Here is a 226,366-nt window from a genome sequence, read left to right on the forward strand (position 1 = left end):
TAAGCAACCACGCATGTTGGCAGGATGATTACCCGAGTGTTGCAAAGACGAAGCGGCATCAAGCTGGTTAAAAGCCTCGTGATCAGCCGAGTCACGTACTCCCTTCCCTAATAGAACAGCACCAATAGTGAAAGGAAACAATTAAGTCAACGCTTTATTAAGAAAAGTATACAAGAGAGCTCTTCATCTCCCAACCAACATATTGACGGAGAAGCTGCTAGCCCTCGGACTCATAATTCCTTCGAGGAACTCAAAAAAGCGGAACTGGAACGCAAAAAGCGAGACTCCAGCAGACCACCACCGGCCGATCGCTCCTCGAAGGACTGTGGTATCGCGAAGTTGATTAGCTAGAACACAGAACAGCGAGCATACTCGAGCATTTCCGCAGCACCTTTAAGGTGAGCTCGCTGCCCAAAAAGCATGGATACAAACCTACACGCGGCCAAACGAGAAGCCCAAGCAAAATATGTAGAAAAATACTTAGCAACACTAACACGATGTACACAGACGCTGTGCTTTATCCATACAAAACAACATGGACAGATAAATGCAAAGCTGTAGCAATAGTCGTAGGCTCGGACCTCAAGGAAATCGCTAGCGCGTCGGCACGGGACTGCACGGTAACCGAAGGAGAAGAAATGGCTGTTGCTCTAGCGGCCGAGGAGGGCTATCGGGCAAATAAACCCTTGACAATTCTCACAGATTCGAAAGAGGCATGCCTAACTTAACCAATGACAGAATAGGCCACAAAGCGCTCCAAATTCTTTTTCGAGCCGGCCTACCTAGAGAACCAATTACACATACCATTTTCTGGATAAAAGGACACACTGATATTGAGGGTAACCAAACGGCCGACGAAGTAGCTCGCGAGCACACGAACCAAGCGCTTCCCAACGCTGACCCGGATATCTTCCTGAGAGTAATCCCGACGTATTCCGATGTCCTAAATTATTATAAAGAGACGAGAATAAAATACCCTCCTCCCCACAATGTCCTAAATAAACAGGAAGCAGTTGACTGGCGGAAACTGCAAACTGGAACCTTCCCTAATTTACACATCTTAAGTATATGTTCTCGAACCAATAAAGGGACGTTTGTTCATGGTGCGGTGCTCACTTGGGAATGCGATAGAAACAAAGCTTTCCACAAACTAGAAAATCCGAGTGCGGAACAGTGGGAGAGTATGCTCTCCAGCGCAGCCCAATCCTCCAAACAGGACTAGTCATCCATGCCCAGGGAGCCGCGAAACTCAGTGGTGCCCTGGAATAAGGGTGCCAACCCTTTGAGGCGGAACCACGCCATCGACGATAAGATGATGGAGGAACTCTGTCGGCAATACCTCTAAAGTAGAGCAATAAAGTTTCTCCTATCCAATCCTAACCTACTGGCAAGAAACACTTCTGCAAACCTTTGGCAATTATTTCAGGTATCTCGGTAACCTCCTGCAGAGTCGAAACATGTGAGCGCATACTTCTGAATCAGGTGCCTTTTTTCGCGATCATAAAACCGGAAACGAACGTGTCGGTTATTTAATGTTGATATCAAATTAAAATTCTCAAACTTACAATTGTCATCGGTGCTTTAGATTTTAGCTGCAATAAACTTATAATCATGCCAATTATCTAGGCTCCCATTCTGCAGGAGCTTGTTCCATACAGCCTTCTGAGTTTGTAATCGCCTGAAGAGAATGCATCCCACCATCTGGTAGCCGTATTCCGTTTCGATGTACGCAACGGAAATTCTGTTTTCTTGTTCTTCAATAGTGTTAACTACTGACGCAAGACTGGAACGCAAAGTTTGACTGAAACCAGTTATATTTAACATATGCCCACATAATTGAGAAATCGGCGGCGTTAAATGGCAATAACAGCGTTCCGCTCACCAATAGACGAAAGCACTACATCGTCGTCTTAATAAACATCCATTTTTTTTCGCCATGCATCCGGAACACGTCGCTGTTTCATTGCGTTTTTAAGATACTTCTAGCGGCCACGAACTTTCAGAGAGCTCTGCCACTCAGGTCTCCTGTCGCCGATTTCAGCGATCATTGTCCCAATCTCGCATTGAAACCCTAGCCTAAACCGCAAGAGAAATGAAATGCAACAGACCACCGCGCATATTTCGCGTCTCGTTTGGTTTCTTCTTTTAGAGATTTCAGGGGTCGTTCCACGATCATCCACTATATTACTGTTAGGCAGGCTAGCATATTATACTGGACCTTATTATTCTATTTTCAAAACTTAGGTGCCCCAGACGCGCTCGTTATTTCGAAATAAGGGGCTGAATTTAGCACCGCGAAGATACTCCTACCGAGAGCGATAGCCATATTGGAATGTGTAATGACGTCACTGAGCCACACCGGCCACCGGAATTGTCTGCTGCAGCGCCGGCGGCGATAAACGGCCGATACACTGTACTGTGTTCGCGCTTGTTAACATGACTCCCAACAAGTGTACTCAGCTTGTTATTGAAAACAGAACACAGACTGTTGCGAAGCGCGATTTGTTCTTGCACAGGCATCTATCTGCCTTTCCGCGCGACCGCCGCCGTCGTCCGATGTCAACACTGCCCGCACCGCCGTAAACACCGCTGTGCTGGCTGTGCCTCCCGCTCAAGCCGTCTGTCAACAATACGGCTGGTCCGTTGCGCCAGTGTCAGAAAAGGATGCTAAAATTGGTTTTCTCGCAATAATAATCAGCGATCGAGAAGGGAATTTAAAAAATTAATGCTTCTCGTGAAATGCCGACACATACGGTGGGAGTTGCTCACAGCCGGTGCGGTGGCCGTGTTCTTGTACCTCAGCTCCGCTGCGAAGGCATCGCCAAAAATACTAATTTCCTTTAGTAAGAAACAGTGGGGTTGAGAGTAAAAATGAGTCATGTTGAAATATGACCAAAAATAATAAAAGCGGATGATTTGAACCACATCAGCTCACTTATCAGGTGTACAAGTGCCTTATTGGAAGTCTTGTTGAGAATAAAATATATAGCGAAACGATTCTTCGAGAGCAAAAGTAAATGCCATAACAAACGCAGCACAATAAAAATGCAACTTCACACTCCATGCAACCGCGAAATACGATCCCGGTAAAATGAAAAATGCTCCCATTGTGATTAAAAACGCAAATCTTGAAGCCGCGAAAGTCACAGGTTCATTATAGCGGCATATAGTTTGCGCAGTTTGGAATAAACTATTATGCAACTAAGCCGGCCGACGCCCTTCGAGGTCGAGAGAGCGAGCGCTGAGGCATGCCGCTCTGACTGGCCGCGGAGAACAAAAGTGTAAACAGAACTGCTGAGGGGGACGCTCATAGGACGCTCCCGAACAGCAGGACGGGAGGCTTCAGGTGAACGAGCGCGAAGTGTAAGAGGTGAGAGAGAGGAGGAGGGAGCCGAGGGTGCGAGGATTAAGGTATGCCAACATGGACCTTGCGGCAGAAACCGAGAGATTGCAAACTTTGCGAAGTATTAAACTGTGGAACTAAAATCGTTTCATGAACCTCCTGCGCGTAAAACATGCAAGGAAAACGTATCACACACATTAGGTCTGTAAAGAAAGTTGAGACTGATGTTCTTGCACGAAATCAGCCTAACTCGCCGCGACATCTAACCACCTGTGCGATGTCATTTTGGCAGCCAGGTGAAAACAAGCGCGTTTCCACTTTTTCATTTCAGCACATTCCGGAGCGTATGGCACAAAAAGGCACAGAATGCAGCAATCCGTTAGGACACTGTTCCCACAAAGCGCAATGTGCGTAAGAATATGCTTACCTTTACAGGCGATCGCGTCAGCCGTGCAGTACGCTGTCCGCCTTCGTATCACCGGCACCGAACTAACCAGTGCAATTTCAGCGCGAGTACGATGTAGTAGGCGCATATACCTCTTAATCACGCAGAAAAAAAGATCGTCCATGCCTTCTTCTTTTGAACATCTCCAACATGACCCGGTGCAGCAGTCCTTCCACCTTAGCAAAGCACAAAGAAACACTGACACTTGCCGACACGATAAATGCCCGTGTGCGTTAAACACCACATCAAGAAGGCACTTCACAAGCGTACTCACTTCTGTAACAAATATGCACGCGAAACGCAACATATTTCCCGACGGTAAACAATCGAAGAAGCACATTCATCATTCGCCGAAACGTGGTCGAAACAGACCCCACCATGCTAACGGCCATATTGTGAAATTTGAAAAGTAAGAGCGTGGGTGGCTACTGGCGGCCTCCTGGCGGTGAAATTTTGTTTCAGTTTCAGTTTCAATTTTATAAAACACTTGTGTGCAGTTTTAATTTTAGCGTTATTTGTGGTGCTTTATTAAGGTGTTGGGTTATATCAGCAGCGCCACTTGTGTATGAAAGGCTACGAAGTTACGCAGCACCACCCCCAGCATGTTAACTGATATCTGTTATGTTCGGGGCGTCGGAGCCCCATGAGCGAGGAACCTCTCGATTCGGTTGTTGGGTAGAGACTACTTTATTTTGCTTTGGGAGAGAGGGAAGAGAAGGAAAGAGAGAAGCGCGAGCGCCTGTAAAGAAGGCATTGCTTCTCGTGCCCTGGTCGCGCACATGGTCCCAGGACGGTCCAGTTCCGAGGCAACGCACGGCTCGGGTTACGTCCGCGCGTCGTCGTCGGCGCAGGCAGGGGTACCCCCGCTGGTCTCTTCGAAGCGGCCTGCTCGCAGGTGCAAGGAGCCATTGTAAATGGAGCGGCCGTGCGGCCGTTTGCTTGGAGGCGGTGTGGCAGTGCGTCGGTTCGCGTACACAACAATATCCTTTCCCGTAACACCCTAAAACATATTGTCCAACTATAGCACCCCTTCGCTAAGCAAAAAGTGATTTGCAATGGCACAAACACCCAAGACTCAGGGTGTACGCGTGTTTTGAATGAAACAAATGTCCAAAAAGTTGGTTTTGTTTTTACAGTGTATGCTAAACAGAAGTGAAAACATAGTAAAGAATATACATTCGTTTAGGGATGTATACTTTCTTTCATTTGAGAAAGTCGGTGTATTTCCACATTAGCTCCTATACAAAAATACTGTTGTGTTTCCCAAGCACAAAAATTCTTACGTAATCTCAAATAAAACTTTGTTGCGGATCTCATGTTAAAACACATAAAAGTTGTTTCTTAGGCAACATCTCACATATGCTAAACACAAATGAAAACATAGGGCTCTGAAAGTATGCAGTTAACAAGGAAAGAATATGTATTCACTTAGAGATGTATACTTTTCCTCATTTGCGAAAGTCAGTGTATTTCCACATCAGCTCCTACACAAAAATACTGTTGCGTTTTCCAAGCACAAAACTTCTTGTGTGATTTCAAAGGAAAGTCTGTTGCGGATCTGATGTTAAAACACATCTAATCTTGAGTCTCCTTTGAGCGGTTGATGACTCATAAAAAACACATTACGTGCGTAACAGAAATTCAATGTCTATTTTTGGAAGGGAAGCAATCGCACCGAATGACATTTGTTCAGGCTAATGCAATTTTTTCGACGCGCTACTACACGACCAAAGCTAATGCCATTTCCAATTTATGGTAAGTGTGATTGATATGCATATATTGGAGTGCCTTCAATATGTAGCGAAGATGACGCGCTGTAAACGAAAGCAGCTTTTAAATTGACAATCATGCCTTGCATACCTGACCAACCTCTTGATTAGGACTATCAATTACGAAGTGAGCGGCTGTGTCGGCGGCGTTTGGTTACGAAAGGGTACGGAAGGTACGCACGTCTGCGCTCGACTGCGAAACGCGTACGAGTTTCAACAACGTACACTTTCCTTACTAACGCAAGTGTCGAGACCCGTTGACTCCCGTACGTTTTCGCCAGATCGTTCGCTCGGCGTATTAGGCCCGTCGAGAAATGCTCGAGTTTAGCCTCATCAAGAAAGCACACGCAAATTCGTAACGCTTGCCACATCGGATGCCGCGAGCTTATCGCAACAACACTGCCCGCGAAGGCGGCCGACGACGGCGCTCTGGCCGTGTGCTAGGCCCTAGTCGTCACTAGGCCTATACGCCTAAATGATTTCGAATAAAAGCCGCAGCTGGAAGTTAGCTGGAAATAGTAAATTTTCTATTCACAAAACTGCCTTACTATCAGTTCAATTGTCTCACAAACTGTCTTAAAGTAAACGGAAGGTGTAATATCAGCAACGCTAGCAGCGGAGCTAAAGAACGAAATCGGATAAGCTGCGTGACACCGGTGGCAGCTGCTAAAAGCAGAAATTTGCTTGTATCGCCATTATCACTTCTTCTGAAATCTGGTTACATAACAGCGATCCTCAGTAAAGATAATTTTTTTAGATTCCTTCCTCAAATTAAGCGCGTAATATTAAAGATGAACAGAGCATGCTTTTTTGAAGGTGATAAGAAATCCGTCATGTCGGTGACTCGGCGTCGACGGACCGCGGCAGCAGGAGCGGCCTGTTCCGCACTGAGTGCGGTGGCTATGGGTTGGCTGGTAGCATTGGGTGCCAGCTGTTTTTTTTTTTTTGCGTTGCTATTTGGCGTTTTTCACATAGATGACTAGCTGCAAAATTATAGGAGCATGGTAACATTTATTGCAGGTGGCACTTTTGTCGTTCATTTTGGGTGAATCTTCTCACCGAGTCCCTGGTATCGACATAACACATTTCCTCGTTGATTGCATTTGGATGAGTACCTCCAACTCATTCGATGCCTATTTTTTTTTTCATCGATTGTCGCTATATTTTCTCGTGTAGAAGGAAACAAATATCATTTGGAACGAATGTCATTCGATGGAAATGGCATTAAATTTGCCGTGTGGCAGGGCTGAGTAATAACTATGCTTTCAGTGTTTTCTGCTTGTCATAGCACCTTCCGTTAACATTGCTTGTTTAAACTTGGTCGCCTCCGCTAGCCAAGAAGATGCAAAACGTATTAGATTTGTGAAAAGCTTAGCCAGGCGTTCTTTAGCGTGTATCGAGATCGCCCACACACGGTTGCATTTTGCGTTCCGCCTACACCTAATTAAATGCGGGTGGCACGGTCGACCTCGGTTCGGATAACTCGTTCCTCCTCAGTAGCCTGAGCCACTGCGGTGGTTTATTGAGCAGATATTTGCCAGTATGTGTTTTGAAACTTGCCATGTAATTACTTCGAAGACCAGAGCCAGTGTTCCTGTTGGCTGGCAAGATTACGAAAACCTAATATGTCACTGCACTTGCTATTCAGAGCTCATTATAAAGCGCCCTGTAATTCTGCAGTTGGGTGCAAGGGTGATACAAATGAAATGAAGATGATACTATAATAATGAAATAGGACATATAGGACATCTAATATGCTCTTGGCTAACCTGTGATGCAGCTTTTCAGATATTGCCTCTGCTCATATTTCACTCCCCTAATAAATTATCTACCTGTTCTGCTTTTTCGACGATGGAATACGTGAAATACATGATGTACAGGCAGTGGTAAAGCGCAAGCATGAAAAATTTCAACTATTGCTACAGGAGCCGAATATGTGCTGTTTTTCGGATGCTCAGAATGCCGGTTTGCAGGCTCGCTGGTTTTTACTGTGGTCGCACCGGTACGAAACCGCTCGCAGTTTCGACGACGCTGCCTAGTTTACTGTAGCAATATATTGCATGTAAACGAAGCAAGCATGTAGCATTAAGCAAAGAAAGAACATTGGCTCATAGGGCAAGGATTGAACGAATTAGCGTGGCGTTGTAATGAAAGCGGGACACTCAAAATGAGCTCCACTTCATACGACCCCTTGTTGACGCTCGTCTGCAGGAGACACTTGATGCATATGGAGGCGATGTAGTTCCAGACGGCCTTGATATCAAACACATGTCCATTAATATAAAGTGCGATCCCCTCGCGCGCACTGTCACCGCGGAAGTGCCCGCGAGACGCGCACAAACGGCAGATCGCACGCGCGCACCATGACCACGCTTGCCGCATGAGGCCCGCCTCGGGTTCAGACGGTCGCCGCTACGCTGCTTTCAGGGGCGCCCCTATAGGCGCTGCGCATGGTCAATTCAGTAGCTAGCTCAGGTACGTTATTCTAGTTACCTTAGTGTTTGTACCGATGTCATTTAGTTCTCAAAATTTTACATATTGTAAAGGACGTCCATTCGAGAATGCACGACCATCCGAGCTGACAAGCAAAATTAACAAGAACTGCTGAGACTAGTGCCATTATTTCGTTCCTGAAATTCTGGTCTCTGATGTGAGATTCGGGTAAACAAACAATCTCATGAGGGCAACAGAGCGCTTTCTAAACTGTCGATAGCGCTGGCGGAATCCGTTGGCACGCTTGGCTGAAACACTAATCTCTCGGTTTGCTATTAAAGCCACCAAACTACATGATGTTATAGTCTATCAAGATGCAGTGGGCATTGCCTCATTTCTGGAAGAACCGCGAAGACAAAGTGACTAGGCAAGCTCGAATGAACTCTACATCTTCTTTTCATACCTTCCCCATATATATGTGAATTCCACAGGTTTTCACTCCTCTCAAGTCCGTCTGTAATGGGTATGAGCAAAATAGCATGGCTTGAGCCAAAGCGCTAAATTTGAAACATACTTCATCAATGTACTGGAACTGTTTAAAACGGAAGTTAGGAAACACCCATGATCCCCTATAATATATTCTGGAACTGGACATTGCGTGACTTTTAAGTTACAGGAGTATTCGAGAAGCATAGGAAAATCACCGTTTTCATGGCCGGGAAAGCCGCCTAGACTCCAATTCATCCGTACGCTCATTTATCCGTCTAATGTCCCCTAACAAGCACCGGTGCTGCGCCTCATGTCAGCGACGCACTAAAGGAAACCACCGGCGAGCGACATGTTCTAACATGAGGCGAGCTCTCAGAAATCGTGTGGCCAGTTCCCTGGCTGAGAAATCCTCTCGCACCGCAGCAGATTTGAGGCGGATGACCAAAGCGATCGCTGAGCAAAGCTCTCCGAATTCCTGGAAGTTGTGCCCTCGGATTGGACAGTTCAAATGGCAAAGTTTTCCGGGCTACATAGGCACGAGAGCTGGAGCTTAGAGAGTGAGACCTCCACAAGTGTCCGTCGTATTTTGTGCAGCTCGCCAGAAGCGGTCGCGATGGAGCCCGGGCGGCCGCCGATGTGCGAGAAGAGTCACGTATGGCTAGTAGCTTTCGACTCCAGTACCAGTTTTGTTCTATGAATTGTCTCGTATATACTCTGTAAATATGCCCTTTTTTCATCTCACCGATGCTGACTCGGAATCTCGCTAACGCCGAGGAAGCTTGCGGCTTTCCATCTTTAAACAGTTGACGAGCGTTGCGCGATACGTTCCATAGCCCAACGGCGTACTACAATTATTTGCAGATTACAGCAAAACTACAAACCTCTCAGGGAATGACAGCCACGATTCGTAAAAAATATCGGGGGCTGAACGCATGAAAAGGGCAGTTAGTAGCCAGAAGAGAGATGCCTTCTTTATTGGAAACATACACCTGAAGGTTCCATCTTGACGCTTACTAAAGAGCAAACGCCTAGTGAAATTACATTCACACAGAAGCAACCTAAAAGTTTGGCTATATAAGGAAATAGTTGAGGTTTAATTATCCTTTACCCAAGTTTCACAGCATTAGCTATCGGCCGCAGCCACAGTCGCTGGTGCCGCCGCTTCGAGCTTGGCTCGCTTCAGCGCTTCGTAAACTTTTCTGAAACAGCTTAGTCTTGCTGCTGTTCGATGGCCTCGGCAGACTGTCCGGCCCAGCTGCGATCTCTGTCTTTCGCGATTTCACCTATTTGTGCGACATATTTTCTAAGGTTATATGATGCAGCGGCGGAAATAGCCCGTCATGCAGACTACGATGTTCAATGCACAGCGCGAGCTTACAGTGGGAACTTAATGAAAAAGACGATGTTTATTGCACACGGCGAGTGGCGTAATTCCGATCTCTGAACTGCAGGGACCAATTAACAACTTCTTCTTTCTCCTCCCTTGTCGTCTGGCAGTTAGTTAAGCGGGGATTTCTGTTCAAAACGTTTTCTGAACGCTACTTAAAAGGTAACACACATCAGTGAAAAGTGTTTAGTGATTTCGGTGCAGCTGATTACATCGTGTCATCGTTGCCGCAACATAACATGTGATGTGGCCTTCTGGTTAGTTCACTATTTTGTTTTACGACTGTTTAAATTGAAAGGCATTCCGTAACGAAACCTAAAAGAAAATACAATTTTTGATTGTTATGAAATGCAACAATAAAGTAAAAAATGGTAAAGAAGATTCGAATCAATACCATCGGCTTTAAAAAATGGGGCGCTAATTCATCCTGCCACAGAAGCGACAGAAAGACGTTTCTTTAATTGCAGACTCATTCGTGTTCATAAAGTCCCTGCGTTTTCCCGCTACGTGATGCTGCCGGGAGGTGGCCTGATCGGCTGCGGCGATAGCATAGAGCTCTCAGCAGTGCCGCCTGCTCACCAGGGTGCGGGAGACAGCCCAGGTCAACGGTATCCTGGAGTGAGGAAACCCCCCAAGCTATTCCGCTAAACAATTAAAGTTTGCTCTGTCTCTCTCTCTCTCTCATGTCTGGGCACAAAGAGATGACAATTGGTTGCTGCACAGCGCGAGATGAAACCTGCGGCGTACTAGTACATGGGGCCATCAGTGGAGCGCATAGCGACTAGGTCCAGGAATAACGCGAAACTCGCAAATAAACGTAGTAGATGTTCGGCCATTAACCTACGTTTATTTTTAGTTACGTGTAATTTTTCTTTCTGTTTCCAGCTAAACTTTGAAGTTCAAACTTTATGCAAAGACGAGCGAAATTGACGTTTAACGGAACTAATGTTAGCACACTCCGAACTTTTGAAACAAATTACCGGGCCTTAATTTGGCAATGTATTACCAATGTGTTTGTAACCATTTTGTACAGATGAAAACAAACGACAGCGACATGAAATTCATAATACTGAACAAGTGGCAGCTAAACACAAAAATAAACAATGGGGATATTTTTCCTCATGTAGTGCTGTACAACGGTCAGTTCTAGTCCCCATTCTTTTCAACATCAGCCTGTTACATTTGCTTGGGCGACATCGGTGAACAGAGCGCACTCATTTCCCTGAACGACATTACACTATGGTTCCTTCACCCTTCTCTTCTACCCTAAGCCACCAATTTCTGAGTCGCACTAGCAGTTACAGAGAAATCGGGGTCTTTGCTGGACCGATGCTGTTGTCTCAAAAAGAGGCTGATCTTACCATCTAGTGAATGCGGGTGAGCGCCATGAATTTAAAACCGCAGCTATAATTATTTTTTGTATGTGGACAGAACCTGCGTCGGCATGTAATTCCAGGATCTCGCGATTAATCTATAGGATGCCGGTTTCGCCGCTCCCTCAATTCGCAGAGCTCGCTGGAAGTTGTGAAAATTTTTGCAACTCCGCCAGCCGTTTTCAAAAAGCCGCGTGAAGCCTTGAATACCCACCGTGCCTCACTCACTGCTAAAGCGAAGATTGATCTACTAAACCAAGTTCCACCCATAGCACATGCCGAGTAGGGCTGCTTAGAATCTATCAAGAGAGCAAAAATCTAGGTTATTGCGAGTATATCACGAATTATCCATATTCACTCTATGCAGGCTGAGGCTTTATTAAATACGCTGGGCAACCTGGTTCCTCAAAATCGCACAGCTCGACGTTGGAAATCATAACATGGCTGAAGAAGCACCTCTTGCAATGTACGTGAAAAACACTTCAATGATAGGTCTCATTTCCTGCATCCCTCAAACCTCTTGGCGCTAGTTATGGAAATCGGCAACTGAGGCGCACACCTGCAACACCCATTGGACACCTTAACAAAATCAGCCTGACCGAACAGACATAAGCGTCTAGCAACGGGGGGAACCGTGCTTGGGGGACGGAGAACCTCAAAACCACCTTCACGAAAGGAACCTGTCTCAGACGCCGGAAACTAGGCAAATGGCTCGAGATGGTGGATGACCTTGAGGCCGAGGGCCGCACATTTCACATTCGGCTAAGAGCGAGTGCTCGCCCACTACGGAGGCCTGTAGAGGAGCTCTACTCAAATTGTCGTTCAAAATCCTACGGTGCTCCCATTCTCCACCTAATTCCCATAACCCTATCCTCATTCTTACTTCCCCTTCCCCATCTTCTCTCCCTTGCGCTGCTTCCCAGGACAGAAACGTGGGGTCTTTCAGGGCCCACTTCCTCGGCTCTGGGTCGCTGAGCAGCATTCCCCAATTTATTGAATAACTTCTAAACAAAACCCATTAGGCAAAAGACCTGTTCATTTATTTTAAGCATTGGCTTATCTTCATCTGCTCGCTATCACATGCAGTGCGGGATGAGTCTGACAATGGACTATAACATACTAAATGTCACTAAAGACAGAGCGAGGCACCTGCGATGGCGGTTCTTCGACGGCGGCGGGGCCCTTCGGAAGGACACCGATTCGACATCCTCAAGGGAGCCGTACTGCCAGAGGGACAGGCGCCGGTCGCGCAGCTTGCGGTCGCTGAAGGCTGTGGGCACCCACTGGAGGCTGCGCTTTAAGGACAAGCGGACGGTGAAGATGGAGTTACCGCGGCGTCGCCTCCTGGGGCCACGGAAAAGCGCGACCATCCGCCGTAGGCCACTGACTGCGCCGACGAGGTGGTAGACGTTGAGGCCGGGCTCCGTCAGGGGCGACCCCTGAGCCAGGCTTCCGAAGCGGCCGTGTCCAGGTTCTCGTAGGTGATCTCGGAGAAGAGCTGCTGCTTGGGCATCGGCTCCGGCGTATCGCGGGCCTCCAAGCCATGGCTGCTGGACGCCGGCTCTGTTTCTCTGCGGTGGCCCCGGCGCTCACCGTATTTAAATCAGGATGAGGACTTTGGGAGCCGCTGCTAGGAGCGACCATGCCGGGTTCGTGTCAGCTTCTTCTGCCTTGTGCCGAGACGGCCAGCGTGACAGACTTCTCAAGCCGAACAGCACGGTCCATGCGTACGTACAGTGCACGCGCCGTTCAACTTTTTATTCTTTCGCCTGCTGGGAACGACGATCTTAGCGTTTCCGCTTTACAAGCCTGATGTGACGGCAGATGGCTCACTATTCGCGACTCAGAAATGTGTATATGCTGGCGGTAGTGCGTGTTGCCATTCCCTGAAAACTGTAGCAACGGAAATGCCGGATGGCGTCCCTAAAAAATAAAACGCAACAAAAAGGAAGTCAATAAAGCTATATGTTTTTTGAGTACACATTGAAATGCATAAACTAAAATGCATACGCAATAAAATAGTTGGCTGGATTAAACTTGCTTGCAATAGTCCTCTGATTATGCCAGTTGCGTCCGTCGCGCCATCTTTAGTGCGTTGAATCAAAACGAATAAGAGTGCGTTAATAGGACCCACTGGCCGTCGCTTCTCTGGCGCAATGAATTGAACCAACGTACCTTATTGTAAGACGAGTTCAATTCCTGCAGGCACAAATTTTTTTTTATTCACAACATTTCAATAAATTACACTTCTATTTCCTAAGGTATGTTTCCTTTTAGGTTGCATATTGCCATGATTTTTGTTCTTAACAGTAGGAGAACCAGCCGCGAACGCATCCAGGATGTGACGGTATGACAACGGTTACACTATATAATTACCTTCACTGTAATCAATTCCAGTCTTCAGTGAGTGTATGCTACCCTTAGGTTGCGTTCAGAGACAGCTGCCAGCAGCAATCGCTTTTATTATGCTTTGAAATTTTAACTTATTTGGAAATAAAATTTTAAGAATTGTAACTTATTCAACGTAGCAAAGATGGCGCGACGGATGCCAGTGATGTATTACGCTCCTTACAGTAAATAATTTTAACCCACAAAACATTTTTATTAATATTGCATTGCAGTTTCCGTACTGCGCTTCATTCTCCAAAAAAAAAAAACACGTTATGATGTGTTTTATTTTTCAGTAAAGCACACGCTACGTCCGTTGCTGCTGGTTTGCGGAAAGGCAATACGCGGCGGTAGTGCAAGCTAGGATCATGTGATCGCGGCTATCAATTGGCCGAACTTGTGACAGGAATAGCGTGCTTGTAAACATGCTCTGTTGCCTGGGAGACGACATAGGTGTAGCTGCGGGCCATTAGGGACGAAGTATGCCTCCTCTGTCCGCTCCACTTGCCCTGTAACAGCTAAATTGATATTGCCCCAGATTAATCAGGCGCCAAGCGCAGTCAGCGGCGTATTCCGAATTCCGAAGTTTTGGAACAGGATATTCGGGACATACTTGAGAAATTCTTCCTAACAGTCAGTGTGTATGGATGGTAGGAAGGCGCAAGCCACTCAAATCTCAGTGGATGGAGAAACTAACATCCTAACACACCTCGCCGAATTGAAATTGCCCCGTTCTTGTAGGAGATCAGACGTTTCGCTGAAAAAGGGAACCTTCAGCGCGCCACTCGAGCACTTCTGCCAACGCATAGTACTGACGTCTCCGCCTTTCCCTCGATCTATGGTGGCCTTATGCGCTGGGATGCGGTGATGTTTCGATGGATGCGTCTTCGTGTTGCCCTACGCATGCGCTCCTCTGGTTGTGGCCAGCACAGCGTCTTGCGCCATTCGACAAGTACTGTCCCTTCCGTTCCACTCCTGTAGGAGGGGCCAGACATTGCACATTACTCTGAACGTTCTTTTCTTAACATGCACTCCGGCAGCAACACCCCCAACAATGAGGGCATCGTAAGGTCGACCGTCGAATGTGGACGACCCTTGACTCATGAGGTCCCCATGACGGGACCTTGCTATGTTTCTTTCGGAAATATGGCATGTACGTTAATTTCTAAACACTATTTATTGATGCAAGGCAATACATCGCAACAATTGAAAAACAAGTTAAAATGTTGCTGCACTTGTGTAGTGGAGAGCTAAGCAGGTTTGTATGCGAAACCACACGATCGAAAGCCAGACTCGGTGCTGTTGCCGCCGCATTTACTTTTCTTAATTCATTAATATACATAAGCAATTTTTATAGGAACGGCTCCCCTCGACGCCCCCAGAGCAGCCGGTGGACAATCCCCCCCCCCCCCCCCACACACACTTTTGACTCCGGGTAAGGTAAGCGCGATAAAAGCGGCACGCATGCTCAGTGATGGCTGTCATGTTCCTTTGTACATTTTCTTTTGGCAAAGTCAACTTTTCTTGATAGTTGAGGTACGCACGCACATATATGGTCTCGTTTCGTTCTTATTCTTGCTCAAAGCGTTTCTTACAACACAGTACGAATATATGATAGCAGTAAAACATATTACAGGTCCTGCCCGATTTCATCAGCGTCTCAGCAAACTGCCTGATGCCTTTTCCTGTCTCTCTCTGCCTCTGCCTGATGTTCTTCATCTTGATGAAAGATGCGTGACACAGAACTCTGCCTGATGCTTTTCAGCATGCGCTTTCGCGCAACCATGTCCCGAGTTCATGTGTGTCATGATTGCCTGTCATTTTGCGTCATTTTGTCGGCAGATATGCGTTTATGTACTTACTCTTGCGTTTCTGTCTGCTGCTTTCAGGGTAGCAATATGCATCCTTATGGCGAGGTCCTGATTTACAGTATGCAGTGTAGTTTTCGTCTATGGTTCCTATTTATGTTTTACCGTTTATTCCAATTATAATCAAACATTCCTATTATGATTCCTCACATGAGCATAGTTTTTTTTTTATTTTGCGCATTACGGTCAGTGATGTACATGTAACCTGCATAACTGCTAGATAGGACCTCATTACCAGTGATTTCCTCCAAAATGTGAAAAGGAATAGCAGAAGATGGTTCCACGTTCTCAGTCCTTTTATGTCGATGTCAATAAAGAAATCTGCTTCTGTGCATTTATTATTATAAATTACCATCACAATCAAAGAGCTACACTCAGCTATCCTTCCTGTATGTGGCGTTAAGAAGCTCAAGATTAATGCTAACCCTTATTGCGTCCTGTAGTCTCCAGTTTCGAATCTGCACAAGTCAGTCCCACCCGTGGTCTCGCACCTCAACGTAGAATGTGTCGTAAAACTCTTTATACTTCATTCTGGATGCAATTAGAGGCAGCAGGTACATACACATTATCATGAAGATCATCGGAATAGTATTGCTCTCAAAAATATTATCTTATTCGCAAATTAGGTATACCTGGGACACCCAAAAACTCTTCTTCCTTAAAAAGCAATCTTTGCATAAGTAGTTGTCAGGCAGCGTCGTAAATACCCCGGTAAAATAAATGGTGTTGTTTAATTCTAAGCTCCTCTTCTAGAGCAGAAAATTAGATTATTATTGAGCCGAAAAAAAACGCAGTTCGTCCACTTACCATTTCCGTATTGTCGTTTGCCATATTTGCAGTTTAACGTCTAAAAGCGACTAAGCCTATGAGAAATGCCGTAGTAGAGGGCTGCGAAATTTCGAACAATTGCAGTTCTTTAACGTGCACTGACATCGCACAGCGCACAGAGGCCTTGTTTTTCGCCTTCATCAAAAAGAGCCTGCCGCAGCCGGGATTAGGTGGGGCTTCCTTGAGCGCAGTAGTATTTCTTTTTTAACCAATATATCCGCGTTCCCAGTTTGCATTGCTGGAGAATGTTTTTTACTGTGGCTTCGAGGGATCCAACTGCGTGTGAGCTGTGCATCAAAAAAACATGTCCGGCACGTTTTACTCATTGTAAATATGAAGAACAAAAAAAAAATGGCGATTGGAGAGCTAGATACACACAAGAACGGCAAATACTGTGACTTCGCCAGTTTTGTCGGCTACACTCTGTACTTTTTTAATATTGTGTTTCGTCCTCCGGTACGGCTGTTCCAGTATCATGGATTCTATCCTTCTGGTACCATTCATTTACCTTCGAATAGTGTAGTTTTTAAGGGAGATATTGAGATGAAGGGCAAACGGGAGAAATTTCAATACTGCTTTGGCGTACTTTCTCGCCTCCAATATTAGTGAGGGAGGCATTAAGGATGAATTTTTGTGTGAAGTGTCAACTATTAAATCTTTGCACTGTAGCTCACTCTTGAATCAACCTAATATGAGAGCTTTTCTCGAGGTCTAAACTACCTCGTAAGGTATTAGCAGGAAACTGGAGCGCATAGCGCCGTCTAAACAATGCTTGGGCCCAAAACTTATATCCCATCCATTTTATTAAAAAAGATGTTGGCATAAGCGCACAGCGAGATATAATCCGAAAGAAAATTCGTCTGAAGAACACCGAACGTGGGGCAACTTTTTCTTGACACACCGAGAAGCATGATACGTTTTTTTTTCTTTTCTTTTTTCTTTTTTTTTTAGTGTGGCTACAATCTGCTAGAAAGCACATTTAAGCGGTTTTTCACACACCAGCTTTCATACCAGGGAAAGACTTTTCGTGGTGCCGTATATTTTGGGATACACCGAAAAGCATAAAAGTGAACTGTGCCCTCGGGAATGCACCATAAAAGCGTACTTTTATCAAATACCCTTTTAGTGGCCCGCCATCACCGTAATCTGCCGTAATCCATTGCTTACACTCTCATACCGGAAAACTCTCGTCAAATCCGGTTTCGACAGATCAAGCCTTCTCTAAAATTTTTGTCTGCTGCTCATTGAGATTGAGAGGCGAGCAAATTTTTATTATCAGGCGGCCCTTTGTCGAGGAGCATATCGCCATAATTGTTGAATCCGGCGCAAGCTACAGCTCCATCTATCTGGCCTCCTCCCCCCCCGCCCCTCCATACTGTGATGAATAAGTAAACTGACGTATCCCAATGTCTCTTGTTGAGAAACAAATGATGTGGCTGAGATTTTAACCACAGGATGTGCAGTCATAGCTGTTCAATCTCTTTCTTTATCGGTACTCGGGGACGAACCGGCGCCATTCACTAATGAATAATGCCGACGGTCAGCCGCTTTGGTCGCTTCAGTCACTGTCCGCTGCAGGCCACCCTATGAGATGGGAGGTTCGATCGAATTGCATAGCTATCTTCCTTCTTCAGCAGTAAAGGAATGTCACCGCAACAGTGCGCAGCGGAGGCGCCTTCCAGGCATAGGCTTATCGTATAGCGTTTGAAATTTCAATGTGCTCAAAAGAATAATACGTACTCATGATGCCGTGCTGTCTCAGCACTAAGACTGGCACCGTGGCTCATGGTACCATATGCGGTTTCTCAATGAACCAAGAATTATGCTGCTCGACCGGAATCAGGCTGGATTCAGATAACAATGAATACAATGCGGTCTGTGAGCACAGATCTATTCCAAAAGCAATATCGCAATTCAAGGTAATAGTACAAGCAACTGTCAGTGAGTTCTCGAGAACGAAAAAAACATATTGGGTGTCAGTGGGAACCGCCTTTAAGGATACGAGTGAAAAGCGTTAATAGGTCTTCCCTTCCTGATCTTCGTGTGCGTACAAGCACTTTGCTGCCTATTTGATTACTAATCCTATAATTTTATATCACGAATTGTGCAGGTTGGTTTTACAACACGCCTAACAATGCTTATGGCAAAGCTCGAGGAATGTACAAAAGATTAAGTAAAATTACCTAATCGAGTTTACATTTATTATTTTTAGTGATAATATTTGCACATGGCATTTGTAGAAGACGACGGATGCCAGAAGCGTTGGTCTCGGGGTGGCAATTATGCAGTGGCTTGACAGAGTAGAACGAGTTATCGTTACGTGGGCCGAACACTGGTACAATAGGAGGTGAGCTATTAAACGACGGAGAAGGGAATGTCTTTCGGCAATCTGGGCAATCAGCAAGTTTCGACCATATCTGTAAGGGTGACCCTTCTGTATTGTCAGCGACTGTCATTCGTTGTGCTAGCGCGCAAGCCTTAAAGTCCCGTCTGGACGGTTGGGTCAATGGAGGTCCAGTCATCAAGAGTATGACATCTCTAATGTTTACAAATCTTGACATAAAAAGCAAGAGGCGGACTGCTTGCCATGGCCCCCTTTGACTCTGCTGCACTGGAAATCGCCGACGACGATTTCACCTTTATTGGGGTCATTACCTAATCCCCTATGGCTGACCTTCAACGGAAGGATCCGGAGCATGGCATCGCCCATAGAGTATCTTGAGGGCCCTAGTGGTAGGGTGCCGCTTGTTTTTCGTTGTGGCTTGAAGTCATACGCTTTACGAAGTGACATTCTCTACAAGCACAACTTTGAAAGATCAAGAGACATTCCTACGCGTAGTACGTACAAACCTACGGCCTTTCATTTTAAACGCTTGTCACACGACGAACCGTCGGCCGGCCACTTGGGAGTTAGCCGTGACAAGTACTATTGGCCGCAATTATTACCCTCAGTACGAACTTACGTAAAAGCCTGTAGTGACTTTCAACACCGGAAGCCTCCAACCGTGAAAACCAATCTATCGCTCCCCGTAAAGCAGCTTTCCAACAAGAGGGGATGGATCTTCTTGGTCCTTTCCCGAAGTCATATAATGGAAGACGTTGAATTGCAGCGACGGACTACTTGTCCCGGAACGCTGAGATCGCGTAGCTCGCAAATGAAAAATGCCACCAAACTAGCCGGGTTTTTAGTCCACAACATTATGTTTTGTCACGGCGCTCCGGCATTACTATTACCGACCGTGAGGCAGTTTTTACAGACCTCTTGGGTGAGGCTGTGCTGAATCTTACACACAATAGCCGTAGACGGGCCACGGCGTACCACCCGCAGACTAATGGCCTGATTTAACGGTTTTAAAACATCTCTGGCTGACTTGCTGTACATGCATGTGGATGAAGAGCATAAGACCTTAGGTCACATTCTTCCATACGCCACGTTCGGATACAATACTGCACTTCAAGAGAAGACATAAAACGTTGACGCCACAAAAGAATGACAGTGCAGATCTGTTCCATTTATAATGTGTGGCAAAGAAGGCTGCATTGCTGGCTTGCGGAAGCAAGGCGTAGTGAAATGTTTACCATATAAAAGAAAAACAAACGCACTTAACTGTGGTGATAGGGCGTCTATTTGAACGCGTCCGGTCGCTAACGGGACAAAAGTGAGCCAAATATGCAACAGACTTCAAAATGTGCTGGCCATCTGGGGCGGACAGGCACTGAAGCTATTAGAGTAGAAGCGGCTTAAAAGTAGTGCCACTCCCGCGGACTCTATACTCTATCCTGGCAGCGGTGAGAAGCAAATTGTGAGAAACAAATCATGTGGAAATTCCGGAAAAGGCAGAGAGTCACTGACTGCTCTCTAACGTCGCAGGGAATTTATAGCAAACTCGCAAAAATGTAAATAGACGAAAAAGGGGAGTGTAGTCTAGGAAGTGATCATAAGTGTATAGCTCTACAGATGGGGCCCTTGATGAAAAGAAAAATGAAACACAGACAAGAAGTAAACGCCAAATAAACGACGATCAAATACCACAGATATTAGAAGACACAGAGGATGCAGTAGAGAAGAGCCCCACGGAAGACTAGGATTGTGAACAGGTAAAACTACTTATTAGTAGAAAAATTAAGGAGGTTAAAATAGCAAACCTCTGGAGTTTTGAGAGGAAGCCACGGAGATGGGGTAACAAGGAAAATGGGGAAACCACTGAACAACGACGGGCAGCTTCAAGGGAATACCAAGAGGTAAAGAAATCAGAGGTATCTCAGAAGAAAATAAACCAGAAATGGGACTCTTATCGACAAAAGAAACTTGATGAACAGGCCCTCGTTCAAAGTAAAATAAAGCAGTTCACCGATCGCTGGATGGCTGAAATACACTATGCCACTAGAGGCAGACCAAGAAAAATCTGGAACTATATAAGCTGGCTAGGTAAAAAATCAAAGAAAGCAGGACTGGATTCCAGAGAGAGAGGGAGATTGTTTAAAGGGAGACAACGCTATGAATTACACTACATCAGTTACAGATCTGTCATTTAAGAGGGACGATAGGGTAATCTCCGAAAATCAGGAAGAAACACAAGATAGCCGAATACGAAGCAGATTAGAACGAAACAATATACAGTGGAAAAAGCAGAAAAAAATATTCCTAAAAGCACATCTACATGAATAGAAGAAATTCCGATTAAGCCAATTAATGAACTTGGTCCAAAAAGTAAAGAAAAGTTGTTAAATTCTTTGAAAACAGTCATAATGAATAAGCACATTCCGCACAGCTAGCGGCAGAGTAAACTGAGTTTGATTTATAAAGAGAAAACAGGCTGATTACGATAACCTCTGTTATATGTAGTTGGCATGCAGGCGGTGAAATTAAAGATGCAATCATGGGTAGAAAGTAAGAAGATACTCGCAGAAGTTCAGAACGGCTTTAGAAATGATAAGCTCTTAGATGATAGCCTGTTCATACCAACCCCATGCATCAAATATCTAGAGTCCAAAATAGACCTTTGTATTTGGCCTTCCGTATATAAACGGGGCGTACGACTACGTAAACCGAGAACGCCTGTAGAACATAGTAAAAGAAGAAAGTATTAGTGATGAGATAACAAATTTCCTACAGTAAATATACAGGGATAACAAAGTAGAAATTACATGGGAAGAGATAAGAAGTACGGAAGCTGTCAAGGTATGCAAAAGATTATGACAAGGGTGTCCTCTGTCAGCGCTGCTGTTCATGCGTTATATTAAAACAATGGAACGGAGGATACAAGACAGTACCTGAGGATTTAGCCTGTCATATAGATTAACCAAAGTTTTTGAAGCTAGATCAGGGTGCCTCCGAACACCGTAGCTACCAAAATAAATTTAATCATGAAGATGACACATGGGCCGAAACCATGCGGCAAATTCACAGAAACAATTGACCACCTCATGCTCGATTGTGATGGTATCCATACGTCAGTCGATGCAGGCGCAGTCACTCCTCCTGAGGCACTGGGGTTTAGAGACACTAGTGACAGAGTGAATAAACCTTCCGTGGAAGCTAGCAAAAACGATTAGAAGATTGGTGACTTAAAAACAGAAAAGTAACATAATGTTAGTAATGTAGAAAGAAAAATGCAATATATAGCATCATGGTACAGTTATCTGATCTAAAACAATAATTAGGATATAGGGAAAAAAAGGAGCAAGATAGCAACTAATATCCCCCTGTTACAAAGGGGACGCTCCTCCATCCATCCATCCATCCATCCATCCATCCATCCATCCATCCATCCGTCCGTCCGTCCGTCCGTCCGTCCGTCCGTCCGTCCGTCCGTCCGTCCGTCCGTCCGTCCGTCCGTCCGTCCGTCCATCCATCCATCCATCCATCCATCCATCCATCCATCCATCCATCCATCCATCCATCCATCCATCCATCCATCCATCCATCCATCCATCCATCCATCCATCCATCCATCCATCCATCCATCCATCCATCCATCCATCCCACGGCGAAAGCCTTCTGAGGCTCATGGAACGAAATTTCATGTGATGTGCGAGAGTTGCGCGAGATATCTGTGTGCGAGGTCTGTCAAATTCCGCCAGATCAGTTCCTGTATAGCGTTCCTACCATCTCCAATGCCACACTCGAACGCGCGCCAAGAAAAGTGTGGCGACAGGAGCGATGGTATAGTGGCCAAAGTCGCAGTGGCCGGTGAAAGGGAGACAGATACTGCGCCATTACTTGCATGGAAACAATTTAAAATTACATGTAGCACAGCAACGATCGCCGACAGGAGGAAACCGATGCGACGCAAATGATGAGAGGAAGATTAGGCTTTTGCCATTCTCCTCTTAAGAGACATTTAGGGACGCTAAATTTTTTTCTTTTTCTTGTGCGTGGTTAGCGCTCCGTTTACTTTTGTGGTTTTGTCTGATGATCAGTTCTAAGTGCTAGCAAGTTCGATTATGAGCAATGTTATCGAGCCTCTGCTCGCGTGTCCTGAATTTCCTTTCGCATTTCAGAGGAAGAAGTTACGGTGCCTGTTACGGCTCGTAACTGTCTCAGTAGAATTATGTGACTATGCAGAAACGAATTACACTTACTTTTCACAACAGACCAAAATGGGCATGGCTCGAGATATCCCAACACTCTGCAGTGCACTGCGAAGGAAATCGCTGCGAAAGTAAATTTTCTTACTTCGAAAAGCCAGTGGTGAATGAAATACATACTCATTTTTTTGAAATTTAACTACTGCACACTTACGTTCCTGTGCGAATTGTGTTCGCTCTTAAACATAACGGTCGAAGAGAAAGAAGCGTACAGTTAGTTGGCTTACATGTGTTCTCGAAGGTTGAGAGGTAAGCATGTCCCAGGCAAATCCAGAGCATGCTCAAGAAACGAACGCCGTGTATAAATTGGTAGCAGGCAGTTTCCGAGTTCTTATCTTTGTTGGTAGTGAAAAGTAGTCCGGTGTTTGCCATGGCTGAGAATGTCACGATGCATTGGCAGAAAACGGCTAGAAGAAGATAAAAGAAGCGAAGGAAAAATACAATGCACTCTTCAGGCGTAAGCACCATACGGTGCAAAACTCAATGGCGAATGTACTTATGGCTGTTACCTTTAAAAGGACAATACAGCGCATAAAATAAGCAAGTTCTGAAAAATGCATATGCCTTGTTGAAATGTTTGCCATGCACCTACAAATGTATGACAGCGATTTACATCTACCCGAAAAGCCGGAAAAGATTAGTTTGATTTATGGGGTTTTACGTCCCAAAGCGACTCAGGCTTTGACAGACGCCGTAGTGGAGGACTCCGGAAATTTCAACCAACCGGGTTCTTCTAACATGCACTGACATCGCATAGCATACGGGCGCCTGGCTTTACGCCTCCATCGAAAAACGACCGCGGAGGCCGGTATTCGATCCCTCAGGCTTGGGAAAAGTAATCGAGCGCCGTATCCACTTTGCCACCCAGGCGGGTTTAAAGCCAGAAAAGACTTCATTCTTGAAGCACCAGGTATATATATATATATATATATATATATATATATATATATATATATATATATATATATATATATATATTATATATATATATATATAAGCACTGTGAGTGAACTTCATCTTCATATGAAAGTAATCATGATCGGTCATCGTGTCGCGGGACGAAGACAAACTGGTGATGACCTGTGGCTAGAGGGTAGCTGCTGCGTCGGCCTATTGTAAATAGAAAGGTGAATTTGCTGGTGCGTCCTTCTGCCTCACAATATATATATATAATATATATATATATATATATATATATATATATATATATATATATATATATATATATATATATATATATATATATATATATATGTGAAGGAAAGAAGCCAACAGTGGGCGAGGCCAAGCAAAGCAGTGGGGATTGTCCTTTGTCTTTCGTTTTTAATTTTTACTTCGATAATCACATAAATTAATAATACAATCTGTTTAGTGGAAAGATGATTAAACACAAAGTAGAAGAAAAATAACGTGCCGGTGGGAACCGAACCCACGACCTCCGAATATCGCGTCCGGTGCTCTTCCAAACTGAGCTGGTGAACACTCTCAAGGTTCGTATGCAGACAACATTAATACCCAAGACAGTAGCAGGAGGGACAGCCGCCGATGTAGCTCCCTTGGAAGAGCACCGAAGAGCACCGGACGCGATATTTGAAGGTCGTGGGTTCGGAATGTAAGTGAGAAATGTAAAATTGGTTTGAAATAGAAGGGGCACTCTCATGGGGAAACTTTTTACTAAATAACAGTTGATCTACTTTACCCAGATACTCCTCGGTATGTTTGATTTGGTTTGTGAGGTTTAACGCCTATGACAGACGCCGTAGTGGAAGGGTCCGGAAACTTTGACAACATGGGATTCCTTAACGTGCACTGATATCGCACTGCACACGGCCGCCTTGCTTTTCGCCTCCATTGAAAAGCGGCCATCGTGGCCGGGATCCTCGGTATGCCTTTTCGTGGCTATATACGCCGAATAGATCCGTTAACATAGCTTTCGATTTCTTGCTAGAAAGTGGTTCTAGCTGTTGGAAATCACTGGAACTTCGGTGTCATTTGTAATGCTAATTTTTTTCCGCACGTGAAACTTGTTCTCTCTATTTTCCAATCCGAAAAGTCAACTTGGGTAAATAGTGTCTATCCTGCTAGCTCTATTTTCTCTTTGTGCCCGTCTCTTATCGGCAGTGTCAGATGGCAGCGTTGATATTCACTGCTTTATCATGGGAACAACGAGCCGCACAGCGTTCGAGCAAACGGGAGCGGCCATCAGAGTGAAATAAACGTTTGCCCCCCCCCCCCCCCCCACGTACTCATTCATTTATACCAATGATCCAGATAGCTCAGCAACTAGTGTAAGTAATTCATCACAATGCGACTAAGGCATAAAATGCACTATACGAATGAATAGCGTTTCAATAAAAGAATCCGGTGTATTAAAAACCATCTCCGATATCACAAAAATAATTTAAAATAGAGAAAGTCTGACAGTTTTTCCCTTGAAACATACCTACGCTTTGTCTAAAATAAAATGTACTGCTATTTCTTCAAATTACGCATTCAATATTTATCGAAATATTCCGCCTATTCTTTTAGTGCAATGTAGTAAGCCGCTTTAAATGTTCACTAACAAGGAGTGCGTGCCCCTTCTGTGTACTGAATGTTGTCCGCAGAACGTTTATCTCACCTGTTTTGCGAATCTTGCACCATATTCTAGTCAACACCTCTAATCTAGTTGCGGTGCTAATTACAGCCACCAGGTGCACGTTAAGGAACCCCAGGGGAGCGAAAATTGCGGTGTCCTCCACTACGGCGTCTTTCATAGCCTGAGTCGCTTTGCGACGTAAACCCACACAAACCAAACTAGGCCCACCACGAATGCTCTGGAAGAAAGGGCAAATTGTCAAATGTCTGTCATGTAGAGCTGAAACGTTTTGCCGTAGTGGATAGCGATAAAAATCAAAAGCATGTATCTCCAGTCGAAGTAATTTCTTCTCAAGAAACACAGGACAAGCCCTTCTCTGACGCAGATTTTTTATAATGCGATGGGAGAATTCAATATCACCCGTCCTAACTTGAACGCATGTGCTTTCATAACTCGTCCCATATCGACTGGAATAATCGGTCATTCCCACAGCTACAGTAAATTACCGTAACCAGTTTCAGGATCTCCTAAGACGAGAATTGATCCGACATTGCTTCGTCACATTGTTTCGTTGAGGTGCATTGTTCTTTTTGTACAAACAGTTGCCTGATTTCTCTAGCACCTTTTTATTATGTATATTATTAACACTAATATTGTGTAATTTGAATAGTGTTATGTAGGTACGTATCACGCATTTGTGATTGCCTTTGGCTGTTCGGCTTCTGTTTTTGTATCATGTGCTGGGGCTCCCTCCTATCTAATACCCTCCAGTGATTATGGGGCAGTATTGAATAAACGAAATCAAAATAAATTATTTGTATGTGACTCATAATTGAATATACATGAGCCGGCTCGTGATAATTTATTTATTAGAATGCCATTGAATTCATGAGCGGCAGTCTCTTGGTAGGGCACTGAAGCTGTATAACGTCCTCCAGGACAAGATCAAATTGATGTAGGGTGTTATCGCTCATAGTTAGCAAGTTGTATTGTACTAGCTCCAGGTTGTATTCTAATGAGATCATACAAAAGGTGCGTGGACGTTATCTTCGATTCAGCTAACCGGTTACACCTCCCTCCTTGTTCAGTGACAAAAAAGAGCCTACAATTAAAAACAAAAAAAAAAGAGATGCAACCCAAAAATCATTTCCGAGGCGAATAGTTTTAGGCCCGAATATACTTTGCGAAGAATGCTTGTCCGTAATTTATTATATATACAGAATCCATGCCAGGTTGTATTGTGATGTGCAGGTTGTTTCTAAGTACTATAGAACGCAGGCACCTGTACATTTAAATTTTTTATATATTTTTAACCTTTGCATACACAGAACAAATAGACAGATATGTCATTCTGTCATCTTTTCTGATCTTCAACAAAAAATAAATTATTTACAAATGAAAAACAATGCTCCTATCTTCCGCAATTTTACGTTATTTGATTGTGAAATATATCACTATATGTAATAATAGCAAGGAAATGATACTACGAAATGCTCAAAAAAGCAGAGAACTCGCAAAAATGTGGATGACTTTTTTTTCTGTCCAGGTTTATTCAGATGTAGACAGTGGACGTTTTACTTTTGCTGAATTCCATTAAAAAATACATGCATGATAGCTTGGTTTCGTCAGTGCAGGCGGGTTATACAGCAATGCGTGCACTATGTTCGTTGTGGAATTTAATAATATATCAGATCAATGGAATTTTATAAATATGAAACTAACACATTTTAATATTAAGGCGCATCAGTATATAGAGGCATTGAATGTCATCAACATCAAAGGCGAGACCTATTCTGAGTTTTCTTATTTAGCGCTGTGGACCAAACAGCAACGCGGGAGGCTTTTCGAACCGAACAGCCCGTGCCGTTCGTGCGCATCGAGCACGCGCCGTTCATGTTTATTTTCTTCTTTCGCCGGCCTGAAATGCCAATCTTAGCGCCTACGCTTTACAGCGTTGCTATGCGCTACAGAGCCCCGCCCAGAAGGAACGGCGAAATATACGGCCGACGGGACAGGGATGAGGGTGTCTCGGCGCCAGGCAGGGCGGCAGATAGGCTAACAACATCCAGTCGGAGGTACTGGGGAGGTTTCTTCATAGGGAGGTTTCTTCCTGTTTAGGCGATCTATGGAGATGATCTCTTCTCGACAATCCTGTAGGATAGTTGCCGACATTGTCGACTTGTTGAGGACGCGGTACGGTCTCACCTACCGGTTCAGCGTACGCTGGACGAACATCGAACTCGTGCCAGCAGTACTCGAACTGGTCGCACGTCATCCCGGCTATGTGCGGTTCAGCCTTGCGTGCAGACAGCCGCAGGCAGACGACGAGCATGACAAGGCCGATGCCAGCTATCAGAAAGGACGGGGGAGGGGGGGGGGGGGAGGGCAAATTCGATCTGGCGACCTGCTTGTGGTCCCCCCCTGAACGTTGAGGGGACCAAGGTGGTTTAGGCTGCCTGGCTTTGCTCTATTAGTGACAGCGAGCGGTTGGTATAGGTTTACCCCGGGCCCATACTGAGGGGTTGCAAATTCCCGGGGAGGCCTCAGCCTACTGACTTGGCATTGCGGCGGTAGGTGCAGAGTGCGTCTGGGCAGGACGTGGGTAATCCGGAAAATTTAGTCTTGTATTCAAGTCGGTTCAGAGGCCACAGGAACGCCGTGCTCGCTGCCAAGGGAACGGCGGCGTAGCTGCGCAGTAGGGTTTAAAACGGAGTTAGCTAATCTCGGATGCTGAACAAAAACCAGCATATGTGGCGGTAGGTAGGCCAAGGGAAAATCCTGCCAGCTACCTAGGGAACGTTTGCGTAGCTGTGGCGTACAGTTAGGAAACGCAGCTAGCTGACTCTAGTATGTTGGATTGAAAATTCCCCTCGTGCAGAGAGGCAGTACCCAGCCGCAAGCGCGTTGGTTTCCGTTGCCGAAGAGAACGGTGCCTCGACAGAAGCCAGGCGGCTGGGGCGAACCAAGCTTGGGTTCTGGGGAACTCGCCTTTGACTTGAAAGAGGGAAAAGATGGTAGAGAATAGCTAAACTTGGTAAAACTGAAACTTTGGAAAAGACTGATGGAGGAATAGCGTGGAAGCACCGACGTCGAAATCGGTTAGTAGCCCGGCGAACAATTCGCCAAGTGGTAACACGGGAAGCATTCCTTTGTGAGATGCAAGGCCCTACAAGCTTATGGCGGAGATAAGCGTGTAGCAACGGGTGCGACTTCAGGACTGCTCATCATGACTGATATACCAACCAACATGAAATGTCGGGCGAAACCCGGGTGAGAGTATCCATCAGTGTGGGGCAGAATAAAGACTGGCCACTTGCCTAATAGCGTGGAGTAGGGATGAACACGATGACGAAATCCAACTCTATAGTACCTAAGTAGAGTCGGGGTGGGGGGAACTGGACTTGAGGGACGGGGAACCTCAAAAGCAGCTTCGTTAAAGGAACCCGTCTCAGACGCCGGAAATCCGGCAAACGCCTTGTGGTGGTGGAATGATCTTGAGGCTGAGGGCCGCACATTCCAATCAAAGTGAGTGCTCGCCCTCTACGGAGAGCCTGTAAATGAGCTCGACTCAAATTGTCAATCAAAATCCTACGCTGCCCAAATTCCGCACCTGATCCCCATAGCCCTATCCTCATTCCTACTTCCCCTTCCCCATCTCTCATCGCTTCCGCTACTTCCCAGGAAGAAGCGTGGGGTCTCTCTGGGGCCACTTCCTCGGCTGTGGGTCGCTGAGTAGCAGTCCCCCATTCATTGAATGACATCTAAACAAAAACAATAATGCAAAAGACCTGTTCATTTATTTCACCCATTGGCTTATATTTTTCTACTCACTATACACATGTAGTGTGGAAGGAGTCTGACTATGGACTCCAACATGCTAAAAGTCAGGAAGGACAGGGCGAGACACAGGAGCTCGCTGTTCTTCGACGGCTGCGGGGCCCTTCGGAAGGATGCCAATTCGGCGCTCTCAAGGGAGCCGTAATGCCGGAGGGACAGGCGCCGCTCGCTTAGCTTGTGGTCGATGGAGACCATGGGCACCCACTGGAGGCTGCGCTTGAAGCACAGGCGGCCGGGGAAGATGTAATTACCGGCGTCACCTCCGTGGGCCACCGAAAAGCGCGACCATCCGCCGTAAGCTGCCGACTGCGCCGACGAGGCGGCAGACGTGGAGGCTGGGCTCTATCGGTGGCGACCACTGAGCGAGGCTTCCGGAGCGGCCGTGTCCAGGTTGTCGTAGGTGATCTCGGAGAAGAGCTGCTGCTTGGGAATCGGCTCCGGAGTATCGCGCACCGCCAAGCCATGGCTACTGGACATCGGCCCTGTTCCTTCGAGGTGGCCCCGTCGCTGACCACATTTAAATCTGAATCAGGAAATCGAGAGCAGCTGCTGGGAGCGACCATGCAGTGTTCGTGCCAGCTTCTTCTGCCTCGCGCCGAGATGGCCAGCGTGACAGGCTTCTCGAGCCGAGCAGAACGTTGTTGTTGTTCTCCTCTAATCTGATGGCACATGCCCACACAGGGCGATCGGTCAAGAATTGGGGTGCAGAGATATTAGATTTTGAGATGTATAACTGCATCGTAAAAAAATAAATAGAAATAATTTCTAGAGAATAGAGAAGGAAATGTAAATATGAAAAACCAAAATAACATGGGGTAAATACTGACGCACGCAGTAAGAGAATACTATGATTTGTATGTACAGAATAAAAATTCAGAGCATATTAGCATGGCACACGTTTTGTTTCTATTTAGAAGTTTTGAATAGCATAAAAGAGACCTGTGGCTGTACCCAAGCATGGTGGCACCGAACGATAATAAAATCTGGCTGCTCAAATTAAGACCCAGCTGTTGTAACGGCTTCTCCAAATAGCGTTTTCACACCATGGTAAAACGGCGGCACAATAGCAAGAAATGATCCATTGCTCCCGGTTCCCCGCAGAATGCGTATACAGGAAAAAGCGCCAAACCAGACCTGTGCATAGAGAAATTTAGGGGCGGAATACGACAGCGTAGCCTGGTTAGCGAGACCTCAGGCTGCCTTGACTGACATGATTTCCTATTCCAGGAATATCTGAGATGCAGGTAGTCATCCGATGATAAAACAGATCCAGACTGCGTACTTAATAAGGAACGCCTATGAAATCATGCTGCTGTTTTGTACGCTGTTGCCGGGAGGATGGGCAACTCAGGGCCATTCAGAGATTATTTAGCTAGTCTATCATCAACCTCATTGGCTGTCAGGTTACTGTGATTCTGGTACCCACACCATATGTATGAGGCTAAAATGTGAGGGGAGCAATGAAAGAAAGGTGGTTAATATTGGCGAATCTATATTCGAAGAAAACGACAAGCAGAAAGAATAAGAGTCTGTAATTACAGCCACTGTTGAGTATGGTGGGTCTAGTTAGCGCAGAGCAGGCACCACCGCCGGCAACGCCGCCTGGAAAATTGGGGTAAAATCCGGAAGACGGACTTAAAAATTCCAGTCTAAAAGCGTACAGTATATTCCAGCGCCGGCCTTTTCATGAAATTGAGAAGCATCAGTTGCTATCATTATGCTAACGGGAAGACTTTGTAAATGATATTCTAATAATCCATTTAAAATTTGAGGTGATAAGGGTTTCGCATTATTTGGGAAAATGTCATCATAGACAATTTGAACCGGAGATGCACTTATGTTTGTTGGTAGGATGTTAGAAAGAACTACGTGCAGAGGTTGTAACAGATTTTGCACTAGTATTACTTGCGGGGTAGGAAACCGAGGCCATCTGACTCCAAAAAAGGAGTCTGGCTCTCACAAAAAATTGCTAGGGAGCGATGGAATTGTGATTCATATAGTTTTAGATACGTCTGGGGAGTCAAGAATTGTAATCTAGCTAACAACGGTGGTATTCTGGCTTCAAGGTATAACACATTGTTAGCCACAAATTTGGGGAGCCGAAGGCATAATCTAAGCGCTTCCCGCTCTAAAAGAACAAGCGAACGAATTTTGTAAGCAGGAGAACGAGAAAAAAACACAGATCCAAATTCTATAATTGGTCCGACATACATAACATAAATGATTAAAAGAGCGTCTCGCCGCATCCCAGAACTTGGATTGCTTAACCTGCGCAGCATACCCACAGCACGAGCCCCTTTCGCTGCAACATGTTCAATGTGATCCCTCCATGCCATATGGTCATCGTAAATTACCCCTAGATACTTCAAAGACTTAACTTGTGGAATGATTTCCTGCCTTAATTTTAGAGAAAGATTTACCGGATCCTGAATTTGGAAAATAAGGAAAGCGCACGTTTTTACGTTTATGTAAATCTTAAGTCACATAAGCAATTCTGAAGAGAGCTTAGGTACGATTGCAGGCGCCTATTGAGGGCTCGAATGTCAGGTGCAGCCGTAAATAATGCGATGTCATCCGCATAGGATACGTGTGAACGTCTTGGAGAGTGGGAATAGAACTCATTAAAATGTTAAAAAGCACGGGCGAGAGAACTGCCCCTTGAGAAATACCTCTGGTTTGTTGATATCTGCCAGAATGCACACTATTCAATAAACAGTAAAATTGTCTGTTTGGTAGGAATGTAGATATCCACTCATATAAATATTGTGGGAGACGTAGAGTTTCTAATCTGTGCACGAAATTCGGGGCTCTATACACTATCATAAGCCTTCTCTATATTGAGAGCCACCAATGTAGCATGCATGTTTTTGCGCCGTGCAAGAAGAATTCGACTCTGAAGGTCGATATGCGTCTTCCATATTGCACATTTTGCGCGAAATCCGATTTGACAGGGACTAAGAATATGTTTTTGTTCCACAAACTCGGTAACCCATTGGAGTACGACGCTTTCAATTATTTTACCAAGTTTGATGTTAATGATATTGGTCTGATATTGTCCAAATTATAGCCACCTCATTATGTTTCAGTAAAGGAATCACTTTGGCTAGTGTCCAGTCACCAGGTGTCCAAGAATGAATAACTGAGTAATTTACCAACTGTAACAAGAAATTTGGAGACACCTCAAAGAGGATCTTTAACATTTTTGACGTTACTCCATTAGTGCCAGGCGCAGCAGCTGGCAATGTCATTACATTCCAAGAAAGCTGAGAAAATGTAATTTTAGGGACATCCTTACCGTAACTACTGGGCGTACAAACATAGGGGATTTGGGAAGTGCTGACAAAAAACGCTTTTCTAAACTTTTAGCAATGTTTTCTACTGTTTTGAGAGTTTCTTTAGGAGTCGAAACACATGAAGGTAAATTTTCGGAGACAGGAATCTTTTTCCGTGGTTTTAAAAACCTGAAACGTGCACGTCGGTTATTATATTGTGAAAGGTAATTGAAATACTCAGTATCATAATTGTCTTTCGCTAGTGCGACTGTGCGTTTAAATGTAGCTGCAAAAAATTTATAATTATGCCAAGTTTGGGGGCACTGGTTGTGAAGGAGCCTCTTAATTCCATGCAGCTTTTCTTCTTTTATAATCACGCGAACAATCTGCATTGCACCATCTTGTTGAGGTATTGCCTTTTGATGCACGCACTAAGAATTCACACTTCTTACGACAGGATCCAATAGCCTGGCATAATGTTGGCGATTTTAACTCTTTCGTAGCCTCAACCACTGACTCAAGAGCCGAAATCAAAAATGAGAGAAACTGGTTATAATCAACGTATGATCTCAACTGAGATGTCGGCGGAGTTAAGCGACAGTTAACATCAAAAACAATAGGTATGTGGTCGTTAGAGGTGCCACCATGAACTGTCGATCAATTGAGTATATATATATATATATATATATATATATATATATATATATATATAGAAACACTAGTGCTGGAAAAAGTTAAATCTATCACAGATTGACTGCGAGCACGTACAAAAGTAGTTAAGCCAGGACTCATGCAATTAAGGTTATTATTTGAAAGCCAATCCCACAGACGCTGCCATCTTGTAACCCCCCGCAACATGGTGCAATTAAAATCTCCAGCCAAAATAACCGAATTTTGACAATTAACTAGTAAGTGGTCTAGATCTGGTGCCCCGAACACCATGAGGGAAATAAACATTCGCTAATGTAAACGGACTGAGCCCTTGAATTCCAAAATCTAAAGCCAATAATTCAGAATCTAAAGTAGAATATAGAAAAGAAACCTTAGCCCTATGAAAAAATTTTGAAGAAACTAGAAGTAGTAACCCACCACCTCTTGACTGCCGATCTTGTCGGTATGATCAATAATTTTGTAAATGAAAATGTTTTTCGGTTGTAAGCCAAGTTTCTTGCAAAACAATTACGACTGCATTCTGTTTTAAAGAAAGATAAAGTAAATCTGTTGTAGATGAAACAAGAGATCTAAAGTTCCACTGAAGAACTTTTAACGCTCCTATGGTTATGTAATACGTGCAGCAGCAACTGCCTGCCCCAAAATGATTTCCTTTGGTTTAGAGACTAGCTGTTCCTTTTTTATTTTGCCTCTGGACGAGGTGATGACGGGTTTGACATCGGGGATCCACTGCGTTTTAGGATTCACGTATCTGTCTCCCCCATATCTGCATCATGAGCCTGGTCTGACTTGTCGGAATTTTGCATAGGTGATGCGGAGATTCATTTTGCGAGCAAGACATTGTAGCTAAGGAGTGCAGCGCTGATAATGAATGTGCAGGTGCCGTAGGAGAAACCGTAGTAGTTTGCACAGCCTGAGAAATAAGAGCTAATAGAACGTTGGATATGCACTCTGTGACTGTTGTCACAATCCTATCCACCATTTTGGCCATGGTTGCTTCCACAGACCTTATTATGGCTTTAGACGTCGAGGAATCTAATATTGCTCCAGAACGGTCTGACACACCTGCAAACACATGAGCTCTCTTTAATTTCTTGACTTGCCTCATGCCTCACGCAACGTTTTCGGTCAATAATTTCCAAAATTTACATGTCATGCGCTCTAGAAGGACACTTCAAAGAATTTCCTGAGTGAAGTCCACCGCAAAGACAACATTTGACATTTTGATCAGAGCATAAATGTCATTTATGGGCATCGCCGCATTTGAACCATCGCGAAGTGGATTTGAAACCGCCAGCAGTATGGCCATAACGCCAGCAGTTGTTGCACTGCAGAGGCTTTGATGGCAGATCTTCTCGCCTATTAAAGGCCACGCTTTATTCTCTGATAGACAGACTGCACCTGCAAAGGTAGCAATTACCGATTCTGTCGGCACACGATCATTCTTGATCTCCCGGCTACAGCGATAGACCGCAAAAACGCCTGCCGCGGAGAGAGGTTAAAGGTTTCTTCTTGACTTAATAAGGAATCAACACCTCTGACTAGACCTTTTGTGCAGGTCAGGTGCGAAGGGATAAAACTGCTGGCCTGAGGAGATGTGAAAATAGAGTAGTTTAGAATGTCCTTTATACATGACAGGTCTGCTGAAAGGCAAAGAATCCTGCGCGACCAAACTGACATACCTCGGCTATTCCTTCGTAGAAGGAAGTGGTTTCCTGAAGGGCAGCTTCTTTCGTCGGCTAGGAACGCCGATCTTAGCGCCTCCGCTTTACAACGTCGATGTGCGCCACAAGCCTGATGTTGTGGTAGTCAGCTCACCATCCGCGATTCAGAAAGTGTCTACGCTGGCGGTAGTGCAAGCGAGGATCGCGTGACCGCAGCTGTCGCTTGGACGAAACTATTGACAGAAATAACATTCTCGTAAGCTTTCTCTGCTGCCTGGCCGACGACAGAGGAGAAGCTGCTGGCCATTAGGGACAAAATATGTCTCCTCTGTCCGCTCCACTTGCTTTGTAACAGCTACATTGATATTGTCTCAGATTCCTCGGGCGCCAAGCGCAGTCAGCGGCGTATTCCGAATTCCAAAGTTTTAGCACATGATATTCGGGTCCTACCGAGAAATCCTTCCTAATAGTCATTGTGTACTGCACGCGTACGAATGCGGAAGCCACTCAAGCCTCCGTGGATGGAACATCTAACAACCTAACACATCTTCGCCAAATTAAAATTGCCCCGTCCTCGCTGTAGATCAGACTTCTCGCAGAAAAAGGAAACCTTCAGCGCGCCCCTCGAGCACTTCTCCCAATGCATGTACTGACCTCTCTCTCTCTCGCTCTCTGGAGGCCATATGGACTAGGATGAGGTATTGTTTCGACGGATGGGCCTTTGTGTTGCCGTACACATACGGTCTCCTAGTTGTGGAGAGCACAGTCTTGCAACATTTGATGAGTACTGTCCCTTCATTTCCGCTCATGTCGCCGCGAGCCCGAACATTGTACATTATTTTGGACGTGCCTTTCTTTACAATCGCTACGGTAGGAACACCTCCAACAATGCGGGCATCCAAGATCAACGGCCAAATGTGGACGAACCTTGACACATAAGGTCCTTATAGACCGGTCCTTGCTATGTTTCTTCGGAAGTTTGGCCTGGACGTTTATTTGTAAAATCAATTTATTGATGCAAGGCATTACATCACAACAAGAGAAAAACAAATTAAAATGTGGCAACACGGCTGCTGCGTTAACACAGTGCTCTTGTGCAGTGGAGAGCTCAGTGGATCTGTTTGCTCCAAACCCAGACTCGGTGCTGTTGCCGCCGCATTTGTTTTCCTTAATTCATTCAAGGACATATGCAATTTATTTCGCAAGGCTGGCCTCGTCTCCCCCAGAGCGTCCGGTGATGACCCCCCCCCCCCCCCCCCACAAACAAACTTTGGACTCCGGGCGGATATACGGTAAGCGCATCAAAAGCTGCACGCATGCTCAGTCATGGCTTTCATGTTACATTGCATATTTCCACGTAGTGGTGACAAGGCCGTAGACACCAAAAGAAGACACAGGATTGATGGTACTGAAATTAACTCTTATTGGGCTAACTTGCGCCCTCAAAAGAACTAAGCAACTCGGCGGCGGCGATAGCAATAAACGTGCTCGTCGATCGTCGAACAAAGAATGCCCGTCACACTCGTCAACGCTCAATTTAAACACTGCTCAGAACAATCTAGATAACGTCGCAAACTGCTACTAGCACTACCTGAAACATTGTAGAAACATACGCAAGTGATCGGAACCTTCGAGACAGATCTCGGGGCATCGCTCGCGACAAAAAAAATAATAACGTGTCGTATGGCGACAACGAGCATGAACAAACACGGGATGCAGAATTGATACGCGTGCCAGAATCACAATGATAAGGACGCATGCCGGCGGCTGTTAAAAAACAACAAATACAGTTTTGAAGCTTTCGCTTCACCTTTCATTGATAGCTGAGTTACGCACGCGCATCTATTGTCTAGTTTCGTTCTTGTTATCAATAAAAACGTTTATGCAATACAGTACTATTATATAACAACTGCAATGAAACACATTACAGCTCCTGACCGATTTCATCAGCTGCTGAGCACTTTGCCTGATGTTTTTTCCTATCTGTCTCTCTCTCTCTCTTAAGCTTGATGCTTGATGCAGTACTCCGCCTGATTCATTTTAGCATGCGCTTTCGCTCAATGTCGCTTTCGCTCAATGTCAATGTGTGTCATGGTTGCCTGAAAAGCAACTTCTGGCTTTTGCGTCATTTTGCCTGCAGTTATGCGCGTATGCCCTTACTTATTCTTACGTTTCTATGTCTGCTGATTTCAGGGTAGCAATATGCGTCCTTATGGGGAGGTCCTGATTTGATACGCAGTATGTTTTTCGTCTATGATTTTTATTTATTCATCATCATCATCAGCCTAACTATACCAACTGCAGGGCAAAGGCCTATCCTATATTTCTCCAAATAACCCGGTTCTGTGCTAGCTGCATCCACTTGGTCCCTGTGAAATTCTTAACCTCATCCGCCCACCTAACATTCTGCCTTCCCCTTCTACGCTTTCCTTCCCTTCTATTTATTATTTACAGTTTTTTTTCAATTTTCATCAAACCTTACTATTAAGATTGGTCACAAAAACATATTATTTTATTTTGCGCATTATGCCCGTGTTGTACAAGTAACCTGTATTAATGCTATTTAGGCCCTCATTACCAATGATTTCCTCCTAAATGTGAAAAGGATAAGCCGGTAATCGTTTCACGTTCTCTGTCCTTTTATGTCGATGTCAATAAAGAAATCTGCTTGTGCACACTTATTATTATAGATTGCCGTCACAATCAAAGAGTTAACTCAGCTATACTTCCCGGAGTGGAGTTAAGAAGCTCGAGATTAATACCAACCCTAAGTGCATCCGGTAGTCTTCAGTTACGAATCCTCAGAACCAAGTCAAACCTCTGATCTCGTACCTCGGGGTAGAATGTGTCGTAAATCTCTTTAGAGCTCAGTCCCGATGCAATTAGAGGCAGCAGGTACATACACATGATCATAAAGAACATCGGAATGGTAGTCCTGCAAAAAAGTACGATGTTGATCGAGATTAAGTATGCTTGGGAAACCCAAAATCTTTTCTTCCCTATCAAGCGCCCTTTACATAAGCAGTTGTCAGGCAGCGCCGTCAAGCCGCTGTAAAATAGAGGCTATAGTTTCACTTTTCATCATCATCATCAGCCTGATTATACCCACTGCAGGGCGAAGGCCTCTCCCATATTTCTCCACTTAACCCGGTTCTGTGCTAGCTGCATCCACTTGACCCCTGCGAACTTCTTAATCTCATCCGCCCACCTAACTTTCTGCCGCCCCCTGCTACGCTTTCCTTACCTTGGAATCCAGTTTGTTACCCTCAGCGACCATCGGTTAACCTCTCTTCGCACTACATGTCCTGCCCATGTCCATTTCTTCTTAATTTCCATCAGAATGTCGGTAACTTGAGTTATTTCTCTGACCCACTCTGCATGCTTCCTTTCTCTTAATGTTACCCCTACCATTTTTCGTTCCATAGCCCTCTGGGTTGTCCTCATCTTAGGTTGAACTCTCTTGGTTAGACTCCACGTTTCAGCCCCATAGGTGAGTATAGGCAAGATGCAACTGTTGTATACTTTCTTCTTGAGCGATACCGGTAAGCTGCTGGTCATTATCTGCGAGTGCTTGCCAAATGCGCTCCATCCCAATCTTATTCTTCTTGTTATTTCCTTTTCATGGTCCGGATCTGCTGTTACTACCTGTCCTAAGTAGACATATTCGCCTACTACTTTAAGTATTTCGCTAGCTAATGTAAACTGCTGTTCCTTCCCTAGGCTGTTGAACCTTACCTTAGTCTTCTGCATATTGATTTTCAAGCCTACCTTTCTACTTTTTCTGTCTAGGTCATCAATCATTATTTGCAGTTCATCCCCCGAGTTGCTTAGCAAGGCAATGTCATCAGCAAAGCGCAGATTACTGAGGTATTCTCCATTTACCATTATTCCTAACTGCTCCCATTCCAAGTCTCTGAATACTTCCTTTACACAAGCTGTGAATAGTACTCGGGAGATTGTGTCTCCTTGCCTAACACCTTTCTTTATGGGAATTTTGTTACTTTCTTTATGCAGAACTATGGTTGCTGTGCATCCACTATATATATCTTCCAGCACTTTCCCGTACGGCTCGTCTACCCCCTGATTTCGCAATGCCTGCATCACCGCCGAGGTTTCAACTGAGTCAAATGTTTTTTCGTAATCAATGAATGCTATGTATAAGGGCTGGTTATATTCCGAGCATTTTTCTATCACCTGATTGATGGTATGGATATGATCGAAGTAGAGTACCGTTTCCGAAACCCTGCTTGATCCTTCGCTTGATTGCAGTCTAAGGTTGTCCTGATTCTATTAGCAATTACCTTAGTAAATACCTTATACGTAACAGACAGTAAGCTGATTGGTCTGAAATTCGTAAGGTCCTTAGAGTCCCCTTTCTTGTGAATGAGGATAATGTTTGTATTCTTCCGTGGTTCCGATACCGTCGATGACACCAGGCACTGCGTATACAGGGTGGCCAGTTTTTCTAGCACGATATCCCCCCCGTCCTTCAGCAAATGTGTAGCTCTCTGATCCTCTCCAGCTGATTTCCACCTTTTCATAGTTTCTAGTGCTTTCTTGACCGCATCCTTCGTCACTGGTGGAACGTCTGACTATTTTTCCCTACCGCCAATCTCATTACGATCCTGACTACTTTGGCTACTGTAGAGATCTCTATAGAACTCCTCGGCTACTTTGACTGTCTTGTCCATATTAGTGATGACGTTGCCCGCCTTGTCCCTTATCGCATACATCTGGTTTTTGCCTATGCCCAATTTCTTCTTTACCGCTTTAAGGCTTCCCCCATTCTTTACAGCATACTCAATTTTCTCCATGTTATACTTCCTTTTATCGGCCACTTTGTGCTTATTCATTAGCTTTGATATCTCGGCCAATTCGATCTAGTCTGTTGGATTGGAAGCTTTCATACTCTGGCGTTTCTTAATCAAATCTTTCGTCTCCTTATACAGCGCACCGGTATCCTCTCTAACTATCCTACCGCCTACTTCTACCGCACACTCAGTAATGATATCTTTGAAATTATTGTTCCTTGCCTCTAGGGTAATGTCGCCATACTCAGTTAGAGCTGAATACCTATTCTGTAGCGAGATCCTGAACTCGTCTGCCCTCCCCCTCACCCCTAATTTGTTGATGGGTTTCTTTCTTACTAATCTGTTGCGTTCCTTCTTCAGATTTAGGCTAATTCGGGACCTCACCATACTGTGGTCACTGCATCGCACTTTCCCGATTACCTCTACATCCTGCACAATGGCGGGGGTTGAACACATTATGAAGTCGATTTCATTTTTAGTCTCTCCGTTAGGACTTTTCCATGTCAATTTCCGGTTCTTCCGTTTGCTGAAGAAGGTATTCATGATTCGTAAGTTTTTGCGCTTTTGCAAACTCAATTAGTAACTCCCCCTTGTTATTCCTAGAACCAATGCCATATTCACCTACTGCCTTGTCTCCTGCCTGTTGTTTCCCTACCTTGGCATTGAAGTCGCCCATTAGTATGGTATACTGCGTCGTTACTTTTCGCAGTGCCGATTCTGCATCTTCATAGAAGCTTTCAACTGCCTGGTCATCATAACTACATGTAGGTGCATAGGCCTGCACAACCTTCAGTTTATACCGCTTATTAAGCCTAATTACGATGCCTGCAACCCTCTCATTAATACTATAGAATTCATCTATGTTACCCGCTATATAATTATTGACAAGGAAACCTACTCCTAGTTGTCGCCTCTCTGGTAAACCTCGATAACACAGTACATGCCCATTCTTCAGTACAGTATATGCCTCATTCGGCCTCCTAACCTCACTAAGCCCTATGACATCCCATTTCATGTCCTCTAGTTCCTTTAACAGCACTGCTAAACTAGCTTCACTAGCTAGGGTCCTAGCATTAAGCGTTGCCAGGGTCAGTTTCCAATGGCGGCCTGTCCAGCGGAGCCAGGCTTGCTTAGCACCCCCTGCTGCGTCACAGGTCTGACCGCCGCCGTGTTCAGTTGTTCCGCAGCCGCTGGTGGTTGAGGGCCGGGATTTTATGTAGCTTATCATAGTTTCACTTTTAGCACCTCTTCAAGAGCAGAAAATTGGATTATTATTGAACAGCTTTGTCTGCTGCGCTTGTACTTTTTTTAATATTGTGTTGCGTCCACCGGTGTGACGGTTACCTAGCCTTCTGATACCATTCATTCACATTCGAATAGTGCAGTTTTCAGGGGAAATATTCAGATGAAGGGCAAACGTTATAAACTTCGATACTGCTTGGACGTCCTTTCTTTCTTCCTTTACTCGTGAGGGAGGGAATGAAGAAGAATTTTAGTGCGAAGTGTCGACTATTCAATCTTTGCACTGTTGTGCACTCTTGAATCACCATAAAATGAGTGCTTCTCTCGGGGCGTAAACTACCTCGTAAGGTATTAGCAGGAAACTGCAACATATTGCGCCGATTAGACAGTGCTTGGGCCGAAATCTGTATCCCATTCATTGTACGACGGAATAAGTAAAATTACCTAATCGAGTCTACATTTATTATTTTAAGGGATAATATTGCCATTTGCCGTTTATAAAAAAACAACAGATGGCAGACACGTTAGCCGGGGGTGGCAATTACGAAAGAAAGGACCCGAAGCTGGCATTTCTCATCGAGTATCTTGAAGGCCGCAGTGGTAGGTTACCGCATTTTGTCACTGCGGCTTGCAGTCACACGCTTTACGAAGTGGCATTCTCTACAAGCACAGCTTTAAAAGATCAAAGAAGAGATTCCTACTCGTAGTTCCTACGCACCTACGGCCTGACATCTTGAGTACTTGTCACACGACGGACCGTCGGCCGGCTACTTGAGAGTCAGCTGTAAGCTTGCAGGAATTCGGAAAAAGTACTGTTGGCCGCAATTATTACCCTCATTACGAACGCACGTAAAAACCTGTCGTGAGTTTCAACACCGGAAGTCTCCATCCACCGCTCCCCTAAAACCCCATTCGAACAAGTGGGGATTGATCTTGGTCCTTTCCTAAGCTCATATAAAGGAAGCAGTTGAATTGTCGCGACGGACTAGTTGACTCGGAACGCTGAGCCCGTGTGGCTCGCAAATGGAAAATGGCACCCAGTTAGCAGAGCTCTTGGTCCACAACATCATGTTGGGTCATGGCGGTCTGGCATAACTTTTCCGGACCGTGAGGCAGCTCTTGGGCCCTCCTGACTGAGGCAGTGCTGAACCTTACACACACTAGCCATAGATGGGCCACGGAGTACCACCTGCACTCTAATAGCCTGGTGGAACGGCTAAAGAGAACTCTGGCTGACATGATATCCATGTATGTGAATGCAGATCATAAGACCTGGGATCAAATTCTTCCATACACCATGTTCGCATACAATACTGCACTTCAAGAGAGGACATAAAATGTAGACGCCGCAACAGAATGACACTGCACATCTGCCCCATTTATCTTGTGCGGCAAAGAAGGCTGCGTTGCTGGTTTCCAGGACAAAGCGAAAAGAAATGGTAACCATATAAAATAAAAAAAGCTCTAAACTGTGGTGATAGGGCGTGTATTTGAGCGCGTCCGGTCGCTAACGGGATGCAAGTGAGCCAAAGAGGAAACAGAAGTTCAAAAGTTCCTGGTCATCTGGGGCGGAAATGCGCTACAGCTATTCGGGGAAAAACGGCTTAACGGTAGCACCCCTGCCGCCGACTCTATACTTTATAATGGCAGCGGTTCGCTGAGCATTGCGCCATTCATGTTGGATAGAACGGGCGCGGCTGTCCGTTCATTAGCGCCATATTGACGACAGCCCAGTGCAAGGCTAGTGCACGACGCCTTATGTCGTGCAAAAGCGCTTAGCGACAGATCAGGAAGGAAGATTTCTTTGATAACTCAAGAGGCAGTGGCCTACTTTTTGAAGCTAGATCAGGGTGCCTTAGAACAAGCAGATAAAAAAGAAATTTAACAATAAAGATGACGCATGTGCTCTATGTGGTAACTCCAGTGAAACAATTGACCATATTACTCGAATTTAATGGTATCTATCCGGAAGTCGATACAGGCGCAGTCACTCTTCCTGAAGCTCTGGGGTTTAGAGATACCAGTGGCCGGGTGAATAAACCGGTGGTGGAAACAAGCAAAAAACTACTGGAAGATCGGTGGCTTAAACGGCAGAAGAGTGACGTAATGTTAGTAATGTAGAAACAAACATTCTATAAATAGAATGATGGTATTGTTAACCAATCTAAAACAATAATTAAGTATAAGGAGAAAAATGAGCATGATAGTTACTGCAACCATGTTTCAAAAAGGACGTCCCTATATTCCATTCATCCATCCATCCATCCATCCATCGATTACATGCTTACGGGCACCTGTTAGGCGGCGCTGACCCGCAGTTTTAAGGCGGTGTTTGTAAATAGAGAAACAAAATGTCAGGAACCAATGACGTGGGAATTTGTTAACAGGCAGACGACCATTTACTACTGTCTAGTTTCTCGGGGATTTTATAGCAAGCTAGCAAAAATGGAAATATACGAAGAAGGGGAGTGCAGACTGGGAAGTTATTATAAATGTATTATTCTGCAGACGGGGCCATTGGTGAAAAGAGAAATGGAAGTTAGACAAAAAGTAAAAGCAAAATAAACGATGGCCAAATACATCAGATACCAGCAGACATAGAGGAAGCAATGGAGAAAAGAGCCATGAACCACTTGGATTATGAGCAGGCAGAACTACTCATAACGAGAAAAATTAGGGAGATTAAAATAGCAAACCGCTGAAATGGAAAGAGAAAGCCACGGAGCTGGTGCAATAATGAAATCAGGGAAGCCAATGAACAATGACGGGCAGCTTCAAGGGAAAACCGAGAGGCAAGGAAAGCACAGGTATCTCAGGAAGAAATAGACCGAAAATAGGAATCGTATCGACAAAGGAAACGATGTACAGGCCCTTGTCCAAAGTGAAAAAAAAGCAATCCACTGATCGCTGTATGGTTGAAATACACGATGCCACTAGAAGTGGACCAAGAACATTCTGGAACCATATAAGCTGCTTAGGTAAAAAGAATCAAAGAAAGCAGGACCGGATTTACGTTATCGAGAGAACTTGTTTAAAAGGAGACAATGCTGTGAATTACACTACATAAGTTACAGCCAAGTCATTTAAGGGCGCCGATAGGGTAATCTCCTAAAATCAGGAAGCAACACAAGATAGCCGAATACAAAGCAGCTCAGAACTTACCAATCTAAACTGGAAAAAGGCAGAAAACTTATTCCTAAAACCACATCTACATAAATAGATAAATCTCCGATCAAGCTGATTAATGAACTTGGTCCCAGAAGTAAGAAGACTTTGTAAAATTTTTGGAAACAGTCATAACGAATAAGCAAATTCCGTAAGCTGGCGGCAGGGTAAACTGAGTTTGATTAATAAAGTGAAAGGAGAAAGGGTGCACATAAAATCCTACAGGCCGATTGCCATAACATATGTTATATACAGAAGCATGCAGGCGGGGAAATTAAAGGGTCAAGCATAAGTAGAAAGAAAGAAGATACTCGGAAAACTTCAGAACGGTTTTAGAAAAGGTAGGCGCTTAGATAATAGCCTGTTCGTGCTTGCCCAATGCATCGAAATATCTAGAGTAGAAAATAGACCTTTGAATTTTACCTTCCTGGACATAAACGGGGCATACGACAATGTAAACAGGGAGCTCCTGTGGAACATAACAAAAGAAGAAGGTATTAGTCATGAAATAAGATCTCCTACAGAAAATATGCCGGGATAACAAAGTAGAAACTACATGGGAAGGGACAAGATGTACGGAAGCTGTCGAGGTACGCAATGGACTATGACAAGGTTCTCCTCTATCAGCACTGCTGTACATGCTTTATGTTGTCATTCACGTCCCGTGGTGGTCCTGTATTGGAGGAAGATGAGGTGTTGCAGGAGAAGCTGAAGAGGAAGAGGAAGCTGGTTGGGTTCGCTCTGGGTGCAGTAACGACCTGCGCATCTAACACCTGCCGCGTAAATAAACCACGTAACAACTGTGGTGGAGGTGCTGGTAATCGATCACCACGGAACCTATCCTACCCCGTAGAAGGCGAAGAATAGCTGGGCTACCCCCTCTACTGACTGAGATGGCGCAAGCAGATGTTCCGATGCATTAAATACCAAAAGCTCAACCGATCTCCACACAGCCCTATCGGGAACCCCGGCACTTCTATGGCAGGCCTGGGGAAGATGTGGATGACTGACTCACCCACTACAATCGGGTGAGCAAATATAACCGCTGGGATGCGAAGACCAAGTTGGCGAATGTAGTATTCGTTCTTGAAGAATCCCTTATCACCTGGGATTGCTTCATGCAAGAAATGACAGTGGGATTTGGCAATGTCGATGCTCGAAAAAAGAGCGCCGAACAGACTCTGGCTCAGCTAGCGCAGGTACCGGGCGGGACCTGCACAACTTACATAGACGAAGTCCTCAAGCTGTGCAGAATAGTTGATGCTAGCATGACTGAGGAAGACAAAGTTGGCCACCTCTTTGAAGAAATAGCGGTATACATATACAGTTTTCTCATCCGCAAGGATGATTTGAATACCACCGCTGATGTTACCCGGCACTGCCGCACGTTTGAAGGTTTGAAGCGATGCCGTATCATCCCGAAGTTTGGTCGACTGACGAATGTCACAACTGTCGCCAGTGTGTATATTCCTGAAGCGACGAGCATGGCAGATACAATTCGACAGATTGTACACGAAGAGCTTCGGAGGCACCACGATATTGGGGGTCATTGCAGACCCATCTGCAGTGAAATCTCTTCGGCAGACGATCGTCCACCTTCTGCCTGTTAGGCTCCCTCTGATACATCTCTTTGGGACATCCGATGTTCTGCTGCTCATGGCCCGAACATCCAAACTGCCACCATGAACGCCTACAACAGCCAGCACTCTCGTCCTCCTCGTCGACATCCAGACCATCAAGCGTTCGACCCAAGCCACGATGAGCCTTACTCATCGGGTGAATGCGAGCCGCCGGTGTGCTATACCTGTGGAAGGATGGGCCACATTCCGCGTTTTTGCCGCAATCGCCGTCCATACCAGCAGCATCGCCGATAATGGGTGAACTCCCGTACAAGGTTTCCCACTGACCATGCTGATCCATATAGAACATCTGGCCGTAATGAGTACACAGCAACACGTAGCCGACAAGAGCACAGAACGGCGCTGAAACGAATTGAATCACCGGCCTCTGACCGCAGCCTGACATGACCATCTTGGCGCTTACGACGCTCTCCTTCTCCCCGACAATGGTCGCCACCTCCGGGAAACTAGTCAGTGCGATAGATGGAGGTGAGGTCGCAAATCATTGTAGCTTACCTATGCCTCTACCCGTTTCAATGTTAAAGAAGAGAATTGAAGTTTTTGTGGACGTTGTACGTGCTATGGCGTTGGTGGACACGGGGGCAACCATTTCTATTATAAGCCTCGCGTTTAAAAACTGCCTTGGTCGTAAAGTTATGTTTGGTTGGGATAGAGCGACAACACTGTGTGGTGTTGGTGGCGAACCGCTTAACCCACTTGGAGTCTGTTCCGTTTACCTCGTAATCGCCGGCCGCACATTCCGAACCGAATTTGCAGTACTTCGTCGATCAACGCATAACGTCGTTCTTGGTCTCGACTTTCTGGAACAATGTGGGGCCACTCTTGACTTTCGTAATGGGGACATTTCTGTGAATACTCGTTTTGAATGGGCTTTGTGTGACAATTCACCGACAAATCCTAGCACACTTTTGGTTTCGGACGACATAGTTATTCCTGCAATATCAGCACAGTTTATACAAGTTGCTTGTTCAAGCTGTACCAGCGATGCCTTTGATGCTGTAGTTGAACCACTCACTCTCAACTGCGCGAAGAAAAATGTCCTTATTCCCCGTTGCATCATTTAGGTCAGGGATTACCATACTTCTTTATGGACGACTAACTGTTCCAATGAACCTGTTGTATTACCACGTGTCCTAAAGCTCGCCAATTTTGACGAAGAGGCTGTTGAATCAGTAGCAGTGCTCAGCACAGACAATCCCCAGCCTACCGCATGCACAGAAGTAAATAAGAAAACATTTCTTGCCATGATTAGCAAATCGTTGCCTACAAGTGACCGTTACAGTTTAGTGGAAGTTCTACCGAAACATGCAGCAGCTTTCGATTTCTGTTAAGACTCGCCACTCGATTTCCCGTACTCATCACATAATCAATACTGGGACTGCTCATCCAATCCGCCAGAAGCCTTATCGTGTATCCCCATCAGAGCGTCAGACGATCGAAGAACAAGTTCGTGATATGCTGCATAAGGGCATCATTCAAGAATCGTCTAGTCCGTGGGCTGCCCCTATTAGTCAAAAAGAAAGATGGCACATGGCGATTTTTTGTCGATTATCGAAGGCTAAATGCTGCTACTAAGAAGGACGTGTATCCTCTGCCACGTATTGATAACGCCATTGATTGTTTGCATTCTGCCTCCTATTTTTCCTCGGTTGATCTGCGATCAGGCTAATGGCAGATTCCCATGCACCCTGAAGACAAAGAAAAGACGGCATTCATTACCCCAGACGGACTATATGAATTTAATGTGATGCCGTTTGGATTATGCAACGCTCCAGCCACCTTCGAAAGATTCATGGATACAGTTTTGCGCGGACTGAAGCGGAACATTTGTATGTGCTATTTTGGACAAGATAGTAATGTTCGGAACTACCTTTCGTGAACACAACAGTCGGTTAGAGGTTGTCTTGAAGTGTATTAAGAAAGCTGGTCTGGCACTCAATTCCAAGAAATGTCGTTTTAGAGAACGCCACAGAGTAGTACTTGGACATCTCGTACACAAGGATGCGGTCATGCCTGATCCGAAAAAAATAGAAGCTGTCACTTGTTTAGAATCACCGAAATCGGTAAAACAATTCAGGAGTTTTTGGGGGCTATGATCCTACTTCCGGCGTTTTGTTCCGAAGTTTGCTGATCTAGCACATCCGCTTACTTGTCTTTAGCAAAACGATGTGCCTTTCAAGTGGACTACTGATTGTGATTATGCCTTTCGTCAGTTAAAATTTATTTTGATATCAGGACCTGTACTACACCACTTCTGCCCATCAGCTCAAACAGAACTTCACACTGACGCCAGCGCAGTCGGAGTTGGTGCAGTCCTCATACAGCGCTACAATGGCAATGAACATGTCGTTGCATATTCAAGCCGTTCTTTAAGTAAGGCGGAGCTCAATTACACTGTAACTGAACAGGAATGCTTAGCTGTTGTTTTCGGTGTGCAACGGTATCGGTCATATCTTTATGGATGTGCACTTAAAATTGTTACGGACCATCATTCCTTATGTTGGCTTGAAAAATCCGTCACCCCTGTGGACGCCTTGCGTGGTAGGCTTTGTGCCTCCAAGAATTCAATTTTGCTGTGTATTTTAAGAGTGGTCGTAAGCACGATGATGCTGACTGCCTGTCATGGTTGCCTCTTGAAAGTACTGATTGCGAGAGTGAGATTCGGATGAATATATGGCTGCTAACTTTCCAAGCTTCCTCGATGTTGGTGAATTCAAGATTGCACAGCGGAATGACAGTGAGTTGGCGCCGCTTTTTGATGCGGCAAGTTCCCCGAAACCTGCGACCTCATTCGGCATTCGTGATGTTCTACTAAAGAGGAAGAACTACTCGTCAATAAGTGCGCGGCTTCTTCTGGTAGTTCCTACAAGTCTTAGGTGTCAGGTTCTTCGGGTAATGCACGATGATGTTACAGCTGGACACTTGGATTTCGCGAGGACATTGCACAGGACTCAGGAACGTTTTTATTGGCCGAAGATGCGTCAAACTACGCAACGTTATGTGGCCAGCTGCCTCCAGTGCCAGCGTTTCAATCATCCAACCTGCTCACCGCCGGGTCATCTTCAGCCTATAACGCCACAACGAACAGGCGGGAATTGACCTCCTAGGACCGTTTCCCCGTTCCTCTAACGGAAACCGCTGGGTCATAGTGTGCGTAGACTACCTAATGCGGTACTGTGAAACTGCTGCTATACCGTCAGCCACTGTTTCTGAAGTCTCGGCCTTCCTCCTAGGGTCCATCATTCTTCGGCATGGGCCTCCTTGTGTGCTAATAAGTGACCGGGGCCGACAATTTACGGCAGAAGTTGTAGAACTTCTTCGTCTCTGCTCATGCCATTTTCGCCATTCAACTCCTTACCACCTACGAACAAATGGCCTTACCGAACGCACCAATCGTACGCTTAGCAATATGCTCGCAATGTATGTCGACTCCCGCCACAAAACCTGGGATGAAGTCCTTCCGTTTATAACATACCCATTTAACACTGCTAAGCACGAAATGACAGGCTACATTCCTTTTTTTTCTTCTTTACACTCGACTTCCAGATCCCAGCTGAAACTTTATTAGCGCATACTCTCTCTTTGGCTGAAGAAGCTCGTCGACTCGCTAGACTTCACACTTTAGCCTTCCAAGAACGCTACAAGCAACGCTACGACAAGTGTCACCAAGATGTTAATTATGCCCCTGGTGACTTGGTGTGGCTTTGGACGCCGTTGCGTAAGCGCGGCCTGTCCCAGAAACTGTTGCACCAGTATACTGGTCCATTCGTCGGGCTGGAACGCATCAGTGCAGTCAACTTTGTAGTCTCTCGCCAGACCACCCATGGTCGCCGTTCTTGAAAGACTCAAATAGTTCACGTAGCCCGCATGTAGCACTGCTATCAGCGTGACGAACCTTTAGTCGCCCGGCGGGCTTCGTCTGCGAAGGGGGCAGTGTCACGCACGTCCCGCGGTGGTCCTGTATTTGAGAAAGATGAGGGGTTGTAGGAGAAGCTGAAGAGGAAGAGAAAGCTGGTTGGGTTCGCTCTTGGTGTGGTAGCGACCTGCCCATCTAACACCCGCCGTGTAAATAAACCACGTAACATAATAATGGAACGGAATATACAAGACAGTAAACTAGGTTTTAACCTGTAATATACAGTAGGCGAAAGGTGCTGGAGCAGTGCCTCCCCAGTTAAATGTATGCAGACAATATTGTGCTGCTAGCAGATAGCAAAGAAGACTTTCAAACTCTAGTTAAGTATTGCGGAGACAAAGGGGACACTCTAGGCTTCCGTTTTAGTTCAGTTAAGTCGGGTCTGATTCTGAATGGCTGAACAGATCAGTGCCTTAAAATGAAAGGCTATGAAATACATAGAGCGGAAAAATATAAATCTCTCTGGGTATGGGTAAACGAAGAATTGGCATACATTCAAAAGCATGAGCAATCACTTGGGGCAAAGGGGCGAAGATATGCCGGGATAATGAAGCATAGTGCATTGTTGGGGTACAACAGGTATCAGGTATTGAGAGCTATTTGTAAAGGAATTATGGTGACCAGGCTTACTTTCGAAAATGCGGTTTTGTGCCTACAAGCAGAAATACAGTAGACATTAGAAATAAATCATAGAGCCGTCGGACAATTAGCACTGGGTGCCCATGGCAAAACCACAAATTGAGGCAGTACAGCGAGATATGGGCTGGGCATTTTTAGAAGTACGGTAGGCTCAGAGTAAAGCACTATATTAGGAACGCCTGATGAAATTGGACAGTAAACGGTGGGCAGCTACAGTTTTTAAATACCTATACCTAAAAAGCATTCACTCACAATGGAACAAACGAACTAGGAAACTAACCAGCAAGTATGACGGTCACAAAGAAAATTAAATAAATAGCGTTAAGCAGCAGGTGAAAACACAGAAGGTAAAAATTAGATAAATTTTATAGAAACGAAACGGAGTGTGGAACTATACCAAAAGTAGAAAAGGGAGATAAGGAAGGACGCTTTCTTTGATAACTCAAGAGGCAGGGCCCTATTTTTTGAAGCTAGATCAGGGTGCCTTAGAACACACAGCTACCAAAAGAAATTTAACCATGAAGATGACTCATGTGCAGTATCTGGAAAATCCACACAAACAATTACCCGTCTTATGCTCGAATGCAATGGTATCTATCCGGAAGTCGATGCAGGTGCAGTCACTCTTCCTGAGGCCCTGGGGTCTAGAAATACCAGTGGCCGCCTGAATGCACGGCAGTAGAAGCTAGTAAAAAAAACTATAGCAAGCCTTAAAAGCAGAAAAGTAACATATTGTTAGTGATATAGATATACAACTTGAATAAATAGCATGAGGGTATAGTTAACTGACCTAAAACAATAATTAAGATACAGGGATACACCTTGTTTCAATGGGGACACTCCTGTATTCCATCCATCCATCCATCCGTCCATCCATCCATCCATCCATCCATCTATCCATCCATCCATCCATCCATTCATCCATCCATCCATCCATCCATTCATCCATGCGTCTATTCGTGCATACATCCACCTATCCATCCATCCGTCCATCCATTCATTCATCCACACCCACCCATTCACACATCCACCCATCCGTCATCCGTCCATCCGTCCGTCCGTCCGTCCGTCCGTCCGTCCATCCATCCATCCATCCATCCATCCATCCATCCATCCATCCATCCATCCATCCATCCATCCATCCATCCATCCATCCATCCATCCATCCATCCATCCATCCATCCATCCATCATTCATTCATTCATTCATTTTGCACGGATGAAAGCTAACGACAGCGACATCAAATTCATAGTACTGAACGAGTGGCAGCTATCAAAAAGGTAAACAATGGGGATATTTTTCCCCACGTCGTGCTGTACAAAGCTCCGTTTTAGCCCCCATTCTTTTCAACATCATCCTGCTACCCTTGCTTGGGCGATATCGGTGACCGGAGCGCACTCATCTCCCCGGACGACATTACACTATGTTCCGTTCACCCGTCTCTGCTCCCTTAAGACACCAATTTGTAGCTCGCGCTGGCAAGTACAGAGCAACCGAGGTCTTTGCCGGACCGATGCTGCCGCCGCAAAAAGCAGGTTATCTTACCACCTAGTGACTGCGCGCGAGCGCTATGAATTTAGGACCGCAGCTATAAATATTTTTGCATGTGAACAGAACCCGCGTCACCAGGTAATTCCAGGACCTCGAGATAAATCTATAGGATGTCGGTTTCGGCCCTCCCTCGATTCGCAGAGCCCACTGGAAGTTGCGAAAACATTTGCGCCTATGCAGTGCTCTTCAAAAAGCTACGTGATGCCATTGATACCCACTGTGCTTCACTCTCTGCTAAAGCGAAGTTTGATCTACTTAACCAAATTCCACCCCATGGTACATGCTGAGTGGGGCTGCTTAGAATCTATCAAGAGAGAAGAAATGTAGGTTATTGCAAGTATATCACAAATTAACCATATGCACTTTATGCAGGCTGTAGCTTAATCAAATAGGCTGGGCAAACTGGTTCTTCAAAATCACAGAACTCGACGTTGGAAATCATAACATGGCTGAAGGAGCACCTCTTGCAATGTACGTGAAAAAAACTTGAGTGACAAGTCTCAATTGCTGCGTCCATCAAACCTCCTGGCGCTATCAGCAAGTTACGGAAATCGGCCACTGAGGCGTACACCTGACAACCCATTGTACACCTTACTTAGCAAAACGAGCCTTTGGAGAATTTACGGTGTCGCAGTGGAGAGCCAGAACAAAACGTTAACATGGCAGGCTTACTTAACCGAACAGTCAAGCAACTGGTGCGGCTTCAAGACTGCTCACATTGACTGATATACCATGCAACATGCAAAGTCGGGCGAAAACCGGGAAGAGAATCTATCAGTGTTCGCCAGATTAAAGCCTGGCCACTTGCCTAGTACCTTGGCATAGGGATGAACGCAATGGCGAAATCCATCTCTATAGTGTCTCAAGAAGAGTCGGGGTGGGGGAACCGGGTTTGGGGGATGGGGAACCTGAAAAGCAGTTTCATGAAAGGAACCAGTCTCAGACGCCGGAAACCCGGCAAACGACTTGACATGGTGAAATGACCTTGAGGAAGAGGGCCGCACATTCGGATAAGAGTGAGTGCCGCCCTCTGCGGAGGCCTGTCGAGGAGCTGTACTCAAATTATCATTCAAAATTCTACGCTGCCCACATTCTCCACCTAATTCCCATAACCCAAACCTCATTCCTACTTCCCCTTCCCCATCTCCTCTCCCTTGAGCTACTTCCCAGGTCAGAAACGTGGGGTCTCTCAGGGCCCACTTCTTCGGCTGTGGGTCCTGAGGAGCCTTCCCCCGTTTATTGAATAACTTCTAAACGAAAACCATTGTGCACAAGACCTGTTCATTTATTTCGAGCATTGGCTTATCTTCCTCTACTCGCTATCACTTGTGGTGTGGGATGAGTTTGACAATGGACTACAATATACTAAATGTCAGGAAGGACAGGGCGAGGCACCTGCGTTGGCGGTTCTTCGACGGCGGCGGGGCCCATCGGAAGGACACCGATTGGACACCCTCAAGGGAGCCGTACTGCCAGAGGGACAGGCGCCGTTCGCGCAGCTTGCGGTCGCTGAAGGCCGTGGGTACCCACTGGAGGCTGCGCTTTAACGACAGGCGGAAGATGAAGATGGAGTTACCGGACACTGATCGTACGGCGGCGTCGCCTCCGGGGGCCACGGAAATGCGCGACCATCCACTATAGGCCGCCGACAGCGTCGACGAGGGGGTAGACGTGGAGGCCGGGCTCTGTCGGGGGCGACCCCTGAGCGAGCCTTGCGAAGCGGCTGTGTCCAGGTTCTCGTAGGTGATCTCGGAGAAGAGCTGCTGCTTGGGCATCGGCTCCGGCGTATCGCGGGCCTCCAAGCCATGGCTACTACTGGACGTCGGCTCTGTTTCGTGGCGGTGACTCCGGCGCTAACCGTGTTAAATCAGGATTAAGACTTCGGGAACAGCGGCTAGAAGCGTCCAAGCAAGGTTGGTATCAGCTTATTCTGCCTTGTGCCGAGACGGCCAGCGTGACAGGCTTCTCGAGCCGAACAGCACGTTCCATGCGTGCGTATCGAGCACGCGCCGTTCAACTTTATTTTCTTCTGTCGCCGGCTGGCAACGACGATCTTAGCGCCTCCGCTTTACAACGTCGCTGTGCGCTACAAGCCTGATGTGGTGGCAGATGGCTCACCATCCGCGATTCAGAAATGTGTCTATGCTGGCGGTAGTGCAAGCGAGGATCACGGGATCGCGGCTATCGCTTGGCCGAACTATTGACAGAAATAACGTGCTTGTAAGCTTGCTCCGCTGCCTGGCTGACAACAGAGGAGGAGCTGCTGGCATTTAGCGACGAAGAATGCCTCCTCTGTCCGCTCCACTTGCCCTGTAACAGCTAAATTGATATTGTCACAGACTACTCAGGCGGCAAGAGCAGTCAACGGCGTATTCCAAATTCCGAAGATTTGGCACAGGATATTCAGGACCTACTTGATTAATTCTTCTTAACAGTCAGTGTGTACTGGATGCGTAGGAATGCGCAAGCCACTGAATTCTCCGTGGATGGAGCAACTAACCTACTAACACCTCCTCGTCAAATAGAAACGACCCCCTCCTCGCTGGAGATCAGACGTTTCGCAGAAAAAGGGAACCTTCAGTGCGGCGTTATGCGCTGGGATGAGGTGATGTTTCGATGGATGCGTCTTCGTGTTGCCCTACACACGCGGCCCTCTGCTTGTGGCCAGCACACCGTCTTACGCCATTCGACAAGTACTGTCCCTTCCGTTCCGCTCCTGTCGGAGGGGCCAGACATTGCACATTATTCTGAATGTGCTCTTCTTTACTCGCGCTCCGGCAGGAACACCCCCAACAATGCGAGCATTGTAGGGTCGACCGTCGAATGCGGACGACCCTTGACTCAAGAGGTCCCTATGACCGGCCCTTGCTAAGTTTCTTTCGGAAATTTGGCCTGTACGTTTATTTCTAAAAACAATTTATTGATGCAAGGCAATACATCGCAACAATTGAAAAACAAGTTAAAATGTAGCTGCAAGGCTGCGGCGTTAGCACAGCGCACGTGTGCAGTGGAGAGCTAAGTGGATTTGTTTGCGAAACCACACAATCGAAACCCAGACTGCCGCCGCATTTATTTTTTAATGGATTTAAATACATACGCAATTTATATAGGAACGGCTCCCCTCGACGCCCCCAGAGCAACCGGTGGAAAATCCCCCCCACACACTTTGGACTCCGGCCTGATGTAAGGTAAGCGCGTTAAAAGGGGCACGCATGCTCAGTTATGGCTGTCATGTTCCTTTGTATATTTTCCTTTGGCAAATTCAACTTTTCTTGATAGTTGGGGCGCGCACGCACATCTATGGTCTCGTTTCGTCCTTATTCTTGCTCAAAGCATTTATACAACACAGTACTAATATATGACAGCAGTGAAACATTTTACAGGTCCTGTTCGATTTCATCAGCCTCTCTGCAAACTGCCTTGTGCCTTTTCCTCTCTCTCTCTCTATCTCTCTGGCTCTGCCTGATGCTCTTCATATTGATGATCGATGCTTGGATATAGTACAGTCTGCCTGATGCTTTTGAGCATGCGCTTTCGCGCAATCATGTCGCCAGTTCATGTGTGTCATGGTTGCCTCAAAACCAACGTCTCGGTTTTGTGTCATTTTGTGTGCTATTATGCGCATATGTCCTTACATACTCTTACGTTTCTGTCTGCTAATTTCAGGGTAGCAACATGCGTCCTTATGGGGAGGCCCTGATTTACAGAATGCAGTATAGTTTTTGCCTATGGTTCCTGTTTATATTTTACTGTTTACTTCAATTTTGATCAAACCTTACTGATATGATTGCTCACATGAGCATAGTTTTTTTTATTTTGAGCATTATGTCGGTGATGTGCATGTAACCTGCATAACTGCTAGATAGGCCCTCATTACCAGTGATTTCCTCTTAAATGTGAAAAGGAGTAGCAGGTGATGGTTCCACGTTCTCTGTCCTTTCATGTTAATCATTACAGAAATCTGCTTGCGTACACTTATTATTATAGATTACCATCACAATCAAAGAGCCACACTCAGCCACAGATTTATGCTAACCCTTAGTGCGTCCTACAGTCTCCAGTTTCAAATCTGCGCAACCTAGTCCCACCAGTGCTACCGGACCGTGGCGTAGAATGTGTCGTAAAACACTTTATAGTTCGGTCCGGATGCAATTAGAGGCAGCAGGTACATACACATGATCATGAAGAACATCGGAATTGTATTGCTGCCAAAAAAAGTATGATGTTATTCGCAAATTAGGTATGCCTGGAACACCCAAAATCTCTTCTTCCTTAACAAGCGCCCTTTGCATAAGCAGTTGTCAGGCAGCGCCGTAAATCACCGGTAAAATAAATGGTGCTGTTTAACTTTTAGCGCCTCTTCAAGAGCAGAAAATTAGATTATTATCGAACCGAAAAAAAAAGGAGTTCGTCCGCTTACTATTTCCTTTTTGTGGTTTGCCGTTTTTGCGGTTTAACGTCCTAAAGCGACTCAGGCTATTGGAAATGCCGTAGTAGAGAGCACAGCACACAAAGGCCTTGTTTTTCGCCTTCATCGAAAAGAGCCTGCCGCAGCCGGGATTCGATACCGCTTCCTTGGGCGCAGTAGTATTTCTTTTTTAACCAATGTATTCTTGCTCCCAGTTTGCCTTGCTGGAGAAATTTTTTTTTCTGTCGCTTCGTGGAATTCCTCTGCGTGAGTGCTGTGCATCAAGAAAACATGTCCGGCAAGTATTGCTCATTGTAATTATGAAGAACAAAAAAATGGCGATTGGAGAGCAAGATACACATAAGAACGGAGAATATTGTGCCGTCGCCAGTTTTGTCGACTACACGCTGTACTTTTTTTTAATATTGTGTTGCGTCCACTGGTGCGGCAGTTCCAGTACCATGGATTCTATCCTTCTGGTACCATTCATTTACCTTCGAATAGTGTAGTTTTTTAGGGGAGATATTAAGATGAAGGGCAAACGGGAGAAATTTCAATGCTGCTTTGGCGTCCATTCTTGCCTACATTATTAGTGAGAGAGGCATTTAGGATAAATTTTAGTGTGAAGTGTCAACTATTTATTCTTTGCACTGTCGCTCACTCTTGAGTCGTCCTAATATGAGAGCTTTTCTCGAGGCCTAAACTACCTCGTAAGGTATTAGCAGGAAACTGGAGCGCATAGCGCCGTATAAACAATGCTTGGGCCCAAAATTTATATCCCATCCATTTTATTAAAAAAGATGTTGGCATAAGCGCACAGCGAGATATCATCCGAAAGAAAATCCGTCTGAAGAACACCGAACGTGGGACAATTTTTTCTTGACGCACAGAAAAGCATGATACTTTTTTTTTTTTTGGTGTGGCTAAAATCTGCTAGAAAGCACAAATAACCAGTTTTTCACCAATTCACCAACCAGCTTACATACCAGGGAAAGACTTTTCATGGTACTGTATATTTTGTGATTCACTGAAAAGCACAAAAAGGTAAACTGTGCCCTCGGGAATGCACCATAAAAGCGTACTTTTATCAAATGCCCTTTTAGTGGCCCGCCATCACCGTAATCTGCCTTACTGAAAGTCCATTGCTTACACTCTCATGCCGGAAAACTGTCGTCAAATCCGGTTTCGACAGATCAAGCCTTCTCTAAAATTTTTGTCTGCTGCTCATTGACATTGAGAGGCGAACAATTTTTATTATCATGCGGCCCTTTGTCGAGGGCCATTTCGCCATAATTGCTAAATCCGGAGCAAGCTGCAGCTCCACCTATCTGGCGTCATACTGCGGGGAGTAAGTGAACTGATGTATTCCAATGTTTCTTACTGAGTAGCAAATGATGTGGCTGAGATTTTAACCTCAGGATGTGCAGTCATATCTGTATAATCTATCTCTTTATCGGTAATCGGCGACGAACCGGCGCCATTCACCAATGAATAAAGCCGACGGTCAGCCGCTTTGGTCGCTTCGGTCACTGTCCGCTGCAGGCCACCCTATGAGATGGGAGGTTCGATGGAATTGCATAGCTATCTTCCTTCTTCAGCAGCAAAGGAATGTCACCACAACAGTGCGCAGCGAAGGCGCCTTCCAGGCATAGGCTTATCGTATAGCGTTTGAAATTTCCATTTGCTCAAAAGATTAATACGTACTCATGATGCCGCGCTGTCGCAGCACTAAGACTGGCACCGTGGCTCATGGTACCATATGCGGTTTCTCAAGGAATCGAGAATTATGCTGCTCGACAGGAATCATGCTGGATTTAGGTAACAATGAATACATTGGGGTCTGCGAGCACAGATCAATTCCAAAAGCAATATCGCAATGCAAGGTAATAATACAGCAACTGTCAGTGAGTTCTCACGAGAACGAAAAAACATTTTGGGGGGCAGTGGGAACCACCTTTAAGGATACGAGTGAAAAGCGTTAATAGGTAACATCTCTGTTTTCCCATCCTCACCTTCGTATGCGTACAAGCACTTTGCTGCCTTTTTGACTGTTAATCCTATAATTTTATAGCAAGAATTGTGCAGGTCGGTTTTACAAGACGCCTAACAATACTTATGGTAGAGCGCGAGGAATGTACGGCAGATTAAGTAAAATTACCTAATCGAGTTTACATTTATTATTTTAGTGATAATCGTGGCACATGGCATTTTAGAAGCCGACTAATGCCAAAAACGTTGCCCTTGGGGTGACAATTATCCAGTGACAAGACAGAGTAGAACGACTCATCGCTTACGTGGGCCGAACACTGGTACAATAGGAGGTGAGCTATTGAACGGCGGAGAAGGGAATGTCTTGCGGCAATCTGGGCCATCAGCAAGTTTCGGCCATATCTGTAAGGGTGACCCTTCTGTATTGTCAGCGACTGTCATTCATTGTGCGAGCGCGCAAGCCTTAAAGTCCCGTCTGGACGGATGGCTCAGTGGAGGTCCAGTCTTCAAGAGTATCTTGAAGAGTATCTTGAAGGACCCGGAGCTGGCATCGCCCATCGAGTATCTTGAAGGCCCTAGTGGTAGGGTACCGCATGCGGTTCGCTGTGGCTTGCAGCCATACACTTTACGAAGTGGCATTTTCTACAAGCACAACTTTGACAGATCAAGAGACATTCCTACGCGTAGTACGCACGCACTTGCGGCCTGACATTTTAAACGCTTGTCACACGACGAACCGTCGGCCGGCCACTTGGGAGTTAGCCGTACGCTTGCAAGTATTCAGGACAAGTACCGTGGGCCGTCTTTACTTTTCGCATTGCCTTTTCCACATCTTCGTAGAAGCTTTCAACTGCCTGGTCATCATAACTAAATGTAGGTGCAGAGGCCTGTACAAACTTTAGTTTATACCGCTTATTAAGCCTAATTACGATGCCTGCCGCCCTCTCATTAATACTATAGCATTCATCTATATTACCCGCTATATACTTATTGACAAGGAAACCTACTCCTAGTTTTCGCATCTCCGGTAAACCTCGACAACACAGTACATGCCCATCCATCAGTACAGTATATGCCTTCTTCCGCATTCTAACCTCATTAAGCCCTATGACATCCCATTTCATATGCTCTAGTTCCTCTAACAGCAGTGCTAAACTAGCTTCACTAGCTAGGGTTCTAGCGTTAAATGTTGCCAGGGTCAGTTTCTAATGGCGGCCTGTCCAGCGGAGCCAGGAATTCGTAGCACCCCCTGCTTCGTCACAGGTCTGACCGCCGCCGTGGTCAGTTGTTCCGCAGCAGCTGGTGACTGGGAGCCGGGGTTTTATGGGAATAATCATGAGAGGTTGCGGGCCAATTACTGCACCAGAGTGGCCAACTCCTGTTCTGATGAGGGAGTGCTTTGCCGGAGGTGTTCACCGGCATCGGGTAGCACCCCAAACCTGTTTATACAGTTCCATCGACACGCGGAATTTTGTTTTTCAATGCCAAGGTAGGGGAAGAGCAGACTGTATCTGACTATAGCGAAAAACCCCACGCAAGACTGGGATTGTGAACAGGTAGAACTACTCATAAGGATAAAACGTAAGGAGGTTAAAATAGCAAACCCCTGGAGTTTTAAGAGGAAGCCACGGAACTGGGGAAACAAAGAAATTAGGGACGCCATTGAACAACGACGGGCAGCTTCAAGGAACACCGAGAGGTAAAGAAATCAGAGGTATCTCAAGAGAAAATAAAACAAAAATGGGACTGTTATCAGCAAAAGAAACTTGGTGAACAGGCCCTCGTTCAAAGTAAAATAGAGCGGATCATCGATCGCTGCATGGCTGAAATACATCATGCCACTAGAGGCAGACCAAGAAAAATCTGGAACCATATAAGCTGGCTAGGTAAAAAACAATCAAAGAAAGCAGAACTGGATTCAAGATAGCGAAGGGAATTGGTTAAAGGGTGACAAGGCTATGAATTACACTACATCAGTTACAGCCCTGTCATTTAAGAGCGACGATACGGTAATCGTCAAAAATCAGGCAGGAAAACAAGGTAGCTGAATACAAAGCAGCTTACGAGGAAACAATCTAAAATGGAAAAAGCACAAAAACATATTCCTAAAAGCACATCTACATGAATGGAAGAAATGCAGATCAAGCTGATTAATGAACTTGGTCCCAGAAGTAAGAAAACGTTAAAATCTTTGGAAACAGTCATGATGAACAAGCAAACTCTGCACAGCTGGCGGCAGAGTAAACTGAATTTGATTTATAAAGAAAAAACAGGCTGATTACGTTAACATCTGTTATATATAGTTGGCATGCAGGCGCTGAAATTAAAGATGCAAGCATGGGTGGAAAGTAAGAAGATACTCGGAGAACTTCAGAACGGCTCTAGAAATGGTAGGTGCTTAGATGATAGCCTGTTCATGCCTATAATTTGCATCGAGCTATATATTGTGCAAAAAAGACCTTTGTATTTGGCCTTCCGTATATAAACGGGGCATGCGACTACGTAAACAAAGAACTCCTGTAGAACATATTAAAAGAAGGTATTAGTGGTGAGATAATGAATTTCCTACAGGAAATATACAGGGATAACAAAGTAGAAATTACATGGGAAGAGATAAGAAGTGCGGAAGCTGTCAAGGTATGCAAAGGAATACGACAAGGTTGTCCTGTATCAGCGCTGCTGTTCATGCTTTATATGACAATAATGGAATTGTGGATACAAGGCAGTACCCGAGGATTTAACCTGTCATATAGATTAACCTAGGTTTCTGAAGCTAGACCAGGGTGCCTCCGAACACGCGGCTACCAAATAAATTTATCCATGAAGATGACACATGTGTCGACACATGCGGCAAATCCACAGAAGCAGTTGACCACCTTATGCTCGATTGTGATGGTATCCATCCGTTAGTCGACGCAGGCGCAGTCACCCTTCCTGAGGCACTGGGGTTTAGAACCATTAGTCGCTGAGTGAATGAACCTCCCGTGGAAGCTAGCAAAAACGATTAGACGATTATTGGCGGCTTAAAAGCAGAAAAGTAACATAATGTTAGTAATGCAGAAATGAAAATGCAATAGATAGCATGATGGTACAGATAACGGATCTAAAACAATAATTAGGATATAGTGAAAGAAATCAGTAAGATAGCAACTACTATCACCCTGTTTCATTTCAAAGGGGACGCTCCTACATCCATTCATCCATCCATCCATCCACCCATCCATCCGATTCCATCCATCCATCCATCCATCCATCCATCCATCCATCCATCCATCCATCCATCCATCCATCCATCCATCCATCCATCCATCCATCCATCCATCCATCCATCCATCCATCCATCCATCCATCCATCCATCCATCCCAGAATGGATGGACGCGGAAACACACAATCTCCTTGTGGAATTCTTGCCAGTTTGCGAACTGCGGCTTGAAATCCCTGGACCCTGACCTGAAGCTTCGCCTTCCACCTGGCCTAACCCGACGCGAAGATACTCTGCTGTGCCACCTGTGGGTTGGTGTAGCATTCACAAACTCGTATTCTTTTATGATAGGGATGGCAAACAGCCCTCCATGTACAAACTGTGGATGCAACGAGTCTATAGGCCACATTCTTTGTGAGTGCCCGATTTACAGTGAGGAAAGGAAGTGTACGCTGGAGCATCCAGATGGACGTCCATTGAGTGAAACTAAGATTTTAGGTCCCTGGCAACGGCAATCGTCTGCGGTGAAGGCCTCCCAGGCACTGCTCCGCTTTATGAGAACCACAGGCCTAATCGAATGGCTATGAGTTTGCTATGACATGACTGTGACGTGATGTGATGCGGCGTGTCTGTTACGTGACTGTACTACCTTCAACTAGTCCTCTCTCACAACTTTTATATTCACTCATCAACTTCCCCCAGTGCAGGGTAGCAAACCGGTTGCTTTTACTGGTTAACCTCCCTGCCTTTCCTCCTCATCTTCCTCCTCCTCTTAAGAGATAATTAAGGGACGCTCAATTTTTTTTTGTGCGTGGCTAGCGCTCTGTTTACTTTTGTCGTTTTGTCTGATGATGAGTTATAAGTGCTCGCAAGCTTCGATTGTAGCAATGTTATCGAGCCTCTGCTCGCGTGTCCTGAATTTCACTTGGCACATCAGAGGAAGAAGTTACGGTGCCAGTTACAGCTCCTAACTCTTTCAGTAGAATGATGAGACGATGCAGAAACGAATCATACTTGCTTGTCACAACAAACCGAAAAGGGCATGATTCGAGATATCCCAGCACTCAGCAGCGCACTGCGAAGGAAATCGCTGGCAAAATAAATTTCCTAACTTCGAAAGGCCAGTGGTGAATGAAGTGTATATTCATTTTTCAGAAAATTAACTTCTGCACACTTACCTTCCTGTGCGAATTGTGTTCGCTCATAAACTTCTTAAACTTGTAGAATTCGAGCAAGAGGACTGCTTTACTCTAATTACCAACGTTTTTGCAAATAAAATCAAAGAAAGTGTTGTGCACACACAGAAAAATTTCATTCACTCGCTTACTTTCTATGTTATAAATTTTATCATAAGGCTGGGCTAAAGGTGAGAAATGTAAAACTGCTTTGAAATAAAAGGGGCACTCTAATGCGGAAACTCGTTAGTAAATAACAGCTGGTGTACTTTACCGAGATACTCCTCGGCATGTCTGATTTGGTTTGTGGGGTTTAACGCCAATGAGAGACGCCGTAGTGAAAGGGTCCGGAAACTTCGACCACCTGGGATTTCTTAAAGGGGCCCACAAACACCTCCCGAGCACTCCTCACAAACTATCTCAGTCGCTAGATTATGCTGCGATACACATTTGAACGCAATAATACACGTCTACGCGCAGTGCAAGTCCCACAATCCCATTCGAAAGTTGGCGCGTTCTTTCCTTCGACTTTTGCCAGTCCTCCTTCTCCTCTGTGCAACGCTGCTACGTGCATGCGTTTTCGAATGACTATTGGTCTGCTTCTTTGCGACGTCACACAGCCATTAAACTATCGCTTATGCCAGAAAAATTGAAATACGCTTAACTTTTAATTATCAGGAAATAAAATTAGGGTGTTCTGTAGACAGAAACATTTTTTCAAAGCTTTTTTTCCTGCACTTCCGGTCTCGCGCGCGCACGCGCGCATCTTTGCCCTTCGCGCAGGCACCACGGCAATCGCGGCGCGGTCGCAAGCGGCGGTCTCGTTTCAGTTCCTTGCAGTGTACTTGCGGGGCACTTTCCGCCTGTGAATGTTCTCGTTTCTTGTGTCGCCCATGCGAAATGAACTTCGAAGTCGGCTTACAGGTTTGCAGCATTAAGTCGGTGCTTTAAATGTCGGGCCCCAATCCACTGCGCCTTACGTAGTGCAGCAAAATTTCGGAGGCAACCGCTGCTCCGTTCCTGTGTCGACCAAACCAAAATACGCGCCTCGGATCAAGTCAAGGCGACAACATACGCTGGTAAGTAATGTGTTTACTAGCTTGAACATAGCGCACAGACAAGCGACGGTTTCACAGGTGCAATGAGTTAGTCATTGTTGTGATGCATCATTACTGTGGCGGCTATTAAAATCCTACCGTTTTAACCGTTGACTTGATTGCGTGAAACTACTCACGGAGGTTGCATTTTGTCTCGTAGTAGGTTATAAACTTTTGCCTTATAGTAAATTGCCTAAGACAACTGCGCCTACCTGGCTCGGCCGTGCGCGAACTCGCGGAATCGTGCGCCGGCGTTGGCGGCTTTCGGCCCCGATCCCGGTAGACTGCGGGTTTGCATTGTACGCAGCAGCAACGAATTAAGCACCCTTACCTAACTTCCTACGAGCAAATAAAGTTTACCGTAATATCAAAGCTCCGTGCGCAGTTTCACCACAAACGACTGAGCGGTAGAGCCGGAGAGGTACAAGCCGCCGCGGTAAACATGTAGTATTAGGATACGCATGCTGTATCTGGCCCTTGCAAGGTTTCAATATGACGTGCAGTGATGAGGACGCACCGAAGAAACAAAGAAAACCACTTTATTTCGAGATTATTCCTAGAGAATTGCTCTCCTCGGCGAAAAACTGTGCTTTCTTAGTTTTATAACTGACCACCTTGTTGTTTCTGATGCTTGAGCCGGTGTACATTCGAATGTATGTGACACTTTAATATTTTTTTTTGTCACCATGTCTTTCTTTTATGTTCTGCGCGTTAAAGATACTCAAAGTGTGTACAAGAGTCAGTGGCAAGTGAATGTAAATACATGTACATTTCTCACACTTTGTTTTCGACACAGCACCTGTCCATATTGCACATTTCTTTTACTTGCTGATGTTTTCTTTTTTCGCTAGCAGATGACTGTAAAAATATGGCTGTCTGTCGTCCATGTCAAACAGGGGTAAAAACCTCGTCAAGCTACTGTATTAGTAGCCTTTTGTTCCTACCTTAGCATTTGTTTTTCTGTCGACAGGAGGAAAAAAATCTGAATGAAGTTGATTGAGTCGCTCAGCAGTTTAAATTGCCGCTAAGAACACTATTATTTCGTGCACATAATAATAATCAGCATAATTACACTGTTGTCTTGTAAACTGTGTAGCTTAACGGATGGGGAACAGCAAGCCCATGAAAAGAGAGATGTTACATGGTCACTTGTGAAGCCGGCTCACTTGAAATTTCCATTTACTTCTAGTTTGGCCTCAAGAAGCTGAAAAACTCTGACTGGCATAATTATTCGCAATCTAGCCTTACACACCTTGAACCCACAGTTGCTCTGCCTTTTTTACTTTTGTTTCAAGCGGCAGCTTTGATATAATACTTGAAAGGCCTGCGAGCAGTCGCACACCATGTGTAGTTGCCGCGATAAGCAAACAGCAACATGTTTTGTGTGCAATTTTGCTTAGCCGCAGCCACAAGGAAAACTCAGAGATATGGGTACAAGATTGCACTCACTCAGACAACAAAAGTCATATGAAACTGCGCTCCAGCTATTGTCAGCCGCAGCAAACATATTGAAACAATTTTCTTGTCTCCAGTGGCCAATGCTTTGCGGCGCTGATGCCAGTCCCAAAAGAACTGTGAGTTGAGCTAGTTGGTGCATCATTTTTTAAAAATACACAGCGCAACAAACATAGGACAAGCGAGTAGACGGGAACAGCGCTATCAACTGCATGATTTATTGAAAGAACACGAATATATACAAAAATGCTCTGACAACCAAGTGTGCATGTTCGCAAATAAAACTTGAAATGCTGTTTTATCTGCGAACATGCGCACTTGGTTGTCAGAGCATTTTTGTATATATTAGTGTTTTTTCAATAAATCATGCATTTGATAGTCAGCGCTGTTCCCGTCTACTCGCTTGTCCTATGTTTGTTGCGCTGTGTATTTAAAAAAAAAATGATGCTAGTCTGTTTAGCATTTAGGTTAAGCACACTGACAGTTGTACTGTGTAATTGACTAGTCATTGTGAAGGGCAAATCTGTGTCTGTGAGCAGCAATCAGTTCTTCTTTTGACGGTCTTTCATAGGCATCTGTCATAAAGTGAAGCTCTGAAGCTGTGCTTGCAGCTGTCTCTCTGTGCGAAGAGCCCTCAGACCGTTTCTCCACATCTTGGAGGAGCTTGTGGACGTACGCTGCATGAAATAGTCATCGAGATTACAACAGTGCACTTAGTTTTTCGTGTAATATTATAAGTAGAACAAACTTTGAACTTACAAAATGTAGGCTGCGTTTTCACTGGAGCGACACTGAAATGTCCTTTCCTTGCTTTTGCCATCCTTACTTTCCAGCGGTCATCTCCTTTTTTTGTCTGTGCCTGGAGCCTTGAGGAATTTTTATTAAAGTGAATTACAGCCAGATGTGACCTATAAAGAAGGTAAATATGAATTAATTTTTCATACTTTGGAAAAAAATGTGTTTCTTGTTGCCTACCAGCAAAATTATACAGAAGAGGCTACCATAAGGAACCATTATGCATTATATTCACAACACTGCAGCAGAAATTGCTTCTGATTTAGCTACTATGTTCAGCGCCTTTAGAAATAAGAATGTGATGCAATGATCTCCAAGCAGCAAAATGAATGTATGACATGGGCTATACAACATCATATCGTGAATCACATGTGTTCTCCCTGCTGTTGTATTCTAGCGATCATCATTAGTTCAAGTGGTCAAGTGAACCTTGAGCATTCTTGCAGCTTCAATACAGTAGCCTCGGGACATTCGAGATTGTTCTAGAGGGGTCGGAAACTTGCGCTGATAACTTCCAGTTCTTTAAAAACTGCCTTTGTCTTGGGACTGCACTAAGATGAGGCGCACAAAAGAGAGACGAGGTGTTTTTTCAGCCTGCGCTTCATGCTTGTCCTCAACTTCGTTCTTTATGTCATCCCATCTGCCTATTCTAACATAAGAGCAGTGACTTCCAATGAGGACCCTTAGATGGCCTGTGCAGTCTGCAGCTTCCTGTCTCACTTTTTCTATGGAAGGGGATTATAGAATGGCTAGTGCTACCATGCTAGCAAATATGTTTTTACGATATTATATGAAGCATTCTTAGAATGTCAGAAGTGTGCACCGCAGTCTCCTCAAAATGTATGAAAACTACCTTTGACATGGCAGCAGTCTTGAGATTCGAAGAGAAAGACACAAGATAGGTTCAGCTAATTTTACAGCAGAGTATTTAATGTCAGGATGGAAGGATCGTCGAAAATTTCTCATTGGGTGCATACTTTGAGCAGGAGTTGGGATTCACTTGACATAGTGGGTGCCCTTTTTTGGCAGATGTCAGAATTGACACCTGTGAGTCGTAATTGTAAGGTCTCATATTACCTGGCCTGATAACATGACAGCTCCAGATCAAGCACTGTACTAAGGGGAGTGCTGGTCGTAGTGGCTATTGTAGCATTAACTAAACGCGATCTGCTTAGTTGGGCTACTTAGCAAGTTGAAGAATCGAAAGGAGGAAAAGGATATGGTGCGAATGAAGCACAGGCTTTCATAGATGAACTTCTGATTATTTTTTTTTACTGAGTTCTATTTCCTCTGGCCTCTGTTCCTTTTACAATGACAATATTATGAACATACATTAAAAGCTTCATGCAAGGATTGGTTGTTTGCATATGCAATGCAGAAAAGTTGGAATGCGTACTGGCACTCGAGTAAAAAATAATGTCGTATCCTTCTCTTTCATTCATTTACCTTGCTTGCATCCCATCATCCGAGTATGCAATTGATTTGGGAGCAAATCTGATGACCAAATTATGAAATGATTCAAGGGAGGATGTTTGGGCTTTAGGGGAGAGTTGTCGAATGTCCTTCATGAACAGGGAGTTCATGAGAATGCGGTTTAGCTTCCTGAAAGCACATGAATCTGTAAAAAATGTACATATATACATATATATATATATATATATATATATATATATATATATATATATATATATATATATATATATATATATATATATATATATATATATATATATATATATATATATATATATATACCCCGCCGGGGTGGCGCAGTAGTTATGGCGCTCGACTACTGTTCCCAAGGACGCGGGATCGAATCCCGGCCTCGGCGGCAGCTTTTCGATCGAGGCGAAAAGCAAGGCCCCCGTGTGCTGTGCGTTGTCAGTGCACGTTAAAGAACCCCAGGTGGTCGAAATTTCCGGAGTCCTCCACTACGGCGTCTCTCATAGCCTGAGTTGCTTTGGGACGTTAAACCCCACAAACCAAACCAAACCATATATATATATATATATATATATATATATATATATATATATATATAGCATTTAAAGGAGCGAACAGTCTGCGAGTGCAAGGCAAACATTTTTTTTTATGTTTATACTGTTGACATTTACAGGAATTCCTCTTATGATGATTATTGGAATAAAGAGCATTGAATGCAAAGCGGAAGGAAAAACAACGCGCCGATGGTATATATATATATTTGACTGATGAGTTGGTAGTGTTGGTGTGTATTCTAGTCAATCATAGATGCTGAACCTGCTTACAGCTGCTGCATTGCAGTTGAAAACAGTTTTAGCAACATATTCGTTAAAAGACACCTGGTCTTGTACTGCTATTTTACTGTGACAAGAAATCTAAGAGGTGTTGTTGACCAAACAATTGTCAGTATAAGAAAGTATAGAACATCCCATTGTTTTTGTGTTTCTTACTGGCGTTATAACCAAGCTGCCTCAGTATTAAATTAATCTCGCAGTCTCAGCACTCACATTTACGTTATATTGTTTCTTCACTTCATTATGGGTTTCTTTCTTCGCTATGTCTTGCTGTAATGTGCGGATGTGTAAAAAGTTTTTTCCGTGAAGTTCTATTTGCATTACCTATCTCTTAAATTTATCATTGGTTGACAAATGCCACAAGTGTGAGCCGTGCACCTTCCAAACAACATCAAAGTGAAAAACTTTACAAAAAAAAAACCTATACAAAACAGATTACCTCTGCTCATCCATTGCCTGTTTGCAAGGAGCTAATGCAGGCATTTGCTGTATGGTCTATCATGGCCATCACGCTTATCGCATATGTGGTTCAACAAACTGCACTACATGCTGATGATCAGGTCATCATTACCCTTACATAGACTTGTGATTACATTACATTACATTACATTACATTACATAGACTTGTGATTGTCTGGATCCATGGTTCTATTGCTTCACAGCCCTTTGACCTGCTCACAGCTTTTAACTTAGTAAATGCAGTATAGAATAATGTTATTACCATGTATTCGCCCTAATTATTAAAGCAAGCAACTGCATGCATCTTTATCAATGCGTCAAGCATCAAAGTAGTGCTGTATGGGCAATTTGCTGCTCTTGCAATATGTCCAGATAGCTGGGCGGCAGTTTGTAGATAGATGAAATTAAAACCTCATTACATAATAATATATGTCAGCAAATGTACCTCTTCCCCAATGGTTTGCAACGATGAAACATTTTGCAATTCAATTGTTTGTATTATATAATGATTAATTTGATTCTTTTTATATATAGACATGCAAGCAGCACTTGCCAAGTGCACTCTTGGTGAGGCTGAAATAAATTTCTCCTAATAATATGCAGAAATTGGCGCCTTTTGTTAAAGACTGCACTGAGACTCGTTAGTTGAGGCCAGGCCCCATTCTGGCACTATTGGGCACTACAGCTGACTTCACACAGTTAATAGGAATTGCAGCTTGCCAATTTTCGTATCGTAGCATTGCCTTACCTCTCCTATTCTTACCTGTTCCCATTGTAGAATATGGTCAGTCTGAATGATAACAACGTTTTACGTGCAGTACTTGGCGCTGTAGCCCGGGGAGTCGCAACGCCCATCTCCTGCGAGGTCCACTTCCATTCCATCCAGCTGGCTGATGATCTGTACCCGCTGTTCCTGGAAAATCTGGGACAAAATAAATGTGCATTTGTGAGCAACTGGTAACATTGTGCCGAACTGTGTCACTCGATCGTTGCACTACTGCATGCACGCGCTGTTTTTTCTTTTTTTATTACGCAAGCTTGCCATAAGGCATATTATAAGAACCCGTGCAAATTATTTTTCCTTAGGAACCGGAGAAGGCTCCTGCTCTTATTGCTGTCGGTGAACCATTTGGAGAAGTCCTCTTCCCTTGTTGCGGTTTATCTCTCCCCCCCCCCCCCGCCTTTTCCGCAGGAAAAATCTAGTTGTGTACAACTCCTGTCTATGCTCCTGTCAAAACCAACTCTTACACTTCCGATCGGCAGCTGATCGCTTAGGGATAAAGAGGCACAACTTTGAGCGACTAAGCCAGTTCACGCGAGTGATAACGTTTATTTTGCGATCCCCCCCCCCCTCCCCCCTTTTTGCTGAAGGGTAAAGCCTCTTGGCACTTTTTTTTTCTGTTTCCATCTCTTCATTCCTGACAGTGTCCCTCCTTTCTTCTCTTTCTTCTTATCAACGCCCATCTCGGTTTCACGTGTTTCTTTCCTGGTTGCCTCGGTTGGTGAACTTGGACGCGGCTCCATTCGCGCGAAATTTCAGAGTGCGCTCTGTACAAACACCACATGGCGTAAAAAAAAAAAACGAAAAAAAAAGAATGCTACAGGGCGGGAGTCATGCTGCGATAATAATCGGGCACCGAACAGAGTTTGTTCACTTCCTGTCGGCGCGCGCGTTCTCCGTTGCAGTCAGCTGACGCCGAACCGCGGCTGACAAACTACACCACAGCGCACAACTACGCAGTCCCCTTCTCCTCATCGCCTTCCTTTTTTTTTTTCTTTACAATCGATCGTTATCTTTCACGAAGGGGCATCGTATAGTCAAACGCAAGAGGAGCCTAAACACGAAGGTTTCAAGGTTCGGGCGGTTCGGGCAAGGTGCACGAGAGTTTCCCTCCGCAACGCCCGGAAGACCGCTCTCTGCGATCTCGATTCTGAATTTCTAGTCTTTCGCTAACATCTCATGCCCTTGCTGCGGTACGGATATTATGGACCCCGAGCTCGAAAAGCGACTTCGGCGAATGAGTACCGAGTAGGGACTCGACCCCCATAAGTACACGCCGTTGAAGAATCCGCTGCTGAACCCCGACGATGATAGTATACGGCTTATATGGGTGCATTGGTGCGTGGGGTCGACTAGCGTAACATTAAAAAATAAAGTTACTGGTTTATTTTGAGCAGTGTAGTTCACAGTGATCATGACAAATCTTGCTATATGCATGCCACAACGTCGAGCAAGATCGCCTGAGTTAAAAAAAAAAAATTCACACTACTGTGATAACGCGTCTAAAGCTAATATCGCTAATATCACAATCTTTTCATTTTACACTTACCGGCAGGGTTGGAAGAAACAGCGTTGGTACCGCTCCTTCACGCAGACTCAGTCTTGTTGGGATCCCCCAATCGCGAACCACATATCCTGGTAAAGCAAACGTAGATAAACGCTTTGTTCACCGATGCTGGCTATCCGATGAGCTGTAGCCACTGTTTCCGGAGGTTGGCGTTTTGAAGCACTTGATGCAGAATTTTTTTCCTCCCGTCACTAGCAATACCTTCGCAGCCAGGGACTGCACACCTCCCGCTCATGTCCCGTCAACAACAATTCAGCGCTTCGATAACTGCCTTCGCGAATTCAAAAGAGCGACCAGTCTAGCCCAAAACTGTCCTGCACCCGTCGCGCACACGACGTAATACAAAATCAAAGGTGAGGTCAACGCCAGGGATGTATAGCGTGGCAACAAAACTTGCGAGTTCGTGCCGAAGGGCGATGACAATGAAGCAGACGACAAGAGGCCCCCGGCGGCGCATCGGCAAGCAAGCGCGACAAAACGGAAGTTGCGGCGTGCGGCGCTAAGCAAAAAAAGTAAAAGCGCAGATGCGTCAGTTGTGACGTGTCAGTGGGCGAGGCCTTGGAGGAGGGCCAGCCTTTGCGCGCGCTAAAAAGTTGAAAAGAGGAGGAAGCCGCGAAGGCGCAGATATTCAAAATTTGATTGCAAATAACTCTGCTTCCAAATGCCGCACTTAAAAAATTTTTGCGGGAAGGTTATCTTACATCGACATTCTTTCACATACTAGGCATAGGGAAACTGTATTGCTATGGCTGTTTTGGGCCCCTTTAACGTGCACTGATATCGCACTGCACACGGCCGCCTTGCTTTTCGCCTCCATTGAAAAGCGGCCATCGCGGCCGGGATCCTCGGTATGCCTTTTCGTGGCTATATATGCCGACTAGGTCGATAGCATAGCTTTCAATTTATTGCTAGAAATTGGTTCTAGCCTTTGGAAATCACTACAACTTCGGTGTCATTTGTAATGCTAAATTTTCCCCGCAAGTGAAACTTGTTCTCTTTATTGGCCAATCCGGAAAGTCAACTTGGGTAAATAGTGTCCATCCTGCTCGTTCTACTTTGCTTTTGTGCGCGTCTCTTATCGACAGTGTCCGATGGCAGCGTTGATATTCACTGCTTTATCGCGGGAACTACGAGCCGCACAGTGTGCGAGCAAACGGTAGCGGCCATGAGAGTGGAATAAAAGTTTAACACTTCCCCCCCCCCCCCCCCCTGCGTAGTCATTCATTTTTAACAATGATCCAGATAGCTCAGCAACTAGCGTAAGTAATTCATCACAATGCGACTAAGGAATAAAATGCACTGTACGATTTAATAGCGTTTCAATAAAAGAATCCGGTGTATTAAAAACCCTCTCCGATCGCTTTCAAATGGAGAAATTCTAACAGTTTTTTCGTTGAAACATACGCTTTTTCTAAATTAAATGACCTGCTATTTCTTCAAATTAAGCATTCAATATTTATCGAAATATTCCGTCTATTCTTTTAGTGCAATTTAGTAAGCCGCTTTAAATGTTCACTAACAAGGAGTGCGCCCCCTTCTGTGTAATGAATGTTGTCCGCAGAACGTTTATCTCCACTGTTTTGCGATTCTTGCACCATATTCTAGTCAACACCTCAACTGTAGTTGCGGTGCTAATTACCAGGTGCATGTTAAAGAACCCCAGGTGGTCGAAATTTCCGGAGTCCTCCACTACGGCGTCTCTTATAGCCTGAGTCGCTTTGGGACGTAAATCCACACAAACCAAACCAGGACCACCAAAAATACCCTGAAAAAAAGAGAAAATACTCAAATGTCTGTCATGTAGCGCTTACAAGTTTTGCCGTAGTGGATAGCGATAAAAATCAAAAGCATCTATCTGCAGTCGATGTAATTTCTTCTCAAGAAACACCGGACAAACCCTTCGCTGACGCAGATTTTGTATAATGTGGTGGAATAATCCAATATCCGCCGTCCAAACTTGAACGCATGTCCTGCCACGCTTGTTTTGCAAAATCATTCATACCTCGTCGCATATCGACTGGAATAATCTGTCATTCCCGTAGCTACAGAAAATACCGTAACAAGTTTCAGGACCCACTAAGACAAATATCGTTCGTGAATTGATCCGACATTGCTTCGTCCAATTGTTCTGTTGAAGTGCATTGTTTTTTTTGTACAAACAGTTGCTTGATTTTTCTAATGCACCTTTTTATTATGTATATTATTAACACTACTATTGTGGGATTTTAATAGTGTTGTGTAGGTATGTATCGAGCATTTGAGCTTGCCTTTGGCTGTTGTTCGGCTTCCGTTTTTGTATCATGTGCTGAGGCTCCCTTCTATGTAATACCCTCCACTGATTATGGGGCAGTATTGAATAAATGAAATAAAAATAAATGATGTATGTGTGACTCACAATTGAAGAATATACACGAGGCGGCTCGCGATCATTTGAAAACGTGGCCTAGAGAAAGGATGATTAAGCAAAAAACAGCGCAACGATGGAGAGTAGAGAGTAGAAAGAAGTGCGCTATTTGTTGCTTATTATTTACCAACTCGCTTAACTCGCCGTTTTACTGAAGAAAAGATGACGTTTCTTCCAATAAAGTTAATCAAATGTTTGGCCACCGAGCTCATAGTGCAAATGAATTATGCGGTAAACACAACTGTGAACGCTGTAATAGTATTTCGGATTAAGTAACCAAATATGCTCAATCGCAAATGGTAGCGTTAAAGCCTAGATATATGAGGTTTATAAAACCTCCTGCGCGCAATACTTCGAGCACATCTCGATCATAGGTTTTATCGCATTCAGTTCGGCATTGACTTTAATCTGTGCCGAACGTTAAAGAAACGTTGACGGCGAAAAGTTCTTGGAAGAAAAAACCTCCTCTACTTGGGAAAGGTAAGTTTTAAGGAAAGCAATAGCTTTTTCAGTAGTTTATTTTTTATCTGAAGCGCAGTGTATAGGACGAAGGCGAGCAATAAAATTATTTGATGATTGAAGATGTACAGTAGGTTTACAGAATGTACACATTTATTTATTAGAATGCCTTCGAATTCAGAAGCAGCAATCTGTTGGTAGGGCATTGAAGCTGTATAACTTTCTCCAGGACGAGATGAAATCAATGTAGGGTGTTACGCTCATAGTTAGCAAGGTGTATTGTACCAGATAGTCAAAGTAGCCTAGGAGTTCTATACAGATCTCTACAGTAGCCAAAGTAGTCAGGACCGCAATGAGATTGGCGGCAGGGAAAAACAGTCAGACGTTCCACTAGTGACGAAGGACGAGGTCAAGAAAGCATTAGAAACTATAAAAACGGGGAAAGCAGCTGGAGAGGATCAGATAACTATAGATTTGCTGAAGGACGGGGGGGGGGGGGGGGGGGGATATCGTGTTAGAAAAATTGGCCACCCTGTATACGCAGTGCCTGGTGTCATCGACGGTACCGGAACCATGGAAGAACGCAAACATTATTCTCATTCATAAGAAAGGGGACGCTAAGGACCTTAAAAATTACAGTCCAATCAGCTTACTGTCTATTACGTATAAGGTATTTACTAAGGTAATCACTAATAGAATCAGGACAACCTTAGAATGCAATCAAGCAAAGGACCAAGCAGGTTTTCGGAAACGGTACTCTACTATCGATCATATCCATACCATCAATTAGGTGATAGAAAAATGCTCGGAATATAACCAGCCTCTATACATAGCATTCATTGATTATGAAAAAGCATTTGACTCAGTTGAAACCTCGGCGGTGATGCAGGTATTGCGAAATCAGGGCGTAGACGAGCCGTACGTGAAAGTGCTGGAAGATATATATAGTGGCTGCACAGCAACCATAGTTCTCCATAAAGAAAGTAACAAAATTCCCATAAAGAAAGGTGTTAGGCAAGGAGACACAATCTCCCCAGTACTATTCACAGCTTGCTTAGAGGAAGTATTCAGAGACTTGGAATGGGAGTAGTTAGGGATATGGGTAGTTGGAGAATACCTCAGAAATTTGCGATTTGCTGATGACATTGCCTTGCTAAGCAACTCGGGGGAGGAACTGCAAATAATGATTGATGACCTAGACAGGAAAAGTAGAAAAGTAGGCTTGAAAATCATTATGCAGAAGACTAAGGTAATGTTCAACAGCCTCGGGAAGGAACAGCAGTTTACATTAGGTAGCGAAATACTGGAAATAGTAGGCGAATATGTCAACTTAGGACGGGTAGTATCCGCAGATTCGGACCATGAAAAGAAAATAACAAGGAGAATAAGATTGGGATGGAGCGCATTTGGCAAGCACTCGCTGATTATGACTAGCACCTTACACCTTACCGGTATCGCTCAAGAGGAGAGTATACAACAGTTGCATCTTACCTGTACTCACCTATGGGGCTGAAACGTGGAGGCTAACCAGGAGAGTTCTACTTAAGTTGAGGCCAACCCAGAGGGCTATGGAACGAAAAATGGTAGGGGTAACATTAAGAGATAGGAAGCCTGCAGAGTGGGTCAGAGAAATAACTCAAGTTACCGACATCTAGTGGAAATTAAGAAGAAGAAATGGGCATGGGCAGGACATGTAGTGCGAAGAGAGGATAACCGATGGTCACTTAGGGTAACAAACTGGATCCCAAGAGAAAGAAAGAGTAGCAGGGGGCGGCAGAAAGTTAGGTGGGCGGATGAGGTTAAGAAGCTCGCAGGGGTCAAGTGGATGCAGCTAGCTAGAAATATGGGAGAGGCCTTCGCCCTGTAGTGGGTACAGTCAGGCTGATGATGATAATGATGATGATGATGATGATGATGATGATGATGATTGTACTAGCTCCAGGTTGTATTCTAATGAGATCATACAAAAGGTGCGTGGACGTTATCTTCGATTCAGCTAATCGGTTACACCTTACTCCTTGTTCAGTGACAAAAGAAGAGCCTAGAATGAGCAAAAAAAAAATATATATGCAAGCCAAAAATCTTTTCCGAGGCGAATATTTTAAGGCCCAAATATACTTTACGAACACTGCTTGTCCGTTATTTAATATATATACCGAATCCGGCCATGCCAGATTATTTTGATGTGCAGGTTGTTTCTAAGTGCTATAGAAAACAGGCACTTGCTCCTCTTCATTTTATGAATATATTTTTCACCTTTGCAGGCACGGAACAAATAGACAGATATGTCATTCTGTCATCTTTTCTGATCTTCAACAAAAAATAAATTATTTACAAATGAAAAACAATGCTCCTATCTTCCGCAATTTTACGTTATTTCATTGTGAAATATATTACTATATGTAATAATAGCAAGGAAATGATACTACGAAATATTCAAAAAAGTAGAGAACTCGCAAAAATGTGGATGACTTTTTTTTTCTGTCCAGGTTTATTCAGATGTTGACAGTGGACGTTTTACTTTTGCTGAATTCCATTAAAAAATACATGCATGATAGCTTGGTTTCGTCTGTGCAGGCGGGTTATACAGCAATGCGTGCACTATGTTCGTTGTGGAATTTAATAATATATCAGATCAATGGAACTTTATAAATATGAAACTAACACATTTTAATATTAAGGCGCATCAGTATATAGAGGCATTGAATGTCATCAACATCAAAGGCGAGACCTATTCTGAGTTTTCTTATTTATTGGTGTAGAACGTCCGAGATGTGCATTCCAAAGCTAGTTCAGCCCACAATCAGGCAACGTACTTTTCAATAATGGCGTTGGTTGAATTTTTCATCCTTCCAATTCTGAGTCCCTTTTGGTCGAATGTCATCACTGTCCCCAGCCTGACAATACGCGCTTCAGGGAAAAAGGCCTCACCAATATATCTCCAGTAAACTCGGTCCTGTGTCAGCTGCCTTCGTTAGACCCTCGCGATCAACCTAACCTCATCCGCCCACCTCTCTTTCTGCCACCCGCTGCTAGGCTGGGCTTCCTTTGGAATCTAATTACTTACCATCAGCTACCATCCGTTACCTTTCCTTCAGAATACATTGCCCGCCCACCCCTATTTATTTATCGCGATTCTGACTAGAATGTCACAACATTCGTGTGTTTGCTGCGCTATTTTGACCGCTTTCGATTTTCTAACTTTTTCACTGAAGATTTTCCGTGCCACAACTTTCACCGATTTCCTCAATTTAAGCGGGAACTAGACTCCAATTTTTTTTATAGCGAGAATTGAACAAAAATCCAGACGCAGGTATGTCCGGCTCCAGACACACAAAAAAAAAAAATAGGCAAATGTTTCACCAATTTCAAATGTTTCAGGTTACTTATGCACCTGAGCATAAGTAACCAAAGTGAAAGCTTGAAAGTTAAGCCTGGCCAAGCTTTTCTTGACTTGATTGTTGCTTGATGGTAATGACTGAGATATAACAAAACTTTACTAGGCCTAATGTTAAAGCTTTCACTTCGCACAACTTCGTCTCTGCGCGGCAGCCTCTCGGCGAGCTATCTCCACTGGATGATCGGATTCGGCCTGTAGTCTTCGCAACCTCTGAGACGCAGATATTTCACGCTGCTTCTCGCCTTGATTATCCATGACGACTGCTCCAGTTAAATTATCTCGCCTTCATTACCCATGACAACTGCTCCAGGTAAATTGTCGAGAGCTATTGCGAGCAGCTGGCGCCAGCTAAGAGAGAGCGGAAGCTATCTAGACGGTTCAAGCACCATGGGTTCAGCGCAGCTACGATTGAGTGTCGACGTCATGGTCATCACGTGACTAGGCAAAGCCAAGTGCGTGGTTACCACGGTTACGGCGCGGCGGCTGAGTGACGTCATAGCAGCAACGTGGTTTCTCTTTTGTTCAAGGACCAACACGCGCCCACGGGTAACACGGCGAACAAGTTACGGAGGGGTGTAGTAAAATCTTTCACTTTTAAAACAAGAGGGATTCGTCGCTGCTGTGTAAGGCAGAAGGCTGGCGTCATTGTTGTTTTATTGATTTCTTTCATGCTGTAAATATTATGCACACAGGTTTTCGATCACTGCAGTAAACTGCCGCTGTTGCTATGTTTATTAGTAAAATTGAAAATTAGTCTGGACGAAAGAGAAGGCGCAGTATGTCTCACATTTCTGGGTGGTCACATGGACCATGCCATAAAGGAAAAGAGGGAGGGTGAATTGGAAGAAGAAAGGAAGATCTGCCGTAGTCGAGGGTTCTATTCCATTACTACTTAACGTGTTTGTGATAGTACCCTGCAAAGCAATCAAATACTCTAATTCTACAATAAACTGGCCTTTAAACGGTAATATACTTGCGCACAGTATGACGTAATAAATAATTGGTTACTATACAAGAAATAATTTTTGCTGTAGAGCATATGCAGTGCCCAAAGCAGGGTTCCTTGCTGAAGGTAAAGCTTGAACTGCCACTCCCCTTACGCGCAGCAACGCCCCTACTTCACTATCGTAGTCCTGTTCGCGCACTCTATGGAAAACAAGAAAAATAGGAAAACTCTCCGCGGAACTCGCAGCTGCGGGACGCGGACAACGACGCGCTCTCAGGCTAACTGTTGTTTCAGAAGCGGAGTGATAGAAAAACAAAACGGCGAAGTAGCCGCACGGGTATCGTTAGTGTCAGCTTGTAGGGCCCCCGTACCCCAACTTAGTGTTTAAAACTACGCGCGCTCTTTTCCATTAGCATTGGTCGTTGCGTGATCAGAATGATTGCGCATCAGCGAGCGGTCAATTGCGAGGCCATGCTTTTTTATTATACAGTAATGTTTCTGTGTGCCGCGTTGAAGCCCCACCTTCGTTTGGTTTTAATATTCGCATTGCGCTGTGGCTAGGCGTGACGGCACACTTTGCTGCACAGTGGCGTTCATTCTCGTGTCTTTGCAAAGTCATTTTTGTTCTTCCGAAAAAAAAAAGAAACGGTGTTTTTAGACAAACAGAATTTTCGCTCCTCGTGTAAGATAATCGCCCGCTAACTCGCTTTCTACAGCGCGCAGACTTCAATCTCATCATTGCAATCTATCCATGCAGTCTCCGATGCATCGGAAGCGCTAGCAGACAATCCTATCCCACCGAACGAGCTGCAGCTATATCGGGAATATGCCGCCTCGGACGCGATATGCAATCCTGGCAGCGCGCCGTCGTCTTGGTATTTCGACGGCTTGCTCCTTGAGCGCTTTCTTCCTTCAAACACTCTTGATCCGACTACCTCTAAAGACCAGCGCCGACCACGAGATCGAATGATACTATCGCAAAATTGGATCAGATGCGTATAACGCAGCAGATACGACGGCGAACATCTATAAAAAATAAACAAATTTTTCTAGAGCACTGCAGAAGCTGCACTGGAGAAATGCGTAAGCCTGAGAGTTGCGGCAGCACATGGTATATCGCGCGCTTCTTGAAGACATTTCACACTGTGGGAATTATGATAGCAGCTGCGTTCTTGGCGTTGTATAGCGAGCTGTGAATGGTCTTGTATTTTTTCAAGCGAAAGCCTTTCTAGACTTGTGGTGAAAATCTCGCGTCGGCAAGGTTTGTCCGCGAGATGTATCAGCGAGATTCCCCGAGTGACATATACTTCACCTTTCCTTTCCTTTAAACTAATAATCGAACGCCGGTGATTTTAATGCGTTCAAAGGAACGCTGGTTGTGTTCGACAAGGGACCCCCGCATGTACCGTGTGCAGTAGCAACGACCAGGACTTTGCGTTTCTCCAGTGCAGATTCTGCAGTCCTCACGTAACTTTTTTATTTTTTCATTGGGTTAAACAAACGACACTTAACACACTTTCTGATATTTTTCACTAGTTAATTTGTTTTATTCATATCGAAACACGTCCAGTTCCGGTTTTATGACATTTACACTGACGTCACACAATGACATCGCATCTCGAAGTCGACATAGTTACGGCACTATTTCGACGTAATGATGGGTAACGTGACCGGAAGTGAGGTATCAATTGATCAGTGTTGACGTCGCTATTACTCTCTTTGGCTATATCGACGTCCAATCAACTTCATTGATTCTAGATAATTAACTAATGACTCAACATGCACCAAATTGCTTCCTTGCTGATATCTCCTTACCATCTATCGACTACAACCATTCGCTTTTAACCATCTCTCCTCATTTTGACGCAATCCTGCCTCAAATTTCTGGTGACAAACTTCTCAAGCATAGCCACATACACATTAAAAATGCCGAGTCAATCACGGTGGCCAACAGGAAGGCCTGGACAGCGGATTGCCTCATGATTGCGCCAATCAGCGTCCTGGAAGACGCTTTCAGAAAACCGCTCAAGGCGGTCATTGTGCTTGAGGGCTGCCATTTCGAAATGCTGCATAATATCTAAAAAGAAGCTTAAAATCTAGCTCGAAAGGACTGCTATGAGCCGGCTGCTTCACCCAGAGCACGCATGGGAAGTTCGAGCAAATTTCATCACTCTGTGCCTATTCGTAGCTCACATGGTGTTTTAAAAGTCGATTCTATTGTATTTCTCACGGAACCCAACTTTAATATTTCGAAGGCTGGTGCTCGGAGGTGTACATATTCCGAAAATCTGTTTTCCTTAAAATTTTTTTTTTTAATTTCTGACCGTATAAATTCCACGCTACTCTTTAAGAACATCCCTTTTTGTTACCCTCTACTTTTATACACCATATAGAGAGGGCAGGTAAGGTACCGCTGTTATATGCTTCCCTGAGTCGAAGGAGTTCCTTCGACTCAGGGTGAGAGCTGCGTCGCAATCCTGGAAGAAATAGGATCGAAAATAGGTTGTCCAGTTTCTAGCACTGACTTAGAAGTTGCTCACCGCGTTCCTGCGAAAAGTGACACCAACATCATAGCACGCTTTTTTTCCCGTACCAAGAAGGCAGAGTTTGTTGCAAACGCAAGGAAAGCACGCATCAGCATGAGTTCGATTGGATTTAGGGTCTCTGTTAACGACGACAAGCCAATCTACGTGAACGATCATCTTACCCCAGAGAACAAACGTTTGCTTGGCAGAGCACTAACCCTGAAAAAAGAAAAAAACTGGGAGTTTGTGTGGGTGGATAACGGCCGTATCAAAGCAAGGAAGACCAAGGATAGTGATGTCTACCGTATCGCTGGGGCTGATGATCTGTCTGTTTTCACGTAAACCGTGTGGTGAACCGTGCACCACACATCGATAATCATCATGCTCAACTCAATAGATCACCTTAAAAGCCTTCTCATTAATTCAACTCATACCCATAAGTCTATTGTCCACTTCAATTCTCGCAGTTTACCAAGGCACTACGATGACTTAGTTAACTTTTTAACGCTCGCTGATCACTCCTTTTCACTCATTTGTCTTTCTGAGACATGGCTGTCACCTGACGATGATAGGCTATTTGCTTTACCCGGCTATCAAAATGAATACTGTCATAGGTCAACTGACCGGCACGGCGGATCTGCAATCTTTATCTCTAACGCTATATCTTACAAACGCCGTCACGACATCATGTTTAATACAGAAAAGTGCGAATCAGTCTGGCTAGAATTTGAAAAATCCATTTTTGCTTCAAACAAAAACACTATCATTGGTAGTATCTATCGCTCACCTTCTGCATCTTACGAGCATTTTTGTCGTGAACTAGACGTCATCCTTCAAAATTTGAATTGTGAAGACATGAACATTGTCATCTTAGGTGACATTAATGTCGATATAACTGACATTTCTGATAGCTCTTGTTCATTATACACAAACTGCTTGCTCGGCCACGGATTGGAGTCATTATTAGAGTCACCTACGCGCATCACACATCAAGGCTCAAGCACACTCATTGATCATGTATTATCAAATGTTATTACGCCTCAGATCGCAGGAGTTATCAACTTTGATATCACGGACCATTACCCTGTCTTTCTGTTAATCGAATGCCCTAATAAGGCGACCCCCAGAATACGCCACAAGCAATCTTTCAATAGAGGCCGGTTTGTTGAGATAGTATCTGAGACTAACTGGGATAGCATACTACATGAAACATGCGCCAATAACGCTTTCAGTACATTTTCCGTGAAGCTCAAAGGAATCATTAGCTCATGCACATCACTAAGCCCCATTACTCATTGGTATTCAGTTCCGTGGAACCCATGGATCACTAACAGCCTTCTAAACTGTATAAAGAAAAAAAAATAACCTCCTCAAAAAGGTTAGGACACAGCCATTTAACCTCCACCTAAAACAGAGCTTTCAAAAATACTCGGATATATTCTCCGCAGCACTTAAACGCTGTAAACAAGAATACTATCAAAATGAGATACTTAGAAAGGGAAATGACACTCGTAAGAATTGGGCAACAATTAAACAATTCTTAAACCTAGCTGAAAATAAAATAAGCATAACAAAAGTTTCTGATGGCGAGAGTACTTTAACTAATCAATCCGACATTGTCAATGCATTTAATTCCTTCTTCTCGCGCTGCGGTTCCTTGCCTCCAAGCAGATTCTGTAGCCCTAGTCGATGCCCTCATTCTTTCTACTTACGTCCTACATCACCAGATGAAGTCTTTCAGATAATTTCTAGCTTAAAAAATACTGCTCCTGGAATCGATGGAATTCCGCCTTTCAAAATAAAGCTGATTGGTCTTGAGCTGTCAAATGTTCTTAGTCACATAATAAATCTAGTATTTAGGACTGGTGTTTTTGCCGCTGAACTTAAAAAGGGTAAAGTGATACCAATCTTCAAAAAAGGCAACAAAGAATGCCTAACTAATTACCGTCCAATTACTATATTACCTTTCTTTAGTAAAGTAATAGAAAAGGTAATCGTCAATCGCATAATGAATTACCTTCTTAAGTTCAAACTGTTAGCAGATGAGCAATTTGGATTCCGCCCTAATTACTCCACAGAGCTAGCTTTAATCGAATTCACAGAAAATATTAAACAATATATAGATAATGGCTTTTTTGCCGGTGCTGTTTTCTTAGATTTCACTAAAGCTTTTGACACAATTAACCATACAATACTGTACACTAAATTAGAATCCCTTGGCATCTGAGGGCCTGCTTTAGCCCTTTTACGTAGTTATCTTACTCACCGTACACAAGTTGTCCAGTTACAAGACACGCTCTCTGACCCTCTAACTATAAATTTAGGAGTGCCACAAGGTTCCATTTTAGGTCCTCTTCTTTTCCTCATTTACGTAAATGACTTGCCTTTGTTCCTAACTAATACTAAGTGTATACTTTATGCGGATGATACAACGATATTCACTCAGGATAGTAATCTCACACGCCTCATAAACAAATTAAACACAGACTTACAGAATATTGTTTTATGGTGCCAAAATAACATGCTACAACTTAATCCTACAAAAACCACCTTCATGATATTCCGTACTCATCAAAAGCAAACTATCACGAACCCACACATTTGTCTGGGACATCATATGATTTTTACCTCTGAATCCGTTACATTTCTCGGCATCACGCTCGACCGTCACCTAAAGTTTAATTTACACACCAAATCTGTCAGTAAAAAAATTTCATTTGGAATAAGGGTGTTAATAAAAACTAGGCATTTTTTTCAACGCCATGTTCCCTTATCCCTATATTATGCCTTCATTAACAGTCATCTTAATTATTGCATATCATCATGGGGTAATACCTACTCATGCCATTTATTATGTATTTCTCATCTTCAAAACCAAGCGATTCCAATTATATCATTCAGCCCATACACTGCCTCTGCTTCACGCCTTTACTCTGACCTAAACATTCTTCCCTTGAATTGCCTCCTTAATTTTAGGTTAGGTCTTTTAATTTACCGCGCTCGCAATGATAACTGTCAACTTCTCTGTTTCTCTGAATCTTTCCTCGCTAATAATAATAACACTCGATTCTCTAACAAAATAATATGCTACTACCAAAAGTAAATACAAATTACGGAAAACAAACTACTTTTTTCTCCGCCATAAAAACTTGGAATTCATTACCGCTAGCAGTTAAATCAGCCCGTTCGCAACCCGCTTTCTACACTCTACTAAAAAAACATCTCTTATCAAACAATTCAGCCTCATACCTTACCTAAGGTTACCTTAATCGCATTTTCTGTTCCCCACTCCGACAGCAAACGGTCAAAGTGTTTGTCATTGTGGACATTCTTATCTGCCTCTGCTTCCGCTCTTGTTATCTTTCATCCATTCATTGCCCATTCCATGTCTGATATTTTTGTGTTTTGATAATGTTCTTGCGCTTTGCCTGATGTATGCCTTTGATTGCTTTTTTTTCTTTTTCTTTTTTCATGTTTGAAAACTTACGCCCGCTTACTATTGTGTAACTTATTCATTGCCGATATTTTAATAGGTTTCAATGTGATAATATCTTTTTCTAGATCCTCTGCCACACTTGTGTATTTATACTCATGTATTCCTGATGGGAGGTCCCCCAGAGTCTTACTTCGGGACCTCCTACTGTACAAACTTTTTATGCACTTATAATTGACTTGTATTTCGTTTTAATAAACCTTCAAACCTTCAAACCTCTTGAAAGTTGATTAGATTCACGACTGAGAGTACTAGCCCAATGACCTCCATCCCAATCTAATGATTTTATAGCAGCTTTTTTTTATTTCATTGTCCGCATACTTGTTCACTGCCTGTTTTAATTACAGAATATGCCATTTCCACCATCTCGCTACCGACACTTTAATTTGCGGTTTCCGGTGCTGTTGATCAATGACTCAGTCTTGCACATTTTATCTTTGAGGTCTGCCCCCCCAGCATAGGCTGCATAGCCAGAAAAAGTTTACAGGGAGTATAGATTGAATTATACGTCGTAATTGCAAGTGTAGGGGTTCAGCGATAAATGAGGCAGATACTGCGGCTCCCATTTCCCCAAGAGCCAGATCAAATGAAGACCTTTACCATTTTGCAGAACTCTGTGAGAGCCTCTCAATTATAAAAATTCGTGGAGGGAAATAAGGCGGTTCCACAAAACGCAGTCTGGCTTCCGACAGCCTCTCCTCGCACTACCACGCCGTTGAACGTTGAGGCATACGAAATCTCAATTAGTGCAATATTCTACTTATTTCACTTCAAATGGAGCATATGTGAAATAAAAAAGCACTGTGTAGTGTGGTTTTCGATAGTAAAAAAGCTCACCCGGAACAAATTCCTACAAGTTTACTGGCTACGTCTTCAAACGGCAGCGAAGACAATATTTCTTAGTCTCCATTCGGAGAAAAACGTAAGAGCTTCGCGCTTCTCGCTACTTTCTTAATATTTACGGCGTTTCTTTATGGTGGTGCTATAGAATACCAATAGCCACCGTATGTTCCGCAGTCAAGTACCATCAGGGCGTTTCGAGCGTTGCTTTCAGAGTTGTATGCGAAAGCTGCATAATTCATTTACACATCACAAGTGCTATATGCTCCTTTTTTGGTTGCTTTAGTTGGTTTGGCGGGTTTAATGTCCCGAAAAAACTTCGACGATGACAGACTTCCAAGTGGAGGGCTTAGGAAATTTCGACCACCTGGGTTCTTTAACCTGCTCTGACATCGCACAGCTGACGGGGGCCTTGCTTTTTGCCTCCATTGGAAAGCGACCGCCGCGGCCGGGATTCGATCTAACATCCTTGGGCACAGAAGTTGAGCGCCCTTACCACAACAGCACCGCGGTGGGGACTTGTGTTTCCAGCAGTGACATTTTTTAAGCGCTCGCAACCTAGCTGACCACATGTTTGACGTGTGGCATTGGAGCGTTTACGAACACTTAGTGCACATTGTGTTTACATAGACGAAGCGCGAGCCGTTAAACGTTGCTAGTGTGTCCATGTTACTGGTTCTAGAGGCTGCACCGCTGCCTTTTCAGTTTTCAAGTACGGAATATCATTTTTCGTGTGCATTTTTAGAATGCGCTTGATGCAACTCTCTTATTTGTGCACCCAATGCTGTTTCTAGCAGTCATAAAGTTGGAGTATTGGTGCACATGTTACAGCTTTGCGATGGTTTGGTGCTAACGTGGAACACCTCCCGACTATGGCTTTTACTTCAGGTCACTTTATTTTACCTTCGCATTTGTTTGTAAATGGCAAGCATTTGGCTGGAAAGATTTTGACAGTTCTGATATTGCACTCACCTTCACTCATTTCTTATCTCAAAACTGTTACAGCTTGCATGTTGGCGCTCGTTTGCTTTCTTACAAATATTAAATAAGAAACCTGAGTTGGCAGCCACTGTCATGTCATGCGGCCTCGTGACATCACACGACCTGTCAATCAGTCAACATCCGGCCATGTATCCTGCAAATGCCAGCTGCCTGAACCATGCCCGTGATTTTTTGTTCACAACGCTTGCGATGCCAAGGCCGGCAACACGGGATCTAACGCAGAATATAAGCTTTAACGTTATTACTTCAAAGGCTACTTCAGGGTAATGAAGAGTGTTTCTTTTTTTATAAATCCTTTATTTCTGCATTTATTGAGTCACTCGTTGCGTCACTTTCGGCTTGAGTGTACGTGCCTCTGTATGCTGCTACATTAGCTTGGACTTTAACTTCGCTGAGACACTCTATCATCCGGATGCGCTGGCCAGCCATGGCTCAGGTGTGGTTCAGGGTCTATTCAGCGCCCATTAGGACAAAATGCGTGCGTTGGAAAATATTGAGTGCATAGTTTTACTCTTTTGTGATCGACACGCATAGCGTGGCAACGCACATAAGCATCGCGTTGCCCTCCGTCGCCAAGATTTGTTGAAAGGCCTTGAATAAAATTCGAGGTTCAGAGTACGTTACGGGAAAAAATCCTTCTTCTGCATTCATACAACTCAAAATCTGCTTTTTTTATTTCCATTTAATATAAGGTGCAACGGGGATAAGCAAGGGTTAAGAGCACTGCATAAGGGGGTTTAAAATTTCGGTTCTGCACATTAGTATCATACTTTTTCCAACGGTATGGGCAGCAGGATGTAATTGTACCAATCTGTAGAGCCACCTGGGCCATGAAGACACCTTGCTAGCTATCCGCAAACCAGAGAAGTTGCGTGGCGCATATGTTGGAAGTTGTAGCCACTGTAAGGCCAACGCGAGGAAATAAAATATATTCTCTACGAATAATGAATATTGAAGTTAGGACAGTTTGTTATGAAAAACGGCAATGCGCGTCCATCAAATGCTCAGAACTGAGTATGCATTGAAACTTAACTATTTTCCTCGAAATATTACTTGTTTATAGTGTTGCGAATATTAGGGACGTATTCACTTAAGGGCATTCAGTCGTGTTATAAGAACTTGTAATTGTACACAAGACAACAAAGAATTAAAGAAATTTATACTGCTAACATAATCAGTTTGACTATGCTTGCTCTCTAGGAAGTTAGTATATTTCTGTCGTCTCGTGTTTTCGCGCTGTTTTCATCTGCATTATGAACGAATTAGCCAAATAATCCACTCTTTTGTAATTTCAGTTGCATATTTTGAGCCTCTTGCCTCAGTTTTATTGACAATGCAGAAAGCCATGGGTTGACACTTGGTCAGTGTGAAATTAGACTTTGAGCTACTGTGATAACGGCATGATTTTTTTTTTTTGGGGGGGGGGGGGAATATCTACTTCAATCTTTACAGTTGAGTCAAAAGGTTTGTGAGGCAACTAGTGCGGCTTTAAATACCGAAAAATTTAGGGGTTGTTTGTTGGGCTAATGGCGTGCGAGGCCAAGTCATTTTCGCGTAGTTAGCTGACACTATGGAGACCTTCAGTATCCCTGTGCCTCTGCACAAACTTCAAAACAGTGGAAAGTTTTGGGATTTACAAGCTTTGCAAAGAGTATTCGCAGCCTTCTTGTGGCGCTCTCAATGACAGCTTATATGCCGTGACAACTAATTTGTACCGCTGGGTGGAGTTCATGCATTACGCTGTCTCGTGCTTTTCTTATCAAATCGGCAAATAACTGTATTCATCAAGGGCTGAAGTGCGCACTTTATTTATCTATTAGCATCAGCTAGACTGGCATGGGTGGAGGGAGGGAAAATTTCTCAATGGAGTCCTGAAGGAAAAGTTGGATGCCTTAATTTTTTTTTACTCCGTCTTTTTCTCTAAATATAATGCATAAACTCTTCAGAAAGCCGGATATAAAGCTGGGAAAGTTGGTTAGGATCCATAATACAACGGCGCAAAAAACCAGGACACAACAAAGAAGAGACAACACGAGCGCTGACTTTAACTAAAATTTATACACACTAGCGTACATTTATACTCCTCCTGCTAAATCAAAGATAAAACGACCTAACTTATCAACACAGATTACTGTTTACGTTTGCGCAAAAGCACCCTCCAAAAACCTCGATTTACGCCTGTCAAGTGATAACGATGATTGACTGACGCATGAAGAACCAGTATTAGCAATATGGTAAGCTAACGAAGGGTCCCACGTCTGATTTTTTTAGAGACAATGAATAGGAATATTTTATTCCGTGCCACTGCTCAGCGAAACGTTGCGTTTCATACGGCGAATGTTTATGCAGCGTCCCATTGACCCGAATAGTAGCCACCACAGGGAAGCGGTATTCTATAGAACGGCTTTTGCATTATCTACCATCCTACTACTTTGCCTTGGAAAACAGGTGTTGTGCACTCTCCTTGTTTCATCAGGCTGCCGCCTATGCCGCACTACCGGAGTGGTGCTATTCAGTTTTCGCCATCAAGAAAAAAACAACTTCAATGTTGTACTGATTGCCCACTGTTCGCATTCAGTGCGACAAGGCATACACATATGGAATAACGACGACATTTTTACAATTTTGTGAGTCAAGTTCCATACGCACGTACTTCTTTTCACACTTCATTTTAGAAATCATTATTGCTCACAACCTTGTGATCACCAGGCTGAAACAGCCTGCGCCCCGTAACCTAGTAAGGCGATCACCCACACTTTCTGGAACCTACGCAGACAGGAACTATGTCATCTTTATCATCATCAGCCTGATTATACCCACTGCAGGGCGAAGGCCTCTCCCATATTTCTCCACTTAACCCGGTTCTGTGCTAGCTGCATCCACTTGACCCCTGCGAACTTCTTAATCTCATCCGCCCACCTAACTTTCTGCCCCCCCTGCTACGCTTTCCTTCTCTAGGAATCCAGTTTGTTACCCTCAGCGACCATCGGTTATCCTCTCTTCGCCCTACATGTCCTGCCCATGTCCATTTCTTCTTCTTAATTTCCGCTAGAATGTCGGTAACTTGAGTTATTTCTCTGACCCACTCTGCACGCTTTCTATCTCTTAATGTTACCCCTACCATTTTTCGTTCCATAGCCCTCTGGGTTGTCCTCAACATAAGTAGAACTCTCTTGGTTAGCCTCCACGTTTCAGCCCCATATGTGAGTACAGGTAAGATGCAACTGTTATATACTTTCCTCTTTAGCGATACCGGTAAGCTCCTAGTCATTATCTGTGAGGGCTTGCCAAATGCGCTCCATCCCAATCTTAATCTTCTTGTTATTTCCTTTTCATGGTCCGGATCTGCGGTTACTACCTGTCCTAAGTTGACATATTCGCCTACTACTTTCAATACTTCGCTACCTAATGTAAACTGATGTTCCTTCCCGAGGCTGTTGAACATTACCTTAGTCTTCTGCATATTGATTTTCAAGCCTACCTTTCTACTTTACCTGTCTAGGTCATCAATCATTATTTGCAGTTCATCCCCCGAGTTTCTTAGCAAGGCAATGTCATCAGCAAATCGCAGATTACTGAGGTATTCTCCATCTACCCTTATCCCTAACTGCTCCCATTCCAAGTCTCTGAATACTTCCTCTAAACAAGCTGTGAATAGTACTGGGGAGATTGTGTCTCCTTGCCTAACACCTTTCTTTATGGGAATTTTGTTACTTTCTTTATGCAGAACTATGATTGCTGTGCAACCACTATGTATATCTTCCAGCACTTTCACGTACGGCTCGTCTACGCCCTGATTTCGCAATGCCTGCATCACCGCCGAGGTTTCAACGGAGTCAAATGCTTTTTCGTAATCAATGAATGCTATGTATAAGGGCTGGTTATATTCCGAGCATTTTTTTATCACCTGATTGATGGTATGGATATGATCGATTGTAGAGTACCGTTTCCGAAACCCTGCTTGATCCTTTGCTTGATTGCAGTCTAAGGTTGTCCTGATTCTATTAGCGATTACCTTAGTAAATACCTTCTATGTAACAGACAGTAAGCTGAGTGGTCTGTAATTTTTAAGGTCCTCAGAGTCCCCTTTCTTGTGAATGAGGATAATGTTTACATTCTTCCGTGGTTCCGGTACCGTCGATGAAACCAGGCACTGCGTATACAGGGTGGCCAGTTTTTCTAGCACGATATCCCCCCCGTCCTTCAGCAAATCTATAGTTATCTGATCCTCTCCAGCTGATTTCCCCCTTTTCATAGTTTCTAGTGCTTTCTTGACCTCGTCCTTCGTCACTGGTGGAACGTCTGACTGTTTTTCCCTACCGCCAATCTCATTACGGTCCTGACTATTTAGGCTACTGTAGAGATCTGTATAGAACTCCTCGGCTACTTTGACTATCTTTTCCGTATTAGTGATGACGTTGCCCGCCTTATCCCTTATCGCATACATCTGGTTTTTGCCTATGCCTAATTTCTTCTTTACCGCTTTAAGGCTTCCCCCGTTCTTTACAGCATGCTCAATTTTCTCCATGTTATACTTCCTTATATCGGCCACCTTGCGCTTATTGATTAGCTTTGATATCTCGGCCAATTCGATCTGGTCTGTTGGATTGGAAGCTTTCATACTCTGGCGTTTCTTAATCAAATCTTTCGTCTCCTTAGACAGCTTACCGGTATCCTCTCTACTATCCTACTGCCTACTTCTCAGTAACGATATCTCTGAAATTATTGTTCCTTGCCTCTAGGGTAATGTCGCCATCCTCAGTTAGAGCTGTATACCTATTCTGTAGCGAGATCCTGAACTCGTCTGCCCTCCCCCTCACCGCTAATTCGTTGATGGGTTTCTTTCTTACTAATCTGTTGCGTTCCTTCTTCAGATTTAGGCTAATTCGGGACCTCACCATTCTGTGGTCACTGCATCGCACTTTCCCGATTACCTCTACATCTTGAATAATGGCGGGGGTTAAACACATTATGAAGTCGATTTCGTTTTTAGTCTCCCCGTTAGGACTTTTCCATGTCCATTTTCAGTTCTTCCGTTTGCTGAAGAAGGTATTCATGATTCTTAAGAAGAACTATGTAAAGCTTTTCAAATACACGACAAGGCAATGCCATCCTTAAACAACTTTAATAGCCGGACATTTTGTTTCAGTGTTCAAAGTTCAAAGTTTATTCAGGAGTAAATACAAATATTTTGATTGTACAGTAGGTTACAGAAATAGGTCTCAAAATTTGACACTGTACTGGGACCTCTATGTACAAACGATATGAAGCAGCATTGCGTTAATTAAAACTGTTTAGCAAAATTAAAAAAAAAATACAGCCTTATTAAGAGCAGGTAACAAATACACTAAAATACGAGGTTTCGGTAAGGGAGCAAACCATATAGATATATGGTGCATCAAAATGGAATCAACAATGAACTATGAATGAGCGGAACTCACGTTTGAATGAAGATACGCATGACACTACTTTCATTATATGAGGTAAAGGATTTCATAGGTTTGTTAAAGAAAACCAGACAGTCTGAATTCCATACTTGTGGCTAAGCAAAGGCTTGACCAACCACGGGGAATATTTCCAACACACGTGACGACGCTGGAGAGATAATTCCAAATGCAGTGTCTAGAGAGCAGATGAGACACGTTGTTACTGAGACATTGTTCCCTGCACTCTTTTATCTAAACCCTTAACATGTGTTCTTGTTTCAAAACTTTTTTTAAATGTGCATTCCACGTGCCGCGAGAACACTTTCTTCTCAACTGCAGGCATCGATGCTGCCTGTTAAGCTGCAACTTCTCACTAAGCTTTGTAATGGTTTAGAGGGCAAGGGACGGTGCTCTTCCTCCGTTTATTCGGGATGCACATCGCCCACGACGCTCGCAAGTATCCCCTAGGTTAAAAATCTGCAGAACCATATATAGGTTATACATGTAGTAGAAATAGAAATTAAGGGTTGTGCGAAGAATCGCGGTCCACGGTAATGCATGGAGAACTGCAGGCTTGCCTCAGCCATCCGGCTGGGTCCTCAATTAAGCCAGCCGGAATCACTACAACATCGCTCCATAGCGCAGGTGATTCATCATTACATACTTGCAGTCATGTTCAATCCTGGGCCTTTTCTTGCAGCAGCTCTTTCCAATTCCTTTAGCCGGTCATTGACCATAGTTGACACCTCGCCTAATGTGAGAAGTAGTGAAAACCCGCTTGCCATCTGCAAGCTCAAATGACAGAATGTACAGGAACCTTTAATGAAGAATTTTGTACGAAAGGATTCGGAAAAAGCCAATTAATAAAGAAGTTAGGCCTCCTAATATGGCCTTATTTTTGATAAGTCGCAGATTTTCATTAGCAAAAACAAACACTATATATCCACAAACACCGCCTCCTAAGATAAAAGCCACTTCATAAAAATTTGTTTTCCTTTAGCTAACTTCTGAAGTCTAGAGGATTGAAAAATTATGAATATGCCTATTTGTTGAAAAAGAGTGTCTCCAGTTCCAGAAAGGGCTTAGTTTTGTCCACCTGAAGCTACAATGCTTTAATCCTGTTTTGTGAGGCGCTTCAGTGAAATTATAGGAAAAGCCACTCATTCGACGAAGAGAAACTTCAGACATACAGTTTTTAGGAGCGATGCCATGATGGACAGTAATATAAGTGCGCGACAAAGACGAGACAAAGAGGAGAAGTGGACAACGATGGAGCCTTTGTTGTCCACTTCTCCTCTTTGTCTCGTCTTTGTCGCGCACTTAAATTACTGTCCATCAAGGTTCACCAACTCGCCCAGTCAGCCGTTCTTCTAGAGCGATGCCAGCCGGAAATATTCTTATAACGCAGCTAAAGTCGAGACATCCAAGGCTACAAAAAAAAAACACAATTTAGAAAATTAGGTACACTTGCACAGAGTACCTAGAAATGAATTATGAAGGCTTGACTTCGATTGAATCCTCTCGACCTTCCTCAAAGGCCAACTGTCGGCGTTACCGATGGTAACGCCATTGCGCTTACTATTCGGACTCGCCGTACCGGCGACAATGAAACGAAGCCCGATAGGTGAGGTGAGGTTGGGGACTGCTCCGTGAGAGCTGTGGAAAAGGAGAAAACGTCTGTGGGAAAGTTAAGCACCACCTTGAAGTATACTGCGGGAAAGTGCTGACGGGTTCCGTCTGTGAGTACTTTTGCAATCTTTGCTCGCGTGCATGCACTTTTGCTTCTCGCTGGCTCAGTCCCTATAACCTCTTAGTTTTGCCGTAAGTCGTGGTATCGGAGCAGCGTCTCTTGCATTTCGCCCTAGAGTTCTCGAAGGCTCGACTCCTTTGTCACTCTCCCATCTCAAATGACAAGCCTGATTTGACAGCGCCTCCCATGTCACGGGGTCTCGTGACATCTCATGACATGTCGACCTAATCAGTACCTTGCCATGTTTCATGACATTACACCGGGCCAGAGCCATGCCCGCGATTTATTTCTCCCAACGCGGACAACACAGGATTTTCTGCACAATGGAAGCTTTAATGTTATCGCGTCAAAAACTTATTCTGTATATTGAATCACGTCTCCCTTTTATAACGTCTTTATTTTCGCATGTGATGGGCCAAAGTTAACGTCAGGTTTTTCTTCAGGTTTGGTTGACAGGTGTCGCTCAAGACAACTGCACTTGGAAGCTATGGTCGATGAGTTGTAACCTCCCGTGAGAAGATGCTGGCCAGGCTTGCCTGAGGTATGGTATAAGGTCTTGTCGGCATCCATTAGAGCAAAATGCGTATCGTGGAAGCTGTAGAGTGCAAAGTTTCGTTTTGTGATGGACACGCGCAGCCTGATAACATAATTATGTGGTTGGTCTTTTGCCCTCAATAATGTGGATGTGCTGAATAGCCTTGATCAAAGTGCCGGTTCAGGGTCCCTGATCCTCCGCTTTTCCTCATATATTAGGAGAAGAAATGCGTTCTATTTACACGTGAATCTCGGAGTTATTTTATTTTTATTTACCTTTCATACCAGCTGCTACGGAGAGATATGAGCAGTTTGCCCCTCTCGCCCTTTACAATACTGATGCTGTACTTTATTATCGTGTTCTGCTTAACGATATGGGCAGTAAGATGTACCTGTCTGTAGTGCTAATCGTCTGTAGCTCCACCTCAGGTATTGTGACATCCACCTTGCTAGCGCTCCAGAAACGTTATAGGTTGGGCTACGGCATCATTCAAGCAGTGGACACTATTACGCCAAGATGTAAGGAAGTAAAACGTTTAATTTGTAGGCCTAACGGACATTCAAGTGAAGATGGCTGGCTTGACATAAATGACAATGCGCGTCAAATAAAAACTCAGAACGCAGTGCACGCTGAAGCTTAAATGTTTCCCTCAGGATTCAGCTATATCTGCCCATTTCCCTTTATACAAGTTGGGCTTAAGACAAGGGGAGAATGCACGCACCAGCTCAGAAGGAGAACACGATAGGAATAATAATGCATCCGCTAGCGTCAAAAGCGCCACTTCCTGTTGTCCTAGCTCACGCTAAAGTTAGCGCCTTTTTCGAGTGGAAGACAATCTTTCTTGAGGCAGTCTTTGGTCGTATCGCCTTGTATGGTTCTTGCGTGCCAGTCGTCACTAGTTTTCGCGCCGGTGTTATACTGCTCTCCATTCTCTGTAGACCTATCCTCAGGCACTCGCCTCCGGGCCAACCACAGCAATGCCAACTTGTCCAATCTGCCCACCGGGGCTTCACAGGAGATGAACATGAAGTAGCTGAGGATGTAGCTCCAGATGAATACGGCGAAGGACTCGGACACCTGGACAGAACGGAATAATTTATAACAGGAGAAATTATCCTCACGCCTGCAAAGTTGAGGTGAATTGCTACACGGCTAAAAATTTTACCCTATCTTTAGAATTGACACTTCTGAAAACCAAGAGCTATCTGACTGCAAAGGGGCACGAAAATTTTAAAATCTCAGAGTGCCTATACTTCTTTGGGATCCAGGTAGATCGAGAGGAAGAAGATGGCTTACGCGGTATAAAAGAGCACTGAACAAGAGTAGAGGGAAGGGAAGCCTCAGTTCGAAGGTCTAGTCAATGTTTTGACAAGTGGATTTGTCTTCGTCTGGACAAAGCGATCATCATTGGCAGGGGCTTAAATACGCTTTTGCTTCTGAAGAAGAAAAAGTGGGGAGGAGAAGAATGGGTGAGAAGAAAGTAGGTGAAAGAGCGTGGAGGGTGAGGATGGGTGAGAAGAATGTAGGTCAAGGAGTTAAAAAACTATAAACAAAAGTTACTTAAGTATGCATTTCTCAGCTTGGAACCAGTAATCCTGTTGCCTAATAGAGAAATAAAAGTCACTTTACCAGGAAAAACGACAATGCGGAGTGCATCATCAGTACCACCTAAAGCAGGTTGGGTGCAGATACCACTTTGTTAAAAAGGGGACCGGCATCCCAAAGGGTCCTGATCCTGATAGGGAATATATCTACAGTGGAACAATTCTTAGGCAAAGGGAGGGGGGGGGGGAGGACAAATAAACAGAATAATGACCGCACAGTGCACCACACCTGGCAAGCAAAAAAAGAATATGGAAAGGAGAGGCCCAACTCAAGTAGGAAGTGACAACAAGGAAAGGTGCTTAGAGAAACATATGCAGCTAAACACTATTGCGAAGGGGGATAGAGTGTTCATGTGCTGTGAATAAACTGTACAATTAACACCTCATGGGATTTTTTCCCGAATATGTATGGTGCAGGGAGAATATATTTAAGGGATTCTAACCTTCCTTTAAAAAGATTTATTGCTGCTGGTTCCGATGTTTTAAATTTATGGATTAGATATTTCTCTCTATATTTTTTGTCCCTTGCAGATTTAAAGCCTGACTGGAGAACATATAATATAATTTCTTCGAACTTATGGTGTTTCTGATTGAAATGCTGGGAAACAGCTTTCGGGAGGTTTTTCCTTGGGTCAGCCCGATGTCCATTAAGCCGTATGTTCATTGGTTGCCCTGTCTCTCTGACGTGCTGCTTATGACAGAAGGAGCATTCTAGAAGGTAGACAACTTTTGACGATGTGCAATTAAAATCTGTTTTTATGTGAAAAGTGAAATCGATTGCATTGATTTTAACCGTGGTCTCTTTTTGCATATGATTGCACGTCTTACATATGGGTTGAGAGCAAGAATGTGGTTGTGTTGGATGCTTGTTGTCGAGTTTAGAATGTACTCGAATATCTCTGAGGTTTGCGTTACGTTTGTATGTCACCTTTCGTGCCTCCGGTAATAGTTTCTTCAGGCGTTCATTACACATTAGCATGAAGCAGGATGTTTGTGTTTAGAAGAGCATTGGAATATTTAGTTACAAAATAAGGCTGGCGTTCAGTGGTGGCCTTTGGGCGTTTTGTGAGCACATCGTGGCGGTTTAAGTGCTTGTTCTTTCGAGGGTCATATTAAGGAAGTTACCGGAATAGTTCCTCTGGATTAGAGCGGCTTTCAATGAATATATTTCGTTTAGGCAGTCATTACAACTACATATTCTCCTAAGCCGTGTCGACGGTCCTAAAAATATTCCTTGCTTATAATGTCAATAAATACTGGCCCATATCGCTAGCAAGTGTCAGAATCAAATTACTAGAACGCATCATTGCTGCCTGCGTTACCTGTCGATTGGAAAGAAACAACTTTGTTTCCACGTGCCCACGGTTTCATATAGTGCTGCCCTGTAACACAGTACAGAATTTGCTAATGACCCATTTAAAAAAAAGAAAGAAAATTACCTGTCTTAGTGCATATTCAGACTTCTGTCCAACGTGTGATCGCGTCGTCCACTTCGCCTTGCAGTTAAATTATAATCGCTTAGTTTGACTCCTAAACAGTCTCTTGGATCCGAATCTTGTCACATTGTGAAAATGTTGTTTCAGAATATTATTACATTAATCATTTCGTCTCCGCAGCGGCAGGGACTTACGTGATTTACGTTTGCTTCCAAGCTGACAGAGCCGGATTTTCAACTAGAGAGCAGAAAATGAATTCGAGCAAATTAAGATTTTGTGCGTCTTAGGCGAAGCTTCACCCTACAATATAGAATAGTTCCTTCTGAAGGTAGGGAAGGGTGAAAGGCACATTTTTCTAACGCTCTAAACAGGTCCAAAATTCTTGGACACTTTTAAATTGTGAGGAAATTATGGGACAGTGAACAACACTTTTATCCACATATTCATAGGAATTTTCTAAGCTGAAGGTTCATATGCAAATTTAGCATTTAAGGTTTGACTTGTGCACGCAGACAACTGTAAAAACTTTCAAATCTAAACGTTTGAAAATATTTTTAGGTGACGGTATAACAATGTGAAATACGTATCATGCGGACATTAAAATATATATTCTCTGTTTCAGTGTCGCAGAAAGTTTTTCTTATGAATTTTTTCCTTTGGTGACAATAACTTATTCAGACTTTTCATAGAAAACTGATCAGGTGGATTTTCAAAAATTTGTGAGGGGACTGTGCGATGCATTGAGATACAACTATGTAGGATGCTCGTATGAAAGCGTTGATGTAAAGGGTCTAGGCTTCTGGCGCGTACCAAAACTTTCCTGCGGATGTTTGTCCTGCCCTCACAATAAATACGTTGAGCTGCCTAAAAAGAGTGGGCCGCGTTACTGAAAACTAATAGCGAAGAAAGGAATTCTGTCGTGCGATTACCTGAGGTTATGTTGATTGTTATTGCGTGAATGTGTGAAAAAGTACGTTCTGAAATGTTTCAGGAAATGCTCGAAAATTGTAGGTGAGATAACGAGAGGGTGTCTCCTAAAGACGTTGTCGATTATTAGTGGGGCAGCTTAATATCCGCCTTTAATGGAATGACGCGATAGCGTAGCTACCAGCCCACATATAAAGCCTCGCTTTAACCAAGCCGTATGAAAGTGCCTTGGTTGCCTATAGGGGTAATGTGAATCCAATGGTCCTGAAAAGACAATTCCGTTCTCACCCTCCAATGAGAAAGGACAGGTAAGAAATGCAGCTCCTTCCAAACTTAACACCAGGCAAGCCTACACGCCCAATCACTGCGCGTTCATGCCAGCTGCCAGCTATAACCATTCAGCACCATTACAGGGATTTGTCGCTAAAATACAGACGCCGACGCCAACGCCCACGCCGGATTTTCTGATGAACAAGGCCTTTAACCCTTTCGCGGTAAAACTGGTCAGTTTTCAAAAATTAACGGTAACTACTGCAGCAGCCACCAATTTTTCCAACTACACTTTTCTTGTGAGCGCTATATTGAATGGAATACAAGAACTGGTTGCATACGCAAACATACTAATACCATGACCGGAGAGTCACAACTTTATATAAATATGGTAGGACATAAAAGGTTATAAAAAGAGAGTAATTTCAAACTTTTTTCACAACTAAGTAATTTGCTATGATTAATGCAGAGGAGTGGATAGGTGTAGATCAAGGAATCCAGATGGCTCATCTAGATGGCCGAAAATACTTAGTCAGCAAAAATGAATCATTTGTTTTGCATTCGAATTTGACTTGCAAGATATGATTAACATAGTACCATTTTTATGGTGTGGATACAATGCACCAGCTGTATCTTCACAGCCTTCATATATGCGGTTGTTACCAAGCGACTAACTACCTTGATAGACGTACTAGTGGTGCCTCTATGCTCATTAAGGCGTCGGAAGGTGCGGAAGTATTAAGCTCAAAGCAGCCACAGTGTTGTTTCTCCGTGGGGGGGATTAGTGTAGCAACTTCTCCTAAGGAGAAGAAAAAAATGAGTGAAAATTTTTTTCGCTTCGAGTAGGGTGATATCCGCCAGACGTCCCCTTAAAGTTCTTTTTGAGCTGCAGTTTCTGGCTATCTAAAAGAAGTCTTTGGGATTGATTTACGTGTTCTTCCATATCGTTGAGAGATGCCAATAATTATTTGCTCACATTTTCTTAGCCACCTACAAGGTACGCCCTCCTTCCAGACCCACGGTAAGCACATATTTATCATTTCTATTATTGACTGTTTTCCGAAATTGTTTGCTTTCCTTGAAAAGAAACCTATTCTACTCAGTTGCTTCAAACAACTGTGTTTAGGAGGCTTTCTGCATGGACATCGAGACCGCTAGCGAGGTTGTGGAATTTCATAGACTGCTGCGACAGAAGGATATATGCGGATATATAGGATATATTTAATGCGTCAGAAGGATATATGTAACTATAGTTATCCAGCCGAACGGTAGTTGATAATCATGTGGTTTTGAGAGCAGCACATTAGAGAAAGTTAACAGCATCACACTTTGTACTCATAGTCCGTCAAAGAATAAATAGTGACGTATTTCCTCTGTCTCAGACTGGCACCAATGGCGATATATCGCACAAAATAGCGGCGACAGACAGAAGAACTCACCAGCGTGTAGTGAGAAAAGAAGATACGTTCTCTCACAAGACGCCTTGTCAGGTGGTAGAAGGGAAAGTGGATGAGATACACCCCGAAGGAAAGTCGAGCCAGTGGGACGAACGCCCTCCACGAAAGGAATTGGTTCAGAACTCCTGCAACAAATTAAAAAAAAAATGAGTATTGAACACACGCCATGGCAAAAAAACACAGAAAATTCTTTTTTGCCATGACCCTCGGAAACCCACTACGCAGCCACACGCTTGCCCTTGCTCTGTAACGCTGTATGACACAATCTGACCCCAGCAGGGCTCCTGCCGGAATCGCCGCGTCTCGATTCCGCCTCGCTTATCTGCCCTCTCTTCCGCGCCAATCACATGCCGCCCCCGTGTTTGACATCTTTCTCGTGTACATTTCTCTGCAGCGAAATGCTCCTAAGAGGAAACACGTGCCTGAGCAACTACACGTGTCATCAAACGCTAGTAGAAAAGGACAAAGGTCAATACGTCCATCTCCCTTATACAAGACACGGCTAACACTTGCGCGTGAAAAAGAATGAAAAAAGAAGCATTCATAAGCAATTGGTGCTCGTGATAGACTGCATTCTGGTATCCTACCAGTCGCGGACATTTTCCTCGAGGGGTGACTGAGGAGCTGGGTGGGGTTGGGGCTCGCCCAGCCCCCCAATGTTGGCAACTTTAGCTGGCCCTGTTGTGGACGCTTACAACTGAATTACCTGGGTCATAAGCCTCTACGCAAGCATGTTAAGGGCGCCTGGAGTAAAGGCCTTGCTCATGGTCTTCTGTAGTCTGGCGTGTTCGTGAGGTTGATGCGCCCGTGAGTGGGATTCAGGCGCGGGAACTTTGGTCTCACGCTGGTCGCAGCATAGTGCGTTTGCTTCTTTTTGTCCCGTCTGCTAAATTTTTTCAACTGAATTACCTGATTATTACGCTGCTGCGTAAGCATGTTAAGAGCGCCTGGAGTAAATAGCTGGCTCACGGTCTTCAATGTAATGGCGTGTGCGTGACGCTGAGATGTCCGGGAGTGGGATTAAGGCGCGAGAACTTTGGACTCGCGGAAGTCACAGCAGAATGCGTTTGCCTCTTTTCTTCCCCTCTGCAAAATGCTTTCAACTGAATTACTTAAGTAATAAGCCTCTGCATGGTAAGGGAGCCTGTTAAGCATGTTAAGGGAGCCTGGAGTAAATGCTTGGCTAACGGTCTTCTGTATAATGGCGTGCGCGTGAGATTGAGGTGTCCGGGAGTGGGATTCAGGCGAGAGAACTTTGGACTCGCGTAGGTTGCAGCAGAGTGCGTTTGCCTCTTTTGTCCCTTCTAGTACAGGCTGAAAAAATCCATGAGCCGCAGGTCGTCGAGACTCCTTTTAGTAAAATGAGTTAAACCCTTGGAAGGGGTAAGTTATCTTCCCAGCCAGCAACCGAGACACAGGATGTCTTTATACCTACGTGACACAAGGTGGCTGTATCGCAGAAAAACCGCGTGCAGGGCCATGTGTGGCTGTCGCCCGAATAGCGCTGGCCGTAACAGTTACTTGGCTATCTGAGGCCAAACAACCTGGATCACGGTTATCCGGCCCGGCCATGCAGCGCCCAGAGTAGTAGCGCTGATGCCTGCGCCTCCGAGACGTATGTACGTGCCACTCCGAGCGCTCCACGGATGTTCCACTATATTTCCGACGTCCCAAATAAATATTGTGACGGCGTTGCTATGCATTTCTATTTTGGGAAAAGTACCGTATGCTTTCATTTATATTGTACCTCGCAGTTGCTTCATATTTAAACGAAACATGCAGCAGGAGTGCGAAGATGACACAAATTGTTCTCATCGCCGGTGGGTTTGAAGATGACAGGCGCTATGCCTACGATATTACGGTATTCTGCGATAAGCGAACTCAGGAGCGAGATAATTTGAGCTTTGATCCAAGTACTTGATAGTGCCTGGTACAGCTTCCACGCCAGCTCTGGGCAGATACGTGACACGATATTTGCAATGCTCGTAAAAGATCGGCCTTTATTATAGCAAAAGCATTCAAGAGGCCGTCAAATAAAATTGGATCTTGTGTCGGGTAGTTGCCATAGCAACAATTTAGCTATGCTTGCCTTAAGTCTTACTTAGTGCTGAGTGTTGACAAATCCCTGTCCATCTATAGTTACTACATTTGACCATAACCTTTCAGTTTTGCTACCTCATGGTTGATCCTAAAGATTTGATGTTACGCTGTAACCATGGTAAGAATAATGTCGTCAGCGTTGAGGTAAGTCTCCGTTGCGGATCACCACGACGAGGGATACACTAAAGGAGCGAGAAGAGAGGCTGAACAGCCAACCATGATGCGACAAAGTAAAGGCTTCGGCTGAAACACTTGAACATCGAGAATACTTGTTGCGAGGCAAAGACGTGTGCCTGCTGAGAACTCCGAACAACGTGAGGTGTCACTTGCGGCTCAGAGTTGCGACATCGAGCTGCTAAGAAGAAACACTTGGCCGAGATGGCGGCCCGCAAGTCGACGATGGTGCGGGGCGCGCTCGAGAGTAACGTTGCTGACGCAGCAATATAGTGAGACGAGACATAGAGTTAGCTCAGAGAGTGACAGTATAGTCACCTCTGCTGCGGTGTACATTGAGTTACAGATTTCGAACCATGTATTCGGACACGTTTGTAGTATGTGCGGCAGGCTGTGGCTTCAGCGGCTCTTGGGATAATAAGGCCCGAAATGTGACTGGCGTTTATCAGTGCCCCTTCAAAGGGAAAACCAATAAAGACTTTAAAGGCCCTCTAAACAAAGCAAAACAATGGCCTCCAGTGCTTTTGCAAGTATACATACTGTTAAATGCGTTAAACCCTGGCTTTATTTAATTATTTATTTTTTATTTTTTTACTCATTGTATCCACAGGTCCTGAAGGGCATTAGTGAGGGCCGTATAAGGAAGGAAATTTAAGCTATGCACAGAAATTTAACAACAACACTGATGGCACAACATACATATGTTTGAAGCAAATACAGGTAAAAAACACAAAGTTGTCCAAAATGAAATTAAATATTTTTGGACACAAAATATAGACACATATAACAGTCAGCAAAAATCATATGGCACAATACAAAAAAATGATAATCACCTACAAATTAATCATATAATGTTAACGCGAAACACCATTTAAAACAGTGCTATGGAGGCAAATGCATACAGGTGCTTTAGAAAATCCTAGGGCTGAAAAAAGTATATTGTGGATTCAAAGAGGCTCATCCCAAGCCTGATTACTCAAGGTAATGCAGACGAATTAAATTACTGAGGGTTGCCATTCATGAGGTTGGAGCAGAGATGATTATGAAAGCGTTATGAACAGCGAAGGGTGATTCCTGAGGCAGAAATGAAACGGGAGTGTAGACATATTTATGAAATAAACAAAGGCGAAACAGGACACCTAACTTCCAGTCGATGCAGATCACTTTAGTATGTGGAATGCAAGACCCAGGCGAGGGGTCTATAAGTGTTAGAATTGTACCGGACATCTCTATTTGCATTGAATTTAAACGTTTATATGAGGCTGTTTGAAGGCTTAGGCTATCTGGATGAGCCGTGTTCCAAATGCGGACTAACAAGCTTTAGGTACGCTTGTCAGTGCAATTGGGTGCCCTTGTTTTTTACGAATTTCGTCATATAAACCAGATGTCCACAATTCTTTGCTACAGAATGCTGGAATGTGAACATGTATGAAGTTTTATTAATTGCATTTCGGGATAATTGTACCACGCGGATTCAGATAGGAATGGTGTTACATTTACAGTATTTGAAGTTTTATTTGTTATACTTCTGCTAAATATGATAGATATACAGTTGGCCGTGTTCAGGCATTGAACCTTTTTTACTGCTATCAACCATAGTTGATAGCAGTAAAAAAAGATCATTTCGAAAGGGGAGGTCGTCATTCTCAGAAGTCTTCTTACACCAAACAACAGTCATCTACGATAAGACGTAAATGGGATGAAATGTCACTAAAGGTCATTTGCGCGTATTAAAAAGAATGGGACGCTTTCCTGTAGTATGCTTGAGGTTCAGTATCGTAAAAGTAAGGAAGGGCCCTTGATGGCATCAATTGGTTTACGGAACGAGATTTTGTAAAGATTCATTGCCAATTACAGAGGGTGACATATCACCCATTTACAAAAAAATCTAAACATGTAAATATGTGCTCATTGGGGGTCGGTTTTGAAGCAAAGCAGACATCACGTGTATGATAGAGTTAAAGACTAGATGATTAGTTAGTAGAATAAAATAATAAACTGTTTATGCATCAATTTCAGACTGGAAAAAAAATTGTCATTGAAGACCATTAATATCAAAAATGACCACGTATTTCAATTTTCCGGCAGTGCTACCAGAATAATTGAAACTTTAAAATAGACGCTTGAAAGCCTCTTTAATTGGCTGTCCAGCGTTGCTGTTTAGAAAATGGCACCCATTGCTTCCAGGCTTTAGCTTAATAATTGTATTGTAGATTAGGTGAACATTATAAAAAGAGACCTCTGACTTGGCGACTCGGAGCCGAGGCTGGTATGGACCTTAACTCTACAGGGATCTAGTTCGGCTGTGAAAGACTTCAAGGTCTGCATGGAAGAAAGACATCATATTGATGGGCCTGTATATTTTGCACTGACAAGAGATCGTTTAAATGTTGCCACACTGAACAATGAAAACACTTTAAGCCATCATATTGACAAATAGACGATTAAATCAAGGTTTGCTGATGAATGAAAAAAAAACATCAACGCGTACATGAAGGACACGTTTAAAATATGTTAAGCTGTATAATAGAAAAAAAACTAATTGAGCTGTCGTACTGAGGGCTCAGCACTTTTCTGATTTGAAAATCTTTACATTAGAGTGATCAAGCACGCCGCAATTACAAAATGAAGGCTGGCTCAACACTGATGGCTGACTTGTGTTTCAGATAAAAATATAAGCATTAAATAAATCAAACATCACCAAATAGAATTGATGACTGTCCTCCATATTGACGGGTAATGCTTGGAAATTTAGCTGTAAGATATTTTCCTTAATTTGAACCTTTTGCTGCAATGGACCTTATACAATCCTCCCTGCAGATTGAAACCAGAGAGGGTTTCTCCATTACCTCCTCTACCGGTGACGCAGGTGAAGGTGAACCACACGAGGAACACGGTCCAGAGTATGCGGTCGATGAAGGCGAAGAACATCCGTTTCGCCGCGGGGGCAGTCTCGTCACTGCGGTAGTACTCGAGCTTCACGAATATGCAGTACAGGCCGCAGAGCAGGGCGACGCCCCACAACAAAGCCTGAAAAATCTGCACAGAAGACATAGAACGAGATCAGAAACGAGCAGAGATATTGATGTCTGTACGAATAGCATTCTGGTTTGAGAATACTTTGTGCATTCTTGTATTCTTAATCAAGCAGCGTTCCAAATATTCGACTTCAGGAGCTTTCGTGTCCTGAAAAATTGGTACACTCCGGGAGCCTTTGACGACAAAACGGGGATTGGAGTAATGAGGCTTGAGTACATGTACTGTGTGTTGAAGGCACATTAAATTGAAATGCAGTACGACGCGGTGTCTGTGTTTATAAGTGGAGTCCATAAGCCTGCTAATATTCATTACTGGAGTGCTAAAGTTAGGCTTTTTCCCCTAAAATATTTCAGGAATGTTACAGGCCTATTATGCGCGTCGCACAAGAGGCTAGCAATACAACTGTGCGCTATGTTAAATATTAGTGAATAAAAGATGCGCAATAAGGACTAAGAAAAAATCTAATAAATGTTCTCAAATGAGAGGCTAGGTGATGTGACGCTTTATTTTCACATGATATAATTTTTTTCATTTTTAATTCTAATGTCAGTTGATCTTATCAATCGTCAAATGATAGAAGACTTGCATGAAAGTGGTAAATATTTGCCGCGCTTCTTTTGATATATAGACCGAAAACCACGCTCCGAACAATTCACATCACTTCCGTTCTCGTGCAGAAATCGCTCTGCCTATAAGGTTTTTGCCTCCAAGTTAAAAGAATGCAGTAGAACACCAAAACTGCGCGACACGACGTACGTTATTTTGTGTCTTTTACAAAACTTCACTTCGCTCTACGTAAAGATTCGTAATCTCGGATTGCCTGTGAAGTATTTGTAGAGCGCTGGCTGCCAGCATAACGTTCAGTATCTTAGCACAAAGCAGTTGCACAATATCGTTCGGGGGTTCGGTAATGAAAACGAAGCGGTAATGAAAACGAGTAGCCTGCTAAAAAAAAAATGATTTAATTGCCTAAAAAATTGCAAGCCCTTGGAATAGGGACAGTATGATGCAACTGTTCTTAGTAAGAAAAGACTGACTAATCCATGCTTTATTGACGTTTAGTGAGAACCTTAGTGTACATTTTTGCAGCAAGGTTCACAGCTCCAGCAAACATTATCGTCAGTAAATTAAAACCTAATTCAATATAATATATTTGCCTTCAAATACCCGATCAGAGTTTAATATTAAAAGACTGGGCTAATTCAGAGGACAAAATAAAGTATCAAACCATTTCATACAGAAGAGTCTCCCTTCGTCAGTGTGAATTTTTAAAACCGCAAAATTACTCTTTATCGTCGACTACCTCAGCCTTCTAGCCAGCTCAACAACTGATCGAAGCTGACAGGGACTTTGGTGTGGGAGGAGTAGGGAATTAGTAGAGTTGGTACGGATGCATGTTGTTGCGCCGCCATCAGGGCGAAGACGGAAACGTAGAGCACTAGTTCTGGCTTCCTTCGTCTCCGTCGTCGTACTTGTGGTGCTGCAACAGCATGGGTTCGTGTTTATAGTCCCAGCATATGCTGGAATTCCGATGGGAAGAAGGTGGAGAGATTCCCTTCTGAACTGTGGTACTAAGTTAGGCATAAGCTCTGGCTCCATCTTAGGCGAGACACCTCACCACTATCATAGAATAAAGCTAGATTATAGACTCAGGAGAGCCGCAATGGACAAATGTGGGCAAAGAATACGCTTGAATTATACGCCTGAAGCTGGCGCCAGAATAGTAAGCGCAGCACGTAAAGACCACAACTGCTGCGTAGTTGTCAGCAGTAAAGCGGCACAGTAGATAGAGAGGTGTTTGTGGCAGTGTTGCGCACAACTCTGTAGCGTCGCACCGCCTGACTAAAAAAGAGAAGACGGCGAATTCTGCGAGACGTTTCTCTCTCTTGGCGCGTGTACAAACGTTATGGTGATCAGTGACAGTGAGTAAAAAATACGTATGACCAGTCTACGGTGCCTATAACGCATTGGAGTGTTTTCACCAGATGTGATTCTAACTACACACAGTTTTTCGCTTGCAGTTTTGCCATGAACAAAACTGCAATACGGCGAAAGATGAAGTGAATCTCCTCTGGTAGCCTGCCACATCGCGGCGTGCCTGTACAGCTGACCAGTGGCATGCATTGCGCCAAACACTGGTATAGTCTTCATCCGCTATTGCCTAGTTACACTGAAAGCAGCCGGCTTTGCGTCACCAGATTATCTCGTAACTGAATCCGCACGTTGGACGTGCGCACGGTATGGTGTGTTTGAGGGTGGAGTCGAGGGTTTGGAAGGTACAGCGCTGAGTTTTACTTTAAATTATAACGCGAACGTGTTTCCAAGTGCTATTGATTTGAAGTGTTCGTTTTGTGAACAAGGCTAACGTGGACCGAAATAAAGACCGAAAAAATGCAGGGCTTGAATCGGGGAGTAAGTGTACAGAGCATCAGTAACAGTGAAAAGCCTATAGACAGGCAGTGAGGGATACAGAGTGCACTGAAGATTGCGCCTTATAGTCTGTTCTGAGAAGATTGCAAATATTCAGCAAATTTTGCCAGGAAAGGGGATCACCAAACGCATTCCTTCTTTTTAATTTTTAATGTTTGAGCTTTCAGGGCACCGTAGTTTAATCTAAGGGTAAAGAACTGACGCTCGTTGCGAACGACATGAATCGTTAGTTGCTGCCTTATTTAATTACTTCTATAATAATCAAAGTCAAAGAAAGGTGATAGCAGTGTGTTGTTCGTGTGTTAGTATTCGCACAGGCCACATAATTGTTTAGCAGCGCACCCGAGCCCACAGAATCCAGAAAACCATATCAGCATAATAAACATTCGCCAAAACTGAAATCACATAAATCAACGTTCTCCTTATGTCTGTGTGTGCTTCTTCTGTTTTGTTGTCGTTTTGCTGCCTTCTTCGAAGATGTTAGACCAAATTGCACGACGTTCTACTCTATAAAAAAGACGTTTCCTCGAGGCCTGTTGTGAGTTAATTTTCTTCTGTAGCGGATATCCAGTGGTGTTTTCATTGCCTATGCCTCCCTTCGAAGTTGCTTCTGTAGTCGTGTAGTGTTTCGCTGTGTGGATTTGAGCACGAATTTGAATTCACTGCTTGCGCCGACAATCTTCACTTCACGTTTGTATTTATGATGTCGATTTGAGAAATACTGAGAAATAGAAATAATTTTTGCAGTCGTATTTCAATAGCAAGTTATCTGGCGTGTGATTTGAAGGTACAGTGCCTCTGATTGCGGTCTTAAAGTTCTGGCCCCGTTAGCAAGGCTACCGTTTTACCGGTGTGAAATATGCGCCGCAGTCTATGCTGGTGAGAACGAAATATTTTTATCGGGTCCCAGACGTAGAACGTTGCGCCCTCACCTGGCTTGCTTTCCCTAGTAATGTATGTTATATTTTGCTAGAGAGAGGAAGTGGTTTTAACCGGCCCGGTATTATGCGGTATAACACTCATATCGTTGTGATCCTTCCTATGTAAGTTTTAAACAGGTACTCGGACAGATGTGGAGCCAATACCGGACAAGACATTTTCGGTACGCAGGTCGAACAGGCAGGACCATATCCGGTATCAGTCTCAGTCCGGTCGGATCGTTCTAGTATAGCGCGATGTGTTTCAGTTATACTCGAGGATATATCTTTCCTCGCTAACGAAATGCTGCGTTCTTCTTGCACTTTCACACTCAAGCCTCCTCTTTTGTCGCAGATATGAAGACACACCGCAATATCGGACGAGCTGCAGCGACTGTTGCCCGCGGAGATGAGATGCGATACACGTATGTAAGTACTTGCTAACGTGCGTGCACTTCGATAGCTCCATATCTTTTCAGATAGCTTTTCCGAAACAAAGCGCACCCCACATATACAGCAGAGCTGTGACATGCATTGTGTATGTTTTCATGCTTAAACATACACTGGCGCGCTGGCTGGCATGCTCTGGCATGGTCATTTTGCTTGAGCTTCAAAGTGAATTAGTAAGCAAATATATATTGTCCGTTGCATTGAGAAGCGGATATGCATTGTCCGGTATTAGTTCCATAAGATACGAGTTCGTCCGGCATGAGTTAAACAGGATATGGTCTGTCCGGTATAAGAGCTCGATGCTGACCCGTCTGCATGTTTTGAGATTCATACCGAACCGCCATGTCCGATTTGAGATCCATACCGGAAATGGCAGGATATGGCTTGTCCGATATAAGCTCCATACCAGATAGGTCTGTATAGTCTGAGCTTTATACTGGTCCGGTAAAAACCTCTTTAATCTTCACCATGGACAGGTCACAGGGATATGAAATTTACAGTACATAAATAAGGACCATTAAAAGCCTTGCTTACCCGATAAAGAATTTTTCAATAGGGAACAAGATAATAAATGATATCAGTAAAATGATATGCCTCTAATTCTATGAATAAATTCTCGAGATACGTGTGGCATAACGTGAAAACGGCAGCCATATTTAAGTACTCGTGATAACTGGTGCTACACCGCCTAGACAGAACAAAAGATTACTCATATGCGTCCTTATTCGCCTGTTTCCCGATTGACTAGTTTTTATTGCAGCGTCCGCCCGAGGTATTGTGACATCCACCTTGCTAGCGCTCCAGAAACGTTATAGGTTGCGCCACGGCATCATTCAAGCAGTGGACACTATTACGCCAAGATGTAAGGAAGTAAAACGTTTAATTTGTAGGCCTAACGGACATTCAAGTGAAGATGGCTGGCTTGACATAAATGACAATGCGCTTCAAATAAAAACTCAGAACGCAGTGCGCGCTGAAGCTTAAACGTTTCCCTTAGGATTCCGCCATATCTGCCCATTTCCCTTTTTACAAGTTGGGCTTAAGTCAAGGGGAGAATGCACGCACCAGCTCAGAAGGAGAACACGATAGGAATAATAATACATCCGCTAGCATCAAAGGCGCCACTTCCTGTGTCATAGCTCTCGCTAAAGTTAGCGCCTTTTTCGAGTGGAAGACAATCTTTCTTGAGGCAGTCTTTGGTCGTCTCGCCTTGTATGGTGCTTGCGTGCCAGTCGTCACGGGATTTCATTCCGCCCGAGAAGCTCTGATCCAAAACACTTCTCAAAAGCAGAAAGGAATAAACTCCAGCCACTGAGTAATAAAGCTGTGCAGTAGTGCTATGAGCATATGAGCGAGTCTTTCGCTGTATCGCGGCTTCGAAATTTAGAGATTGACAATTATATGGACTATGGGTTGGCTCAAGATGCACTGAGCTTATATCTATTGCCGCACAGATTAAGCTCAAACTGAGGTTATTACGCCACCCCACGGCCTTCGCCCAATAAACTACTGCAAACCCAGAAGCAAAGATGGATTACTTGCCTTTGAAATCCCTGCTTTTCGGTATTTCTGAACCAGGAGAAAAGTAATGCAGCCAAAGAAGAAGCAGACGCCATGGTAGTAGGGGCGGAAGTAGTAGTCCATCAGACTCTCAGCCGCCACTCTGCCCAAGAATGACCAGTGAAAAGGAAATGACGCTTAACGACGCTAAATTTGAGTCCAAGTTTGAGGCTACATAAGGGTCTCGGCAAAACCTCTTGTCAAACAATCTATCTCATATGCGCTTTTAATATGCCAAAGCCTGTATGTTTTACAGAAAGAAGCAGGGTTGCAGAAATTTGTTGGAGGCATATATATCTATCTCTGTTAAGTGCTGTATAGTAGAAATCCTTTCCAGCGACTTCTTTTATTAATTCGCTCCTTTATTTCTCTTTTTTTGCTGCCCTTTCTCTCTTTTCTCCTTATACTTCATTTTTTTTTTATTTTTTTACTGCTTCTACTTTTCGTTACTTATTTTCTTCTTTGACTATTTTCAAATGTTTTAACACAATTAAGGGTCCTCAAAATAACGTTTTGCAGTGTTTTTTGCTCAATTTTGACGTATTTTTCACACTTATAACGTCTGTGGTTGTTTTGAAGCCTGCACACTCTGCCGACGACCTTGGCTATATTTTATGCCGAATAGCGTTTTCAGGCTGCAGTTAGTTATCTAATTACTCCACATGAAATAAATTCTGCACACAAACACTTTTTTCACCCTCTACATGATACTGTGAATCTTTTGTTCATATAATCAATTAATTTCTCGATAATGACGCTGGAACATACTGCGCGGGTTCACAAATGCTGTTCGCACTCATGAACATGAAATGCTTTCCCCTTAAAAAACATATCTGGCTGAATTTAGTGGGGAAACGAAAAAGTATATTGCTCTTTCGCATAGCTGTAGCCCTAATGTATATTGCAAGAGACGTAAGGATTAGGTTAAGGTAAATCACCACATTGGAGAAGAAAAAATGTATAATTTTTGTCGAAAATTCACTGGTTTTGTTTGATTCATCAAGCTTATGTAAATGAAACTTCTGCATCAAAAATTAATGCAAATATAAAGAAACGTTATTTCAAGTTTTTTTGCAATATATGGGTATTGCATCAAGTTCTAACTCGGAAATTTGAGGTGGGTTTTAAAAGCAACATTTATGATAATGCCCTTTAGGTTAGAGGTGTGGCAGTTAGTGTGTTTGATTGCGCAGATCTTGATATTTCAAATGACTTGGCAGTTGCATGCCGAGGTCAATAATCTGCGCAATTAACCAGAGTAACCGACATAACTCAAGCTAAAAGGTATTATCGTAAAATACGTAATAAACATTACAAATGGCAGAACGGTTTTCATAAAATTCGTTATAACAGATAACTTTAGCGTTTTTGTTTTTTGGCATTCTGCTTGATTGCTCAGATTAAGGTATAAAGAAAGTGCATACAAAGTTGTATGCCAAAATATACATCAAAAATGAAGTTATCAGTGCTCGCATATTTTGAAAAAAGAATGTTTAAAGGAATGAAACAAATGTCGAGGTAGCAACAAAACGCGCAATATACGTCAAAGGTATCTGGCTCATGAATCTGGCCCTCCTTAACGGCAGCACAATGTCTTTGTTTGCTAGCTAAAGCAGGTTTTCTTTTTTTTTTTTACCTCTTTCACGTTCTCAGCCGACTGGCGGGGCAAATTCCACTAGTCAAAAAATAAGGCCGCGCCGCCGTCCTTTTTTGAAGATTGGAAATTATATTCATAATCGCAGGAAAAAAAAAACGAACGTCATACATAAAGCAGACACCACAGCGAATTCGTTTCCCGAGAATTTTATATAAGTTCTTTTGCTGTTTGCTATATGGCCCAGTATATTCGAGGCAGTATAATGCTGAACAGGCCAAAGATGAAAAGAAAAAATAAAGGAGAGAATCTAAATAATTATGATTCTGTCACCTTGGAGGAATGAATGTTAAAATGGTACATCACTGCCATACTCGTTTTGGAGCACTCTCTTGAGCAGGAGTCCAAGTGCTCCATGCCACGTGCCCCGTGGCTCAATGCCTGGTGTCTTGCTTGCCTCAAAACTTACGCTGACTTCGTCATTTGCTCGGAAAATAGTCATCTTTTCAGGATTACCACAACATTCTGCTAAAAAGCGTAGTTCATAGTCTGTGAGCTCGAAAGGAGTGAAAAACTAGCAGAAACAACTCGCAAATCGAATGAGGTCAGTGTAAACAGCAGAAAGCCGGATCGCTCTGCAGCCCTCTGGTTATGTTGTTGAACTAAATAAAACTATTAGGTTCCAAAAAGTGCTCCTGAAACATTTCAGACCGTACATGAACAAATAAATATATAGAAATAGACATGCGAAGCAAGTTTTGCAGTGAAAGCGGACATACAGTGGTCAGAAAGGTTTAGTTTTGGTTTCGGATTCGTACCGATGAGGTTAGAAAAATACCATATTTTTTAACAATTTCATAAAATCATAATTTTTTCCCCGACCATTCTTTTAATAAGCTAGAAAATGAAAATCGTAAAAATAAATTGTAATTGTTTCACAAAAATGAATATTTAGGGTGATGACATACCTTAAAATTTCTTCGTGCACTAGAACCGCATATGAAACTGATTTGTTTTAAATTAAGCAATTCTAGGACGTTTGTCGAGAACCTCGCAAGAGGTCCTTGAAAAGCTCTGTCATCATACTCATGAACTATGGCGTCTAACATGTACTTCTCTCAAAGTGATGTGTAAATAAATAATGCTTAATCGAAAAAGCAGATGGTTGTAAGGATGAAAACAAACGTTTCTGAGATCACGAGGCAGATACGGTCGCCTTACCGAAACGACGGCCGCACCATGACAACAAACGGCGGCAAGTCGGTGCCGTACAAATGCCAAGAAGAGATACCGCAGCAAACAAGTGACAGCGTCACAAAGACAGCAGTGACGAGCCATTTCTTCCTGAAAGTAGACAAAAATACCGCAGTGAAATGGATGTCGCCCTAAAGTAGAGTAAGCGCACTTACGTTTTCAATACCTGGATCACGATGACGGCCACCACGAACAGCTGGTAGTCAGCAGAAAGGTACCACAAGTGCCCCATAGTCCCCTGTCGAAAAAAAAAATTAAATTTACACTTGTTGGGGAGATATGCTTTGCCGGTCTTAGTCCATAGAAGTCATTACCGTGCAGAGGCCATGAGGGTCGTTTCTCCTCAACAAAAGTGTCTCTTTTTAATTTTTCTGATCAACAAATTCTGGCTCCGGGCTGCTTTCAGCCCCTCTTTTCGTTTTGTGTACGTGCGGAGGAAAAAAAAAGTAATACATGACAAAGAATGAACTTTTCCGTCAAATTTTATTAGATTCATAACCTAAATGCTAACGAGTAAAGATAAGTAACTAGGCAAGGAAAAAAATATCACTGATCAAGGGTGGAGGAGGGAACGACTTAGTTCGCAGGTCGAGACAACGTTTCGGCATGTGGACGTGTCTTCGTCTCGGCAGAGCGAACATGAATATAAAGCAAGTAAAACTCATTTCGAGGCACTTATATCCAGCCCGTGGCTAATAATTTTATTTTCTTTAATTAATGGATGTATTAAAATTAAATGCCGCTATGAGACCCAGCCAGACTTTGTGTGTATAGTTCCTCCAGATGCGCTGCTCGGAGAGAGGAAGAGACAGACGGGAGACGTCAGAGGAGACCTTGAAGGAAAATAAGAAAATATGGCCGTAACGGCGCCTATGGAGATAGCGTTTCAATCCCTCTGTTTTGCGAACCGATTTATTGTTGTGTCCTCATACCCACAGTTTGGGAGCGCAGCTAAGAATTGGAGTGGCGAGGGACTTTTTGATTTGTGTATTCACGGGCCAAAAATAAAATGATTGCTCGCAAACAGATAAGCAAACCAAAGGATGAATCAGAAAAATAGAAAAGAGAAAAAATAAGGCTCGCAGGTGATGAACACAACACTATTTGTAGCCAAGTGATCTGAAAAAGAGTATTAGCAATGCAGACATTTATATAGAGTAAGAAATATTGAATTGGAGTAAAACATACCTGTGGCTCTACAAAAGTATGGCGGCGCCAAACTACCATAAGGTCGGGCTGCTAAAACTTAGGCCAAACTTTTGCAATGGCTTCTCGAAAACCCATGTTCTCACCATAGTAAATAGCGATAAAATAGCAAGAATTGTTATTTTGACCCGCAGTATGACAACGGAAGAAAGCGCCAAACCAGGTCTCTGCTATAGAAATTTAGGGGTGGGATACAGCAGTTCAGCCTCGTTAGGGAGACCTCAAGCTAGGGTGATTGACTTGACTTTCTGCTCCACGAATGCCTGAGATGCGGGTAGTTATCAGATTTTAAACAGATCCAGCTACGTGCTTATTAAGGTAGAGCTACGAAAACTCTCTTCTGTGATGTACAGTGTAGATGGAGGGTAAGTAACACGTGGCCATTGAGAGACGCCTTTGTCAGGCTATCACCAACTCCATACACTGTAACACCGCCATCACCTTGGTACCGATATCATATGAACAAGGCGCAAATATGGAAGCAGCAATGTTAGGAAACTGTTTATAGTGTTTATCGATAGTCGAAGCAAGGGGCGAGCACAAAGACAACAAAGACAATAGTCTGATATGAAAGCCACTGCAGAGTAAGATGCGTCTAGTTTGCGTGGAGCATTCACCACCAGCAGACACTCCGTTGGGAAAATTGCGTTGATATCTGAAAGCCGCACAGAATAGTGCAATCTAGAAGCGGCGAACGTATCCCGAAGCCTGGATGTTTCTTATGTGGTGAGCCGTAAGTTGTTATCGTTATGTCGGTAAAACGCTTTGATAGGTACCTTCTAATTATTCATTTAAAATGCGCGGAGGTCAATGTTTAGCATTATTAGAAAAAATGTGAACATGCACAGAGAATTTTAGTGGAAAACCCACTTTTTATGTCTGCAATGCACGAAGCACAAGAAACACGTACATTAAGATTACAAGCACATTTTGCCCCTGTATTAACTGTGGGGTGTGAAGCCTAGGACAGTGGACTTCAAGAACACAGATCGGTTGGCAAAAAAACCTCACGGACTGGTGGAAACGTGACTAGTACATCATTAGGCTTTTACACTTAGAAATTAAAACCTCTACCGCAAAGATGGAATCCCGGCTTCAAGGGGAAGCACTTTGTTAGCCTCAAATAAGAGAAGCCCGAAGCACAACCTAAGCGCCTGCCGTTCTGATAACTGAGCGGGCGAATTTATTTAGCAAGTGAACCAAAAAACAGCAATTGGTCGGACAAGCCTAAGATAAATGATTAAAACTGCACTTCTCCGCATTCAGCAGCGGGAATTAATTAACCTGTGCAACATGCCCACGGCACGACTCCTTTCACAACAGTGTTGTGAGGCGAGACCCCCTTGTAACGTTACCTTCGTAAATCATCATCATCATCATCATTATCAGCCTGACTATGCCCACTGCAAAGCGAAGGCCTATCCCATATTTCATCAATTAACCCGGTTTTGTGCTACCTACATCCACTTGACTCCTGCGAACTTCTTAACCTCATCCGCCCACGTATATTTCTGCCGCCCCCTACTACGCCTTCCTTCCCTTGGAATCCAGTTTGTTACCATAAGCGAACATCGGTTATCTTCTCTTCGCACTACATGTCCTGCCCATGCCCATTTCTTCTTCTTGATTTCCACTAGAATGTCAGTAACTTGAGTTATTTCTCGCACCCACTCTGCACGCTTCCTATCTTTAATTGTCACTCCTACCGTTTTTCGTTCCATAGCCCTATGCATTGTCCTCAACTTAAGTAGAACCCCATTGGTTTGCCTCCACGTTTCAGCCCCATAGGTAAGTACAGGTACGATGCTACTGTTATATGCATTCCTGTTGAGCGATACAGGTAAGCTGCTAGTCATAATCTGCGAGTGCTAGCCAAATGCGCTCCAAGCCATTCTTATTCTCCTTGTTATTTCCTTGTTATATTTGCCTACTACTTCCAGTTTTTCGCTATCTAGCGTAGACCGCTGTTCCTTACCTATGCTGTTGTACATTACCTTAGTCTTCTGAATATTGATTTTCAAGCCTGCCTTTCTACTTTTCCTGTCTAGGTCACCAAAAATTCTTTGCAGTTCATCTCCTGAGTTACTTAGCAAGGCAATGCCATCAGCAAATCGCAGATTACTGAGGTATTCTCCATCTATCCTTATCTGTAACTGCTCCCATTCCAAGTCTCTGAATACTTCCTCTAAGCAAGCTGGGAATAGTACTGGAGAGATCGTGTCTCCTTGCCTAACACCTTTCTTTCTGGGAGTTTTGTTACTTTCTTTATGCAGAACTATGATTGCTGTGCAACCACTATATATATCTTTGAGCACTTTCACGTACAACTCGTCTACCCCCTGATTTTGCAATGCCTGCATCACCGCCGAGGTTTCTTCTGAGTCAGTTGCTTTTTCGTAATCAATGAATGCTATGTATACGGGCTGGTTATTTTCCGAGTATTTTTCTATGGCCTGGTTGAAGGTATGGATATGATCAATAGCAGAGTACCGTTTCCGAAAACCTGCTTGATCCTTTGCTTGATATCAGTCTAAAGTTGTCCTAATTCTATTAGCGATTACCTTAAATACCTTATACGTAAAAGACAGTAAGCTGATTTGTCTTTAATTTTTAATGTCCTTAGAGTCCCCTTTCTAATGAATGAGAATAATGTTTGCATTCTTCTATTGTTCCCGAACCATCGATGACACTAGGCACTGCGTATACAGGGTGGTCCAGTTTTTCTAGCACGATATCCCCCCCAGTCCTTCAACAAATCTGTAGTTATCTGATCCTCTCCAGCTGATTTCCCCCTTTTCATAGCTTCTAATGCTTTCTTTCTTGACCTCGTCCTTCATCACTGGTGGAACATCTGACTGTTTCTCGGTACCACCAATTTCATTATGGTCCTGACTACTTCGCTACTGTAGATATCAGTATAGAACTTCTCGGCTACTTTGACTATCTTGTCCATATTCGTGATGACGTTGCCCGCCTTGTCCCTTAGCGCATACATCTGTTTTTTGCCTACGCCCAATTTCTTCTCGGCTTTTAGACTTCTCCCGTTTTTTACAGCACGCTCAATTTTCTACATGTTATACTTCTTTATATCGGCCACTTTGCGCTTATTGATAATCTTTGATATGTGTTCCAATTCTGTCTGGTCTCTTTGATTGGAAGCTTTCATACCCTGGCGTTTCTTAATCAAATCTTTCGTCTCCTTAGACAGCTTACCAGTATCCTCTCTAACTATCCTACCGTCTAATTCTACAACGCACTCAGTAGTGATATATTTGTAAATATTGTTTCTTGCTTCTAGGATAATATCGCTATCCTCGGTTAGAGTTGAATATCCATTCAGTCGCGAGATCCTGAACCTTTCTGCCCTCTTTCTCACCGCTACTTCGTTGATGGACTGCTTTCTTAGTAATCTGTTGCGTTCTTTCTTCAGATTTAAACTCATTTGGGACCTCACCATCCTATGGTCACTGCATCGCAATTTTCCGATTACTTCTACATCTTGCATAATGGCGGGGGTTGAGCCCAGTATGAAGGCAATTTTATTTTTAGTCTCCCCGTTAGGACTTTTTGATGTCCATTTCCGGTTCTTCTGTTTGCTGAAGAAGGTATTTATGATTTTCTAGTAACTTCCCCCTGCTATTCATAGAACCAATTTCATAGTCACCTACGCCTGGTCTCCTGCCTGCTTTTTCCCTACCTTGGTATTGAAGTCGCCCATTAAAACAGTATACTGCGTCTTTACTTTTCGCATTGCCGATTCTACATCTTCGTAAAATCTTTTAACTGCCTGATTATCATATCTACATGGGGGTGCATAGGACTTTACAACCTTCAGTTTATTCATCTATATTCATCTATACGCTACGCCCCCTTCGTAAATGACAAGGTCCAATAATAAGAACCATTTTTCAGTGGAGTGTTATTGACAGGATTACGAGATCTCTTGTTTGTAGAGAAGGACATCACACGAGTGTACGTTTTAATTTCAGTCGCAAGCCACATAACTGAGTTTCAAGGGATATGAGCTATACGATTGCAGGCGGATATAAAGGGATTGGATGCCAGGTGCAGCCATAAAAAACAAGATGTCATTCTTATAGAGTTACGCGTGCGATCGTAGTGTTGGCTGGGAATTGACGTTAGTAGAATATTTAAGAGTATGGGTTAGAGCGGACCTTTGAGGGATACTTTTGGCTTCTTAATATCGCCCAAAGGGGAAGCAATTTAATGTACAAAAACTCTATCAACTTTGGAGGAATGCAGCCACCCCCGAAATCAAATAATGTGGAGGATGCAGAATTTGCAATCTTTCCAAGAAGACGTGATCTACAGTGCCATAAAGTTTGGCTATATCTAATGTCACCAAAGCATGCATACATTTTTTGTCACTGCGCAAGGAGCATTTGACTTTCAAGGTCAGCATGCGCATTTTATGTGTGGAATATTCTTAACGGCAACCGATTTAGCAGGGCCGAAGGATATTTTTGCGCTCCTCTAATGCGAAGCACATAAGAGTTGCAAACATTAAATCAATTTGACCATGTTTTATATTATTGACTAGGTCTAGTATTGTCTAGATTGAGCAGCCATCATTGCGTTTAGCTAAAGGGTTCCATATGGCTATTTTCCAGTGAGGAGGCATCCATGCATGCAGGATGGAATAATTCATCAGTTGTAGTAAATCAGTATGAGACTCTTATAAGAGAATATTTATCATTTCTATGTTACTTTAAAAGGTAAGCTGGCAACCTCCTCTCTATAACTTATATCTCTGAAAGGATAACTTAGATATCCTACTTAACTGTATCTATTTACGCTGTAAACATGAAGCACAAAAAAATTACAAGCAAGAAACAGTTCTCCAATTCTTTTGCAGTTATTTCAGGTATATCTATTTCTTGCGGAGTCAGAACACGTGAGGGCCTATTTCTGAACTAGATGTCTTTTTCCGCGATCATAAAAACTGGAAAAGTGCGCGTCGGTTATTTAATGTTGGTAGCAAATTGAAATCCTCAAACTTACAATTGTATCTGGTAGTTTAGATTTTAGCTGCATTAAACTTATAACCATGCCAATTATTTAGGCTCCTATTGTGCAGCAGCTTGTTCCATACAGCCTTCTGCCCTTGTAATCGCCTGAACAGTATGCATCCGACCATCTGGTAGCCGTATTCCGTTTTGATGTACGCAACGTAAATTCTGATTTCTTGTTCTTCAGTAGTGTTAACAACTGACGCAAGAGTAGAACGCAAAGTTTGACTGAAATGGCTTATCTTTAACATACGCCCATAGAATTGAGAAATCGGCGGCTTAAACGGCAATTAACACCGCTCTGCTCGCCAATACACGAAAGCCCTACGTCGTAGTCTTCATAAACGTTCATTTTTTCGTCATGGATCTGGAACACATCGCTGTCTCATTGCGTTTTTAACATGTTTCCAGCGGTAACGAGCATTCAGAGAGCTCTATTACTGAGGTCTCCTGTCGCCGATTTCACCTATCGTTGCCCAAATCTCGCCTTGAAACCGCAACCTAAACCGCAAGAGAAATGAAATGCAATGGGCCACGCACATATTTGGCGTCTCGTTTGGTTTCTTCTTTTAGAGATTAAAGGGGTCGTACCAAGGTCATCCAATATATTGCAGTTTGGTTGTCACGAGATAATACTGGACCTTATTATTCTATTTTCAAAATTTGAGTGCCCTAAACTCAAATGTATTTCGAAATAAGAGGCTGAATTTAACACCGCGAAGGCGTTCCTACCGACAGCGATCGCCAAATTGAATTGTTTAATGACGTCACTGAGCGACACCGGCCACCCGAATTGCCTCCTGCTGCACAAGCGGCGATAAACTGCCGATACACTGTACTGTGTTCCCGCTTGCTAACATGACTCCAAATAAATGCACTCAGCATGCTATTGAAAACACAACGCAGACTGTTGTGAAGCGCGATTTGTTTTTCCCAGGCCGCCGCCTTTTGGCGCACTGTCCCCACCACCGTAAACACCGCCGCGCCGACCGTGCCTTCCGCGCAAGCTATCTGTGTCAGCAATACTGCTGATCCCTTAACGCCAGAGTCCGAAAAGGATTCTAAAAATTGTTTTTTTTTCTCGCAATAATAGTAAGCCATCTAGTAAGCCATCGAAATGAAAATTTCAAAAAAGAACGCTTCTTGTGAATTGCCGACACATACGTTGGGAGTTGCTCACAGTCGGTGCGGTGGCTGTGTTCTTGTACCCTAGCTCAGCTGCTAACGTCGTCGAAAATACCCATTTCCTTTAGTAAGAAAGAGTGGGCTTAAGAGTAAAGACGTGTCATGATCGAGTGATCTATTTACTAAAACGCCTCGCTGATATATTACAAAGTGCCGTCCGTAGTCGATGCGACAATTTTAGGTCAATTTTAGCCAGAGCGCCGTCGTCCTTCGCGCTCGCGGGCACCGTTGTTGCAAGCTTGCGGCATCCGGTGCTGCAAGCCTCGTGAGTTTATTGTGATGAGGCCAAGGCCAGACTTGGGTCTGACAATGAGAAGCGTAAACGATGCTGCTAAGACGGGATGGCCGGGGTATTGGGAGCCTCGATGTAGTGCGCGCGCACTATACACTGCGGTTGCCCTGTCGGGCGGCATCCGAAGATTGGTACAAAAGTGCCGTCGGACAGCACTATATACATTGCGCATTTTAGGTTGTGTTTTTGAGGCGCATTTCAGTAAAAATTGTGTACGTCATTTAAGCGGGTCAGCTCGTGGGTCTTTCGTACACAGGCGCCGAGGTGCAACTGAATCACGCCAACAGATGCCGCTATTCCCTAGGTTAAAAGCTCTAACAGAGATCGACTAAAAGCTCAGTTTGCGGAATTTTCGGTAAACGGCATAACTGTTGTTTGGCCGACATTACCGCGGTTTCGCCTAACCGTGGTTGACGCTACTAGAGCATAGAACACCGTCACCGGCTGGCTGCACCGGTTGCCAGATCAGCAAGCTGTTCACGAAGAAACAAAAATGCAAGTTTTAAAAGTGTCTGCAGCTCCCTTGCGGCTGAAACTTGGAGGTTTAGTTTATTGGCACATCAGGAATAAGATGCAATAAAAAGTTTATATTCCACAATTGGTGTACTTACCGCATTTAAAATTCCAGAGCGAGTCACGCTGTGTGGGGGAGGAGGGGGGGGGGAGGTGCGTCGCGTATGGGCGGCGTGTTTTCCCCTGCGTTGAAAAGCGGTCGCCATGACCGGCATTTTATCCCTCATCCGTGCCCCCCTGCGTAGAGCAGTTGAGCTCTCTTCCACTTCGCATTTGGCCGACTTAGCTCAGTTCAGTTCAGTTCGGTTGTTCAGTCGTGTCGGACGCTTCGTGACCCTATGGACCATATCACGCCACGCTTCCCGGTCTCTATCTTCCTAACATCACATAACTTCATCTGCAGCGCCTCGAGGATGCCATCAAACCATCGCGTTCGCTGCCTAACCCTTCTCCGGTGACCCTCAACCTTTCCCAACATCAAATCTTTCTCCAACGACTCTTCTCTTCTCATCAGATGACCAAAGTAGCTGAGATTTACCTTTAGAATTTGACCCTCCAATAAGCAGTCAGGGTTTATGGTCGACAATATCGACTGATTTGATCGTCTGGCAGTCCAAGGAACTCTCAAGAGTCTTCGCCAGTACCACAATTCAAACGCGTAAATTCTTCGGCGGTCAGCCTTTTTCACAGTCCAACAATCGCATCCATACATCACAACTGGAAAGACCATAGCACGAGTTATACGGATCTTGGTTGGCAGACCAATCTCTCTGCTCTTTACTAGGCGGTCAAGGCTAACCACTGCTCTCTTTCCCAGAAGCAGGCGTCTCCTAATTTCATGGCTGCAGTCTCCTTCCGAGGTAATCTTGGAGCCCAAGAACAGAAAATCTGTCACAGCTTCCACTTCTTGTCCCTTGATGCTCCAGGACTTGATAGGGCAAGACGCCATGATCTTTGTCTTTTTAAGGTTCAGTTTAAGCCCAAACTTTTCACTTTCTTCTTGTACGCGTATCACAAGTCCCTTGAGTTCCACTTCACTTTCTACCATTAAATTGGTATCCGCATATCTAAGGTTGTTGATACGTTTTCCAGCAATCTTCACTCCAGCTGAGGACTCGTCCAGACCGGCCTTCCTCACGAAGCACTCAGCATATAGGTAAAATAAGCAGGGTGACAGTATGCAGCCTTGTTTCACTCCTTTCTCAATCGGAAACCAATCAGTAAGACCACGCCCAGTTCTGTCTGTGGCCTCTTGCCCTTCATACAGGTTTCTGAGGAGACAGATGAGGTGAATTGGAGATCCCATCTCTTGGAGAGCTTGCCACAATATGTTGTGATCTATGCAGTCAAACGCTTTTGCATAATCAATAAACAGAAGTATATGGGTTTCTGAAACTCTCTTGCTTTTTCTATGATCCAGCGAAGGTTGGCAATCTGGTCTCCAGTTCCTCTGCCCTTGCGAAACCCAGCTTGCACGTCCGCAAGCTCCCGATCCACATACTGCTGCAGCCTACCTTGGAGATTTTCAACATCACCTTTCTAGCATGCGAAATAAGTGCTATCGTGCGGTAGTTGAAAGAATCTTTGGCAATGCCTTTCTTTGGAATGGGGATGTAAACTGGCCTCCTCCAATCATGTGGCCACTGCAGGGTTCTCTAAATTTGCTGACATCTTGTATACAGAACCGTAACAGCGTCGTCATGGTTGAGATTTTGAAGCAACTCAGCTGGAATGCCATCAATTCCGCTAGCTTTGTTCTTAGCAAGGCTGGATAAGGCCCATTCAACTTCACTCTTCAGGTTGCTCGGCTCGAGATTAGTAATCACAATTATCTTATGTTGGGTTTGCACATCCGGGTCCTTCTTGTACAGTTCTTCTGTGTATTCCTGCCACCTCTTCTTTATCTCTGAGGCTTCAGTGAGGTCCCTGCCTCGTTTGTCCTTTATCACGCCCAGCTTTGCTCAGAAGCTTCCTTTGATATTTTTGACTGTCTTATACAGAGCTCTTGTGTTCCTCAATTGGCTGTTGTCCTCATCTCCTTGGAACTGTATGTTCAGGAAGGCATTCTTATCTTTTCTTGCTATTTTCTGAAAATCCGCATTGAGAACCTTGTATCTTTCTCCTTCCCCCTTAACGTTTGCCATCCTTCTTTCCTCAGCTATTTGCAAAACCTCTTTAGATAACCAGTTTGCTTTCTTGCATTTCTTTTGCTTTGGAACTACCTTAGTAGCAACTTGTATTGTATCACGAACGTCAGTTCACATCTCTTCAGGCTCTCTTTCTTCTAGATCTAATTCTTGAAATCGATTTCTCACTTCCACAGCATATTCTGATGAAATTTGATCCAGATCATACCTGAAAGGCCTTCTAGTGTTCTGCGTTTTCCTCAATCGAAGCTTAAATTTGGCAACAAGAAGCTGGTGATCGGTGCCACAATCGGCCCCAGGCCTTGTTTTTAATGCTTGTATTACGCTTCTCCATCTCTGCCGGCAAAGAATATAATCAATCTGATTCCTGTACAGACCGTCCGGTGAAGTCCATGTGTACAGGCGCCCCTTGTGCTGTTGAAAATGAGTATTCGCTTAGGTCAGGTTGTTTTATTGACAAAACTCTACTAGCCTCTGCCCAGCTTCATTTGGCTCACCAATACCGAACTTGCCTGTTATTCCGAATATTTCTTCACTCCCCACCTTAGTATTCCACTCTCCTATGGGAAAAACGACGTCTGATGATGGGGTGTGGTCTAAAAGGCATTGTAGGTCCGCATAAAATCTCTCAACGTCAGCTTCTTCAGCAGTAGTAGTCGGTGCATAGACTTGGATAACTGTTATGTTGAAAGGGTGACCTTGGATCCGAAGTGAAATCATTCGGTCGTTTTTGGGGTTGTACCCTAGCACTGCTTTGCCCATTCTTCTGTTTACTATGAGAGCGACCCCATTCCTTCCCCTGGATTCGTGCCCACAATAAAAGACATAATGATCGCCGGAAAGAAATTCTCCCATTGCGGTCCACTTGAGCTCGCTGATACCTAAGATATCAATGTTCAATCTGTCCATTTCTCGCTTGACGACATCCAGTTTACCTTGCGTCATAGATATTACATTCCATGTTACTATGTGATATATCTCCTTGCAATATCTAAATCGCTTAGCTTAGCTAAGCGACTTACCTAAATCAGCTGCAATTTTTACAACCAACTGTATTTTACAACTTTAAAACAATAAAAATGCGCTTGCAATGCTAGCCTACTCATAGTTCAGAGGTTACTTTCTGTTTAATTTCATGTTTTTATCGCAAACGAGACGAGAGGAAGCATTAATCAGGACAGCTGTCCATAGTAGTGCATTTCTGTTGTCATCTGCGCTTGCAAGGACATTAGGAGTTTAGTGGGCTCTAGTGTAACTGACGGGGCACGGCAGCTTTCAGGCGAGCTGTTCCGAGCAACTGAATTCTCTGCCCATATTCCGCCCTATGTCCAATCATGAAAGAAATCCACTGTTGTCAAACCGGCCTCAGCAGTAAAGACTCCAAGTCCATGAACTGTTTCTAGGCTACTGGCATCTTCTACATTAAGCCTTTTCGAATGCGTCTCATTTTATGCATCTCTGTTGTATGGGATTGGACGTCCCTTGGTGCGTTTAGAGTATGAGAAACACCATTATGGAGGACTCCGGAAATTTCAATTCAACCACGCGTGTTCTGTAACTTGCAAGGACATATCAGATCATAGGTGAGGCCTCCGGGATTTGATTCTTCGTCTTTGGGTAGAACAGCCGAGAGCTCTGACCACTCAACGATCACGGCAGGACACTCATGCCTGTGCTATCCCGTAGCTAGCTCAGGTACGTTATTCTAGTTACATTAGTGTATGTACTGATATCTTTAGTTTTCAGAACTGAACATATTTTAAAACTCAATGTACGAACATTCGAGAATGGACGACCTTTCGAGCTGACACGAAAAATTATCAAGAACTGCTGAGACTAGGGCCATTGTTTTGTTCCTGAAATTCTAGTCTTTGATGTGAGATCCGGGTAAACAGGTAACCTCATGAGGGAAACAGTGCGCTTTCTAACCTCTTGATAGCACTAGCGCAGTTCATTGCTACTCTTGGCCGAAACACTAATCTAATCTCTCGGTTTGCTAAAGCCACCAAGAAACATGATGTTATAATCTATCAAGATGCAGTGGGCATTGCCTTATTTCTCGAAGCACCGCAAAGACAAAGTGGCTAGACAAGCTCAAATGAACTCTACAGCTTCTTGTCATACCTTCTCCATATGTGAATTGCACAGGCTTTCACTCCTTTGAAGTCCGTCTCTAATGGTATGAGCAAAATGGCATGGTTTGAGCCAAAGTGCAAAATTTGATACATACTTTCACAATTTACTGCTAGTGTTTAAAATAGCACTGCATCTTAAACGGAAGTTAGGAAACACCCATGATCCCCTAGAATATATTCTGGAACTGGACATTGCGTGACTGGTAAGTTACAGGAGTATTCGAGAGGCATAGGAAAATCACCGTTTTCATGGCCGGGAAAGCCGCCAATACTCCAATTCAGCCTGACGCCTATTTATCCGTCTAATGTCCCCTAACAAGCACCGGTGCTGCGCCTCATGTCAGCGACGCACTAAAAGGAACCACCGGCGAGCGACTTGTTCTAACACGAGGCGAGCACTCAGACATTGTGTCGACTGTTCCCTGGCTGAGGAATACTCTCGTACCGCTGCAGACTTGAAGCGGCTGACCAGAGCGATCGCGGAATGAAGCTCTCAAGATGCCTGCAAGGGCAGCCTTCAAATTGGGCAGTTCAAATGGAAATGGTTGTCCGGGCTAGAATAAGCATGAGCGCTGGAGCTTAGCGATTGAGACCTCCACACGCGTCCCACGAGTTTTGTGCAGCTCACGAGGAGCGGACGCGATAGAGCGCCGGCGACCGCCGATGTGCGAGAAGAGTCACGTATGGCTAGTAGCTTTCGGCCCCCGTACCAGTTTTGTTCTATGAAATGTCTTGTATAAAATCTACACATATGGCCTTTGTTCATCTCACCGACGCTGACTCAACGCCGAGGAGGCTGGTGCCTTTCCATCTCTAAACGGGTGACGACCGTTGTGCGACAAGTTCCATGGAACAACGGCGCACCAGATTCGTTTGCAGATTACCGCAAAACTATGAACCTGCCAAGGAAAGGCAGTCACAATCCGTAAAAAAATATCGGGTGCTGAACGCTGAAAAGGGCAGTTGGTAGCCAGATGAGAAAGGCCTTCTTTATCGGAAACATACCTGAATTTTCTATCTGGACGCCTCCTATAGAGCTAACGCCTAGTGAAAAACATTCACATAGAAAAAACTTAACGGTTTGCCAATAGAAGGAAATAGTAGAGGTTCAACTATCCTTGACCCAAGTTTCACGAGAATTATTCATCGGTAGCATCCGCAGTCGCTGGTTCCGCTTCGATCTTGGCTGGCCTCAGCGCTTGGTAAACGTTTCAGTAACAGGCTAGTCTTAATTCTTCTATTCGATGGTCTCGGCAGATTGTCCGGCCCGACTGCGGTCTCTCTCTTTGACGATTTGGCCTATTTGTATGACGTACTTACCTAGGGTATATGAAAGAGCGGCGTAAATAACACCATGTGAAGACGACGATGTTCAATGCACAGCGCGAGCTTGCAGTTGGAACGTGATGAAGAGACGATGTTTTGATGCACACAGCGAGAGGCGCAATTCCGATCTCTCAACGGTGAGGTCCAACAACTTCTTTCTCCTCCCTAGTCGTGTGAAAGTTAGTTAAATGTTGTTTTCGGCTGAAAATATTTTTTGAACGCTACTTAAAAGGTAACACACATCCATGGAAAGTGTTAAGTAATTTCGGTGCAGCTGATTACATTGTTGCAATGTTGCCGCACCATAACATATTATGTGTTCTCCTGGCTATTCATTTTGATTTACCGGCTGCTTAATTTGAAAAGCATTTCATAACGCAACCTAAAATTGAACAAATCCCCAGGGAATGCGGTTTATTTTACTGCTATGAAATGCCGATAATAAAGTAACAAATGGCGAAGAAGATTCGAACCAATGTCTACGGTGTTCAAAAATGCAGCGCTGATCCATCGCGCCACAGAAGTGAAAGAAAGAGGGTTGTTTAATGGGAGCCACTTATTCGCGTTCATAAAGGCTCTGTTTTTTCCCGCTACGTGATACTGCCGGTAGGACCCTACCATTGATAAAAAGGAATCACGCATGTCAGAATGTGTTACACTTTTACACGTGGCCTAATCGGCTGTGGCGATAGCAATGTGCTATCGTGTCTGGGCGCGAAGATAGAGATGACGATGGTTGCTGCATAGCGTGAGATGAAACGTGCGGCGCACGAGTACATGGCGCCATCAGTGGAGCGCATAGGGCTAGGTCCAGGATTAACGCGAAACTCGCAGATGAACGCAGCAGATGTCCGCCAATTTAGCTGAGTTTAAAAATGAGAAATGTGTGCGTTGACACGTCATGTTTTATTTTTCTCTCTGTTTCCAGCTAAACATTGTAAGTTCAAACTTCAGGAAAAGACGGGCGAAATTGCTGTTTGAGGGAACTAATGTTAGCACACTCTAAATTTTTGAAACAACTTTGCCTGCCTCAATTTGCTTATGTATTACCAGTGTGTTTGTACCCATTTTGCACGGAAGAATGCTAGTGACAACATGAAATTTATTGGGCTGAAAGAGTGGCAGCTAAACACGAGATAAACAATAAGGGGGGTTTTTGCCCCGTCGTGCTGTACAACGGTAAGTTCTAGCCCCCATTCTTTTCAACATCAGCCTGCTACCCTTGCTTGGGCGAAATGGGTGAACGGAGCGCAAGCATTTGCCCAGAAAATATTACAGTATGGTCTGCTCCCCCTTCTCTGCTATCTTAAGCCACCGATTTGTAGCTCGCGCTGGCCATTAGAATGCAATCGTGGTCATTTGTTGGACCGATGCTGTCGTCTCAAAAAGCGGCATATCTTACCATGTAGTGAATGAGCCTGAGCGCTATGGATTTATCACCACAGCTATCATCATTTTTGTAAGTGAACAGAACCCGTGTCACCAGGTAATTTCAGCACCTCGCAATTAATCTATAGGATGCCGGATCCACCACGGCCTAGAATCGCAGAGCCGATTGTAAAGTGTCAAACATTTTGCATCTCATCCAGCGGATTTCAAAAAGCCACCTGATGCCATGGACACCCCCTTGTCTTTCACTCCCTTCTAAAGCAATGATTGATCTACTAAACTAATTTCCGCACAGGGCACGTGCCGAGTGGGGCGGCTTGTAATATATCAAGAGAGCAGTATTGCAGGATATTACGAGTATATCACGAATTATCCAAATTCACTCTATGCAGGCTGAGGCTTAAATAAATACTCTGGTCAACCTGGTTCCTCAAAATCGCAAAGCTCGACGCATGAAAATCCTAACATGACTGAAGGAGCACCTCTTGCAAGGTACGTGAAAAACCCTTAAATGACAGGTCTCAGTTCCTGCGTGCCTCAACCCTCGTGGCGATATCAGCAAGTTACGGAAATCGGCTACTGTGGCGCACACCTGCAACACCCATTGGACACCTACCTTAAAACAATGAGCCCCTGGGGAATTTACGGTATCGCAACGGAGTACCGGAACAAAACGACAACGTGGGAGGCTTTTCGAACCGAACAGCCCGTTCCGTGCGTGCGCACCGAGAACGCGTCGTTCATGCTTATTTTCTTCTTTCGCCGGCCTGAAACGCCAATCTTAGCGCCTCCGATTTACAGCGTCGCTATTCGCTACAGAACCCCCGCACAGAAGGAACGGCGAAATATACGCGCCGACGGGGCAGGGATGAGGGTGCCTCGGCGGCAGGCAGGTCGTCCAATAGGCTAGCAACGTCTAAACGGAGGTCCTGGGGAGGTGTCTTCATGTATTCCGGTTTAGGCGATCTATGGAGATGATCTCTTCTCGACCATTTAGTAGGATAGTTGCCGACATTATCGACTTGTTGAGCACGCGGTACGGGATCGGCTTCCGGTTCCGCGTACGCTGGACGAACATCGAACCAGTGCCAGCAGTACTAGAACTGGTCTCCACGTCATCCCGGCTATGTGCGGTCTGGATGCAGCGGGTCAGCCTTGCGTGCAGACAGTCGCAGGCAGACGACGAGCATGACAAGGCCGATGCCAGCTGTCTGTCAGGAAGGGGGGGGGGGGTAAGTTTGATCTGGCGACCTGCCTGTGTTCCCCCCTGCACGTCGAGTGCATCAAGGTGGTTTTCGCTGCCTGGCTTTGCTCTATGACTGACAGCGAGCGGTTAGTATGGGTTTACCCGGGGCCCACACTCAGCGGTTGCAAATCCCCGAGGAGGCCTCAGCGTACTGCCTTGGAATTGCGGCGGCAGGTGCAGAGTGGGTCTGGGCAGGACGCGTGTAATCCGGAAAATTTAGTCCTGTATTGAAGTCGGTTCGCAGGCCACGGGAACAGGCCTGCGCGCTGCCAAAGGAAGGGCGGCGTAGCTGCGGAGCACGGTTAGGAAACGCAGTTAGCTAATCTCGGATGCTGAACAAAAACCAACATACGTGGCGGTAGGTAGGCCAAGGGAACATCCTGCCCGCTACGCAGGGAACGTTTGCGTAGCTATGGCGTACGGTTAGGAAACGCAGCTAGCTGACTGTATTTTGGATTGAAAATTCCCTTCGTGCCTAGAGACATTACCCAGCCGCAAGCGCGTTGGTTTTCGTTGCCGAAGAGAATGATGCATCGACAGAAGCCTGGCGGCTGGGGCTAACGAAGCTTGGGTGCTGCGGAACTCGCCTTTGGCTTGAAAGAGAGAAAAAATATGGTAGAGAATAGCTAAAATTAGTAAACGTGCAACTTGGAAAACGACTGGTAGAGGAATAGCGTGGCAGCAACGACCTCGGAATTGGTTAGTAGCCCGGCGAACCATTCGCCAAGTGGTAACAAGGGAAGCATCCTTTTGTGAAATGCAAGGCCCTATAGCACTATGGCGGAGATAAGCGTGTAGCAACGGGTGCGACTTCAAGACTGCTCATCATTACTGATATACCTTCCAACATGAAATGTCGAGCGAAAACCGGGGGAGAGTATCCCTCAGTGTGCACCGTATTAAAGGCTGGCCACTTGCCTAGTAGCTTAAGTAGGGATGAACGCGATGACGAAACTCTACTCTAGAGTACCTAAGTAGAGTCGGGGGAGGGGGGGGAACCGGACTTGGGGGACGGGGAACCTCAAAAACAGCTTCGTGAAAGGAACCTGTCTCAGACACCGTTAATCCGGCAAACACCTTGTGGTGGTGGAGTGATCTTGAGACCAAAAGCCGCACATTCCACTAAGAGCGAGTACTCGCCCTCTATGGAGAGCCAGTAAAGAAGCTCGACTCAAATTGTCAATCAAAATCCTACGCTGCCCACATTCCGCACCTGATCCCCATAACCCTATCCTCATTCCTACTTCCCTTTCCCCATCTCCCATCCCTTCCGCTGCTTGCCAGGGAGAAACGTGGAGACTCCCTGAGGCCACATCCTCGGCTGTGGGTCGCTGAGTAGCAGTCCCCCATTTATTGAATAACGTCCAAACAAAAACAATTGTGCAAAAGACCTGTTTGTTTATTTCGAGCATTGGTTTATCTTCCTCTACTCGCTATCACATGTGGTGCGGGAGGAGTCTGACAATGGAATACAACATACTAAATGTCAGGAAGGACAGGGAGGGGCACCTGCGCTGGCGGTTCATCGACGGCTGCGGGGCCCTTCGGAAGGACACCGATTTGGCGCACTCAAGGGAGCCGTACTGCCAGAGGGACAGGCGCCGCTCACTCAGCTTGTGGTCGATGGAGACAATGGGCACCCACTGGAGGCTGCGCTTGAAGGACAGGCGGTCAGTGAAGATGTAATTACCAGCGTCGCCTCCGTGGGCCACCAAAAAGCGCGACCATCCGCCGTAGGCTGCCGACTGCGCCGAGGAGGTGGTAGACGTGGAGGCCGGGCTCTGTCGGTGGCGACCACTGAGTGAGGCTTCCGAAGCGGCCATGTCCAGGTTCCCGTAGGTGATCTCGGAGAAGAGCTGCTGCTTGGGAATCGCCGCCGGCGTATCGCGCACCTCCAAGCCAAGGCTGCTGAACATCGGTCCTGTTTCTTTGCGGTGGTCCCGTCGCTGACCATACTTAAATTGGGATCATGAAATCGAGAGCAGCGGCTTGGAGCGGCCATGCAGTGTTCGTGCCAGCTTCTTCTGCCTCGCGCCGAGATGGCCACCGTGACAGGCTTCTCGAGCCGAGCAGAACGTGCCATGTCTAGGTACCGAGCACTTTTCTTCTTTCGCCGGCTGGGAACGCCGATCTTAGCGGCTCCGCTTTACAACGTCGATGTGCGCCGCAAGCCTGACGTTGTGGTAGTTAGATCACTATCCGCGATTAAAAAATGTGTCTGCTGGCGGTAGTGCAAGAGACGATCGCGTGACCGCGACTGTCGCTTGGACGGAACTATTGACAGAAATAACGTTCTCGTAAGCTTTCGCTGCTGCCTGACCGACGACAGAGGAGGAAATACTGCCCATTAGGGACGAAGTATGTCTCCTGTGTCCGCTCCATTTGCCCTGTACGAGCTACATTCATATTGTCACAGATTCCTCAGGCGCCAGGCGCAGTCAGCGTCGTGTTCCGAATTCCGAAGCTTTAGCACATGATATTCGGGTCCTACGGAGAAATCTTTCCTAATAGTCGGTGTGTACTGGATGCGTACAAATGCGGAAGCCACTCAAGCTTCCGTGAAAGGAGCAACTAACAACCTAATACCTCCTCGTCAAATTGAAATTGCCCCGTCTTTGCTATAGATCAGACTTCTCCCAGAAAAAGGAAACCTTCAGCGCCCCACTCGAGCACTTTTCCCAACGCATGCAGTGATCTCTCTCTCTCTCTTTCGCTCTCTGGAGGCCATATGGACTGGGATGAGGTATTGTTTCGACGGTTGCGCCTTCGTGTTGCCGTACAAATGCGGTCCTCTGGTTGTGGAGAGCACAGTCTCGCGCCATTTGATGAATACTGTCCCTTCATTTCCGCTCACGTCGGCGCGAGCCCGAACATTGCACATTACTCTGGACGTGCTTTTCTTTACAATCGCTACGGCAGGAACACCTCCAACAATGCGGGCATCCAAGGTCAACGGCCAAATGTGGACGACCCTTGACACACGAGGTTCTTATGACCAGTCCTTGCTTTGTTTCTTCGGAAATTTGGCCTGGACGTTTATTTCTAAAATCAATTTATTGATGCAAGGCACTACATCACAAGAGAAAAACAAATTAAAATGTGGCAGCACGGTTGCGGCGTTAACACAGTGCTCTTGGGCAGTGTAGAGCTCGGTGGATCTGTCTGCTCCACCGCGTGATCGAAACCCAGACTCGGTGCTGTTGCCGCCGCATTTATTTTCCCTAATTCATTCAAGGACATATGCAATTCATTTCGCAAGGCTGCCCTCGTCTCCCCCAGAGCGGCCGTTGGTGACAACCCCCCCCCCCACACACACACAAACTTTGGACTCCGGGCGGATATAAGGTAAGCGCATTAAAAGCTGCGCGCATGCTCAGTGATGGCTTTCATGTTGGTTTACATATTGCCGCATAGTGCTGACAAGGCCGTAGACACCAAAAGAAGACGCAGGCTTGATGCCACGTAGTGGTGACAAGGTCGTAGACACCACAAGAACATACAGACTTGATGGTACTGAAATTAACTCTTTATTGGGCCGACTTGCGTCCGCAAAAGAACTACGCTACTCGGCGGCGGCGATAGCAACAAACGCGCTCGTCGATCGTCGAACAAAGGATGCCCGTCACACTCGTCAATACTACATTTAAACGCTGTTTAGAACAATCTAGATAAATTCGCGAACTGCTACTAACTCTACCTGGAACGTTGTAGAAATATATGCAAGTGATCCGAATCTTCGAGACAGATCTTGGAGAATCGCTCGCGATAAAAAAATGATAATGCGTCGTATGACGACAACGAGCATGAACAAACACGGGATGCAGAATTGATACGCATGCCAGGATCACAGTGATAAAGCCGCATGCCGACGGCTGTTAAAAAACAACAAATACAGTTTTGAAGGTTTCGCGGCATTACTCCCCCCTTAAAAAACATCGCCTCGATGTTCGAAAATAAACAAAGCAACTTAAGAAAGACATTACAAAGTTTAAAACCCACGGATTCTTTAACACGCGTAATAAGGGTTCCGACGAACATGTACGATTTCTGGGCCTGCGCGTCGCCGTTCTGATGGGGTGGTACACGTCGTCTCTGGCTCCCTGCCGTACAAGCTTGAAAAGGGTCGCTCTGGTCGTCTCCAGGACTACCGTGTTAAGGCTCAACCCCATGAGTCCTCGAAGCGCGCGTCCTGCGCGCTTGGCTGCGCGCGCGCCGGCCTGAGGAAGTCTGCGCATGCGCGACTCGCCGCCCACAGCCGAGCTCGTTCACAACGCTCGGATCCGACAGTGCCAGATATTTGGCGCGCGCGCTGCTCGCGGCAGCGCGCCTCCGAATTCCGGCGTGCAAGCATTGACCAATCAGCGGGCACTCTGCGTCTGTTTCTTCCGGGGCGGATCTGGCGGGCCTTCCAAGCATGTTTTGAGCAAAATGGCGGATCTCCACCTCAGTGGAAGCACGTCGTTCTGCATTGGCAGCCAAATAAATGAAGTCAACAACGAGCTGCTCATCGCCGCCATTGAACGATGGCAGCTGCTATGGCTTGCGAGCCACGCGCTTCATTAGAAAGAGCTGATGACGGCAGCTTTAGGGATAGCAGTGACCGCGGAACTTGTGCCGGGGTTCACGCGCGAAGGTGAGATGCTGAACCTGTTCGTTCGTTATTCCTGGCGTGTATATTCGTTGTTCATGTCATATATATCAAACATTTCATGTGTATGTTCTTGAGTTTTCATCACAGAGGCTCTAAAAACGCTCCAGAAGCGGTTGAAAAGCCTCCGTGACAAGTGCCGCCGATTATGCAGGGCGTGACAGGGCGCATACCGCACCATGCGCTTGGAGTTGTGAACCGCCTTTTTTTTACGCGCCGGGGCGCGGTGCTCACCGCGCAGGCGCGCACAACGCCCGGCGCGTAGGACGCAGAGGTGTCTATGGAGTCGGGCCTTTATACGCGAAGACCACGTATAGCAAAGTGTCAGGTCTCGTGCTCGGCGTCGACATACACGGCGATCACGTCCGCGATAGTTTTGTTCAGGCGCTCCGTAAGGCCATTGGTCTGAGGATGGTATGCAGTTGTTCGTCGATGGATTGTATGACTGTATTCCAGGATGGCGTGCGTCAACTTTGCCGTAAACGCCGTTCACCTGTCCGTGATGACAACTTCTGGGGCGCCGTGTTGCAAGAAAACTTGTTCGACAAAATTTTAGCAACTTCTGCTGCGGTAACATTGGGCAGTGCTTTTGCTTCGGGGTAACAGGTAAGGTAGTCAGTGGTCATGATGATCCACCTGTTACCCATAGACGAAGCTGAAAAGGGGCCGAGGAGATACATCCGGATTTTTGAAAGGGCAGGTCAGGGGGCGGAATTGAGTTTAGTAGTCCTGCTGGTCTGATCGGTGGCGTCTTGCATCGTTGGCACTCACGACATGTATTCACGTAGTGGGCAACTTCGGCAGGCAGTCGCAGTCAGTAGTACTTCTCCTGGATTTCCCGCCGGGTGATTTTAGGCACAAGAAGAAGCTGCGCGGTTCTGTTGGGTGCAAAAGTCCTCTTAACGAGGAGGTTATAGCGTAACGCGAATGATGATAAAGGTCGCCTGAACACATCAGGAGGGGAAACGGTCTTTTCTTCTAAGTAATCGGCCAGCGCTTTCAGCTCAGGGTCTGATCGCTGTTGTTCTGCGAAACTGCTGGCGCTTACCGGGGCCAAAAAGGCGTCTTCGTCGTCTTCTTTCGCCGGCGTATAAACGGGGGCTCGTGACAAGCAGCCTGCATCGCAGTGCTTGCGGCCTGACTTGTAGACGACAGTGATCTCGAATTCTTGAAGACGTAGGCTCCATCTCGCAAGGCGACCGGAGGGGTCCTTCACATTTTTCAGCCATCAGAGCGCGTGGTGATCGCTTACCACCTTGAATGTTCGGCCGTATATTAACGGGCGGAACATTGAAGTGGCCCAGATGATGGCAAGGCACTCCTTCTCGGTGCTCGAGTAATTCGCTTCGGCTTTCAAGAGTGACCTGCTAGCGTAGGTGATTACTTTCTCCTGTCCGGCATTCTTCTGAATAAGAAGGGCGCCTAGGCCCAGACTGCTCGCGCCGGTATGTATCTCAGCCTCGGCGTTCTCATTAAGGTGGCCTAGCACAGGAGGAGACTGTAGGCGGCGCTTAAGTTGCTCGAAGGCTTCCTCTTGCGGTGCTTCCTATTGAAATGGCACGTCTCCCTTTGTAAGCTGGGTCAAAGGCTCGGCGAGGCGCGAAAAGATCTTGACGAATCGTCGGTAGTATGCGCACAGACAGAGGAATCGCCGCACAGCTTTCTTGTCCCCTGGCTGTGGAAATTGCGATCGCCGCTGTTTTCTGTGGATCGGGGCGAACTCCTTCCCTGTTGACAATATGACCAAGAAACAACATCTCGTTGCAGGCGAAGTGACATTTCTCTGCTTTCAATGTTAAAGCTCAGGAAATGACTGCGTCAAGCACTGTTCGAAGCCTTCTCAGGTGGTCTTCAAAGTTTGACGTGAACAGAACGCAGTCGTCCAAGTATACCAAAGAAATGTGCCACTTTAAATTCGAAGGGACCGTCCGGTGTTATGAACGCCGTCTTCTAGCGGTCTCTTTCGTCAACGTCAAGTTGCCAGTACCCGCTATTCAAGTTCATCGACGAGAAGTAATTAATGCTACAAAGCCGGTGCAGAGTGTCGTCGATGCGGGGAAGCGGGAAGACATCCTTTTTAGCTATGCCATTGAAGCGGTGGTAATCAACGCAAAAGGTAAGAGTGCTGTCTTTCTTCTTCCCCAAAACGACTGGTGCTACCCAGGGGCTGTTGTATGGCTGAAGCACATCATTACACAGCATTTCCTCAACTTGATCGCATACGTCTTGGCGTTCTCGAGGCGATACAAGGTAGGGGATTTGACGTAGCGGTCGAGTGTTTTCGTCCGTGATGATGCTATGCTTTGCCAACGGAGTTTGCCGCACCTTCGAGGCTGGAGAAAAGCACTCGCTGTAGTTTTCAAGAAGAGTGCGAATCCGGTCTTGTCTATCTCGGGGGAACGCTGGGTTAATGTAAAAATTGAACTGCTTGACTCGGTTGGGTGCATCGTCTTCAAGTTGGGTGGGGAGGGCGACGACTTCTCGGGTGTCCGCTAGCTCGTCAAGGAAAGCAATCGTCATGCCCTTGTTCAGGTGCCGCTTTTCGTCGGTGAAGTTCGTGATGAGCACATCAGCTTGTCCATGAAGAAAACGGACGATGCCTCTTGCGGTGCCAAGTCCTCTTTCCAGTAACAACTTAGTGTTTCCTTCGACAACCTTTTCCCTGATATCGACCTCTGTTTCAACCACTGGGACGATGACCCTCTATCGGGGTGGTACGGTCAATTTTCCGTCGAGGACGTTGAGAGCGACGTGATGCGTCGAAGTGCTCGTAGCAGGTATGGCTTTGTCGGTCGAGAGCTTGATGAGATTGGATCCGAGGTCGATGATCGCTCGATGTTCGTTCAGAAAATCCATGCCCAAAATCCCATCGCGGGAACAGTGCTGTAGGACGACGAAGCTGCTATAGTAGGTACGTCCATGTACTGTAACCCTTGCGGTCCATCGCCCCGACGGCGTAATAAAGTTACCACCAGCGTTTCAGATTAGCGGGCCGTCCCAAGTGGTCGTCAGTTTCTTGAGCTTGGCGGCGAAAGCTCCACTGATGACAGAGTAGTCGGCGCCGGTGTCCACTAGGACGGTAACCGTGCGTCCGTCGACAGCAACCTCAAGGTCGTTTGTTCGCGTCCTAGTATTGCACGTTGGCTTCGGTATTCGATCTCTGCTTCGTCTTGTGCTGAGGTCGCGGCCGGGGCATACCGTCGTAACGTCGCTGGCCGGCGATGTCAACTTGAAGTCTGGTGTTGACCTCGTCGACGTTGTTGTCTTGTGGATCGGCGATTTAATGGCTGCGTCGTCGTCACTCATCGTCGGTGATGGAGGACCTTCTTGTTTTTGCTGTAAAGCAACCTCACTTCCAAAGGTTGCTCTGTTTAGTTTTCCCTGCGCGGGCTTGGGGACCTAACACGCACATTCTCATCGTAATTACGGCTTGGCGACGCAAAGCGGGTCCTGTACGGCGATCGAGACCTGAACCGACGGCTTGGTGGCGCAATCTCACCGCTACGCAGATATTTTTCGATTTCTTGCGGTCGTTCACCTGGGCGTGGTCGTGGAGCGCCGGCTGCAAATCCGCGGAGACCGTTTCGTCGGTATGGGCAGTGGCGCAGAATGTGGCTGGCCTCACCGCAGTGGAAGCATAATGGCCGGTTGTTCGCTGTCCTCCAGGCGTCGCACATCCTGGGGCTTCGGGGTCGTTGGTAGGCTTGGCGGGCGGGGACTAATGGGTGGCTTTGATGAACAGGACGGTAGCGGCGAGGGCTTGCAAAATCATCACGTCGGGGCGCAGGGCGACGTAAGGCAGAAGCGTAGTTCATCGCTATTGCCTTTCGTGCTGGAACTGTCGCAGCCATTTCTTTAGGGAACGCACAGCGCTTGCTGAACTTTTTAACAGCCGCATGCCAGCGGCTGTTAAAAAACGACAAATACAGTTTTGAAGGTTTTGCGGCAATATTTCCCTTTGTCAAATTCAACTTTTATTGATAGTTTAGTTACGCACGCACGTCTATTGTTTTGTTTCGTTCTGCTTCTCGTTCAAAGCATTTATACAACACAGTACTATTATATAACAGCTGCAATGAAACACATTACAGCTTCTGATCGATTTCATCAGCGGCTGAGTACTATATTTGATGCCTTTTCCTCTCATTCTCCCTCTCTCTGCCTGATGTTCTTCATCTTGATGCGTGATGCAGTACTCTGCCTGGTGCGTTTCAGCATGCGCTTTCGCGCAATCATGTTGCCTATTCATGTGTGTCATGGTTGACTGAAAACAAACTTCTGGACTTTGCGTCATTTCGTCTTCAATTATGCGCTTATGTCCTTACTTACTCTTACGTTTCTATGTCTGCTGATTTCAGGGTAGCTATATGCGTCCTTATGGGGAGGTCCTGATTTACAGTATGCAGTTTATTTTACGTCTATATTTTCTATTTATTATTTACATTTTTTTAAATTTTGATCAAGCCTTACTATTATGATTGCTCACAAAAGCATGTTATTTTTATTTTGCGCATTATGTCCGTGATGCACATGTAACCTGTATTACTGCTATTTAGGCCCTCATTACCAATGGTTTCCTCCTAAATGTGAAAAGGATTACCCGGTAATTGTTTATCGTTCTCTGTCCTTTTATGTCCATGTCAATAAAGAAATCTGCTTGTGTACACTTATTTTTATAGATTGCCGTCACAATCGAAGTGTTACACTCAGCTATACTTCCTGGAGTGGTGTTAAGAAGCTCAAGATTAATACCAACCCTTAGTGCGTCCTGTAGTCTCCAGTTGCGAGTCTGCAGAACCAAGTCCCACCAGTGGTCTCGTACCTCGGCGTAGAATGTGTCGTAAAACTCTTTAGAGTTCGGTCCGGATGCAATTAGAGGCAGCAGGTACATACACATGATCATGAAGAACATCGGAATGGTAGTCCTGCAAAAAAGTATGATGGTGATCGAGAATTAGTATACTTGGGACACTTAAAATCTCGTCTTCCCTATCAAGCGACCTTTACGTAAGCAGGTGTCAGGCAGCGCCGTCAAGGCACGGTAAAATAGATGATATTGCTTCACGTTTAGCCCCTGTTCAAGATCAGAAAATTGGATTATTATTGAACCGCAAAAACAAAGTTCGGCCGCATACTATTTCTTTTCTGTGGTTTGTCATTTGTGCGGTGTAACGTCCCAAAGCGACTCAGGCTATGAGAAATGCCGTAGTAGAGAGCTTCGGACACTTCGACCACCTGGAGTTCCTTAATGTGCTTTGAAAACGCACAGAACACTGAGGCCTTGCTTTTCGCCTTCATCGAAAAGAGCCAGCCGCAGCCGGGATTGGATACCACTTCCTTCGGCGCAGTAGTATTTCTTTTTTAACCATTGTGTCCCCGCTCTCAGTTTGCATTGCTGGCGAAATTACGTTTTGCTGTCACTTCAATGCATTCCAAGGCATGTGTGCTGTGCACGAAGAAAACATGTCCGGAAAGTTTTACTCATTGTAATCATGGAGGACAAAATAATGCCAATGGTAGAGCAAGATGCACATAAGAACGGACAATACCGCGTCTTCGCCAGTTTTGTCTGGTACGCTCTGTACTTTGTTCTAATATTGTGTTGCGTCCAGCGGTGTGACGGTTCCAGTACCACGGATTCTAGCCCTCTGATACCATTTCACATTCGAATAGTGTAGTTTTTAGGCGAAATATTCAGATGAAGGGCGAACGTGAGAAACTTCAATACCGCTTGACGTCCTTCTTTCCTCTTTTATTCGTGAGGGAGGAAGTTAGGAAGAATTTTAGTGTGAAGTGTCAACAATGCAATCTTTGCACTGTCTTTCACTCTTGAATCACCCTAAAATGATCGCTTCTCTCGGGGCGTAAACTAACTCGTAAGGTATTAGCAGGAAACTGGAACGTATAGCGCCTATTATACTATGCTTGGGCCAAAATCTGTATCCCATTCATTTTGTTAAATAAGAAGCTGGCATAAGCGTACAGCGAGAATGAATCCGAAAGAAAATCCATCTGAAGAATACCGAACGTGGGACAATTTTTCCTGTACACTGGGGAAGCATGATACCAGATTTTTTTTTTTTTTTTTTTTTTTTTTTTTTTAGTGTGATGAAAATCTGCTAGAAAGCACATTTCACCGGTTTTTCATACACCAACTCACATACCAGGAAAGACGTTTCGTGGTACTGTATGTTTCGTGATACATTGAAAAGCAAAAAAAAAGGGAACTCTGCCGGCGGGAATGCACCATAAAGGCGTACTTTTACAACTGCCCTTTTAGTGGCCTGCCATCACCGTCATCTGCCATGCTGAAAATTCACTGCTTACACTCTCATGTCAGCAAAGTTTTGTTTCAATGCCAACATGGTCAAATCCGATTTCGGCAAAGCAAGCCTTCTCTCTAGAATTCGTGTCTGCTGCTCAATGACAGTGAGAGGCGAACAAATGTTTATTCTCTGCTTTTGAGTGATGCGGCGCTTTGTCGATGGGCATTTCGCAATAATTGCTGAATCCGGCGCTCGCTACAGCTCCACCTATCTGGCGTCTTACTGCGATGAGTAAGCGAACAGACGTGTCGAAATGCATCTTTCTGAGAAGCAAATGATGTGGCAGACATTTTAACCAAAGTCATATACTATCCAATCTCTCTCGTTATCGGTACTTGGCGCAAAACCGGAGGGAGTCATTCAGTAATAAATAAAGCCGACGGTCCTCCGCTTTGGTCGCTTCGGTCACTGCCCGCTGCAGGCCACCATAAGATGTGGGAGGTTCGTTCGAATTGCACAGTTACCTCCCCTGTACAGCAGCGAAGGCCTGTCACCGCTACAGTGCGCAGCGAAGGCGCCTTACAGGCATAAGCTTATTTTATAACGTTTTAACAGTCGATTTGATTAAAAGAATAATGCGTACTTATGATGCGCGCTGTCTCAGCGCTCCGACTGGCACTGTGGCTAATGGTACCGTATGTGACTTCGCGATGAACAAAGATTTATGCTGCTCGACCGGAATCATGCTGGATTCCGGTAACAATGAATAGAAAGGGGTCTGCGAGCACAGGACTATTCCAAAGGCGATATCACATTTCAAACTAATATTACAAGCAATGCTCAGTGAGCTCTCACGAGAACAAAATGACATTTGGGGGGGGGGGGGGGGGGGCAGTAGGCACCGCCTTTAAGGATACGAGTGAAATGCGTTAATAGATAACATCTCTTTATTACCATCCTGATATTCGTATGCGTACAAGCACTTTGCTGCTGATTTGACTGTTAATCCTGTATTTTTATATCAAGAATTGTACAGCTAAGTTTGACAACACGCCTAATAATGCAAATGGTTGTGCTGGAGGATTGTACGACGGATTAAGTGAAATTACCCAATCGAGTCTACATTTATTATTTTAAGAGATAATATCGCCATTTGTCATGTAAGAAAAAAACAGATGGCAGAAAGGTTGGCGTGGGGGTGGCAATTATCCAGTGGTAAGACGGAGTAGAACGAGCTATTGCTTAAGTAAGCCAAACACTATCATGATCGGAGGTGAACTATTGAACGACGGAGAAGGGAGTGTCTTGCGGCAATCTGGGTCATCAGCAAGTTTCGGCCATATCTGTATGGCCGACCCTTTTGTATTGTCAGCGACCATCATTTGTTTTGCGAGCTGGCAAGCCTTAAAAACCCATGTGGATGGTTGGCTCGATGGAGCTTCAGTCTTCAAGAGTATGACGTCCCTGTTGTTTACAAATCGGGACATAAACAGCAAGAAGCGGACTGCTTGTCACACGCCCTCGTAGACTCTGCTGCACTGGATCGCCGACGACGATTTACCCTTTTATCGAGGTCATTACCCAATCCCCTATGGCTGACCTTAAACTAAAGGACCCGAAGCTGGCGTCGCTCATCGATTATCTTGAAGGCTGCAGTGGTAGGTTACCGCATGGTTTTCGTTCCGGCTTGCAGTCACACGCTTTACGAAGTGGCATTCTCTAGAAGCACAACTTTAAAAGATCAAAAGAGGCATTCCTACTCGTAGTACCTACGCACCTACGGCCTGACATCTTGAGTGCCTGTTACACGACGGACCGTCGGCCGGCCACTTGGGAGTTAGCTGTACGCTTGCAGGGATTCGGGAACAGTACTATTGGCCGCAATTATTACCCTCAGTACGAATTTACGTAAATTCATGTCGTGAGTTTCAACACAGGAAGTCTCCAACCACGAAAACAACCGGATTTCTTCAATCCACCGCTCCCCCTTAAACCCCTTTCGAACAAGTGGGGATTGATCATCTTGGTCCTTTCCCGAATTCATATAATGGAAGACGTTGAATTGTCGCGATGGACTACTTGACCCGGGATGCTGAGCCCGTGTAGTTCGCAAATGAAAAATGCCACCCAAGTAGCGGAGTTCTTGGTTCACAACATCATGCTGTGTCATGGCGGTCCGGAATAACTATTACTGACCGTGAGGCAGCTTTTACGGCCCTCCTGACTGAGGCTGTGCTGAATCTTACACACACTAGCCATAGATGGGCCACGGAGTACCACCTGCAGACTAATAGCCTGGTGGAACGGCTAAAGAGAACTCTGGCTGACATGATGTCCATGTATGTGAATGCAGATCATAAGACTTGGGATTAAATTCTTCCATACACCACGTTCGCATACAATACTGCACTTCAAGAGAGGACACAAAATGTAGACGCCGCAACAGAATGACACTGCAAATCTGCTCCATTTATCTTGTGCGGTAAAGAAGGCTGCGTTGCTGGCTTCCAGAGACAAAGCGAAAAGAACTGGTAACCATATTAAAATAAAAAAAGCTCTAAACTGCGGTGAGCGGGCATGTATTTGTGCGCGTCCGGTCGCTAACGGGATGCAAGTGAGCCAAATAGGAAACAGAAGTTCAAAATGTGCTGGTCATTTGGGGCGGAAACGTGCTACAGCTATTCGAGGCAAAACGGCTTAACGGTAGCACCCCTGCCGCCGACTCTATACGTTATAATGGCAGCGGTTTGCTGCGCATTGCGAAATTCATGTTGAATAGAACGGGCGCTCTCCGTTCATTAACGCCATATTGACAACAGCTTAGTGCAAGGCTAGTTGAACAATGTCACGCCGCCTGATGGCGTGCACAAGCGCTTAGCGACAAATCAGGAAGGAAGCTTCCTTGATAACTCAAAAGGCAGTGCCCTAATTTTTGAAACTAGATCAGGGTGCCTTTAAACACGCAGCTACCAAAAGAAATTTAACCATGAAGGTGACTCATGTCCAGTATCTGGCAAATCCACAGAAACAGTTAACCATCTTATGTTCGAATGTGATGGTATCTATCCGGAAGTCGATGCAGGTGCAGTCACTCTTCCTAAGGCCCTGGGGTTTAAAAGTACCAGTGGCCGGGGGAATGCACGGGCAGTGGAAACTAGCAAGAAAAAGACGATAGGAAGATCGGTGGCTTAAAGCAGAAAAGTAACATAATGTTAGTTATTTAGGAACAAAAATTGAATAAATAGCATGTGGGTATAGCTAACTGATCTAAAACAATAATTAAGATCCAGGGAATAAACGAGCATAATAGCAACTTAGTACCCTGTTTCAAAGGGGACACGCCTATATTCTATCCGTCCGTCCGTCCGTCCGTCCGTCCATCCATCCATCCATCCATCCATCCACCCATCCATCCAACCATTCAACCATCCGAGCACCCACCCACCCTTCCAGACATCCACCCACACGTCCACACATCTACCCATCCGTTCATCCGTCCATGCATCCGTCCGTCCGTCCGTCCGTCCGTCCGTCCGTCCGTCCGTCCATCCATCCATCCATCCATCCATCCATCCATCCATCCATCCATCCATCCATCCATCCATCCATCCATCCATCCATCCATCCAACCATCCGTCCGTCCGTCCGTCCGTCCGTCCGTCCGTCCGTCCGTCCATCCATCCATCCATCCATCCATCCATCCATCCATCCATCCATCCATCCATCCATCCATCCATCCATCCATCCATCCATCCATCCATCCATCCATCCAACCATTCAACCATCCGACCACCCACCCACCCATCCATTCATCCATCCATCCATTCATTCATCCATCCATCCATCCATCCATCCATCCATCCATCCATCCATCCATCCATCCATCCATCCATCCATCCATCCATCCATCCATCCATCCATCCATCCATCCATCCATCCATTCATTCATTCATTCATTCATTCATTCATTCATTCATTCATTCATTCATCCATCCATCAATCCATCCATCCATCCATCTATCTGTCCATCTATTCATTAATTCATTCATTCATTCAAAACCTTTCTAGGCTAATGGAACGAAATCCTATATGCAAGAGTTGTAGGCTAAAGTTGTGCTCGAGGTCTGTGCGCGAGGTCTGTCAGATTCCGCGAGATCAGTTCTTGTATAGCGTTCCTACCATCTTCAATGCTGAACTCGATCGCGCGCCAAGGAAAGCCACGAAGCAGGAGCGATGGTGTGCCATCCGAACTCACAGTTGCCTGAGAAAGTGTGACAGATACTGCGTGTTTCCTTTCCTGCAAACCATGTAAAATTATATGTAGCACTGCAACGAACGCCGAATGGAGGAAAACGATGAGAGGCAAGCGATAGGAGAGGAAGGGTAGGCTTTTACCATTCTGCTCTTAAGAGAGATTTAAGAGACCCTCAATTTTTTTTCTTTTTTTTTGTGCGTGTTTAGCGCTCCGTTTACTTTCGTCCTCGATTCTGCGTTCCTGTGCACAAGACAACCTTTTCTGAAACAGAAAATTTTCTTCCACAAGGATCATGCTATTCATCGTTTCATCCGCCGAAAAGAAGCTGTTGCGCTGAGATTAGAGGGGATATTTACATGACCTAACGAGCGCTAGCAGTTTATGGACTTCTAGAAATCTGAAAGGAGGGAGATCAATAGCGTCAGAAAAACATATGTAGCATTCTAGGTCTCTGGAGAGTGTTTACTACCTTAAGACTTGCGTGAGATACTCCCATAAACCGGATCTGTCGCACTTGCTCTGGTGTCGTGTGTGGAAAAATTACTTTTGAAAAGGAATGAAATTACAATATTAATTTGCTAAAAATTTCGAAAATGTAAAAAAATAATTACATTACTAAGCATTGCTTCCAAATTGTAATGAAATTACATTACAATTGATCGTATAGAAATGCAACTACTCCTAAACCCTTTTTCGATTTTCATCTCACATGAACATGCAAACCTAGTAAACGAAACCATCTCTCTCCAGACGCGACGCATACGTTCTTTCTTCTTCTCGCCAATTTCTTGCGCACACAGCTATTCGCCGCGAGATCGACCTAGAGGTGGCGCCACCATCACTCCGGTAGTGTGGATCGGCAGCCGGCGGCGCTCGCAGAAACGCACGCTGCGTAGGTCTGCTTCCGAGTTTACGGCGGGTTTGTTGGCGATGAAAACGTGTCTTCTGCAGTATTTCTGCAATATTGCATAAACAAATTCAAGGATTTCGCCAATGAAGCAGAAGAAGAGCTGATTTTAGGAAAACAAAGCACGCAACCACCAGTCTTCTAGATTTACTTTGCACGTTTCTTGCGCTGTACCTCGCTCACGCGCCTAATGCTTGGGCCTGCCTAATGACAGTTTCGTTTTACCTATCGACTTTTAAACAGTTTGCACGTGTCTCATGCGAGCAAGACCGGCGAATTTAGTGTCAAGCCCACGCAGATACAAGATTCGTGCTCTGACCTGCAGTAATTCAGATTGAATCGAGAAAGCCTGGTTCATTATATCGTACTTGACTCGAGGATTAAGCACGTTAAATGTAGCATTGGCAGCGCACTGCATGGCTAGATGCTTTAGACTGAGTGCACATAAAGTCTGGCCCAGACAAGCAGGCACAAGTATTCCCCCAAAATGAGATCACGCCGACACTATACAATAAACCTCGCCGCACAGGAAAGCTGATTGTTCACATGTACAGCGCTGAGTGGATTGAATTTGCCGAGATGCGTTTTGCGGCCATTATCATAGAATGTGATAGTGCATTAATGCATGCGCCACTAACTAAATGATTTCCTAAAACTGAGGAAAGTATAAGGGATTTCTGATGTGTGTGATGTTAATATATAACGGTAAATTTGTAGTAAAAGGCTGACCGCCGAAGAATTGACGCGTTTGAATTGTGGTGCTGGCGAAGACTCTTGAGAGTTGGACTGCCAGAAGATCAAATCAGTCGACCGCTCATTGGAGGGCAAATTCTAAAGCTAAAGCTCAGCTACTTTGGTCATCTGATGAGAAGAGAGGAGTCGCTGGAGAAAGATTTGATGTTGGGAAAGGTTGAGGGTCGCCGGAGAAGGGGTAGGCAGCGAACGCGATGGTTAGATGGCATCCTCGAGGCACTGCAGATGAAGTTATGTGATGTTAGGAAGATAGTGAGAGACCGGAAAGCGTGGCGTGACATGGTCCATAGGGTCACGAAGAGTCGGACACGACTGAACGACTGAACTGACTGAGTAGTGGAATTATTTTGTTTTGCAATGCGAATAAATTTCACCGTGTGAAATAACTTTTACACACTTGACAGAATTTACAATACTCAGCGAATAATTTTCAGTAGCGTTAAAGTGCTAGCTACGAATTACTCGCTGCGAAGACATCGTTATAAACTGCGCATGGGCACTGTCATGTTTTGGGAAGCAATTTTACAGGCTGAACATTTCTTTATCACTAATTATTTAGCAGTGACTAAATCGTATGCGAAGTAAAATATTAGGGTTGCTTCCAAAACAGATTCCGGATATAAAACTATCCCGACAGAAATGGAGGTCATCTTATCATACGAATATAAAAATGTATTTATTCCCGAACTAAATACTGATATTTAAGCCCGCATGAAGCTGTTTTACTCCCCTTGTCAGAAATGACGAGTTTTGTCGGAAGACATCACTTGGACGAAAAGGGATTATAGTGATTATAATAGGCTACCAGTAAAGTACATTGATCTAGGTGTATTATGTAATATTTAGGGTAACAATTAGATGCCGGGAATATGTTTCCCAAACGTTCGAGCATTTCTCTGAAGCAAAATGTGCTCACTAAAACTTTTACAGATGCACAGAAGCCTTCAACAACAACAAAAAAAAAAGAAAAGAAAAGAAATGCATATTGGCCCGGGTTTAACGCATGAAAGCTGCATCGGCTATGACGGATGATTGCAGAGGCTGGTTTTGGTGTCGTTTTTTTTTCATTATTAACACCACGTTTACCACGTGGGATTGTTTATTGTGCAGTCGAATCCCACAGCAGAGGATTCCTGTCGAAACGGTTGTGATTGCATCCCCCGTTCTCGAAATCAGCAGTCGAGCGCCCTTACCATTGAGACACCGCGACAGAGGTATAAAGCAAAAAAAAAAGTACTCACACAACTCTATCGTGCATACAGACGGCATAGTAGGTATAGAGTGGTCTGTTCAAACTGCATTGTGCTATATGAAGCAGTCTGCGGTGGCATATGTTTTAGTAGCGGCGGTATTCAAAACAGAACAGTTGTAGACTGTTCATATTTATTTTGCAAGAGGTATATAGGCAAACAAAAACTCACAGGAACTGCGAAACAAACAAAAACATTCCTGTACACGCCGCATGCGCGCGCGTAAATCACTGCGGGCTGGCACGCGATGCGAAAGCGCATCCACACTGAGTAGGTTTCGCCGCTTAGCCGCAAGGTGGCGACTCTGCTCGATCTATGGTAATAGTAGGTAATAGTAATAGTATGGTAATAGTAGCCGCGGTGCTAAACGATGTCCTAAATGGTGACGCTGCAGGAGTGGTGGAAAGTTTAGCTAAAAGTGTTGACGAGATCAGGGAGATAACACAGCAAGCGCAGATAGTTGTATGCACAGTACCAGAGGTGCTATGATTGAACGGAAAGCTGGAAAAGACGGGGTGACAGTTAATCAGGACATAAGAAAATTAAGCCTGGAGAAGCGTTTCGAAGCGGTTGAGGTAAACAGGGAGCTGCATAAAGCAGGATTTGGTAGGGCTTTTCAGCGAGGTGGCATTCATTTTAATAGAAGGGTGGCAGCAGAGATCGGCTGGCGCCTGGCAGGCAGGGCTGTAGCTTTTTTAGGGGGTCCGCGAGGACTCCGTGCACAGAGGTAGTTAGAAGAGAAGCAGAAGAAAGTGTAATAACGGAGGCTGAGCCCCCAAAAATGGCAAAGAGTCGGTCGAGAAAGAAAAGTACAAAAAAGAAATTTAACACTAGTATCAGCTACACAAACATGCAAGGAGGTAGAAAAAGAGCGAAATGGCTAGAGATAGAACAGCAGTTGAAGGATGACAAAATAGGTGTGTTCGCTGTTTGCGTGACTCATCTCAGGGATCTAGAAGATCCGCCGTTTATAGAAGGCTACGTCTGGGAAGGGTGCAACAGAACGAGAACGGAAAAAAAAGGATGGAGGGGTAGGTATGTTGATACACCAGCGAACAAATTGGCAAAGAAAATAAATCATCTTGTAAAGAACCTGGGTTTCAGGAACAATTGCCGACATAAGGACATGGCTAGGGGTAGCTTATTTAGGAGGAGGACATCAATGCAGGCAAGAAAACAAGGATCTTGTTGAATGTCTAGGGACGATATAAGCCAGTTTGGAAACGGAGCCAATATTATTCTACTCGGGGACATGAACGGCAACATCGAAGATCTGGATGAATACACGGATTGTAACGGGACGCTAATGCTAGATTTCTGTGAGCGACACGATCTAGTTATAGTAAATAGAGAAACAAAATGGGGGGGGGGGGGGGTCAAGGGCAAATCACGTGGGAATTCCGCAACAGGCAGACGACCATTGACTACTCTCTAATGTCGCAGGAAATTTATAGCAAGGTCACAAAAATGGAAATACACGAAGAAGGGAAGTGTAGTCTAGGAAGTGATCATAAACGTATTAGTCCGCAGATGGGGCCCTTGATGAAAAGAGAAATGGAACTTAGACAAAACGTAAACGCAAAATTAAACGACGATCAAATAGCGCAGATAGCAGCAGACATAGAGGAAGCAATAGAGAAAAGCCCCATGGAAGACTGGGATTATGAACAGGTAGAACTTCTCATAAAGAGGAACATTCAGGAGGTTAAAGCAGCAAACCGCTGGAATGGAAAGAGGAAGCCACTGAGCTGGTGGAATAAGGAAATCAGGGAAGCTATTGAACAACGACGGGCTGCTTCAAGGGAACACGTAGTGGCAAAGAAAGCATAGGTATCTCAGGAGGAAATCGACCAAAAATGGGAATCATATCAACAAAAGAAACTTGAGGTGCCGGCCATCTTCCAAAGTAAAATAAGGCAGTCCACCGATCGCTGGATGGCTGACATACACGATGCCTCTAAAGACGGAGCAAGAAAATTCTGGAACCATATAAGCTGGCTAGGGAAGAAGAATCAAAGAAATCAGGATCAGATTCAAGATAACGAGGGAAATTGTTTAAAGGGAGACAACGCAGTGAACTACATTATATAAGTTATAGCCAAATCATTTAAGAGCGACGATAGGGTAATCTCCGCTAATCAGAAAGCAACACAAGGTAGCAGAATACATAACAGCTTACAACTGACCAATCTGAACTGGAAAAAGGCATAAAAAATATTCCTAAAAACACATCTACAGGAATAGATGGAATTCCGATCAAGCTGATTAATGAACTCGGTCCAAAAAGTAAGGACACGTTGTTAAAAGCTCTGGAAACAGTCATAACGAATAAGCAAATTCCGGACAGCTGGCGGCAGAGTAAAATAAATTTGATTTATAAAGGGAAAGGAGACAGGATGTACATAAAATCTTACAGGCCCTATTACCATACAATCTGTTATTTACAGGTTAGCCATGCAGGCGGTGAAATTAAAGGTGCAAGCATGGGTAGAAAGTAACAAGATACTCGGATAACTTCAGAACGGCTTTAGAAATGGTAGGCGCTTAGATGATAGCCTGTTCGTGCTTACCCAATGCATCGAAATATCTAGAGTGGAAAATAGACCTTTCTATTTTGGCCTTCCTGGACATAAACTGGGCGTACGACAATGTAAGCAGGGAACTCCTGTGGAACATATTAAAAGAAGAAGGTATCGGTTATGAGATAATAGAGTTCCTACTGGAAATATACCGGGATAACAAAGTAGAAATTACGTGGGAAGGGATAAGAAGTACGGAAGATGCCAAAGTATGCAAAGGAATAAGACAAGGCTGTCCTCTATCACCGGTGCTGTTCATGCTTTATATGATAAACCTGGAACGGAGGATACAAGACAGTAACCTAGGATTTAACCTGTCATATAGATTAGGTGGAAATGCGGTAGAGCAGCGCCTCCCCGGTTTGATGTATGCAGACGATATTGTGCTGCTAGCTGAGAGTCTGGAAGAATTGAAAACTCTTGTTAAGTATTGCGGAGACGAAGGGGACGCTCTAGGCTTCAGTTTCAGCGCAGTTATGTCGGGTCTGAGGATTTCCAAAGGCTCAACTGATCAGGGTCTTAAATACAAGGCCATGAAATACCTAGAGTAGCAGAATATAAATATATGGGGGTATGGTTAAACGAAGGATTGGCATACGTTGGAAAGCATGAGCAATCACTTTAGGCCGAAGGGCGAAGGAATGCCGGGATAATGAGGCATAAGGCATTGTGGGGATACAATAGATATGAGGTTTTGAGGGGTATTTGGAAAGGAATTATGGTGCCCAGACTTACTTTCGGAAATGCGGTTTTGTGCCTAAACTCAGAGGTACAGTCGACATTAGAAATAAATCAGAGATCAGTTGGACGATTAGCACTAGGTGCCCACGGCAAAACTACAAATGAGGCGCTACAGGGAGATATGGGCTGGGCATCTTTCGAAGTACGGGAAGCTCAGAGTGAGGAACGCCTGAGGAAATTGGACACTAACAGATGGGCAGCTAAAGTATTTAAACACCTGTACCTAAAAAGCGTTGACTCATAATGGAGGAAAAGAACTAGGAAACTAACTAGTAAGTATGCTAGTCACAAAGAATGAGAAATAAAGATCATTAAGCAACAGGTGAAAAACGCAGAAGGTAAAAATTGGATAAATTCGATGGAAAAGAAACAGAGTGTGGGATTATACCGAAAGTGGAAAATGCAGATCAGGAAGGAAGATTTCTTTGATACCTCAAGAGGCAGTGCCCTACTTTTTGAAGCTAGATCAGGGTGCCTTAGAACGTACGCAGCTAGAAAAAGAAATTTAACAATGGAGATGACGCATGTGCTGTATGTGGTAACTCCAGTGAAACAATTGACCATATTATATTCGAATGTAATGGTATCCATCCCGAAGTTGATGCAGGCGCAATCACTGTTCCTGAAGCTGTGGGGTTTAGAGATACCAGTGGCCGGGTGAATAAACCGGCGGTGGAAACTAGCAAAAAACGACTGGAAGATTGGTGGCTTAAAAGCAGAGAAGTGAGATAATGTTAGTAATGTAGAAACAAAAATTTTATAAATAGAATGCTGGTTTAGTTAACCAATGTAAAACAATAATTAAGATATATGGAGAAAAATGAGCATGATAGCTACTGCTACCACCCCGTTTCAAAGGGGACGCTCCTATATTCCGTCCATCCATCCATCCATCCGAGGCCAATACCTTCGCTCTTTCCTTCACCACGCACTATTACAAACGTTAAGACAACAACCACAACAAAAAATTGAAGCATGGTTGAACATTCGCCCCTTGATTACGCTCAAGACTGAAACGAGCGGCGAACCCAGCTCCTTGGTGGTTTGGAGCTAGCTGTATGTATCCACGATTTGAAAGCAGCGGAACAGGTTTTTTTTGCTTCAGTGATCACAGGAATTTACCTCGGAATATTTCTTTGAGTAATATTCTCGTCATAGACCTATTCACCTGTCTTACATTATGCTGCTTTCGAAGTGGCAGCGACTAGCCATAGGAAAGCCGCAGTAAGTTGCCCAGCTGCACAATACACCGCAGGACTCAGACGCAATGTTTCCGAATTCTCTATCTGCCCATCAGTTACGCTGACCATGTCTTGCAGCTCTTCAATCGGTAAATGTAACTTCAGTAACCTTAATTTCTAAAATGAATTAATTACTTTGAGTTAAATATTTACGGTGAAAAAACTGCCCTAATAATTATTTACGTTACTAAATTGCCAGATCTGAAAATAATTCATTACATTACAAATTACTTTAAAACATTTAAGAAATTAGAGTAATTTAAATTATTTAATTCAATCACTGCTATTCGTCCATGGTGGTTTAATCGGGCAATATTAGCAAAGTGGAATCGTTACCGTAGAAATAGCTCTGCCGATGTTACAATTTGATGATCACACCCTTGGGGAAAAACCTAATCCCTCAGCTTTCCTTGTATTTTAGCGTAGGCTGGCTCAAAAACTGCAGTAAGCGACTCATATTATTTTTCTACCTGTTGAAAAATGCATACACGCTTCCTTCGTGCAGTTTGGCTACCGTACATCAAATTCGAAATAAAGAAGACGAGTGTGTTTTAGTTCAGGTTTGTTCCGCTTCGCATCTGAAGATAAATTTTCGTCTGAGATTATTTAAAATCAAATACTCAAAATAATTTAAATACCATTTAATTATCATGCTCATAGAGATATTAGAAATGTTTCTTAGTACTTTTTTGTCATGGTGTATGCTTAATCTGAAGATGAGTTTCCGCCCGAGGTTATTTGAATCCAAATACTGAAATACCATAAGAAGTTCTGGCAGTATCTCGCCTGACAAAAAAACATTTCGTAGATCAGCTTAAAATAAATCTGATAATGACCACAAATAATAAAAGATCGCAAATGAATTCAACTATAAATTTAAAAAAGCTGTTACAAACTGTGATCCTCTACTTTCGCATATATACTTGCAACCGAAACCGGTTTTCTAATGTACAGAAGATGTCGGACATATTTATTTATCGTGAGGGCATATTTTCACTGCTCTTGAACCTTAATACGAAGAAATCTTGTGGAGCGGATATCCTACCCACCGGTTTGCTTCATCGATATACCAAATTAATTTCGTTATACCTTTTCTACACCATTCATAGTTTTCTTGAGCCAAGTTCAGTACCCAATCATTGGTTAGTTGCGAGGGTAGTGCCGGTATGCAAATCAGGCAATAACTTTGAAGCTTCAAATTATAGACCAATTCCATTCTTCAACGCGTGTTGCAAAATTTTAGAATATATTATCGCCAGGCACACAACCACTTTCCTCGAAGCGAATGAATTTTAGCTGATTACCCAAATGGGTTCCCTAAATATGTTTTCACAATTACGCAGCTTGCTACTGTTGTTCGTGATTCTGTTTCTGCTATTGACAAACAGTTTCAAATTGATAAACATTTTTTTTAGATCTGTCAAAGGCCTTTGACCATGTCCCGCACATTTTTCTAAGTAGAATTTTCAAGAAAATCTAATCTAAGTAGGGTTTCCTAACTCCCCCAGCAACTTGATAACTGCATGTCTGCTTAACCGTACAAAGTTTGTTGAAATTAAATAGATAATGAAACTAATCATTAGATGCCTTGTCGGAGGTACCTCAAGGCTCCGTGCTGGGCCCCGTACAGTTTCTGATGTATGTTCATGACATTGCGAAAAGTGTGGATGGCTATAAATGTGAAATTGTTTGCTGACGACAGCTATATTGATACGGTTATAAATAATATAACTTCTCAATTGTTGCTCAATGCAAATCTTTGTAAAGACAGGGGTTGGTGAGAACGTAAATGAACATAAATTAATTTCACTCAAACAATGTCCATGTTCATTACCACAAAAATAATCCTGATAACTTAGTTAGTCAATTTATGAATTGCCCCGAATAAATGCTTATGCTTGATGATTACCAGCAAAAACAAACTGTGAAGAACGTATTCGGGGCGCGTGCCCAAACGCTAAAGTAAAAAAAAAATATATAAAATAATGCGGCATCCCTTTAAAAGCCCCGTATTATAGAAAATTCAAAGTTGCCGCTATTTTTGGCGTTGTGAGCGACAAATCACGAATGTGGCTATGGTTGCCGGTAGCTGACGTAGCCGCGTATTCTTTGCTCCGCGAGTTGTGCCACATCAAGAGACCGCGTAAAAGGGGAAGAGCTGTCAACTCGGGTGCCTGCTTTAAGATGGATGGGTGGGGTAGGAATCAAAATCTTTGGTATCCTTGGGTGACGAGCGAGACAAGCTATTTCTTGGCCGCACAAGCGTGTTGGATCGGCTTGGTTAAAAATTGGCTTTATAGAAAACTATATCGGATGGTCGTTCACATACCTTACCTAGGTGCCTTAGAACTCAATAGTAACATACAAGTGCGAGCTAATATAAGAACAAAAATAAATGATTAGACATTGAGTTAGTTTAAGCTTAGATCCTTTACCGTCGTTCGCAATTTCACCCCTGCGACTCGTTCGGCGTATAAAACAATGCCACCGATTAAGATATTCGGTAAAGCGAAATTTGATCGCAGCTCTTGATGTTATTGAAAACCTTTTCGTGCTTCATACCTTTCAGTACATGAAAGGTATGTCCTTTCAAGAGAGGTTGAAATTTAAACGCTCTGTCCTATCTCCATCTTCTTTCCCGAATGTGTGCGCGCTGCTGATACAAAGTGAAAACAATTGGTGCTTCGAACGTCTCAGGCGAATAGGAAGAAACACGCGTATACGTTCAGTGAATGGTACACTCCCAACGCTCGATAATCTACAGCGCTTCCGATTGGAAAGTGTTATCCTTGCGCATACTAGGAGACCTTTTATGAAGGCTAGTCATAAAATGATCCTTGCTGATTTTGGCTGAGCAACGAAGTAGCGAAAAGTTAGTAAAATGTTATGAAACTTAATGAGAGCGCAAAAGCGCTTTTTCTTCTTATCGAGAGTTCGGTGCGGAGTGTCTTCGAACTGCGTCGTCGGACACGAAAAGTGGTAGTTCACTCAAAATTGGTCATTTTTCTATAGATTATTTGTCGCGTTAATTTACCGGATAATTTATTTTTTTTAGTTTTCAACCACCAAAATTTGGATACACACTTAGTCCTTGCTTTTAACGTTTAGACATGATAGCGTTAGGGGGATCCTAAGGACGCCTAAGCTGCCACTCATCTAACTTTCCGAGATGTCACTATTTCCTATAATTAGGGAAGCTTGCCCGAGGCCAAGCAGACTCTCGCAGTCCAGGCTGGCCTTCGCCACTTAATATAAGGTGGCCACCAGGGGCACCGTATCGTGGGTACACTTAAGTATGCTTTTATGTCTAGGACGCAATAGCATTAAGGGACGCTTCAGGATCCCTACGTTGCTACTCGCAAGACTTCCCGAGTCGCCTGTGTTTCGGAACACCGTGATTTGTTGTGGGAAACCGAGCATAATCTTGCGTCCCAGGTTAACCGGTGCCAACTGTGATACGTTGGTCCCATGGAACGCCTTATAGCTATCCACCGGTGAAGGCTACAGTGACGACCACGCCACTCAACCTAAGAACGGGCGTGGCAGAGCAACACTTTTATGTAGATTTCGAAAGAAGGCATAGAAAACATGAGCACTGTTCCCAAATTGGCCTCACCGAATATGCCGTCTGAAGAGCGCGACAGCTGCTACGACAGCACGGTTCATGTTCAGCTTGTTCAGTACATCATAGAGCAGGTAGCCACTGCAAAAGCAAATAACACATAATATTTAATGGCATATTGACAACTGGCAAGTCAAACAGAGATTGACGTAAAACTCTTGAGATTACTGGCATATATGCTAAATTCCCAGGGATATAGAAACTAAATGCTGAATGCTTCCACAAGTTTTTGGTTGTCGTCTAGCCACCCCTTTCTGCACGAACCCTCGAAGTACATCGAGTTCGGACTATATCACTAAGGAAATCTTGTTGTGGAGTTTACTGGAACCTAAATATCTCAAGTTTAGGAAACGTTTTCAGTTTTCCTACTATGGTAGCGGTGGAGTTCAAGGAGAGGTAGGATTTAGCCGCCCGTATTTTGAAAAGCGTCAATTTTGTGCCTATTCAAAGCCAACTTGCTGATGCGGAGGCTAGCTTGCCTACTGGCGATATTGCCGCTTAGCCAATCTGTTCGATTTAAAGAGGCGACTCAGTGTAGACTGGGAGCCACAGCAGACATATTAGTTCAGTTAACAAGGAACCATGCACTCAACCTCCGCTCGCTCCTTTTACGTCGACATTAGCAGTATTTAAAGATCGCTGCAGGTGTTCCATCCTGCAATGATCAAGACTTGCTTTAAAGACAAATTTGTGTTTTTTTTTTTTAAGTGGACATCTCTGTGAACGCGGTAGTTCCTTTAGTTTTGTCTTTGTTTGGCAATAAGCAATTCAGCTGCGGCGCTGCGGCGATCACAGCAAGGGTGCTCGGCGGTGGTTCAACTACAAATCCCCACTACGTTCATCAGCGCTCAGTTTGAAGTCGGCGCAGAAACATCTAGATCAAGCACCAAAGGTGCCTGGAACACACTATAACAATGTGGAAACTGACGCGAGTGGCTACAGTCATTCGAGACACACCTCGCTGCATCTTGCGCATCAACAAAATATATAAAACAGCATTCTGGCGATACTGAGTGCGAACAAAGAAAGAGCACAAAGCAGTTCCACGCAGTACAAGAAGACAGAGTGATAACGCTGCTTGCAGTGGTTGCCAGTAGCCATATATAATTACAACGTTTTGCGGCAATATTCATAGAAGCAACGAAATCAAAGGGTTTAGAGGTGACTGAGAGTACGGCGTCACTAAGCGGCAAGGGAGAATGCCGAGGATAAATGATCTCAGTACAGTGTGGAGCCGGTAGAGCCAGTAAGCTCACGTAGTTTAGAGGCGAATGAGCAGAGAGGAAGTGTTCACTTGGCGGGCACTGTGCAGCATTTGTAATGTTCGTTTACCGCTATTAAGCAGTGTTCACACTGCGGTCGTCTGCAGTAAACGATATGTTCTTAACGATGTTTCAGAAGCGTCTCCACACTCAAAACACACTGGACGAGCATCGTCCATGCGCCGAGAAGGAGCTTGGCAGAGCGCTGAACAAAGAGAAGAGCATCTAGAGATGAATTCGACATCGTACAATCACTCGTCAAAATCATTTTCCTTTACACACACACACACACACACACACACACACACACACACACACACACACACACACACACACACACACACACACACACACACACACACACACACACACACACACACACACACACACACACACACACACACACACACACACACACACACACACACACACACACACACACACACACACACACACACACACACACACACACACACACACACACACACACACACACACACACACACACACACACACACACACACACACACACACACACACACACACACACACACACACACACACACACACACACACACACACACACACACACACACACACACACACACACACACACACACACACACACACACACACACACACACACACACACACACACACACACACACACACACACACACACACACACACACACACACACACACACACACACACACACACGCACGCACGCACACACACACACACACACACACACACACACACACACACACACACACACACACACACACACACACATGCACACGCACACGCACACGCACACACACACGGAAGTCATGGATGTATCATCAAACGCGTTTAAATTATAATTCAGAATGTTTTACGGTAATTTTACTGGTAATGGTGGTTCTGACTTTAGTGACCAAAAATAATTCAAGAAAAATTAAGCCGGAAGTGATTCGCTTGATTAAAATAATCATCTTAGGTTGCTCCTCTATGAATTTTCAGATGTGATAAATGTTCTCTTTGCTTGCCTTAAAAAGAAGAAGGTGTCCACACAAAGGAAGGCTGACGATGGCATAATGGCGCTCTCCCAGCGCTCGAAGAGGAGGCCTGCGTTAACGAGTCGCGCTGAAACAAATATGCATAAAGAATTAGATACAAATATTTTTTTCCCTTTTGCGAGACTTATTCTTGTCATTCCCTGTATACTCCTCAGGTTTCACGAGCCTTCGCAAACTATCGTTCTTTTTTTTTTTTAAGTGCTTAATAGCAACCAAGAGAGGAACGAACAACACAGGCACTGTTTGATGTCCTGCGTTTGCGCTGTTCTCTTATAGGCAATGTTAAACCAACTGGAAGGCAACAATAGCCTCGTGAACTTCACTTTTCAAGACGACTGCAAACTCACGCAGAATGCAACGTGAAAGGCGACGTCCACGTTTCATGCTATTTTAGGACCAAGCCTGGCTCCCATTTCGCAAATTAGAACATTCGCCTTCAGGTGTAGCATTGGTGCCTTGTTCTGGCGCCAGTTGGATGTCGTTTTGTCTGATGATCAGTTCTAAGTGCTCGAAATCTTCGAATGTGAGCAATGTTATCGAGCCTCTGCTCGTGTGTCCTGAATTTCACTCGGCGCTTCAGAGGAAGAAGTTGCGGTGCTTGTTACGGCTCGTAACTCTCTCAGTAGAATTATGCGAATATGCAGAAACGAATTATACTTGCTTTTCACAACATACCAAAATGGGCATGATCGCAGATATCCCAACACTCTGCAGCGCACTGAGAACGAAATCGCTGCCAAAGTAAATTTCCTAACTTGGAAAGGTCAGTGTTGAATGTAGTGCATATTCATTTTTTTAAGTTAACTTCTGCACACTTACGTTCCTATGCGAATTGTGTTCGCTCCTAAATGTAACGGTCGAAGAGAAAGAAGAGTGCAGTTAGTTGGCTTACATATGTTCTCGAAGGTTGTGAGGTAAGCATGTCCCAGGCAAATCCAGAACATGCTCAAAAAACGAACGCCGTGTATAAATTGGTAGCAGGCAGTTTCCGAGTCCTTATCTTTGTTGGTAGTGAGAAGTAGTCTGGTGTTTGCCACGGCTGAGAATGCCACGATGCATTGGTAGAAAACGGCTAGAAGAGGAGAACGAAGCAAAAGGAAAATACAATGCATTCTTCCCGCTTTTGCACGATACAGTGCAAAACTCAATGGCGAATGAGAAAATCACTTTGACCTTTAAAAGGACAACACAGCGCATAGAATAGGCACGTTCCGATAAATGCATACGCCTTGTTGAATTATTTGCCGTGCATCTACAACCGTAAGACTGCGATTTACATCTACCAAAAGTCGCAATGTGAAGCCAGAAACGATTGGTTTGATTTATGGGGCTTAACGTCCCAAAGCGACTCAGACTACGACAGACGCCGTAGTGGAGCACTCCAGAATTTTCGACTACCTGGGGTTCTTTTAACGTGCAGTAACATCACACAGCCCACAGGAGCCTGGCTTTTCGCCCCCATCGAAAAGCGGCCGACCAGGCGGCTTTCGATCCCGCATCCTTGGGAAAAGTAGTCGAGCGCCGTCACCATTGCGCCACCTGCAGGCACGGTTAAAGCTGATGGGAAAGAATCCCTTTTTCGAAGCATATATATATATATATATATATATATATATATATATATATATATATATATATATATATATATATATATATATATATATATATATATATATATATATATATATATATATATATATTGTCTTAAATAAGTTACAAAGAAAATCACTGGTGCGCGACCAGCTGTCACGGCGCTATTCATGCTGCTAGCAGGTGGACGTTTAAAGCACTTATGACAGGAAAACAATTGTATAATTTGGGCAAGACAGGTGTGTTACTCCAATTACCAATATTTTTGCAAAAAAAACAACAAACAAAGGAAATGTTGTGCCCACACAGAAAAATTTAATTCACTCGCCCACTGTCTATGTTATAAACTTTATCTTAGGCTGGGCGAAAAGTGACAAATGTAAAAATGCTTTGAAATAGAAGGGCCACTCTAATGGGGAAATTTTTTTACTAAATAACAGCTGATCTACTTTACCGAGATACTCCTCGTTATGTTTGATTTCGTTTGTGAGTTTTAACGCCTAGGAGAGATGCCGTGGTGGAAGGGTCCGGAAACTTCGACCACCTGGGGTTCCTTAACGTGCACTGATATCGCACAGCACACGGCCGCCTTGCTTTTCGCCTCCATTGAAAAGCGGCCATCGTGGCCGGGATCCTCGGTGTGCCTTCTCGTGGCTATATACGCCGACATGATCCGATAACATAGCTTTCGATTTATTGCTAGAAATTAGTTCTAGCCATTGGAATGTTTAGAACTTCAGCGTCATTTGTAATGCTAAATTTTTCCCGCACGTGAAACTTGTTCTCTTTATTTTCCAATCCGAAAAGTCAACTTGGGTAAGTAGTTTCCATCCTGCTTGTTGTATTTTGCTTTTGTGCCCGTATCTTATCTGCAGTGTCAGATGGCAGCGTTGATATTCTCTGATTTATAACGGGAACAACGAGCCGCACAGCGTGCGAGCAAACGAGAGCTGCCATAAGAGTGGATCAGAAGTTTAACACCCCCACCCCCACCCCCCAACTCATTCGTTTATAACAATGATCCAGATAGCTCAGAAACTAGTGTTATTAATTCATCACAATGCGACTAAGGCATAGAATGCACTGTATAAATGAATAGTGTTTCAATAAAAGAATCCAGTGTGTTAAAAAAACCCTCTCCGATCTCACAACAATGCTTTAAAATGGAGAAATTCTAACAGTTTTGCGATTGAAACATACGCTCTTTTTAAAATAAAATGTCGTGCTATTTGTCCAAATTAGGCAGTCAATATTTATCTTAATATTCCTTCCATTCTTTTAGTGCAATGTTGTAAGCCGCTTCAAATGTTCACTAACAAAGAGCGCGTGCCCCTTGTGAGTACTGAATATAGTTCGTAGAACGTTTATCTCACCTGTTTTGCGATTCTTGCTCCATTTTGTAGTGAACATCTCAAATGCAGTTGCGGCGACAATAACAGCAACCAGGACCACCAAAAATGCTCTGGAAAACAGGGTACATTCTCAAATGTCTGTCAGGTAGAGCTAAAATGTTTGCCGTAGTGGATAGCGATAAAAATCAAAAGCATCTATCTCCAATCGAACTAATTTCTTCTAAAGAAACACTGGACAAGCCTTTGTTGAAGCAGAGTTTTTATACGGTGACGGAAGAATTTGATATCAGCCGTCCAAAATGAAACGCATGTAATGTCACGCTTCTTTTGCAAAATAATTCATATCTCGCCCCACATCGACTGGAATAATCTGTCATTCCGCATAGCTACAGAAAATAACTTCATCGAGTTTCAGGACCTCCTAAGGCAAATATCGTTCGAAAATTGATCCCACATTGCTTCTTCCTATTGTTCCGTTCAGGTGTATTGTTCTTTTTGTACAAATAGCTGGCTGATTTCTCTAATGCACCTTTTTATTAGGCATAATATTAACGCTACTATTGTGTGATTTTATTAGTATTGTGTAGTTATGTATAGCACATTTGTGCTTGCTTTTGGCTGGTGTTCGGCTGCTGATTTGTACTATTGTGCGGAGCTCCCTCCTATGTAATACCCTCCACTGAAGGACGTTATGGAGGAGTATTGAAACAAATAGAAAAAAAAATATTTATGCGTGACTCACAATTGAAGAATATACACCAGGCGGCTCGTGATTATTTGCAAACGTGGCCTGGAGAAAGGATCATGTTTCTTCCAATGAAGTTAAATGTTTGGCCACCGAGCTCGTAGTGCAAATCAATCAGACGGTAAACGTAACTGTGCACACAGCAGTAGTTTTTCGGATTTAGTAAGCAAATGTACTCAATCGCAAATGACAACGGTAAAGCCTAGAAATATTAGGTTTAAAAAACTTCCTGCCCGAATACCACGGGCAAATCTCGATCATAGGTATTAGCGCATTCAGTTCGGCATTGACGTTAATCTGCGCCATTCAGTAAGAAAATGTTGATTACAGAAAGTCCTTTGAAGATAAAACCTCCTTTGGTTGGGAACGATAAGTTTTAAGGAAAGCTTTATCTTTTTCAGTAGTTTTTTTTTTTTTACTTGAAGCGCAGCGTATCTAGGACGTAGGCGAGAAAGAAAATTATTTGATCATTGAAAATTTACACTTGGCTTACAGAGTGTAAACATATGTTTATCAGACTGCCTTCAAATTCATGAGCAGCCATCCGTTGGTAGCGCATTGAAACTGTATAACTTGCTACCAGGATGAGATCAAAGTGATGTAAGGGGTTATCGCTCATAAATAGCAAGGTGTATTGTACTAGCACCAGGTTGTATTCAAATGAGATCATACAAACGGTACGTGGGCGTTATCTTCGATTCAACTAATTGTTTACACCTTACTCCTTGGTCAGTGACAAAAACAAGTGACAAAAACAAGCTAGACCCCGCATACATCCTAACCTAATCCGCCCACCTACCTATCTGCCACCCGCTGCGAGGCTGGCCTTTTTTTTTTTAATCCAATTACTTACCCTTAGCGGCCATCCGTTACCTTTCCTTCAGATTACACGACCCGTCCATAACTATTTATTCATCGCGATTCTGACTAGAATGTCCCTAACATTCCTGTGTTCGCAGCTCTACTTTGCCCGCTTCATATTTTCTTTTACACTGAATATTTTCCGCGCCACAGCCTTTTCTATTTCTCTCAATTTAAGCGAAAACTGGATTTTAAATTTTTTTTATTATTGCTAGAATTTTACAAAACATTGCACACGAATATATTTTTACTTCGGAGACCAAAAATTAAAAAAATAGGCAAGTGTTTCACCTCGCTGAACCTAAGCAGCCAAAGCTAACACTTGAAATTTAAGCCTGGTTAAGCTTGCCTTGATTTGATTGTTGCGTGATGGTAATGACACGTATATCCAAGCTTTACCTGGCTTAATGTTAAAGATTTCACTTCGCTCAAAGATGCTTTCTTCGTCTCTGTGCGGCAGCCTCTCGGCGAGCTATCTCCACTGGAAGATAGGCTTCGGCCTTTCGTATTCGCAACCTCTGAGATGCAGATGTTTCATGCGGCTTCTTGCCTGAATTATCCATGACCACTGTTGCAGTTTAATTGTCGAGAGCTATAGCGAGCAGTTGGCGCCGGCTAATAATCAGCGGAGGCTATCTAGACGGAGCGAGCGCCATGGCTCTAGCGTAGCTACGGTTGAGTGTCGACGTCATGGTCATCACGTGACTAGGCAAAGCCAAGTGCGTGGTTATCACGGCTTCGGGGGTAGCGGCTGAGATAGCAGCAACGTGATTTATTTCTGGTTCAAGGACAAACACGGCGAACAAGCTACGGAGAGGTGTAGTAAAAGCTCTCGCATTTAAAATTAGAGGGATTCAACGCTGTTGTGTAAGGCAGAAGACCGGCTTCAATGTTTATTATTTTTTTTCACGCTGTAAAGATAATACACACAGGATTGCGATCACTGCAGTAAACTGCCGCGGTTGCTATGTTTATTGGTAAGATTGAAAATAAGTCTAGAAGAAAGACAAGGCGCAGTATGTCTCGCATTTCCGGGTGGTCACATGAACCATGCAATAAAGGAAAAGAGGAATATGAAAAAAGGAAGAAAGATCTGCCATATTCGAGGGTTCTATTTAATTCACCACTTAACGGTGTCTCTGATAGCACCCTGCAAAGCAATCAAATATTCCAGCTCTGCAATAAACTGGTCTTGATGCGGTAATATACTTGCGCACAGAATGAAGTAATAAATTTGTTACTCTCCAGGAATGAAATTGTGCTGTAGAGCACATATGCAGTGCCGAAAGCAGGGTTCCTTGCTTAATATAAAGCTTGAACTGTCACTCCCCTCACGCGCAACACTTCCCGTTCGTAGTATTGTTCGCGCACTCTGCTGAAAAAGAGATCGAAACTCTACGCGGAACTGGCAGCTGCGGGACGCGGACAAGGGCGCTGTCCGGCACCCTGTTGTTTCAGAAGCAGAGTGATAAAAGAAAAGAAAACAGCGAAGTGGCCGCGCAGGTATTGAGTGTCAGCTTGTGCGGCTCCCGTAGCCCCTCCTAGCGTTTCAAACTACGCGTGCGCTCTTTTCCATTTGCATTGGTCGTTGCGTGATCAGAACGACAGCACATCAGCGAGCTGTCAATTACGGGGCCGTGATTTTTTTATTATACAGTAATGTTTCTTGCACCACAGGGAACATTTGGTCGAGTCGCATCGCTTTATTTGCGCCACATTGTGTTTTGTTGCCGCGGTGAAGCCCCACCTTCGTTTTGTTTTAATAGTCGCTTTGCGCTGTTGCTAGTCTTGACTGCACACTTTGCTGCACTGTGAGGTTCGTTCTCGTGTCTTTGCAAAGTCATTTTTGTTCTTACGAAAAAAAAAAAAGAAACGGCGTTTTTAGACGAACAGAATTTCTCACTCATCTGGTAAGATAATGACACGCTGACCCGTTTTCTACAACGCGAGGACTTCAATCTCAGCATTGCAATCTATCCATGCTGTCTCAGATACATCTGAAGCGCTAGCGGACAATTCTATGCTGGCAAACGAGCGGCAGCTATATCGGGAATATGCCGCCTCGGACGCGACATGCGATCCTGGAAGCGCGCCGTCGTCTTCGTATTTCGACGGCTCGCTCCTTGAGCGCTTTCTTTCTTCAAACACTCTTGACCCGACTACCTATAAACTCCAGTGCCGACCCCGAGATCGAATGATACTATCTCGAAAGTGGATCAGATGCGTATAATGTGGCAGCCACGACAGCGAACGTGCATAAAAAAAATAATTTTTCTAGAGCACTGCAGAAGCTGCAGTGGTGAAATGCGTAAGCCTGAGAGTTGCGGCAGCATATGGTATATCGTGCGCTCCTTGGAGTCATTTCACACTGAGAAAAGTACGCTAGCAGCTGCGTCCGTGGCGACATTATATATCCAGCTGTGCATGTTCTTGTATTTTTTTAAGGCAAAAGCCGGTTCTAGGCTTATAGTGAAAATCTCGCGTCGGCGGGATTTGTCCGCGAGATGTGTCAGCGAGATTCCGCGAGTGACAGATACTGCGCCTTTCCTTTCCTGTGAAGCAATAATCGAACGCCGGTGATTTTAATGCGTTCAACGGAACGCTGGTTGTGTTCGACAAGGGACCCCCGCATGTACCGTGTGCAGTAGCAACGACCAGAATTTTGCGTTTCTCCAGTGCAGATTCTGCAGTCCTCTCGGAACTTTTTTTCTTTTTCATTGGATTAAACAAACGACACTTAACACACTTTCTGATATTTTTAACTAGTTTATTTGTTTCATTCATGTCGAAAGACGCCCAGTTCCGATTTTATGAAATCCACGCTGACGTCACAATGACGTCGCATCTCAAAGTCGACATAGTTACGTCACTATTTCGACGTCATGATGGGTAACGTGACCGGAAGTGAGGTATCAATTGATCAGTGTTGACGTCACCATTACTCTGTTTGGCTATATCAATGTTCAATCGACTTAATTGATTCTAAATACTTAACTAATGACTCAACATGCACCAAATTCTTTCGCTGAACACATTTCCTCATCCTCTATTAATTACAACCATTCGCTGTTTCCCATCTCTCCTCACTTCAACGCAATCCTGCCGACAAAGTTCTGGTGATAAACTGCTCAAATAGAGCCACTTAATGCTTGCAAATTAAAAATGCCCAGTCAATCGCGGTGGTCAACAGAAAGACCTGGACAGTGGCTTGCCTCAAGATTGCGCATTTTAGGCATTCAGCATTCTGGAAACGTCTTTTGGAAAACCGCTGAAGGCGGTCGTTCTGCTTGAGTGCTGCCATTTCGAGTTGCCGCATAGTACGTAAAAAGAGAAGCTTCAAAACCAGCGCGAAATGGCTGCTATGAGCGGGCTGCTTCGCCCATAGTACGCATGGGAAGTTCGAGGAAATTTATTCCCTCTGGGCGAATTCGTGGCTGACGAGGTGGTTTAAAAGTCTATTCTATCATATCTTCCGACCGAATCCAGCGTTAATATTTTGAAGGCTGGTGTTCAGAGGTGCACACATTCCGAAATTGTGTTTTACTCAAAATGTTTATTTTTTTTTTTTTACCATGCTTACTACCTCGATACCCTTTAAGAAGGCCCAGTTATGTTACTCTCGATATTTATACCCCTTAAAGAGAGGGCAGCTAAGGTACAATTGTTATATGCTTCCCTCTTGAAAGATATCGGTAAGATTCATGACTGAGAGTACTTGCCCAATGACCTCGATCCTAATCTAGGTCTTTTATAGCAGCTTTTTTATTTTCATGGTCCTTGTTCACTCCCCGTTTTATGCACAGAATATTCCCTTATCATTTCCAGCATCTCGCTACCTACTTTATTTGCTCTTCCTTTCCGGTGATGTTGATCAATCTTTCAGCCTTGCACATTTTACCATTGAGGACTGCCGTTCTATTTTTGCTAACGTATTTAACAAGCGAATGTCCCTTAGTTATTCAGCAAGGCAATATCAGTAGGCAACTGCAGGTTACTGAAGCACCCTTAATTAACCCTTATTCCTAACTGTTCGCATTCTGTGTCTCTAAAAACATTGTCTAAGCAAGTGCTCCATGGTACTGAAGAGATGCTGTTTCTTTACCTAATACACTTCCTCGTGGAAATTTTGTTTCCTTTTTTATTATAGATGACTATGATTGCTTCTATATGCTCTCATTACAGATATTTTCCTGTGCATATTTTCCCTTAGCGCTCATCTACACATTGAGTACTCAACGTCTGCACTACTGCTGAGATTTCGGCTGATTCCAATGTTTTTCCGTAATCTACGACGCTATGTATTGTGGTTGATTTTATTCCAAGCATTCTTATCCCCTGAATGTAGTGCGGACATTATATATTTTATCCCCTGAATGTAGTGCGGACATTATATATTTTTGAGCAGCCCTTAAGAAACGCGGAATGAGCCTTGGATTATTGAAGGCTAATGTTGCACTGATTCTGTTACTGAGTACCTTGAAAGTAACGACTAGCAAGCTGATCGGTATGTAACTGTTTAGACCTCGGCAATCACTTTCGGTATTGATTAAGATGATGTTGGTGTCCTAAGATTCGGGTATTCTCAAGATCATGCGGCATTGTATATAGAGGGGCCCGCTTTTTGTGATTTTTTCACCCTTCTTCAACAAATTTGCAGTTACCTAACCCTTGCAAGCTGCTTTCCCATTTTCTATAGCTCCCAAGGGTTTACTTATTTGTTTCCGACGTAACGTCACGTTGCTTTGCACTACCTCTACTCTGAATATCGTCGTGCTTACCTAGCGTACTCTAAGTGTCAGTGTACAACTATTCGGCTGCTTTGAATACAGTATCCATACTGACTAGGACGTCGCTCGCCTTGATTCTTAGCGTAAACCGATTTTTACTGATACCGGCCTTTCTCGTGACCGCTTTCACGCTACTTCCGTTCTTTAGCCTACCCTAAGCTCTTCCCATATTGTGCTTCGTTATGTCAAACGATTTAGGCCTATTGATTAGCATTGATAGTTCTGTAAATTCTATCCTGTGTGTTGGTTTGGAGGCTTTCATTATTCTGCGCTTCTTGACAATATCACTTGTGTCCTTAAATATGTTACCGTCAGCACAACTATTCTAAACCCGACTCAAAACGATATCTCTCAGATTATAATGATTTGCTTACACACTGAGATCGTCTTTCTTGGTTAAAGCTGAATATCTATTTTGTAGCCAGATGCTGGATACCTGTACTTCTCTTACTGCTAACTAAAAGGTCACTTTAGGTGGCCTCTAATTCGGGATTTACGAAGGAGCGCATGCACTCATTCAGCGAGCCCCGCGCCAGCTCTACACACACCGCTACCCTCCCTAGACAATAAACACGCAACACTATGGCGAAGACTGCAAACACAAACTTTTCTTTCACCCCTTACCCTTTCCTACTACCATTCCTCCTTCCACACTCCTGTTTATACCCTTTGCCTCTTCCCTCCACATCCTCTTCCTCTGCCCGGCGGACCCTCCCTCGCGGGGCCTAAAGCAATTAAAGACCTGGGAGGACTGGGAGACCCTGCTGCGTTCGGAGGACGGCCGGGCCTCCAGTGTTATGATCCTGAGGGACATAAATACTTGAATTTCAGTGAGATCGTGCGGGGACCAAGGGGCCTGGACGCTCTGAATTCCTACGTGGAAAAAAGGTTTTCTCTCTCTCTCTCTACATTTTGAGTATCTCCCTTTGGGCTTTTGTCGGTACCCTTCCGATCCTTCCTTTTGTTGAACAAAAAAATTTATGAGCCGTAATGTTGCTTTCTGCAAACCATAATAATATCTTCTATGCAAGCTTTCTGGAGCCTCTGCCATATTTTTCCACTGCCTAGGAGAATATGGCATAGGATCGAACCTGTAAAAACATTAATGCGCTTCTAGCAACAATACCGGTCGCAACAACATCTCTTTGTAAATGTGCTATGCCTGAAAGCAAGCTCAACAAGATTTCAGACATAGGTTTTGGACGTTCGGATAAGATGTTTCGGAAAGAAAACTGAGCTTTGATGAGGAACATGAGGTACAAGTAATTTCGTGTAATATTATTACTTCTTGAAATTGAAATAAAAGCACTGGCTGATTAAAGCTGATTAACCGTGCTATCATTGAGCTTCGTGTAGTATAGAATGTCCTGCATCTCTTATAACCCCCCAGCACACACAGCAAAGAAGTATCTCTCATGTACCCAGTAAAACATCATATGTTAGGAATCATCATCATCATCAGCCTGACTCTACCCGCCGCAGGGCGAAGGCCTCTCCCATATTTCTCCACTTAACCCGGTTCTGTGCTAGCTGCATCTACTTCACCCCAGCGAACTTCTTAACCTCATCCACCCACCTAACTTTCTGCCGCCCCCTGCTACGCTTTCCTTCCCTTGGAATCCAGTTTGTTACCCTAAGCGATCATCCGTTATCCTGTCTTTACACTACATGTCCTGCCCATGCCCATTTCTTCGTCTTAATTTCCACTAGATCGTAGGTAACTTGAGTTATTTCTCTGACCCTCTCGGCACGCTTCCTATCTCTTAATGTTACCCCTACCATTTTTCATTCCATAGCCCTCTGGGTTGGGCTCAACTTAAGTAGCACTCTCTTGGTTAGTCTCCCCGTTTCAACCCCATAGGTGAGTACAGGTAAGATGCAACTGTTGTATACTTTTCTCTTGAGCGATACCGGTAAGCTGCTAGTCATAATCTGCGAGTGCTTGCCAAATGCACTCCATCCCAATCTTATTATTTTTGCTATTTCCTTTTCATGGTTCGGATCTGCGGTTACTACCTGTCCTAAGCAGACATATTCGCCTACTACTTGCAGTACTTCGCTACTCAATGCAAACTGTTGTTCCTTCCCGAGGTTGTTGAACATTATCTTAGTCGTCTGCATATTCATTTTCAAGCCTACCTTTCTACTTTTCCTGTCGAGGTCATCAATCATTATTTGCAGTTCATCCCCCGAGTTGCTTAGCAAGGCAATGTCATCAGCAAATCGCAGATTACTGAGGTATTCTCCAAGTACCCTTATCCCTAACTGCTCCCATTCCAAGTCTGAATACTTTCTCTAAGCAAGCTGTGAATAGTACTGCGGAGATTCTGTCTCCTTGCCTAACACTTTTCTTTATGGTAATTTTACTTTCTTTATGCAGAACTATGGTTGCTGTGCAGCCTCTATATATATATCTTCCAGCACTTTCACGTACGGCTCGTCTACCCCCTGATTTAGCAATGCCTGTATCACCGCCGTGGTTTCAACTGAGTCAAATGCTTTTTCGCAATCAATGAATGCTATGTATAAGGGCTGGTTATATTCCGAGGATTTTTCTATCACCTGATTGATGGTATGGATATGATCGATAGTAGATTACCGTTTTCGAAAGCATGTTTGATCCTTTGCTTGATTGCAGTCTAAGATTGTCCTGATTCTATTAGCGATTACCTTAGTAAATACCTTATACGTAACAGACAGTAAGCTGATTGGTCTGTGATTTTTAAGGTCCTTAGAGTCCGTTTTCTTATGAATGAGGATAATGTTTGCATTCTTCCATGGTTCCGGTACCGTCGATGACACCAGGCACTGCGTATACAAGGTGGCCAGTTTTTCTAGCACGATATCCCCCCGTCCTGCAGCAAATCTGTAGTTACCTGATCCTCTCCAGCTGATTTCCCCCTTTTCATAGTTTTTAATGCTTTCTTGACCTCGTCCTTCGTCACTGGTGGAACGTCTGACGGGTTTCTCTACCGTGAATCTCATTACGGTCCTTACTTCTTTGGCTACTGTAGATATATGTATAGAACTCCTCGGCTACTTTGACTATCTTATCCATATTCGTGATAACGTTGCCCGCATTGTCCCTTAACGCATTCATCTGGTTTTTGCCTATACCCAATTTCTTTACCGCTTTCAGGCTTCCCCCATTCTTTACAGCATGCTAAAATTTTGCCATGTTATACTTCCTTATATCGGCCACCTTGCGCTTATAGATTAGCTTTGATATTTCGGCCTATTCGATCTGGTCTGTTGGATTGGAAGCTTTCATACTCTTGCGTTTCTTAATCAAATCTTTCGTCTCCTTAGACAGCTTACCGGTATCCTCTCCAGCTATCCTACCACCTACTTCTACCGCGCACTCATTAATATCATCTCTGAAATTATTAATTATTGCTTCGAGGGTAATGTCGCCATCCTCGGTTAGAGCTGAATATCTATTATGTAGCGAGATCCTGAACTCTTCTTCCCTTCCCCTCATCGCTAATTCGTTGATGGGTTTCTTTCTTACTAATCTGCTGCGTTCCTTCTTCAGATTTTGCCTAATTCGGGAACTCAGCATCCTATGGTCACTCCCTCGCACTTTCCCGATTACCTCTGCATCTTGCATAATGGCGGGGGTTGAACACAGTATGCAGTCAATTTCAGTTTTAGTCTCCTCGTTAGGACTTTTCTATGTCCATTTCCGGTTCTTCCGTTTGCTGAAAAAGGTATTCATGATTATTAGGTTATTGCGCTCTGCAATATCAACTAGTAGCCCCCCTCCCCCCCCCCCCCCCCCTGCTATTCCTAGAACCAATGCCATAGTCACCCACTGCCTGGTCTCCAGCCTGCTTTTTCCCTACCTTGGTATTGAAGTCGCCCATTAGTACAGTATACTGCGTCTTTACTTTTCGCAGGAAACTTCATACGCATTCAAGATACGTTTTAATATATTGCTTGCTAGATAAGCTTAAAATTCCTTTAAAAGGCTGCGTTTTTTTCTGTAAGGATGATTTTAACGAATATTGAAGGTTAGCCTAAAATACCTTTCGAAGAGCTTCAAGGAATGTATTAGTCAGAATCTTTGGTTTCAGTGCAGTGCGTGCAGTCATGAATTCCTGAGTTGTTGGAAACTTGGTGGACAGGTATCCCTTGTTATTGGTTGTATGTTTTCAGCTTAGCAACTCTTAAACGTTCTGCCAACATTTCATCGATAATCATACAGGTATTTCATTGGTAAATAAAAGTTTCAGCAAAACGCGTAAAATTCGTCTTAAGAGCAGACGTGGTACCTCTATGAACACTGCCTTTTCATCCCGCATTTTTTCCGCCTTAGAAATGGCCCACTTTGGCAAATTTTTAAACGTACTTGGCGGACGGATTTTATAGAAAAAGGAATACGCAATATTTGCCGAACTTTTTGTTGGAAACTTACACTTCAAATGAACGGAATACAATTAAAATTGGATATGACATCGGTTCAGGTTCTGTGACCAAATCAGTTTCAGGTTTACTATCGGATGATTTCAGACGGGAAGCCAAATCACATGATACAACCATGAGTGCTTTGCAAAGAATTGTTGAAGTTGTAGGTAAAGATTCAAGCAATTATTCCTTCCGGCACGTTTCCAAAACCTCGGGTACGGTGACTGCTTTCTGTCACTAAGCGCTATTTCGTAAAATTATCACTATATTTATAAACCTTTATACCGGGTGTCCCAGTTAACTTGAACCAAGCGTTACAAAATAATATATTTGAGGTAGGTCAGAGAAACCTGTTGCATACAACTGCCAGGTTCCTTGCGCTCTACAGGCAATTTTTGTGTTGAAATTACTTAATTGGCTAATTATGCATAATTTTCTAAATAATTAAATATCGTATTCAGACCGAAAATGTGAATGAGAAAGTTGGAGAGAACTTTCAGAAACCTCCATTCCAGTAATTGCAATAACGAAATCATCCCATATATATAATTTTTCCGGGCTCAGAAGAAAGCCCGCGAAATACCAGTAAAACCTCGTGACCAGCCCATTTGGGCACTTCTATTGTGGTGCTCTCAGTCTTGGTTTGAGTAAAAAAATTAACTAAGGCCATGTCTCCTCGGACCCGCAAAGTGGCAGGCCAATATGCCTGCAATGTCTTCTCCCGCGTCAAAATGCCGGCCCACGGAATGGGGCAAGTAGCAGCGAGCGTGACGAGCCGACACCACCGAGTTTCTAACAAGGCCTTTGCATCACCTTCTCTCCCATCAGCGAACGTCATAACAAGCGCATGAGCGATAAGGTATTAGTCACTGAATCTGAGCGAACAAGCTTGGGTAAATGGGCGAGATGACGTCATGTGACTCTACTCAGATTCGGGCTTGCACCTTCATTTGCTGGTATAATATATATATATATATATATATATATATATATATATATATATATATATATATATATATATATATATATATATATATATATATATATATTATACCAGCAAATGAAGGTGCAAGCGCGAATCTGAGTAGAGCCACATGACGTCATCTATAGCCCCTTCATGGATCACTGCCTTGTCATGGCGGAGGACTTGCGAAACTCGATGAAGTCGTGAGCTCTGCTGTGTAGGGCCCCCCAAAATATACAGGTCACGGCACAGAGTTCTGACAAAATGTGATTCACTAGAGAAGGTAATGGCAACCCACTCCAGTATTTCCTGCCAAGAAAGCCCTATGGCCAGTCACAATACCATTATCGATATGGCGCCGGAAGATGAGCCCCCCAGGTTGGAAGGCGTCCCACATGTTACTGGGGATGAACAAAGGGCGATTCCTAGTAGCTCCAGGACGAATGAAGCGGCTGAGCTAAAGCCAAAAGGACGCTCAGTTGTGGATGTGTCGGGAAGCGACCGGAAAGTCCGATGTTGCAAGGAGATATATCACATATCAACATGGAATGTAAGATCTATGACGCAAGGAAAACTGGATGTCGTCAAGCGAGAAATGGACAGATTGAACATTGATATCTCCGGTATCAGCGAGCTCAAGTGGACCGGAATGGGATAAATTAACTCCGGCGACCATTATGTCTTTTAATGCGGGCACGAATCCAAGAGAAGGAATGGGGTCGCCCTCATAGTAAACAGGAGAATGGGCAAAGCAGTGCTAGGGTACAACACCAAAAACGACCGAATGATTTCACTTCGGATCCAAGGCCACCCTTTCAACATAACAGTTATCCAAGTCTATGCACCGACCGCTACTGCTGAAGAAGCGGACGCTGAGAGATTTTATGCGGATCTACAATGCCTTTTACACCGCACCCCATCACCAGACGTCGTTTTTCTCATCGGAGACTGAAATGCTAAGGTGGGGAGTGAAGAAATATCCGGAATAACAGGCAAGTTCGATCTTGGTGAGCCAAATGAAGCTGGGCAGAGGATAGTAGAGTTTTGTCAAGAAAACAACCTGACCATAGCGAATACTCATTTTCAACAGCACAAAAGGCGCCTGTACACATGGACTTCACCGGACGGTCTGTACAGGAATCAGATCGATTATATTCTCTGCCGGCAGAGATGGAGAAGCGCTATACAAGCAGTAAAAACAAGGCCTGGGACGGATTGTGGCACTGATCATCAGCTTCTTGTTGCCACAATGAAGCTTCGATTTAGGAAAACGCCGAAAACTAGAAGGACTTTCAGGTATGATCTGGATCAAATTGCATTAGAATATGCTGTGGAAGTGAGGAATCGATTTCAAGAATTAGATCTAGAAGACAGGGAGCCCGAAGAGATGTGGACTGATGTTCGTGATATAATGCAAGAAGTTGCTACTAAGGTAGTTCTAAAGCAAAAGAAATGCAAGAATGCAAACTGGTTATCTGAAGAGGCTTTGCAAATAGCTGAGGAAAGGAGGATGGCAAAAGTTATGGGGGAAAGAGAAAGATTCAAGGTTCTCAATGCGGATTTTCAGGAAATAGCAAGAAGAGATAAGAATGCCTTTCTGAACATACAGTGCCATGCAGTTGAGGACAACAGCCAATTAAGGAACACAAGAGCTCTGTATAAGAAAATCAAAGATATCAAAGGAAGCTTCTGTGCTAAGCTGGGCGTGATAAAGGACAAACGAGGCAAGGACCTCACTTAAGCCTCAGAGATAAACACGAGATGGCAGGAATACACAGAAAAACTGTACAAGAAGGACCCGAATGCGCAAACCCATTATAAGACGGTTGTGATTACTGATCTCGAGCCGGGCATCCTGAAGAGTGAAGTTGAATGGGCATTAGCCAGCCTTGCTAAAAACAAAGCTAGCGTAATTGATGGAATTCCAGCGGAGTTGATTCAAAACATCAACCATGACGCTGTTAACATTCTGCATACATTATGTCAGAAGATTTGGACAACCCTGCAGTGGCCACAGGATTGGAGGAGGTCAGTTTACATCCCCAATCCAAAGAAAGGCAGTGCCATAGATTGTTCCAACTACCGCACGATCGCGCTTATTTCGCATGATAGCAAGGTGATGTTGAAAATCCTCCAAGGTAGGCTGCAGCAGTATGTAGATCGGGGGCTTCCGGACGTGCGAGCTGGGTGTCGCAAGGCCAGCGGAACTAGAGACCAATGTAGATCGGGAGCTTCCGGACGTGCAAGCTGGGTGTCGCAAGGCCAGCGGAACTAGGGACCAAATTGCCAACCTTCGCTGGATCATGAAAAAAGCAAGCGAGTTCCAGAAACCCGTCTACTTCTGCTTTATTGATTATGCGAAAGCGTTTGACTGCGTAGATCACAGCAGATTGTGGCAAGCTCTCCAAGAAATAAGAGTTCCAATTCACCTCATCTGTCTCCTCAGGAAACTGTATGAAGGGCAAGATGCCACAGTCAGAACTGGGCATGGTCTTACTGATTGGTTTCCGATTGAGAAAGGAGTGAGCAAGGCTGCATACTGTCGCCCTGCCTATTTAACCTATATGCAGAGTGCATCATGAGGAAGGCCGGGCTGGACGAGTCTTCAGCTGGAGTGAAGATTGCTGGAAACGTATAAACAACCTTAGATATGCGGATGATACCACTTTAATGGCAGAAAGTGAAGTGGAACTCAAGCGACTTCTGATGCGCGTACACGAAGAGAGTGAGAAGTTTGGGCTTAAACTGAACATTAAAAAGACAAAGATCATGGCGTCTTGCCCTATCAAGTCCTGGAGCATCAAGGGACAAGAAGTTAAAGCTGTGACAGATTTTCTCTCGTTCCGAGGTAATCTTGGAGCCCAAGAGGGCTCTAAGATTACCTCGGAACGAGACTGCAGCCATGAAATTAGGAGACGCCTGCTTCTAGGAAAGAGAACAATGGTTAGCCTTGACCGCCTAGTAAAGAGCAGAGACATCAGTCTGCCAACGAAGATACGTATAACTCGTGCTATGGTCTTTCCAGTTGTGATGTATGGATGCGAGAGTTGGACTGTGAAAAAGGCTGACCGCCGAAGAATTGACGCGTTTGAATTGTGGTGCTGGCGAATACACTTGAGAGTTCCTTGGACTGCCAGAAGATCAAATCAGTCGATATTGTCGACCATAAACCCTGACTGCTCATTGGAGGGTCAAATACTAACGTTAAAGCTCAGTTACTTTGGTCATCCGATGAGAAGAGAGGAGTCGCTGGAGAAAGATTTGTTGTTGGGAAAGGTTGAGGGTTGCCGGAGAAGGGGTAGGAAGCGAACGCGATGCTTATCCTCGAGGCACTGCAGATGAAGTTTTGTGATGTTAGGAAGATAGTGAGAGACCGGAAAGCTTGGTCTGACATGGTCCATACGGGCAGGAAGAGTCGGACACGACTGAACGACTGAACTGAATATATATATATATATATATTTAGAAATTCCGGAAGATGCCAGCCGTATAACCATAAAAAACCCAAAGTTTGTCTCGCACTCGTAGACTGCTGGCATATATATATATATATATATATATATATATATATATATATATATATATATATATATATATATATATATATATATATATATATATATATATATATATATATATGTATGCATATATATATACATGCCAGCAGTCTCCGAGTGCAAGACAAACGTTGGATTTTTTTATGGTTATACTGTTGGCATTTACCGGAATTTCCGGAATTTGTCTTATGGTAAATGTTGGGATAAAGAACATTACACGCAAAACGGAAGGAAACACAACGCGCCGATAGTGGGAATCGAACCCACGACGTCCGAATGTGGCGTCCAGTGCTCTTCCAACTGAGCTACATCGACGGATGTCCCACTTGCTTGGGGTTATATGTTTACTAACCGGTTGGAACATGTGAGCGTGCACAAGCGCCATCCTCAACCCTAGCGGCGGAAGTGAAACATCATATTATACCGCTAGCGTCACGTAGCACGTGATCATTAGGGAGGGCGGCAGCCTGACTACAGCCCTCTAACGCTACCGTTGCGACCTCCAGACTGGCAGAACCGAGACCCTCGCAAGGTATTAAGCAGACGAATGAGAGGGAAATTAGGGGCTCGCCTTTAAAGAATTTAAAGGAGCGAGCAGTGTACGAGTGCAAGGCAAACGTTGTGTTTGTTTATGCTTATACTGTAGGCATTTACAGGAATTTAATTTGTCTTATGGTGATTATTAGGATAGTGAACAGCCAATGCAAACCGGAAGGAAAAACAACGCGCCGATGTTAGGAATCGAATCCACGACCTACGAATGTCGCGTTCATATAACGTGCGGGAAGCTGCTACACCGCCTTGGTGATTGCAGATGGCGTATTATGCACTGTATTATTAAAGTTGGGGGCATCGACCCCATGTACGAAGCCGAGCCCGCAAATGCCGGCATAAAATAAGTTTCCTAATGCACACCACATACACTGTACAGTACACCGGGACTAATTTCGAATTAATGGGCTGGGTATTTGGAGTAGTCAATATTCTATCACTGGCAACCTTAATGGTCAAGCTTTAACAATATTATTGGTCATAATCCTGGCACAACGCAACAGACCAGCTTTGAATACCAGGGTACCTTATTCAACGTCATAGCCTGAGCAACCACACCTTTCCCTCGATACGAGGTTGGGCGCTTCCGGCGGTTGTCCTCACTTGCCACAGCTGCAAGAATTTCTTGATTGCTTGGCCGAGCTGCTTTCTTGCATTCCGGTGCTGTCTTTGCAATGGTCATGCCCTGAATGTAGCATGAGTTATCGCACATCTGCGCAAATTATCTCAGCGAGATCGGACTCTTTCATTGAAGATCGCTTCGACTCGAATGCTTGCGCGCACTTTGCAGCACCGAGCTTGAATACTGCTTTGAAGATTGTTCGCCTTTTGGAATCATCGTTACTGTTGATCACTGATCATAGAGAAAACCCTCGGCGTTATTCTTCGCGATTTTTCTCATTTGCTCACAATCTGAATAGTTAATGTCAGTAACAGCGAGTGTCATTCGCTTGTATATTATTGCTGATTGCATATCGAAGCTGATTTCGCTATGCAATTTATCACAGTAGTCACAAAAGCACAGGCGCCACTTCTTTTCCTTTTGCTTTGACAGCCATGCAGGGCTCCTCAACTCTTACAAACCATCTTCAAAAACGATGTATTATTTAGTCGGCATATATAAATCACCTGCTACAAGGAAAACCTCACATTTTAAACTTTCGCTGAGGTGAGCACGTTTTTGCAGAGCGCTCACACCGACCTCGGTCCGAGAGTGGCAATGAATATTTAAACATTTACCGAGTTGTTGAGCTAGAATCTTTTAATCAAAGGCCAGGAGAAACGCAGGAAAACATTTAGATATGATGACTTTTTCTCGGCTAGCAGTTTAGTTATAATTTCAGTTCCTTTGCTCTGGAATAGGTTGTTCGAGCGCTATGGGCAGGTGGGTCAGCCTGTTTACATTGCGCTGTCTACAGTGGTGAAGACACGTTTCTGCATAGTATGAAGTTTTGCATATGACGCACATATACAAGAGGATTGAAACATAGCCCCGTGACATATACGTTGCTGAAGTAGAAGGAAGGTGCATCCGTTGGGGGACATCTGACATGTTTTCCAGAGCGTCCGAAATAAGCCCCAGGTCAAGAAGGCGGTTGTTGGAGCTTATCATGGTCACGAGAATCGCATCATTATATTGTGACATATATTCCCTGTGTCGCTGGACGTTGAAAAAACGATCAGTAACAGTGATACAAAAGAATGCAAAATGGTAGCAACGGTTACTGCTAGAGAGAAGATTGACGCTGCTGTACTTGTGCGTTTTGTGTGCTACGTCATCTTGGACTAAACTTCGTGGACTAACCTTGCCACGTATCATCTTGGTGGGGGTGGCTTAAGATCCCCGTGTGCACAGATAAATCTATTTAGGCAGCCAAAAGCTGTATTTGCTCAGTGGCCGCCACCTACCTGAGATCACAACGTCGACAACGGCCACTATGACCTCTGAGGCAGCTCCTAATCACCGCAGCAACATCGGTGCAGCCACTCATCCTCACAAAACTCCGCCACCCTCCCATCTTTAACGGCGAAGACAAGACAGATGTTGACGATTGGCTGGATGAATACGAGCGCTGCAGCAGGAACAACCACTGGGACGCGACCATCATGCTGGCGAATCTCATTTTCTATTTGGCGGGAACCGCTTTCACGTGGTTCCAAAATCACGAGCATGAGCTGGTGACTTGGGAAATTTGCAAGAAAAAGCTTCACGACTTGTTCGAGAAGCCCATTGGACTGGCTCTTGCAGCAAAAACCGAACTTTCGTCTCGCGCCCAATCCTCCACGGAGTCCTACCTCGCCTACATTCAAGACGTGCTCGCGTTGTGTCGAGGGGCGAACAGCTCTATGCCGGAAAGTGAGAAGGTAGGGCACATCCTCAAGGGAATCGCAGATGACGCGTTCGGATTGCTCTACCGTCGAGTCAGTGCGTCAAATCTGCCAAAGATTCGAGCGGGCTAAACAGCGAAGCCTGGTACATCACTTTGAGCGTTTTCCGAACACGGCAGCTACATCATCCGGCGATGATCAGGCTCCTCTGCAAGTCTTCTCATTCCACAACCATGACTCGGATCGTCAGGCGAGAACTCGAGGCCTTAGCTCCTGCACCACTCCCATCTCCACTGCCCGACACCGTGGCCATAAATACAGGCTGTTGTCTGCCAGGAACTTGCCAACATCAGTCTTACCTCCAACCCCGTACCACCCTTGCCCCCATCGCATCCTGTTCCTGTAGTGGCTGCTGCAACCACTAGCCAAGCTCCTCCACGTCACTACATTGGTCGCAATACAGCAGATTGGCGCACCTCAGACGACAGGCCAATCTGTTTTATTTACTGTCGAGCCGGCCACACTTCACGCTATAGCCGCAGTCGTACCTTCCCCATCCCTCGTTCTTATCACAACGCTGACCGTCGGTACTAATACGGACCTCGGCGCTTCTCTGCCCAACTTGAAGAGCTCCGCCCCGCATATGGTGGACCTAGACACTTCCCTCCTCACCCAGATCAACCTCACACCGAAGCCGTCTCAAGTGCCGTCACTCCAGCCGATCTCCATCTCCACGGCCTCGTCGATGGCGTTCACCGGTGCCTCGTCGCAGCTCCTCCCCATCCTACGCCGGCACCTACTCGGGAAACTAGAGAGTGAAGCGCCCGGGAGTGACGCTGCATTACCGACTCGGACTGTCAATTCGGAACATATCCTCGCACCCACACGTAACCTCATTGACATTCTTGTGGACGGAGTCTCAGTTTCTACCCTTATTGACACTGGTGCCCACATTTCCGTCCTCAGCTCCTCGCTCCGTCAACGCCTCAACAAAGCCCTCACACCCGCTTCCTCACCTACCGTTCGTGTTGCTGATGGCAACACAGCTATTGTGATTGGTATGTGTACTGCGAGAATAACCATTGCCAACCGCTACATCCCTGTGCTATTTACAGTCCTCACCAGTTGTCCTCACGACGTTATATTAGGACTCAACTTTTTAACTGCACATTCCGCGCTCATTGACTGTTCTTCTGGACTGCTTAATCTAGACCTGCCGCTCTGTCCGGACGGATAGGCATCTGATACTTCAACGCTCCGTCTCCGCTCCTCTACATTTACTCGCCTGCCACCAGAAGCTACAGTGTATATGCTCATGTCGCCTTCCCTCTCCGTTCCTGATGGCGACTAGATTGTTTGCCTCATAACAGACGTGACACTGCAGCGTAGAATCGCTCTTCCTCATGACATTGTGCACGTAGAAAATAACAATGCTTATATTCCACTCTTGAACTTCGGCCTTTTTGTGCACATTTTTCCGGAGGGTATTACTCTCGCCGAACTGACTCCACCATCTGACGTGACAGTGGCCGCCCTTTTACCTGACCCTATTACTAAAGTGTCGATACGACCTGCACCATCCTCACCTCCGGAGGCCCGCATATCAGAAATGGCTGCACTTAACTTGCACCCTGACCATGCTACAGCACTTACGAGTCTTCTGACTTCGTACAGCGATATTTTCGATTTTGGTGACCGCCCCCTAGGACAAACGTCCCTCGTTGCACATCGCATCGATACCGGAGGCGCCAGCCCAATTCACAGAAGTCCTTACTGCGTCGCCATTTCTGAACGTTGCGTCATACAAGATGAAGTAGACAAAATGTTAGCAAAAAACATTATAGAGCCTTCGAGCAGTCCCTGGGCGTCGCTGTCGTGCTTGCTAAAAAGAATGACAATACCTGGAGGTTCTGCATTGGTTGCCGACACCTCAATAATATTACAAAAAAGGACGTTTACCCGCTCCCCAGGATAGATAATGCCCTCGACTGCTTGCACGGTGCTAGCTATTTCTCTTCCATTGATCTTCGTTCCGGTTATTGGCAGATCGCAGTCGACGAACGGGGCCGAGAGAAGACCGCCTTCGCCACTCCCAATGGCCTGTATCAGTTCAAGGTGATGCATTTTGGCTTGTGTATTGCGCCCGCAACATTAGAGCGCATAATGGACTCTCTCCTGCGCGGCTTGAAATGGACGACGTGTTTGTGCTATCTCGATGACGTCATTGTATTTTCTTCTACATTCGAGAGCCATCTCCATCGCCTTAATGCCATTCTTGGCGTCTTCCGAAGAGCTGGCCTTCAGCTGAACTCGAAGAAGTGCAGCTTCGGCTGGGACGTGAACTCAAGGTGCTCGGTCACGTGGTCGACACCCGTGGCGTTCAACCTGATCCAGACAAAATACGTGCTGTAAGTGCATTTCCTACATCCCATTGTACCAATGACGTGCGTAGTTTTCTTGGGCTTTGCTCCTATTTTTGGCGGTTCGTACCCAACTTTGCGGAGACGGCTCATCCACTCACCAATCTTTTGAATAACGACGCTCCAGTTTGCTGGAACAAAGAACAATCCCAAGCCTTCTCTGCGCTCATTGCAGCCCTCACCAACCCGCCCGTCCTGGCACGCTTCAATCCTTCGGCACCAACGGAGGTACGCACCGATGCCAGTGGTCACGGTATTGGTGCCACACTCCCCCATCAGCACATGGGTCGCACTCGCATCATTGCATATGCCAGTCGCCTCCTTTCTGCAGCTGAACCGAATTACTCAATCACAGAACGTGAGTGCTTAGCTCTCGTGTGGGCCATTAAAAAGTTTCGCCCTTACTTGTTTGGCCGCCCGTTCTCTGTCATCACCGACCACCATGCCTTATGCTGGCTTTCTACGTTGAAGGATCCTACTGGTCGCCTGGGCCGTTGGGCCCTCCGCCTTCAGGAATACACTTTTTCTGTCGTCCACAAGTCTGGCCGGCTGCACGCTGACGCCAATTGCCTGTCCCGCAACCCGGTAGATCCGCCACCTCCGAGCGGTGTGATGAGGGCACATGTGTGTTGGCAATCTCTGACCTTTCAAACATTCGCCATGAGCAGCGCTTAGATCCCAAGTTTTGCAGCATTATCAATCGCCTCAACACTGATCACCTTGATGCTACGCTTGCTCTCTTCGTACTCCACAACGGCACCTTATACCGGCGGATTATGCGACCAGATGGCGCCAAACTTCTGCTCGTAGTCCCCGAACACCTGCGTACCACCGTTCTTCAGAAGCTGCACGACGCGTCTACAGCGGGTCATCTTGGTGTGTCTCGTACGTACGACAGCGTCCGCTGCCGCTTCTTTTGGCCAGGCCTCTATCGCTCTGTTCGTCGTTACGTGGCTTCTTGTAACCGGTGTCAGCGACGGAAGAAGCCCTCGGTTATGCCCGCTGGATCCCTGCAGCCGATCGATATCCTAGTAGACCTTTTTTCCCCGAGTTGGCCTTGATCTCCTCGGGCCTTTCCCACTTTCTGCGTCAGGGAATAAATGGATTGCGAAGGTCACGGATTATACTACGTGCTACGCTGTCACCCGGGCGATACCCACCAGCTGTGCAACTGACGTGGCTGCGTTGCTTCTCCACGACGTCATCCTGCTCCATGGTGCTCCACGCGAGCTGCTCACTGACCGTGGCTGTTGCTTTCTTGCTCGAGTAGTCGACGAAATTCTTCGGTACTGCTCCATTAAGCACTATTTTACCCCCGCTTACCATTCACAAACGAATGGCCTCCCCTAACGCCTCAACCGCACGCTCACGGACATGCTGTCAATGTATGTCTCGGATGATCACCGTGACTGGGATGTGACTTTGCCGTTTGTAGCGTTCGCGTACAATTCCTCCCGTCAAGACACAATGGGTTACTCACCCTTTTATCTTCTATATGGTATAGCCTACTGCCTCTCACCGCGAACGCCATTTCCTACGCTCGTGACACCATCTTCCGAGCTGACGCCGCCCGTGTTATTGCTCGCCGCCGACTAGCTTCCTCCCAAAATTCTCAAAAACGGCGCCATGGTTCTTGCCACCGGGATGTCCGCTACTCTCTGGGCTCTCTCGTCTTGGCCTGGACTTCCGCTCGTAAAGTTGGGCTGTGTGAGAAGCTTTTGCCGCGCTACGCAGGACCCTACCGTTCTTACGGCCAGTCACTCCTGTGACATACGAGATCACCCCTGTACATCCGCCGCAACAGTCCTCTACGCCGCGCAACGAGATTGTCCATGCCGCCCGAATGAAGCCGTACTACCCCTGCAGTAGTTCGTCCTAGTGCGCACCGGACCTGTGCTTTCCGTGTGAGTATAATGTGACATTTATGCCTCAATGTTGAAGAAAACGATTAGTAACAGTGATACAGAAGAAGACAAAGTTGCAGCAACGGTTAATGCTAGAAGAAGGTTGACGCTGCTGTGCTTCTGTGTTTTGTGCGCTACGTCATCTTGGACCAACCTTCGTGGACTAACCCTGCCACGTGTCGATATAACGCGCTTCCTGCTGCCTGTATAAAGCAAAAACATTCCATGTTGTCCAGGAATCATTCGCCTGCGTTTCTTGCGGTGATCACAATCCCCTCATTAAATAACGTGCTTTTAATAAAAGCCACGACAGCGTTTTAGGCGCAGTGTTGAGATATTTCGCTAAATTAGGACCCTTCCTACTTAACGAAGGCATCACTCAGAATTACTCCCGCCATAAAAAAATTGCAGCCGATTATGCGAAACTGACTAAATGTAAAATATGTGTATAACACGCCGCGTTCCCTTTCGCTTTCGGTTCCAGGCTAGGGTTTCAACATTACGCTTCTTACAGCAATCGGCGAAATCGGAGACTGGAGACATTAGTGGTACCGAACAATCAATTTTCTAACTTCCTCTCTAAAAAAAATATATCTATTGAAATGCTAATTTGCACTCGCAAATATTTACGTTAAGCAGTATCCACAATACCAAAATTATATTCTGTGAATAAGTTTGAAACAGCGCGGAATAAAAGTGAAAAGAGGTTTTATAGCGCAAATAAGAATCAGTTATGAAAACATTCAAGCTACGCAGTATGTTTCACAATCTCAGTTTTCTTCCTTTTCAATATATGGTTTCCTGCCTGTTTATGTCTTGTTAGCGATTTCGTGACCGTGGGATAAACGATCAATTCGGAAGGGCCTTCGAAACAATTTTTTTTTCAGTAACGAAGTATTGATTTATTCCTCCTATCATTCATCTTAAAATGTCGCCGCCTAGACGATATTTCACGCACATATCAAATGTTTAGTTTCAACCACATATGACACTACCAACGTTTTTCTGTGAACGTAACGAAAAACAACATCAAAAGTAAAAAACAACTTCCTATATCAAAATAAAAGAACTTTATAAATATAATTCAGTACATAGAAAATATGCTGTGCTCGCTACTTTCATATAGATGAAAATTCAACCCGCGCCTTTCTAAGTGCACATTTTTCCGCCTGTTATGAGGCCACCAATGGTCACAACCCAGTAGCCATGGTGGGGTTTTCGACTCTGAAGTACCCATTGGCCCAATGACACTAGAAAAACGCAATGAAGCTGAAGTATAAGGGGCCTAATATGGTATGTGATGAATTTCATTATGGCGTATCGTTCATATAGAAAAGGGCGAATGCAGGCTGATTGGTACATGGTTAAAATATGGATTAAACAGCGCTAATGAGACGGGGCAAGAAAGAATGTGACAAACACCTCGCTGATTCCTTTTTACTAGCAACGAAATGAATGCTGCTCGTTAAGAGGCAGCATTAAGAAAACTAGACGAGTGTATATATATATATATATATATATATATATATATATATATATATATATATATATATATATATATATATATATATATATATATATATATATAAGTTCAGCGCAATGGTTTCGCTCTTTTGTCTCGTCTTCATCGCCCTAATTCATCCATTCCTTGCCCGCCTTAGAAAGGAATTCAGTTCTTTTACAAAGAGCACTATAATGATTTCTTTTTATACCACCGTTCATCTGCTATATGAGTCAACTTATGTTTTTGGTCTATAACTCTTACCTACATCCGGATGTCCTCCGTTCATTTCGGGGGCTCATATCTTCAGGTAGTTATGCCAAGCGAAGGTGCCGCATTCTTCAATCAGAGACCTGGAAGCTAGCCAGAGTCTACTCGGAATGTCTGAGCATCGCTTACGGAAGCGAGACCTCTCGTGAAATAGGGAGCAAAATATTTTGACAAAACCGGCGCCTGGCGTTAAATACAACTGATTTTCTACGGGGCAAGATCGTTTCCACTCCAAGAACAAAGTATGCTGGGGAAGGACGTAATACCCTACGTAAAGGAATGGCCTCCTTAATCTTTGGCAGAAGTTCTGCAAGTATTCGCGACTCGACAATACAGAGCTGCTCTAACTTGTTCGGACAGCTAGAAAAAAAAGCACCCGCAGTTGACTCCAACCGGTCCATGTATAAAAGGTGGAGATTCCCTTTCTCAAGACCTCAAGAAAGTAAGCACGCGTCGCCTCACCCTCATCGTTGAGGCCCTCAGGGATGCCAGTGTGAAGTTGCTTCATTCGTAGAAGGATGGCAACTGCGGTATTGTGCCTAATGATCTTTACTACAAAAACGCTCAAGAAGTAGTACAATCGAAGTATCGAGGTGGTACCTCCATCAAACCTTCTTTGTAAACTTTGTGAGCTAACAAGGTATCTCAAAACTGGCGTCGATCCTCTGTTAAGTTATCGAGAAGGATGAGCCTGTCTGTGTTCTTCAGCGTCAAGACACAAAAATTGAGTTTTCTGTCCTCAGAAAGGCATGTGGCAGCGAGAAGTTGCTGTGTTCTTGAGAGAAATGAGTTTCTCACCTTTAAATAAAAGACCCATTCCTCGCCAGGAGGCCCGAAGGCTTCTTTTAGGCTTCCTTCAATATAAATGCCCAACTCCCGTGTAAGTGGTCTTCCATTCGATATAAAATAGCCGTGCTATTCCTTGGTTCAGTGTCCCGTGACCGCAGAAAGCAGGCCTTGGCATTGAACGCTTTAGGGTATTTAAGTTCTGAAACGCATGCGGAATGGATATTACCAGGTAGGATTTCTAGAAATGCTGAATTTTTATTCACAGTCGACCTTTGTCACAGTCGACAACAAATGTTTCTTACAAAAACTAGTGGGCTCTAATGAATCGAGCATTGCTAAAGCAATACATGACCTACTTCTGGCTTATTACAACCGGCGTGTTGGAACTAAGTTTTATTACGCGACAGTCGTTAAAGTAATGCAATACGTGTATGGCAGTTTCATCTTATATCGCAGCGATAACACTCAGGAAATGTCCGCCGGGACCTTTCACGTGTCCTGTAATGAACGAAATAATCTGCGATTGAATACTGAGCTTCCCGTTAACAATAGGGTCAGATGTTTTGACATTGAACTTGTAATTTCTTACGACTATTTTTACTGGGTATATACTGGCTGCTCCCCAAGAAGAGATTTGTGCCCATCAGTTGGTCACTAGAAGGCTGTTGAAGATAGAAACGACATTGCAAATATCATGTCTGTATGAAGCGAAAGCCAGTTTCAACTCACAGGTGAAAGCCTATCTGCAGCAATACACTCTATAAATATTCTGTCGAGCTTAACAAAGTCTTTGCTTGCCAAATGCAGAAAGCAGTGCAGCCAGCCAGAGAAAAGGGAACTAGCATGTACCCCGTAGGTACAAAAAGTTTCGTGCAAGTGGAAAAATATGGAAGCAAAGCAAGCGTTACGATTCTTTTTTTCATTGGGGAATAAACATAGGATACATTGTGAAAACTAGTCAACGAGAATTTAAGTATGAAAAAGGCTACTAGTAGAAGCAACAGAAATTTGTTCTTTGTTTTGTTGATGTTGTATAGAAGATTCTGGCGTCATGCGGCCGGTTTTACACCGTTGATGTGGGTAGCTACATTAACGATTGAATACGTGACCATGAAAAAGACGCAGAGATTCGGTCATGTAGAAGCCATCCAGCCGTACATTGGGCAGAGTGTGAAAATAGTGGTTTTGAATAACATCAGTACCATCGCCCGATCTGAAGATGGGATCTAGAGGCTCATTTCAGAGGCCTACAATATACAAAGATTAGATTACACGTGCAGCAGCAGCCTGTCCATAGCTCTTCTCTTACGAGAATTCAGGTATTATAAGGAAAGTAAATGATTTAAATGGGCTTCTGTAGTTTTTACGTTCACCCAGGCATTGGCTCGAACAGTTTCTACCGAAAAAGCTATGAGGTGTCAACAAATTCATACTTGTTTTCTCATACTTAATCCAAATCCCTCATATCATCTCACACAAATACATTCAGTGTATGAGAAATATATGAGATTATATGGCATTAGTAAATTTTTGTGGCTCTTAGTTTTTTTTTCATTGTGGATGCTTAATTATCCGTACAATATAATGTGACAATGGTATATACAATAGCCGAGACAATTACTAGGTCATTAAGGATCTCTTCATTGGACTGTACCCGTAATTACTGAATTTGGGATCGGCGGTGAGCAGTAATAAGCTTGCTCGGCGGCCACCGGGAAACAAAATGGCTACAACTCTCGGCCGCAGTCAATTAAACTTGAAGAAAAATTTTCGAAATAAACCGCGAAAATCACAAAAACATGAAGACAAAATTGCGCGCAACTACAAAAATTTCGTATAACTCTAGTGAAAATCCCGTATCACGTCAAACGAGTTTTAACCGGTCCAGTATTTTCCCGTGTAAATTTTATACTGGTGTGACCCGTCCTAAATGAAGCTTAGACAGGTTTATACCGGATAGGTCAGGTCCGGTATGAATCTCAATCCGGACGGTACGGTTCGGTATGGAGCTAATACAGGAAGCCATTTCCTGTACGCATCTCAAAGGACATCCAAGTCCGGTATGGATATGAAACAGGGAGGACCAATCCTTATGGAGCTCATATACAGGATAGGTCATGTCCGGTTTAACTGAAACCGGACAAACCCAACATGATTGGAACTGGTACGGGACAGAGTATTTCCGCTTCTCAACGAAAGCCGGGCGCATCGCGAAACTCAACCAGAATGACCACATCGGAACCATACATATTATACGTTAACACTTTTCTGTATATGTGGAATACGCGTTGTTTCACAAATACCTAGAAGATATGAACCCGTGGATGTGTGCACTAGCAAGTACATACATATGCGCATCGCATTGCTTATGCGCGTGCAAGAGTCGCTGCAGCTTGTACGATCTTTCGGTGCATCTTCATATCCGCGAATGAAGATCTGCCACCTTCAACGCGAAAGTGCAAGCAGGAACGCAGCATTTTGTTAGCAAAAATAAAATTACGCTCGAGAATAAATGAAACACATCGCTAACCATCGAAATATGCTCAGATTAGCCGGATATCGGGCGTCGCTTCCTCGAGTGTTTATGCATGCAAACCAATTGGTCGGAAGTGAATTTCTTGACGTCGCTGCTCCACTAGCAGCAAGTGAAGCTAAAAAAAGACAGTATTGCAAGTGTTGGTGCACCTCATATCTCTGAATTTAGCCAAAATTACATGCGTTCGAAGATGATGACAAAACGCATCAGCACTAGTAAACTTATATGCTCCTTCTTTTAGTCATCGGGCAAAAGCAGCCTACATTCAGTACCTTTAGGGTAACCGAATTTTAAAGCAGGCCATCCCAAGTATAAATGCGAAACTTCCATCTAGTATCTGATATCTAGTACCTTGCGAAGTTTAAACAAATTGTTCTACCTTTGTTTTCTTCGAATGCAAGGCGCCAGTGAAATTAGGTAAAGAATAGTTAAAGAAGTTCACTTGTATATACTTACATGATTGCGGCCTGAGTGCGATTGATGCTCTCCTGCTTGCTGGTTACACAGTCCTTGATATTAATCTCCATGGCAGTTCCTATCACTGCGGGGTAAATGATTAGATCGCATATGAAGTTCCACAGCTTTTACACCAACGTAATTGTCAAAACCAAGCAGAGGACTTCCATTAAAATAAATTGATTTTTCTGGTAATTGAAAACATGCATTCTAATAAAGAGCCAACCTTCGAAATGTAACTAAAGTTCCCCACATTTCAAGCACCCTACAGCATCAACTAGATACACAAGGTGACAAGAAGGGACCATCTATTTCAGGAAATTAAGTGAACTGGGATAGAGAGTGAGAAAGCAACTCTTTAATGAAAAACAGACGACTTAGCCGACGTTAAGAATCCGCTGGCATGCTGCTCTGCGTGAAAAATGGAATTAGGACGCGAAAGACGGAAAGAGCTGTATGGGAGAGAAAAAATGTACCCATTAATTATTTGTGTACTAGGGTGCATCGCTGAGTAAAATTATGACATGAAAAGATGTAATGCATAATCCGGCAAATGGACAGACAATGTTCAGGGAGCGAACATTGCATTAAGGTAACATGAAAGGTGAAATTAGAACCTTTCGAAGTCTCCAATGTAAGTTAAAAACATCAATAAAATGTTCATTGTATCGCACTGTTGCCTAGCATATGTAAAGAGACCTAAAACGCTGTCCATTGTTAGAGGCACTGGGGACAGCTTCTCCATGCGACGTTCACAGGCATACGCTCGTCAGCATACGCAGGGCACTGAAGCAAAATATGCTCTATACGGTTGCAATCGTGCCGCAGTTGTCACATTGTGGATTGTTTATTTGACCGAAATGTCATAACAGAGGTTTTAAATGCCGAGCTCAGGGGAACTCGGTGATATTGAGTTTGCATATTGCGACGACATCTGGGAGGGTGTCTTGATATGAAATGTGGGTCGACTTCGTGAATAAATCTGTTATGATGTGTCGGCAAGCTCCTGAGCCGATGCGCTTCTTTACAAGCAAATCTTTAAGCCCGAATGGATGCTTCATATTTCGTGAAAAAAGTCTATATGTATCTCTGATGCTGATTTCCGTTTAGGGGACGCTTCATGTGCTTTTTCATTGGCCAGAATGCCACAGTAAGCCGGTATCCACTGAAATGTTATGCACTGGACTGTGCCAATAGCCAAACGATGTATAGATACCCGATGTGAAGGGAAACGGACTAATCATTGGTTTAACCTAAACGACGATACACGCAATGTTTTCAATTTGAGTAAAATCCGCAAAGCCTTTCTGCAGTACCACTCTCAATCTTCGACTTCGGCGCAGCGGGAAAGGTTAAGCAACTGGGTGAGAACATTCTGTGCACTTCTGCCTTCTCATTGTGATACCGATGTCTACAAAAACGTTCATTGTTACGATCATTCATTGTTGAGACTTCGCAGCCAGATTTGTTCGAGTTTCTCATTACTCGCGTCCACGCATCGTGAGAACAAAATTTCCGCTGACAGAAAAGGACAGCTTTCGGAAAAATATTACGGGCGCTTGTTCACGACAACAAATTTCTTGTACCTCGAGCTTCGGACCAGCAATCCTAGCATTCATACCACTAGGTGGGCCTCACAAAAATGGCTTTAGTGAATAAATGCATCGAGCCGCTACAAGAAAACGAGCGTAATAACATGAGGGGATGCCAAGAGGCGCACCACGAACGAGGTTATTATACATAGTTTGGAAAGATGGAACAAGAACAAGAATTCACCCCTTAATTACCGCCCCATCTCCTTAACAAGCATTCCATGTAAAATTTTAGAACACATATTATATTCAGGCATTGCAAACTTTTGGATTCCAATTCATTTTTTACTAATACACAGCACGGTTTCCGTAAGCGGCTGTCTTGCGAAACACAGTATCATTCACACATAAATTTCATTCCATCCTCGATCGCCGCTCGTTAGCCGACTGCGTCTTTCTCGACTTCGCAAAGGCGTTTGAAAAAGTACCCCATAAACTACTACTCCTCAAGCTAAGCAAACTTAACCTCGATCCAACTCTTTTTTCCTGGCTTGAATATTTTCTTTGTAACTACTCTCACTTCGTATCTACTAACAATACATCTTCCCCATTACGTCCTTCGAATCTGGCGTACCGCAGGGTTCGGTTTTAGGCCCTCTCCTCTTTCTAATTTATATTAACGACTTACCTAATTGTGTATCTTCTAACATTCACCTTTTAGCTGATGACTGCGTTATTTTTCGGGAAATTAACGACATTAACGATTTCTGTGCTCTACAAGACGAACTCACTTCCTTATCCGCGGGGTGTAAATTATGGCTAATGCAGCTAAATTCTTCAAAATGCCAAGCTTTACGTGTTTCCCGCACATCACCTGCTACTAATACATATCATCTAATAACACTGCACTTGGGGCTGTCACATCATATCGATATCTTGGCGTCCATATAACTTCTTCTCTCACTTGGTCACTCCACATTACCACCGTAATTAACAACGCTAACAGCATGTTAGGCTACCTGCGCCGAAACTTCTCCGCCGCTCGTACTTTATTAAAACTAACGCTGTATAAAACGCTTGTCCGCACTAAACTCGAATACGCATCGGCAATTTGGGACCCAAGCTCCACTAACTTAACTAATTCACTCGAGCTAGTGCAAAACAACTCTGCCCGGTTCATCCTTCTTAACTACAACCGTACAGCAAGTGTCACCTCCATGAAAAACATGCTAAATCTACCTACTTTAGCCTCCCGTCGAAAATTCTCACGGTCATGCTTATTTCATAAACTTTTCTACAATTGCCCCATTCTACGAGATGAACTAATTTCTGTGCCATATTTCATCTCATCCCGGCTTGATCATGCACATAAAGTCGGCATCACATCATACAAAACCAAAGCTTGTTCGCAGTCGTTTATTCCCCGCACATCAGCAGATTGGAATCACCTTCCCAGATCGACAGCCAGCATTCAAGACAGCCTGCGATTCCGTGCCAACTTAGCTAACATTGTATACTCAGGCCCTTAACAATTGTAGTCATTGCTGTTACAATCACCAATGTTATTTTTGCCTTGCACTTACAACTATATTCTTACTATAGCAGCTAAAAATGTATAACAGGAACATGGCGCTTGTATTTTTCATTTTTGTTCTTTAACGTCTGTTCTATTTTTGTAACCACTCCCCTCTGAAATGCCCCTGGCCTTGAGGGTAATCATAAATTTAAAAAATTTAAAAATAAAATGAGGGTATGTGATTACGTAGACAAATCTAACACCTCTTCCGCTGGAAAATACACGAAAACTTAGCACAAGAATTTCTTGCTTTCTTGACACACCTGCTCCAACCCTTTAAACTAGCAATAATTATTTGACGGCTTAGCAATGTGCCTTACGTTCGTGCCAGGATGCAGCCGCATAGAAATTCACTAATATGTTCATGCAATAAACCTGGTTTCCACGTCCCGCCCAAGGATAACACAGTCATCCACTCACGGCTACGGGCGATACTGGCCAAGTCTTTCTCGTTGCAGTCATCAATGACACAAAGGCCGAAGCGAATGCCAGGCGTTGGTCCATGTCTTGCATAGCTCCTGAACCTTGGCGCCTGAGGGCAGTGTGGAATGGAGGGAAAAGAATAACGCCAGTGAATGTGAAAGCAGCCGAAATAGATCCAGTAACAAAAATAGAATGCCAGACTTTCCACTGCTTTCTTGTCTGTCCTAAACAGCTAGCAAGCTAGCTAGCCCTGTCCAGTGGCGCCTTAAGTACAGTAATGAGGGCATAAAGAAGCTGGTGCGGTGAAAATAGATCGATGGCGTTACTTCATAACCAGGGCCATCTGGATCTCAAGATGTCCGGTGGCGCATTCTTGAGTGTGGCTCTAGCCCACCTTATAAGTATTTTCTACGTGGCGCAAGACACTCTTCCGAGGGGTGCTCTTTAAAAAAACTGCGTGAAGCATGCTCAATGTGTCTCGGGCCAAGCCGAACTGAACTCGCGGTCTGTTCGAGGTGGCTGCACTTCAGCCAACGGGGTTAGATTCCCGACAGCAGTGTCTTCAGGGGCACGCACGACCAATAGCGCAGCTGCCTCTCCTCCACCAATGCGGATAATGAAGAAGGCCTTCTGCACTTCTGCTTACAAGTTGGCGATTGTGGAATTAGCCGTATAACTTTTTCCTGTGTGCCACGGTGTTATAACGCGTCTTCCCCCCCCCCCCCCCCCCCTGCCTTACTCCCCTCATTCGAGGCCTACACACGCCACGTTCAGTTTTGAGTCGAGACGAAAACTCTTTCTGAATCCTAATCACCAGACAAACAGCTTCATCGACAGTAGTATAATTAAAGGGCACAATCGGCTCCACCGCACAGTTAAAAAACAGTTCACCACACAAGAGCCGAACCGGAGGCCGGCTGAAATATTGCACACTTTAGAAAAGTGGTCTTCAAAATTGAATCCAACGCCTTCTGAACACAAGGCGGATGCTCTATTTTTAGACCCGTGCTCTCGAAACAAAGGGGAAATCTTCACAAAGACTGTTCTTTCGTAGCCGACTTCAGCCCATCCTTACTGCAAATGTGTCGCGGTTTTTTATTGGGAGTGCGATTTTTCACGCAAATTGGTTCTGGAAGAAAAAGATTACCCGCAAGCCAGTCAAAAGGAACGGTTACAATCGCAGAAGGCATTAAAATATATTTACCAAGCTACGGAAAATGAAATACGCAGCAACGGGCGAACTTCATACGCAGGACAGGTGGTGCCATTCCCCCCCCCCCCCCCCATAGGGCGAAAAAAAAGGCATTTAATCTTCTATATCCATTCACTACCTTACTTCGACCGCAATCTAAACGTGCAGTAAAGCTCATCTTACTGATGTTCACTCATCTGAATCAAATTTTATGTTTATATTCTTTATGGTATTCAGATTGTGATGTCGAATTTTTCACCTGAACACGGTACAGTTTCTCAGAAACCAAAATTGGAAGACAAGCGTCCCTATGGTGCAATCTTTTCCCCGAAATCAAACGGTTTTTGCACTCGAGCTTATGCCGCTGAAGTTGTGGGTTGGTCGGACGCGCGCACATCACAAGATTCGCAAGCGCGATGGCGTTATCTGAGCCTGAGTGATGGGTGGCGGAACTTTTGTTGTGCCATGAGATGCAGAAATTAATCAACTGCTACTAAGTTCGGAATCTGTCAAAAATATCTCACACAAAAATCCTACGCAACAAGTAAAAGCAATTCCGCGTGCACTCAGAAGATGTTCCAGCAGATTGTTCGGAAGATTACATGCACACTATAGGAGCTTTTGAACTCGTTAGGCCCGAATTTCACGGATATTTTAAGGCTGATTCTGTAGTACCATTGTTCGAGTATAACCACCCCTTGAAGGCGGTAGCTCGTCAAGACGAAATAGGCAGGAGCAAATTCAGAAAACAGCACTAATACACAGACACTTCAGTCAGAGTAGTGTCCGTGTGGCAGTAATGCCCCGTAGATAGTAGATATTCCGTTATAAGCCGCACGCGCATATTGAAGCATGTTTGATTAAGAAGGTTGAAAAACATAGCCTGTCCTGCTACCTGTTTTCAGCGAATGCGATATTACAAGCCGTGCGTCATTCAATGTATTAGTATTACCATCCCTGCATAGCGTTCGAAATTTCTTGTTTTGTTTTGCCTGTCGCATAAATGAACCAAAAGAAGCGAGATGAAAGACCCACAAGTGCATTTGAAGACGCTGTATTTATCGAAGACAATGTTCGATTGACATTTGTCGTATTTTGCAATATGGTTACTCAGGAGCTGCTTTCTGTTTTTCGTTCAATGAATCGCTTTGCGAAGACTGATTGGTGTCTGAAAAGCGGCGTTCCGCTATGTCAGAGATGCTGGCAACGCGCATGCCGCGCAGTGGTGCAGCTCCGGGTAGTTAAGATAACCGAGAGTCTCTGGCAGTTTTAGGAAAAAAGAAAAAAAAAAGCCGTCACAGCCGATGTCGTATGCCAACCAGTATCTGTGGTTTCCGTTTTACGGTTTTGGATTTGCGTAATTTTCTTGGGTTGGAGTTTATTTCCTGCTCATGTGTAAAAATATCATTGCACACGATAAGAAACGTTCACAGAAACTCAAAACCGCCCTTACCTTGAACAGGCATGAAAAACCGCGACTATGGCCTTTTGAGCTGAGGCAGCGGTTTACAGTCAACTTGAAAGGACGTAAAAATTGTCATTTTTTCAAACCTATAATAACGGTGTGCTGCACTTAAACGCCAGTGCTTTTCCAGCTAAGAGGGTAGCTCTCCGTCGCTAGCTATGAGAAATGTCGAGCGAGTTTTGGTGCACGCAACATTTCCCTGAGGGATTAAAGAGAACTCAAACACGTGTGGTGTAAGCTTGTGAACTAGCTTTCCGTCCCTATAAAATATACGACGTTTTTGACATTTATTTTGGAAACAATCTTCAGACTTCTCATAGCTCTTAAGTAGTACGCGAGACTAGAGAATAAAGTCATTATTAATTAAGTTTGAAACTTCTAGATGGATATTTCCAGGCAATTCGATGGGAGCCGATTCCGCCAAACAAAAATATACGTAATTTACTTTCTCTAACGTTGATTTTCGTCCTGTGGGCAAACATTTACGCGTGGAAAATGCACCGCATCTATCGCTAAATCATCTTCAGCGTAGCTGTGACCTGCGGAGAAGGGTGAATGGCGAAATAGCATTGCTCTGCCATTATATCAGAGGTTTAAACACGAACAAAAAACGACTTGCCTACAGTTCTCATGATTTGCCTAGAGTTCTCAGGCATTACACTGCTTTGTACATGTTGAATTATAAGCCTCTTCAATTCTCTCTTTAAATTTCCGAAGGCATGATTCGCATGCAGCATATGCAATGCGCGATTTGATTTGGCATCCAAGGAAGAAGAGTGAGGGCGTAGACTAAACTCAGCCTGTTTACTCTCGCTGCATGGGAACAAGATAGAGCGCCAGCGCACGCAGCGCCAAACCTCAGCTGCTGCCCACTCCGGCTTGATAACAGCTGTGTTTGTTTTGCAAAGATGATACGTGTCTTCGATTTCAGCTTGTATCGCTCGATGCAATGAGTCTTTTTGTGAATGAAAAAAAAAAAGCTAACCAGTTATGTACTGTCGTAATGATTGTAGAGGTTTAATTGCATCTTTAATTAGTGTTTGGTATACATGTTTCTTTTTTCTGAATTATGTTTTGATCCCCAAGCACAACAAGTAAACAAAGCCTTAAGCATCGCAACACCGTCATAGAGAAGATTATTTTGAAACGAAAACTTTACCAGCCTCACTGACCAAAATAGCCGTAAGCGTTTGCTGCGGCCAGTTATGTTACCAAAATCACGCAGTCGTCGGCGGCAGAATGAAGCCAGCGGGCCCATGTGGAAAAGGAGAGGTTTGGTTCCTCAGAGCATGCGTGCGAGAGTTAAATGGCGAGAATATACGGTCATCGTTCGTAGTTCGCTCCAAGGACACCATCTGAGCGCGTGTCTGAAATTCTACTCGCATTCATGCGTCAACACTTACATGGAAAGCGGACAGCTGAAATGGAGTGGTTCTGCTGGTGGGCGTCTCTGCATATACGCAAGCAGCCATGAGGCTTGCGGACTGAGGAAACGAAGCGCAAGGTACGAAAAGAGCTTCGCTTCGTGTGGTGAAAAGGTTGGGTTTTGTCTTCCAAGTACCATTCTCGTCGCACGAGTTTTCAACGTTCCCGAAGACATGCTAACGAAGTTTTATACTACGGGAGGCAGAGCCGATGCGTCCAAACCGCCAGCAAAACGCAGTGGTGCAGCAAAGAGAGGCTGAGGCGATGCGAAGGAAGACCCACGATAAGCGGCAGCATGATGCAGAGAAACTGCATCAACAAGCAGAAGCTACAGCCCGGTATCTGACTCTATACAACGCGGTCAAAACACCTTTCACCAGGCAAAGGAAAGAAGCGAACAGTCGGAGAGGCTTGGCCTTGCCGACTGTAGGCTTCTTTTCTTCGCGTATCTTTACGAGCTCCTCATTTTCTCTTTCACAAGGCACTCATTTAAAAACTCCGGGAGTGGTTGCAGTGGATGCGATAAGTTGTGGTTCCCGAAAGGCTTCAGTTTGTACAGCCATAGTCCTGGAATACTTTCCGTTCAAACGCGAACACATTCAAAGGCAAAAGTCGACACTGGAGAAGTAGTTTTAATAATGATTTAACACTGTCAAACTTCAGCAGTCCTATATCTTTGTATGGGATATTTTGTTCATATCCTCTTGACGCAACCGCCCTTTGTCTCTTTTAATAGCGCACAGTTACTTTTATTGTTTAATCTTCCCTCATATGCTTTTAAAATGGTTCCTAAATAGAAATCATACAACCGATGTCGCCGTTTTACTTGCAGCGGCGCTAACATCAGCAGCGCTGCTGCAGGCAAAACCAAATGCGGTTGGCATATATTTCATATATACGGAAGTCTTCTTGCGAGTATTTAATAATTTTATTCGTCCTTGGTACTACCCAGTATACCTTTAATAACATATGTGCAGCTTGTTTAGTGTTGTGCTGTGCCACTGCACGCGACTTAGGCGGTACGACAACTGTGCACGTAGGTGTTCATAGTTTCTATATTAACTGCACATTGTGTGCATGATATCATGGTTTGCATAGACCGTATGGCATGATAGCACGAGACTACCTCTTCTAACAATTCAGTTGTAAATTGTCGCACTGTGGTTCTCCACGCCACATGCGAGCGTTCATTAAGACGTATAGCATTCTGTTTCGGATAGAAAAAATCTTCAAACAAAAGATTAAGGCGGGACTTTGAACGTGGCTTGAAAAGAGTTTAAACTACTAGGAGCGAGACCTGGGTTCAGTTTAGTTTTCATGGTTTAGCAAAGTTGCACACGGTTTGATATTGAATAATTTCTACAGTCTTTCAAATAATGTGACGATGCGACGTCAGTGCTGCCGCCGTTAGCATTTTCTTTCTTCTTCTCAACAACAAAGCTGTTATTTCTCTCGATGCCCTCCGGTGACCCTACGCTGGCCAAGGAAATTATTGGCTCGTTCTCAGGAAGTGAGCTGGATAAGTGGTCAGCGCGCTAGCCTGCGGCACGGAAGTTGATGGTTTCGATTCTTGGTGTGGACACGATTCAAGTACTTCTACTTTCGCGTATGGCCCATTTTGACTTTTATCAAGCGCTCAAGAGGATCGCGACAAACCGAAGCAAAATTCGGTTTTAAACCCCGTGTAATAGTTCTTACTACTCTGAAATAAGCAGGCTGCCCATTTAACGCTGTCCTGTTACTCTTCTAAGTGGACGTAAATATTCCCTGCTATCTAAGCGGCGCGAACAGCTGGCGAGAAGACAGAGACGACGCCATCTGCATCTACCTTCTACCGAAATAAACTGGGCCAAAAGAGTGCTTTCGCCTCTTACACTAGGTTTAGCCCCGTTAAACCTCTCCAAATGTTTTTTTAAACACAGTTTAACTTCATGAGAAAATCAGGCATAAAAAACTTAAGCACCAAATTGTTCTTTTTTTATATATATCTACAGTGCTCTTAAGCAACGCTCGAATATATAGCAACCGAACAACCACTGTCTATAGACGATCGTGCGCAATTACATCCACAATTACCTATGACATTTCAGGAGAGCAAAAAAGGACAACGCAGAAAAAAGTTGATGCAGCCGAAGCTTGATACTCAGCATCTGAAGGACAGATGCTTGACGAAGCTTCCATTGTATCAAAATTCTGCTGCAGTAGGCTCTTAGCAATTCTTACCTGCCCAGTTAATCCTGATTTCCTTTGCGCATGCTCACTCTCTGGTATCGGGTGTTCGGAAAAATATTGCGATGTGTAATATATTATTTGGCGTGGCATTCTTTTCTCCAAATCAAGTTGCAAGTGAGCGCCTGTCCCGTCTCACTCTGTGTCGTCCTTGTCTGTTTTTTCATCATGTTTTCTTAACACGTGTACCAGCTCGCCCAAACCAAGCAACGCTACATGCGAATGTCAGGATAAGAAGGCTAATTAAAAAACGAGAATTTCGCCAAACGTTGTCTTCTGGTAGTTTATTTTTTCAACGGGAGGAAGAGGAGAAAAATAAGGACATTGTATATAGGGCTTCTATAACGAGCAATGTTTTTTTTTTTTTTTTTTTTTTTTTTTTTTTTTTTTTTTTTACTGTGTACACTCGTATATGTTTTTAAAATACGTGAGAAGAGTACGTCTGTGCGGTCAGGTAAAATGGATTTTACGGGTAGGCGTACGCGATGTACATGATAAACCTTGGTTTTTTAGGTGATACTGTAAATTCAGTTCACAAGTCACCTTTTTTAATTTTGTTTTTATGAGCTTTATTGCATTGCAAAATTGAAGGCCGTCGGCATCAAATGTTACTCTTCTTTGAAAATGTTCTTTATTTCCAGTGCAGCACGCAACATCGCACGTCAGCGTAAGTACGTCTGTTTTTAAAGGACAAAAATTGCGATAGGCTCCATTTTATAAATGTGCAATGCCAGACAGCCGAATCAACGACCTTTGAAAAAAGCATTGTTAATGTTCGATGACTGGAGGTTATTTAAAAGCGGCTCTTATATTTCATGTCATGGCCTTCAATTTGGCAACATAATATGTTGCCTTCAAACAAAGATTGTAAATGTTACTTAATTACTTGTAATAATGCTGACACCATCAAACTCTGTCATGGAGGTGATATCCGCCTGGCTTTAAAACCTGCCCGTACACACTGCACAGACGTATCCCTTTTAGATCCTAACATACAATGTTTGTTCAATCCTAATAAAATCACCCTGAATAAGGCATCAAACAAATATTTAAGAGAAGATTGCAGTTATTATGCACGGTTAAGTCAGAAGAAATAAAACATGCGTAAAAGTGCGCCGTTTTTTTTTTTTTTTGCATGTTTACCTTCAAAATGCATCGCTGCTCTGCCATTCAGTGCCCGTATTTGTCAGGTTTTTATTCTCCGCAATTGCCTCATTATTATTTTATATCCAGCCTCCGAGGTTGACCTGATTACTATATGCAACTGACTAGAGGTTGAAGGCGAGCCTTTTCAGCTCTAAGCCTTCATGCGAGCATTGCGTCTTAGAAAAAAAAAATTGGCACGCGGACTTTACTTTTAATTATTGCCTAAGAAACCTTATTCAGGAACTTTGGTACTAGTCAACAGGTGCTTATAAAACGTAGACATTCTGGCAGATTATTTCTCATCAATTAGAGACAAGCGCAGTCCCGCTCCAAATTGGCTCGTGGAGTTAATAACCGGGCGACATCATTAACACTTCATCTTGTGCAGGCAAAGGAAACCAAGCGATGGTCCCCTCCTGCATCTTAAACCGTTCCTCCGCGTGTGCTGTTATTGCCTCTCTGAGAGTAGCCAAAAGTGTCCTCCACTGCTACCACACCCTAGCATTTCGTACACTTTTCAGAAGCCAAATCACCACAGAAGAGAAAAGTATATGAACAAGAATCCATAAAAATGCAAAAGTGTCCTCCACTGCTACCACACCCTAGCATTTCGTACACTTTTCAGAAGCCAAATCACCACAGAAGAGAAAAGTATATGAACAAGAATCCATAAAAATATATTTCACGTGCCTATTATCAGGCGCATCAAAATGCGAATTACCGAAGCTTTTTGTTTCGAGGGTATGACGACAATGTTTCCAATATTTCAAGTAATAAATCTGCTTGTGTAGTTTTCGACATTTTATATCTCCAACAAGGAGACAGAGCTTCTGAGACATTGATCAGGTTTCAAGCTCACGGAACGCTCAACTTTCCCAATAATATTTCTCTATGTTTTCTGGAAAAGACTATAATTTTAGCTTGGCATCTCTAGGCATAGTTATCACAGAGGCCCACTAAAGCTCGTTGCACAAACATCTGTGAGGCGCCCATTCGAAATAAGTTAACCATCGTTCTGGCAGTAGCAGCATGTAAGTGTAACCGAGGAGGGCATAACTGCTAAGTGAATTACTTGGAGGTTGAGCACCGTGGAAGAAGGTGGAGGAGGGTTAGAGTCTGTGGAGGAGGTTATGACGAGTATAGGCATGCCGAAAAGGGGGGTGGCTGTCTGGTACCCCAAGGAGGCTGTAGCTATTGTAAAATCATGAGGCCTCTAGTTACTTTGCAAGGCGAAGGAAACGGCGAGCACAAGGAACACGCAAGTGAGAAAGGGCTTCCTTGAGAGAAGACGAATGTGGTAATGGCGGAAGGATGAGGGACAGTACAGCAAGATGAGAAGAATGCAGTACGGACAGCGGGCCGACTAGGGAGAGTCTTTGCGAGAGCAGAGACGCGTGCCGGCGTACCGCGGACGGTAAGGGAGCACTACTGGAAGGCGCAAGTTTGAGAAACTGAAAAAGGTGTCGTATAAAAATGCATTTATCAATGCAGATGTGGAATCTATTGCCTATAAACAGCACGAAACTAAAATATCTCAACAGCTGCCTCAAGCTAGACGTTTGTGATTGTCCTGAGATTTTATTATGCATTTTTTTTTTTTACTTTTTCTTGCTGATGACAACCCCAAAAAATGTGTGTCCTTCAGAGACAAAGTTAACAGTGAACGCCAGAAAAAATACCAAGGAGGAGCCTTCGTGCCGCCTTCGGTGGTTTATTTTACGAAATAAACAGCTGGACGAACGCTCCAAAATGCATGTAGTCAAGAAGTATGATTGCTATGATTAAACCTGTTTACTTCTCAAAATATGCTGAGGCCTACGAGTCCAACGAGATTACAGGGAAGAAAGTCTGACATAGCCCACGAGGTGTACTTTAAAGTGTGCCGAAGCACGAGTGCACGGGTTTTTTTTGGACAGGTAGTAGAGCGAAATAAGGTAAACGCGGGCTTACCCTTTTGAAAGACATGATCATGGCTGGCATAACGTCATTGACGATGGCACTGTCATCACTGTTGGGGAGCACGTAGACATTGCAGTACTGGCCCCGCGCTTTTTCGATGCCTTCTTCGTCCCATACCACGGTCTCGATGCACTCGTCGTAGGCGCCGAGGTCGCCAAAGGTCCCTTGAAATAAGCCTGTTGGGTACTTGCCCGTGGCGTCAATCACTGCGAGAATTTGCGGGCAGAAAAGAAAACACGCCACGAAGTCTGCGATTTTTGTGCTTTGCAGGACAGTAATTTTCAGAGAATAGCAAAGAGAGACTCGTTAAACTCCTTTAGTTAATTTCGAAAACGCTCGAGGCAATGGGTCACAGGTTATACTGAGTCTGAAGTGCAGGAAGAGTAATACAATTTTGAGTGCAAGGTTTAATTTTCCTAAAGCATTCAGCCGCATCGCTTGCTGTTCCATTTTTTTTTTTTGCACCTTTCAGTAAAAGCCATCATCCAGAAGCAAATTTGCAAAACAACGAGCTCACGGAGGTTGTTTGTCTCGCAATTTAATAAAGAAAACATTCTGCTTTCTTTTTTTTAAGTGTATAATTAAAACTTGTGAAGTCGCCGAATAAAGCTGCACTATACTCCTCCTCCTCTGCGCGTTCGGTATCGTAGAGGCAGTGAAGAGAGATCGAAGACCGGTTGCAGGCGAGATCGCTGGAAATGGCGTACATGGCACTGCTGAAAGGGCTCCCCAGAGCGAATTTCCCGCGAAACCTACACTGGGAAAATTGAAATGGCAAGCGGTGTATTGCTCTAACTTAGTGAATCCTTTAAATCCAATGAAAACGGAGCGATGTATTCAGTTCACCGCCCTTCGCGATCACAGACTGAATGACTGTTTTGTAAAGATGTATTTTGGGTACAGCGAATGCAGAAGCCCCACCTGTTTAAATGTTTGAGAAGTGGCGCAGTGCATTTGCCTTTCTACTTTTCTCGTGCTGATTACCGTTTGCACGATTACCCACAGTGCAATATCCGGACAGTCGGGTGCACGTCTCGACTGGCCTGTAATGCATTCTCCCCAGCATTCTCCACCTGCCCGCAGTTGTGGAAGTTGCAACCCGAGGAGAGGCCAGCGGTCCGTGTATAACCGCTTGTTTTGTTTACCTTTGTTCTCACAGCGCGGCGCTTTGCCTCCTTCGGCCCTTTCGACGCCACCAGCGACTCTCAAACATGCATGCTGCACTTGAGCAATGCTGTCCGCTCGCCGAGCGCCGACGCTTTGAAGCCGCCATTTTGAGCGTCGCCGACTTAAAAGAGAAAAAATAAAAAAGATGGCGCGTATATGATGCTTTATGCCAGGTGAATTCCTGTACTCTCGCTTTAGACGAGGGAGCAGCCGGGAGTGCACTCGGGTGCTCTCAGCGGAGGAAAAGCCCTCCTCCTCTACCATTGGAAGCCAGTGATTAAATTCCTGCTCTCCCAGTGGAGGGCACCCGTTTGTCTGAGAGCACTTTCGAAGTGCTCTCGAGTGAGCCTGCTTTCCCACTCGAATTCGCCAATACTCTTGTGGATGCGAGAGAGGAAAAGTGAGTGTGGCGTTTCGGCTATCATTTCTTTCGAGCCAATTCTGCGCGATAGCGTCACTCAGGTTAGGCGCGCCGCATCATCAGGGTCAGCTCATGCGTAACCTCCTGTATTTGTATCTGATATAAATGTTTTCCACCACCACCACCACCGCATAAATGCCGCATTCGGCGCGCTCTGTGCAAACGTCCACACTGAAGCGGAGGCTCAAAGATAAAGCGTACATATTTTTACGTTCACCGTTGTCTTTGAGTAACAAGACTGAAGTCGTCTAGAAGAGTTCTCACGCGTTCCAGCAGCGCAAAAAAAAGGTTTACAGCGTCCAAGCGATTCCATTCGCAATGCCTTTCAGAGCCTTGCGTTTCTCTCCAGTAATACGTTTTGATAACTTATTTTATACTTCTTAGGTTCACTTCAGGGCTATCTACATTTTGGCGAATGCAGATCATCTGCCACAAAAAGCTGCAGTGTACTGCTACATGTCTGAATGCGGTTGCTCTTGAGGTCACATTGGTTTCGTTCTTTGAAGGGATAGAAACATTGCGTTCTACGAGTACGCCTTGCTTTTCCAACGGGACTCCGTCGGTGTAAATGCTTGGAAAATCAGTATAGGGACGATGGAAACGCCTCAAGTATGGCGACCGCTTTTGTCTTCTGCTCAACCCATTGCATCACTGCTCAAAATAAAATGAAATGCAGTTACATATCCCCTGACGCTTACTACCTTAGCAACTCCTGTAACATTCACATAATATGTAACCCATAAAAGCTAAACAGGGAACGGGAGTTTATTTCCCCTCTTTTCTTCGTATTGTCATATTCGTTCAGAAGCATTATGAAATGAGAAGACTTAGATAAAAAAATGAAACCGCTTTGTTTTATGTAGGTTTTTTTACAAGAAGGTTTCCATCAAAACTGCGTTATAGGATATGATATCACGAAAAGTTACGTGTTGGAAAGAAAGAGTGATGCAGACTATTGTGTATTTTCTCTCGCTTCGTTTTCCTTTTAAAGCTTTGTGTCCTTTAAGGTTCACTAACATTGTCATCTGTAGCTTTTCATTGCACAGACGACAAGCTTAACAACATGATTGCAACCGCATTTCATTTTATTTTGAGCGGTGCAGTAAGGGGTTGAGCCGAAGACAAACGTGCTGGCCACAGGCATTATCATCATCCCTATACTAATTTCCCAAGGATCTATACCGACGGGTTCCGTTTAGAAAAGCTAGGCTTACCCGTAAAACGTAATGTTTCTATCCCTTCAAAGAACGAAACTATGTGATCTCGAGAGCGACAGCACCTCACCCCTTCAGACATGTGGCAGTATGTTGGCACTTCTTGTGACAGAGGATCTGCATGCGCCAAATGTAGAGAGGCTGAAGTGAAGCTAAATAAGTATAAAATTAGTTCACGAAATATGTGACTGGGGGGAAATGCAAGGCTCAGAAAGGCATCGCGAACGGAATCGCTTGCGGGTTGTACGCTGTACTGCATGCTTTATTTCAGAGCGCAAAGCTAGCTTACGACATTTTTTTTTTTTTTTGCGGAAGAAACGCACGAGGTCTCTTTTAGAGAGCCTCAGTATTGTTAATCAGAGGCGGTGGTGAAGGTAAAAAAAAATATACACCTTATTTTTGAGCCGCGTCGTTTCAATGTAGCCGTTTGCACAGCAGAGCGACACTGTACTTTGTATCGATGGAAGCGCCTTCGCTCAGAATTGTCTCGAAGTAAGTGATGGCCGGAACGCCACACTCAATGCCGGGAAGCCAGCGCGACTTTCCCTACCTCGCGTCCTCTAGAGTAAGAGAGACCCAACCCTCTCACCCCCATTACTCTCACAGCTAGCGCACTCGAGAAACAGGAGCGCCACCTCCCGGCCCCGCAGCCGCTCCGCGGCTCTTCATAGTGGGCTGTATATTTTTGACAAATACTGTACGACTTGGGGTCAAAGTTTCCTGGAGGGTTAGCTTTTTATCTCACCTTTCCTTATTGAAGGAAATATCGTGTTTGAGCTCCTGCAGAGTTTACCGTTTCAAGAGGTCTTGCGACGTCACACAATCAACCGACCAGTCAGTGCCCAGCCATGTCCCCTTCCAATTACCACCGACCACTGGCATGCCCCTGATTTTTCTCTTACAATGACGGAAAACCCAAATTTTCTAAACAACGGGGCCTTTATTGGTATCGCGTTAATATTTATGAAGCGGTCATTTATGTTTCAATTTTATAACCTCGTATGAAGCCCTATATTTGAAATAAAGGATTACGTAATAACATACAGGGCTCGGCCACCCGAGCCGGACACCCTTTCCTCGAACGGTCCTAGCGCTGCGAGTCGCAGGCAGACCACATGACTTGACGTGTCGATGAACGGTGAGGATGCGTATTGCTTAAGGTACCACTGACTTGCCGAGTAGGTTCTTTAACCTAACCCCATTTGCAGAGTTTTATTTTAGCAGCTGCCCTCACACACGTGCACTAAGTGCTCCCTGTGTGATCAGGAGCGTAGCGCGAGAGATTAAAAGAGGAGAGGATGAAAAATGCTGTTCTAAGTCCACTTCAGCATGCCTCACGAATAAAACCCATTTAAACAACATCGTACAGGTGCTGCAATGAGCCAACATGGTCGGCATCAAGTACAGCCTTTTCCTTCTATCGGTTGAATGGAAACACAACTCGACGCATCATTTGGCTGTGTGGGGGAAGTTTGCGTCTTTTTTAGATCACGAGAACGTGAACAACACTGAAGCTCAGCATTGGCGATTTCAGGGCCGAAGGGGCGATGTGGACCAAGCAGACGAGGCCTCGTGCGTGTCGTCTGCAGCGGCGTCGTCTGCTGCTGGCTTCCGATTGAATTTCATGGAGCCCTGTTTTCTGAAACCTCTTTCCTGAAGACTGCTGGTATTCTCATGCAACTGACAGCGAAGCAGGTCGGCAACCTCGTTGAAATAAATACGAATCAACCTACTGCAAAGCGAAAAACGAAAACGGAGCCGATTTCAGGCCCTGTCAGCGTCTCTCTGCGGCGTGAAAGGGTCTTAATTCCGGTAGTTTCATCTTTGTTCTCCTAATGAGGCATCCAAATCCCTAATGGAGATCAGTGGTGGCGGTGGCACGGCCACTGAACAACTGTAATCCTTACTATAGCACGTAATTCGAACTGCATGCGCCATTTAGCCCGTCAAAAAACGTTCTGCTTCGCTGCAATCTCCCAATGAAAAGAACTGTCATTACCAGCTTGGTGTTCAATGTTTTTAGAAGAAATAGATCGAAGGAATATGCAAGACACTAATTTTGTACCGCATCTGCTGAAACACATCAGCAATGGACATTCTGTTTCAACCGCACTTCCAGCGAGTCTGCGAGTGCGAGAAAATTCGGCAGAACTCGTCACGCTTCAGGAATGTTAAGGGTCAGTTTTTGTTCATTGGATATGTAATATCGGATTCTCTTGGCCATAGCTGGGAACACCTTACGGAAATCACCACGCATCTATGCTGAATGAGGGTTGATAAGTGAAAAGGAGTAAATTCGGTAATTATAAATATAAGCGTCTTTTTTTTTCAGTAAATGACGTAGGCGACACTGAAAGTTCGTCCTGACAGCTTTCCCTTTTTTCTCTCAAAGTTGTACTTCAATTAGGTTTGCTCCGTAAACGAGACACGGGGGTTCAATTAAATTCACTGTGATCAAAATGATGCTACTATGTAATACTCTTGAGAAAGGCGTCTATAAATGGAAGCTGCCGTAAATCAGCCGCGATACAGAACAAGGGTGAAAATGATGCTATCGCATCCCCGCATGGTCAGACAAAACAAATGATCTCCAGACTGTGGTATTCCAAACAAGACAAATTCCCTTCGCCGTTACATTAAAATAAAGTATTTAGCACAGGACCCATGACTATGCACGTTGAGTTTATACATCCTTAAAGACCGGCCTCGAGCAGTGAACTGAACCTCGGCCTATTGTCACACTACTCAATCGTATTCATGTCTCTCAATCCAAGCAGGTGTGATATAAAATGAACAGATGTGAAAGCAAGCAGCAAAACATCAGACACTTACGCCTTAAAGCCCATGGTTCGAGATCTTGGATGGCGCGTGCAAACTTGAGCAAACCGATGCTGCATTCAGGTGACATATCGGCGTGCAGCACATTCCTCATTAATCCTCTACCTTGGCTTGACATGAACTGCTTTATCGAGGCCCGCAGACTATCAAGACTGAACTCGGCCGATCGTGTTGTCGTTGGCATCGTTTCCGTTTTAGTATCAGAGTCTTCACTATAATCTGTTAACCTTGCTTCTGCCTTGATGCTGGTAACATTGTCAGCTCCTACTCGAAACAGGGGACCCCCATCGTCCATGGAATCGATGTGGGATGACACGGTCGAATTCGAAGATGGAGACGAAACTCTATCCCGGTCCAGGTTGGTCGTCGTCTCCGCTGCCGTTTTGCTAGGTGCACCTGTGCCGTATGAAGGACTTCTTGGTTTATTAGAGATGACCTCAGGCCCCAACTCCGCCATTTTATGATTGCTATCATTCGTTTTAAACGTATACAAGGCTGGATGACTTCTGTAGACGTCGAGTATGATACTAGGCTGAGTAGCGCCAACGCTAGCAGAGGTGGTCATTGTCGTCGTTAGCGCACAATAGCTGAGCACCAACATACGAACACCGTAAAATTGCAGACAAAATACTTCAGATGTACGGGACCCCATCATCTGGTGAGAGGTCTACGCATCCAAACTTGCGCCAGTGGAAGCCACTAGAACGTAATAGGTTGAAAATACTGCTCGCGCCGAACTCCGCAAGAATTCGATCCCAGATGTCCTTCGCAGGCGTACGCCCATTCAGTGTCGTAAGGAGGAAAATACGTTTTCGAAGCGGTTCTTCACCTTAAATAAAAAACCCCACCGGGAACTATTTGCAAAAAAAGTAAGAAACTAAGCTGCGTCACTTTTTGTGATCTTGCTTAATTAAGTATCCTTTGCAGCAATTTCATGCAGGTACACACAGATAGAAAGCACCTTAGACAAAATTGCAAAAGCCCTGAAATAAACGAAAACATGTCTTGCTGCTTATGTGAGTCGAGGTGAAAGTTTTAGCTTTTCCACGGTTGCACCTGGCTAGGGATGCCTACGCACAACAAGTCGGGTACCAAACCCTCTCAACTCGAACGTTCAAGGGCTAAAGCAGTAAGAAGAGCTGTTTATGATTAAATTGAACTAAAGGATGGCCAATCTCAGTCGTGAGGAATGCGAAGGTTGCGATGTGAATGGGTCGCTGTCCGTGAGATATTATATCCTGAGCGTAAATTTACTCAGCCGTAATACATAGTCGATTAACGCCGATAACTCTATTAACGGCGCAAGCCAGCTCCTTCAGTTATTTGTTACACAAGGAAAGTTGTGACGGTTGCATAATGTCACTTGCCCCTTTTAATTTATACTACTTCCTTTCACTATTATATATCTATCTTCATAGGTATACGCGCTGTATCAACGGACCTATGTTTTGGATTTCTGGCAAAAGCTAGCTTCATGCAGACGCAAGCAACTGATCCGAGTGCAGGAATAGGGCAAGGTCTCATATGAAATGAGCATCAAAATTTTTCTGATGCCGGAGCGGACCCGCAAACGCCTCACGTACTCCAGACAGCAGGGGTCACACAACTCTAAATTGTAACTTCCTAATAAAGTCTGGGGAACGGCACACGGGTGGCGTCTGAGTATGTAGCCTACAAACGCGGATTGGGGAAGTATACTTGGCAATCATATATATCAGCATAAAGACTGGCCCCAGCTTGACCGCTAAAGATATTCAAAATGTTTTCAAAAATTCCCGGAACTAATAGTACAGCGTAGAGAAACTGAACCATTTTATAAGGTTTATTAAGCTAGACGAGCAAGGAAAGCGGGCATCTATGGTTAAGGACTGTTTCAGAAATACAGACAAGCTGGTCACTACGCTTATACAGGGAATCAATCTCACTGCCAGGCTTTCTGTGTTGCCCGCTTTCGATATTCATCGGAACGATAACTTTACACCTGAAACACCAATTTCATGAAACATTTCTCTTCCCCCCTCCTCCCCCCACCCTTACAATGCTGCCACACGGGTACTGTAGATATCACAATAAATAGTTAAATAGAAATATTTAGCGCGTTTGCAGATACTCCCTTACCTAAAAGCTGCAGCGCAGAGAAACCGAACCATTTATAATTTCGACATCGCGCGAATGAATGATTACACGGCATGCCGGGGAGAACAACTGCTCTGGAATATTGACGCAGCAAATAATTCTTAGTGCCATTTTTTATTGACCGCTTGATATATTCTTCAGAAAGATTACTAAGCATATAGCAGCGCGAGTTCAATACAAATTTTTCCTGTCATTGAATTTATAGTCGTTTAGACTAGTGTCGTTTAAATCTGCGCCATCTAACTTGGCAGTTCTTATCACCGATATCTTAATAAAAGAGACATTCATGTAACCCACTCATAACTAAATAGCCACCTCGGGATACAAACGTAACACTTTTAAAAGAGTAAGAGAGTTCGACATCAAGAACATATATGACAGGCATGAAGAAGCAGGCGCTAGATCGTGGTCTCAAAAGGAGCTCCTACTTGTAAAACTGCGCCTATACAAAATAACGTATGATTTCCGCGGCAGTTCGAGTCACTGTGGCCTCCTTATGTAGCCAAAGGGCCAATATCGACTGAAGACATGAGGGTCATTCCATGCGAAACGTTCCAGGCCCCAAAACCGACCATCACCGATTCTCTTGAAAAAAATTGGAGTAATTGTCAATCGTGTGAATACTGTTTTAGTAAAGTAATTTGGCGAAGAAAAAATGTTTTGTCACGTAAGCGGCTTTCGAAATTTTCGCGAATACGCAAACGCTGCTTGCAGTTATATATGTTTCAATCAGGTATGAAAACAGGTAAAATAGCACATTTTATTTTATTTTATCATATATATATTGTTTTTCAATGTAACTTCATAACTGCCGCCATACAAGCCTATTCTGCGTTTCCTTTATTCAATAAAGAAGCGAAAAATTGAACATTTTCATTATTTTTATCGTGAACATCGTTCATGTTTCAGTCAAAATAATTTTTACGTCATTCAACCTTTGGTAGAGTTGATGCCAAAAATAATTTAAACTTCCTTCAAGAAGTACGTTTTGCGAAAATTAGTCTCGAAGTTGGCAAAAAGCGACACTTCTTGCGTGACATAGGGCCTTAAACAAACAGACTTGTCAGCTTACAATCCAGAACTTTTTACTCGAGTGTTGGCCGAGCTATAGCTCGGCCACCACTTGGAGCGATCTGCGCAACTAACCATCAAGCAAGAGGAATGTCACTTCGCCTTCGAAGAGCTCCGATTCTTCTTAGGGGACGAGCCTCTCTAAGGTGTATAGCAAGTCTTCCGCATCTTCGTGAGCATCGCTGTGAAACGAGGGCGGTGCTCGCGGCGTGTGGTAGAGGATGGGAGCCGCGGACCTGATATATGGGTCATGTCTGGTGGTACTGACGGTCAAGACTGCGTCATCCTTGTAGGGGAGCCAAGAGGCCCAAATTGAGGCGAATCGCCGCGGAGGTGGCGGCTAGGGCACTGATGGACCGGTGTGAGATGCGCGTTTTCTCTCGTAGAAGTAAGCACGTCGGGAGGCGTAACCAGCACGGCTCGATCAGATGTGCAACACCTGTTACACAAAATGCAGAAGCGCAAAAGTGCAGAAGTACTGAGAACTACTGCATCGGCTGAGCAACCGCATCAAGAGCGGACACTTCATCTTCTTTTTCTTTGGTGCATATAGCACATACCCACAGTGGAGGATTGGCCAGAGTTCATTGCAGCTGTACGATTACAATTCATGATGTTCATTTAGAAGGGGCACACTTCTACGGCCGCGACCTGTACCGAATGCGGCCTTTCGTCTTCTACGCCCAACACACGCATTAATATATTTTTGAAGACGTGTTTCAGTTAGTGCATTTATGTTCCCATATAAAGCAAAATGCTATGTAGAATGAGTTTTCTTTGAATTATATATGTCGATCGTTACACCTGCGGCACGAATGAGCCGAGATGGCGAGTATTCTTATCGACAGAGCTATCTAGTCTAGAGAAAGGGAGAAGCAACACAGAGCGAACGTAACTTGTAAAGAATTGTGTATAGAGTTTTGCTTGAAACTTTCCCTTTTAGGTGAATGGTGGCTTCGCTTTGTGTGGTCTTGCCTTTTGTCTTAGCTGGATAGCTTTGTCGGCAATAACACTTGCTATATCGGCTCATTTGTGACGCAGAGATAAAAGCATACATAATTGCACAAAATGTATAATGCTGCAAAGCATTTTGCTTATGACAGTGTCACTTAGTGGTGAGAACGCCGTTGGTAAGAAATGAGGAGGCTTGACCTTCACTGGAATAAACTCTATTGGGCTGACTTGCGCCCTCAAAAGAACTAAGCAACTCGGCGGCGGCGATAGCCACAACCGTGCTCGGCAGTCGTCGAACAAAGAGTGGCCTTTGCACCAGTCAGCGTTCAATTTAAAGGGGACGAGGAAACATCTAGATAAAGCCGCAGACTGTTACTAGCACAACCTCGAACATTGCAGGAATACACGCGAGTGGCCGGAATCATCGAGGCACATTTCGACGCATCTTGCGTGACAAGAAACCCAGACGGCCACTGACGTCCGACGCACAACCGAACTCGGCCGCAACTCGGCGGCCGATTTCGGACGTCCGCCGGAATTCCGGCGTACGTACGAAAGCGGATGGTCGAATCCGTTCGCCCAGCGGACCGGCGCCGTACGTCCGCCACTGGATTTCCTTTTACACAGCTATGATATAGTTTGTAGTCGTCGTGCTCGTCTGAACTGCGTATAAATCAGTAATGCCGTCAAGTCTGCATTATATGATGCCAGAGCGAATCGATGCGATAGAAAGCGTTTCCATTAAACAGTTTTTTTTTTATTTTCCGCATGTTTCATCGTTGAATTCTTCCATCAAAATTTTTTGATTAAAAGTTAAATGACCATTCAACATCTTTCTATCATGATGCTTTGGTGAAATTTGGTGAAAAAAGGAGACGCCGTTGACACTTATCTCAATTCACTTGCCCATAAATTTGATGTTTTAGCATTTACAGAAACGTGGTTCACTGATTCACTTGATGTTGTTCGATTTGAAAATTATTCTGATGTGTCTTTGTTCAGAGACAGCAAAAAAGGGGGAGGTGTCTCTCTATTTTCGTGATGATGTATCACATGTCTGTCTACAGACATTTTCCGCTGTTGATTATGATTTTCAAGCACTTGTTGCAGAATCTTGTGATGTTCTTATAATTGTCGTTTACCGACCACCGTCTGGGAACGTTGAACGTTTTTTTTCTTACCTCGACAGTGTACTTCACTCGCTTACAGGACATAGCCAATCTGTTGTCGTCTTGGGCGATTTTAACATAGATATATTAAGTAAGAACTTTATTGCTATTATGTTCACCTACAGTTGCACAAATGTTATAAACCTGCCTACAAGAATCACCGCAAGTACCGGTACTGCTCTTGATTTATGCTTCACTGACTTTTTACCAAACGATGTCAAGTCGGGTGTGATGGCATGCGACGTCAGTGACCATCTTCCATTTTTTTATTTTTCTGCCCCATTCGAGGAAAATTTTTTCTAGAAACCCAGTTAATTATTTTTATCAAAAAATAATGGTGCAACAATAAATTGTTTTCGACGCATGATCCCAGAAGTGGACTGGTCAAATGTTTTTAATGAAATGGATCCTAGTCGCTCTTACGATGTCTTTGAAGAAAAATTTCAAAATGCCTATAATGCCGCCTTTCCTCTTGTTCGCAGCTCTAAATACAAAAAGTCTAAAAAGCTGTGGGTCACAAAAGAGCTGTACAAAAGAATAAGGCAGAAACACAATCTCTTTGCTGATTTTTTAAAGTGTAGGGACATGAATATACTGAAACTGTATAAAACCGTAAGGAATAAACTCAACACCGATTTGAAAACCGCAAAACAGGAACATTACGCATAAGCGTTTGCTAATAAACATGCCCCAAATCAAATATGGAGGTCATACAACAATTTAATATATAAACAATCTCAACCAACTCCAGTAGAAATTGTGGTAGATGGCGTCCACCTCACAGATCGTCCCTTATCAGACATGTTCAACGAACACTTCTTGACGGTTGGTGAAAATCAGGCCGCGCAAACGACGTGCACTGATCCAATGTCATTTCTTCAAATCAGTCCAAAATTTTCAATGTTTCTCTCCCCAACAACAACAGCCGAAATTTGTAGGTATATGATGTGTCTAAAAAATAATTGTTCCGTTGGTGCTGATAACATTAAGGGTGAGGTAGTGAAAGCTGTATCCGATATTATCGCACCTTTGCTGTCACATATATGCAACCAAATGCTCAAAGAAGGCAAGTTTCCGGAGAAATTAAAGATTGCGAGAGTTTGCGTGATACATAAGACAGGAAGCTATAACGATCCTAATAATTATCGCCCAATATCCGTTCTGCCTGTCTTCGCGAAAATTGCCGAACAAGTTATCAACACCCGCCTTATTTCGTACCCCGCTAAGACCAGAGCTATTGCCAAAGAACAGTTTGGATTTCAGAAGGACAAATCTACGGAGAAAGCTTTACTTCTCATAAAAGACAAAATAATCTATAACATCGAAAACAGAATGTTTACACTTGGGCTATTTTTAGACTTTAGAAAAGCCTTCGACTCAGTCTGTCACGCAATTTTACTACGCAAACTAGAATTCTACGGGGTACGAGGCTCAGCCCTCAGTCTTCTTGAGAGCTACTTGTCATCCAGAGTGCAATTTACAATGATCAACGACGTACCTTCCAGCTACGGCCTTATACGCACTGGTGTGCCACAGGGCTTAATACTGGGTCCCATTCTATTCCTAGTTCACATAAATGATATTATTAATATCCCTCCTTGCTCCGAAACAGTTTTATACGCCGACGACACAAATATTTTCTTTACTGACGCGGGTTTACAAACTATAGAGAGTAAAGCAAATATCTGGTTAGAAAATCTCGCATTATGGTTGCGGGCCAATAGGTTGGAATTAAACATCACGAAGACGAAGTATGTAATATTCAGAGCTAAAAATAAAGTCATAGGAGATGAGCCAACTATACTATACAATTCAAACGTTATACAGCGTGTTAAGTCAATAAAAGTTCTTGGAGTTATATTTAATGAATGCCTGCTGTGGACTGACCATATTAATCAAGTAAGAAAAAAGATTTCGCGATCTGTGGGCCTTCTAAACAAATTAGGCTTCTATTACGAATATGGCTAAAAAAACAACTTTATTTCAGTTTAATTCAATCGCATCTTCACTATTGTCTGCTGGTATGGAGTGATACAACACAGGCTAATTTAAATGCTTTGTTTCTGCTACAGAAAAAGGCCATTAGAGCAACTGCTAGCCTAGCTTACTTAGAAAGCACGGACCAGTTGTGGAACAGCTTAGGGCTATTAACCATTTTTCAGTTAAAAACTCTTCGGCTAGCGCTTGAAACGTATACTACAATTAATTCTGAACCTCAGTTTTTTGCAACGCCAGAACTACCTCAAAATCCATATCACCTTCGGCATATGGAAATAAGAACACCAAAATCAAGAAGGAATTACGGGTTTAAAACGATTAAATATCAAATGACTGCCCTTTTAAATGAAAACAGAAATATCCATGACCTCTTGTACCAATGCAAAAGTAAAACAATTTACAAGTGAAAGGTGATTGCACTGCTGACTGCATGACGTTTCGGTACATCTTGTGATATACTGTGTATTCATATCAGTGAACATGATTCTTTTTCTTTCTTTCCTTTCATAACTTCCTGTATTTCATCATTGCTTCTTCTCAAGAAATCTTAATTTACTGTAACATGCTCTGTACAGTTTTTCGTTCTTGTATGTTCATCGTAGATTGCTGTACCAGCAATCGTGGCTTGTGATGGTTTCATGTTGTTTTTTTTTTCATATTTATTCAGAACACCTTAGGTTCAGGTATTGTTATTTTTGTAATGGATTTTGTTTCATGTGCTTGTGGAAACTGATGTCATGATGACCGCTACACATATTGTATTTGCTTGTTTTGTATACATGTGCCAAATGCAATTTGCTTCCCCCAGGGAGGAAGGCCCATGTCAGGCGTTGTGCCTTTTGGCCTCCTTCCTGAAGTGTAAAAAATTAAATGCACTTCAAATAAATAAATAAATAAAATTTTAATCACTGGCTGAATAGACGCAGCAAGCAGCAAGCTCAAAAAGAACGAAACCGAACCTATCCTCAAAAAAATCTGAAATGAGCCAATATAATCCACCTGACAAGTTGAAGTTTAGTCATGGAAGATGGCTTCACGTTTCCGTGTTCTGCATTTTCTCCGCAGTTACAAATACCTACGGCTGTAATGCATTGCTAGCATTGTTTTTGCTGTGACTTGGTGCGGCTGGCACACTTTGTTCACCCGCCGATTCCAAGGTAAGTATTTCACCGAACTTTTGTTTCTTTAGTGGAACTTTTCGATGCACCGATGGTGCTGAGCTTTTGGGTAAGGAAACAGCTCTGTACAGCAGCCGAACGGTCGAGTGTTTTAGGCGAGGCTGACAGGATGGCTCCACGCTGACTAAGTAAAGTGCAGCCTCAAGTCTGAGAGCCATCTTTCTCGGCATTACTGGACGCTGCGCCAGTAAGCCGCGCAACTTCTCTGTCTCTGATAAAGGAGTGCCTGCCCGAGCTTTAAAGGAGTTAATTTGTTAACCATGCACAACGTGCTGAGTTATAAAAACTATACGAGAAAACTTTTGCACTCCTCGAGCCTATCGTGCGACATGCCTACACTTCTGAAAACGTCGCGAGATTTTTTTTTTTTTTAATGGACAGCCGCCGATCTTTCTCTCTTGAGCTTTACGGCAACTACAGTTTCTAGAAGGAACGGCTGTAGCTACTAAATAGCTAAAGGTTTAGTAATCTCCTTCAGCTTTGACAAACCAGGACAGCACCTTGCGCATGTTGGTTATGCAAGTGGGACCGAACCGCGCAGAACAACCGGACAAAGAGATGAGAGAAAAAAAAAAAGTCATCACTTGTCTTTTTCTTGACCCGTTGTTCTGCGCTGTTCTGGCACGAATTTGACATACCGCCGCCGCGATACAGTTGGGCTGTGAGCTCTGGTGCCTGCAACGCCTTCTTTTATGCAAAACAGGCATACTGGGAGGTCATGCAAGCCGCGGGCTCAAAAAAAAAAACAAAAAAAAAACACGAGCTGAGCAAAAGTGAGATGAAAACAGAATTGTTGTTGCTTTGTCCATACAGATATTCAAAGGATCCTCAGAACTTCACTGCATTATTGACAGCGAGATAATGCCAAAGCTACACTATAGCCATGCAGCACCTTATAGTGCATGATACTGAGCTTATGTCTCGCACTGAAAGCTCTTACCATGTTCTTAGATTATCATATTAAAGTAGCTTTAAATTCATGCTTGTTAATACAGTGATAGCCATAAATTGAATCTAGGGCATCATGCTCACATGCAAGGCTTCTGATAACCGCTGGTCACATGATGTGGGCTATAGCAGAAACCTGTACCTAGTCATCTTACAAGCATTTGTGCAATTGATGCTTTTAATGTGTTGTTAAAGTTTTTCTGTTCTGTTTCTGTATGGGAATGCTTTCCTTATTGAAGGCTAACATTTGGCTTGCTACAGCAAAACCTGTACCTAGTCATCCTAAAAACAGCACCGCAGTTGGTGCTTTTAGTGTGTTGTAAAAGTATTTGTGTTCTACTTCTGTATGGTAATGCTTTTCTCGTTGAAGACTAGCATGAGGCTTCCAAAAATTTTTCAGATGCCATTTGCTGTAGCCAATTTCGTAGGCCAACAGGAAGCAGCACTTTCAGCATGGAAAACTGTCATCCACGGGGAAAAAACAGCAACATCCCTTTGCATTCTCATTTCTTTGATATGGCTAAAAGTGAGTATTGTATCATTATCTATATTATTAATATTGAATCATGAATGTCAGTGTTGAAGTTGTTTGAGCGTGATGATTTAAGCACACAGGACATCCCTTCGACATTAAAGTTTTAGCTTGTTTACATGTAGGATGTAGAACTGGTTTCAACAAACTTTATGCAGCAAATTCTTTTTACATTATCCACCATGTTACTTTTTGTCATTGTCCATTGAAGTAAATAACCAGTATTTTACGTTTACACAGTCGTCCACTCTTAGCTTGAATGGGAATGTGTGGCATGCAGTTTGCAAAATAGCAATGCATCCGTCACAGCCATGCATCAAGGCTAAGTGGCTTGTGCGTAGAGGGACCAGCAGCTCCAGCTTCACGTCATCTGCCTCTTTGCTCCGGTGTGCAGACGTGCATTGAGGCAAAGTGGTTTATGTGTAGAGAAACCAGGAGCTTCTTTGTCACATCTGGCTGTTTGTTACGGTGTGCAGATGCGTATCGAGGCAAAATGGCTGATGTGTAGAGGGACCAGGAGCTGCTGCTTAACGTCCTTCGCCTCTTTACTACAGTGCACAGCCATGCATTGATGCTAAGTGGCTTGTGCATAGAGGGCCCAGGAGCTGCAGCTTCACGTCTGCCTCTTCGCTCAGGTACGCAGGTGCGTATTGAGGCAAAATGACTTATGCATAGAGGAACCAGGAGCTGCTGTGTGGCGTAGTCTGTATATTTGCTACGGTGCGTATCGAAGTACAATGGGAGGGCTCATGTGTAAAGATACCATGAGCTGCTGCGTCATGTCGTCTGCCTCTTTACTATGGTGCGCAGGCATGCATCAAGGCAAAGTGGCTTATGCGTAGAAGGAGCAGGAGCTGTTGCTTCACATCTGCTATGATGCGCAGCTGCGTATTGTGGGTGGTGGTGGAAAACATTTCCATCAGATACAAATACAGGAGGTTACTCACTACCTTACCCTGAGGGGGCCTGTCCTGACAAAAGCAAGGGGTCCCTAGTTTGGGACCCCAGTGGTGGTAGAGGGACTAGAGGCTGGTACTTCACGCTGTCTGCCTCTTCGCTACGGTATGCGGCTGCAATGGATGCAGTGGCATCTCAAAAAGTGCATGCCACGCACTCGCATGTTCAGCCTGAGTGGACGACTGTGTACCTGCTATAGCTTTGTTATTCATAGAATAAACATAGGCCAAGTTGGATAAATTATAGCTCACCTCATATGTGCTCAGCAAAGAAAAGCCACTCCAGAAAATCTGATTCATTTACTGTCATAGGATTCTTATTCATATACATGCTACTGACAAGTCAGATTCTTCACCCTCAGAAATGCCAGAAAAACAACCAAGGGTGCGTCTGTAATAGTCTAGCTTGCTCTTTCTCTGCAGACTTGAGTCAGATGTGTGTTCCATTGCTGTGGGTGGGACAGGTGTGAATCTTTGATTTTAAGCTTGCAACAAGTATGTTATTGTAGTTTAAAGGCAAAACGGTACTAATAATCGTAGCCCCCCGTGGCCTTTATCCCCTTTTAATAGTGTTGCTAGACACTGAATTATTAGTTTACTCTGCACTGTTTCTGTCTAGTTAATGTGCGGAGATGTACATATATTTATATGACTTGGAATTGTCGACTTTGCACTTAGAAACATTGTAGCGTTATCTGATGTGTTGTTTTCATTTCTTTAATGATTTCTGTAAGGGATCCGTGGGTATGCTAGGCACCATTATTAGTCTGCTCTTTTTGGGTCACCTGTTCAATGCCCAGCTGCGGCCGTCTCCCACTTGCCCTCGGACAGGAGGCGGAGAGACGCGCACAGAGAGGCAGCTACAGCAGCTACAGTGCTTAACGGAAACGTAGGCAGAGAGGGAAAGAAGTCCCCTCTTCCGAGGACTTTTCTGTCGCACTCGAAGACGCGGGGACCGGCAGTTTGTCTCGTTGCTGTGTCATGTAGGGGGCTCATTTTTATTTAAGGAGCTTTGGGAACAGTATACAACTAAGGGGTCCTTAGTACTAAGCGTACTAAGGGGTCCTTAGTACGCTGACTGGACCCATCACCCGGAGGCAGCACAACTTTGAAATGAGCACCTCTTTTGGAAGAACTGCTTATCGTTCAAAGAAAAAACACTGTCAGGTTGAAGGGTGTAAGGCCCTCTTCCTTGTTGGGGAGCCCATAAAAGTGACAATTAAGTGCAGGCGCGCTGAGTGGGGTCTCGTTGAGGATTCCAACCCTGGATGTCAACAATGGTGGGAGATGGCGGCGTTGAAAAAGGGCAAGTGTGAAACAGTGACGGTATGATGCGGAGCGGGAGGATGTGGGTTGGCTCTTCTGATGTGGACCGAAATGGTGCTGACTCGGACGCCAATAATTGCAATAATTGCCCTGTAAAAGGAGCCGCCAAGGGTGGAAGCTTTGGGCAATGGTTGCGCACGTGGGACACCGTTTTGATGGGTTCTAATTTTTTTTCTTTTTTATTTCCTAGGGGAGAGAGTTTGGCATGTGACCTAGTGAGCAAATCAATTCGAGGTCCATTCTCTAAATTCCATTTGTTGTGAAACGAATTTGTTGTCCCTTTTGCATTGCTTGTATTAGGGAGAGGGTGAAGAACCTTATGAAAGTGGAAAGACATGCCAAAATGTTTGTTAGCCAGTCATGTGTGAGTTCGTTGTCATTGGGGATGAGAAATGTGGGCGGAGTTTCCAAGGTAATGAAACGGCCCCGCGGCCTAGAGAACTCGTTCTGAGCTAGATTTTGATCTCTTTCCCCTTCGGCATAGATCATGGTCATTGTTTCACCTGTTATAAGTACGTATATTCATGTATAAAGTTTCCAGTTCATCTTCCTCTACGTGTGCAAGTTGTTGTGTCCAGATTCAGTAAATTCCCTATTTTCATTTCTATATAACATGCCTTTCTGAAGATGGTGAGCTCTTTTGTCCAATCCTGTAAGAAAGCAGCAAAGCGCTCCCAAATCTTCCACAAAACTGTGTGATATCTTTAATGCTAACTGCGGCATGGGGTCACTCAAAACATGTAGTTGAGGTAGATTTCTTCCCCCCCCCCCCTCTTTTTGTTCGTTCAAATGAGGACCAGCGGACACTAACTCTTGCTTTTGTAATGCCCTAGGCCCCGCCTTAAGGCAGTACTTCAATGTCAATACCATTTTTATAGCTATGGCTGTCCAACAGCACTAATGTCTTTTATACACTTTTACTAATCTCTTACCGAAGTGGTGGCTTATACTGCGGGGGCGAAAGTCTCTGGACAGTATGTCTGTAGATTTTGGAGTAGAATCGCGATGTAAACGAATTGTGACCTTATATGTCTTGCACACATGGAAGAACTAACGTTCAACTTTCACATCGACAAGTATGGTCCCAGTTTCCCGGTCGATGTGAAAGTTATGTGCTTTGATTGCAGTTTGTGTAGTCTACACACTTTTGTCCCCGATATTACATAGGGGCAAATTAGGCGCCTTTACAGGGGCAGTTTCTTTGGCGCCCACTACCTTCTCCATAAAAAAGGTACAGTGTTTCTTGTGAACAGCTGGCTGCATTTATAAAGACCATTATTTTTTTGTAATTTGTTGTGCGTAGTTGAGAAATCCATGACATACATGCACAGCTGGTTGCCAGAATTATGCAACCATATTTCAGTAACTAATATCCATGCTGCATGCTGCCGGTAATACATCAGGAGCTTGTGGTTGTCAGCTTTTTCTGTTTTGTGTAACTATAAGCCTTGCTATTGTAATGTCACATATAGCGCTGTGGGTAAACAATTAACTTTACTTTTAACTCTTGTAGAAGCATAAACACTGCGCAATCACTGCGGCGGGCTATGCTTCCACATTGGGCTTTAGCCACATGTCAAATGTCTATCTTCATTCTGCTGCAGCTGCTTGCATGTTATCAGATAAGTTACTTCGTCGCAGCTGCTCTAAGGAGACGCTTTCTAGATGCTTGGAGCCTAGATGTTGATGTCGATATACCCCTGACACGCCCAGGGAATGTCTTCGGTAGAGGGTACATGTAAACCATCGAAATGTGCAGTTTACAGAACAAAAAGGTAACAATTTTAAATGATCTTATTATTGATCACTTCTTTTCAGAGCAGGAACAATGACATTAGAAACCCGCCTGTTAAACCGCTCAAAATGCAGGTTTCTGCCGCCAATGCGTACCTGTGTAATACTGCAATGCTCTGGCTGTGCTTTATGTTCATATACAGCATCCTTCATGCTTAGTTTCTCTGCATGTGCACTCCATGTCTTGGGCATTGCTGAGGGCGCATAGCAGCAGGCATAACATGCCATGTTTGGTCAGAGTGGCATATTCAAAGAGACGACATAAAAACACTAAAATACTGAATGCCAGGTTCTGGTCAAACTACGTTTGTATCTTTTGTTGTTCTGCATGGGTTTTGCAGCAGTTATATGACCTTTCTTATAGTATGTGACAGTTCTGAATGGAGATGCATGCGTACAGTGCCATCTGGAAAAAGCTATTGAGAGAAACTGGCAGTTGCCCTTGGAGATGTGTAATCAAAGTTCAGCACAGATAACTTGAATTTCATTTTCCCTTCTATTGCAGGAGGAGCCCAACCTGCTCTTTCCATCTTAGGCCTGAAAGACCAGCAACAGCTGATCGAGCAAATGCACAGGATAGTAACTGCTCCTGGAATCCCGGCCTGCGGAGGCCGCCCACAGAGAACTCGATCATCTCCTCGCTAATTCCGAAATATTAGGTTTCAATAAATACCTTTTCCTCCACCACCTCACCAAGGGAAGAGCTGTCACGGAAGAGGATAATTAAAAAAAATTATTCAAGTAGATTCTTAATACTCCAGTTGGCCTGCATTTTACCATGTCATTCCTTAACATCGATATTTTTTTAGTGTAGGCTATTTATGCATGCAGTTTGTGCAATAAAGCCAAAAAATGCTTTTTTTACAACCTCGCATGCTGGTATGCCTATGCACTTCGCATGTTTTCAGGAATGGTGCATTTGTCTAAAGCTCAGCTAGTATATGTGCCTCTTTGATGGAAGTTTTAATTGCACACTGCTGTTCAGTGCTTTGTGTGTGAAAGTAAAGCAGACAACAGGAAACTTGAACCTGTTGCATATTCTATTGTCTGCTTTACTCTCACGACAAAGGCATTGAGCACTAGTATGTGACTGAAATTTCCATGGCACATGCTTGCTGAGCTTTACACGAATGTTATTGGCAAGTTTTTACAGCAATAGCGGGCCCTGCAAGCAAGTTCCGGGAAACGTCCGAATGTCCACCTCCGGCTGTCCGTCGGACGTCCGTGGGACGCGATCCGGATCCACGAACGATAGTCCGACGGACGTCCGCTGTACATATATCGAACATAACCGGGCTTCCGTCGGATGTCCGAAGGTCCGAAAACGGACGTCCGTCGGTCAACCGTCGGACGTCTATGGCCGTCTGGGAACTGGTAACGCGGCGTCTCGCGATAACGATCGTGAAAAACAAAGAATAAATAAGCTATCCGTGCGCTGGAATCGCAGTTATAAGGGCGAATGTCCGCGGCTGTGGAAAAAGAACAAATAAAAGATTTGAATGGTTCGCGGCAATAAAACATAAGTGCGCTTGAGGAAAATCGTCTTCAAAAACATACCATTATTAATTTTCGTTACATCTGATATGTGGTTTGATTTATTGCGTTTAACGTTCGAGAGTGACTCAGGTTATATGAGAGACGCTTTAGGGTAAGGCTGCGGAACGTGCACTAACCCACAACACACGGGCGCCTTCCTTTTCGCCTCCATCGAAAAGCGGCCGCCCCAGCCGTGATTCGATCCCGCATACTGGCGCGCATTAGTCGAGCGCCATAACCCCTACACCACCACGGCGGGTTAAAAGCGATATATAAAATAATCTAGTACCACTGCACCACACAATAAACTAAAACTACAGGATATAGTAAAAGCTAACCCGTCACTTGAATTTTCTCATGAAATGGCAACAAATAGCAAATTTATTTTAATTTAAGCCATCATCAATCCTGACCACAGGTCGGAAACGCTTTTATAAGCACTCGGAAGGCTTGGAATCTTGCAGGAGGTATAATGGAAATAAATTCACTAAATACTAAATAAAAGTTGTGACGCCTACTCCTTAAGTCCTTAAGGGGAAAGCCAAAGCAATTCTATAGAAAAAAAAACAAGTGCTGACTTTTATGTTTTTATTTGACACAATATAATAACTTTAGTGCCTGATATTTATAAAGAACCTAGGGTTTTATTTAGATGATTTCAACAAAAACCAAAGGTGATATTGTGTTTTAAATATAATAAAAGAGGTCCATTTTTAGATTTATGAATTATGGCCAATATAGAAGTAAAGTATAGAAATAATGGAAAATACCAGACCTACGAAGCTTTTCTGGAACAAAGAACAATGCCTGAGTGATACAGAGAAAAATTTTCAGTAGCAATTTCCTCCATCATGCTAGAAAATGAGGCTAAATATTTGAAAACTTCAGTACATGCGCTTAGTTTTATATTCACTTCTAGAATTTTAAACAATGTAAACATTTCAGAACAACCGAGGGTTGTCAAGCGAGATGTTAACAAATATAGAAGGTGGTGCTTTTTTTTCAACAATAGATCGATGTTATCCGTAATTTGCTGCTTTCGAAACTGTGGCCGACTTTTATGCGTTGTATAAAAAGAAAGCCTAACAATCTGCAGCTTCTACATTTACCTGATAATAATACAATAACCTGCATAATAAAAACAAAAAAATTTGCCGACATCAACCTAATGCTTCGTACCAGAATGTAGGATTAAAAATCAACTTTTTTGCACCTCGCCGCTCCAGAAGCCATTTTTATTATTTTTTACTAAAACAACTGTGGCAAGAAAACAACACTTTTAATAATAATTCTACTAAAAGCAGTAGTACTATCTATACATAGAGCAAAAAGTAATGAAGACAGAATTGCAGCGCTCATGCAGCAGGCCTTCAAGCAACTTTTTCATATGACAAAAACGCCTTTTCGAACTCCAGTGATACATCATTTTTTTTACCGAAAAAACTACAGCGTATGTTGCAAACCTAACCTCATTTTTATGTTAGAGACACCTTCCTACCACATGTATTTCGATAGGAAACAGAAAATGCTCGAGGGTCCTCGATCACCGTTCGTAGCCGAACACACCTCAATATACAGGTGTTCTAGCTAACTTGGACCAAGGTTTAAAAAATATGGTTTGCCCTAGCACAGTAAAACATATTCAGAGATGTTAAGAATGGCCTATACTAACCTCCAGTTTTCTTGTTCTTTTACTGCAGTTCATTAATTAATAAAGATTAATTAGCTATTTTTGTAATTATTCACTTGATAGTAAAAGTGTCAGTGCAATAGTACAGATCTCGATAAACGGACAGCTGCGTTGTTTCCATCACGCTACAACTAACGTCGCCCTATTTACAGGCCTTCAGAAAATGCTGTCACGTCCCCAGATACGAGTCCTTCGCCAGTGCGTACAACAAGCTTCATCGTAGAGACCACGGCCCAGTAAAGAGGGTTTTGTTATCTAAGACGCATCTCGAGGCTTTAAAGTGACGCCCCTGTCACGAGGAAGTTTTCTTTTTGCGCCAGACGTCGTTTTCGGCTGGTAAAAATATCACTTTACATAAACGCTAGTTTGATGGAAACAACTACGCTAGCTGTTTTTCGAGAAGATCTACAACTTTTGCACTGACACTTTTGCTCTCAAGCCAATAATTAAAAATTGGCTAATAATCCCTAATAATTATTCAACTGCAGTCAACGAAAAAAATACTGGAGGTTAGCATAGGCGACTCTGAATATCTCTGAATTTGTTTCACTGTGCTAGGGCGTATAAAGCGTGGGGAATTTGTTTTTTCAATCTCATTTCTGCTGTGGACCTGAATTAGTACTCTAATGAAATTAGCGTGAAAGAAAATTACATGCTAAGTAGAGGAAGAAACGACGCGCTGATTGTAGGAACCGAACCCACGGCCTCCGAACATCGTGTCCGGTGCTCTTACCAACTGAGTTACATTGACAACTGCCCGAACTTCTACTTTTGCAGCAATAGCTACACTACACTAGAAGCGCACTTCGCGCAGCCGGGCAGAGGTGACTACTGCGCATTTGGTAGCGGCATCCCAGCAGATGCGCGCGCCGCAGTGGAGAGCTGACCGAGTGGAGCAGGAAAACGTGTGTCGGCATCGCGTGCGCAGGGCATGAAAGTGGATTCTTCCTAGAACGCCGGTGAACTTTGATGCGTTCAACGAAACGCTGGGGTTGGTCGCCCACAGCCAAAGCTTTCGCTCCACATTCCGTTCAGCAGTGCTGAACCCTTGTAACGATGTTCAGAAGCGGTTGCTGCCACAAGTGTAGGGCGCTATACAGAGTGTCCAAGCTAACATTAGACAGGGGTTAAAAAATGTAACATTTGAAGTAGGCCTGAGAAACCACTTCTATACAGCTGCCAGCCATCTGGTGTACCACATGAATTTTTTTTATTTCGCAAATACTTAAATAGTAATTAAGATAATTCTTCCAATTATTTGGACAATAAATGGATTTGCAAACTTGGAGAGCACCTTCTGAAACACCCATTCCATTTATT

General features: G+C 44.3%; 1 protein-coding gene and 1 non-coding gene across 2 annotated transcripts; both read right to left on the reverse strand.

The window, feature by feature from the left end:
• Positions 1 to 91,717: 91,717 nt before the first annotated feature.
• On the reverse strand, positions 91,718 to 207,915 carry LOC146172550 (nose resistant to fluoxetine protein 6-like). The gene is made up of 18 exons (XM_084585797.1): positions 207,753 to 207,915; positions 202,110 to 202,324; positions 192,700 to 192,811; positions 189,172 to 189,256; positions 161,116 to 161,204; positions 159,045 to 159,224; positions 158,123 to 158,219; positions 155,824 to 155,910; positions 138,972 to 139,140; positions 113,254 to 113,336; positions 113,066 to 113,188; positions 110,233 to 110,353; positions 104,704 to 104,893; positions 99,563 to 99,705; positions 94,845 to 94,963; positions 93,199 to 93,257; positions 92,266 to 92,352; positions 91,718 to 91,797 (listed from the first exon to the last, which is right to left on the reverse strand). The coding sequence occupies exons 1-18, from the start codon at positions 207,874 to 207,876 to the stop codon at positions 91,718 to 91,720; spliced, it is 2,163 nt and encodes a 720-aa protein (XP_084441923.1). The 5' UTR covers positions 207,877 to 207,915.
• Positions 176,658 to 176,730, reverse strand: TRNAW-CCA (transfer RNA tryptophan (anticodon CCA)). Its single transcript has one exon. It is a non-coding gene; the product is annotated as a tRNA-Trp (tRNA).
• Positions 207,916 to 226,366: the final 18,451 nt, after the last annotated feature.

This window comes from Amblyomma maculatum, unplaced genomic scaffold (genome assembly GCF_055883805.1).
Source record: "Amblyomma maculatum isolate TAMU_Amacu unplaced genomic scaffold, ASM5588380v1 scaffold_13, whole genome shotgun sequence".
NCBI lineage: Eukaryota > Metazoa > Arthropoda > Arachnida > Ixodida > Ixodidae > Amblyomma > Amblyomma maculatum.

What these genes read in the sequence shown, in the direction of transcription:
- LOC146172550 (XM_084585797.1), bottom strand. Translation starts at nt 207,876, where the DNA reads ATGTCAAGCCAAGGTAGAGGATTAATGAGGAATGTGCTGCACGCCGAT. An exon ending in GACACCTTCTTCTTTTTAAG is followed by an intron (nt 155,911 to 158,122) that starts GCAAGCAAAGAG and finishes TTGCTTTTGCAG; the next exon opens with TGGCTACCTGCTCTATGATG. An exon ending in GAAAAGCAGGGATTTCAAAG is followed by an intron (nt 104,894 to 110,232) that starts GCAAGTAATCCA and finishes TCTTCTGTGCAG; the next exon opens with ATTTTTCAGGCTTTGTTGTG.